Genomic DNA, 288358 nt, shown 5'->3' with positions numbered 1-288358 from the left:
AACTCCCTGCCTTTGAGATCACGCAGGCGTCTTCACAGTATTATTTCTGGTGCCTGCTAAAAGCATCCCTGTTTAGACAAGCCTACCAGATGCTTAGTAAGCTGAGGTGATTTTAAACTGTTTTAGTGTTGTAACTTTTGAATTATTTTTTAAAAACAATCAGTTGATGTATACATTATGTGAAATAAATGAATAAGCAAAGTTTGCAGTTCTCTGAATTTTCGCATTCCATTTCTCCAGACAAATAAATGTGTACAAAATTCATATACTGGGGTAAACTCCCAGTATGTTTCCAAGCACAATTCAGTGTTGGCGCTGACCTTTAAAGCCCTAAACAGCATCGGCCCAGTATACCTGAAGGAGCATCTCCATCCCCATCGTTCAGCCTGGACACTGAGGTCCAGCTCTGAGGGTCTTCTGGTGGTTCCCTCCCTGTGAGAAGTGAGGTTACAGGGAACCAGGCAGAGGGCCTTCTCAGTAGTGGTGCCTGCCCTGTGGAATGCCCTCCCATCAGATGTCAAAGTAATAAACAACTATCTGACTTTTAGAAGACATCTGAAGGCAGCCCTGTTTAGGGAAGTTTTTAATGTTTGATGTTTTATTCTGTTTTTAATATCCTGTTGGGAGCTGCCCAGAGTGGCTGGGGAAACCCAGCCAGATGGGCGGGGTATATTTTATTTTATTATTTCTTCTTCTTCTTCTTCTTCTTCTTCTTCTTCTTCTTCTTCTTCTTCTTCTTCTTCTTCTTCTTCAACTGTACATAAAAATGCATATATTTGTGAAAATAATGTCCATACCCCGTAATACAGAAGCTACAGCATACAGTCCGCAGTAGCTTACCAGACTTAGACTCTGAGATCCTCAGCTCACGTTGTAAAGTACCTGACTTCAGTGCCTTTCAAAAATGTATCCCCTTTGGGAATCAATAGAAAATTGCACTTCTCGAACCATTAGCTTTAAGGCATCATCATTAACTTCTGTTGGCTTCCTCTACAGTAAGTGCTTGGGGGGAGAAGGCCTTCAGCCTGACCTCAATAGATGATGCTTTGTTCTGCGTTCAGTTCTTTTCTCTCTCTCTGCCACCCTGCCCCATTTCTGTAATAGTTCTGTCCCACAATCCCATTCACTATTACATTAATGGCTGGCTCTTCGCTCCTGATAAAATGGAGCACTCTTAATTTAGTGCTGTGGGAGAACGCCGAGTTCGAGCTTGTAACTGCATCAGATTAAAATAATTTCTCTTATTCTCTGGAAAATTCTTGGGCAGAGGTTGTGCTGAAATAACTGAGATGCTTAAATTGCTTATGATTGGTTAGTATTGCGCAACCCCTGAAGTCTCAGACAAAAAGCTTCTAGCATGGGGAAAAGTATCGTGTAGCAAGTTATCCATTGACCTTTCTTTGAAGGACTGAGTCACTGCAGCACATTAATGAGAGAGTTGGGGCTTGGTTTCAATGATAAGAAAACAATTATGATTATTCAGAAGCAGCAGAACACTTTCCATTTTATTTTTTCAGAATGTGATGGCATGCTGTAGAGATGGATATTAATATTATAGGGTTGTCGAAGTATTGGAACTCATTCAGAGCTCCACAAACATGTGGAGGGATGGGGGAAATTTAATTCAGCAATCAAAGCCTGCTATTATTGTTATTATTATTATTTATTAAATTTAATAAATTTGCGGGATGCGGGTGGCGCTATGGGTTAAACCACAGAGCCTAGGGCTTGCTGATCAGAAGGTTGGCGGTTCGAATTCCCGCGATGGGGTGAGCTTCCGTTGCTTGGTCCTTGCTCCTGCCAACCTAGCAGTTCGAAAGCATGTCAAAGTGCAAGTAGATAAATAGGTACCGCTCTGGCAGGAAGGTAAATAGCATTTCTGTGTGCTGCTTTGGTTCGCCAGAAGCGGCTTAGTCATGCTGGCTCCCTTGGCCAATAAAGAGAGATGAGCGCCGCAACCCCAGAGTCGTCCGCGGCTGGACCTAATGGTCAGGGGTCCCTTTCCCTTTATTAAATTTGTTAATCTCTTTATCTTGCCCAAGGCTGTCCACAGCAACTTACAACCAACCAACCCCAAACCCCTCACATAGATACAATTAAAACCAAGTGGGAGAAACTACATTAAAAGCACCCCTCCCACTTCTAAAATGCCACAGGTGGTTAAAGGCCAAAGGCCTGGTTATAGAGGAAAGATTTTGCCTGGTGCCTAAAGATATATAATGATGGTGTCAGGCGATCCACCTTGGAGAGAGAATTCCACAAAGAGGGAGCCACCACAGAAAAGGCCTGTTCTCATGCTGCCACCCTGGTAGTAATATCATCATCAAACCTTTTATTGGCATCACATCCAAACATCCAAAACTAATCAATACAGAATTACCACTTCCCCAGTGGCACAAACATTTGCTAAAAGAAAGGAGGCAGAGCAGTCTATCGTCACACCTCTAGGTCTCCAGGGAGATCAGGCGTCTGCAGTGTATTTCGACGACAAAAAACCAAATAGAGATATTTAGCCACTAACTTGGTGAGCTCCTGATCATTCCCCAGTAATAGAAAATGTATGACCTCCAACTCTGGTTTCTATTTGGGGATGCAGAGTTGATCTAGAAATTGCTGACGGAAATCAGCATATAGTTTACAATTAAGAACCATATGTGTAAGGGTTTCCACCAGGTGGTCTTCACATGGGCAAGTTCTTTCTCCTTCCACCCTGCCTGAGAACCTTCCCCAAAGGAGGTTGGATGGATTTGAATTAAACCTGGCCAGTGAAAATTCCCTCCTTTCTTCAGGGTTAAGCAGAAATTCAAGGTAATTGTGGTTAGAACATGTTTTCTGTGCTGCTACTGTTAATTCCTGGCGTTCAATATCCCACAACCTAGTTTTTATTATAGCCATGGCAGATGGTAGGGACATTGATCGCAAAAGTTCCGCTGCACCTTCTTGTTAAACTATTGTAACCCTGGGGAAAGAAAGGGGTCTAACAAAACTTCACTGAGGAGAGGATCTTTATCTGATGTAAGGTAGATGTTTAACCAGCAGAGAAGAAATCTCGCCCAGGAGGCAGTCTCTGGTAGTAATATGCATTCCACCAGATTACCCTTTCCCAATCTGGTGTTCACATTCTCCAGCTTGCTTTCTTCATCCAAGGGAGAGTTCAGTTGGTAGAGCATGAGACTCAGGGTCAAGGGTTCAAGCCCTACGTTGGGGGGGGGAATCCTGCTTTGCAGGGGGTTGGACTGGACTCTACTTAGAATCTTCAGATTCTAAGATTTTACAATGTTTTTAACTTCAACCCTGACACAACTATGGCAGCTGGAGCAGTGGTGGGGGAAGGGGATGTGGGGGGGGGTGCGGTCCACCCCGGGTGTCATCACTGGGGGGGGGGGTGAGTGACAAAATGAGTTGTTGTTGTTGTTTTAAAAAAATTGGGCTCACGAAACTTTTTAGGAGTGATGTGGTGGCTTAGACGCCTGCAGGTTCTGCACTGCCTGGAACAGCAGTGTGGGAATTGTGTCTGCCTACTGCCTCTCCCTCAGCTGCCCTACAGCTGAGGAGGCGGCAGCGGAGAGGCTCCAAGCCTTGGAGAGGCTCGCCCCACCCCCATGGGTGGATCGCCCTGCCCCTGGCTGCAGGACACCTCCCTGCACCAGGCACCCAAGCGGCTAGCTACGCTGCTGAGCTGGAGCTGCTGAGAGTTGTGGAAGGCTGAAATAAACCCTGAAGTGTTTGCTGTGTTCCTTCCCTGCTTTCCCCTCCCTTTCTGTTGCTCACATGGTATTGTTTCCTGTTCCCCATAGGTTACCAAGATGCTGGCTGTGGTTGTAATCCTCTTTGCATTTTTGTGGATGCCCTACAGGACCCTGGTGGTTATCAACTCTTTCCTGTCTCGCCCTTTCCAAGAAAATTGGTTCCTGCTCTTCTGCAGGATCTGCATTTACCTAAACAGTGCTATCAACCCTGTGATTTACAACCTCATGTCCCAAAAATTCAGAGCAGCCTTCAAGAAACTCTGCAAATGCCAGCAGAAGCAGTCGGAGAAGCCCAACAACTACAGCGTGGCCCTAAACTACAGCGTCATCAAGGAGACAGACCATTTCCACACTGAGCTAGAAGACATCACCGTCACAGACGCTTATCTGTCATCCACCAAAGTGTCTTTCGATGATACCTGTGTGTCTTCTGAGGTAAAGAAGCACTTTGTTGTTGTTTAGTCGTTTAGTCATGTCCAACTCTTCGTGACCCCATGGACCAGAGCATGCCAGGCACTCCTGTCTTCCATTGAAACACTACAAAGCTTTAAATGTCCTTCATCTTAAGATCCATGAAAAAGGTGTGACTGCGGAAGGTTTTTTGACAGGGGTAGAATTGATGACTAGAAGCCAAAATTCAGGTCTTTAAAAAAGGGATGGGGATAGTTTGGCACTCCAGGTATTATTGGACTACATCTCCCATTACCCCTCATCCATTGTTTATGCTGGCAGGGTCCAAAGGGCATTGGAATCCAACAATAATTGCATGGCCATAGATTCCCCATCCTTGCTTAACCCAATACACATAGAATAATAGAATTGTAGAGTTGGAAGGGACCCTAGTCCAACCCCCTGCAATGCAGGAATATGCAGTTGTCCCATAAAGGGATGGAACCTGCAACCTTGGCATTATCAGCACCATGCTCTAGCCAACTGAGCTATCCAGGGGGCTGCTAACATCTTTAACAACATTTTGATCCACAGATCACCTTTGTAACTCACATTTCTTCATGATGGAGCTCAGAGCAGTTTTCTGTCCAGATGCTGGCTAGACTTTGTATCAACAAATTGGCTTTCAAAGGAAATTAGATAAAGCATGGAGAATAAAGCTATGGATGACTTGGTGGCTACCTGCCACCTTCAGAATCAGAGGCTACGGGTCTCTGGATACCATTCACTGGGGAATGGCAGAGAAGGATGTCACCCTCCAGTGCTGCTTGTTGGTGTTTCTTAGGCATTGGGTTGGGCATTGAAGGAAATTAGGGTGTTGGACTAGATAGGCCTTTGGCATGATTTGCTCTTACATTTAGTGACCTCAGGAAGTTGATAGGCGCAAATCAGAGACCACAGTCTGTGTCGACAAAGTGACTTCCGCTTGTGCAAAATGCTCTCTGGATCCCACTCATTGTTTATTATTTCACTGGAGCGTTTTGAAGTACAGTGGTACCTCGGGTTAAGTACTTAATTCGTTCCAGAGGTCCGTACTTAACCTGAAACTGTTCTTAACCTGAAGCACCACTTTAGCTAATGGGGCCTCCTGGCGCCACTGGAGCACAATTTCTGTTTTTATCCTGAAGCAAAGTTCTTAACCTGAAGCACTATTTCTGGGTTAGCGGAGTCTGTAACCTGAAGCGTATGTAACCTGAGGTACCACTGTAATGGTCTGTGTTAATCCACTCCAGAGCAATTACAAAAGCCTGGTTGTCAAGTGGCAACAGAAAGAGCTACTTCATGCATCAATTCAGCATTCCTGTGTATTTTATTCTCCTCCTTTTAAAAAAACAAACTGTGAAAGTTGGTCTGTCAAGAGGTAGGACACGATGGGTCGCATTTGCATGACTTGTTTCCCCTCCTTGCTGCACACACCTCTGACATTTCAGGTGACTCATTATTTCAATTTCTCCTTTCAGGTGCTGTGACGTTGGAGCCTGCATCTGCTCTGTCTCTCTTACTTTATTTGATCTTGCGGAGCCACCCAGTTCTGAACCAGTCTGGTTGTTTTCTAGTTATATTTGATGTGACCGAGCTTGATATGACAAATGCTGACCCTGTTCACACCACAGGGAAGCTGCTTCGTTTCATTAAACTATGCTTGCTATATGGAAACTAAGAGGCAAATGGCAGAAGTGTGTGCATTGTTACGCATTCCTTTCTAAACCATGTGCTATGAAGCGAAAGCTGCCCAACCAATTATCCAGGGCAGGACTCCCCAAACTTGCATCCTGACGTGTTTTTGGACTAGAACTCCCAGGTGCTGATAGTTGTTAGGATACCCCCATTCCCCTCCCAGAGATACAATACCAAAAATGGCATTTGTTCCTCTTCCTGATACAGCTGCCCCCCCCCCTCTATCCCCCACGATGGCTCACAAGGCACAGCAGTTTTCTGCCCCCCTTTCCCCACAGATGTGTTTCCTGCTGGTGGAAGGAAGCTGTGCATTATGGGTATGGAGCCAGCTCCACACAGGCTCCATATAGATAAGCCTACACATCAACACACTTGGGAGATAATATGGCTGTTCCTTCAGAGTAAGTAACTCAGGGCAAACAGCTCTACAGGAATGTGTTTGACAGAGAAGCAAACATTTACACTGTAGCAGTAAGCTTCTTTTCCAGGCTTAAAATGTACATAGCAGCAGTGCTCTCTTGGGTTTTAATATACCAGTCTGGCCGACCGCTACTGTTGCTTGCCTCATATGCAACTGTAGTTTAAAATGATTAAATTGTAATTACAGAGGGATCTTGAGAGCAAAGTGAGGGGAATAGTTTTTCATTCCATAGCAAATAGTAAAATTAAAATTTCTGAGCAATGTTATATTCAGCTGTACCCTGGATCTCAAACGCCTTGGCTCCTGAACAAACCGGCCCCCAAATGATCAAAACCCTGAAGTGAGTGTTCCGGTTTTTGAAATATTTTTGGAAGCTGAACATCCGACGGGGCTTCCGTGGCTTCCGATTGGCTGCAGGAACTTCCTGCAGCCAACCGGAAGCCGCACTTTAGTTTCTGAATGTTTTGGAAGTCGAACAGACTTCCAGAACTGATTCCGTTTGACTTCCAAGGTACAACTGTATATATATGTATGCTTCCTCTATGAAGAGGGTTAAAGGACCTGTTACTCTCTTAGCATTCTCACACTAACCCAATTCAAGAATTCGCTCTGTGAAATTCAGCTCCCATTCTTCTGGGGCCTCCTTGTCATCTTGGCATTCTGTTTCGTGATTCCCTTCTCCCGTAGCTTCTCTGCATATAGTCCCTTGTCCAAGTATTAGGATAGATCCACTCAACACTCCTTTCTCTTGGTCTTATTTCTGCAGCAGCCTAACTCCTCTCTTTCTTCCCTGCTGAACTATCTGACTCACCCACGATCATTGTCAGCATGCAGCCTACTCTGCCCCAGCCATGAGGGAGAATCATATCATTGGAAGTTGCACTGGAGGCCATCTAACACAAGAAAAGCCTGCCGGATTGGGCCAAGGGCTCTTCAGCATCCTGTTCTCACAGTGGCCAACTGGATGCCTGTGGGAAGCCCGGAAGCAGGACCTGAGTGCAACAGCACTGTGCCCTCATGTTGTTTCCAGCAATTGGCATTCAGAAACATACTGCTTCTCTACCATGGAGGCAGAACACATCCAAATATAGCCTTATCCTCTTTTAAAGCCATCCATGTTGGTGGCCACAATGACAGGAGGATGCTGAACTGAGTGGGCTATTGGTCTGATCCAGCAAGCTCTTAACATTCCATCATTCTGGTACCACAATTTTTCACTAGTTCAGACCATTGCTACATCTAGCTCAGTATTGTCCACACTGACTGACAGCTAGGGTTTCAGACATGGGTCTGTTCTAGTCCTATCTGGTGAAGCGAAGGATTGAACCTGGGCCCCTTTGCATGCAAAGCATGTTCTCTACCGCTGAGCTACAGTCTGACCCCTGTTTGGTCCCTGAAAAACAGGCCTTGTCTCTTTCCGCACCGCTCAACAGTATTTGTCACCATGGTCAGTCAACGTTTTGTGAATTATCCTTCACCTTCATAATTTTGGATATTTGTGAATATTCCATAGCATGCAGCTAGTTCACCAATGTTTTGTGGGAGGGTTTGCTGTGACAGCAGTTAGCCATTTTTAGCAGATGGATTTTGCCATAAAATTACAGGCAGAATCCCCTGCCCCCACAGTCTCATTCTCTCTTTGTCACATGCTCTTAAAAAAGATTGATAGTGGAGAAATTGAGAGAACGAGAATCAAAGAGTGAACCTGAATCAGAGACCAGTTTGCACAGCCTCAAAGTAGCATTATTCAGATTATTATTTTTAATATTATTACATTGTACTCCGGGCCCTTTGTGACATAGAATATAATTTGGGTTCCAGTGAAATAGACAATACTGAGACGAGAAAGGCAATTTTCCAACAAAAGGCTCCAAGATGTTTTTTTGGGCTGCGGGCCCTTGAGCAGCTTTTAAAATGAAAATTAAATGGCGGAAGCCACTCTTGACTCCCTCTCAGCTCAGCCAAAATTAGCTAGCTACAAGCACATTAGCGCAAATACTTATGTGCGCTGTTAACTGTGTGTGTTACGTCAAGAAATAATTGTGCGAAGTGGGACTCAAATGAGCCTGAGAGCAGAATGCCAACCCATTCTCAGTCAGCAAAAATCACTCATGTGAAATGTTCCAAAGAGAACTGACGATCCTAAATCTTTCTAAAGCAAATATGGGGAACTGGATCTGCAATCATCTACCCCACAGGTCACGGACCAAGTTTAACAGGGTCCACACACCTCACAATTGCTTATGATCCCCCTCCCATAGGTCTTTGCAGAGTGCTTTGCAAAGTGTTCCACAAGACCCGCTTGAGAAGGCAGCACTTTGAAAGGGGCTTCTCTTGAATGCCAAGTCTTGCTAAGCCTCTTTCAAAGTGGTATATAGCTCAGTGCTTCGCAAGGGGCCTTCAAGGTTCAACAAGCTCGCCATTTTGAGAACCTATGTCTGGAAACCAGGATATCTAAGTCGTTACATGCATACATCCATGTAGTGCATTGTTTTGAAAACTTGAATCATATTTTCTATGCGGTGACTTTGCCATATAAATATTACATGGTGAACATTTTTGTTTGAATGTGGCTTGCATATAAGTGGAAACAGAATTAATTAGGTATGCAAAACTGCAGACAACTTTGCATATGAAGCATTACCATAATATCATGATTTATCGCTAGGTGTGCAAAGCTCATTCCGAAGTACAGGAGAATATATTGCCCTTTCAATTTCCCCCCCAACCTGATGTGATTAAATATAACATGCATTTCAAATTCATGAATCTCATTTTCATAGTTCAAGCATTGTGAAAGTGTCTGTTGGAAAACATCTCTGAGCTTGAACTAAATATTTTTATTCTTGTGTTTCTGTTGCTGGAATTATGTGTTTTAGTGTGTACAGAATTTTGTAAGGTCTGAAGAAGTGCATTTTACTGCCCGCTTTTTATTTATAATATTGTATATTGTATTGTTTCTAGAAGGAATCATCTGCTCAATTACTGTTATGAGACCTAATTTTGAGGAAAGTATTTTTGAGTGGTGACTTTGTACTTACTGATCTAGACCAGGGTAGCCAACATAGTGACCACCAGATGTTGCTGGAATACAACTCCAATCATCTGTGACCATTGGCCATGCTGGCTGAGGCTGATGGGATATTGTAGTCCAACAGAATCCAGAGGGCACTTCCTTGGTTACCTCTGAGCTAGAGAGGATGAAATCAATTTAAGAAAGAACAGTATGGTGATACCTGTTGTCAGTATGCTCCGTAATGGGAGCTGCATGATGCCAATTTACCTTTCATGGCTCCATGAATACAAAAATTTAAATAAACTTTCTGATGTGGAAAACCACCCGGTGTTTCTCTGATCAGCGATATAAAAAAGACAGCCAAATTCTCGAACGATTCTGCTGATGGCTGGAGTACTTTATCACTGTCAATTAGGGATGTCAGAGAATTGCGACGGAGATGTAAATGGAATCGGAAATCATTGACGTTTGCTTATTCATCTCATGTCTCAAATGGAAATCAATCCAGTGAATATTATCTGCAAACTTTGATGCCCCCCCCCACCTATTTGCATTAAGTTTGCTTTGCCCTTAAATGAACGGCTTTTGCATTGGAATGAACATTGTGGAATAACGTAATAGCAAAGTAATCAATATCACAGATAATTATGAAAAACTCTGCCATAGTGGACAGCAAGATGAATATTGTAGGGTTTTTTTGTTGGAAGCCGAACTACGTTGGAACAGAAACAGCACTACATGAGACAAATGTGCACTGGAACAGGAATCAATGCTTCTTATTTCCATACTGTCAGTGATCTATAATTATATTGCCATTTAGCTTTTGGGATACTTGAGAAATGGGCATTCACAGTGCATTGCTAGGCATGTTGTATTCAGAAGGAAATCCCATTGATTTCAATAGTGCTTATATACAGGTAAAAAACTAAAAATATGTTTGGATTCCAGGAGAACAACCACTGCACAGGCCCCTACTGACTACATACCTACACTACACATAAAATTATCCTGTTCTCTGGGGAAGGAGGACCATTTTAATGTTAAGAATATTTTCTCCATTTCCGAACCCATTAATTGCTATTTTTCCCCAGATGGCAGTCACATACTGACAGAGAGAGATGCCGCAATTCAACATAGCCTGTCTGATGTGCTACACGATCCTATCACTGATAGTAAATATTCCTAGAGGGTGGGAGAGAAGCGAGAATTGGTTTCCAAATCAGTCACATGGGTAATTCTAGCCAATTAGGAAAGGATTATGTCATATTATATAGCCAAGCTAATAGGGTTACATGGTGATGGCACTCATAGCAAACATATCAATTAAGAGAGGGAGAGTTCCAGGATCAGTCTCACTGATAATTCTAGCCAGTTAGGAATCACATTATGAAAGGATGATGTCACACCGCAACATCTGACTTAGCCACATGAGGAAGTCATTCAAAGTCAACAAACAAATCGAAAGAAACTGCAAGAGTGCTCTTTCTGGATCATCCATATGGAATCATGTAGTGGAATGACAGCATAGCACTACACAATCAGTTTGATGTGCATGGTTACATCATAGATGGCAAAAGAAATGCAATGAGTGCAAGACAGCTAGAAAGGTGAATGTATGCGAACTGGTGAATTGTGAAAAATCATGGAAAGATAAATCGCTTTTCAACATTCTCCCAAAATGCAGCCAGTAGTTTCAGTTTAGTCCTAATGCATACCTGTACACATTATGAATACTTGCCACCACCCCTATAGATCTGTTAGCTGATCATTAACAGGATAGAAACTGACTGTTAATATGGAGGGGAAATTAAGGTGGAAGGACGGTAATGCAGTATCCTGCCTCTATTTGTCCATATCTCACACTGTTACTGCACATGGTGCATAGCACAGCTGGTTGGGTGAAGAAATGCAATCCTAAATTCCTTCAGTGCATCCTGAACAAGAAACAGGCTGTTCATCAACATTCTTGCTCTAGTGAGAAAACACACGCAGAATGTTCTTTGATGGATGCCAGGATTTTATTCTTTGTGACAAGAAGCTTTGTCATGGCCCTAATTAAGAAGCAATCAAATAAATCTCTCTCTATCTCTCTTTGCCACTTTAGCTCCAGAATGAAAATTGCGAGAACTGTGATGAGAACCAAGGCAAAGTTAGACAGCAGGGCCGAGGGCCAAATTTACCCAGCAGTGATCCCTGGTTGGCCCAGGAGGCCATTTCTCACAATCCAAATCCACCTGCCCCACACCTGATGTCATATTCGATGTCAAGTATGGGGCAGGTTCCAATGTGGCTATAAAGGAACAACCAGGAGCTTAAAACTGAGCTCCCAATTGCTGCAAAAGCAGGAAACAGTTTGCATTGAAACAGCTACTAAAATAGCAGTGGTCAGTGGTATAGCGTGGGTTGCCAGCGCCTGGGGCTACACAGAGGGGGGTGGGTGGAAGGGAAATGGATGGAGTATGCATGCACATTCAACTGCCTAATGGCGTCCACGTCACCCAGGAGATTGTGGCTGCAGAGATAAGAAAATAAGAGTCGTTCCGTTGTCTAGAGAGGTCACTTCCTGGTTTGCACGTAGAAGTTGTTTTCAATGGAGCCCAGTGACTGAAGTACACAGCTGGAGAGAGATAAAGATCTGCCCCACCCCAGGCTACAAAGTTTCTTCACTCGTGCAGTATGTCTCAGAGGGGCACGAGACAACATGTTCCAGCCCTTATTCACACAGTTCTTTAATGTTATCTTTCTGCACATACTTATATGAGTATATATGAAAATGAGCTGCCTTATAATGAGTCAGCCCATTGGCCCCTCTGCATCAGCATTATCAACACTGATAGGCAGTGGGTCTCCAAGGTTTCAGGCAGGAATCCTTCCCATCAGTCAGAGGCAGCGATGCTTCTGATTCAGTGGTGTAGCGTGGGGGGTGCAGGGGGGACCGACCGCACTGGGCACAACATCTGGGGTTAGGGCAAATCCATGGGTTAGGGGGCGCAAATCCACAGGTTAGGGGGCGCAAATCCATGGGTTAGGGGGCGCAAATTACTTGTCTTGCCCCGGGTGCTGACAACCCATGCTACGCCACTGTTCTGATTACCAGTTGCTGGAAACCAAAGGAGGGAAGAGTATTCCTGTGCCTGAATCCTGCTTGTAGGCTTCCCACAGACATCTGGTTGGCCACTGTGAGAACAGGATGCTGAACTCGATGGGCCACTGGCCTGATCCAGCTGCCTCTTCTTATGTTCTTATGCTCTTTGTAGAGTAGGCTGCCTTCCAGCTACACAAAAGTCAGAGATTTACACACAATCTTAGTGATGCACATTTTCCCTAGGCATCATCACAGCTGAAGAACATACTAGAGCCTGGTCAAAGCGCTACAGAGTGAGGGCCAATTACAGGGATAGCTTACAGAGAAGTCTGAGGTGGGGTAGGATGAAGCACATAGCTTGAAGAAGGTCTTGAGCAGGGGTCAGCAAACCTTTTCAGCAGGGGGCCAGTCCACTGTCCCTCAGACCTTGTGGTGGGCTAGACTATATTTTGAAAGGGGAAAAAAAGAATGAATTCCTATGCCCCACAAATAACCCAGAGATGCATTTTAAATAAAAAGACACATTCTATTCATGTAAAAACAGGCTGATTCCCGGACCATCCGTGAGCTGGATTTAGAAGGCAATTGGGCCGGATCCGGCCCCTGGGCCTTTGTTTGCCTACCCATGGTCTTGAGGGCTGGATAAAGAAGGCTGGGAGAGAAGGCCTGAGTTTCCCCACCCCTGGTCCACAGGCTTGGTATATTTTCCCCACATGGATGGATGCTTCCACACAAGCCTGATGGAACAGCTTAGGGAAATTCTGTGTGGAAACGTAAAAGAGGAATGAACATTATAAAGACATTAATCCTTACTGGGTTGCTGAGGAGACTGTGGAAGGGGAGGGGAATCATGATAATGTTTAGTTGTTAATACGTTTATGATCACCATTCTGCTCAGGAGTTCAAGGTGGTGTAGCATGGTTCTCCCCAACAAGTCTGTGAGGTAGGTTAGGCTAAGAGACAGTGACCGACTGGCCCAAAGTCTCCCAGTGAGTTTCATGACAGAGCGGGGATTTGAACCCTGGTTTCTCAGGTCCCAGGCCAGTACTTTAAGGACTGCACCACACTGGCTATATGAAGGCAAACTATCATCTTGCTGGTCACTTACTCCCCATGTGTTTGATAATAAAGACTCAGCCATGTTAAAAAAATAAATCATTTTTATTTGCAAACAGGTGGCATTGTCCAGAGATAATGATAAAGGCTGTGATATCTCAAAAGCATCGAGAGAAGATGCTTGATGAAGAATTTCTGTGTTTTGATGCTGCTGTTCAGCCGTCTTAGCCCAATAAAATGTTCCTTGTGAATTCTGTTCCTGTTTTTATTAGCAATTCTTCAAAACGCCAATGCCTCTCATACTCCAGTTTCTAAATTATGGTTCTAAATAATTATTCCAAATTATTAATGGGCCTCATGGGCACAGATGTTTTATAATAAACTTAACTGAAAGCTTTAGCCTTCAAGGGCACAAATTTGCATTAAAAACAATTAATTTTAATGTGAGAAGAATGTCCTATTTTCCTGTCAGCATGATCTGCTTTGAGGTGCTATTTGTTTCAAGCAAGAGTCTTTGGGAGTCATCCATCCCCCTGTTTTTAATGATCTTGGATTGTATTATGTGGGTAAAAGCAATGACTGATGCATGAGACATTTATATAATGGGTAAATTCCTGAATCAGTTAAATCCAGCATTTACTTGTATTAAAGCTACAACTGCACTATATATTGAAAGCAGTATAATACCACTTTAAACAGTCATGCTTATCCCCCCAAATCCTGGGTACTGTAGTTTGTGCTAAGAGCTGCCAGGGGGCCCATATTTTCCCTCACAGAGCTACAGTTCTCAGACAGGTTTAGCGATCAATCTCTTTCCCCAGAAAACTCTGGAATCTGTAGCTCTGTGAGGGAAATAAGGATCTCCTATCAACTAGTATACTAATAGTTTATGCTATCACAAACATGATGGCTAATAATAATAATAATTTATTTATACCCTGCCTATCTGGCTGGGCTTCCCCAGCCACTCTGGGCAGCTTCCAACAAAATATTAAAATACAGTAGTCCATCAAACATTAAAAGCTTCCCTAAACAGGGGCTGCCTTCAGATGTCTTCTAAAAGTCTGGTGGTTGTTGTTCTCTTTGACATCTGGTGGGAGGGTGTTCCACGGGGTGGGTGCCACTACCAAGAAGGCCCTCTGTAACTTGGTTCCCTGTAACTTGGCTTCTCACGGTGAGGGAACCACCAGAAGGCCCTCAGCGCTGGACCTCAGTGTCCGGGTAGAATGATGGGGGTGGAGACGCTCCTTCAGGTATGCTGGACCGAGGCCGTTTAGGGGTTTAAAAGTCAGCACCGACACTTTGAATTTTGCTCGTTGTTTAAAATATAGGCTGAGATGCTAATACAAACTTAGATACCAGAGTCTGCTACTGTCTTCACACAAATCACAGGATATGAAGAACCATTAATTCAACTTGGCAGCACTGGAATGTTTCTACAGGAGGCTAATATTGAATTTTAATTCGTACTTCAATCATTTTAAAATTGTAGAGCATTTTAAATCTTTGCCGTTTTCAGAACCAATTATTTTTGACTTAAAGGAGTGATAATGATAGCATCGCTTTCAAGAGAGGCCAGCTAATCATCTATCGTTCATTGACATATTTTGATGGGTATTACAGCTGGCCTGGAGGAATCTCTCACAGGAAAGGAGCAAGCATAGCAATATAATGAAACGAGGAAGCCTCCAAGTATAGCTCACCGGCTCTGCCTCACCCCATCCTTGAGTGTTTTGCCTGCCTTGAATGTGTTGTTGAACTCTAAATGCCTGTTGCTTGCCTAGATGCAGGATGGGACGTGGTATGTATGTATGAAGAGTCTGCTATCAGCTGAGAGACACTCTGGGTACTCTGGGGGTCCCAGTAAAGACAGTGACATGGGACAGTGCCAAGGGTCAGGTCAAGAAAACTACCATTATTTCACAGGCCTGATAGCAGGTTTAAGTTCATGCTTCTGAATCACACTGACGATCTTTTCGTAAAACGCCTGTTTCATATTTCCCCACTACATTTGCTTTATTTGAGTTTTGATTGCATTCCTGTGATAAATTTTTGCAGCGATGTAATAAGCTGGAATTGCAAATGATAAGTTGAGTTATCCATTCCTTTTGTCAGCTTGTCTTGGCTGAGCAATATATCCTGCCAGGAATTAGGTCAAGAAAAATGGTCAAAAGGCATGAAAAAACAAACTCGCTTATTTCCTGCAGATTATTGCAGAGCTGTGAACTTTATTGAGGTTCTGGGCGTGCCAGCTTACACATGAATGCAGGAGAGGTGCCCAAACCACACTAACTAATAACATTATTACCTTGTGGATGTACACAACCCCCAGATAAAAAAATGTGAGCTTATTAATATCCGCCTTGTGTTAAATGTATTTTCCTACACAGACATATACCTGCAGAAGATATCTGCAGAAACGCAACGGTAAGATGAAGAATGCATTGATAAATTGCTGAAAGGAGATGAAAGGTTTGGCTTATCAGTCTAATCATGAACCTGAATAATTGCACTTCTTTGGGGCAGAACAGAAAGTACTTAGCCTCCTGAGAAATCATTCCCAGTGTGTCAAAAATCTATTACTCTTTGTTTGAATAAGCAGTGCTGCTTGTCGGTTGTAATGAGAGGCAAGCAACTGTAAAGATTACCTTTACAAGCATTGATCTAAATGCCTAGAGAATAACTTCAACTACATGTGTATACACCTCTTCATTATTAGTATGCTAGCACATCATGAACTACCTTTTCCTTCACGCTGTTGCTGAAGGAGCATGCATAGGATTGCACTGTAAATTTCAGACACAATTATCTACAGAGAACATACCCTGCAAGAATTCTCTCATGAAAATAGGGGTGCTAATAATAATAATAATAATAATAATAATAATAATAATAATAATAATAATAAAATATATATCCTGCCCATCCAGCTGAATTGCCTCAGCCACTCTGGGCAGCTTCCAGCATATAAAAACATAACAAAACTTTAAACATTAAAACACTTCCCTATACAGGTGTCTTCTAAAGGTTGTATAGTTACTAATCTCCTTGGCTCAGGGGTCATATAACTCCATACCCTCCAACGTTTCTCTGGTGAAAATCGGTAATCTTTGTGTTCTTGTGTTTTTATGTTGTGAAGTGTCCTGAGATCCACAGATGGTGGTATATACATTTTGATGAAATAAATGTTTCCAGGCTTTACTTTTCTGCCTATTTTCTGGTTTTAAATCTCTGCTGTGGTTCTCTCACCAAAGAGCACTTGCCCCAAACTTGGATCTTGGCATCCAGGAAGCCTCCCTCACCCCACCCCTTTGCCACCATCAGGGTGGCCATGTGTCATGGATGCTTTAGTTGAGATTCCTACATTGCAGGGGGCAGACTAGATGGCACTCAAAATCCCTTCCAGCTCTACGATTCTGTGATTCTGTGAAATCCCATCCTCCACGCACAGAGCTATGCTTATGAATGGAGTTGGGAAACACCCTCAATTTGCAAGATACATGGTGTAGGCCCAATGTTGCCAGTTTGTTCCATGTCTTCATAGTTGTTCTATTGGTTGCATCATGCCTCTGAGTATCAGTTGCTGAGCAGAATTCTGTTGAACTCATGTCCAGCTTGTAGGCTCCCCAAAAGCATCTTGTCCCCAGACGTTTAACCGTCTATTGATCCCTGTGCCACCACGGTGCTCGCTTCCCCACTGCCACCAACCAGTTAAAAGGTAAAGGTAAAGGTACCCCTGCCCGTACGGGCCAGTCTTGACAGACTCTAGGGTTGTGCGCCCATCTCACTCTATAGGCTGGGGGCCAGCGCTGTCCGGAGACACTTCCGGGTCACGTGGCCAGCGTGACAAAGCTGCATCTGGCGAGCCAGCGCAGCACACGGAAACGCCGTTTACCTTCCCGCTAGTAAGCGGTCCCTATTTATCTACTTGCACCCGGGGGTGCTTTCAAACTGCTAGGTTGGCAGGCGCTGGGACTGAGCAACGGGAGCGCACTAGCACCAACCAGTTACTCTCTGGTAAAACGCTGAGTCCAGTCAGTTGTTAAAAGTGAACAAAAAAAAACAAGTTTATTTTACAAACATTAACAAGTTTATGGTTTCTCAGATAATACTCCTGTCAGTATCTTAACTTTTGTTTCTTTACCGGCCTATACCTTCCTAATACCTTCTGACTGATTATCTCAAGTGTTTGACTGACTCCTCTTAACAAATTCTCTCCCTCTCTCACACCAGACTAGCCCAACCCACAGACTTATGCTCTCTGTCTCTTCTAACTCCAGACTGTCTTCTCAACCATTCTAACTCCTCTTAACAAATTCTCTCTGTGCTTAAACCTTATACACAATTAACTCTGCCCCCTGGGTTCCCATTGGTTAGTCGTTTTACAATTAGTTAACCCTTTCCTTACGAACCCAGTATGATGTCACACACATAGGAGGGCAAACGCCACATTGACCTCTGTAACAACAGGATGTTGGACTAGGTGGTCCATTGACCTGATCCAGCAGGTTTGTCTTCTGTTCTTATCTCTTGGGATCTTTTATGCCTAGCTTTCCTGAATAATAATAATAATAATAATAATAAATTTTATTTATATCCCGCCCTCCCCAGCCAAAGCTGGGCTCAGGGCGGCTAACAACAATCAAAATAATCCGACATTCTAAAACATTCATTATAAAATTAATTAAATCAAATTAAAATCAAATTAATGGCAACCATCAAGCCAAATTCTGTGCAGATTGCCGATTGCCAGAGGAGGGGGTCAGGCTGCGCCCTGACCACTACAGTTGCAAGAAGGCTAATTGGGAAAGATCACATCTACCCTGGAAAAATATATCAGAGCATAAATTAAACCCAGCTTCTGCAGATGTTTTTTCAGGTGTCGCAGGAACCCCCCCAATCATTCAGTTGGTACAAACTTCACACACACACACACACACACACACACACACACACACTACATACGCTACGCTTCTGTTATAAATTCATAGAAAATCAACCATACATCGGATCTGCACTGTTCCACTTTTATTTTACTCCATGAAGGAAGGACTACAAAATGGGGAAAGTTTGATACAGGGCAGCGATAATCCATTGCGCATACAAGCACATACACAGGAGCCCTGCCCAGTTGCTATGCCAACCCTGATGGTCCTAGACAGAAGACCATCAAGATCACAAAGAACTTGCTTATGGGAGTGGATTCAGCACGACTGGAACAAAGGACAAGATCAGCTCTTCCCTCTGGGGACAGGAAACTGCAAGCTCTCCTTTGTCACCTGGAAAATACTCATGGGGAGGGGGAAAGGAGGAACCAGCCAGGTGACAGGACACTCAGGTTACCACCACAACTCCTCCCTCAACCCCTCCTTTTTGTGATGTAGTTGTGATGTAGTCTTAGGGGTGTAGTTTGGGGGGTTAGTAACTAATAAAAGTTGGGGGTCTTCTTTTGTTCGGGGCTTCCATTTTGCTTCATCTTGTTACGGGTGGGAGTCCTGTCGTGACAGTATTCAATAAAGGCCAAGCCTACAGGCTGCTGTTTTGCTCCAAGTTATCCTGGTTGGTGTCTTTGTTTTTGTCCAAGGGAGCCCTCAGATTTTTCCGTTAACACAGGGTTTTCAGGGAGAAAGTTCCAGGTTCAATGCCTGGCATTTCTTTCTTTCTTTCTTTTTCTTTTTTTTTTTTTTGCAAATTACATTTTTATTGATTTTCAGTACACATACATACATTCATAAATTACACATATATAGGTTACATTTTTAACTTAGGCTCTATCATGCCTCTGACTTCCCTCGATTTCTTTGGTAAGTATCAAATAAAGTTCTAATATCACGTAATCTATATATCTTATTATCAACTACATGCTGTAAGAGTTATTCCAACCCTACCAGTGTCTTCAAAGATTTAGAATTGTTTCTTATATACATCAAATATTTACTCCAATTTTCTTGAAACTTCTGCTCGTCCTGATCTCTTAATTTTCCTGATAGTCTGGCCAATTCTGCGTAGTCCATCATTTTAACCTGCCAGTCCATTATATTCGGTATTATGTCTGTTTTCCAATTCTGAGCTAACATATTTCTGGCTGCTGTCGTGGCATATAAAAAGAGGTTTTTATCTTTTTTTTCAATTTCCTTTCCAATCAATCCCAGTAGAAAAGCTTCAGGTCTTTTTGGGAAAGTATATTTAAATATTTTTTTAAGTTCGTTATAGATTAGTTCCCAAAAGCCCTTCACTTTACTACAGGTCCACCACATATGGTAGAGGTCACCCTCTACCTCTCCACACTTCCAACATTTCTTATTTTTTGTTCTATACATCCTTGCTAGCTTTACCGGCGTTAGATGCCATCTGTAGATCATTTCCCACAAATTCTCTTTTAAAGCAGTACAAGCCGTAAATTTCATGTTTAGTTCCAGGTTCAATGCCCGGCATTTCTAGGTAGGCTGAGAAAAGACTCCTCATCTGATATCATGAGGAGCCACTGCCAATCAGTGTAGAGAATACTGAGCTAAATAGACCAATGATCTGAAGCATGGGTAGGCAAACTAAGGCCCAGGGGCCGGATCCGGCCCAATCACCTTCTAAATCCGGCCCACCCACGGTCTGGGAACCAGCGTGTTTTTACATGAGTAGAATGTGTCCTTTTATTTAAAATGCATCTCTGGGTTATTTGTGGGGCATAGGAATTCATTCATATTTTTTTCCAAAATATAGTCCAGCCCCCCACAAGGTCTAAGAGACAGTGGACCAGCCCTCTGCTGAAAAAGTTTGCTGACCCTTGAGAAGGTTATTTGAAAGTTCAAATAAGGCAGGTTCTTATGTTCCTATGATCTGCTCCATGACTAGACAGGCCAAGAAGAATCATCCTAATATTTTAAAGGCAACAAATTGCCTTCGTTAAGTCAATGTCTACCAAAAGCCTGTGGTAGTGACATTCAAGTACTCAGGAAATGCAGAACATATTCCAGACAAATCTGACATCTTTCCATCTCAAAGAGATGCAGTTGCCTCCCAGCCGAGATCATTTTCAGGCTTATAACTTCTCAGCTGGCAGTCTGTTTCTGATGCTGGCAATAAATACAATTCTATCATATCATTAGATCTGGCTTAATGTGGCCAATATGATGCTGAAAGCAATGGATATAATGAAGATGAAAGCAAGGTCATTTAGTTACGCTGCATATTTTTAAAGGACAAAATAGGTCATCATTCATGCTGTGCTTTGCCTAAAGTGTCTTCAAATGAAGATCGAGAGACTGACAGCTAGTGTTGGAGGAAAAATCCACATGAGTTTATTGGTTGGCTCCTTGCTGCTCTGAAACTGTTAACAAGCTGTCATTCCTGAAAGTCAGTTGTCATCCATTATTTCCAGTTCAAAAGAACTTAAAAGTTTGAGGTTGTTCTCTGAAACGGCGGCTAAAGCTGATAACCTGTGGAAAGTGGATTTTTCATGGCAGGTTTCTGAAAAGGATTTAGGATCTGGGGCTATTTTAAATCAATGGTGGTTGTGTAGGACAGCCTGCCTCATTGCCAGAGTGCTGTCAGCAGCTCCTGGCTGGTTGCCCAGGAAAGTATAAAGACTCCTCTATGGGTGCCGCTAAGTGCCCTCTGTCTTTGAACTCTTTGCTCTCCTACTTTTACGGCTCGCCAGGTTCTAAGAGATGGTGGGTCTGGATTGCTTTCTAGTGACAACATGTAAGCCAGCTGCTGCTCCAGCTCTGTCTGCTCCTCCTCTCCCATTATTACCCAACTTTCCCCCTCATCTGCCTCTGAGCTGTGACCTCCCGCAAATCACTGTTGCAAATTTATAGTCTTCCCTTTCCTCTTCCCTGGAAGGGTCAGGATGGGGAGGCAGTCTCCAGCACTCCTCCTCCTCTGCCCAGCCCCTGACACTCATATAACTAAAGTGCTTAAGTCTAATTAATACATGAAGGGGTTAAGGCCATAGAGTAAGCTGCCCTGCCACACTTAGCTAGGTCACTCACCCTCACCTTGGAAGTAAGAAGTTAAGTTTATTGTTCCCTCAGTCTACCATGTGAACTTCAGTGTGTAAAGAGGTCTGAGCTGGTTGCTCCAAGCCTTTCTACAAAGCCATAATTGTGTCCCTATACAAATAATGTAGGAACTTTCACCACTTTGGAACTAACCCAAGTTTTGCTTCCCGGGTTTTCTGAATGCTGTATAGAAAAGCACATGATTCTGACCTTTGAAGAGTTTGTAAGTAATCCATTTTTAACCAAATGTGTGGTCTTTTTCTATGCTAAGGGAAGTTGGAAACTTTGGAAGGGACGTAGAAGGCCATATTTAAAGCTCTAATAACCTGTGCTTCCGCACTTTACTTTGTAGATTTTAAATCTTTGTTTGTCTTCTCTCACCAAAGAGTACTTGCCCCAGACCTGGATCTTGTCATCCAGGGAATTCTCCTCCTACATACCTAGTTTTCCTTTCCAACAGGCTGTTTGGGTACTTTTTTGGATGGAGGTATAAAATGTGGTTAAGGAACCCTCCAGACTTTTGAGAGGCAGGGGACTTCAGAGATAGAATAGAAAGGGTAAATCTGCTCTCATGATGTTGGCTGTGGCCCTCTGGATGCTTTGTTTCTAAAAGAAAAGCAGAGGGACCTTTCCCCTAATATAAAAATGTTTGGATTCCTTAAAACAATAGATCTTCAAGCCACAGCCTCATTCAAGCCACAGCCTTCAAGAAGCAGGGATTTCTCTGCGATGCAACAACTTCTGTGGAACTGTCATCCTTTAAAAGCCTACCAGGCAAGTTCTGAAGGAGACCTTAAAAGGCTTAGGATTTGTGGGTCCTATGTCGTGATCTAATCTGGGGTCCATATGTATTTTCTTTTGGTTTTTATTGTGAACCACTTCAGAGGCTATTTCTAGCGTGTGATAGAGAAGCTATTATTTATAAAGGGATAGAGAGATCAGTTATATGACAACTTACATCCATATTGTGATTTGATTGCTATTTTAAAACAAGTAACATAATTTGTAATACATAATTTCTAAACAGCTTAAAGGTCCTGGAGGGCTATGGGCGGGTTATAAATAAAGTGCACACACACATACACAACAACCATTGAAATTCATCGGTTTGTGACACTTTGTCCCTAGGAATAATTTGAGTAGTCCTGATATTGCATGGATGATGGTGTCTTTAACACTCAGCACACTGTACAAATAACGGCTTGGATAGTTAGTTTCTCCTAGTGTTTCTTTGCTTGTTTTTTTTAATATTGCTCCCTTTAGGGTTAGGTTTTATGATATGTTTGAAACCTGATCATTTTTTATATGCTGATGATGAGGCTGTGTTCTGTAAGCCATTCTGACTTGGTGGAGTATATACTTACAGTGGTGCCTCGCAAGACAAAATTAATTCGTTCCGCAAGTTTTGTCGTCTTGCGATTTTTTTCGTCTTGCGTCGGGAAAGCTTTGGAAAAGCTTCAAAAATCACCAAAGTCTTTAAAAATCTCAAAAAAGGCTACCACACCGCATTCTATGAGTTGCTCCTCGAAGTCAAGTCGCAACTGTATTAACGGTGTTAAGAAAAAGGAAACAAACTTGCAAGACGTTTCCGTCTTGCGAAGCAAGCCCATAGGGAAAATCGTCTTGCGAAGCAGCTCAAAAAACAAAAAACCCTTTCATCTAGCGAGTTTTTTGTCTTGCGAGGCATTCGTCTTGCGAGGTACCACTGTATATACTCCATTAATATACTTCTATTAAATACTTCTAACAATACTCCATTATATACTTCTATTAAAAAACCCAAAATGAATATAACATTTGGAAAAATAATTAAGACACTTAAAAGAGAACACCCCAACACACATCCATGCATCTTGACATCATCTCTGAAGATATTCTGCATATCTTTGCCTGGAGCACTGATTTCTAGCTCAAAATAAGTGCACAAAGCCTAATAAAAATGTTATTAGCTGCATCTATGGGAACTTGATGAGATCTTAGATAACAACAGCTCCAGGGTATGTGAATGGGGTCATTAATCCCAGCAGAAGATAACTCTAATGTCCACTGCTGATAAATTATATATCGGCATTGTTAGCTGTTCTGATCATTGTGTTGTGAAGGAGAGCTGAATTATATTATTAGAGAGGTTGTAGACACATGGACAACCACCACTCAAATCCTGCAAGGAACATCTCCCTGTGGAAATTGGTAAACATGCATGATGCCTTCACCACAAAGCAGATAGGTGGGATGATGGATCCTACTCTCTTCTCTCTTGTATATGATGTGTCTGCAATCTTTTATTTTCCCTGCTGGCTGGGATGCGGTTGGCACTGTGGTCTAAACCACTGAGCCTCTCGGGCTCACTGATCAGAAGGTCGGCAGTTCGAATCCACACGTTGAGATGAGCTCCTGTTGCTCTGTCCTGGCTTCTGCTAACCTAGCAGTTTGAAAGCACATCCGTACAAGTAGGTAAATGGATACCACTGTGGTGGGAATGTAAATGTGGTTTCCATGCACTCTGGTTTCCGTTACAGTGTTCCATTGTGCCAGAAGTGGTTTAGTCATGCTGGCCGCATGACCCGGAAAGTTATCTGTGGACAGACACCAGCTATCTTGGCCTGAAAGCGAGATGAGCGCCACAACCCCATAGTCGCCTTTGACTGGACTTAACCGTCCAGGGGTCCTTTACCTTTTACGTTACCTATTTTCCCTGCAATATCATCAAACTTCCTATTTTTGCTACATTCCCTTTTAGTAGTTCGGTCTCCGCTATATGCCCCAGACTGCATGTGAGCTCACTGTAGAGACAAGATCTGAATTACAGGCCTTCTGGTTCACCAATCAGGCTAATAGGCACTGTACAAAATAGCACCTTTTCCATACCTGCTAGTCATAGGAAGAACTGGAAGTGTTTTGCTAAGCATCATCATCTTCCCACTCCTGTGACCAATCCTTGCAACATGATTTCACCACATCCCATTACGTCAAATTTATTTTCACAACCCTATGGACTAGAAACCTATTTCAAAACAAACCAACCAGAGAGATCCTTGGGCTGTAATCCATGCATTCATGCTGATTTGCTTGCACAGAGTTTACACAGAGATTAGATTGTATCTGGTCTTTACTGAGCCTTCCTTCTGATTTGTTCCTGCATTCCAGGCTTCCTGTGCTCATCCTAGTTTGTATGCAAGGTGCTTATCCACCTTCCCATTCACCACTTGTTGATTCCACACTTTTCAACACATTTTCTCATCACTTTTCTAACCGCAAAAGGTCAGGTTACCCCCCCACTCCCTCTTTAAGTGGATTTGTTGTGCTAGGGTGTCAGAGCACTTTAATCCACTTTCCTGGTGGGTGAGTTTCAATCCCTCCCGCAAAATACCAACAAACTGGAGCCACCCTAATCCATATACGCCAACCACATTTGCTCTTTTTGAAAGTGAATTCATGTGCTTGAACACCTAGTTGGCATATCTAGAATCCAGGGCTGAGAGTATAGTGTGAATATTCATTTCAGCCAGTAGCTTTCGAAGTGGCAATGCTGAGAGACTGGCAGCCAAATCGTAACCTTCCGAAGCTTAAGTAACTAATATCGGCAAAACGCTTAAGCAACAAAAGATCTATAGGTGCATAAAGGCAGCCTTCCCATCTTGCCAGCTCAGCTGGCATGCAGGAGGGGCGGAAGAGCAAAGACATGCATTTAATTGATTTGTAAAAGATTGAGAATGCCACTGAGGTGCACTGAAGACTGTCTCTTTGGAAGAATGACTAAAGGGATTCAAAACCTAATTTTGATAACAAGGATGATAATAAGAAGAGAAAATGGTGCATGAATCATTCACTGTGCTAGTAGCTGGGGACTGTGAGAACCTAATCTATGACTCTCACCATCCTCATAATATATGTGCTGCAAATCTTGGTCTTGGAGATCGAGCAAAAGTCTTTGCTTGGCTAACCAAGGAGGACCGGTTTAAATGTTATGCAGGGGGAATTGTTGCAGGAATAAACAGCAGGGATGGATGCATCTCTCAATGAGCAGTCTGTAATCTTGATAATTTTAATGGTTTTGCTGTTGGGTTTTTTGTTTTGTTTTTGCATATCTATTGTAAGCTGCCCAGAGGACCTTTATGTTATGGCGTGGCACACAAACCCCATAAATAAATAAACTACAAGCAACTCCCCATTTGTGCAGGAACAGCATGCGCATGACCACTGACGCATGAGCTGTTTTTAGGGCAGGGGCAGAATGGGCTGGGCTTATGTGCATCCTGCTGACCTGTTTGGTGCCTCAGGATGCAACCCCTGTGTGAATGAGGAGTTGCCTGTGTAGGAAGCCTCTTGAGGATGGGAATAGTGACAACAGTGATGAAGGCAAATGCACATCTACCCCAATGACTTCTGAATGTCTCAAATTCTATTACTATTAACTTATCACATTTGTCAGTCACTTTATAACAGAGGAAAAGGCCCCAAGTGCTTTAGCAAGGTAAGCAACAACAAATGAAAGCAATTTAAGTCCAGTAAAATTCACAACGAGCAATACAAAATACATAGAATGCTCATTCAAGAGCATATGAATAAGGGCAAGTCCTACCCACCTAATCAAAAGATGAGCACCACCGTTTGTGTCATGAGTGCGCCATAATTCAGGGCTGAGGGAACTATGGCCCTCCAGGTGTTGTTGGACTACAACACCCATCAGCCCCAGCCAACATGACCAATAGTCAGGGATGGTGGGTCTTGTAGTTCAGCAGCATCGGAAGGCAACCGATTCATCATCCCTTTCCTAATATGTAGCTAGGATTGTTAATTTCGCTCAACAGCTGAACAAAATGGCATGTTTCATGCAACAGCAATGGATGCTCATCTTTTCCTCACCTTAGGAGAGCCACATCCCTGGACCAAACTGCCTACAAATTAAAAATTGTGTCCTCCTTACTTACAGGAAAAAAACCTGTATTTTTATTAAAACTGGAACTCTTCATGCCTCCATGGATGAGTAGTCAATGCGGAGGGGCCCTTAACGCTTCGGCAGCTAATCAATATGGCCAACGGTCTGATTGCTTGATGCTGAGCACGCTTTCATGTTGGGCATAATAATTAGAATTGAATCTGGGCTTTTTCTTTCTTTCTTTCTTTCCCATGAATCATGAGCTACTCGGGCCCTAATTTACAAAACATTTAAGCGCTAGAGAGGTTTAGAGGCTCTTGTCAAGGAAATAAGGATGCAAAACGAAAGAGCCCCAGAAGTACCAAAGCTTCGGAGAGAGGGGTGGAAGGAAATGTTTTGCTGACACTGAAGTTTAACCTTTTAAATTAATCAAAGTTGGAGAGAAGCGAGGGATGTCTCTTAAACGCTTGCTGTGTTCCACCGAGAGCCCATCTGCTTGAGCCAGGCAAGATTAAAAACAAATCCCGTAGATCAGCTGCACCTGCTTGTATTGTAATACATTGTGGAGTAACGGAAGGATTTGAGGGGGTTGACAAAAGCAGGTTGGATCATTAAATGCACACAAGGGGGCATTTCCCCCCTGCAGTGCACTTGTCAAGTATCAACTAATTGGCTCAATTAATTGGCCTCACATTGTTCGGATCTGATGGGCATTATCACCGTGTCGTAATAAAATCTTCAAAATGATTTCTCTCTGACAGCACCTGCCAAGTTCCATTCGCTGTCTCTCTGTACTTACAGTGTGTTTGTTTGTTTGTGGGTATGCATGCACACAGAGAGACATGCATACTTGTGAGTTGTTGCTGTGCTTGCCTGACAAGTGCAAAAGGCAACCACTGCTAAACAAACAAACAAACAAACAAACAAACAAACAAACAAACAAACACTAGAGCTGCTGGAATGCTGCAGAAGATGAAGATGGCAGCCGCACTGGAGTTAGCAGGCTTCACTTCTCAGTGGTTCTAGCTCTACCTGTCATTGGCTGTAGCTCCACCAACTGCAGACCTCCCTGCCTTCTGCACCACCAGTCCTAATGGGCAGCAGCCACCATTGGCTGGATTCAACACTCCCACAATTCCATCTGCTCTTTGAACGCCAGCAGCTGGTGTGATTTTAACGTTTCTTTCTTTCTTTCTTTCTTTCTTTCTTTCTTTCTTTCTTTCCTTTTGACATAGTAAATTGTGTGCTGTATTCATTCTGGTTAATTTATTTCTCTGTGTGTAGGGTTTTTTGTTTTTGTTTTTTAAAAAAATATGCCGTGTGCACTGAACATGTAGCAATGAAAGCCCCCTTCCCTTCCGCCTGGAGACTGTGGGCTGCCCAACTTATACAGCCACCCTAATCGCACTGTAGAGCTTTTCCTGGCAGTCTTATTTCAGATTGCAGATAAGCAAGGGACTGCATATTCACCTCCTTGCCCACAAAAATAAGCAGAGGAAAAAACAAAAGCAAATTAAAGGGAAAGGTTTGGCTTTGCCTTATCCCCGACATGTTAATTGTATCTCTGTGTGGAGCATGTGTATATTCATGCATTCAACAAATATAGAAGAAGAAGAGGAGTTTGGATTTGATATCCCACTTTATCACTACCTGAAGGAGTCTCAAAGCTGCTAACATTCTCCTTTCCCTTCCTCCCCCACAACAAACACTCTGTGAGGTGAGTGGGGCTGAGAGATTTCAGAGAAGGGTGACTAGCCCAAGGTCACCCAGCAGCTGCATGTGGAGAAGCGGAGACGCGAACCCGGTTCACCAGATTACGAGTCTACCACTCTTAACCACTACACCATACTGGCTCTCCAGTGTAGTCCACCCACCTACAGGGGAGAGCTGTAGCTCAGTGGTAGAGCATCTGCTTTGCATGCAGAAGGGCGCAGGTTCAATCCCCAGCATCACCAGGTATGAAACCCTGGACAGCCACTGCCGGCCAGTGTAGACAATACTGAGCTAGGTGGACCAATGATCTGAATCAGTCTGAGGCAGCTTCCTGTGTTCTTAAGCAAAAAATTAAGTGTCTTGGGGGAAAAAACAACACCTCAATGAAGCAGAATATGCACAGAGATTTATTTATTTTTTAAATACTGATTTTATTCTCTGCTTTATCATGTTCTATTTTTATTGCTAAAGCACCTAGAGGACTCGGTCACTAGATGACATATAAATACTGTTAGCAAGTAAGATATATTGCGTGTCAAGGTCCCCAAGCCACCCCTCAAAATAACATAATTCACAAATCACACATAATTTTTGTTTAAGGTTTTTGGCATAATTTTGGTCACAACTTTATTAAAATACATAATCTATGTGTAGTTGCTTAGGCATTGGTTATGACTATCTGTCCCCCCACCTGGGACAGAACTGACTTTCCGAACTCCCTCGGAAGCCAGTGAAGGGAAAACAATATTGGGGATCAGTTGAGCTGAGTGACAGTCCCTCACCGCTCACCCAACCTGCTCCCCAAGGCTTGCCTGCCCTGGTCCCATTTCAGGGATTGGACAAAATCGTGGCAAGCCCCAGGATTCCCTTCCACACCACCATTGGATGGGCAGGCCCAGCCTATCCTTACCCCTCCTCCACCAATTTTTATAACCAATGCCTAACCGCAACCTTACAAGTTGTGACGAATTGCTAAGCAGTAGGCAAAAAACAAATGGCACCAGCCAATCAGCCAAATGGACAAAATTCCTACTAGGCCCTTGCGCCAACGGCAGACGACCCCATGACAGGCAAAGCAAGGTCAACCAGAACTCAGGGCAGGCGGGCGGGTGATCCGATGCACTCAGCGAAAGAGAAAGCAAAAGCTGAGTGCCCCAATATTTAAAGCCTATGGTCCCACCCCCCGAATTGCAACATGCAATTTGCCCCATCAACCCGGCCATCCAATCGTTGCCCCAGGCCATCACAATTTTTACCTGCCTGGCACCTGAGGGTTGGCCTGGCAGACCCCACCGCAACAGGTGGTCTCATTTCAGGGAGAACACGCTTTGGAATAAATGTCTATCTCCTATCTATCAATGCATTCAGTTTCCAGTCACTCAATGGGTTGCTTTCTTTAAAAAGAAAGGAAAAAAGGAGGCTGTAATCAAATGCTGCCTTTCGCTCCTTTTAGGTGGGCAGGAGCTGGAACCGAGCAACGGGAGCTCACCCCTTCGCAGGGATTCGAACCGCCGACCTTCTGATCGGCAAGCCCTAGGCTCTGTGGTTTAGACCACAGAGCCACCCACTAGATTTAAAATCTATCTATTCCCTGACCTGCCCCCAGAATACTGTGGGGGGTGGAATATGCCAGACAGCATACAAATTTTCTGTCCCACTGAGACCAATGAGAGCAAAAAGCTTCCGAAAGAAAAGCTTGCGGAAATATAAAAAGTCAAGAGAGAGAGAAAAAAGAACCATGAATCACACCTTCCATTCTACTAAGCTGAGCCCAGGAGGGTTTTGGATTTAGGGTTTTCTCTGCCTTCACTTCTCCCTCCCGCCATCTTTTTGGATTGTCCTCTTAGAACAGAACCATTAGTAAGAATGTCTAGTGATTGCCAAAAGCAACAAGGAAAACAAAGCAATCATCCCCAAGGTTCAGAATTGCTAGATTATATTAGCAGCAATGAACAATATGGACTGCACAGATAAATTTTACACACCCTTTTAAGTTTGTTTCCTTTGAAAGGAGCACCTGAAATCAATGAAACTGTTCAAATTGATTATGAGGTGCTGTGACATCATCATTTGCCCTATATGATCCCTGATTTGCAAGGAACGTGCCGCGAATAAGTAAACATGCATAGGATGGAAGAGAAAGCAGAAATTAATTTAGTAAACAAGTCTTCTTGGATGGTACAATATATATTATCCAGATAAGTACATATTTTTTCTTGTTTCTGTATATGATGTCGAATAGTCAATAATACAGTGTGAGGAAAATACGCAGGGAAAAATCAATCTAGGCCCGAGGTCATAGACAATATTGAAAAGCAGTGCTGTGTCAAATCTCTGTGAAGTTCAGATATTTTGCAAAGTTCAATTTCTGACACTAAAGTTGCCGGAAGAGGGTATGGGTTGAAAGATGGGTGCAGAAAAATTATTCCACACTCACGAACATTTTTGTACTTGGTTGTGGTAACTGTTTCCCCAACCTACTGCTGCTTCAGAGCCATGTTTTAGTACTTAAAATTGAATTTCAACTGTGTGATCCTAGCCAGTCAGTCTTTTCCATCTTCTTCCCTCTGCCTTCCCTTCTCAACCCCTTCTTCTAATTTTTATTTTTATTTTCTTCTTCCTTTACTCTTGGCTTTGATTAAATATGTCTAATCTTCTTCATGGTATTATGAACTGACATGCTTCTTCTTTTTTCCTTTTACCTTTACTGTTCGTGTTTGTTACTTGCATTGTTACAAAAATTAGAAAAGAAACTCCAGCAAACAATGCATTCAAAAAGTCTGCAAAAATAAAACATGCCTTCTTCCTTTGTTTTAGGGTTGCCATATTTCAATAAGTAAAAACCAGGACATCCCAAAAGTTGTTGAGCTTTTTCTTACAAAAACTCCCAAACCCCATGATTTTTCAATTGACTTGCCTGAGATCCATTTCCGCCTTTGAAATCCCTGTAATGTCCAGGAAAATCCAGACATGTGGCAGCCCTACTTGTTTTGACACAGAACTAATGAAAAGGTCTGTAAAACCTAGTTTTTCATCATCTAGAAGCAGATGCTCCACAGAGACAGAAGTAACTACTTGACACACTTTTGTGATGTCTGATTTTCCTTTTGTTAAAAATAAAGAGTGTTACTGCTGCCTTGGAGACATGGAAACAATTGATTTGTTTATTGTGTTTTGGGCCACAAGAGCCCTGCAAGTTAGTTGCTTAGTCCTATTCAGAAATGTAGTGAGTGACAGAAGCCTTTGATTCAGAGATGCTAAGATTTTGCTTTTCTTCCAAAACGTTAAAGAACCCAGCATTGTTACCTTGATAAAGGATGGAGGTAGATTGAAGAAAGATTGACTGTGGATCAGTGAAGAAGTAGGTTGAGTAAATGAAGGCTCTGAATAAAAGAGTCTCAGGTTTAGACATCTGGGAGAATACAGTCGTACCCTGGATCCCGAACGCCTTGTGAGTCGAACGTTTTGACTCCCAAATGCCGTAAACGCGGAAGTGAGTGTTCTGGTTTACGAACGTTCTTTGGAATCTGAACGTCCAACGTGGCTTCTGTAGCTTCCACGACTTCCGCTTGAGTGCAGGTAGCTCCTGCAGCCAATTGGAAGCTGCGCCTTGGTTGTCGAATGTTTTCGGAAGTCGAATGAACTTCCAGAATGGATTCCATTTGACAACCAAAGTACGACTGTACAAACAGCATGGAAGGTAGCAGAATTGGAAGAAGAAGAAGAAGAAGAAGAAGAAGAAGAAGAAGAAGAAGAAGAAGAAGAAGAAGAAGAAGAAGAAGATCACTAGAATTGAGAGGTGACTCCACTATAGAAAGAAACTATTAGGACTGACTTGAACGTCACACAGATCTAAGATGTGCACTCAAAACAGCAATGTGTGAATGAGAAAACACACATTTGGAACACCTACCCAGAGATTGGACCTGGTGTCACTAGAATTGAGAGGTGACTCCACTATAGAAAGAAACTATTAGGACTGACTTGAACGTCACACAGATCTAAGATGTGCACTCAAAACAGCAATGTGTGAATGAGAAAACACACATTTGGAACACCTACCCAGAGATTGGACCTGGTGTTGTCAGCTCTTTCTCATGTGCACATTCATTAACTAACTAAGATTTGTTTGCAAGCAATAATGGCAATGTCCCTTGAAACACAGAAATGGAATGTGCATAGCCTCAGAAGCTGGCATAAAGCACACCTGTGTAAATTAAGCCGGGGTAAAGTTACACCAGATCCAAACCCTGTTCAATGGGGTGGGGTGGGGGTGCTGCTCTGCCAGAGCCTGACAGAGGGAAAACAGAGGGGAGGAGTTGGTGAGGACAGACAAAGCTATAATTTATGGACTGCTTCAAAGGAGTTTCAGAAGCAAGAAGCAAAAGGACCCTCTCTTGGGCTCAAGGGAGAGAAACACATTGTATTGGACTTGCTGTGCATAAATAATACTGCTTTTAATAGTTGCCACCCTGCAAGTAATGTGTCATCTTCAAAGTCTTGTAAGTGGAGTTTACTTCATCACTTTGAGGGTGAAACCACTGTATCCCTCTGCATGACTCAACTCAGAAAAATAGCTAACAGGACCCAACCTAAATCCCCTGTCTCTGGTCTGGCCCATGTCATGCCCCATTTTGGAGCATGTACAGTGGCCTTAATTCAGTCAGCTTCAGCTCAGCTGGCAGAACAAGGATGGCCAAGTCACACTAGTAAATCTTTGGCTGAGCCAGGGTTGGTGGCTAAACACTGACTGAGCCTTGCTGTGCCTGCAATCAGCCAGGTGAGCCAGAGATCCACTGCATCCTAAACAGCTCATCCCTCTGGGTCTTCACATAGGATTGTCCACTCAAGCTGTAGCAAAAACGCAGCCTGCAGTTTCATAGACCTATTCTCCGGTGACCGTGTTTTTGGCAAACAGCTCTGTGAGCAGGAGAAATTCTGAAAAATTGCCCAGTGTACTTTCATGCTTGACCGTGGTAACAAAAGCTGTAAGAATCGCGGTGGGGGGTGGGGGGTGAGAGGAGGTGTGATTTCAAGCAGCCAAAGGCTTCAGATTTAATAACTTGGCTGCTCAGGGAGAGGAAAGAGTTCTTTACGTTTCTCCTGTTTGCAAAGCTTCAGGATGAAGAAGGAGATTGTGTAAGTAAGCTGACCCCTCTGTGCAATGGGGAAGGATCTGAAAACTTGTATAAATCCTTTACTTTGACCAAAGACTGACTGCAAGCGCAACCTAACTAAATCTTATGCATACATATAATTCCAAAACAGAATTTGCTTTATGGGAGAGCCAGAGCTCCGAAATCTGGAGACCCATCACTAATCAAGCATAATTGAAAAAGGTTTAATATGACCTCAGGGCTAGCAGACACACTATTTGGCAGAAGCATTGGTTCCAGCATGCTCGGCAATGGGGATGCAGTTTCTGAACCAAAAACAAGCACAGTCTGGATCTGGACCATGGCTCGGGGCAGGGAAAGTTCTCCCTTTCCCTCTGTGCCATGTTCTTGCTTGGAGTTTGCCTCTCCCATAAAGCTGCTATTTGCTCCTGTACATAGAGCCTGCCTGTAAGGAGCAGGTGTAGAGAGAGTCCTCTTCGTGATAGTCCCCTGTCTGTGGAATGCCCTCCTCATATAGCAGAAGTGGGTCACCTGTGGCCCTCCAGATGTTGTTGGACGACAGCTGTCCACTATCCCTGATCTTTTCTCCTGGTGCTGATGGGACTTAGAGCTTGCCAACATCTGGAGGGATGTAGATTCCCCCCAGCAAGTGATTAATTTTTTTCTGGAGGTACTCAAGAGTACAGAGTACTGGCACCTTTTTTCTAGAAGAAAAGCACTGGCACTCACTGTAACAACTTCATGGTGAATACCAACACCTTTTTTTCTAGGCACAAGTGGTTAGCGTTGGACTAGCAGCTGGGAGATTGGATTTCAAATCCCCACTCAGCCACAAAGCTCACTGAGTGGCCTTGGGCCAGTCACTGCCACACAGCCTAATCATCACACAAAGTTGTTGTGGGAATTAAACAAGGAGGAGGAGAACCATGTAGCCCACCACAAGCTCCTGGGAAGAAAAGGTAGTATATAAGGTAGCAAAGAATAAAGAAGAAGAAGAAGAAGAAGAAGAAGAAGAAGAAGAAGAAGAAGAAGAAGAAGAAGTAAGCAAGCAAGCAAGCAAGCAAACAAACAAACAAACAAACAAATAAATAAATAAATAAATGTAATAAGTGTAAGCCAGCAATTTCTTCTCCCTGTTTCCTTTTTTAGGAAATTACATAACTATTCCATGCAGAACAAAGGCCACATTTCTGTGTCAGCGAGACAAATTTATCTGGGCGAGACAAATTGGTGCAATGCTCACTCTTGTCAGCAAGAGTGATTTCACCTGGTGAATTCCCTCTACAAGAGCTTTGTAGAATCAATATTCTGAAGCTTCCTTGTATGTCGACTGCATGAATGTAGTTGACTATGTTGGAGTCAAACCGCCTCAGTCCAGGCCTCTGAACCGGAAGGCAGAGTTGGATTCACAGATCATTCCCTTAGGGTTGCTTTTCATTGGAAACAATTCAGCCTTTCAAAGGAGTTACAAGGGGAGGCAACTGGAGGGACAGCGGTGAAGTTTTAGCAGCAAAGATAACCAGCTCACTCCTATTCAGACATGGCAGCATCTAATATCTTTCATTAGGAAGAGGAATGGGGGTATTGACACAAGCTGTGATCTTGTCAGTTTTCAGGCTAGGTTAGCTTGAGCCAATGATCGTGGGAGAGATCACTAGGAAAATAATGGTCTGGAGATGCCTTATGCCAAGTAAAATTTTTTGCTACATATTCTTCTAATGAAAGCTTAGCTAATTGGTCAATTGATTCAGACTTCTTAGGAGCTGATACATATGCTCCCAGACAATCTCAGCTTCCTCCATATAATGAAACCTCCACAATGCATAATAACAATTTTGGTCTACTAGAGACTGAAACTCTCTCACTGTGGGAACTTCTACACAACCAATGTCTCTTAACAAAACAAATAGCAGAATCTTTACCAGAAGGGACACATTGGAAAAGGAATTTTCCAGTTTGAATGCCATAATTGGTACACTGGTTGGGTTAGTGGAGAGAGGAATTCTGACTGTAGCCTTGCAGATGGGACCTCCAAGCAAAGAATTTGAAGTTGGTGATGGTTTGGAGGTACATCAAGATGATGATAGGTCTGAGCTCGCTAAGTCCCTATCAGATTCAGTAGCTAAACAATTAAATGGCATCTATCAAGACTGGGACTTGAACTCAGAGATCTGTTTTTACACCAATATGAATGCTCAGGAGATGGACTTGTAGAAGTCATTTCCATTTGTGACCTAACTCCTTCAGATCCAAGAATGAGAGAGAGGAAAGAGTGAACTGTTTTATTTGTGATAAAAAGGTAAGCCCAATATCCTCTCAGCTACATTACACATTAAAAAAAATAAATGTTCCTGTTGAAGTTGAATAATTCTGCTTGCACAAATTCTTCCCAGCACTAGTCTAATGTAGGGGTCACCAGTGAGGGGCCTGTGAAGGCCTTTATTGGCACCTCCAGGTGGGGGAGGGGGCTATGCTTGGGTTTCTCTTCTTCTCTTAAAATGTAAGTCTCTAACCCCCCAGAAAGAAAGCTATGAAGCAAAAAGTGTGCAGATACGCCTCTAAACAATTTCTGTGAAATGAGCCAGACTGGCTTCTCCCGCCTGTGAAAGTGAAGTCAAGACTGTGATTGATAAATGAATTGTCTGGACACCAGGCAATAGTATTCCATGGGGTCCTAAATGGCTGTTATTTTCCCTGTCCCCTTTTTCTGGTGCTTGTAATCTCTGTAGTTTGCCCACTGGCACGACCCCCCACCCCGGTCTAATGTGTTTTTTATTTTATTTTAAAGGATATCAAACTATTGGCAAAACGACTTCCCATTTAAAATCCACATGATTGTGTGGACGCTTGCCTCATACTCTGTACTATTCTAACATTCTGTTCATGCACAATTGCCCTATCTGATTCGCTGTGTCTAGAATGCAGTTTTGTGCCCTGTATCAAAAAAAACCTGGTTACACTTCACGGCAGCTTCTATCAGCTCTACAGCTGTTCACGTAGCAGATAAACAGATGTACCTTTTGCTCAGCACATCAAATGGCATCAGGATTGTCAATAAGCAGCCAAGTGAGACTTGCCCGTGCAGGGAAAAGGCAGTAGGAGAAGTGAACTGCATACTGAGAGGGTGCATAATAGTTAGCACAGCTTTTAAAACAGGAATGAAAAAGGCAATCGGGGGTTGGGGAGAGGTTTTCTTAATTCATTGTTACAGGTGACTAAATGTTGACACTAGATAAAAAACATTCTTGTTTAGTTAAGTCTACCAAGGTGCTTAAGGGACGCGGGTGTCGCTGTAGGTTAAACCACAGAGCCTAGGACTTGCTGATCGGAAGGTCGGCAGTTCGAATCCCCGCGAGGGGGTGAGCTCCCGTTGCTCGGTCCCTGCTCCTGCCAACCTAGCAGTTCAAAAGCACGTCAAAGTGCAAGTAGATAAATAGGTACCGCTCCAGCGGGAAGGTAAACGGCGTTTCCGTGCGCTGTTCTGGTTCGCCAGAAGCGGCTTAGTCATGCTGGTCACATGACCCCGAAGCTGTACGCCGGCTCCCTCGGCCAATAAAGCGAGATGAGCACCGCAACTCCAGAGTCAGTCACGACTGGACCTAATGATCAAGGGTCCCTTTACCTTTACCTTTACCCAGGTGCTTAGAAAGTGAAGATAATTTTTATCTGTTTTAGTATTTTAACTTTTGTGTGTTTTAAAGTAGGGATGTAATTTTTTCCTGATTTTATTGTCGTATATTTTTGTAAAACACTTGGAGTTGTTGTTTTTTTTACAACCAAGTGGTATATAAATTTTATGAAATTAAAATGTTGATTCTGTATTTAAATCATGTCAGTGATTTGGACTCTGCAGAAAGTTAAGGGATACAGTTCACACATACATAATTCAATATTCAATGGATATATTGACATGCTTTGGAAAACAGCTGCTTCTCTGGAAGCCCAAGCCCCAAAATACGAACAGTTCATAACATAAACTGACTTCTTGCATGAGTAGAGATGGAAAGGAAGCAATGGCAAAGAGGGTGAAGACTTCCATAGGATTTGAGTTGCACCTTGATCCAACTTTCCTTTTGACAAAGCAAAGAGAGTAGATAGAAAGGGGCAGGGAGGAAAAGGCTGTAGCTGGTTAATGAATTGAACTGGAGCCTTCCTAAGTCCCACTGAGACCATTGGTATTGCAGAGCATGCCTGAAAGCTCTCTTCCTTGCTGCTGAAAACAGCAGACACTGGGGTTTTCAGCACCTTGGAGAGAGGCTGGATGCTGTAAGCATCTGGAAAGCACATTCTGGTACAGTATGCAGCCACTGATTGAAATTTCATTTGGAGCATTAGGCAGCCTATTAGTTTTCTTCCTCTTCCATAAACATTACATGAGTAAGTAGGTCGGAGAACAAACTGACAGGTCTTAACTTTGCAGCTGTGTTGAAAGCGTAAAGGGCTGGGCTCACAGAATAGAATTATCAATTAAATGTGGATATTGCATTAACAAAGGGCACCTAAAAGTATTGCATTAAAAACCCCAGTTCCTTTTCCCTTTTCTCCCAATGCATATGTAAACTGCATGTGTCCTTGATGGATCTGTTCTGCAACCCCAAATATCCACCACCATTGTCAAATTTGGCTCCTGATTCCTTTCCTTGCTGCCTGTGTCCACTGCATTAGCTAGCCTATCACCCCTGGCCAAAATTAGGCTGCCCTTTTTCTGCCCCTTGTCCTGTATCTGGCCCTCTGATAGCATCTTCTAACTGGCAACTGCACTCAGAGGCCTGAACATAGAGTGTGCCTAGTACAGCATGTAACTGAATCTCCTATAACTTATATCTAAATATTTTCCTGGTGGAGCAACCTGTCTAAAGTCACCAGCAGAGACCAAAATGTTGTGGTAATCAAAAATGGTGCATTTTCAAATAGAAATAGAATAGAGGGTGAGAATGAATGTGTGCTAATTATATATCCTTTGGATTTTGTTGGAGGTTTAATGGCCAATTTCTGTTGTTCTTAACATTTCCCTAAAGAAGAGCATAGTCTGAAAAGTGCACATTGGCTTTTGAAACAACAGCACAAATTTAGCAAGTTGTTTTCCTACACCTGCAGTTCCCCTCTTTCTTCGTTTTTCATGCTTTGCTGTGCCTCTCTTTCCCCCATTCATACCAAGAATGGCAATTGCTGCTGTCACTGAGAGGCCAGCCAAAATCACCCAAGAGTTTGTGTGTTGCCTAGGCTTCCATCAACACAGAGATTGTTCATTCACACTTACTGATAAATACAGGGAAGCCTGGGTCTTAATGGGTGGCAAGTAGAGAGCTTTCAGATAGCCTGTCCAACCAGCAGCTAATGTTACTTCTTTGAGAGACCATTAACTAGAGCAGCTGGTTGTCCTTTCAGTTCATTTCTGATAGCAAAGATAATGCCATAGCAAGTGTGATGCTCATTTGAGCTTTTCAGTCAGAAAATGCTCAGCAATATGGTTGGAACTGATGCTGCAATCTTGGCTACAGCATGGTGCACATTTCATGTGGAGTCTAGATATTAATGCTCCTCTCATCCTAACCCTTCTCCAGCTTCTGCTTTGTGCTACATAATAGCCTCTCTCTCTCTCTCTCTCTCTCTCTCTCTCTCTCTCTCTCTCTGTGTGTGTGTGTGTGTGTGTGTCACGGGCTGGACTGAGGAGTAATGGTGTGGGCTGCCCCCCTCCTCCTGAACCTTCCTGAGAAGAAGAGGACAGTATAGATTTAGAACAGTGATTTGCAGAAGGGCATAGTTCAGAGGCTGCAGAGGGGGAAAGCTGGGAAATATTGGGAGAGGAACAGCAGAAAGAAGAAACACCAGGGGAGAGACAGCTGACAGACTCAGTGTCTTTGGAAAGCATTCCTGACCGCCCCGCCCGCCCCGGCTCTCAGGACCAGATGAGCATTAAGAGTAGGAGAACAGAAAGTTCAGAGGCAGAAAGCTCAGATCAGCTGTGCAGGGATGACATAGAATAGGAGAGACAGATACTGAATACTGGATAAATTAATTGGTAAGAACTCTTTTTGTTTTTCTGCTTCTTTGCTGCCACCGGTGGAGGGATCGAATTCCCTGAAGCCTGACAGTGCTCTTGCAACTGACAGAATGGGAAAACAGTGCCACAGTAGTTCATACATGTGCTTTATTTGTGAAATTTTAATGATAGTCCTGAGCTATGCCAAGATACTACAGATATATGTGTGTGGAAATGTGTCTTTCTCTGTGTGTGTTTTAATGATAGTCCTGAGCTATGCCAAGATACTACAGATATATGTGTGTGGAAATGTGTCTAAAAATAGATATATATAAACACACACAGAGAAAGACACATTTCCACACACACACACGTTCGGCAAATTGGCTCCAGCCACGTGGTTTTCACCATCCTCATAGCAATTGTCACAACTTGAGTAGTTTAGGCATTGGCTAGACGTAGTCTTGGACAGAGGGGAGGTTGTAGCCTGTCGGCCCATCCGGAAAATGGGGTAGCCTATTAAAGGGATCCAGGGGAGATGATTCTGTCTGGATGCCCAGGTACAATCCAGAGGAGGAGCTACTCTTTGATGTTCATCAAGAATTCCCTCTCTTCCGATTGACCCCAAATAAAGTACTTCCAGCAGGCAGACTGGAGGGAGTGTCTCAAACCAATGCCTATGCCAAACCTCTTACATATGTAGTCAATAAAGTTGTGGCCTGATTTGACCCAAAATACAACTTGTCATGTCTCATTATTTAAAGTTAAGATGGTCCATTGGGTGGGAGGATGCCTGGGCACACAACTCTTCATACTGCAAAAATGTAGCTTTGCTGGTTAAGGATTCCATATGTATGTATGTGACAGTACACACACACACACACAGAGAGAGAGAGAGAGAGAGAGAGAGAGAGAGAGAGAGAGAGAGAGAGAACCTTCTGTTAAGGGCTACTACTATTTCCTCTGCTGACTGCTCTTTGCAGAATAAAATACCCTTTTAACTTTTGATTATGAAGTTTTCTCTAGCCTCTAGCCTCTAGCCTGTACTGTGTTTGCTTTGAGAAAATGAAGCATCTAGAATTCTCCTCATGATTTAGGCAGGATATAAAGAAAAGCAAAAATAAAAAAATAAATAAAATGGACCCTATTGAGCTGGAAGAAAGCAACACGTTCGCCTGGGCTCCCTCATTCTTACCCACTCAGTTTGAAAGTGATGCAGTCAAAGAGCTAAAACCCCAATATATGAATAAATAAAGCACAAAGCATCAAGGGGATCGGTTTTCACAAAACACACTGCTGTTAATAAATAGAAATTTAATTCATTGGAGAAGGGAGAGATTGTAGAGAATGGTTATTGCCAAAAGGGAAAGAAGGGATTATCAAAATACAGAAATAAGCTACGGCAGGGGCCTCATGTCCAACGCAATGTGGACCCTTTTGAATGTCTGCCTTCAGAGTTCCCCTCAGGCTTACAGCTGGGAGTTTCTCTCTTTGGTTTCTGCGCTGGACAACAAATGTGGCTTTTCTTTTATGCTGTCCCATCTTGCCCCAACAGGTAGCCTGAGGCAAAAGACCACGAGAGCAACTTATGACTAACATATTCCAACCATCTCCACTCTTCAGTAGCATGTGCTCCACTCACCGTCCTCCTTTCACTGGTAGGGACCTCATGGTTTTCTTGCTTCCAAGACAAACGTACACTTGCTAGCTTTAATTCATTGTCTTGCTACGGACATTTCTCAAAAGTCCTGCAACTAGTTACACTTTATTTTATATTTCACTATCTGGGTTTGCAAGCTCAACTTAACACAGAGAAAACAGAATAATCCGGTAAATTAACACAACATGAATTAAAATAGTGCACATCAGTTACCAGAAGAGAGCATGCCATTGCATGAAATGGAGAGAAATTCCTGTTAACAAGAACAACAACAACAAGAACAACAACAACAATTTATTATTTATACCCCGCCCATCTGGCTGAGTTTCCCCAGCCACTCTGGGCGGCTCCCAATCAAGTGTTAAAAACAATACAGCATTAAATATTAAAAACTTCCCTAAATAGGGCTGCCTTCAGATGTCTTTAACTTTAAGATCATTTATGTCCAGGCAATTAATCCTTACAAAAGAAGCTCTGGGAGCTTGGTGGTACAGATTGAGTGGATGAGACCAAAAGTGGGCCCAAAGGTCAAGAAGGTGGTTTCTGGATGTGCTGAAGTGAGGGGCAGGTGGGGCTTGTCAATCTGGGAAGGTAGCTCATCTAGGAGAAGGAAGACTCTGATTCTAAACCTCCACTGCATTGTGAGATATCTTCGGGAGAAGAAAAGGCGAAGGAGTAAACCCTGCACAAATCCAGAGTGTAGTCCCTAAAACGGTTGGAAGGCATCTTGTATGCTTATTTCCAGCAACTCCTGCAGTCAAGCTGGTGCTCTGCTTTCCACTGGGCCACATTGAGGCCAAGAGAGGGGTCTTGTCATCTGGGCAGCCCAGGACCTCCCTATATACTGTCAGGTTTGCACTTTGGTGCTGCTAATCCAGTGGTTTGACTTCACCCTTGGAGGAGTACTCCATTTTCTCTTGAGACAGATGGATGCCAATAATATATATTGTTTTAATTCTATTGGCTTTTTTAAAAATATTGCTTTTAGATGTACTTATTTTTAATTTTAAGTCACCTTGAGTCCCTATCAGGGGAAAAGGCAAGGTATATATAAAATGATGATGATGATGATAATGATATATTTAATAATAATAATAATAATAATAATAATACAATGGTACCTCGGGTTAAGTACTTAATTCGTTCTGGAGGTCCGCACTTAACCTGAAACTGTTCTTAACCTGAAGCACCACTTTAGCTAATGGGGCCTCCTGCTGCAGCCGTGCCGCCAGAGCACGATTTCTGTTCTCATCCTGAAGCAAAGTTCTTAACCTAAAGCACCATTTCTGGATTAGCTGAGTCTGTAACCTGAAGCGTATGTAACCTGAAGCGTATGTAACCCAAGGTACCACTGTAATTTATTTATACCCCACCCATCTGGCTGGGTTTCCCCAGCCACTCTGGGTGGCTTCAAACTGAATATTAAAAACAATACAGCATCAAACATTAAAAACATCTCTAAACAGGGCAGCCTTCAGTTGTCTTTTAAAAGTAAAATAGTTGCTTATTACCTAGACATCTCCTAGGAGGGCGTTCCACAGGGCAGGCACCACTACTGAGAAGGCCCTCTGCTTGGTTCCCTGTAACCTCACTTTTCGCAGTGAGGGAACCGCCAGAAGGCCCTTGGTACTAGATCTCAGTGTCCGGGCTGAACAATGGGGGTGAAGATGCTCCTTCAGGTATATAGGACCGAGGCCATTTAGGGGTTTAAAAGTCAGCACCAACACTTTGAATTGTGCTCGGAAATGTACTGAGAGCCAATGAAGATCTTTCAGGACCGATGTTATATGGTCTCGGCTGCTGCTCCCAGTTACCAGTCTAGCTGCCGCATTCTGGATTAATTGCAGTTTCCGAGTCAGCTTCAAAGGTAGCCCCATGTAGAGCGCATTGCAGTAGTCCAAGCGGGAGATAACTAGAGCATGCACCACTCTGGCGAGACAGTCTGCAGGCAGGTAGGGTCTCAATCTGCATACCAGATGGAGCTGGTAAACAGCTGCCCTGGACACAGAATTAACCTGTGCCTCCATGGACAGCTGTGAGTCCAAAATGACTCCCAGGTTGCGCACTCCTGGTCCTTCAGGGGCACAGTTACCCTATTCAGGATCAGGGAGTCCTGATCCTGATAATATATTTATAACAAGGAGAAACAGAGTTGCATCCCCCCTGTTCTGCTCTTAATACAGATCACCAGTCTGGGCAACAAAGGCAGGCAGGTCCAGTCCCCAAACCCAGATTGAAAAGACTTAGATAATTTATATCCTCCAGGACTTCCTGCAATTTGTATCAACCAAGAAAAGCCTCATGACAAATTCAGAAGCTGAAAAACACTTCTTGAGGCATGTCACATCTACACAAACCGCAACCCCCCCCCCCCGAAATCAGTACAAGCCTCACCCCCATCCCAAACCATGGAAACACATAAGAAGGGGAAGTCTGAAGAAAAGAAAACCAGTGGAATGGACTTTCAAGCTTGTAATGTTAGAAGTAAAATCAAAGCTTTTCTTCATACAGCTGTACCTTGGTTTTCGAACATAATGCATTCCGGATGTCCGTTCGACTTCCGAAATGTTCGGAAACCAAGCAGCGGCTTCTGATTGGCTGCAGGAGCATTCTACAGCCAATCGGAAGCCACAGAAGCCATGCCAGACGTTTGGCTTTCGAGGCAAAGTTCGCAAACTGGAACACCTACTTCCGGGTTTGCGATGTTCGCGTTCCAAGTTGTTCATGAACTAAGCTGTTCGAAAACCAAGGTACAACTGTACTCTTAAAATATATGCAACAATTTCTCAACATCAGTTATGAATTAATGATTTTTTTTAAAAAAACCAGATTAGGACTCCTAGAGCAAATCTTTTTATTTCAGCTAGTTTCAAATTCCTACTATTGCTATTTATCTTCCAGTGACAACCCTTACATTGACAGTATGATCCTCACTATGCCTACTCAAAAATAAGTCCTATTGAATCCACCAGGAGCTTACTCCCAGGTAAATGGAGTTAGAACTCTTTACAAAATGTAGCAGAACTCTTTACAAATCAGAGGCGCTGAGATTCCTGCAGCCTTTGCTGTTACAAAAACCTCTTTTAAAACTAGTCCATTATACATCCGAATGTATTGTGCCTTGTTGCAAAATCTTTACCCGGCAATTTCTGGTCATTGTTTGTTTGTATTCTATTGGGAGACTATAAAGAGAGCCAGAGCTGGATGCTGCTATTTCACAACAATGTGCTTTGCAGTCACTCATCCTCAATCAACTTGTCTTAGCATTAAACAAGAGTGACACCATAATGGAGATTAATGCCAGTCTAGCCTCTGCCAATGCGAACTTCATTTCCAGGCTCAGCAGTACATAACGCAGCACACCTGCTCTTAATATTAAACACTGGAAGGCAGAGTCCCTTGGGGGCACAACAGGATTGTTGCAACGCATAATCTCAGGGGTGCTGCCCAGAACAGGGAGATAAATGTAATAAATAAATATCCAGGATCAGAGTTTTGATCTGGGCTTGATCTATGGCTCATCTGGGGCTGTTGAGTTTAGAAAAGAGGTGAGGTGGGGCATGGATGTTGGAAGGTGCATAAAATTTTGCATAAGGTGAAGAACGTAAGGTTTTTGACCCCTTCTAATAATGCAAGACGGGACGCGGGTGGCGCTGTGGGTTAAACCACAGAGCCTAGGACTTGCTGATCGGAAGGTCGGTGGTTCGAATCCCCGCGACGGGGTGAGCTCCTGTTGCTCGGTCTCTGCTCCTGCCAACCTAGCAGTTCGAAAGCATGTCAAAGTGCAAGTAGATAAATAGGTACCGGGAAGGTAAACGGTGTGTTTCCATGCGCTGCTCTGGTTTGCCAGAAGCAGCTTAGTCATGCTGGCCACATGACCCGGAAGCTGTACGCCGGCTCCCTCGGCCAATAAAGTGAGATGAGCGCCGCAACCCCAGAGTCGTCCGCGACTGGACTTAATGGTCAGGAATCCCTTTACCTTTAATAATGCAAGAACCTCAGGGCTGTCCAATGAAGCTGAATGCTGGAAGGTTCAGGACAGGGAAAATGGAAGTGCTGCGAGGAGTTGTGATGGTCACCAGTTCAGATGACATTAAAAGGGGATTAGACTCATGGTGGAGACAGCTGTCAATGGCTGCAAGCCACAGTGGCTACCATATACTCCTTCCAAGATCAGAGGCAGCAGGTCTTTGAACAGCAGTTATAGTGGAACACAGAAAGTTGGCTTATACCAAGTCAGAACATGGCCTCATCTAGCTCAGCATTTCTCCAGGGTTTCAGACAGGGAAATTTTCAGTCCTTCCTGGACATGCCAAGGGTTGAACCTGGGTCCTTCTGTATGCTACAACAGCCATGGGAGAGAATTGTGCTTGATGATGATGATTCCCACGTGACTGGGTTGCCCAAGCCACTCTAGGTGGCTCCCAACAAAATACTGAAAACACAATAAAACATCAACCATTAAAAACTTCCCTGAACAGGGCTGCCTTCGAATGTCTTCTAAACGTCAAATAGTTGTTTATCTGTTTGATATCTGGTGGGAGGGTGTTCCACAGGGCGGGTGCCACTACCCAAAAGGCCCCCTGCCTTGTTCTCTGTAGCTTCACATCTCGCAGTGAGGGAACTGCCAGAAGAGCCTCGGAGCTGAACCTCATTGTCCGAGTTGGACAAAGGAGGTGGAGACACTCCTTCAGGGACAAGGCCATTGAATTGTGCTTGGAATTTGACTGGGAGCCAGTGTAGATCCTTTAGGACCAGTGCTATATGGTCCCGGTGGACTTCCTGCATGGGGGCTTCCTGCAGGCCTATAGTTGACCACTGTGGGAAACAGGAAGCTGGTTTAGAAATGTACCTGTATTCTACCTCTGCTGTTCTCTTAACAACCATCCACATGCCTTGCCCAGACTGTTTTCATGGAGAAATATACAGTATATGGAGAACTGGCCTCTGTGCCAATGGGGAAGAGTTCCTGGTGGGTCACGTTTTCCCCCTCGATGTTCTCAGTGAACCAGAGGCATTATTAAAATATTCCGTCCTGGAGAACTGTATTGTCATCCTGCATTGTCATCTTGCTAAATAAGCAGTGCAGGCCGGTCCCTTAGGGCAAAATGGGGCAGTGCCTGTCCTTGTCTCTGGTTCCACTTATTCTGGGTCTCCATGCCTTCTGCTCTAGCGATCCCCAATGGGCACCAGCTGCCACCACCAACGAGAAGACAGCCTTTACCACAAATCAGTCTGAGTGGTTATCTGTGTGGGCTCTGCTCTCTCAGAAGAAAACCTGCCTGCCAAAATGATTATTAGTTCTCTGTAGCCTGTGGAGATTGTACAAGACAGGTGTTCATACCTGTAGGCTTACAATCTAAATTAAACATTTATTAAAAGGGGGAATTAAGTAAGATGACTTAATGGGGAAACTTGATTACTTCATTCCTAATTATCCCCAGTAACAATTGCTGCATCTTCTAGCCAGCAGCAGCTAAGACAATTCCCTCCCTCCTTTCTTTGTAAACTATGTTCTCTGTTGCCTTTTGCCAACAGGAGCCTTGCAGAATGGCAGGGACTTAATAATTTGTGAATTACACAGATATTTTGCCTAGAGTGAATCTTATTTTCTAATAGTCAAAGGCCGTGGTGTCTGTGCTATTCCCTACTCCTCACAGTTCCTTATGGCTCATTCCAATACAGCTCATTCCAGGCCACTGCTTCTGTCTGTGATTTGTTTTGTTTTATTTTTTTAAAAATAGGGGTTTATTAGACACCCACCCACTATTAGAATATAGGCTGCCAGAAGTGCAATGACTGTCTGAAACAAGACTGATAAAAGCAAGGAGAATGAAAAATTTGCAGGCACATATTCCTTTACTGCAGAGATGGGGAACCTGTTATTATACTCTGATATTATTGCATTCAAAGTCCCATCAGCCCCAGCTAGCATGACCAACAGTCAGGGTTGATGGGAGCTGTAGTCCAGGCTCACAGATTCCCCATTCCTGCTGTATTATTAAGCCTAGATTGCTTATTGGAATCTAGTTGTGTACAGGAAGAAAGGGGGGTTAGCCAAAATGGCTGATCTTCTGAGTCCCACTATCCATTCATTTAATGTGCTGCAGGGAAAAAAAGAAATGCAGACTCTGAGATCGTGTAGCGTAGCATTTGGTTTTCGAGCAGGAAGTCTGTGTCTTGCCATCAGCAAAGTTAAATGAGCAGACTTTGAAAAAAACCCAGTGTGACACCTTTCACAATGAATAATAGCCCAGCCAACTTCAGGGTAAAAATTCTGTAGAAAACAAACAGGGAGGGTGTCTTGGTGGACAGTTCATAAATATTGAGCTGAGTCCAGCTATGGCCAGAATGCATATAAATGCTGCAATGGAAATAGCTTTTGACAATATTCCTAGCCCCTGTCCCCAAACCGTGACTTCCTGAAAGTGTTACAAAACATAACTCCAGAAGTCACCAGCATGCATGATTCCATGGGGATTCCATTTAGTATATTTATTTGAAAGTTTTCCCTCCCTAAAGAAAGAGTCGTGCACATAGCAATCAATAAAAACAAGCCGTTCCTTCCCCACAGCATTACAATCTAAGGGTGGCATCCAGCAAAGGAAGGCTATGAGTAGACTTCCTTGACCATGGTTTTCTGTGGATCTGTGGGTATGGTTACCATCCAAAAATAACACAATAGGGAACAATGAAGAAGAGAAGAAGAGTTTGGATTTGATATCCCACTTTATCACTACCCTAAGGAGTCTCAAAGCGGCTAACAATCTCCTTTCCCTTCCTCCCCTACAACAAACACTCTGTGAGGTGAGTGAGGCTGAGAAATTTCAGAGAAGTGTGACTAGCCCAAGGTCGCCCAGCAGCTGCATGTGGAGGAGTGGAGATGCGAACCCAGTTCACCAGATTACAAGTCTACTGCTCTTAACCACTACACCACACTGGCAAACTCAAGACACCAATTCTTAATACTCTCTTTCTCTCAAATCACTCCTCAATTGGATGACACACTTTTGCTCCCCCAATTAACCATGAACCATCACTGCGTGAGGAGAATTCAATGGTGCACCAAGATGATTGTTCTCTGCCAGCGCGATCCTTTCTGCCTGCCTGGCGGAACAATCTCCCCTCCTCTCTGGTGATGTTTTGGGGGTTCTCCTAACCCTCCAGATCTTGTGCCCATGAGGACTGGTAGGGTAGACGGTAAGGAGACCAACAGTAGAAGGCAGGCAAGTGAAGGTTGGCTGGGGGCAGATTGAGGTTGCTGGGACAGTGCTTCACTCATCCTAATGGATCAGCCTTCACTGACGGGAGCTGTATGGGATCTGGAGGGTCACAGGTGCCCAACCCATGCTGTAGCATGTTTCTTGCCAGATGCTATTTCCAGAAAAACTTTACCAAGAGATGTCTCTTGAACTTTCCCAATAACTTTCAGAAACTCTCTTTGGCAGGAAGAAGTTACGGCTTGAATGGATATTCATTCAATGCATCGTAGCTAACCAAATTTCAGTGGCAGGAAATGGATTGCATTTTTCCATCTCTGTACAAAGCAGCTGCTGCTGCTGCTGTAAATTATTTCCTTGTAAATTAAAATGTCCTACGCGTTTTGAGCTATTGCGCCTAGTCTGTGGCAGACTCTGGAAAGGAAGTTTTAATGACATCAACAATTCATACGGCTCTGCCGTAATACAATTTATTTGAAGTTTTAAAAAAGAACAAACACAGTACTTCACAAAGTTAAAATAGTTGGCACTGGGGATATGGAAGTTTGATATGTCCATATTAACCTCAGATGCCCCCGTCACACTCAATGCTGAAATTGACAAATGGAGTATGTGCCATACGAAGTCCCCCTAAATTCCTGGAGGTGTCCAGCTAGCCAAAATGCCTCTGGAGAGAAATGTGGGTCGTTCTGGGTTGTGAGGTTTTGTAAATCAGGCACAATCCATTTAAACAAAACTGTAGATGTTGTGCTACCCATACTAAGCTGGTCCCAGTCACCAGCCTAACCAAACCTGCTCCTTGAACTAAGTTGCTATGGTTTTTTCTTTCTTTCTTTTTAAAAATGGCACCCTTTCCTTCTTCTGATGCTGCCTTGTTGCCTTTTCTGTTATGGCTTCCGATGCACGCAGAAAACAAGTTTGCCGCATACCTGCATCTGATCCGTAGAGCTATTCTCCTTACCATTTGACAGGACAACGTGGATATAGAAGTCTGATTTCCATGAGGTTGCTTCTCACAGTGGTGATGTTCACAAATCACGCTAAACCAGAAAGACACCACTGCCAATCTTGGATTTGTATGCTTCCCATCTTCGTCCATTTCCTCCCACGTGGCTGGGAGCAGACGTTTGGAAGCTTTCGCTTTTGGCTAGCAGTGGTTGGTCATGTTGCTTGGAGCAACAAACCTTGGTCGGTATTGGTTAGTTTGTTATTATGTCGTGTATTTTTGTGTTTTTATGCTGTAAACTGCCCTGTGATCTTCAAATGAAGGGCAGCACAAAAATTAATTAATTAATTATTATTATTATTAAGAATCTAAACCCAAGGATAGGCCTTTTAATCCCAAAATTGCATTATAGCACATGTAACACACTCAGATTGAAGACTTTGCTCCATCCTGCTTTAGGAGTCAATTAATGGATAATACCGTATTTAGGATGCAAAAATTTTTACATGGCAGGCTAAGCACTGGCTGCGCCCAACAGTCAAAAATAACTTGCCAAAGTCAATTATTTTACCCATTGCTATCATCAAATGATAAGCTATGCCCTGCTGCTATGGAGGGATCTGTTTAAATTAGACCCACAATAATTTCTGTGCCCCTTAACAGTGGGAACAGAAGTGGCTCATTCCATTTCTTCCCTCCTGCTGTGGAACACAGTGTATGAAATGGGAGATCCAACCGTATTTGGAATTAGGATACTTCTCTATCTCTTCTTGACACTACGAGATGTTGAGATCAATCTTTGTATGCTTGGGTCAAACGAGATTTAGATGTGCGTTGCAAAACTATGATTCATCGTAAGTGCTAGTCTGTTTCCAAAAAGTGTACAGAAGTATCATTAAGAGGGAAATAAAACTTTTTTATGGTTAGATTTGCTCTGTTGGTAACCTTTGGAAGTTAAGCTACATTTTCCATGCTTGCCTTTTTTTGTCTGCTATAATGAAGACTATGTGAAAAAATGAGTAGGGAGCTATTTGTTTTTCTTTCTCTGCCACAAGAGACAGAGAAAACGAGCTTCCCACAACTCTTAGCTTCATAAATGCTGACATGAATCTTAATGTTTTAGTATTTAACTTTTCGTTTGTTTTAAAGTATTGCATATTCTTCCTGATCTTATTGTTTTAACTTTTTGTAAACAGCTTTGAGAGTGGGCAGGTGTTTTTTTAACCATCAAATGATAAATTTTATGAAGTATATAAATAAATGTGCTGTTGTGTGCAGGAGAGGAATTATTATATGACTAATGAATTGTTATAAAGGAGCTTTTTCTCCAACAGTAAAATTTAGCTTCGCAGCAGGGCTGGCTGATGAAAGGAAAAATAGGTGAGTGCATCTTGCTTGCATCATGTCCACAAACTGGTTTAATTTTTCAAAGATCTCACCCGCGTCATGATCATACTAAAGTGGATTTTCTGTGTGCCTTTGAACAGTTGCAGAGCAGCTACCTTCCTGTTTCTGCAACAGTGCTGAACCTCCTCTTCTCATAAGAGGCTTACCTATGGCATTGTTTAGATTCATTATCTCTTACCTTCAGACAGTAATAGCAGCTGTAGAACTGAGTGCACTCAAACCCCTAGTTATTCTCCCTCAAATCAGAGCTCCTACCTTAACATCGGGGGAAGGAAGACAAGAACATCAGTATTATTTATGTATTTATTTATTTGCTTGCTCTTTAAAAACCCACTTTATTTCTAAAAAGGTTGAAGATTTTCATCTGGAACCCAAACACAATCAAAGTTTACACATAATGAGAAGTTTCAGAGTCAATTAAAAAAAAATAGCAGAGGAAAGTAAGATGTTCGTGCTCACTATCGTTTATCTGATGAGCCAATGCAAAGTGCTAAGCATGGAGACATTTATAGAGATGAAAAAGCAAACGAAACAAAAATGAAAACAAATAACCCCGCCTTTTTAACTAAGGCTGCAAATTACATTTTAATTATTTTGGTAGATTTCCACACACATATATATGGAGTGATTTGACTTAGCATGCCAGATAAGACATTGCTGTAATAAAAAAAAAAATGAAGAAAAATGAACAACCAGCTATTATTAAAAAAGATGTGACTGGAAACTATTTGGAAAAGCAGCAAATTAACCATTTCATGGAAGCACCTGCTGGAAAGAGAAAAACAAACAAATTCCTTGCACTTTCTTAACAGAACTGCAACCTTGCACAAATAATGAACTGTTTATTAAAAAATAAAGCCGAAAACTTCTCTCTATTAAATACAAGGCAAATGCGAAGATACATTTTGGTCATGGTGCGATAAATGTTGCTTTTGAACTTACAGCATACCTCTGTATTTTCCTAATAATTTTTTTATGCAGTCACTATGTGAGCCAATTTTGAATGCAACGATAACGCGATACGTTTGGTCATTAGTTCTCAGTGTTCACTTTTATGATGAAGAGCACTTTCGTCGTCAGAACGAACAATCTCTCGTTTGTTGCCTGGAACCCCAAAACGGGGTCATGGGTTTCAAGAGTCGCTACCAACTGCTTTGCAACTTGCCCCACTTGTCTTCCTTCCTTCCTGTTGTAGAGAACAGTAGACAGAGGAGTCGGTTGCCGATAGATGAAGACGCGTCGCAGGCACTCGCAAAGGGCAGAATAGGAGTGATTTGGGGCACAGGCCATAAACTTCTTGTCTTGTTTTGATGCTTGCACATAACCTGAAGCACACACAGACAATAAAAAAAGAAGATAGGGCTACAGTGGTACCTCGGGTTACATACACTTCAGGTTACATACGCTTCAGGTTACAGACTCCGCTAACCCAGAAATAGTACCTCGGGTTAAGAACTTTGCTTCAGGATGAGAACAGAAATCGTGCAGCGGCAGCAGGAGGCCCCATTAGCTAAAGTGGTGCTTCAGGTTAAGAATGGACCATCGGAACGAATTAAGTACTTAACCCGAGGTACCACTGTATTTAGATATGCTACATCCTCTCTCAAATAGAGGTCTGCACCATTTTTAAAGAGACAACCACTGAGTTTTCTTTTCTTTTAAAGAAAGAAGATGCAAAAATAGATATTGGCAAGTATTTCGTTTGGATGAAAGCTTAGCAAACATCTTCTATGCCCAGTATCCTCAGGGATAGACTACTGCATTGCCCTCCATTTGGGTGTGGCTCCTTTAAACTGTTCAGAATTGCAGCTGGGGCCAATGTGTTTTCCTGATATGGGAGGACTGACTCCCATCATCCCTGACCATTGGGTATGTCAGTTAGGGTTGATGGGAGCTTGTGCTGCTGCTGCTGTTGACATCCGTCTGCCTTGAGAGACAATGGAGTGTGTGAGACAGGCCTGGACTTGTTTGGGGAGCACCCAACCTCTATACTAAACGCCACAGCTGAAACTTTCAAAACGAAGGGTGGAATTCAGTCTTGCTCCATTACAAAAGCTCTGTCTGCATAAATGTTTTAGCTTGCCAGATGGAACTACACCCCCCCCCCTTCTTCCCATGCGCTGATCTGAGGGTTCTTTTGACCCTGCCTCAGCCAATCTGGGGGGCAATGGGGGGATGAGAATATGCCTGAGCAAGGGACTCCTAAGTTAAATCGCTCCCACAGACTGTGGTATAACACAGCACATTGCTGTTCAACGCAAAGCAAACAAATCCCAAAGTTATAGCGAACCTCTTTTGGAACAGAAGGAGCACTTTTAAATACAGTCAGTCATATGTGTAGAAATGGGAAATATACAGTGGTACCTCAGGTTACAGACGCTTCAGGTTACATACGCTTCAGGTTACAGACTCCACTAACCCAGAAATAGTACCTTGGGTTAAGAATTTTGCTTCAGGATGAAAACAGAAATCGTGCTCTGGCGGCGCGGCAGCAGCAGGAGGCTCCATTAGCTAAAGTGGTGCTTCAGGTTAAGAATGGACCTCCAGAACGAATTAAGTACTTAACCCGAGGTACCACTGTACTGGCCTCTGAAAAATTCAGTATATGAAGTGGCCCAAGATGTGGAAATTCACCACAAAGTGTTATTCATTAAAAATTATGGGATGAATAAAGCAAAAATGCTTTAGAATTCCCTGTTATTTTCCACAATGAAGATTAAAAACATTGGACTGCCAGCTAAAAAACCCAAAACCTTAAAGTGTTGTTGTATTTTTTACATCAACACAATCCTGAATTGAAATCTTCCAAAGGGTATAAGATGGGCAATACTACAGCACTCCTTCTGCCAGTAGTGTGCTCAGTGAAATCCACTCAAGTCAGTGAATGCCTGGAAATTTTTTTATGGATTTCCCCCCACTCTGGAGAAATTAACTTGGAATTGATCCTCAGATTTGATCTGGGAGTTGTCTCGAACTAAGTTCTCCTGAGAGCAGGCCCACAGAAATTAATGGCCATGACTAACTTAAACCCATTGGGTCTACCTACAACTTAACTGCACACAACCCTGAAATATGTTTTTTATCTGTGGACATAGATTCTATTTATGTTCTCCAGATGGCACTGTAGAACCCTTCATCCATAAAACTAATTTCTATTTAATTCTGAAGAAACTTGGCTTGCTGATGAGATAGTAATTAAGATTTTAGAGATCTCCATTCTCAATTAGTTGGCTATGATGAGGAGGCAGTAATTAAGATTATACTGATTTTTCCCCCATTGTCAGTTGGTTGCTTATTCCCTTTTAAGTCATTACGGAAGTCAGCTTAGCGTTTAGCTACTTTCCAAGATGCAGCGATTTATCAACCGAGTTTTGAAAGACAGAGAGCTCTGTTATGGATGAGATCAGAGATACTGCACGGAAGTGTTGGAAGAGTTATGGACCACAGCTTTATAAGGAAGAGAAAGGCTATTTCAAAAAGCCTTCCTCCCATACCTAAGGCATTGAAGGTTGAAATGTGCTCCCATTTGTCCGGCTGATCTGGGCGTGGCTGCCAGAGAAGAGCATCGACATCATGGCGTAAGCAGAAGCATGGCATTTCCTTGGGATCCACCACTGTTGAGAAGAGGTACTGGTTGCTTCCAAGATTCACCTGCAGAAAAAAAAAGGGGGGGATCCTTTTAGTACAAATGTAAAGCTTATCTGCTTGATTATATGTAGCATTAGCAGCTTCACAGCAGTTGGGGAGGGGGCAGAAAGAAAATAGGTAGAGCAGGTATCCATGCACTGTGGAGGACCAGCATAGCTAGAGTCAGTTTCGGTTCCCCCCTTGCCCTGACATAGATATGAAAGGTGGTTTACTTACACCAAGGAATGTTTTAGTGTAACATTAGAGCCATTCAAAACCGCTTCCTTGTGGTTCAAAGATTACCCTAAATTCTATTCCTAACAGCCAGGGGGGCATGTTGGCTTAGAAGCTGGGACATCGAAGTTCAGATCTCCACTCAGCCATGAAACTTGCTGGTTGACTATGAGCTAATGGCTATTTCACAGTACTGTATCATCAGTACCTCCCTGTGTCATCATGAGGTCAAAATGCATGCTACCTTGGACTCTTAGTAAAGGGACCCCTGACCATTAGGTCCAGTCGTGACCGACTCTGGGGTTGCGGCGCTCATCTCGCTTTATTGGCCGAGGGAGCCGGCGTACAGCTTTCAGGTCATGTGGCCAGCATGACTAAACCACTTCTGGAGAACCAGAGCAGCGCACGGAATCACAGTTTACCTTCCTGCCAGAGCGGTACCTATTTATCTACTTGCACTTTCGAACTGTTAGGTACGATAAATAGGCAACAAATAGACCATACAGCACAGTTGAATACATTTATTATTTTAGTCTGAATGTAATCTTTACTTTTTAAATTTGTTCAGATTCTGAAGTTTCAGACAGGACTGAACCCATTTAAACTATGAAATTACTGGGCACGTTCAGGACGGGGAAGTAAAACAAGTATCAATATAGAACTTAAGGCTATTGCTAGACATTACTGTTTAAGTATCTAAGCAATGACTTTCACCTCTCTGTTTCCTGTTTCTCTCCCCTAATGGTAATATTTATGTAGTGTTTGTTATTCAACAATAAAAATAAGAAACAGAAATTCAAAACTTCCTTTAGAAAGACTACCAGCGACATCTACTTTTCTCAAAACCCACTGGTGAATTGCCAGGGCTTGCTATATACATTGAACAGCAGCTACAATTATAACGTTAAACGAAACCACCAACCCACAAGTGCCACGTCTTCCAAAGGAGGATGTGGGGGAAGAAATGGCTGCTTTCTCACAAGTAGTCCAACCAGCAACCTGTCAGGATGGGCAGCAGCTAAGCAAGGGGGGGGGGGTGATGGCTTATAAGTCTCAGAAGGAGCCAGGGAGGAAGAGAGAAGCCAGAGGAAGGCAAAGGCTACCTCTGGAAGGAGGACGTTGCAATGGGTGCCGGGAGTTAGGAGGGCTTATTTATTCCCCCATAACAAGCAGGTTTCTCTGATCTGCCAAGAGAAGACAGCCTGTGCCTAAAAGCAGCAAGGACGGCTATCTAGGTCTCTGAGTGGTCTGGGACCATGACAGCTCCATTTTGTAAAGATAATGTTTAAGCCAATTTAAGCACCTACTTCTCAGGCGTCTAATGGCATGAAAACAAACCGCTTTGCTTTGCACGCTGAGAAGGATCGAAGCAGATCCGTTAGATGCAAAGGCTACATCGCCAGAAGCTGTTTTTTCAGAAAAAGAACAATCTGGCTGTTTCAGCCAAGACGGCAACTTGTAACCAAAGGCAGGGCTAGCCGACATCTGAAGTCCAGAGAACTGGGGGCTTAAGCACCCGTCTGCTCTTGGGCTAGTTTGTTAAATTCAGTATCTACTTCAGGGTTGTTGTTTTCCCCTTTTTAAATATTTTCTTAGTTTAAGAACAGAGGAAGCTGTCTTAGACCATGTCAGATCCAGCTTAGTAATGTATGCACTGACTGGCAGCAGCATTCTGTGGTTTCATGCAGAAATCTTTCTGCACACACGGCAGTATCTCTGCCACGCGACTATGACCCATCTGTTTTCTCCTCTAAAGCAGGCTCTCTGGATGTTATTTGTTGCAAAGAGGCAAAACTGTGAGGCCACCGATATTGGGACTTGCCCGTTTTACACGTTTACATTTGTATTCCCAATCTCAGCACCACCAGTCGCTGGATGACACACACACACACACACACCCGGTGCTGCGGATGAACAGCAGAAAGTGAGAAAGGTAACGTTTTCAGAGAAATGATTTTCTAGGTCAGTATTTCTACTATGATTCTGAGAGTCCCATTGACTATACATCATGCACTGTCTGCAGTAATAATGTTGCTGGCAGATTCTAATATCATATGCTGACTCCCTTGAATAAATAATGCCTGAATCCACTTTACTTCTAATCCAACTCCACGTTAGGAACACCAGAATGGAAGGCCATAGAGAAACATAAGCTTCTCCATGGACTAATTCAAAACAGATTACTGTTATTAATATTATTAATATTATTTCCCTCTCCCCCCACCCTTTTCTCCTTCTACCCAGTATCTTTGAATGTACACCCTCCCCATACAAGTTAAGATCAAGAAGATGTCTCTCTTACTGGGATTCACATGGTTCATTATAGTTCCTAATGAAATAAGGCAAACCTAATGAATACAGTGGTACCTCGGGTTAAGTACTTAATTCGTCCCGGAGGTCCGTACTTAACCTGAAACTGTTCTTAACCTGAAGCACCACTTTAGCTAATGGGGCCTCCTGCTGCCGCCGCGCCGCCAGAGCACGATTTCTGTTCTCATCCTGAAGCAAAGTTCTTAATCTGAAACACTATTTCTGGGTTAGCGGAGTCTGTAACCTGAAGCGTATGTAACCTGAAGTGTATGTAACCCGAGGTACCACTGTATATTACTTTAGTAGTAGCAATAATAAGAATAATAATAATTTATTTATACCCTGCCCATCTGGCTGGGTTTTCCAGCTACTCTGGGCAGCTTCCAAAAAAAATTAAAATACAATAGTCCGTCAAACATTAAAACATTTGAAAACTTTGGCAGGATTGAAGTAAATCTTATGTCATGTTGTAATATCTAATCAAAGAAACTGTGAACTATAGAATAGAATAGGAAAACTGATGGAAGGGAAGGACGGAAGTCAACAGCTCTACGGAGCATGAAGTAGGATATATGTAATAAGATTTGATGTTTTACTGGTGTTGGTGGGTGATCTTAAATCTCAATAAAAATTATTTATATACAAACATTAAAAGCTTCCCTAAACAAGGCTGCTTTCAGGTGTCTTCTAAAAGTCTGGTAGTTGTTGTTCTCTTTGACATCTGGTGGGAGGGCGTTCCACAGGGCGGATGCCACTACCGAGAAGGCCCTCTGCCTGGTTCCCTGTAACTTGGCTTCCCTGATTCTATTGTGCCTGATTCTATTGTGCGTGCGTGGGAACCTTAAGCTACCCAACTGGACCCCATATGAAGGGGTGATGAAGTGCCATCCAGAGAGGTGGTTGGCTAAAACAGTGTTTCCCAACCACTGTTCCGCGGCACACTAGTGTGCCGCGAGATGTTGCCTGGTGTGCCGCGGGAAAAATTAAAAAATTGAAAGATTTTTTTTTTAAAAAAGTCAAATTTTCGATTGGGGCGCCGTCACTAGATGACCCCTGGGGTTCCCTCCCTCCCTCCCGCTCTGCGCCTCCCTCCTCCTCCTCCTCCGGGGAGGCCCTTCCTGGCTCTCGGCCAAGGCTTGGCGGCTGCCACTCACTCACTCGCTCGCCCACCCGTCCCTCCATCCCTGCACCCGGCCTCTCCCCCTCCGTCCCCGGCGCGGGGGCTGCCGGGATCCGTAGTCCCCCTCTCCCTTGGGCTCTGCGCCCGCGCGGGGTGCGCGAACTACGTTTCCCAGCGTGGCCTGGCGGGCCGGGCGTTTTGTTTGAAGCGCTCTTCTCCCAGCCATGGAATGAGCGCGGCGGCGGCCGGGCGGGCAGGGGCTCTTCCGCGCAGACCCCGCGCAGCCTGCCTGCGCCCCCCGGAGATCGGGCGGCAGGATGGAGCCCGGGGATCCCCGCGGAGGTGGAGCGGCGGAGGCGGAGGCTGCCCCCCAGGTAGGGCTGCGTCGGGGGTTTTTTATTTTTGCAATGCTGCATCCGCGCCGGAGGGGACGCATCGGACCGCGGGGAGACCCCTTGGCGGGCGTGCAAGGCAATGCATGTGTGCAGGCGTTGCATGGAGTGCAGTGCAGTGCAATGGCAACGCGGCGCCCTGCATGCATGCATGCAACTTCCACCGGCGCTCCGGACTTGGCAGGTGAGGGGGGTCCCCAGTGGGCGGCAGAGAGAGCCGGGAGGGCGAAGGGGAGCCGGGGGGAGCAGCGCTGCTCCCCGAGCCGAGCCCGGGGGGAAACTTCGGCGTCGTTGCGCCGGGTGTTGGAAGCGGAGGCTGGCGGGGGCCCCTCACCTGGTCGCCTCTCATATATTTCGTGCATTGCATTCATCGCCCGCTTTCTCCTCCAAGGAGCTCCCGGGGGCGCGCGTGGTTCTCCCCGTGTTATCCTCGCAACAACAGCCCTGCGAGGTGGGTCAGGCGAGTGGCCCAAGGGAGCACCCAGGGATTGTCCTGGCCAGGTGGGGTGATTTGAACCCTGCTCTCTGCCTGGTCTTCGTCCTCATTTAGCCCCCACATGTGCATGACTGTGCATGACTGAGGTTTTCCCCCCTCGTCTTGGCTATGGTGTGAGTCTGTGCTGTTAATTAATGGGGTTCTGCCTTCGGAGAAGATGAGCCAGCCCTCAAGGAGGTGATTATGTAATTTGCTAGCAATTCATGTCCCTCCCGGCGTGACGCTGCGCGCTGACGTCACGGGGCTGTAATGGTGGTGTGCCTCGAGATTTTTTTCATGAAACAAGTGTGCCTTTGCCCAAAAAAGTTTGGGAAACACTGGGCTAAAACATGCTACTTACTGATAAACATTAAATTAACCCAGTATAGATGGGAGGCGGGACACAAAGATGCTTCTCTGCTAGACAGCCTTCAGGATTGACATGTTTCTTGTGCATGCATTCAATTTGTTTTGAGATTTGTTTCCTACCATATGGTTCCTCTGAACCTTCTGGGAACCTCACAAGAAAAAAAAAAAGAAAAAGCCCAACACAGTATCTAAAGAGAGATGAAAAGCCCCTGATCAGAAAAGCATAAAAGAGCATACTAGCAGCACATGACAGAGCCTCCAAAATCAATTCCACTTACTCTCCCCGGCACCTACTGGAACAGAAAGCTTTTTGCTACTTAAAGATAAAACCAGAGGCAACCTGCCAAGCTTCTTTTGAGAAAATTCCATAATGAGGCTGCCTCATGCACCTACCCACTCACCCTGGTGCTCACAAGAGGGGTTAGAGATCAGCTAGCTTTCTTGGGCAGCTGCAGGTTGGTCCCAAGGATTATTCTTTGTCATTTAAAATGGACACTGGGAGGGTCTGGGCATGCACAAGTTAAAGCCAACTGCATGCGGTGAAGAAGTCTGAGTGAACAGCTATTTGTGCAAAGGCTTCTTCCTGCAAAGCAGTCTACATGGATGTCCAAGTCAGGACCAGAAACACGGTGCTACTCCTGGTAACAGTGTGATGCCCCCTTCACACAACTCACACCCTGCAGTATGAGTTTTAGGCTTAAGGAGTAACAAGAGAGGAAACTGCACAAGATTAGCAATATTTTCTTACTGGTGGATAGCTTGTTTCTAAAATGGAAGAACTTTTGTCAGGACTTAGGCAACCATAGAATCTTGCAGCTGTTGACTTCTGAGATCTTGACATTTGGAGGGGTAATCTACAATGAAATACAGTGGTACCTCGGTTTATGAACTTAATCCGTTCCAGAAGTCCATTCTTAAACCGAGGCACGCTTTCCCTAATGAGGCCTCCCATCACCGGTGCCCTTCCACCATTTGGCTTCCGTTCGTAAACTGAGGTAAAGTTCGCTAACTGGAACACTACTTCCAGTTTTGTGGAGTTCATGTACCAAATAGTTTGTAAACAGGGCTGTTCTTAAACTGAGGTACCACTGTACCTACATTGGCTCCCAGTCCATTTCCAAGCACAATTCAAAGTGTTGGTGCTGACCTTTAAAGCCCTAAATGGCCTCGGTCCAGTATACTTGAAGGAGCGTCTCCACTCCCACCATTCAGCCCAGACACTGAGGTCCAGCGCCGAGGGTCTTCTGGCGGTTCCCTTGCTGCGAGAAGCAAAGTTACAGGGAACCAGGCAGAGGGCCTTCTGGGTGGTGAGGTCCACCCTGTGGAACATCCTCCTATCATGTCAAGGAAATAAACAACGATCTGAATTTTCAAAGACATTTGAAGGCAGCCCTGTTTAGGGAAGTGTTTAATGTTTGATGTTTTATAGCTTTAGTAGTAGTAGTAGTAGTAGTAGTAGTAGTAGTAGTATTCTGGGAGCCGCCCAGAGTGGCTGAGGAAACCCAACCAGATGGGTGGGGTATAAATAAATTATTATTATTATTACAATGACTCTGAAATTTGTTCTGCACTGTAAGCGAATAACTGTGACCCTCCAGGTGTTGGTGGATTACAAGACATACTATTCTTGACCACCTCTCCTCACCTTATCGTGCAACAGATTGAAAGCCAGGTTCTTCTCCACAACCATGACTGCCCAAGCAATTTCTGCACAAGTAACAGCACCATACAACTGAGCCTAGTCAAAGACTGCCTTGGTTCATGTGTTCAATGTACATTATGGATGTAGGAACTTGGACCCAGATGGGCAAGAGATCGCAGAATATTGTGGAGCGGGGAGAGAATCTGCATCAAGGGATGGTAGAAAAAGAGATCCCTCTCCCTCATCAACAGACAGGAGAGAAGAGTTGCTTGCTTTGAAATGTATCAGCCAAAAATTAGCTAAAGGCACCTAGTTACCCAGTAATTTTAAAATACAGAAAAGCCCTGCAAGGCAGAAAGGACAAGCTTACTGATATTCTAAACTAGTCTGCAAAAAAATAATTACAGTTTCCAAGATGGCAATTATTTTTGAGGCACAAAAAGAAAATAGAAGCAGTCGATACCAACCCATTGATTACTAGGAAAAGCAGAAAAGAACATAAAGAGACACTAATGACAGCTATTTCCCTTCATCTCTGACAAAAGAGATGTATCGGTTGTGGATATTTTTTTGGCCAGACAAGATGAATTCACATTACAGTAGTCCTGTGCCTCAAAAAAGCACTGGTTACATTACCTTGCATGCAAAGGTACACACCCAAACAAGATAATGCTATTTAGCATGTTGATTAGATTCAGCCACGCCTATATTCTAGAGGCAAAAATAATGTGCACCTCTGTTTTTATATAGAAAGAATACATTTAATTGTTAATTAACATCAATAGTAGCTGACAACAGCTAACTGAACTTTTCTGTCTGTGCAGGAACCCTGCACCAGGAATCCATGTCTGAATCACATTAGAAGTTTCCAAATTCACTGATGCTCTCGAGAGCAGTCAATTTCAAAGTAAAATGCAGACTGCTTTGAGCAGCGGCTGCCTCTGTGCAACAACTATGCATAATGCCCGACATTCAGGGCTGTTCTTGGATTCAAGCAGCATTCAAAGCATGGGCAGCTAATGCAGACGATCCGAGCTTGGATAAGCCTTGGGGTGGCAAATCTTCATGCAGCACGTCTATCTGCTAAAGTTGACTATTTGTAATGCCGTTTCCAAACGTCAACTTTTATCGGGCAGAATGAGCTGCGTAGACACCTAGAAAAATTGAGGCAAGGGGCGACTGCGATGAAGAGCTGGGGCCCGTAACAAGACCTGGCTGCCGATGCTTAAAATGGAAAAACAAAACAAAAACACACAAGTGAGGCGGGAAGAAGGTACAGAGGAACTTTGAAACGAAGCCCACCAAGATAAGCTGCATTGTCAAGCTTCTGGCAGTTTGTGATTGATGAGCTATCAGCTGCTTGGTTTGGCTTCTCAGGTGCTTGAGAATGCCCTTGGTTTTGCAGGCCCAGGCAGACAGCAGACACAGGGTGTCTAATTGACCCTTTCCAGGGCTTCCATAGATGACTGGCAAGTTGCAAGATGTGAAAGCTTATTTTAAAGCAATGCTCTAGAGCAGGGGTGGTCAACTCCCAAGAGACTGCGATCTACTCGCAGAGTTGAAAACTAGCAGTGATCTATCCCCTTTTTGGGGGTTCAGGTCAAAGTTGCTGAGTTTTTTTTTAGGAAGGAGGAAGGCCCATTTTGGGGTTGGGTCAAAGTTGTTGAGTTTTTTTAGGGAGGAGGTAAAATGTTGAGGGTTTTTTAGGGGAGCCACAATTGTTCAGCTTCTTTGGGGGGAGCCAATGATCTACCGCAGACGTTGAGTGATCTACCGGTAGATCACGATCTACCTGTTGGACATGCCTGCTCTAGAGGGAGGCAAAAGGAGCTGAGCGGCACCTGATCTCAGACAACCAATCTCTATGGGGATGCTGTTCCAAATACTATATACGCCCTCCAAGTGGCAAATGGACACACAGAAACAAAAGCAAATGAAATTGAAAGGGGGAAAAAACACCACCCCAATCACAGAAGTAAGAAAAAGTAAAAGAACCTTTTGTGGGCTTGAGCTTTGGGGGTGGGGTGGGGAACGACAACGACGACACAAAAACAAACAAGGGCTAGAAAAATTCAAGCACACTTCTAGCCACTTTTGGCCACAATGACTACAAAAAGAAGCAGCATGATTAAGCAGAGCATTACTTCCAGTTGCTAGATGATACAGGCAAACAGGAAGTTATATTCATTGTATGTTGCTCATCAGTGTCTGGATGGCCAACAGAGTGCTGGATTAAATAATCTCTGGTCTGATCTAGCAAGACAAACATTGTGCTTATTTCTCACATGCATTTATCATCCCATACCAGAAAGATGTTTAAGTTCTGCCATGTCTTTGGGTGGAAGATAGATCAGCTTGAAGAATGCAAATTATTCAGGCTAACACTGTAGTGCATGCTTTTTTATTTCTAGGGATTATTTCTGGAAGAAAAATGTGCATTTCGAAACCATACCAGACCCTGCTTAGCTTTGCAAATGTGTTAGCAGTTTTCTAGTTTTGTTCCTACTCTCCCCACAGCAAATGGCATAATTACATACCAGTGTCTTGCCCATCTAGTTTCAGAAGTAACCAACTGTATGCATCCTACTCGAAAGAAGCAAATGTGACAAACAGGCATTAAGTACAAAACCATTTGCGTTGAACTGTCTTCCTTAGTTGCCAACTGGTAATTATTTGATACAACTGCATAAAGGGGAGTTTGCCTTTCTCATGAACATGTATTCACTGCTTGTTATCTATGCTAGCACTCTTCTTTTGCTGTCACAGTTAAGTGATTTCTACAAGTTTTTTTGTTTTTTAAATAATGAATGGCAGCAACCTTTTGGCTTAGATGCAAACAAGATGAGCTGTTATCTTCACACGCAACAATTTAATAAAGGAGGAGAGAAAGTGCACTGAAAAAATAAAAAATAGAAGAACGATATTACAATGGACTATTATACAAAGAACTGTGAACATCAAATCTACTTTATTTATCAAATCTATTTTATTTAGAAAACTTTGAACCTAATAGTGCATGAAAGACTGATTAATTTCCTGAAAGCAGTACATCTCTAGAGTACTGGGGTGTAAAGGTGCACTACTTGTCCTGGACAAAAGGAGTCAAGAAAGAGAGCAGCTAAAGTGAATGAAAGACAGATAACTTGACTGGTTGAGCTCATATCTTGAGACTGGCAGTAAGCAGATAAATAATACTAATAAAGGGAAGATGCATGGCTCCATTGGCCAAGGCATAAAGTAGCAAATCCCAGAAAAGTAACAGCCCATAAAAATAAAGAATTGCTTTACTAGCTCTGAGAATTTTCAATCTTGGAGGAAGCAGTGGGGGGCATATGCCATATCCTGGCATGATGTAGGAGATAGTAAGTTTGTCAATGAGATCAAAAATATGACTTTGTCTCTCCTTAAGTTAGTGTTTGAAGTGATAACAGAAGAACTGATCCATGATATATACATTTTTTTTAAAAAAAACAGATTTGTATATCTAGCATCTGGAAATGGGATCTCGTCATCGGCGACTTCAAATGCTAAATCACTGCTAAAACTCGAAGATCAGCTAATAGCCATTCTGAATGCTTCCTACAAAGACTTGATGCAAAAGCTGTTTTAAGAAGTCCAGTGTGGAAACCTGTGCCATAAATTCAACCAATGAAATAAACATAAAGGGTTGGATGGAAGGTTAAGCTGATTCCCCTGTCTTCCTTCTCCATTAGGCTGCCCCAAATGCTCCACCAAATCAGGGGACCCTGCTGAATGGGGCAGCCTATAGTGAAAAGGGACAGATAAAACAGGTTGTGCCAGCCCCCAATTCTACAGCTGCTTTGACTTCTTCTATATATTTTTCACCCTGCTCACCCACCCAAGTCTCAGTAATTTAGACCAGATCAGCCTCCTCGTCCACAATCAGGATCATGGATGAGGGAGATCTTATTCAGAGCTGAGCTGACATTCAACAGCAGCAGGCCCCACAGCTGGCTGATAGGACAACCACAATTCCCCCAGATGGTGGGGTTGGCACATGGCACAGCCATTAAGTGCCTGTGCCATATGCCCTTTACCTGGTCTTCCATACCTGCCCCTACCCCAGGCTTCCTCAACCTCAGCCCTCCAGATGTTTTGAGACTACGGTTTCCAGCATCCCTGACCACTGGCCCTGCTAGCTAGGGATCATGGGAGTTGTAGGCCAAAAACATCTGGAGGGTGGAGATCGAGGAAGCCTGGCCTACCCTAAACCACTGCAAATGACCCCCCTGCTCTCTCCAGCTCCTGCCCTCCCAGGCACATCTCCCCTCCAATCATCACCATCATCATCATCATCATCATCATCGTCATCATCATCATCACACATGCATCCATTATAAAGTTAATTGTAGCAGAGAAGCTGCCAGATGCATCAATACGACTTGTGCAGCAGTCAAGCTAGGAATAAGCTTTTTCGCCCTTCTCTCCCCTTTGCAGAGGGATGAAAGGCTTGGCCTCTCTCTCTCTCTCTCTCTCTCTCTCTCTCTCTCTCTCTCTCTCCTCTCTGTCTCTCCCATTCACCTCCCTGCCACAAACAGCACCAACCACTTTCAGGCCCCCATAAACCTACACGGAATGTGCAGTATATAAACTATGCAAATAAATAAATCTTCAGAATGGTAAGTTTTTCAAATCTTGTACACAGAAATAAAGAAAACTTACCAATATGCTTTACAAGGGAACAAAACATAGCAGCTAAGAGAGGACAATGCCACAAGCGCTTTTTAGTACTGCTTACACAAATTGCATGTACATTATGTTATTCTACAACACGTTATTCTACGTGTTGCGCCTGTTCAGAGATAGTCTTTCCTGATGAGTGGAGTCCAGCCCTGGCAGGTTGGTGGTGGAGGACTAATAATATCAGACCACAATGCAATCCAGTTCTCTGCTGGTAGGCAAGTAATTAAGAAATGCTTATTATCAAGATTATTATCTTATGCTTACCACATGGGTGACATTGAAGGTGTTACCATCAAATCTGCACAGACTGGTGCTGTCTTCGAGGAAAATGTCGCATTCTTCCAGCTCCTGGGCATTGCATGGAGGGTTCTCTTTGTTAGGGTCTGGATTCTAAATGAAAAATTAATATTATTTAGATTTTTAGGCATTCCAATGGCACATAAAGGTTACACTACTGAAAAATGGGTGAGTGGGAAAAATAGCCACACAGTAAAACTAATACGATAAATAGCCACTAATGCAATACAATATGTACTGTATCAAATATTTCAAAGGTAGTTCAGACAAGGTCTTCTTGAACTTTTGGAATAGGAGTGATTTCAAGGAACAAATGCAACATGGCAATCCTCCTTGGGCTGTACCATTTCATACCGTGGCTGAGACAGCAATTAATTCTTCACCAGTGTGAGCCAGTGTGGTGTAGTGGTTAAGAGCAGTAGTCTCGTAATCTGGGGAACCGGGTTCGTGTCTCCGCTCCTCCACATGCAGCTGCTGGGTGACCTTGGGCCAGTCACACTTCTCTGAAGTCTCTCAGCCCCACTCACCTCACAGAGTGTTTGTTGTGGGGGAGGAAGGGGGAGGAGAATGTTAGCCGCTTTGAGACTCCTGAAGGGGAGTGAAAGGCGGGATATCAAATCCAAACTCTTCTTCTTCTTCTTCAATCCCCATAAGGGACAGCTGCATATTCCTACATTACAGGAGGTTGGACTAGATCAGTGTTTCCCAACCTTGGGCCTCCAGCTGTTTTTGAACTACAATTCCCATCATCCCTGACCACTGGTCTTGCTAGCTAGGGATGATGGGAGTTGTAGTCCAAAAACAGCTGGAGGCCCAAGGTTGGGAAACACTGCACTAGATGATCCTCATGGTCCCTTCGAACTCTACAATTCTATGATTCTATCACAAGTTTCAAGGACACTGTTTTCACTATGGAGGCACTGAACACAAATGACCCAGTGCTCCCAGTGAATCTTTGAAATCACAACTGCTCAGAGTGGGAGGCTTCTACGACTTCTAGGGCTGACCATCTGTACAACGGAAAAACCACACGCACAGGCCCGACGCAAGGACAAGTAAGACGATAAAGCAAATTGCGTACAGGCAATTATTTACACTGCATTGTGTAAATAAGCAATACTGCCACAGGCAGAGGTCAAATCAACTGTAAAATGAATGAGGAATATAACAAATCGGCTTGAGAATTTTAAGTTGGGTTGGCATTTATATGCTCCAGCAATGCATTCACTTTGGAAGCTGACAAAAATGGGTAACAAGAAAAGCCAACATTTTAGTTTGTTCATGAACAGGCAAGATGAATAAAAATTAGTTCCCTGGAGTTGTTTGCAATTTGCCAGTTGCCATGCTACCCTTGACTGAATATTCAAGGGTCATGTAAACAAGCCAGGAATCTTCATTTTTAAGCACAGGAATGCCAGAAGGAAAACTATCCAGGTTTCATATGGACACCATATATTCTTTGTTCCTGCACTCAATTTGAGTGCCATTTTGATTTATTTATTTTTTTGGTAAATAGCATTGGAGAGCTTCTTGGGCCTATAAAGCAGAATGTAAGTATTATAAAGAAATACAAGTGATAAAAGAGGATATTGACTTACTGGGAAACTTGCATTTACTGGAAGAGGGCTTGCTGTGCCACTCTCAATTACTCCCAAGTGAAAACTGATTTCTCTGAAAGGGGATAAACACTTGACTGAGACTAGAAAGAGCAAATCAAAAGCTGAGAGCAGAATTTACTTTTATCCATATATGAATATTTTATATATATATCATTTAAAAATATGAAAGCGATTTAGTGTGTGTGTGTGTGTGTGTGTATAAAATCAGAGTTCATCAACTATCATGGAAAGATGTATTTTTAATTGCAGGCATAAGCCTGGTGGAATAGAATTTTTTTCAGGATGTGTTTGACAGTTTAAACAGAATTTGGAAGTTGTGCTTAGGAAAAGCAACACTATACCGTTTTCCTTATTATTTTAATACACTAGACTAGTTACTGGGATGCAGGGCCTCTGCTGAGAAATAATGCTCAGCAGCGCAGAAACCATTTGCCCTAGATTCATTGCTTTTAATTTACAAGACCAAACATTTTCCATGTCTAAATTTTTATGGTTCACAGAAGTGAAACCTTGGTCAAAGGTATTATGAATCCAACATTAGGTTTTTCTCTCCCCCCCCCCCCCCGAGTGAAACAATGTGAAAGATATGTAACAGATTTCAACTACAGTTTCCTAGATACAGTGGTACCTTGGGTTAAGTACTTAATTCGTTCCGGAGGTCCGTTGTTAACCTGAAACTGTTCTTAACCTGAAGCACCACTTTAGCTAATGGGGCCTCCTGCTGCTGCCGCACCGCCGGAGCACGATTTCTGTTCTCATCCTGAAGCAAAGTTCTTAACCTGAAGCACTATTTCTGGGTTAGCGGAGTCTGTAACCTGAAGCGTATGTAACCTGAAGCATATGTAACCCGAGGTACCACTGTAGTTATAAAGGCAAAAAAATATGAATCTGAGGTTCTTACATTGAAACTTCTGAAATGTTTTTAATATTAAAATCTTTGAAATTTAAATGACTCATTTGTTAAGGAAAACGCTCTTTAAAAAAAGAAGAAAAAGAAACCAGAATAGGAAAGCAGCAGATTTCATTGTCAATAAAGCAGCACGACTAGATTAAAGGTCAAATTCCAACAGACGTAGCTTGACAACCTAATCAGCTTTTACCAATCTATTGCTATCCAGATATTTTGGAGGACAACTCCTATCAACCCTAGCAGGCATGACTCTGTCATCTCAAACATCTGAAGGGCACCAGGTTGGCAAAGGCTGAGCTAAACTTTATCTTCACAGTATGCTTGGGATCTTAAATAGGCTTGGTAAGGTAAAGGTAAAGGGACCCCTGACCATTAGGTCCAGTCATGACTGACTCTGGGGTTGCGGTGCTCATCTTGCTTTATTGGCCGAGGGAGCCGGCGTACAGCTTCCGGGTCATGTGGCCAGCATGACTAAGCCACTTCTGGCGAACCAGAGCAGTGCATGGAAACACCGTTTACCTTCCCGCCGGAGCAGCCAGAGCAGCGCACGGAAACATCGTTTACCTTCCCGCCTATTTATCTAATTGCACTTTGACGTGCTTTCAAACTGCTAGATTGGTAGGAGCTGGGACAGAGCAACAGGAGCTCATCCCATCACGGGGATTCGAACTGCCGACCTTCTGATCGGCAAGTCCTAGGCTCTGTGGTTTAACCCACAGTGCCACCTGCGTCCCTATAATAGGGTTGGTAAACAAGGTTAAAAACTAACCAAGGCTTGTTAAGTATTATGCCTGCACCATGTCTGAATAATTACTCTGAAAGGTGCATTTGTTTTTCCACCGGGCTAATCAATCTATTTAAAGATTCTTGCTTTCAAGGATTATCACCATAGTGGATGTCAATCATCACAGGCTTCTTCAGAGCTAGGATGAGGGATTCTTTCATAACCAAGATATGAAACAGAATTTTATCGTAGTTCCACCACTGTGCTGAAACCTGAGATAACGCACCACGATGCATGGAACCTTGAGAGGATGCTGCCTCCGGCCGTAACCAAAGTACACACTCAAAACCTGGGATCAGAAAAGTTCACTCTGTAAAGTCCAGAGCAAGGTGGGGTGTTTAGGAAATTATTATGAAGGTTAGGACTGAAAATGAAGGGGATTTGAGTGACTTGAGCACAGGGAGCAGCATTTAATCCTATTGATTATAAGACTTCAGGAGCAGCTGACGCAATGAGGCAATGACACCTTCTCAACAGCGGCATCGCAGCATCATATTCTCTGCATTTTCTCTTGGTAACTTTTAAATGATTCTTCAGGTGCAGAGAGTCCTGCAATCCAAGTCAAAGCATGCTTGGTCCTAAGTAGGTCATACAAAGTTATTGGGACTTCCTAAAACACAAACGGGACGTGGGTGGCGCTGTGGGTTAAAGCCTCAGCGCCTAGGACTTGCTGATCGAAAGGTTGGCGGTTCGAATCCCCGCGGCGGGGTGTGCTCCCGTTGCTCGGTCCCAGCGCCTGCCAACCTAGCAGTTCGAAAGCACCCCCGGGTGCAAGTAGATAAATAGGGACCGCTTACTAGCGGGAAGGTAAACGGCGTTCCGTGTACTGCGCTGGCTCGCCAGATGCAGCTTGTCACGCTGGCCACGTGACCCGGAAATGTCTCCGGACAGCGCTGGCCCCCGGCCTCTTAAGTGAGATGGGCGCACAACCCTAGAGTCTGTCAAGACTGGTCCGTATGGGCAGGGGTACCTTTACCTTTTTAAAACACAAACAGATCTTGAACAGAATTGCAGCAATTGCATATATAGACTTGGGGTTTGGGAGTGGGTTTTTTTGGGTGGAGGGATACTGAAACAAATGCATATTATAAGTTAAGAGAGTGAACAAAAGCATAGATCTGACATTTCACATTTTAGCTGTTTAATGGTCTTATTATTGTGAACTTTTTAATTGTTCTCCAGGTACAGTAAGTGCAGCACAAAATGAAATAAATGGTGCACCGCATTTAAAAATATGATTCACTATTAATTTGTTTCTAAGTGAAAAAGTTAACACATATTTAATTGATGGCAGTTCTGTACCATTCTCACAAACAAAACAATTTTAATTATAGTGGTAGCTTGGGTTACAGACGCCTCAGGTTACAGACTCCGCTAACCCAGAAATAGTACCTCAGGTTAAGAACTTTGTTCAGGATGAGAACAGAAACCGCGTGGCGGCAGCGGGAGGCCCCATTAGCTAAAGTGGTACCTCAGGTTAAGAACAGTTTCAGGTTAAGAATGGATCTCCAGAACGAATTAAGTTCTGAACCCAAGGTACCACTGTACAGTATGCTTTTTGTTCTGAAAACACGCACACACACACTAATTCCTGCAGTGTTTACTGCTACTAACATTGTATTCCAGCAGGCAATATGCAGAAATATTTCTAGGATTTAAAGTTTTAAAATTTCCTTGTAAGCTATTTAAACAGTAACAGTCCAAAGAATTTTTTCGGGTACAAATCATCCTCAAGAGGACATTTCCCCATACCATTTATTGTTTCATCTGGCTTCATTTCATTTTTCTTTTGGTGGGGCTGCGATTTCAAAGCCCAAAAACAACCGTGTGAAGTTCTCCTTCCCACCCCTATCTTCTTGGTAGGTAGTTAGTATGTGTGGGGGTGGCATTGGTGATGGAGACAATAATGGCTGGCTAATTTCAGCTGACTGGGCCCAGTTTTAAACACATAATTCTTAATCAGTCTATTTGTTACAAAATCAAGGCCTGTACAGATTCCTCCAGTATGATAATGCCTGCCACTAATGTGATACAATTATGCGAAAGAGTATTTTAAGAAAAAAGTGGCTTGTCTAATTATTCCCTTGCTGACGGGTATGAAAAGTTGCTTTGTGCAACCTAATGAGGTACGTTTCTTGCCATGCATTTGATTTGTGAATGAACTAGGCAAATTTTCCACTCTTTAAAATATAATAAAGGTAATATATCTTCTTTACCAAGAATTTTTTTGCAGGTACAACAGTTTGCTTTTTTTAGATTATTATTAAAAATATCTGTAGATAGCCTAACATCCAAAAAACCTTGAAGCGGTGTACAAAAGGATCATATATATATACAATGACAACAGCCAAAATAAAAACTGCTGCTGGAGGCATTGTAATGGTATCAGCTCCATGATCTGCCCAGAAGGAGAACTGGGAGGATCAGAAGTGTTAGGGCACTGTGGCGGTGAAGGAAGAAACATTCAACCAGCCAGAGGCCCAAAGGGCAGCTAGTGGAGCATCAATAGCAGGTCCCAAGAAGGGAAATTTTGGAGAACAGGTTAAGTGGAGCAGCCCAGTGAACAGAACCAAGCAGGTGAGGGAGATTGGATACAGAGGGAAAGTGAAGGCAGCAGAGAGAAACAGACAGAGAAGGAAAAGGCAGCACAGAAGGGGAAGGCAGGCAAGTGTTGCCTCAAAAGCAGGCATAAGCAAACTGGGCCCTCCAGTTGTTTTGAGACTAGAATTCCCATCATCCCTGACAACTGGTCCTGTTAGCTAGGGATGATGGGAGTTGTAGTCCCAAAACATCTGGAGGGCCAAGTTTGCCTATGCCTGCTCAAATGTGTTGCCTCAGTATATGTGAAGGAGCGTCTCCACTCTCATCATTCAGACCAGACACCGAGGTCCGGCACTGAGTGTTGGTGTAAAGCAGAGTTCAGTGCCCAGCGGAAGGATGAGGAGTACGTACTACATACTCTATATTGCTTTATTTACAGTTCAAAGCTGGTATATTACAGAAAGACATCTTGCCTCTGCCGGAGCAGAAAATGCATCCTCTCTCCTCGACAGCTCGGAGAGAATCACACAGTGAAAAACAGGAAACCAGTGTACGTCACATCCAGTCTCCCTTTCCCGTGAGAAACTCCAACAGTACAGACTGTGGAATGTAAACACCTGTCTCGTGACAAGCCCTTTCGCTGCACAGTGAAGGAAAGCAGAAACCAACATCCTCCCCCTTTCTGTGAACATCACTGGGCAGCGTGTTCGTACAATATCAGTACAAACCCAACTTCTGCACATAGGTACAGTGTTGATCCCTTGATACAACCTTGGACAATACATCAGCAGGAATTTCATTACCTGGCATATAGGACACCGTTACGAGTCCCTTCTGAATACATTCCCTAGCATGCTGCAACTTTAATTGCAAGTGCTTCGTGCTTTGCTTACAACCTTCAGACTTCAGCAAAGCCAAACATGCTTTGTTGTCCTGGTAAACCTGGATTGGACATTTGACAGGAATTTTCATATCTTTGCACAATTGTATCAACCATTCACAATCCTTAAGTGAATAAGACAGTGCATTCAGTTCAGCTTCACAAGTACTTAAGCTAACTGTTGTTTGCTTCTTGCATGACCAATCAAACAGACCCTGATTGTACATGTAGCAAACTCCAGACGTACTTTTCCTGTCTGCAGTGTCACTTCCAAAACTTGCATCTGCAAATATCTCAAGACCACCAGACTTCTGATTGTTAAATCTCAGTCTGTAATGCATAGTGCCTTTCAAATACCGCGCTATGCGTTTCAGAGCTTTCCAATCCTTGACACTAGGATTGTTGACTTGTCTGCTTAGCAAATTACAGCTAACAGCAATGTCTGGTCTTGAACATCTGGCAATGAAGTTTAGCTTGCCTAGCACACTTCTGTACAGTGTAGTGTCAGAAAATGCTTCTTCAGTGTCATCTACCTGATAACCTGTTGTCATCGGTGTGTCTACAGGGTTAGCATCCATCAGGTTTAGTTTGCCTAACACATCAGCAATTTTCCGTGACTGGTGTACTAGAATGTTACCATCTTGATTTCTCTCTATTTCCAGAGATAGGTAGTTGTTTACCTCACCAAGATCTTTCATGTCAAAGTGCTCTTTCAGTTGAGCTAGGGCGTTATTGTACATTGCGACATCTTTCCAAAAGAATAATAAATCATCAACATAAAACAAACAGTACAGTTTCTTTTGCCCCTCCTCTTTGACAAATACACATGGATCAGCTTTCCCTTGCTTAAAACCTAGAGAAAACAATACTTCAGTGAGTTTTGTGTGCCAACACCGTGCACTTTGTTTGAGACCATAAAGGGATTTCTTCAGAGCACAAACAAATCCCTGTTTTACCTGTACGCCATCAGGTGGAAGCATATAAAGTGATTCATCTAGAGATCCGTACAGAAAAGCTGTATTAATATCATGGTGACTAATGTGTAGATTTTGCTCTGCAGCTAGCTTAAGCATAAGCCTAATGCTTTCATACCTCACTGTGGGTGAGTAGGTCTCGTGATAGTCTTCACCTGGTACCTGTGCAAAACCTCTGGCTACCAATCTGGCTTTGTGTCTGACTATCTTGCCATTTTGATCTGTCTTCGCTTTGAAGACCCATTTGCTTCCAAGCAGTTTCATTCCTGGAACTACTGGAACTAGCTCCCATGTTTTGTTCCTTTCCAAGGAATCAAGCTCAGCCTTCATGGCATTTAACCATGGCTCAGCTTCCTTTGAATCCAAACCCTGGATTTCTTGGAAACTTGAAGGTTCAAATACCTTCTTGGAGCTTTTAACGGCTGTTACTGCTATCGTAGCAAACTCATCAGCAAATCTCTTTGGAGGTTTGCCTTTTGTGGCTCTCTGTGACCTACGAATTAGCCTTAAGTCTTCAACACTCTCCTCTTCCTTCTTAGGAGAAAAACGTCCTATTGTGAACAATGGTTCCTCCAATTCTTGATCAGAGCTTTCAGAGGGTCGCATAGAGGCTTTCGCACTCTTGAAATCCTCTGAATCACCTGATTCAGTTTCAGATTCAGACTCAGAACCTTCATCAGTGGGTGTGGGTTGTTGTGGTTGCTTTTGACTATCCTCAGTCTCATCACCGTCATCAGGATAACATTGGAAAATTCCCACATTCTCCCCCCACTTTGCATTGTACTCAACACTTCTCGTGAGCTTAATTGTCTTAGAGTCAGTCATCATTATTCTGTAAGACCCTTTCTGATAACCTAGAAAGATACCATGCAAACCACGCTTGTCTAACTTGGAGTTTTGTGGTGAATGAACCCACATGTCAGAACCAAATATTTTCATGTGTTTGATGTAAGGCTTCTTGCCAAACATCTTCTCATAGGGGGTACAACCAATCGCTGAAGATAACCTGCGATTGTAACTGTAAACAAAACACGAGAGAGATTCGGCCCAATAACTCTCTGGAAGATTGGCATCATGCAGCAAGGTTTTTAACCCTTGAAGCAATGTCTGATTTGCCCGTTCCGCAAGTCCATTCTGCCATGGCGAGCGAGGACTAGACAAATCGTGTTGAATTCCTTTCTCAGTCAGAAAAGCTTCAAACTGCTGAGAAGTGAATTCTCCCCCGCGATCACTGAAAAGAGTCTTTATCTTCTTACCATGCACAGTTTCCAACCAAGCACAGAATTCCTTGAACCTAGGAAAAGCCTCTGATTTCTGCTTGAGATTGTACACAAAAATATATCTCGAAAATGCGTCAATGAGAACCATGAAGTACCTATTTCCACCCAAAGAGGGCGATAGTGGTCCAACCAAATCAGCATGAACAATTTGGTATGGTTCCGTAGCTTGCCTACTAGATACCTTACCTTTCGCAGCCATTTTCACCTTGTTTGCTGCGCATGCTTTGCACTTCATGTGGTACCTGCAGGGTTTAATAGTCATACCTTCAACCAAGGCAGGCATTTTAGATACTGCCTCAAAATGCAAATGTCCAAATTTTCGATGAAAATCATGAATACATCCTGCATGCAAACTTTTGTTAGAACCTGCAATGCAACAAGTGTCATCCTGCACAACATCATCATAATACAAAACAAACAAACGATCAACATATTCAGCATGCAATACATAGTCATTTTTCTTTGTGATGATGCACTTCTTGTTCTTGAAGGACACGTCAATGTTCCGCTCAATTAGCTGTCCAACGCTGAGCAAGTTATGTTTGGAATCTGGCACGTAAAGGACATTCTGTATCGATAAGTCCAAACTTTGAAGAACAACAGTTCCGTAGCCTTTACTGGGAATAGTGTGGTCATCCGCCTGGTGAATCGCACCTTCCTGCGGTGTAAAAGACACAAACAGTCTTTTATCGTTGCACATGTGGTGGGTCGCCGCCGAATCAACAACGAAGAAAGATCTAGACTTCTTCTGGACCTCTGCAACCTTTGGAGTGAAGCGTGAAACCATAGCCTTGTGCTGCGTTGTCCTAGACACCGGACCTTTGCCTTTGCCTCGGCCTTTTCCACGCGATGAGCTTTCGCTGCGCTGCTCTGTCTTGGCCCTGGGATATCTGCATTCCCTCTTCATATGGCCTAGACGTCCACACGAGTAGCATTTCACTGCCTTCAAAGCTTTGGCGCCATCTGGTGGTTCCACTGCACTATGGGATGACGTCTGTGAAGACTCCCCCTTGCCCATGCAGCTAGCACCCCGGCGATCTGCTTCATTCTGAATCACGGCAGTAACAAAGTCCACTGTCAGCTGAGCTGTTGGCTGCACAGCAATCTGGGTTGCAACAGACTCCCAACCTGAACCCAAAGATTGTAGTATCATGAAAGAATACACAGCCTCTGGAAAGTTGAGTCCTCTCTGTTGCAGCTCATGTCTCAGATTTTGCATCTCCATCAGATGTAAACGCACATCTCCACCTTCTGCAAGAGCCATATTATGCAGCTTGTTGAAGTAAAACATAGTAGATCCAGCTTCTGTCCTTAAGTGAGCCTCTCTCAAAGAATCCCAAATTTCTCTGGCTGAGGTCTTATCACGCAATAGACAGAGCTCTTCTGGGGATACTATCAATGTAAGTGTTCCCCGTGCTTTGGAATCCTTAGCTTTCCATGCATCTGTAACTGGAGCTGGGGGGGTTTCTGTAATCACCTCAAACAAACCCTCTTTCCGCAGAACTGCCTCTGCATACAAAACCCAGTCCGCATAATTTTTCTTGTTGAGCTTAGGAATCCCACAAGCATCCTGAAGGGCCATCATGACTCTGGCATTAGCCTTCAGCGTCATATATGCTGCTTTAAATCTTGCTGCGTCACTGCTGCAGCTGCCTTATTCCAAAGGCGCTTTTAAAAGTTACTTTCGATTTCCCCAGCATAGTAACTTGTGCCTGGGAGCCTTTTGCCTGTTCCCGGCAAAACGGCTTTAAAAGTTCAAAGTCCAGCCATAAAGCCATTAACTAGAAGCTGGCAGGCTGCCCGGAGCAGTAGTACATACCTCATCAATCACTTTTACGCGCAGAGCAGATTCCAATCCGATCTGTCCCTCTGCATTCCGATCCTTTGCCGGCACTCCGATTCGACTTCTGGAGCCCATAACCACGTGTTGGTGTAAAGCAGAGTTCAGTGCCCAGCGGAAGGATGAGGAGTACGTACTACATACTCTATATTGCTTTATTTACAGTTCAAAGCTGGTATATTACAGAAAGACATCTTGCCTCTGCCGGAGCAGAAAATGCATCCTCTCTCCTCGACAGCTTGGAGAGAAACACACAGTGAAAAACAGGAAACCAGTGTACGTCACATCCAGTCTCCCTTTCCCGTGAGAAACTCCAACAGTACAGACTGTGGAATGTAAACACCTGTCTCGTGACAAGCCCTTTCGCTGCACAGTGAAGGAAAGCAGAAACCAACACTGAGGGCCTTCTGGCAGTTCCCTCACTGCAAGATGTGAGGTTACAGGGAACCAGGCAGAAGGCCTTCTCAAGTAGTGGCGCCCGTCCTGTGGAACACCCTTCCATCTGATGTCAAGGAAATAAACAACTACCTGACTTTTAGAAGAAATCTGAAGGCAGCTCCCATAATCCCTGACCACTTGTCCTGTTAGCTAGGGATAATGGGAGTTGTAGTCCCAAAACATTTGGAGGGTCAAGTTTGCCTATGCCTGCTTTTAGAAGACATCTGAAGGCAGCCCTGTATCAGGAACTTTTTAATGTCTGATGTTTTACAATTTACACTACAAGAGCCATAAGCATTATTTGCCAATTAGGTTACTGTGGCATAACCATACAGAGGGAATCATGTGATAACAGGAGCCCCAAACTCAGCATGAGTACAGTGGTCTCTGGAGACAAAAGACATCTTGGCATACTAAAGAACTCCAAGGCCTGTAGGCCTTGGGGTTGGGGCAAAAGATCCCACAATTATTTGAATCTTCCAGTGACTCGTAAGATAGAATAAAGTGCATGACCAACAGCTACTCTAGAAAGGTTTGGCTGAAAAGTCTTTAGCATGCAGCAAAAACGTAAGTGTGCCCACTGCAGGTGCTTCCACATAAAAGCTCATTCATGAAACACTGGCTATTATCAAGAAGAATCAAGTCTAGCTCAAAAGTTTGCACATTATTGTAGCACAAATAACGCACTACAGCATCTCAGTTGTTTCCAAGAATATTTTGAATCCTAGAAGATTAAGTTGAAACATTATAACAAATATGAAGATACATCTCAGACAAAAAGCATATTAAATAACAATTCCTATGAATTTGTAGCACATTATCAAACTTTCAGTCAAAATAAATAAAGATTTTTTTTAAAAAAACTACCCTTTATATGCATGCCTGTGGGTGAAGAGGGAATAGATTTGAAAACATGGGTGTTGGCTTTTCTTGTTCAAGTAACACCATGTACAGATTTCTGTTCCTGATGTACTTCCTAGACTCAGTTTCATAGATAAGCTATGTGTACCTGACCTCCTCCTGTGCCTCCCTGGATGAGGGAGAGACAGAGGAAGCACAATTAGTGCATGGAAATAAGGATCTTGGACAAAAAATGCCCCTATTATCAGCTGTGAAATATCGGAAGGCAGGCTATCTCAGTATCTTCTGAAGCTGTTGAAAAGAGCTTCAGCCCACAAAAGCTTAGCGTCACAAGGCATTTGTTAGCCTTTGAAAGGTGCCCTGGGACGCTACTCTAATCGCTGTGATAGCAGAGCCTAGAGCCTTGGAAATGGATGCTTTAAATTACTGTTGTCATCTCTCTCTCTTTTGAGGAAGTAAATAAACTACTGAAGAAAGTACCACCATCAAGGTAACAACTGAGCCATAATATGGTCAGCCACCACACAGCTCAACCACCTGCCTATACACAAGTCTTTCAACAGGGAAATCAGTGCAGGGTTCTCAGAGTTAAATACGTCTTAGAATCCATTGCTGTACTATACCACACTATCACCAATTCAGACATAGGCAGACGTGAGCCTTTACCAAGCGTTTACGGGTTGAACTAGATGCGGTAAGAAATGTGTTGGTGCTGCTGAAAACTGAAAGCTTCCCCAGCTTTGGCCATAACATATAATTAAGCAAATGGGTGCTGTCAAGTGTTCCCACCAGAACTCCACATTGTTGATCTGCCACTGGAGATTGGGGTAGGAAGCACAAAAATGACACCCACCCAAGGAGTGGGAACTCCATGTGGCATTGGAGTTTTTAGCAGTTTAACTGTTCATCATAACAACCTTGTCCTGGTTGCTCCAAGCATCAAGGTCAACAGTAGATGGGTGTTCAAGGGCCACATCCCGTGAACGTATACACATGCATACAAACACTCTCTCTCTCTCTCTTACACACACACACACACACACACACACACAATCTCTCCCCACTGGACTGAAGGACAGACCCAGGAGAGACAGCAGCACTCCTCCCAACCCACCAAACAGTTGTTCAGAGCTTTCAGGACGAAATCAGACAACTGCTAAACAAACCACCCACCATGAGTGTCAGCCAGTGTTGAATGTCTAGGGCAACCAGGGGCAGAGATTCCAGCTAGGAAGGGGCCCTGTCCCAGATTAGGAAATACACCAAGCCAAACCTCCCACAGGACCCCCACTTTACAGTAGAGAGAGGCAGAAAGGGGTGACTCTTCCTGTGTGCCTCCCCCCTGCTCCCCGTTGCAGCTGCAGTCCTCTCAGCCTTCAGCTAGTGAAATTTAGCAGCGGTCAGGGGCACTAGCAGAGGGCTGCAGGTTGTCCATCCACATGTGTGCTAGGTAGTAAGTTACATTGGCTTACGGGACTTGCTTCAGTGAGATTGACTTAAAGATTCTGCTGCAATTTGATAAGACTGATTTCCCTCTTAGAATCAAAAGAGTTCTCTTTGATCAGCACTTTACCATTTCATCAGAGGTTAGATGCATCAGACGCTCAGCTATTGTGGCACTCTTGGCTGGATCCATGACATATTCCCCCCGAGAGTCACCAACAATCAGTTCTGGCCACGAAGGTCCCACTTCCTTCTTAATCAGGGAAATCTCCAAGCTGCAAAGAGATGAAGAGATGAATATTGGTAAATTTGATGCGTGGGACAAAATTATCAGTATCAGGTAGTATCCAGCACTGAAGGAGTGGAAAGGCAGCTCATACTATATTTCCCTGTCCCTCCCCACCTACACACATGTACTTCCCCCACCTATGCCCCCAAAATCTTCATCAAAATCTAGATAGGGAACTTTGTGGGCTGCAGTGAAAGGGAGATTCACCTGAAATAAAACAGAGCAACATTGCACCACTTGCACAAGGTTCCTGATTTACATGGGAGAATTTGGAATTTATGCACAATGGTTTTGTTACTTCCATAGTAAAATGATTTTTGTCCCCAAGATGCCAAAGCAGTTTGACTTTAACGGGAAACCTGCAAGAGGCTCATGTACTAGCTAGCTAGAAAATTGTAGGAAAGCTTTTAAACTGACACTTGGAACCACGCATAATGAGTTAAAGGCAGTTCTCTCCATTCTATTCTGACCTCCTACTTCCAGCAATACTTGTAGATCTGTTTCCAAATTGTACATATAAGTTAGCTTGATATTATACCCTCCTCTGTCAGAATGTCATATGGCTGCCCCTTGGACCTTGCCAAAGTTGCTGAAATCCAGGGCTCAATGCAGCAAGCGGCCTTTTAATTTATAAAAATGGGGGAGGAGATATTCTCTAGATTGCATTCAGCAAAGAAGAGGAGTCATATAAACATAACAAATCTCCCATTTAGAGAGTTTGCCTCTCTAAATGTACTCTTACATGATAAATTCGTATTGTGGAACTCACAGGGAAGTAACTTGTTTAGTGCTGAAGAATTAATACTTCACTTTGGCACTTAATCACAAGCTAATAATTACTAAGCCACTCTGGCTTTATAAATTCATAATTTAGATTAGCCACTCATTCCTCCCTTCCCCATTATTAAAAGGTCGCTCCTCTTCTAAATATTTCATTAACTATCCAGTGAAAGCTGCACTGAAGGGGGGGGGGGAATTCAAATGGGTAAGACACAGATGTGGCAAGACTGGTGCTATTACTGAGATATTCCGGAGCAATTCCAAACCAGTTATGAAAACAAGATGAAAACAGATAATCAAATTGACCTCTCTCAGCCGGAGTTAGCTGCCCAAATGCCCCCAAGTTGAATTCCTTACACCTTCAGATCCTCCCCACTAAAAACCCTTTCCAGTCCCTTATTGCTTGTATCTGCATTCTAGACGAATTACTAAATATGAGAAATGAAGACAAGCTATCAAATCAGGCGCCTTGTTTCCATTAGTGGCCACCCTGATGATTCTAGCAGGCCCCAAAGCAATAGACTTCCTTTGCTGTTTGCCTCCATTAACTGGTATTCAGAGACGATGTCTCTGAACAAGGTATCCTAACGAGTTAGTGTCACTAAACTATTTCTTCTCCTTGGCTTATAACTGAAAGCTTTTCTTGTATAGGCTGCTGTTGCTGGGTTACTGGTTTTTTGGTTGGTGTCTTAATTTTATTGCATCAGACATATATCAACAGGTTCTTGTATTATGATTTCAATTGTATGCATGTTTCTAAACATATATTGGTTATTAACATAAAGCAACGCATATTTGCTACCAATGGAAGCCATATTCGGAAGGCTATTAGTTTTGAAGGGCAGTGTAACGTCTGTTACTTAAGCATGCAGTTGTACATACCACCAGACATCCAAGCCTTCCATAAGCGCTAACATTAATAAAGATTAATCAAGACACAGAAAAGTGAAGTGTACGCTCCTTGGAAAACCACCAGGCATACGCAACTGGGCTAGTTCAACAGTTTAAAATACAGTGGTACCTTGGGTTAAGAACTTAATTTGTTCTGGATGTCTGTTCTTAACCTGAAACTGTTCTTAACCTGAGGTACCACTTTAGCTAATGGGGCCTCCTGCTGCTGCGCCGCCACGCAATTTCTGTTCTCATCCTGAGGTAAAGTTATTAACCCGAGGTACTATTTCTGGCTTAGTGGAGTCTATAACCTGAAGCAACTGTAACCTGAAGCGTCTGTAACCCGAGGTACCACTGTATATATGAAATATCAAAATGATAAATACACACAATCTATTACAAAAACACCCTGATCAATTAACATAGTGGGGCCAGAGGTCACTAGTATTTGGCCTACCACTAGGGTGCTCTTCATCAATATCCTCCCTCAAACAACATACTCCCTTAACTGAACTGGCAAAGTAATGGGTTTGCCTCCAGATGCCACACAGATGGACGGCTGTGTGTCAGGAGGCAAAATGTGCCGGCTTACAATCTGAACCTGGAAGGTCAATTTTTTAAATTGAGTTTTTAATTACATCCACTTAAGTACATCCACTTTCGCTGTATCTCATTGTATGTGTATATTCTGACAAGTTATAATCTATCCAGTGACCATGTGGTGAAGGGCGGTACACAGATTCTTAAATTAGTAGATATATAATGTAGAAGGTAATTTGTGCTGCAAACATTGTGTGTACAAATGAATGAACCCAGCTTCATTCTCTTTTCTTTTTTTAAAGGGAAGATGATGCAAATGAAGTTTACACTCATACATATGCATGGCCCAACTTGCTTTGTTTGCATGATTTTGATGCAGAAGCACTTTCAAACACGTGGTCTCCACATGCACAGCTGAAGTGGTATCATTTCATTGCAACATTTTATGAGTTCTCTGTCTTAAGATGTATGACTATAAGTGCTGTTAGTATTTCTCATTTTCCTGATTTGTAGCTTAGCAGGTGCTAAGACAGGCACAGGCAAACTTGACCCTTCAGATGTTTTGGGACTACAACTCCCATCATTCCTAGCTAACAGGACCAGTGGTCAGGGATGATGGGAATTGTAGTCTCAAAAACATCTGGAGGGCCGAGTTTGCCTATGCCTGTGTGCTAAGATGATCTGCAAATCTGAGTGCTAAGATCTATTACAGGTTCAAGTGTCAAACCCACCTTGATGGAAACCATCTTCCATGTGGAACAGCAGGGAAGCCACTGCTATAGTATCCAGAAGTTCATAACTCCTGTCCTCTCAATCTTTACCATGAGAGTGTACTGTCTAAAGGTAACATTTACGTAGTATGCATCTTCTATTTTTAAAAGAAGGCACTGTCAAACTGGGGACAATGAAGATTTGAGTACGGTGTGTTACCTGCTCTAGGAGGCTGTTGGAAAATGGAGAATGCTACTAATTAGCATGCCTACTGTGTCATAGTATATTCCACACTATAATTATATATATTTTTAATAACCACGTCAAAAAGTTGTTTCAGTGCTAAGGTGCTGTTGTGCAAGTAGGAGGCAAATCTGTGCACAGAAGTGTCTGGTTTTTGCTGGGACCATCACTCCTGCTCCTCTGCCAGGTTATGTGTGCAGCAAGAAGAGTGTTGCGCCACATCCCATGCAGTTCCCCAGTCTTCAGGGATTAATTCTTGGGGGGCAACAGAGGCTACAGAGGGAGAGCTCTGTTCTGTGTGCAGAACAGATGCTAGCATCCAGGCCAGAACTCCTAACTACTGCAATATGAGTAATGATAAGTATCATGTTTATCCTTCCAATACTTCCCAGTTCTAAACGGAGTGTGCATCCTGGTCACAACCATGCTTATTTGGGAAACAGCCAGTGCTTTCTTCCTAGGAAAAGAGGTGCAGGAACTCCAACCTATTTTGGATGGACAACCAAAGCTGTTGTCTTCACCCAAAAACACAGGTTTTCTCAGGAGAGCAGTGTTCTGGCTGCAAAAGAAGCTCTGGAAAGAGCCATTGATTTTAAATGAGACTTCCCAAAGTGCATGCAAAAGATTATGTCACTGAGCATGGTCTGAAGCAGATATGTTTCAAATATGTTTTGATCTCTAGTTCAACCAAGGCCACCTGGCTAAGTGCGCTGTTCTCAAAGCTATGATGGGCTTGAATCTGGGACCTGCGCCATACAACACATGTGCTCTACAGAATCAAGCTACGGCCCTTCCAGTTCCCCTTCTCCTATACAGAAATATCTGTTAAACTTTTTTTGCCTATTAGAAGGTAGGAGTAGAAAAACAAAGGGGGATAAGCAAAAGCAGTATTTTAAAAAGCTTTTAAAGAAAAGGAATCTGGAAGATTGGATCAGCATGCACTTATCTCCATTTCTAAATATAGAGTGCCAAACGTAGCCCATACCACGCCTTTGTTTTCAAACACTTAAGTCAGAGGAAAAACTTGAAACACATTTGTTGTCAAAAATGATCCTTGCAAATGTCTTAATTAGCTTTGCGGAAAGAAAAGCCAGCCAAATCGACCCGAAACACTGACAGCTGGAGGAAAGGGGATAATGGGGATAGGAGAAGCATTGAAATAATCCCATTGTTTTCAACAAGTTAATTTAGATGGAAAGAGCTTTCGCTTTCATGATCAACATGTGATATGATTAGAAAAGGCTTTTTTCAATCCCAAAACGACCAAGAGAAAGCACCACTCACTTCACATGCGGTTACAAAATGTATGACTAGAGGGCTATATGCATTTGTATTGAACAGAATTCCTAACCTTCTCTGCAAATAGCTAATCAGAATGTTTAACATGTATCTTTATTTTGGATCTTACGATCTATGTGGAAATTGTTCAATTTGGTTTTGAACTTTCTGATGTTTTGTTTATGCCTACTTTTGTTATGTTTGAAGTTACGGAATTATTTATATGTCGTAAGTGGCCTTGAGCACAGTTTTAACTTTGGCGTACAAATAAAATGATTAAGGCTGTTTAAACAACAACAAAAATCTCTTGGAAAACCGGATCGATTTTCAAAACTTTAATCTGAAGCAACAGTAGACATCTCTAAGTTATCCATGCCGAGATGAGCTAAAGCATTTTAATTTTCAGTCTATAGTTCTCCTCACTGGAATGAAAATAGTGTTGCTTTCATTAAAATAAATTAACCCCCCTCAGAGAAATCCAATACTGAAACCGGCCTAATGAAAGACATTTGTTTAATGATTGTTCCCATTAAATGGACTGAACAAGTTACATTAGCGTCCAGTGCTGAGTTACTCTCTTCCTTTATTTAAGACTACACACTGGATTTATATAGATCTCTAGATAAATAAATCTATATAGATCTTGCTATAATGGTGAATACATACATGCTGAACTCTAAAGAGTCATAATTAATAATAATATTCTGCGGTGGCTCCCCATTTGTGGAATGCTCTCCCCAGGGACATTCACCTGGTTCCTTCATTATACACCTTTAGGCACCAGGCAAAAACGTTCCTCTTTAACCAGGCCTTTGGCTGATTGACATCCAATGCACTTTTAAAATGTGTTAGGGAGGGGGGGTATTATTGGGTTGCTTTTGTTTTTATGATATATTTTGTGTTTTTATATTACGACTTTATTTTGTGAACCGCCTTGGGACCTGCGGGTAGAGGGCGGTATACAAATTTAATTAACAACAACAACTGCATATAACCCACTAACTTTGCTGTTGCAGCAGCCTGCTTAGAGGCACAAAAGGTAATAGTATTAAATCACAAGCATTCATTAAAGAGAAGACAGGATTTATCAGCAATTCCTATCGAGCAACAAATGTACTGGAAATAGTGGAAGGCCCTTCCTCCTTGTTCAAATTCTCTTCAAATTCCATTGTCTCTCTTTATAAAATGTCTACGTACGACTAACTGTGACCAGTTTCTGTTTCCGTGAAGAAAAGGAAGCAGCCTGCAAGGAAAGGAAGCACACCTAATAAGACAGCTCAGGTTCACAGTATTACACACTTTAGTGCCCAGGGCTATTGAGCTACTTAGGCATTCAGCTATACAGAGACCAGACTACTCAGTACTGCAAGAAATACCTATTATTTTCTTTAATTATCCACGTGGAGCTTTCGTGATCAATCGATGAAAAAAGCGTTCCTTCTAATACTGGGCTGAGGGGATCTTTCAGTGCGACACTGAGATGGCCTGGAGAAAAACGGACTTGAATGTCCTCTTTGGCAAAGTCTTCTGGTAGCTGAAAAGTAACCGTCAAATCATCTTCAGTCTCTTGCCAGTAGTAGAGAGGTTCTACAAACCAAGAACACAAAAAGGAATGGATCACTGATGGTGAACTGCAACACTAAGCACACCTGTAGGACAGGCAGGGTGGTGTAGTGGTTGGAATGTTGGACTACGACCTGGTAGAGATGTGAAGGCCTGGGAGAAAAAACCTGGAAATTTTCAGAAAAAGATGTTTCTCTCTCCCATTCCCTGTTTTTTTCCTGAAGTTTTTTGAGCAAACCTTTCTAACTTAACATGGAAAACCTGTGCCAGAACAAAACAGAAGTTAAGAGGAGACCCCTTGCATAAAACAGAAACATCACACTAAGATTACCCTCTGTAATCTATCCAACATACCAAGCCCTCCCTGTTGTTTCAACGCAGCATCATATAATCAATTAAGTGAAATGCTGAGCATGTGGAGAGGGGAAGCAATAATTTTCCTAATCTCTGCAGGTGATCAGCTTTTGTCTTGAGGCATGTACTTGTTAAGTCTGCTGAATCCTCAGGTAATGGCCATCAAGCTATTCACCCTTCCAAATAAACAAGCTGCATCTTGCTCATTTGGAGAACTGACAGGTTGGTTTCTCCACAGAAAACTTTAAAACCATACTACTAACACTTAGGGACGCGGGTGGCGCTGTGGGTTAAACCACAGAGCCTAGGACTTGCCGATCAGAAGGCTGGCGGTTCGAATCCCCGTGGCGGGGTGAGCTCCCGTTGCTCGGTCCCTGCTCCTGCCAACCTAGCAGTTTGAAAGCACCTCAAAGTGCAAGTAGATAAATAGGTACCGCTCCGGCGGGAAGGTAAACGGCGTTTCCGTGTGCTGCTCTGGTTGGCCAGAAGCAGCTTACTCATGCTGGCCACATGACCTGGAAGCTGTACGCCGGCTCCCTCGGCCAATAAAGCGAGATGAGCGCCGCAACCCCAGAGTCGGTCACGACTGGACCTAATGGTCAGGGGTCCCTTTACTAACATTTAAACCTTTACTAACATTTAAAGCTGTGCTGAATGTACGGTGCACTGAATTTCTAATACAAATATAAGCTACAAGACCATGCTTTGTTCCCTAGTGTGCCCTGAAAGGTGAGATAGAAATTTATAAAGCAATAATAAATAAAGAGCTAGTTGTCTAACCTATTGTCAGGAATGCAAGGTTACCAACATTTAAACCTTTACTAACATTTAAAACTGTGCTGAATGTACGGTGCACTGAATTTCTAATACAAATATAAGCTACAAGACCATGCTTTGTTCCCTGGTGTGCCCTGAAAGGTGAGATAGAAATTTATAAAGCAATAATAATGAGCTAGTTGTCTAACCTATTGTCAGGAATGCAAGGTTACCTTTTTTGTTTTCCTCTGCTTTCTCCTTTTCACTTTTTTCATGCTTATCCTCACCATTCTGTGTGAGAGCATAGGGCTTGTACGAAATAACCATCAGGCCATCGCCACTTGGCTCTATAGCTGCATAATGCGGAACTGACTTTCCTTGAAGAACTCGACGCTTGGAGATTTCATACCCATGATCACCTGATCAAAAGAGAAACAATTCCTTTGAATGTGCTGACACCGCCCAACCCTGCTCGTCCCAGTTTGTAAAGGACAAAAATCCAACCCGCTGGCTGGTTGACTTTAACAGAAATCAACGCGTTCCTCGGTTGGGAAGATCTTGAACATACATAAAGTCAATGCAGAAACGCTGAGACAGGTGTCTGCAGGCTTTTCAATCTAGCAGGCTTTCAATATTCCTGGCATGACAGACTGCAAGGTAACCCCCAAAGCACTACTTGAAAAAAGTCAATTCTATCTGATTGCAGCGTCATGGGGTAACAGTGCGAGAAAGAAGTCAAACAAACACAAACATCTCAAAGGTTTATGCTCTTCGACAAGTCTTCTAGCATAGTACAGTGGTAAGTAAAGGTAAAGGTAAAGGTACCCCTGCCCGTACGGGCCAGTCTTGACAGACTCTGGGGTTGTGCGCCCATCTCACTTAAGAGGCCAGGGGCCAGCGCTGTCCGGAGACACTTCCGGGTCACGTGGCCAGCGTGACAAAGCTGCATCTGGCGAGCCAGAGCCACACACGGAAACGCCGTTTACCTTCCCGCCAGTAAGCGGTCCCTATTTATCTACTTGCACCTGGGGGTGCTTTCGAACTGCTAGGTTGGCAGGCGCTGGGACCAAGCAACGGGAGCGCACCCCGCCGCAGGGATTCGAACCGCCGATCGGATTGGCAAGCCCTAGGTGCTGAGGCTTTTACCCACAGCGCCACCCGCGTCCGCACCCTGGGTTAAGTACTTAATTCGTTCCGGAGGTCCATTCTTAACCTGAAACTGTTCTTAACCTGAAGCACCACTTTAGCTAATGGGGCCTCCTGCTGCTGCCATGCCCCTGCCACGCAATTTCTGTTCTCATCCTGAAGCAAAGTTCTTAACCCGAGGTACTATTTCTGGGTTAGTGAAGTCTGTAACCTAAAGCGTATGTAACCTGAAGCATATTTAACCCGAGGTACTACTGTACTGTTGACTCTCACCTACGGGACCGTAATGAAGACTATTTCTAGGCAAATAGTCTCCAGAAACCATTTCTGACCCCATTCCTAGAGGATTCATGCTGCTTTTAAGGTTACTGGGTACACTTGGCTCTGCTCTCATTACCTCCCTCTCTCCAAAGACAATTAAATCTGTAGCCAATTTGGAGAGTTTGATGAGACCATTTCTTTGTTTCCATATGCCGAGCTTCCTCCTGTCATATTCAGACTAAAACCTATATGGAAGTATGTCCTAAGCCTCTTCTACCCACTTCCCACATCCTCTGAGGCATCCTTGCTAATATTTTTTGTTATTGCAAATAGAGAGCTTAGCTAGTTGTTAAGGATTTGCCCCTCTGTATAGCCTTACAGAAGAATAGGTCCCTAGAATGAGCCCGTTTCCGCTTTGTCTTAACTAATTTAGTAGCCTGTTTTGTTCATAAGATGTCCCCTCTAATAACTAGCATCTCACTCCTCTGTTGTTGCACAAAAATGCCAGCATGCACTGGGCTTTCCTTGGATTCTGGCTGCAGGTATGCAAACCCAGCCCACCCATCTAGGTGTTTCCATTTATGCCAGACATAGCTTGCAAAACTGGGTAGCCCCACACAGAGGCTTACCTGAAAAATAAGCATATTTCAGAAAACAGTGAAAACCCCGATACAGTATTATTCTAAGAATTGTTTTCTCCTTAAATACATACACTTAAATAAATACAGCACTTTTCAGCAACCTGAAGCAGCTACATAATAAATATCCAGGCTGATAACAATACAAATTCATTTTGCTGCTCTAAAAGAGGCAATTCTCTATTGGTCTTCTAGCTATTTCATTAGCCTTTTCTTTCCTAAATTTGCTCTTTTGTGGTTTGTAATTAAAACCCAGCCCCCCTTTTAAAAGTAACCACCAGTAATGTGTTGGAAAGACCTCAGGAAATGCATAAAATTAGATACCAATAACTGCTACAAGAAGGCAGCAGGATTTGTTGAACACAGGAATACAAATAAAGGCCATATTAATATTTACCGCAAGGTTCTTTGCACCAGCAGGTAAGCTATTCTAAAAGATGGCTCCGAGGAAACATGGAGTTTCTGTTCCAGCCAGCCATGACTGGTGCCTGAGGGCACTGAGTATTTCTGTACTGATCGGCTGGGGAGGGGAAAGAGAACTTAATACTGGCTTGATCTTCTTACTGCTTAGCCTTCGTGTGGGATGCACAGGAGCCGTTTGTCTATATGAAAGAGTGGCGCTGCAGTGAAAAATACTTTTGAAGGAAGAGTGGTACCAGCAGGAAAGAGCAGTATCACAATGGTTTTACAGTGGTACCTCGCAAGACGAATGCCTCGCAATACAAAAAACTTGCTAGACGAAAGGGTTTTTTGTTTTTTGAGCTGCTTCGCAAGACGATTTTCCCTATGGGCTTGCTTCGCAAGACGGAAACGTCTTGCAAGTTTGTTTCCTTTTTCTTATCACCGTTAATACAGTTGCGACTTGACTTCGAGGAGCAACTCATAGAACGCGGTGTGGTAGCCTTTTTTGAGGTTTTTAAAGACTTTGGTGATTTTTGAAGCTTTTCCAAAACTTTCCCGACACCGTGCGTCGCAAGACGAAAAAAACCGCAAGACGACAAAACTCGCGGAACGAATTAATTTCGTCTTGCGAGGCACCACTGTACTGTGGGCATTGGATTTTTTTTGTAACGTATGTTTTTAGCCACCTCCAGAATACTTAACAGAGAGGCAGGGTACACAGTATTTTGGTGGTGGGAACAATAGTATTGGTAAAACATCATCATGCTGCAACTATCCCAAGCCCTGCAAGAGACAGCCAACTAAGTGAAAAGGCAAATATTGTCCTGTGACGATATCAAATCACAGATCTGGTATTGCAAAATGCCATGCGGAGTTCTCCTCTTCAGGATGCTCCATGCCATTCCTTCTCCTTCCATAACCCCTCTATTCCATTAACTTTTGCTCCAGTAAACTTGCATTCAATGCCTGCTAAGAAGGCTCAGTCCTCACTGGGCTGTTTTGGGGGTCCCCTCCCAGTGCATCTTAGAAGCTGAGTGTTTGGGCCTAAAAGGTGGGCTGAAAATACCTTTAAAATATTTGAAAGTGCTTTCCCTTGTAAAGACTTGTTTGTCTTCTGTGCAAAATGTGGGTTCCCCCTCTGCAGCCTGCTGATACCAGCTCTTGTGCACAGAAGCTGCTGTCTGGACTACAGAAGGATCAGTGCTCTGACAACTGAGTCGCAATTAGCATCTCATAATGATTTCAGGGGAGAAAGGAGAAGTTGCAAATGTGCTGCTTGCATCTGCCCTTAATGTCTGGTTCCAGTTCCATGTGTACACACACTGGTTGAAAGCTTGGGTTTTCATTATGGGAAATACTAACAAGGGGCACACAGCAGCCACATTTCCAAGACACCCATTGACTTAGAAGTCAGCCCCATTGATTTAAATTTGATTTACAACATGCTTGTTGCCTTGCTCTGTGACTATTTTATTCTCAGGGATCCAACAGTCCCCCAGATGACTTCAGATTCAGATCCTTCACACAACTATCAAAAAGATGACAAAATTATTTCCAGCTACCTGAGCCACTGGAATAGCAACTTCCTAAACATATAAGGAGTAAGAGTCTCTTTTTCAGACACAAGGAAAGCAACAGCAAGTAAAATACTTACTCTCCTTGGTTGTTTTTGTAATTGTGACCCATTCCAAGGAAACATGGAAGCCACTGCCTTGTACATCCAATTCATCTTTTTCTACGCGAAGGAGCAGTACGCCCACTGAATGAGCATCAGATTGCAAAAAGGAGATGCTGTGGACTATAACAAAGGGACTCCCGAATTCTTCATTGAATAGTATCTGAGAAGAGACGGACTTTGTGAATGCTACTGTGTCATGCCTTCTGAATGCACAATGCATGTTTCAGATCAAACAGATAACTCAAGGATGAGACAAGAATACAGTGCAGAGTGAGGTGGAGGAGAAGTTGACACAGGAATGTTGGGTTTTGGTAGCATCTCTGCTCTAGTACCTGGTTCCTTTTGGAAAATGCTGATGAGGTACACACAACACTGATTTTTCCAAGACATCCATCCAGCTTTATTGGCACTGTGAGTGTTATTACTTGAGAGGTTTAAAAACTGGCTGAAAGCATAGCGTCATTTTCATTTCAAGCACAGATTTTTCTTCCCATTTTTACTTGTTTCATGCATATAAATAATTTGATTCTGGTGCCTACGAATCTGACATTCCCACCACCCCTGGAAACTAGATCATTTCCACTATCTAATAAATGTGTGGGCAATGTACAGTCTGAAAAAACAGACTTGACAATGACTCTGCATTTTAAGCCCCGTAATTAGAAGGAAATGGGTTTTGAATAAGGGTTATGAGTTGTCATCAACTTTAGTCAAAAGTATTTTTAAAAATGGGTAGAATAATTGGCTGCAATCATGCTCTGTTACCAGTAAGCACCAGTGTATTCACTGAGCAGTTTTTGAGCATCAGGGAGCAAGCAGAGGGAAGAAGGAAGCTGCTGACTTCTCATATAAATGTTTTAATCAATAAATAAGCATTTGCAACCATTGTTACCTAGGTTTCAGTATCTGTATTTTCCTACTCTAGATTTTGCATTAACCCCAAAGTTTTATTGTATGCCCTTTATTGTAAAGTGACACGGAAATAAAATTCAAGTTGTACTAATGCTTGAAAATTTGGATATGCACTTGCTTAGGACAACTTTGCTTTTTTACACAACTGTTCACAGGAAACAGATTATTACTCTTTCATCTGGAAAATCAGCATGAGCTTGGTTTGCAAACTAGCAAGCTTTTCCCCACAGTATAAAGTACATCTAGATAAGTAAGGCCTTACAGTGAAAATATATGCCATTAAGTTGAAAAAGCATTACAAGCAAGTCTCCTTCCACCAGCTTTCTCTTTAAACAGTCCCCAATGATAAGCAGCATTAATAACTTAGATATCCTGTGCACTGAAAGAGATTTCAGACCGTGGAAAGTCTGAATATAAGCTTTTGTGTAACATACTTTTTATACGATGTATAGATATTGTCAGGGAACTGCCATCGGAGGAACCGGTGGTGAAAGGGATCACGCAGGCTGGGAGAGACTCAGCAGCTGAAGCAGGAACCAGCAGAGGGAGAGGTGGGTCTCTGGTGGAAGGGCTCACGCAGGCTGGGAGAGACTCAGCAGCTGAAGCAGGAACTAGCAAGGGGAGAGGTGGATCTCCGAGGGAAAGCGAGCAGGGGGGAGGGCTCAGGGACTCTTCCAGCGAGAGCAGTGGGGGGGGTATCTGAAGCTCCCATAGGGAGACCCACTCCTCGCCGGAAACTGTCACGCCGTGAGTCCAGAAGACGTGTTTCCGTTAAGGAGCTTTTATGCTGGAAACGATTCCGAAAGCAACCACTGTCGGAATCTGCAAGTGATTAGAGCAGCCATGTCTGAGGGGCTCTGTCACAGACAGAAGTTTGTGGGCTTGAACAAACTCTGAGGGACTGCGAATTTACGCACAAGCAGCTCATTATCCCATCACAGATATCATACCCTAGCTGTGCTATTATCTTAGAACCAGGAATTGTTTTTAAATGAACAAGGCAAAAGTCATACAATCCCTGCCTACATGATTCTGAAATTAATTTGCATAACATTTTATTATTGGTAACCAGCTGCTGTCAGAGTTGGGTAAAGTGAAGGGAAATGGGGATGGATTATCTGAAAGATGCTCAGTTCATGTCTGAAATACCGATTGCCCAGACGGAGAAGCCAGTTGGAAGTTGCTGCTTTTTATGACCCGGTGGGTCACTATTGGCTCTTTGTGTTATCAGACTACTGATGACTGAGTAGCTTTAGTGCTGGGTATTCTTTTGAAGCATTTCACCTGCTCAGTAAGATACGTTTCCAATACGTATGTGTAAGTAGGTGAGTTTATGTACATCACCATTTAATTTACATTTCAACCCCTCCATTTTCAAAACAGGTACAATAATGACTTGACTACAGTAGTGCTGTTGTTCATGAACCAACATACGCAAAGTGCTTTGAACCCAAAAGCAGGACACAGATGACATGTTCTGCTGCTACTGGGTCTTTTGCCAGGAAGCAAGGGGGAGAAACAATCTCTATGCTGCATTATTCTCTCTCAAAAACAGTTCAGATAGTCAATTTAGGATGCTGGGAAATAAAGCAAGCAAAGTGGATTCTTCAATGCTCAATGAAACCACTTATGGTATAAAGATAGGATTAGTGCCCATCTAAACACTATTAATGTTAATATGGAATCCACAAATTTCTCCCACTGTTTATATTAATACTTAACTCTCCTGATGAATTATGGTTGCAGATCTATGACTTGCAAACAAAATCAAATTTCACATTTCAAGTATCAACAAAATCACAGAGCGACTATGAAAGGCACACTTTGAAGAAATCAACGTCCCCATGAGACACTTTAGAAAGATGCATACTTCTCATACGCCTTTTCACTTAATGTGCTTATATTTGCTTGACTTCACTTCAAATGTACTTTTACTATAATTACCTTGACTTGGCAACACTGAATGTAGTGGGAGAAGCCATAGAGTACAACACAGAACTAGTGTGTCATAGGCAGCGCCTAGCCGAGTCCCCATAAGCTCAGGCTGCAGGGCGCAGAAAGGCCTTAAACAGGTAATCACAGTAAACAAATGACTTGGAATGAAGCAGCTTCAGACATTAAGAAGACCATAGCTTCAGCACTTGGCACTTCTACATCTGTTTTCAAATTCACTTAAGAAATATCAGCAGGAGAGATTCATCTGAGTAACTTTGATTGCTTTCTTGATGTGCTATCCAGATGTGAAGTTAGACCCCAGGCTACACATACAGCATGGCAACAAAATACAAGGGTACAGAAAAGTAGACAGAAAAGGGAAAAAAAGAAAAGACAAGACTGACTTTGGTAGCCAATCAAAAGGTGTGCTGGCCATCTATCCTACGGGGTCCTGATTATAACATGACACCTCCGACTAGAGGTATACGAAGTGCTTACAAAGTCCAGCAAGACTGTATAGGTGAGCCCCACCCTCCCGTGCTTCCAAGCTTGGGACATGCTGAGAGAAAAGGTTTTGTCCCTGCTTGCCTACATCTCACTGCTTTCTGAACTTCAGTGAGGCTCAGTACAAGATCAAGGGGATCACTTTTCTCTGAGGCTTAGAATAAAACTTCTTTTTTTTTTTGGAAAAAATGTACTTGCCATTAGATGCCTGTCCAAACGACACCACCACATTTGGAGGCAGTATACCCAAGTAGCAGAAACTAGGAAGGCACCACAATGGGTACATGCTGCCTTCATGCCTGTTTGTAAGCTTCACAGAGATCTCTGGGTGGCAACTATTTAAAACCACATACTGAACTTATCAACTAATCCTGAAAGATGTTTCTCACTCTCTCATACAGTGGTACCTCTGGTTATGAACTGAATCCGTTCCCGAGGTCCGTTCGTAACTGGAAACTGCTTGTAATATGAGGCGCTATTAGCGAAAGTGTGTCTCTCATTGCATGCATGCCTCTGACATTTCCGCTCACATCCCGGGGCAAAGTTCACAACCGGGAGTGGCTACTTCTAGGTTATCGGAGCTCGCTCGTAACCCGCAGCGTGCGCAACCGGAGGTACCACTGTACTTTCTCAGTGTCTCTTGCGCCATTCCTTGTTCTACAGTCAAAATTCACCTTCTCTGCCATACATTCTCCTCTCCAGCTGACAGGGTTTCCTAGACTGCTCTTGTACATATTAAGTAAGGTAGCATGGCTTGGACACCATATAACCCTAATTGGAAAGTGGATGACCCAAGTTAAGGTTCTGGAGATCAGAAGACCTTCAAGATGCAATAAGAGGGGAAAGAGCTGGTTTACACAAGAAGAGCAGGAGGCAGTAACTTCTAGCTTTGCTTAAGCACATTCAACCATCTGGAAATAGAAAAGCTAGGCTTTACAATACTTACTTCCCACTTTTCACATGAGCCATCACCACGTTTTCCTGTTCGAATAAGATACAGCCTTCCTGTTCCATCTGAAAGTGTAACCCAGGTGGAAGATGTGAAGTGTACAGATGCACAAAGGCGATTATCACAAGCTATCAAGTCTGCAGGAAGCCTGAATACTTCTCTGGGCTTTTTTAAGGCAGTGTCCTGTAAGTAGGAAACAAGAACAGATTTGAAATTAGACGAACGACAATCACACCTTGATGAACAAATGTTGCTGGCAAATGTTTGCAAGTTCACATATTTTATCAGCAAATAGTTTGGAATATAAGAAGAGACACCTCATCCTTATCTCAGGATAACAAACTGCCACCATCCCCTAGAGAAATTCATACCAGGAGAGCGAATATTAAGAAAAACCTACAGCTGGTACATGACAATAATAATTTTGAAGATCCAGTTAATCCCATAAAAAAAAGTTTCAGTGTTATTTGACTCTGTGTAGGTTTAAAGAGATGGATATATCCAAATACGAAAGACAAATATTGGAAAGGTGAAACAAGGCATATTTCATGCATATTTTCTCGTGGCACACACATGTATGACCTTTCTGGAAGGGGGTGTTAAATGATACTCAAATATGTTCGGGTATAATATTCTTCTGGTCCCAAAGAAGATTTTGTTGGATTACATAAAGGTTATGATAGAAGCAACAGTTCCAGAGATAAGTAACTTACATGCAACTGCATGCATTAGTATTGCCATGTAATACTAATTTCACAATTTCCAACAATTTTGCAATGGCTGGAAAAAAATATATGGGATATAGCTTGGTTGGTACAATTGCCTTTTTATTCTAATAAGATACATCCATCATATATATATATCTTTGCTCTGGAAATTGAGAGTTGCTTACTAATTGCCATTACACAGAATTTTATTAATTTACTAGTGTTATTAAATCATCCCTGCTATTATGAATCACTGTTTTTATGACTTAACAACTTACATAAATTATACACTTAATAAAAACATGAAGAGAAGAATGTAAAAGATCCAGACTGCAGTTATCTGATAAATCGTGAAAAGGCTTCAGCTTCCCTAGATTAGAAGCAGGCTGGCAACTGGCAGCCCATGGAACAAAGCCAGCTTGCAAATTACTGACTATGGGGCAATTCCTTTGGGAACAAAGGCAGTTGCTTAGTTTATACCATGTTATACCACTACTCCATCTCGCTCAGGATTGGCTGCACTGATTGGCAGCAGTTCTCCGGGGTTTCAGGCAGGGATCTGTCCCAACCCTAAATAGAGATGCTGTGGATTGAATTTGCATGCACTCTTACCACTGAACCACATTCTGAATGCAACCGCTTGTCCTTTGCACAATATATTATCTTTTGGCAGAGGGAAGAGGTCATGCCAGCTTGAAAGCTACAAATACGTTGAGTAACATGCAGCACGTATCTATTCAGTTTAGGGAGTGAGTTATGGAAGAGTTTGGTATTGTCTTCTACTTTTTCTTTTTGCAAGCCTTGTAAGCAAAACCTGGTATGCTTTTACTGTTAAAATGAGAGTCAGCTTACAAATATCTTAAAACAAGATGAATCTGAAGATGGTATGCTTAGAGAAAACATTTTCACTGGAAGAAGGTTGACTATTTTGTTAGTTAGCAACACTACTTATCTTTGAATGCAGTGTGGGTTAGCACAGTGTGGGTGTGGCAATACTTGTGTGGCTTCCCAGTGCAAAGGACACTGCTGCCAGTAACCAAGAGGGAGAGGCAAAGCGGTGAGGATGCAGTGCGTTGCGGGTGCAGTGGCAGAATCAATCCAATGTGGTGCCACTGCACCTTCCAACCTGCCTGCTGCTTTGCCCATCTTGGTTACCAGAAGCATCTGCAATGTGTGGAAGCCAGGAAAGCAAGGCTACTCATCTCTTAACTGCTACTGTTTGAATACATCTCTTTTTCCTTAGTCATTTTAAAAAAATGTATATGTATATAAAGGTAAAGGGACCCCTGACCATTAAGTCCAGTCGTGACCGACTCTGGGGTTGCGGCGCTCATCTCGCTCTATAGGCCGAGGGAGCCGACGTTTGTCCGCAGACAGCTTCCGGGTCATGTGGCCAGCATGACTAAGCCGCTTCTGGCTAACCAGAGCAGCGCATGGAAACACCGTTTACCTTCCCGCTGGAGCGGTACCTATTTATCTACTTGCACTTTGATGTGCTTTTGAACTGCTAGGTTGGCAGGAGCAGGGACCGAGCAACGGGAGCTCACCCCGTTGCGGGGATTCGAACAGCCGACCTTCTGATCAGCAAGTCCTAGGCTCTGTGGTTTAACCCACAGCGCCACCCGCGTCCCATACGTACATAGTAAAAGATTATATTGTGTTTGCACTAAGGCAACATTTAAATAGTATACAAAAAAAGTCAAAACAATTCTAGCATACTCTTCAGATACATGGTTTAGACTAAGATTTAAACGGGTGTTTTTATGCAGTTTTGAGCAAACAGGCTTTGCTAAAAACTGAGTGTTAAAAATTGTTATCTCAACATGGTAAAAATATCAATATATGCATTTTCAGTTCTGTTTTAGCCATCGAGAGGAAAAGGGATGTTACCTTCATGCTCTGCTTCCCAAAAGTATTTGGCTGACCACAGCAAGAAATTGGATGCTAGACTGGCTGGATCTTGGTTCAATCCAGTAGGGCTCTTAGGTTCTTACCAAAGCAAAATGCAGTGTGTGTGTATTCAGTTTTGTGAGTTATTATTATTTAAAAAATACATACCCTGCTTTCTCATACACAAAGGGATTGCTCAAAGTGGCTCAGAACAGTAATGCAAGCATGGATCAAATCAAACAAAAAACTGAAGCAACCCCAGGAATATACAGAACAGCACTCAAGACTCAACACATTGTAAGCACAACGGAATCGAAAGCTTGCATTCAAAAAGGAGTGTTTTGAATTGCCAGCGCAACACAAAATGATGGGTAAACTAATGCAACCCTGTGAGGCAGGGATTTCCACATATTGGAGCAACCAGCGAAAGCTTTCTTGCATGCTACCACTTGCCTTAGGAGGAAATGTCACACACGAGAGAAGCACAACTGCTGATCTTAAAGGATAGGCAGATGCACCTAAGAGAGACCAGCTGTTCAAGTACTTTGGTCCCAAGCCATTTAAGTAATAACTAGCACCTTGTATTGCACATGGAAATGGACTGGAAGAATAGGCTGCATAGGCTTCGCTCCTAATGTTCTTGGACATGAATGATGAAACTAGATGCTTCAGATGCCCTCTCCATTACAGATGGGACTAAGATGATTTGTTCCCAGACAACCTACACTCTCACCTAAATATCAAGTTCCCTCTTGAAGTCAGCCTCCATTTTTCAGGGACCAAAAAAGTCTTTCAACATCACGGTCTCCAAGGTAACAGCTCTTCAATAGTTAGCATTTAGTATGAGCACAGTGTTTCTGGCACATACCCACACAGAATGACACCATGACCTGCTTGCTGGAAACAGTTTGCAGATAACTCTGGGGCAGCACCTCACCCAGAGCTGCAATTTCTAAGGATATGGCAGAAATGAGGAAGGGAAAGCTCATCCCATCACGACCGGCATAATTATTTGGAAGAGAAGGAAAGGAAATAACTTTGCTTTCAGAGCGAAGAAAGATTTGTGTGTGTGTGAAAACTGTTTTTACGGCAATCATTTTTTTATTAAAAAAACAATACTTCCAAAAGGTTCAGAGAAACATGGTGTTTTATACTTCTCTGTACATTTCTATAACAAATTCTGAGTAAGAATTGTGACATGTTTGTTTCCTCAATTATTTATTGAGGCAGGAGCACATTTCTCAGCAAACAAGTCAGAGAAGCACATTATCCATCTCTCACAATCCTTAAGGGTGGGAACAATTATTTCCATCTTTGTCTTACTTCTTAACCACACTATTTTGAAAGTTATACAGTACTACAGTGGTACTTTGGGTTACATACGCTTCAGGTTACAGACCCGCTAACCCAGAAATATTACCTTGGGTTAAGAACTTTGCTTCAGGATGAGAACAGAAATCGTGCAGCAGCGGTGCAGTGGCAGCAGGAGGCCCCATTAGCTAAAGCGGAGCTTCAGGTTAAGAACAGTTTCAAGTTAAAAATGGACCTCCGGAACAAATAAGGACCTCCGGAACAAACAATACAGTGGTACCCAAGGTACCACTGTATTGCAATATTATTCAACAGACTGTAGTCAAATATTCTGCTGTGCTGACTGGTTCACTCAAGCAGGAAGTTCACCAACCTTCACTCCACTGCCTTTAACCTTCCTTCCCCATTGTCCTACAGAATACCTTTGTTGCCCATTTTCTGTCAAATGCATTACCCCAAACCCGTTGCTTGAGTTTCCTTGCTGCTCCGCACCGCTTTCCACTAACCTCTGCCTCCCCCATCCATCCTTCCTGCTCATATCAGCCTACTACGTATTCTGTTTTTGGCCATGTCTCCTTCGTTTCTCAGTTCCCAACCACCATGTCTGCTCAGCAATCCTGCCTCTTTCCTAATAGTACGTTGTCCTCATATCTTTATAAACAACAGCAGCACTTTCTGCAAAGGTGTTCTGCGTTCCAGACAACTGCCTTCCAAGCCTGGCAAGGGATAGCTACAGAGGCCTGTCTTTCTTTGTAAAACCCAAAGCATTCTCTATCTGAATCACTGCCTTTGAGAAGAATCGGGATATTTCACAAATAAGTGTGTGTGCCAGCTCTGGAAGGGATCACAAATAAAGCTTCTGGAAGCAAAATCATTTGAGTATGCAGAAACCTAAGCACAGAGTGATGATTAGATGGAAGCACATGTCGTACATCTGCCTTCCGGGACTGTTTGAACAGACATTAGAGATGGCAAGATTGTCACACGACCCCATCTAAGCAATTAGTAAGCCTGCAGCTTCAGTTCTAACTTCAAATTTGAAAAAAGAAATGTGTAAAGTATTGCTCTGTGCAACTAACTGAATAGACATAATTAAACTGTGCATAACCCTGTGAGTGCAATTCTTGACTACCTAAGGTGAAATACAGTGCAGTTAATATCGTGCAAATGTGTTGGGTAGCTTAATTAATAGCAATGAATAGTGGAATAGCAGTATTATTGGAGAATGTGTAATCTTTATTGGATCACACAATTAATGGAATTGAGAAATGCCCATATTTAAAGTCAATAGTGCATTTAAAAAATAATAATAATCAATTCTATAGTATCTGATCTCTTTTAATTACAAATCATAAACACAAAGATGTTTAATAATATTCAAGCATCATAAGTTACTGAAAAAAATATGTTAAAAAGTATGTTCAAATTATGAATACTACTACAGTGGTACCTCGGGTTACATTCACTTCAGGTTACATATGCTTCAGGTTAGACTCCGCTAACCCAGAAATAGTACTTCGGGTTAAGAACTTTGCTTCAGGATGAGAACAGAAATCGTGCTCCGGCGGAGCGGCAGCAGCAGGAGGTCCCATTAGCTGAAGTTGTGCTTCAGGTTAAGAAAAGATTCAGGTTAAGAACGGACCTCCGGAACGAATTAAGCACTTAACCTGAGGTACCACTGTATTTACTTGGTGGCATCTGACTAAGTCGAATCCCCGCGGCGGGGTGCGCTCCCGCTGCTCGGTCCCAGCGCCTGCCAACCTACCAGTTCGAAAGCACCCCCGGGTGCAAGTAGATAAATAGGGACCGCTTTCTAGCGGGAAGGTAAACGGCGTTTCCGTGTGCGGCTCTGGCTCGCCAGAGCAGCGATGTCACGCTGGCCACGTGACCCGGAAGTGTCTCCGGACAGCGCTGGCCCCCGGCCTCTTGAGTGAGATGGGCGCACAACCCTAGAGTCTGTCAAGACTGGCCCGTACGGGCAGGGGTACCTTTACCTTACCTTATCTGACTAAGTCATACTCAAAGAAAAACCAGTGAAATCAATGGACTTCAGTTTGAGGCGACTGACTCAAGTTTTTATTTCTTTTTTCATGGCATCCTTACCAGAGTAATGCTTAAATTCATGACTCTTCCAAGTTGATCAACATAATAAACATTATCTTGGTACCAGGGATCCAGGTGTAGATAATTGTACATGCCAAAGGCACGCATGTGATCCAGGGTATACTGATCATCCCGAAGTTTGACTTCTGCTACAGCTGAAAAACAAAACACAAACACAGAAAATGTAGGATCCTGCATCCATTTAAAACAAAAATCTCAAGTTCCATTTAATAGATAATAATTCTTTGGGACCTATAATTCAAAATGGTAACTTCATTGAAAAATAGAATTGTCCTTTAAGTCTCTGACTTACTGAATTTAGATATTTTATTCAAACTATTATATTATCATTATCATTATTATTAACAAATACGGTGAAGCAGATCTGATAAAACAGCAACAACCCCAGAATGCCACCTGCTGCCTCTAGCTTAAGTTGTACATATGGAAGAGACAACTTTGTAAAACGGTTTAGGTTCTTTTCCCTATTGTCATCAAAGCTTCCCATTTGTTTGGTGTCCCAAAAACAGAGAGAGAAAGTGGCAACAAAGCCATAATCGAGCCTAGCAGACCTTCAAAGCGCTATGACCATGTCATTTCACATAATATTTTCATGAGGTTTGCAATCATTATGGACAAACACACAGACACAAACAGGAACAGTGAAGCTTCCACTGCTAATGTTCTAGGCTGTCAGGTCCTGTTTCCCAATACCCAATTTATATATAACTTTTGGTGAACTGCTAGCTGAAATACAAGAAAATTGTATACAGTATTGTGTGATCATCACCATCAGGCAGTAACTGAATGGCCATCTTTTCAGGAATGCTAAATCATGGCTTTGTGTTACATTCACAAGCCAAAGGGCTCATGTCCTTCAGTATGGCCACAAGGAGATGGGAAGCCTTTGTTTCAGCTTCCAACTAACCACAGGTTGTTGCCAATACTAGGCAGGAGTGCTCTGATGCTGTTTCCTGCTTGGCAGGGGGTTGGACTCGATGGCCCTTGTGGTCTATTCCAACTCTATGATTCTATGATTCTATGACAAAGTGTGGTTATTGTAACCTATGATTTTTGAAACTAGCCAACTTAAATTTTGGTTAATGCTTCTGACTTCTTTTAATAAACTACAGTTTACTAAATGCAGATCCTAGACCGCACAAAACAAACCATGAGTTGAAAAAAGAAGCAGATGCTTCCAACATCTTCCTGGAAGCTGCATGTGGGAACGCACACAAATCCAAGGTTCATACACTTAACACTAAAGAAGAAAGAAAGTTAGAGAGAGAAGATACTATGTTTAAAAAAGTAATTCTACACCACTCATACACACAGCTCTGTTGGAGCATATTTCCTCTACCCAAGTATAGTAGACTCAGTTATTCTGGTTACCCCAAGCTTCCTCTTCAAGTCAGATTCAACAATGAGCCCATAAAGGTCACTAGGTTTATGGGACTAGGGCAGTGACTGCTCTACTTCATATTCTCACCTGCCATTGAGTCACTGCCCAGGCCCTGGTGTATAAATAGTTTCATACCATTCTCTGTCTCCTGAACAGGGCTAGCTTTGGGCTGCATCTACAATCTATAAACTGCCACAACTCCTCTCCTTAGAAAGTACAGTGGTACCTCGCAAGACGAATGCCTCGCAAGACAAAAAACTCGCTAGACGAAAGGTTTTTCCGTTTTCGATTTGCCTCGCAAGACGAATTTCCCCTATGGGCTTGCTTCGCAAGACGAAAACGTCTCGCGACTTTGTTTTCTTTGTCTAAAAACAAAGACATGTTTTGTTTATAAAGTTAATTTATTTTCCCTTCAATTTTTGAACTGCTCTTTACAGTATGTGCGACTTTAAAGAGCAGTTAATAAACTGTTGTTGTACCAAATTTGGCTTTGTTTGGACTTTTTTTGACCATAGGAATGCATTAATTGATTTTCAATGCATTCCTATGGGATTTCGTGCTTCGCAAGACGAAAAATTCGCTAGACAACAAAAATTGCGGAACGAATTAATTTCGTCTTGCGGGGCACCACTGTATCAATCAGGTGACCTGCCAGTAACAGGTGTAAGCACCTGGGTGGTCTTCTATAGCCTCTGGGCTATCATTGTGCACCAAGATACCAAGATATAAACATTCTCTCTCAATATATAAATCTTCTCTCACCACCATCTTTAAGCAGAAAGCTTTAGAAATGATAGCCAAGGCAACTCTCTGCATTGTACTGCCATCCTGTGGATCAAACCTGCCACAGCTTACAAACACATTTTAAACCAGTGGTTCCCAACCTTCACTCTTCTCCCCACAACCACTTGAAAATTAGGTACTTGATAGACCAATTAAAATGATTTTTCTTTTTGTTGTTTAGCAATCATAATGTGCTGAGCCAGATGCAAAATATGTATTGACTCTCCACTCCTTTCAAGTGGCTCGTCAGACTCTTTTCCATACTGGAGACCTTCCATCATCTTGCTGCCAGCTGTGGGTTTATTCTTTGGAAAAAGGCAGATCCTCCTCTCCCCATGACTTCAAGCCCATCTTGCTCACCTTCTGGGTAGACTGCTGTGTTCTAAGAAGGATGGAGCAGCCTCTGCACCCACTGTTCTTCACACACACATAGCTATGCTGCTCTGCAGAGTTGCTACCATGGACCATCTGATGAAACTCATGGACCACTGATGATCTATGAACTACTTTAGGAACCCCTGCTTTAAAGCACAGTTAAAGCTAACTGTGCTTTAAAGATGAGCATTCACTGTGTGCTGGTGCATAGGAAGCAAATTGTGGCCACTTAACTCTTAGTATCAGAGGAGCAGCAAAGTCATTATTTTCCATGTGTTACGTCCCCAACTCAGACTCATGGTTTGTGTCTTGCCAAACAAACCATGAGCTGTAATGGAAGTCCTGTCCTTGACTTAGCACTTAATGCCCATGATTTCCTTTGGAGAGAGAAATCATGAACCCAGGTCCAGACATAAGCCAAACTATGGCATAGCTCCTGGTAGCATAGCAGCAGCAAAAGCTGGGGAGAAGTGGCTGCGAAAGCTGGGTCGGAAACTCTTGTCCAGGACTCCCTGACATCTGAACCCAAGTATGTGGTGACCAGAGAAAGGGTGTTCTCCAAGGGAAGCTTGTCAGCACCAAGCAAAAAATAAAATAAAAATGCCCAGGTATTTAAGAATGAGACAAGGACTCAATGGCAGAGTGCATGCTTTGCATTCACAAGATCCTGGGTTCAACCCCAGCATTTCCAGGTAGAACTGGGAAAGACTCCTGCCTAAAACTCTGAAGGGATACTACCAGTCTGTGCAGTAGACAATGCAATGTTCAGTCTTAGGCAGCAGCCTATGCTCCTAATGCCTTCAAGCCAATTTTAACATTACATATTGTTATGAAGGTTGCGATCTCTGCTGAGCAGTAGCAAAATTCTGGGGGATCCAGGCGCTTACCCATGTTTCTGTTGGGAGTCAAGACGCAGCAGAGACCATTGCGTCTTTAAAAAATATGGTTTATTTTACACAGATTTATACCTGGGTGTAGCTGGAGGGAACACAGAGTTTACAGCATTTGCATCTCAAGAGGGGCTTGTTCCCCACAACCATGCAGCATGAGATTCCAATACATATCCATTCCTCTGTTCCAGCCTGCCCTCAGCCAGCCCGCCAATATGGTTCTGCCCCTCAAGGCCTCTGCCTCTAGTCCTACTAACTTCATTTCCTGTTCCCAGGAATCACATGGTCCAAGCAACACCTCTACATCCATCCACTTGCCCCCTATTCCAAGCCTAGTTTTAAAAGGTGACAATTTTCCTGTAACCTAAATAATTGTAACTTTGGCAACCAGAGTCAAGGATTTCTCTGTGATAGGCCATCAACACCTTTTGTCCTGTTAACGGCCTCTATCCCAGGTGAGGCCCTGGCCTGGAAAGGAAGGTTGGCCTGTGTTTTTCTACTGGCTTGGAATCTTCCCTTTAACACTCCAACTATTTTCTAAATGCAATCATTTTACTAACTTCTAACATTCACTAACTCTAGATTTGTAACCATATATATATATTCAATGCTGTTTGTTTACAATTGCATGACATGTTCTTATAATTTTCTTGCTGTTTTAATCATTTGTATTCCAACTACTGTTTTTATTATAAGTTTGCCCACTTGAGAGCTTTTCAACTTTAAAAAATTGCTTATATTTTTAATAACTTACAGTGCAATCCTAAACATGTTTTCTCAGAAGCACTGAGCTCAATCAGATTTACTCTCATATAAGTCAGCAAACAAACTGCAGCCTAAGGATGCAAATAGTAAGCAGGCCTAGTAGGAAATAAGGCCAACTAAGCACAGTGATCATGGCCACTGGTCCCATCACCTCCTGGCAAATAGAAGGGGAAGAAATGGAGGCAGTGAGAGATTTTACTTTCTTGGACTCCATGATCACTGCAGATGGTGACAGCAGTCACAAAATTAAAAGACACCTGCTTCTTGGGAGAAAAGCAATGACAAACCTAGACAGCATTCTAAAAAGCACAGACATCACCTTGCCAACAAATGCCCGTATAGTTAAAGCTATGGTTTTCCCAGTAGTGATGTATGGAAGTGAGAGCTGGACCATAAAGAAGGCTGATAGTCGAAGAATTGACGCTTTTGAATTATGGTGCTGGAGGAGACTCTTAAGAGTCCCATGGACTGCAAGAAGATCAAACGTATCCATTCTGAAGGAAATCAGCCCTGAGTGCTCACTGGAAGGACAGATCCTGAAGCTGAGGCTTAAATACTTCATCCACCTCATGAGAAGAGAAGACTCCCTGGAAAAGATCCTGATGTTGGGAAAGATTGAGGGCACAAGGAGAAGGTAACGACAGAGGACGAGATGTTTGGACAGTGTTCTTGAAGCTACCAGCATGAGTTTGACCAAACTGCGGGAGGCAGTGGAAGACAGGCGTGCCTGGCATGCTCTGGGTCATGGGGTCACGAAGAGTCGGACACGACTAAACGACTAAACAACAACAACTAGCACAGTGCGACTAGCTTCTGAGTAATCATGTGCAGGGTCGCTCTATTTTTTTAAAAAAGTGTTGCATGGTGAGGTTAAAAGCAAGGCTTTATATCAAAAATTTGAAGACATTTGATCTACAGACACCAACGCCAACTCTCATTAATCTTAAAGTCCCTTTCTGGCCCTATAATCAAGATCCTCCTATCCCTTGAGCCTCTTAGAAGTATGAATGGAAGTCTTTCTAGCAGCGATCGCCCTGTAAAATCCAGTGAGAAATGTCAGGCATGCCCCGTCACCATTGTCCCAAATGGATGGCAAAAATGTGCCTTGTTAAAAGATCTTCAAAAACACCCCTTTATCATCCACCAAACCCCACCCCACCAGTTTATTTCTGATGCTGCTTTAGTTTAGATGGCTGTTTTGGAATTATTAAAGGTTTCAGTTTTCTACATCAATATTCTGATATAAAGATGAGCGCTAGAAACAGAAATTGCAGTATTTCAATATTGTGGCCTTTGGCTAATTGAACAAACTATGACCTTTAAACTGTGGTGGGGGGGCAAGTATTGTTTTGTTTGCTTTTATGTTATGCATGTTTGCATTTTTATTCTGTAAAATTCCCTGTGACCTTCAGAAGAAGGGTGGTATACAAATTCAATAAATAAATATTTGGATTTGCCAGTCACTTAACAGTTTTTAACTTCATCCCCATGGGCACAGTCGGCCAGTCTCCTGAGACAGATGAATGCCAACATAACCGATATACATATGGATTTGCCAGCCACTTTCAGCTTCTTCTGCAAGCAAGGAGAGACTAATAATAATAATGATAATAAATTTGGATTTGCCAGCCGCCTTCAGCTTCATTTGAAACTAGAGGGGTTATTATTATCCCTATTAAACTACAGTGATAATTATAATAATGAATCCCCACAAACCCCACTCACATGCAAGACGTTTTAGGCTCCAGGCCTGGCAGAGGAAGGGTTTGTAACATGAACTCTTAATTGTCAAGAGCTTACCGTATTTTTCGCTCTATAACACGCACCAGACCATAACACGCACGTAGTTTTTAGAGGAGGAAAACAAGAAAAAAATATTCTAAATGAAACAGTGGATGTATGATTTTTGTGGTTCATGCTGTGGCCACAGACATGTGATCTGACGGTGAGTTTGGGGTAGCCCAATGCAAAAATCCTGAGGATCCATGTGGATCCATGCTAAGGTCACCCTAAAGTCGCAGGGGCACTGGGGGAGTGAACGGGAAGCAAGAGAAGGAGAACAATGCCTCTCTCTCTCTCACACACACACAGAGAGAGAAAGAGAGAGAGTATCAATCCTAAAGTTGCAGGGGCGCTGGAAGTCGCAGGGGCGCTGGGGGAGTGAACGGGAAGCAAGAGAAAGTGAACAATCCCTCTCACACACACAGACACACAGAATATCAATCCTAAAGTCACAGGGGTGCTGGAAGTCGCAGGGGCGCTGGGGGAGTGAACGGGAAGCAAGAGAAAGTGAACAATCCCTCTCACACACACAGACACACAGAATATCAATCCTAAAGTTGCAGGGGTGCTGGAAGTCGCAGGGGCGCTGGGGGAGTGAACGGGAAGCAAGAGAAAGTGAACAATCCCTCTCACACACACAGACACACAGAATATCAATCCTAAAGTCACAGGGGTGCTGGAAGTCGCAGGGGCGCTGGGGGAGTGAACAGGAAGCAAGAGAAGGAGAACAATGCCACACACACACACACACACACACACAGAGAGAGAGAGAGAGAGAGAGAGAGAGAATCAATCCTAAAGTCGCAGGAGAGCGCAGGGGCGCTGGGAGTGGGAAGCAAGAGAAGGAGAAGGATGACACACACACACACACACACACACACACACAGTATCAATCCTAAAGTCGCAGGAGAGCGCTGGGAGAAGCTGGGAGAAGCAGGAGGAGGAGGAGGATAGCTCAAGCACACACACACACAGCCCCTACAGTGGCTAATCCAAAATCGGACAGCAAAAAACTGCAGGCAGGGATAGAGAGCAAACCCCGCTCTGCTTCTCTCCCTCCTCCCTGGCTCAGCTGGCTGAAAAGCTTTGCTGCTACTTAGCAGCTCAGTGGGTAGGAGAGAGGGACATAGAACACGGGGTTGTTTTAAAGCAGCCAACCAGACAGGAGCCGCTTACACTCGTGTAAGCGGCTCCTCTCCTCTCCCGCTCTGCTTCTCTCCCTCCTCCCCTGCTCGGCTCGCTGACAGGAGCCGCTTACACCCGCTTTGCTGTTTCAAAGCGAACCACGGACTGCTCACAACTGCAGCAGATTCCCCTGCCATCCGTAGGCATTCGCTCCATAACACGCACAGACATTTCCCCTTACTTTCTAGGAGGAAAAAACTGCGTGTTATGGAGCGAAAATTACGGTATATCACATACCCTCCAACATTTCTCCGATGGAAAATAGGGGCATTCCATTCCATAATGATAATTTTACTTTTTACACTCCACACATCTGACTGGGTTGGCTCAGCCACTCTGGCAGCTTCCAACATATAAAAAAACACATAATCAAACATTAAACATTTTTTTAAATAAAAAAACTTCCCTATACAGGATTGCCTTAAGGCAGCTCAGGAGTCAGATAACTCCATACCCTCCAACATTTCTTCGATGAAAATAAGGAAACCTTAAGGAAAAGTGGAACATTCTGGGATCAAATCAGAAACCGAATGGTTTCTCTAAATCAGGGGCATCCCTGGAAAATAGGGGCACTTGAAAGGTCTAAGGTAAATATTTAACAGAATTGCAAACAGTAGCTCACTACCTCCACAGAATGTCATGCTGTTTGCAGGGGCACAGAATAAAAATGTAGTACCATCAAAAAAATATGCTTCCAACATATAATTTTAAAAATATATATATTTTAAAACTTCCCTATACAGGATTGCCTTCAGATGGCTCGGGGGTTGGATAACTCCATACCCTCCAACATTTCACCAATGAAAATAGGGATATCTTAAGGAAAAGTGGGACATTCTGGGATCAAATCAGGAACCGGGATGGCTTCTCTAAATCAGGGACACTTGGAGGATCTGATTTCACAGTATGTAGAGAAGGGGCCATGAGTTTCATCTAGCCCACCCTACTGCAATGCAGGAACCCCCATACCTTTTTTAAAAAGAGAAAACTTCCAGTACTTCTTACCCCGCCTGTCTTAAAGGCATAGTAAAGATAATAAAAAGTAACAAATCATCCCCAATAAACACCGCTATAGTTTCGAAAGGGGGTTCATTTTCCTTCCCCGCCCCCCCCCCCGGGTGGTGACAGGGAGCACTGAGGCGTCCAGGCCCCTCACGGCTTTCTCCCCCAAGGCACTCACGCGAGTCCAGGCCCACTTGGTAACAGGCCAGCGGCTCCAGCGACAACTTGTATCCCTCAAACTTGGGGTCCAAGAGCAGCCGCTTGACGCGAAGGGAGCAATTCGCCGCCGCCTCCATGCCGCCCGGGAACCAATAAAGTTATTGTTGAAACGGCGAGGCGTCGCGATCGGCCGACGAAGGGCCTCTTGCGGCCGCAAAGGATCCTGGGTATTGAGGCACGCCGGGAGATGTAGTTCAGGGGGCCCTCTAGGCTCCAGGCTGGACTGGATGACCCTCGGGTACCCAACTCTATGATTGCCGGGGGAAAGCACGTCTTGCAATCAAATCCTGTCGACCTTGCTCAGAAGTAAACTGCACTTTCAAAGGGTTTTTGGTGTGTTGTTTCTTTTTGCTTCCTAGTGACAAGAGTTGATGAGGAGCCCATTAAGTTTGCTAAATACACTTGCGTGCTTTCCTTACGTATTAATTAAACCTGTTTAGCTTTCGCTAGGCATATTTACCTGGGAATGAAATCAGCAGATTTAAGAGTTAGAAATCAGGAAGACCGATACTTTAACAAGGAATGGGGAAAATTTATAACTTACCTTAAAGACCATTGTAAACAGTTAAAATCGTTAGTAGGATCGGAATTATCACGTGTAGTTGAAGGCTGAATTCTGGACATAATGGAAAAGAGGTAAAGGTTTTGGATTATCATAAAAGATGCGGGAGGAAAGGATTAATAATAGGACCCACAAAGGGGAGGATGGAAGTTCAGGAGATTCCTTGGAATCGCGTTTTTTATTATTTATGTGTGATATATCTCTGTAAAAAATTAATTTGAAAAACCAAATAAATAATGTTCTTTCTAAAAAAGGAAGAAATCAGCAAAGATTTGCATCTAAGGAAAGCTGCACACTGGATGGGAGCAAATCCATTAACTGCTACTGAACTGAGTGACACCTAAACTCCCGGGTGAAGTTTCGCAACCTGGACCCCCGCGAAAACCAGCTTTCCTCCTCCGCCTTCTTTCTATGCCTGCACCATTCTGAATTGAACCCGCGCAAATCTGCGTGGAAAAAACACCCTCCTACGGGTTGCAGGAGTCGAAGCTGCCGAAAGGGATTGTGGGAGACATAGTTTCTTCTCGAGACGGGGGGGTGGGGGCTCTAGCAAAGCGGGCGAGCGGCTGGAGGGCCTTCTGGGAGTTGTAGTTCTTTTGCCATAACCGGGGCTCGAATAGTCCGCAATCTAGGACTACATTTCCCATGCATCCCTGCGGCGGGGAAGATTAGGCAGGGCGTTGAGATTTCTGTTAAGTCTTGGTCTCGGGAGCCGGACGGGAAGGGATCGGGTCTCCTCCGGGGCAGGTAATCCGACTTGTCGGCGGCAGGGGTGTGGGGGGTGATAGCGGAGGAGGCGGCGTCTTGGTCGCCTAGACTGAAGAATGGCTCCCTTTCCTCTCCCTCCTTCTCCCTTTTCCCGATCTCCCCACTTGGAACTGGCTACTCTCTTTCTCTCTCTCCTCCTCCCCATTTCCAGATACGGGGAAGGCTCTTTCTTCCAGATCCAAGTTCCCCAGTGTGAAATCGGGGTGGCTGTAAATTCGCCTGACTCCAGTAGGTCGCATCTGCGTGTTTTGGAAATCTGGTGGCCAGGCAACTAAAAACGTGCACGCATTTAAAATGGGATGGTGATTCAGGGTGCGTTCTCACGTTAAACGTGACTGTGGCGTGTGCACGCCGGAGTTTCCCTCACTCTGAGAACACATAACGCCTGAATGGTACACCAGTGTACTGTATGCGCTTCTGGTTTTGCTGCCAATTGATCAGCCTGGTTTTCAGTATGATTTATTGGCAGCAGTTGTACAAGGCTTCAAATAGGGATCTTTCTGATCCTCAGTGGTGCAGGGTGGGTTTGTCTTCCAAGTGCTTTGTTTTCTTATGATAACTCAGTCAATGGATCTTTAGTAATGGACATAGGAGACCAACCTTTATCCTAAGTTTGTTGGCACACAGATGCAGATGGCCTGGGGAAATAAAAGCTTATTGTGTCCAAATCCCAGGGGGTGGGAAGTAAGAGGAGGTTTAAGGATTTATTTCCTTCTCCCAAAGCCTAGTGCAAAGTTATGACTAGATGATTTCTTCCTTTGCCTGATTTCTTCTACGTGTGATATCAGGGTGGGTGGTGTAGCATCCTTAAAGCAGCCAAGTGCAATTCAAGGGCCCGTTGCTGCTTCCAGCTTCTGATTTCTGCTTTCTACTTTGTGCTGAGCTCTATCCATATGCCTTCCTATGTTCTCTGCAAATGCAGAAAGACTGGGGTGGAGAGACATCATTGGTGACCACAAATAGTGACCATCAATTGCATTAAAATCATTACTATTTTGAACAGGTATAGGCAAACTCGGCCCTCCAGATGTTTTGGGACTACAATTCCCATCATCCCTGACCACTGGTCCTGCTAGCTAGGGATGATGGGAGTTGTAGTCCCAAAACATCTGGAGGGTCGAGTTTGCCTATGCCTGGTTTTGAAGGACAAATGCTTTGTTCTTGTTTTTTCCTTTTTAATTTGCTTCATTATTTCTGATCAGTTTTAAAACTATCAATTGTATCTTCCTTGCAGAGGGAGCTCTGAAATCCGTGGTGATTGAAATCCGTTTGGGAACAGCATAGTGTGTGTTCCTTTCTTAAAACGTAAGTTTCTCATCATGCCTCTAGACCAAAATTTTCAAATGTGCACTTTTTGGCTCCTGTCTTTTACTTTCCCCCTCACAATTTACATTTACTTTTATATACCCCTTTGTGTATGAAGTGAAGGGTCATAGCTCATAGATGGTGCTTTTGCTTATATGTAGAATGTCCCAGGTTAAGTTCCCAGCATCTCAGGGCAGGGCTGGGAAAGATCCCTAAGTAAAAAACTGGAGGACCACTAACAGTCAGTGTAGACCATGAAGCAAGGGTCCAATGGAGCACAGGCAGTAGCCTGCATGAGGGGAGGAGCATCTCTTTATCTAACTTGAGATGCACCATTCCTACATCAAGACAACGAGAGACTTTCTTCAATCGACACTTTCAGCCCAGTGCTGGTGCATCTGATATCTGCTTGCCCAAAGCTGCAGATCAATCAAAACATGTGGGGTATCCATTATTGGGACTCTAAAATGATTTTTTTAAATTAGGAACAAATATTGGTGGGCAGGGAGAGAGATTTAGATCGATGTTGGAGGTGGGAGTCTTAGCCCTTTCCCTTTTACAGTATTTCCTGAATTTAAATTGCCCCCAGCTGTTAGTGGTCTCAAAGAAGAAACAAGATTGGTTCCTGTAATGTACCTTCCTCTTTGGGGCTAATGGTTGCTTTAGGGTTGATTTTAAATGAGTGGGGGGATGGCACAGACAGGAAGATACACCAGCCTGCCAAAAGCCCACACACGTTTTCCCTGCCCCTAGTTGTTCCTAACTGAAGGGGGGCGGGAATCCATGTTTAGTTTTGCCAGAAAAAAATTGACTATCATAGTAAATAAAACAATGAGCTCATTTTCACAATATGGTAAGCCAAACTATGACTTACGGAGCCCACAAAAATTTATGTGGTCCCAGAGAGGAGCTTTAAGGTGTTTTGCTCCTCCCTGTTCCTTTTTAATGCTGCAGTGCACTGAACTAAGTTGTTTTGGACTACATCTCCCATTAGTGCTGGCCAAGGATGAAAGGAGTTGTATTCCAGAACATTTGGAGGGCGCAGGCTGGGAATGGCGGCTGTATACACTTCCTTGGGATTAATTGCATTGAATTGAATAGGATTTAGTTCCAGTATATGTGCCTAAGATTGGCACCTGGTCAAAATGTTGGGAACAAAGAGCCACATTTATTGGGAGTGGTTTGGAATTCGTAAAATCTATTAATAAAACATTGTAATTGCATATGACCTCACTGTTCTGGTCTAAGAAAATCATTGTGCTTGGCTCTTGAATCAACAACGGAAGTTGTTGTCTTGCCACTGAGGTCCTTGTGTCAGATGGAAAGAATAGATTTATTTAGTATCCGACTATAAAAACAGAACCAACTAACAAAACATTGGAAAATCTCAGAACAGGTCTGTGTACTTTGCGATTCCCCCCTGATCAAACCCTGCCCATCCAACTATGCATTGTCACCTTCTGAGACTTGACAGCTTTCCTGTTATCAAGTCTCTGGCAAGCAACCACATGTAACTCATGGACTATATTCACTTTTCTTTGTGTACACCCAATTTAGATGGATGGTGGATGTTGTGTCTCAGTAAGGTTCATCTCTGCATTTTTTATTTTTTTTTAGTAGATCGGTTGTTCACATATAGACTCCCCAAAAAATGAATAAAGATGCCCAAATGAGAGCAAGCATAAACCAAAAGCTAATCGAAACAGGAGAACGAGAACGGTAGGTGGGCTTTGTTTCCTGTTCCACATGTAGAAATATATTGCATCTCTATGGCTGCAGTCGTAACCCCACATGGTTAGGATTGGAGACTTGTGTGTTCATTACTAGGGAAAAAAGGTGTGTTAATATACGAAAAGTCCTGCTGGATCAGGCCAGTGGCCCATCTAGTCCAGCATCCTGTTCTCACAGTGGCCAGCCAGACGCCTATGGGAAATTTACAAGCAGGACCCAAGCACAAGAGCACTCTCCCTTTCTGTGATTTCTAGCAGCTGGCATTCAGTAGCATTACTGCCTCCAATCATAGAGGCAGAACATAGCCATCATGGGTTGGAGCAACCTATTGCCTTATCCTCCATGAATTTGTCTAAAGTTATTTTAAAGCCGTTCCCTGCAGCCCTTGTAAATCTGGTTCTGGGGGGTCCTGGGACTGTTGGGAGGGGTACAAAGGGGGAACTGCAGATGGAGAGGAGAACCTGTAGCCAGTTGGTATCACTGAGCCTAACTAAGTACAATTGTAGAGACAATAAAATTGGTGGGTGGTTGGGACCATGCATGCTGCCCTTAATCACTTGGAGTAAAAAAAACTACAAATAGAGCTGGTTTGGGATTTTGCTTATTGGGTCCATGTTAGCTTTCTAATTCAGGTTGTTGGACCCCTCTGCCCCAGCTAGTATGGCTGCAATCCAACAACATCTGGAGGGCTACAGATGTGTCACCCTTGGATTAGGTTTGGCCAGTGCAGCTTCCACATTCCAAGCATTTGTTTGTGCTAATCTCTCTTATGTGTGGTAGTTTATATTTGGGGCTCGATAATGCGGTTTACTTTACTGTCCTCTAATGACATGTTGTTTTACAGCCTTAAAGAGTTACTGAGAGCCAAATTAATCGAATGTGGCTGGAAGGACCAGCTGAAGGCACACTGCAAAGGTAATTGTCGGTTGATCTCAGTAATTGTGAATGTATTGACAGAGCTAAGCCATAAGTACAAAGCATATGGAAGTGAGTGCCTATATATCTGCATTTTAAATACTGATAGATTTTTTTTATAAAAAAAACACACCTGTCTGTTTCTTTCCACCTCCATTCTAGCAGTTTTAAGCACTGCATTTTAGACCCAGTTCCTTCTAGAACCAAAATGTCCATTTCCCAGAAGATTTATTCCACCTTCTGGCACATAATAATCAGCTGCTTAAAATTTCTATTTAAAAAAAAGTTTATTTTTCTCTCTCTTTATTATATTTATACCCAGGCTATACTTCTAACAAGCTAAATCTGATGATGATTTCAGAATTAGGTTGACTGAGGTTCCTACTGTTATATGGTCACTAGTTCAAGTATATTTTTCCTTCCTATAGGTCCAATGCAGACATGACACATCTGATCACTTAAAGTTAAATGTGTAAATGCACTTTGGAATGAACCGCAATGAGTTTTTTCATACAGGCTAGGCCTATCATTTTCTAATTTGAAGTATTGTGTGTAACCTTGCTTAGATGTCATCAAAGACAAAGGCCTAGAGCATGTCACGGTTGACGATTTGGTGGCAGAAATTACTCCCAAAGGCAGAGGTAAGAGAAGTAACATTGCTTTGACACCTACGCAAAGAACAGTGATGTGTATCTGGCTGAGATTTATGTACTGCTGCATCTAGGAAAGTGAATCTGTGGTTGTGCAGTCATTCCTGGACTGCAGCCTCCCATCATTCCTAATCATCGGCCATATTGGCTGGTGCTGATGGGAGTCGGAGTGCAACAACACCTGGAGAGATTCAGGTTCTTCATCCTTGAGCTAGCATAATGCCGCAATTGGTTTACTATAAACAAGATTCTCTGTCATCTTGAGGCATGTACCTAATTGTGCTCATTTACTTAATTGCGAAGAGATGAATTGAATGTGTTTAATGTGATCAGCCATAGGCAATTAGGAAAGGAAGAAAGAAAGAACTGAGTAAAACACTGGTACCAGCACAGCTCTAGCTACAGGCAACTAGTCTCATGTAACAACTGGACATGTACCCTCAATATTATCGGAAAATGCATCCAGCTAGTTCAGTATTTCCTGATGCGTATTAATGGCTTGGATCCTAATTAGTTCTCAGTGATTGGAAGGGCCTCTTCTGTTTTGTCCAAGCAGAGTTCAAGGTGGATCACAGCAAATTAAACCACTGGCAGTAATTAAAGGACATAGAGTTATAACCCAAAAACAGCTACAATAATTTCAGGAAACATCAAAGTTGAATTCAGCCTAGCCTGACTGCCTGGCATTTTTTTTACAAACCCATAAAGACTAAGGCTGGGAGATTTCTCTTGGAAGAGAATGACACAAACGTGCCACTGTGCAAAAGTTCATATGATCCATCCATCCAAAGACAGCCCATGGGCTATTGATTGGGACCTGCCAGATGATCAACAACTCAGACAAACCCAGAGATACTAACTTCCCAGTAGACCGGAACTATACATGGCTGTTGGGCTTTGTAGAGCCAAAGTTCTGATCTCATGGGGTTTGTTATTAACCTGGACTAAACAGGATGAACATCGAGGGATATAAAATTGGGCTCTTCACTTGGTATGTATTCTATAAAAATGGTGTTTGCACTGCAGCACTTGTAAGCTCCTGTTGTCACATGTAATGTGGCTACAGCTTGATTTCTCACATCTTTTCCCCACTCTCATCTCTTGCTATTTATTCTTACTTTTCAGCCTTGGTACCCGACAGTGTAAAGAAAGAGCTTCTACAAAGAATAAGAACATTCCTCGCTCAACACGCCAGCCTTTGATTTCTTCCATTGAGTCTTACCATGTTGTATTACGTGAATCTTGCCAGAAACTGGAAGACGTTTTTCCATGCTTTAGGGTTGAAAGTTCACTTTTTTTTAATGTTTAGTTACTGGAAGTGTACTTTGCTACATTGACTTCTTAATTCTTGCTATTTTAATAAAAAATAAAATGAACTGCTTGTGGGTGTATGTTGGAAAGAGATGCCATTTCTTGCCATTAAAAGGTTATTGTGTCGCTTAACATGATTGACATCTTTTTCATCACTATTAACTATTCCAAATGTCTCTTAAATTGCAGTAGCAGAAATGATAACAGTAGAACACACACTAGATAAAGTATTTGGTTAACAGCAGAGAAAAAGAAGGATGCCCATATGATACAGGGTGGGGCAGAGCAGTGATAGGTAGGATTTTGGGTAGATGGGTATTCTCTTAGCCTACCCTTTCCCAACCTGGGAGCATCAATATCTTTTGGTACCCTAGCCTATAGCTATATCATAGCTAAACACTGTCTATAGCACTTAATTGTGATGCTGAGTTGAAAGAGATGCTGTTTTTAAAAGAAGCAATTAAGATTTGGGGGAGATGAGGTTATGGCAATGGAAGCTAGATTTTTAAGGCAATTTTGACAACAAAATAAGGTAGTATGCCTGCCTGTAAGACCGTGAGCTTTGAAAGTGATCTCAGAAATCAAATCTTCCTCTGATGTTCATATTTTAAGGTCCTGATGGCACAGGCTAAGGAGAAAAAGTCTAGACGCTAGATGTGCATCTTGCCCCCACCCCATCTCATCGAGAACCTTGAAATCCTAATCCATTTTACCCAATGGCATTTTTTAATTGCAATCTTATGTTATCTAGAAACTCCTATTTAATTCAGTGGAATTAATGCTGAGCAAATATGCTTTAGGTTGGTATGTAACATTGCAGACTAGGGGATGTATCCAACTAAGCTTTACCCATTAAAATCAATGGCTCTAAATCGTGTTCATTAATCTCAGTAGGTTTACTCTGAGGATTAGTATTGGATACAGCCTTATTACACAAGAGGAAGGGGATTGGACTAGAGGATCATTGTAGTCCCTTCCAATTCTATGATGTATTTCCTAGCAGGAGCGGCCGAAATTATTTTTCTATACATGGAATTCAAACAGCACCAGTAGTTAAGAACAGAATGGGCCATTTGCAACAGCAGTGGCAGGTACCCACATGACTTGGGGCAACATTTAAGTGACTTGTAACTTCTTACTTCTTTATTATTATTATTATTATTATTATTATTATTATTAGTTATTTAAGTTTGTGTACAGCCCATCACAGAGCGGTTTGCAACATAAAAATATAAAAAGAGAACACAGAATACATCATAAAAGAATAATGTGCCACGTCCCAAGCGGATGCCTATGTGTATATAAGTAATAATCTGTGTCAGTTTTAAAGCCATCCGATTCCCCCCCCCCCAATGTTTTTAAATTTCTGAAGTGAATTACAAATAAAATGTTAATACTGCATTTTTCTGTCAGCCTGACAGTTAATTTTCTTCCGGCTATGCATGCCAGTCATTTTAAAGCCCCGCCCATCTCTCCCCCCCTCCCCCCGCGCGCCTTCCTCAGGCCAAAGTGCGAGGTGACGCCTCGGAAGGCGGCGACAAGCACACAGAGGCGCTTGCGCAAAACGCCTTTTCCGCTTCCTGTCTTCTTCCTCGCTATTCTGCGCCTGGTTGGCCGAGAGCGGCGGGGCGCGGCCGGAAGAGGCGGGTCGGAGCTCGCGAGCGGGTCTCCCAGGTGACAGCGAGGCCGGGCTGGCGGCAACGGCCTATGAGGGAAGCAAGCGATGGCAGCAGCGGCGGCGGCAGCAGCAGCAGCGGCGGCAACGGCCACGTCTGAGCGGGAGGCCGCGTCCGCCCTTGAATGAAGGGAGTCCGCGGTCGCCGAGGGAAGCGGCTCCCCCTCGGCTCGCGCCGCCGCCGTCGTGTCGCCTCTTCTCCCGCTTGGCGCTGGACAAGGTGAGCGGGCGCCGGGGAGGCGCTGCCCGCCCTGGAGCCGCCTCGTCCCGGGGGCTGAGCTGGGCAGCTGCTTCCCCGGCTCGGAGAGGAAGCAGGCGGGCCCCGTCCCTCCCTCGGCCCGCCTGCGAGCCCTGATGGGGCGGCCTCTGGTTGGCCAGCCGCGGTTCTCCCCCCGCTTCCCAGTGGCGGCTCTTCCGCCGGAGCGAGGAGTTCCAACTTGCCAGACACCCGCTTCCCCTCTGCCGAGCTCAGCTAACCGGGGAAGCCCCAAAAGGTGTTCTTTCCCCCTTCCCACCTTGTAAAGTAAGAGTCGCAGCCTTGTTGTGGAAAGCCAGCGGGAGGTGTTCTGCGGCACCCCTTTTGCAAAAAAAAAGGAGTTTTATTCGGGCATGTGCTTTTTGTTTTATGAGGGGGAGAGAGAGGAGGAGGAGAATCTTTATTTGCATCAGCCACTAGCCATAGCAATAAAATAAAATGTACTGAAGACAGAGGTAGAAACTTAGCTATAGAAAATGCATTTTGGGGGTTTACATCAATAATCAAATAATAGATCTTATTCTAACTGCCCCCACTAAAAACCTTGCAGTTTTTCTGTCCCCTGATCATCTCGATGTGCTAAAAGGAAGGACACAGTAGCAGTGACTGAGTGATCCGGCATGGACAATAATAAAGGGGTAAAAACCTTGGTCCTCAAATCTTTATAAAGAGTGCAAGCCAGAAGCACATGAGTAACTGATGCAATACTGCTATCTCCACATGGTCATAACTGTTTTTCCGGTGGAATTTTTTGAAATCAACCCTCAAATCCAGCCGAAGGCAGTATCTTGCGAAAGTGAATCCGCGCCTGTATTTTGGAATTGTTAAATTTTGCAGACAGGGTGCCAAAGTGTCAAGATGACTAGGTGGAAAATAATCATAGCATGGACAAAATGTCCTTATTGTGGCCAAATTATTCTCTCACTCGATATCATATAGGCGCTGTCTAATTAAATTATTTGCTTTTCTGAAGCCCAGTATTAGTAACTGTTGTGGTGATAAACCAGAAAAGTAAAGCTTTTGGTTGACAATTTTAGTCCAAGCACTCTCATGACAATTTTGCGATGTTGAGGGTAGTAGGCCAGTGGGGTTTAAATTTAGGCAAAGCCATGCAGGAATCGCAGCTGAAGAATCCCTGACACATGTCCATCCAACCTCCGGTTAAAAGCCTCTTGAGAGATAGTCCAGGTAAACAGGCACACACACACATTCAATATGTTAGTTCTTGAGGTCAGTGGGGAAATGAAACTGGAAGGAATACAGGCAGGGATAATGGCAGTAAAGTGTAAACGTGTGGAAAACACGGTTGCAGTAATCTAGCGGTGTTTATGGTAAACATCCTGGCACCGGTTAGTTACTGTAATTAGCATCTGTAGTTGACTCAAAGGCCATAACCTCGTTTCGAAGCTCAATTGATAAGCTTGGTTTTCCTTTTGTGGGAATGAGTTGAGTAAAAGGTGGAAGCTGCTCTAAACTAGGTACTATAAATACTAGTCATAGTTGTACAGTGGTACCTTAGGTTACAGATTCTTCAGGTTACAGACTCCGTTAACCCAGAAATAGTACCTTGGGTTAAGAACTTTGCTTCAGGATGAGAACAGAAATCACATGGCGGCGCGGAGCAGCAGCGGGAGGCCCCATTAGTTAAAGTGGTACCTCAGGTTAAGAACAGTTTCGGGTTAAGAACAGACATCCAGAACAAATTAAGTTCTTAACCTGAGGTACCACTGTAGTTCTTTATAAAACAGTGCTTCCCACTTGGAACCAAAGCCCACCTTTTAAAAAAGTTTGGGGTGCCCTCTGACATGTGCAGCTAAATCAAACTTCAAGTATTAGGGGACGTACATCACTAGATAAAAGTTATAGTTCCTCTTGTTCTTTTGAACTTTTACTGTGCCTACCTACATGCATCACTTGTGAGATTGCCTTTTTCTTCAAAGAAATACTGAACTTACTTCTGGTATCACAAATTATGAGAACTATATCTATAGATAGGGAGAAATGACCTTGATCATGTGAGATGCAAAGAAAAGCTCCTTGGCTGTATTTAATGCAAGTTATGCTGGATGAGACTTCAGACAAGTCCAGCATGCTTCAGCTGGTCAAGGAAGGGGTCACTCACTGTAAACTGTTGTATTGACCTAGTATTTGAGGAGAAAAACTCCATGTTCAATTGTCCAGGTGTCTTTACTGCATACCTATTCCCCTAGATTTGATTCATAATAGCGCCTCAAGCTGTATAGTTTATTATTCTATTCTAAATAAGTTTGAGTTATGAGATTGACTCGTTAAGTCATGGGCATGTCACATTGGCAGTTAAAATTTTAGGATAAGCATTACAGTTACTTTGTTGTAAGTCTTAACTCTTTGTTTCTAGAAATATTTGCAACCCAAACATGTGCATGTTTACTGGGAAGCAAGTCCCAGTGAGCTCAATGGAATTTGATGTTGGTTGGAAGGGAAACTGGCTATTACTCATGAGTCTTGGTTATTGTGGCTACCAGATTTTTTGTTTTAAATACAGGGTCATATATTTTAGATTCCATTTAAATTGGAACAACTTGAACGTTACACCGTTGACATTTAAAAGGCAAAGCTTCTACTTTATGCATTTGACTCACTCTGGTTGTGACATATTAGGAATGCTGGACATTAGTGGGAGTTGCTGTTTGAGGAATAGCCATTTTTTGAGCAGTATGAGTTGACATTTGTGACAATTTGTTTTTTTGCACCCATGAAAATCCACAAGAGACGTTCATATGCTTAGCATACGTTATAGTATGTAGTCATGATTACTACTTGTATTGAAAGAAATTAAGGGTTTGCTATATTCAATCTATATATTTTGTCACTTTGAAAAAGCAAAACACCTTTTGGCTCCTAGATGAATTTCCAAGCTACCTGGAAGAGTGGCTAATTGGGATAATACAGTTGTCCACATACAGCACCCCACAGTCAATTTCGACTGGACTTAACCATCCAGGGGTCCTTTATCTTTACTCCCTTATGAGAATGAGGGGTTATGAACCATATTTTCTCTTAATTGACAAGGGCTGTCCCTTGCTCTGAACAAATTAAGTACTATAGTGCTAAAGAAGAATTCCTGTACCTGTATAGCTAAATGGGGTAAACCAGATAACAAGGACAGGCAGAAAGTAGGGGCAATGCCTATAATTTGCGGGTCTCCTATCTTTTTACTGGGACAAAGGCATAACTTGCAAACCTCTTATCATATTCTTCCTTTATTTACCTTTGCTCTAAATGAAAAAGCTCCAACCATTGCATCCTTCACTTGTTAGAGGAGTAGCTTTAGGCCCCTGCTAATTTTGGTTGTCTTTCTCTGCACTTTTTCCACCACAGCAAGGCGCAGAGACTGGAACTGTGCACAGTATTCCATATGAAGTTTGATCATAGATTTGTATAAGGCCATTATAGTATTGGTCTTTTTATTTTAATACTTTTCCTCTTCATCTCCAGCATGGATTTTGCCATTTTCATAATGCAGGATTGATGTTTGCATTGAGCTATTCAACATGACTTAAAGATTGCTTGCCTGAGTAGTAGCCACTAGATCAGGCCCCGTCATTGTATATATGAAACTAGGATTTTCTTCCCCAGTGTGCATCACTTCCTGCTTAACTAAACACCATTTTCTCTTTTAGTACCCATTCAACTCTTTATTTGGAACTCTTTATTATCCCTTTTCATTTAATCATCTCATTTAATTTGGTGTCATCAACAAACGTGGCCACCATATAGTCTAGCTCTCTAAACAACCTACAACAGACAATGTTAAAGAGGTTGTATTGGATTACCCATGGCTTCTGAGATGACAAAGGGAAGTCCAAAAGGATGGCAAACACTATAGGCCAAAAGACCAGTTTTAACTGAAGGGAGAAAAGTGAGTAGGCTGGAGAGAATTCACTAACTGTGTGTTGCTTTGGCAACCAAGATGAACTTTTCTTGCGTACCTGAGGTATGACTTGTGAGGGCTTGTGCAGAGAGTTATGGGCCATTTACACTTCAGAACAATCCAGGAAAGTAATAATAATAATAATAATAATAATAATAATAATAATAATAATAATAATAATAATATTTTTTAATTTATACCCCGCCCTCCCCAGCCAAGGCTGGGCTCAGGGCGGCTAAGTAGACTAAGAACGTAGAAGAAGAAGAAGATGAAGAAATGAGACTGGTGGACATAAAATCATAGTATTGTAAGCTGGAACACTCAACTTACAATTCAACCCCCTGCAATGCAGGAGTCCTGCCCACAGCCGTATCTGGGTGAGCTCAAACCATTAACCTTCTGGGTAGCAGCCAGATCTTCTCTTGGGAGCTACGATTCAATGACAGGGGCTCACTGAATCTGAGATAAGGTACATGGTAGGACAACCTCCTTGCAGTGGAGAGTCTTTAAGTTGTGGAAGAAGGTAGGAGGACATTTTCAGAGACAGATACTGTATTTTCAGCCCTTTTTTACATACTCTGAGAAATGCTAGCTCCAGAACTTAAGTTAGTGCTAGTACTTACTAGTTCATTGCAGTGTACATTGGTTGGTGGGTAAAGGGGAGGAGCATCATGAATGTCTGATTGTTCTAAATTTATGTTCTTATTTTATAATGCCACTCTTATCTGGTTGCTGTAACTGGTTGGAGCTGTTGGTTGAGAGAGATTATTTTCATGGCATTTAACAGTTGCATGCTTGTTAACTCTGCAGAATGCATTTGAATCCTTGTGATTTTCAGGGTATTGCTTCAACATCTGTTACTAATAGATACTGAATTTATCCCTGAGAAAATACAGATCACCTAACTTACCACTTCTGTTTCCATCCTCTTAGGTGTATGTGAACCCTTTGCTTATTGAGGTAACTGTGTTACTATAGGGTTATATCCCCCCACCTCGGTTCCGAGTTGGTGTCAAATTGGGAAGGAGTGTGAAGATCAACTTTTTTTCTTTCTCAGGGAGAACCCCTCCATCTTGGCCTGCAAACCTAGGCATGCTTAGTTGAAGTAAATATAATAATACAAGCATACTTAGTTGAAGTGAATGAAATAATGTTTTTGACATTGATTGGTTTCTGTTCATTTTATACATTAACTCCAGTCCAGGAGAACCTAGATCTTCGAATCTACAGATATCTTTTTGGAGGGGTTCTTTGTCCTGATACACCTGATATGTGCATAGTCAGCTTCTTTGTACATTTTTCTTACTGACCTTTATAAAGCCTTGCACAGTTGAGTTACAACTATTTAACGTGTGTGAATTCAGCTTTATGCACTTGGCTGAAAAAGAGGGTGGACCATCCAAGGGGAAGAAATGTTGGCAATCTCACAGTACACTTATATATTTTGAAATGTCTTCAGAAACTTTGTTGCTGTGCCATTGCCAGAAGTTTCCACGGGTAGATAAGCTTGGTGGATGAAGTTAGAGTTGCATGTGTAACCCCTTCTTCTCTCCACTGTGCTTACCTTACTCTTGCCACTGGAGCATCAGTTGCTGCTGAGCATTAAGAGCCCCTCCCCCCTTTTTTTGAATGATGAAGCACCTTTCCCTCCTAAATGAAGGGCAAGGCAGTAACAGGACAGGACTGCCCACCTGCCACTATTGCCTTCCATCATGTTATTTACTCTTCTGTTCTTCTTGCCATTTACAGTACACTTATGATATATTATGGGATATGAGGATATGCTTCAACCTCATGCTGTCTTAATAAAGTTATTTGTGGTCATAAAATGCAATTCCTATATACAGTTTGTAAGAATAAAAAATCATAGGCGTTATGGCATACAGACATAGATAACAAAATTCAAAATATGCTTTAAAGCTCCTGGGAGGACTGTACAGTAGTTTCTGTATAATAGAATAGATTTTGAGTTGTAGGACTCTCAATTATTTCACAAGATTGCACTGTTGAAGCTGAAATGGTGATAGTTATTGTCTGAGAATTATTTTTCTCTGTCTGAAAGAATTCCTTGATGGTTATTCCCAGGTGAATATGTACAGGATTGCAGGCTTAGTGTTGCATATCATGAGAAAATGTAGGGTTAACTGACTTCATGGTGGAAGTAACACTGACTGTTCTGAACTGTAATAAACTCTTGATGAGTGCCAGAATGGTAAGCGTTATGGGCTGTATGTTTACAGAGTGGGAGTACAGGAAAAAGTTCATGTTTGTATTTTCCAGTTTAAGTCTGTCTGTGAATGAGACATAAAAATATCAAAAATACTATTCATTGCATTAATGAAATCAAGTGAAAAACAGAGTGTGTGATTGACTTTTCATTAATTAGTATACACTTCTTTTAAAAATGTCAGATTAGCTTACTGTGAAGCCCTGTTGAAGTGCAGTGGAAGCTCACTTGAATAAATAGTCACTCATTTGATAAACTATGGCAAGTAAGAATTGCTTCCATGCAAGGAATATTTGGTTGAGGCAGAGAGGTGGTTCTTTTGTTCACTTCAGGCTGTTAATGTGTCAGAAGTTATTAACATAGGTTTGCATGGGGAGGCAGGCTAGTAATTTTTTGTGACTTTAAAAATTAATAGTAAGTTGAATGCCCTGATGCTGCAGTTACTGAAAACCATTTGTGGAACTTGATAAAGAAGAGAACCACACACTTGAATTACTGTTTTTCCATTTTTATTTGGACTATTTAAGTGTCTGATTCCAAATTATCTTTGTGGGGCTTAGGGAGTGAAGTGCAAAGGCAGTTTAGAGAACCCACCTCTCCCCTAGACCTGATAAATTCAAGAGGCTGCTTATAGTTTGGCTTCTTAATATCTGCTTTCCTTGGTAAAAAAGCAAGACTTGATGGTGGTCTGAAAAAAATACGTAAACTCATGAATTCAGTGAGCATAAACATAGAAGGGTTGGCTAGGCCTAGTTTGGATGTTACAGCCAAAGAGTGGTTTAGCAAATGGGAATGTGCTGGCTTTGTTCCTGCATCCATAAGGTACTAAAAAGTTGTGTAATACATGTCAGCATAATTGTATTAATTCTTTTGCAGGTGAAGACTTTCACCATGGCCATTACACAGTTCCGTCTTTTTAAAATTTGTACATGCCTGGCAGCAGTACTGTCTTTTTTTAAGCGCTTAATATGCAGGTAAATAGCTTCTCTTGCATGTGATTTTGGTTTAATTGTAAGGTTTTTCCCCCCTCTTCATTTGTGAAGAACTTTGTTTTCTTATTTAATTTCAGGCTGTGTAAAGCTCTACCTTAATTTGCATGGTTACACGTTTAAATGAGTTGTACCGAAAAGAGTTGTTATATATATATATATATATATATATATATATATATATATGCAGGTTTTGGTGTCCTCGGGTGTCTTCCCGTGTAAAAGTTGGGGTGTCTAGGCGACGTTTCGACGAGGTCTCACTCGTCATCTTCAGGCTGGTGCTTTCGGCTTCTTGTTACTGGAACAGAGCAGGATCTCAGTGTTTGAGTTCCTATAAATACTGTTGAGGAGGTGTGGCCTCTAATGTTCTTGGGCAGAGAGGAAGTTCCCAGGCTAGTGTGCCTTTTCTTCTTTTGTTTCTTAATTACTTGAGGGATATCTTGAGTAATTAAGAAACAAAAGAAGAAAAGGCACACTAGCCTGGGAACTTCCTCTCTGCCCAAGAACATTAGAGGCCACACCTCCTCAACAGTATTTATAGGAACTCAAACACTGAGATCCTGCTCTGTTCCAGTAACAAGAAGCCGAAAGCACCAGCCTGAAGATGACGAGTGAGACCTCGTCGAAACGTCGCCTAGACACCCCAACTTTTACACGGGAAGACACCCGAGGACACCAAAACCTGCATTCCTGTACCCGTGAAAATCTACGAAAGCAAATATATATATATATATATATATATATATATAATTTTATTCCTTATTTGCACTTCTAAGAAATAGCCATGACAGTTGTTTTAAAGAACCTGCTTTCACCTCTTCTTTTTCATGTCATCTATATAACTTTTTCTGAAACTTCTGGAGTACCTGGAAATGTTGAACAATCTTTATTCTGGTTTGAAATGACACTTTTAGCAACATAGAAGCTAACAATGTAAACATTTCTTTGGAAAAAAGGAAATGCTATGCTGCAAAAGCAACAGAGACTGCTGGGACACCTTAAGCCACATATTGTGGCATTAGTGTTTGTGGGCCAGAATCCACACCTTTGATTGCATGATGAGGTCATTTTAATTAGCTGACATATCTGCATTACTGCCCTGGGCTCCTTTGGAGGAATTAATTAAATAGATAAAATCCTGAGTACAGAGAGAAGGGTAAAACGTCTTCCATTCTTTGTTAGGGACAAAGTCAAGCAGTTCCAGGGAGCAGTAGGTGTCACAATACTTTTCAGGAGTGGGTTTTACCAGAGCTAACTAGATCTTGTATTCCTGTGATTGGGTTTTCTGTCCTCAATATTTGTTTGTTTGTTATCTGCATACTCAATATTTTTCCTCTTGATGAATAAGCATAGCTAGATAATACTGTAAATAAACATCGAATAGAAACAATTTCAGAAAGTTTGTGCAGCAGTAATTACACTGGTCTAAGGTGCCAATAAAGTGAGATGAACGCCGCAACCCCAGAGTCGGCCACGACTGGACCTAATGGTCAGGGGTCCCTTTACCTTTTTAAGGTGCCAATGAATCTATTACCCAACCACCACCCCCGGCCAAAAAAACCCAACCATGGACAAATTAATGCATGCAGTTAGTATCATAGAATCATATCATTGGAAGGGATCATAAGGATCATCTAGTCCAACTTTCTGGAATTCAGGAATCTTTCGCCCAAAGTGGGGTTTGAACCCATGGTGCTACCGACTGAGCTATACTACTTTTTTTAAAAAAATGTAGAAGTATGCTTGTTGCTTCTGTAGTTTTCATTCAGTAGTGGTTCTATGAACTTTAATTTGGTTCAAGATTGAACCTTGAAAATATTAACACTTTACTTAAAAATGAGAAAACAAAAGTCCAGTCCATGTGAAGATTTTGGTAGTTACAGCATAGTTCCCATTCCTGGGAAGCCTCCCTTATTATTCTCTCTGGCTTTATACTCACTCACCACCACCACCACCCCAATATAAATAGTGAGACGCATGCATACAATAAATAACGTTAAACACTGTTCCATCCATTTGGGCTGCATAATTCAAGAAATTTAGCAAGACTTTATCGAACTAAAGACTCAAAGCTGTGTCTTCCAGGCACAGTTCTCTCTTCAAAGTTCTTTACACACTTCAGTGCCTGTGTTTTGGTACAGAGAAACTATTCAGGCTACTGCTTCAGTTAATGTCCCAACACAAGGATTTTAATGGCCAGATTCCACAGGAGGAGGAGCAATCAGAAAAGGAAGTGACCTCTTCTTTTTATATATTGTAAAGCAGGGGGAGCTAATAAGATGCTCTCCTAATGGTATGGACACTAACTCCATCAGCCCCAGCCAGCATGTGCAATGGTTGTAGTCGAAGAGAATTGTAGTCCATACTATCTAGATGTCATCACACTGTGTATGTGTTCCCTTCCAAATCACAGATGTGCAAGCAGGAGTCTGTACCTTGGTAAGAAGTAGTCAGGTATGTTGATTCTTATGAAGGAAATCACTTGCATCAGCTGATAGACATCTACAGTAACTAGGATAGTAGTGGGAGGTTTAAATTAAGATAAAGATATAGACCAGCACTTCTTCAAAAGCAGATATTAATCTTTGCTTGTTCACACAAAAATTACTAACCTTTTCAATCCACTGCATTTTCACTTAGCTACGTTCAATCATTTTCTTTAACATATTTAGCCTTACTAATAGCTTTTAGTGTTCGTGTTTTCAGAACTAAGAAGATCCTTGCCTTTCTTTTTCAGGACTGGAAGAGGGCGAAAACTTAGTGGAGATCAAATAACTTTACCAACTACTGTGGATTACTCGTTGGTTCCAAAGCAGGTAATACCTTTTAATGTCAGTGATTGAACAATAGTAATTCCAAGTGGCTCAGTCAAATATAGATTGTTTTTTATGAGTGTCAAGCTGCAAATAGAAAGCTGAAGTCTCACTGTTTTCACCTTTAGTCAGAAGTAGAAGACTGGACTTCGTGGGATGAAGATGCACCTACAAGTGTGAAGATTGAAGGTGGCAATGGCGATGTGGCCAATCAGCAAAATGGTTTGGAAGAAATGGAGCCTGACTATTTTAAGGACATGACGCCAACAATAAGGAAAACACAGAAAGTAGGTTTCAAGCACGCGTGACACCAAACATTATGTAACATCTTATAAAGCAGTCCTTATTAGTATTTGGTGCAGAGGAAATTTCGTTGTGCGAATCAGCTGGTCTGGGGCATTTTAGTATTGTAATGCAACAACATGGTTGTATGTGGCAGAGGGATAACATGCAAAATTAAAGGTGTTACTCCATCTTGATCTCTTAACTGGCTAGTCCGGGTTGCTACAAGTACAGCAGCATGGATAGTTACATTATTGCTGCTTGTATCAAATTTTGGAGACTTCAGAGGAAGCTTACTCCTTTCTGTAGCTTAGAACTTCATTTGTAATCAGGTGACTGGCTTGTATGTTTACTGGCGACAGTATGATACCAAGGGAGTTGGTGCAATTAAGCTTTCCAGAGCAGCGTTGACTCGATTCAGAAGTGTACAAACCTTCATAAGCTTTGGTTTTGTCCCTTTTCTCCTCCTTGGAATGCACAAAGAGGAAATCATAAGCACCTTTTCTGTTTTTAAACAGGCCATGGGGCTCTGTTTTTGTCCAAACATGGGAAACACCAGTTTGTTTAACTCTGGTTAGTGGAAACACACTGAAATCTGAGACCATGGTTTAATCCTGGCTAAATTCTCGCTGACTAGTGCTTAAGTAAACCAGCGTTACCAAAGTTTGGACATAATGGGAAACCATATTTTAAAATTGAATAATAATAATAATAATAATAATAATAATAATAATAATAATAATAATAAATTTTATTTATATCCCGCCCTCCCCAGCCGAAGCTGGGCTCAGGGTGGCTAACAACAATCAAAATAATCCAACATTCTAAAAACATTCATTATAAAATTAATTAAAATCAAATTGATGGCAACCATTAAGCAAAATTCTGTGCAGATTGCCAGAGGAGGGGGTCAGGCTGCGCCCTGACCAAAGGCCTGGTGGAACAGCTCTGTCTTGCAGGCCCTGCGGAAAGATGTCAGGTCCCGCAGGGCCCTAGTCTCTTGTGACAGAGCGTTCCACCAGATTGGAGCCGCGGCTGAGAAAGCCCTGGCTCTAGTTGAGGCCAGCCTAACATCTCTGTGGCCTGGGGTCTTCAGGATGTTCTTATTTGCAGACCGTAAATTTCTCTGTGGGACATACCAGGAGAGGCAGTCCCGTAGGTACAAGGGTCCTAGGCCGTATAGGGCTTTAAAGGTTAAAACCAGCACCTTAAACCTGATCCTGTACTCCACCGGGAGCCAGTGCAGCTGGTATAGTACCAGATGAATATGATCTTACAGTGAAGACCCCATAAGGGGTCTCGCCGCGGCATTCTGCACCCGCTGGAGTTTCTGGGTCAGTCTCAAGGGCAGCCCCACGTAGAGCGAGTTACAATAATCCAGTCTGGAGGTGACTGTCGCGTGGATCACAGTGGCTAGGTCAGGGCGAGAGAGATAAGGAGCCAATTCCTTAGCTTGGCGGAGATTCAGATGCTTCTGATCATTTGGCTGCAAGAGGTTGGGTGGGAGAGTGAGCAGCATAAGTCTAAAGGTCATGCAGAGTGGTTCATTGTTTGGGAAGTATGGGAATGCCCGTGTGTGCGAGTTTCCTTCCAATTCACAGATGTGCGGGTGTGAGTCTGTACCTTATTGTCAAGTAGTCAGATATCTTATTGTCATGAGGCATGATTCATTGTGGCCACAGTAGGTTAATGATCTGAAAATCTTGCAATTCATTCTCTTAATAATGGAGGTATTTATGATATGTTTCCTCTTTCCTCTCCAATGTTATATTGCAGATTATTGTTAAAAAACGTGAACCCTTAAGTTTTGGGAACCAGGATGTCAGTGCAGGATTTTCTAGTAGATTATTAGCAGCTACACAAGACACTCCTTTTATTCATCAGTCTGTAAGTATCTTCTCTGTACTGATCACTTTCTGTATTTAGATAATGTTTTCTCTCAGAAGACTGTGTAACTATTTTTGCTTTTTCAGAGGCAGGTTGTATTGTTGGAATGTCTCTTAAGGGTACTTTCCAATGCCAAATTTCCAAAGGCAGCATTTCGTTTTAAAGAGTGTATCTTGAAACTTGTTGATTATATCACTCCTACCTCCCATAATACAAAAGACCTGCTAAATTGCAAAATAAAAATGGTTGAACTGCCAAAGCCTCACCCTTCCAAGCACTGACCAGCTATTTTGGTGGCTTGTTGTAGAGTAGCTTCAGACCTGGCTCACTACACTTTCTTTCCTGCTTATTATTCTCCATGGCACTGGGTATAATTATGTTTGCCCAGCTGCAGTATTGGTTGATCCAGTCTGCTCCCCCAGCTTTCAAATTGTAGGATTGATTCAATTCATTCACCTCCCCCTTAACCCCTATTACAGGGGTGTCCAAACTTTTTTCAAAGATGGCCAGATTTGATGAAGTGAACATGCATGAGGGCCAACCAAAGGGCCAACCAAAGGTGTTGAACCTTTTTTTAGGATTGAAGTTGTTGAGCTTTCTATTGGATTTTACCCCAGAAAATAAATTGCCACAGGGGCCGGATTAAACTGACCGGTGGGCGCTGGATTAGGCCCCTGAAACGGACTTTGGACATGCCTGCCCTATTACATGCAACAAGTATTTCTGTTAAAATTTATAACTAAGCCAGTGCATCCATTTGTTCTCTCTATCGATAAATGTGGTGATTTTCCACTACCCCCAATGAAAAGGATGCAATGCATTAGACAATTGCCCATAAAAGGAAGTGGTTGTCAGTCTCCCAAGCCTGCCAAAAGGCTCCCATGGGTGTCAAGGGGACTCTGCTGAATAGGGTGTGTTGTGCTCAGCGGGGGAGCTGAGGGTGAAAGGGGGACTCTGGAAAATCAGGTGGAAACACCTTCTCTGAAGACTTCCTGCAGTTCTCCCTTTCCCCCTTTTCCCCCTCTTCTGCAGCCCACCCCATTCAGCAGGGTGCCCCTAATCCTTGGAAGATGCTGAGGGAGGAGGAGCAAAAAAACTCACCTTGTGCTAGCCCCCTTTCTTGGGAACATTTCTGGATCCAATCCTATGTATCATGCCTTTTGTTGACATAAATTTAGGATTTCATGTATGTAAAAACTAGGACGTGACAGAGACATCTGTGATAGTTTGCTTTGTCTGCTAGTAAAAACTTCAGGAGTTTTAGACAGATGTTCCCAAAGGGAATGTTACAATCTAGTATGGCAGGAATATGGAAGAGTGATGTATGCACAGTTAAGGAATTAATAATGTCTTAGCCAGCACTAGAAAGTAGAAAATGCTTCTGTGTTTTTGGAAGTTCATTCAACATGTGGCTGTCTTCATTAAGTACTGTGAAGAGAGTGGTAGAGTTGCTGTTGCCTAACTAGGATTCCATTCGTATAAATAGGATGACACACCCCTAATGTGGAATAATAGTTTTCTGAGATTTAGCAAGTTGAGTCTCTCTCTGTAGATGTGTGTTGAATTCTTGTCCTTTTCCAGCCAGAACTGGGAGACTTGGAGACATGGCAGGAAAACAGAAATGCTTGGGAAGAAGAAGAAGATGCCTCCTGGCAAGCAGAAGAGGTTCTTAGGTAAATTTGCACAATCTTATAATTAGCTGTACTGCAAAAATTTGCTGTTAACTAGCAGGCATTGATTCAGGGAGCATGCACTTTTAATCGTGTTTGCATGTAACACTGAGCTATAGTTCATTGTTATATGAATGAACCCTTCAGCTTGTATGCTCCTCCCCAACCCCTTTTCCTTTTCTGATACAGTCATGAGCTATTGAAAGCTATTGGGTTGTTTTCGCTGGCACAGTGAACTTCAGTGCATGCAACAATTGCGTCAGTGGACTGATTAGCACAGAACACTGGATGCAACCCGTTGCTTGTTTTTGAACAGAAGCATGTTCAAGCGGGTGTTTCATTACACATGAATCCTGAACTGTAGTTTTATTTTAATTGTGGCATAGAAACCAACAAGCTTCATAAACCAGGGTTTGAAATTGGCTTGTGGCGAGTAGAAAATGAAAGCAGCTCACCAGAGGGAGTGGGGAGTGTGCAAGTTTAAGGTCACCTAAGCTTTTCACTGTACTGAGCACAGCATTCATATAAGAGAATTAAAAAATGCAGTGGTACCTTGAGTTACAAACACCTCAGGTTACAAACTCTGCTAACCTGGAAAAGTTGCCTCAAGTTGAGAACTTTGCCCGAGGATGAGAACGGAAATCGTGTGCCATCGGCGCAGCGGCAGCAAGAGGCCTCATTAGTGAAAGCATGCCTCTACTTAAGAACAATTCAGGTTAAGAACGAACCTCCGGAACGAATTGTGCGTAACTAGAGGTACCACTGTAAACAGAAACCCCAAGTATAAAGAGGCAATACAATTACTGTGAAGATTCATAACAGTAAAATCATTGCAATTTGAAAAGCCCCAACACTTTTGTGAATTTAATATTGGAATGCTGTTCCCAGTGCTGCTCACTTGTCACATATCCAGAGCTTTAGGCACCAGGCCAACAATTTTCTATTCACCCAGGCATTTGATTGCTTCTGTTAAAGGCTGTTTTCTGCTCTTAATTTGAACATTTGATTGTTTGGTTCTATTTTCTTCTGCAATCCGCTTTTGCAGATTTGGCTTAAAATCAGGATAAAAATTATGGACCATTTCCAGTGCTTCAGGTCTGCTGGCATGATGGACTTTCATGCATACAGCGGAGTTTCCTCTTCTCTCCGCCCACCCCCCCATCCCCAGATGTTTGAGGGCCCTTCTAGAGCAGATTTTGCAGTGTGCACAGGGAGGAGGAGAAGTCTCATTACACCAGTGGAAATATATTGAATGCAGACCCTTTTATTTGCTTACTTACTTTTAAAAAATACTATTTATCAATACAAAGTGGAGAAAAGCCCATATTCAGGGTCCAACTCAGCTAAGAGTTTATGAATGGCAGCTTCTCCATACCTTCCTATTGTGTACTTAGTCAGCACAAGAACCCAAATAGCGTGGTTTGAAGGCACAAGAAGCTGTGCCTGGATTGGAGCCACATGTACACCATCTTTCATGATGGAAGAAAGGCGGGATCTGCAGTGTTTGCTAAGGATTCCACTTCATCTAAGTTGCTGATAAAAAATGTTGAAGCGTACTGGACAGAATGCTACAACGCTTCATTCAAAGTCCCATTCTGATTGGTAGAAAAGCATTGATGAGTTCTGTTTAAGTATAGTTGTAAAGATGAGCAGGAAAGGTTGTTGTTATAATATACAGTCGTACCTTGGTTCTCAAGCAGAATCTGTTCTGGAAGTCTGTTCAACTTCCAGAAACATTCAGAAACCAAGGCATGGCTTCCGATTGGCTGCAGGAGCTTCCTGTACTCAATCAAAAGGCGTCAGACATTTGGCTTCCAAAAAGTTCACAAAACACTTCCGGGTTTGTGGTGTTCAAGAGCCAAAACGTTCGAGTCACAAGGCGTTCGAGAACCAAGGTACGACCCTATACGTATGAGATCTTGGCAAAAAATAGTTTAAATTGTTGGAAATACTGAATCCTTAAAATAATACCTTCCCTAGCCACCAGAGGGCTCAGTATACATCCAAGCCTCTCCCATTCTTGGTTAAAGAACAATCATCATTCCTTATATTTCGCTTTCTTGAGGATTAGTGTTAAGGCCATGGATGGTTTCCCATGCCTTAGTCAAAACACATGGTCTGAAATCTTACCCAAACTGCCATGAGAAGGGGCGAATTTTACATGAAACAATGCTCACATCTGTTTTACCAAGCTTATGTTGGTTAACATGTTCCGCTGCTTAGCTCTAAATTGTATTGGAAAGTAGCTTATATTCCATGGGTAGGCCGCTATTGGTCCCATCTCAGGCAGCCATTAATTCTGTGTCACTGTATTTGTGCACCTTCTGTATACGGAAAGTATTTGCATCCATTAGAGGGAAAGTCATTTCCATCTTTTGCATCCATTGATGCAATTCTATTTTTTGTCAAATTGCAGGCAGCAGAAAATAGCAGAAAGGGAAAAAAGGGCAGCTGAGCAACAAAGGAAGAAAATGGAGAAAGAAGCACAGCGGTTAATGAAGAAAGAACAAAATAAAATTGGTGTGAAGCTGTCCTAACAACATTTGCCTTGGTCTCACGGAGCCAGCAGTGGGGAGAGAATTCAGCTTCCATCATTTTGTATTGATCTCAGTATTTTTAGAACTCCGCCTCACTACTTATTTTAAAGCCATCTTGGAAGAAACGGTTGGTTCTTCCATAAAGCAACTGGACAGTTCAAACAACGACAGCATCATCCCATTTAATCCCATCAAGGTGGGACAGTGTTTCCTGCAGAAGCCCTATCCCCGTGCACTCCCACTGCGAGAAGAGCTGCTACTTCATAAACTCTTCAAATGCCTGTTTTGAAGCTAAAGGGAAAAGGGTGTAAATAATTGAATGATGGCAATCTATTGTCTATTATGCTTATTACGAGAAAGGTGTGTAATTAAATAATTTTAAAGAATATGTTGCTTCACTGCTTGTTTTCACAAAACCCTGCCTTTACTGCAGTACTAAGTGCCTCATTATAAATTTTAGGGAAGCCAGTTAAGCTGACGGTGTCATACATAGAAGGATAATTTGCTTAAGGCCAGCCATGACTTCAGGCAAAAAAGAAGATGTTGCTATTATCTTGCTTTGTTCGATGTGCCTGTGATGATGTTTGCTTTCTTGCATCTTTAAACTCCCAAGACAAAAGCCCTACTGGAAGGTTAAGCTGAGATAGCAACTTCTACTTCCCAAACATAGGCAACAGGTGTCTGCCTGCTTTCATGAAAAATTCCAGAACTGCTTGGGTGGTGATCTAGGCATTGCTTATGCAGATTAAAATATCAGTGGCTGCTTCTGAACTTTGAAATCCAAGTTTTAAGGGCACAAAACTCCTTTGATATGCTGAAGTCTCAGGGGCGAGGCAATTGTGTAAGTCCCGGCAGCCAGATGGGCTTTCCCTCCACCTACAAAGCTGGACTGTACTCCAATGCATGCGATCAGGTTTCTTCCAGCCTAAGTGCAAAGAAGCCTTTCCTTTCCTGGTAATGAAGGGTCATTGCATCTATGCCAAACATCCAAAACTTTGAAGAGTGTGTCACATGGAAATATTGAGTTGTCAGATCAACTTGAAGCTGGCCTCACTAAGGAAAAAATGGGCAGTTGATTGCACAGGAATGAATTGCTCTAGTATGGATTGCTTAATTTAGCATGCTGAGCCAATCCTTGGGCTGTTTGTCAAAGCTGAAGGCAGCTGGAAAAACTTATATGGACTCCTGTTTTCCCAGGTTGCTTGCTTAGGAACTCATCATTCCATGTTTAACTTGCCACTTCTGAAATAGGGGCATTGGTGCTTGTGCTGAGGGCCAGCCTACATTTTACCTTTGTTGTGTAGATAAACGGAGGTAAGATTCCTATGTTAGATTTTAATGTGTATCACTGGCCCTATTTTTCAGGTTGGCTGCCATATCAAACGTTTTGGAGTGTATAAGCAGGGATGTGGGTGGCGCTGTGGCCTAAACCACTGAGCCTCTTGGGCTTGCTGATCAGAAGGTTGGTGGTTCGAATCTGCATGACGGGGTGAGCTTCCGTTGCTCTGTCCCAGCTTCTGCCAATCTAGCAGTTTGAAAGCATACCAGTGAAAGTAGATAAATAGGTACCGCTGCAGTGGGAAGGTAAATAGCATTTCCATGCGCTCTGGCTTCTATCACGGTATTCCGTTGTGCCAGAAGCAGTTTAGTCATGCTGGCCACATGACCCGGAAAGCTGTCTATGGACAAACGCCAGCTCACTCAGCCTGAAAGCGAGATGAGTGCCACACCCCATAGTCGCCTTTGACTGGGCTTAACCATCCAGTGGTCTTTTCCCTTTCCCTTTCCCAGCAGGATGGTCACCCATTACAGGAAATATGTAAGCATTTGTCAGTAATTAATGGGATTTAGTAGCAATTAATTTTACTTGGATCACAGCAATTTTTTGAAAGAATCCTTTTTTCATTTCTATTACAGCAACACCTAAAAATATGCCTTTAATCAGTCTATCCTCCAGTTAATTTGCCCTCAGATTTAAATTGGTTCCCAAATCTTTAGTTCTCTACCAACTAAATAGGTTAAATCTTACAGTCCCAATACATAATTTCCCCAAAAGAGTGAATTGATTTCAGTTGTAAATAGTCTATAGACTAGGGTCCCTGAATAATATCTTGGCCAATATAATGATTATTGTTTTTTGTTGTCCTGGTGGTTATATTACTTGGGTAATTAAACTCTGGGTTTTGTACATGAAGGATGTGTATGAATATTTGCTGAATATAAAATAATCAAAACCAGTGGAATTTGTTTCTTATGTGCTTTAAGGGAATGTTGTTTGGCTACACTCTCTACTTGACCCACTCAGTCTCTTAGAAAAGAAAAAATGAAGTTTTACAAAAAGTGGCTTTTGTGGGAAGATGTGGAGAGGCAGACGTTGTCCTTTAATACGAAAGTACATCTTCAATGCATTGGTCTGAACAAGATATTTATTCCTTTTCACAGTCCCACCTAGTTAGTCATACATATTATTGTTTTACTGTGGGGTGAGGTTTTCTTTTGGCTTTGTGAATTGTCCAGAAACTTCCTCTTATGAGGACAGCTATGTAAAGTAAATGAATTCAGCAGTGTGACTAGAATCCCACAAACCTGCTCTCTCTGCCGCAGTCATTGTAAGCAGAACTGGGCAAGGAATTTCCCCTGTGGTTTTAGCAGGATTTTATTAGGCTAGCCAGAACCAGGGTGGTGGTTACAGGGCAAGGATGGGGAAATGAGCAGACAGCAACTTAAGAATGCGAAGTGGTCCTTATGCTCACTGATTACCTTTCCCTGAACCCCAGATGCCGTTTGCTCCAGTAGGACTCATTTTCAGTATCCTGAGTCTTAACTAAGGGCAGTGTATGACACCAGGAGGAAAGTTCAATTCAGTGCATACGTGTATTTACCCTTCGTGCGAAAAGTCATCCTATATTTCCCACTTCATATACATGTTTAAAACAAACCGGTTTCCTGCCCTTAACTCAGCTGCAAAACTCCTTGCATCTCTCTAGACAACTCACAAGCTTCCCAGACCTAATTTACCTGAAGGTGGTAAAGACGAGGGCGGGTGCTGAATGCAATAAGTGGTAATGAACAAGGTCTTTCTCTTCTTTGGTCACGATAGGAACCGTAACTGCACCTGTACAGTGGTACCTCTGGTTACGTACTTAATTCGTTCCGGAGGTCCGTTCTTAACCTGAAACTGTTCTTAACCTGAAGCACCACTTTAGCTAATGGGGTCTCCTGTTGCTGATGCGCTGCCGGAGCACGATTTCTGTTCTCATCCTGAAGCAAGGTTCTTAACCCGAGGTACTATTTCTGGGTTAGCGGAGTCTGTAACCTGAAGCGTATGTAACCCGAGGTACCACTGCATGCTGCTTTGCTTCAAGATGAACAAAAGCAATAACATAGGCAAGTGCCTAAACTATGGCTGTGGAGTCTGTGGACCTCCAGATGTTGGGTGTCACCTGCTTTCCCTGACCACTGACCAGATGTGAGGGATCTGTCCCTCCAGATGTTGCTGAACTATAAATCTCACCATCCCTGGATCCTTTAGATTGGAATAGCTAATGGCCAATTTCAAATACCCCCTTTTGAGAGAAGGATTGTGGTCAGGCAGCTGCAGGCAATCTTGGAGGACACCCCAAGGATTATTTAGATCCATCCCAATCTGGGTCTAGTCCTGGCCATGGAGCTAATTTGCCCTTGGTTGCCTTGATGGAGAGCAGGATAGGGGGAGTGTGACTGGCTCCTGCTTATTGATCTTGATCATTTGACACCACTGGCAGGGAACTGGAACTGGGGGGTACTGTATTATTACATTGATTCCAATCCTACCTTCAGGACCAAGTCGGACAGTAGCATTGGTAGAGTGCCTTTTGGCCCCCTGACCGCTATGTTATGGGGTGCTGCAGGGGACTATCTTATCTCCAGCACTATTTCATATCTACATGAAGCTGTTCAGAGCGGTCATTAGGCATTTCAGAGCAAGGTGCTGATCACACTCAATTCTATTTCTCCATAATATCTGAATCGGAAGAGGCCGTGTTTAGGAGGTTACTATTAATATTTAAAGCCCTTAACAACTTGGGATAAGTTTACCTACAATACCTTACCCAATGTGTGCCCACTTGACTGCTTCAACCAGCCGAACTGAGACTACTACAGGTGCCATGTAATGCCCGTTTTGCATTTGTAAGAACCTGATTGTTTAGTGTTGCATCCTGACTATTGAGATCACCGCTCTTTCCAGCACCTGCTAAAAACCAACTTCTTTAGACAAGCCTACCCAGATGCTTAGGAAGTTGAGGTAATTTTAATCTGTTTTAGTATTTTTACTTTTGTATGTTTTAAAGTACAGTTGTACATTTTTCTTGGTTTTCTTGTTTTATCCTCTTGAGCCCCCCCCCCCCCGCATTCAAGTGGTGTATAAATTTCATGACACAAACCAACAGTGGGAGGGCCTAAGGTTACCATATCTTCCATTGAGCATGACAGCCGGTGCTGCTGGGAATTGTAGTCCAAGCACATCTTGTGGCCCTCAGCCCCTGGCTACACATTGTGTAATCCCTACTTGTTTTCTAACTGAGGCGAGCACCCAGATCTCTTGCAGTCATCCATGCCCAGCTAAATCAAAGACACCAGTTCAGTTTCAACATGCTTTACTTATAGCTTGTAATTATAAAGCATTCTTCTTCTTTTTCCTTAAAAGATTATTTAACAAGAAAAAAAATAAGTTAGTACACATACATTTAAAATATTCCTTCATACACTTGTGTGACAACAGTACGTTCCGAGTAAGACTTCATTTAAGACTTTGAACAGACTTCATAAAATATATTCACAATCATATTTATAAACGTGGTTAATAACAAGATTCAAGACTCCCCACCCACCTACCCATCTGCAATAACATTTCCCCCTCTCTTTTTAATTTTTGGTTTACGGTCCCCTTGTACACAGGATCAGTGGAATGCAGGGGGCGATTACATAATTAAAGCACCACGAAGAAGCACAGACAGACAATACATGCGAGGCTTATGTAAGCTGCCTTTGTAAGAGTGTACTTTCCCCTCCCATCTGAAAACAATTTGGTATCACAATCCACACATCCGACGACAGAACGAGAAGTGCTTAGCATGCTTCTTTTAAAAAATTAAGATGCACTTGCGTTTACATTTAGCGGCAGAAAATCTCTGTGCCACCTCCTTCTTCTTCTTCAGTTTCAAACAATGAACATGTTCTGAACTAAATATAGTGCAAATCAAACATTTAGGAGCAGGACGGACAGAACCCAACATTATATTCACGCAACCAGAACCACACCCACCAGAACTCAGCCTCTTGGCACAACTGTACAGGAGAATTCCCTCTAGGGTCGGACGCTGACGGGTACGTGGCGGAGAGAATTCAAGGCAACCAAGCAGCATCCTCGAAGCAATGCTCCGAAATTGTAGACAGGGTTAGTCCCTCCTCGCTGGGTACTGAACATCCACATTACCGTTGGCAGGATGGGAGCGGCTACAGCCAAAGCATCGACAAAGAAGCTGCTGCTCCAGTATCTTTTCACAACGCTCCTCTCGGACAACTTCGTGACATTCCCAAAGCCTTCAGCGTGACAGTCTGTGAAGTCCAGTTCCTTCATGACTCTGTTTTCGTAATACCTAGAATCCACAGCATCGTGTGTCAACTCCAGCGGGGATAAAAGGATAGCGGAATTCGGATCGCATGGAGTCAAGTCCACGAGCAAGTCTGTGATGCTTTCGAGACCAGATCCGTCGGATTCTTTCGAAGCTGAAGAAGGGCTGATGGGGCGTCCCTCGTGCGCCTTGAATATGTTCTGAATCAGCTGCTCCATGCTTGAGCTGTACAGCAACACATCAGCCTGAACTGCCTGCTCCATCGCCAAACTATGGCTGTGGCTGTCATCTTCTTCTTTGGCGTTTGTGAGGTTTTTAACGAGATCCAAATGGTTTAAGGGGGAAGGTGTAAAGAGTTCGAGTGTGGCGTCCATCGCTGTCTCTTCAAATACATCGTTCCCATTGGCCACGTCGTCACTAAGCAATACGCCGCTATCTGCCATATCCTCCACAGAGTGGTCTTCCATGAGCATGCTGTCTGCCATTTTGGAGTAGGCCGCACTCGGAGTCAAAGACTTATCAGGTGACCCACACACATAATCTAGGCTGCGATCCTCGTGACAAGAGCCGTTCTGTGCCATTTCCATGCTCTGGAGCAAGGTCTCCAGCTTCTTGTTCTGGATGTTGATGTCCACAAAATACTTCTGAATCCCTTTGTCTTTCTCAGCCAAGCTGTTCTTCATGGTTTCAATAACCTGCTTGAGTTGTTTGATCTCCTTCCTTGCTTCCTTCAAGGCAAGCTGGGCTTCCACCCGATGACACTCTTCTTCAATCCAGTCTTCCCTCATGCGGGCAAGTTGAGATTTGAGTTCCTTGATTTCTGTTTCTCTGAATGGAGGGCAAAACAAAACAAGGCATCATTTCCTGAGGCGGGAGAACCTGCCCTTTTGAGGTTACCAAGCTAGGAGGGAAAAGATATGGTGAACAAGATGCATGAAGGAAGGTAGAGTTTTTCTGCTTGAATCAGACATGGTCAGCTCATAGACATGGTTAACTCCTCTGGATACTCTTGGACTACAAGTCCCATCATCTCTGACAACTATGTTACCTACTCCTGTGGTAGAGTAAAGAGATACCCATATATCAAGAAATTGGCTTTTATAACAATAAAACTATTATATAAACCAGGGGTCAGCAAATCTTTTCAGCAGGCGGCCGGACCACTGTCCCTTAGACCTTGTGGGGGGCCAGACTATATTCTGAAGGGGAAAAAATGAACAAATTCCTATGCCCCCACAAATAACCCAGAGATGCATTTTAAATGAAAGAATACATTCTACTCATGTAAAAACACACACGTCTGCGGGCTGGATTTAGAAGACGATTGGGCCGGATCTGGCCCCTGGGCCTTAGTTTGCCTACCCATGATATAACTGTTTCTTGGGCCATTGATTGTCCTCATGTTTAAGCAAGAACGTTATGGATGAAACCCAATGTGGTGTGAATGAAAGTCCCCTTCAATTCCAACCCCCCGCAATCTCCTGCCCCCTTCTTTCAAATCAGTTCTGGAGGGTTTCTCCAAGTCTCTGGGGCAGATTGGAGGGGGTAAAATCCATCTTGCATCAGCCCCCAGCCAGCATGGCCAATGATCCAGGAAGATGGGAGCAATGGAAGGCCATCCATGCCAATGTGATGGACTCCTCGTTGTCAGGAATAATAAGAGTTGTAGTCCAACAGTATTTGCAGGGAACCACGTTGGATACCCCATCACTAAAGCTGCTTAATGTACATGTTAAGCGAGCTTGACTGGGAAGGGAATCTGAAATCAGGGTGCCATCACTGAAAAGGCCCTATTAGTAGAAACTCTTACCTTTCTTGCAGTCTGCTCTCAGATTCCTTCAGTTTTGTTTTCAGGTGCCTCACTGTAACCTCCTTTTGCTGCAGAGGGGTCAGATACTGCTCTGGGCTAGGTGGTTTGATGCCGTGGTTCTCTCCACAAGAGGTGTATCTTGCCGGCCGCCTACAACAGAAAAATGTTGTTGTGCCTGCAAATTTTATGTTTACATTCTGCTTAAGGCAAGAACTGGTGATTTAGGTCACAATTCTATACAGACTTACCTGGGAGTAAGTTGCACTGAAATCGTTGTTCCCTTTTTGAAGCTGATGATGGATGTATTTTAAAATCTTTTTTTTCATAATGTGGTATGGCTCCTCTATTGTATTTTTGTGATTGCAAGTTGTTTTAAACTGCTTTTAAATTTGTGTTTTAATATTCAACCCACCCTGGGACCTTACGGTGAAGGGAGGTTATAATAAACAACAACAAACTTAATACTGATGATAATGATGATGTCACTATTTATTGGTGTGGTCAAGTTGTTTTTTAAAGGTTGCTTATGTCTGATGTTGGCCACCTTGGGCTTATTGAGGAAAGGTGGAATATAAAAGTATAAACTAACTCATAATAAACAGTGCTACATCATGACATGTGGGAGACTACTCTTGGAAGCGCCAGTTGGTGCAAATTGCTGAGGCTAAACTGTTGATGGGGACAGATGCCATCAACAAATATTTCAGCTACTTAAAGCTTCCCATGTGTTACTGGGCCAGGTTTAAGGTTCTGAAAATTCAAGGTTAATCCCAATGTTCAGGGATGATGGGGACTGCAGTTCAACACCTATAGGGCAACATCCACGATCTGGGTGCCATCACCAAAAAGGCCCTCCTACCTAAAAGGCCCTAGTAAGGCCTCTGTACTGGATCCCAAACCAAATTTGGATGATCCTGGTTAACCTGGGATTCGGGTGCATAGGACTGAGGCGGCCCCAGATCTACTTGGAACAGATCAAGTCCATCAGAAGGATTCAGGGCTCTCAAAGCAAGGGACAGTGTGGCAGTGAGAAGAGAGGGGAGATTGAGACATGCAGGCAGTCTGCATCTACCTCCCTGCCTCGGATCATATATTTCATCAGGATATAAATCCCCAGGATTAAGCATATGGACCGGGGCGGGGGGAGAAAAGGGAACCCACATTTCCTCCCCCTCTGCCTGACTGCATGTTTAACTAGGGTTTAAAACTCCACTTAAACATATGGCTAGGAGGGTGGGGAAGAAGGAAAGGCACATGTGTTAAATGATAGTAATTGAGTCAACCACCAGTCTGACACTGGAGGCAGACTGTTGACAGAATGCACCTTTTTCTGGCTGCCTGTATTGCAGGCAGACATTGTCTCACCCACCATTCCAGTAAGTAAACGACAAAGCAACAAAAACTGCCTACAAATGATTTCAGAAATATCAGGAAGGATCCACAACTGTGATGCTGTCAGAGAAGGTCTTGGAACGCTTTTGGGGGTGAGAACCTGTTGGCATGCATGTGCTAATTAGTTTTCAGCACCTTCTAGAGATGTAGTTAATTCTGCTAAGTGTTTTCCAATAAAGTGGGCTGCTTTTCTGCATTTTCCCTGGAGCATCTTCCAGCAGGCTCCCTACATCGCTGCCTGCAACTTGCGGTGCCCAGACTGACTCCCCACCTGTAATGTAACCTGTGGTGTAGTGAAGCAGGGACAGGCCAGGACAAAGCACCACCAGCACTTATTTCATAGGTCAGCTGGGGGGGGGGGCGGAGAGAAGGAAAGGCACATGTGTTAAGTGATAGTAATTGATATTTGCCAGTGTTAAATGATAGCAATTGCTATTTGCCAGTCCTCTGCATGCCAGACAAATAGGCTTTTCTCAGAGAGAAACCTGCCCATCACGCTAAGCATGCATAGCCGAGCGCTGCTTTTATTTTGAAAAACTCTCAAGTCCCTTTATTATCACCAGATATAAAGAGCAAGCTTCTGACTCTCCCCCAGAACTCTTCATCAGACTGGATGTTCAGCAAAGCCAAGAGCAGTGGATGAGGGAAAATGACTTCGTATTGAAGCCATAACGTCTGCATTGGTCAATACTTTATTTTTGTTGCCAGGTCTCAGAAGGAGTGGCTCTGGGGGCATAGCTCTGGGGGTTGTCAGGAAGAATGCCTGCACTTTAGAATTCACCACCACACCATTGCAACGTGGAAACCGTAGTACAGTCTTCTGGTTGCTCACTGTCGTGAAAGAAGGAGTGTAAACATTTGCACGCTTGGTGAGCAGCACATGCGCTGCCAGGTGAGCAAATGATGCCTTTTGTTTTAATCCAGAAGGACCTTGGGAGTTTGATTGGCCAATGGCACAAGGAGAACTGTAACCATGGCTGCGACCCTCACATTAGGTACACAGGAGCTGCCATATGCTTGGTTAGACCATTGGTCCATCCAGCTCATACTCTTCTAGTCTCCCTATTTTCCATGCGCAGTTTCAGAACTGCGAAAGCCATCCTGGCTTCTGCTTTGATCCCAGAATGTCTCTATTCCCCTCACCAGTGTGCTCAGGGAGGAGGATGAGCTGGTGCTTGTCTTGAGTGACAGGCTGCGAGGGAGCATCCTGTTGCCTTTCCACGGCCACCACTGCTGGCCTCCTCCCTTGGGCAGCTCGTAGCAGCTGCTGGGGGGCAGGCAGAGAGCAGGGCTACCCTGGGCAGGAAGAAAGGGTGAGTGCAAGGAGTCTCGACCCTTTTAATTAAAAAATGATTTATGTGTCCACATTGAATCTTGCCTGTTTCTAAAATCTAAAGGTAAAGGGAGCCCTGACCATTAGGTCCAGTCGTGGCCGACTCTGGGGTTGCGGCGCTCATCTCGCTTTATTGGCTGAGGGAGCTCATGTGGCCAGCATGACTAAGCTGCTTCTGGTGAACCAGAGCAGCGCACGGAAATGCCGTTTACCTTCCCGCAGGAGCAGTACCTATTTATCTACTTGCACTTTGATGTGTTTCCGAACTTCTAGGTTGGCAGGAGCAGGGACTGAGCAACGGGAGCTCACCCCGTCGTGGGGATTTGAACTGCTGACCTTCTGATCGGCAAGTCCTAGGCTCTGTGGTTTAACCCACACCGCCACCCGCGTCCCTTCTAAAATCTAAAATCTACCAAGGAATAAAACAAAATTGGGATGAAGAAGTTTTTCAGGACAGTGGAGGGTGTGTGTGCGCTGTGTGCCATTGGTAGTGGAAATGCTCTGCAGGGGACCAAAAATAGGAGATCGAGGAGGTTCAGTGGTGGGGGAGTAAGAAATGACTGGCAGAAGCTCTTCAGGCAGGGCACATTCCAGGCCCTTCCTGAGCTGCCAGGGATCAAAGATGAGACCTAGTGCATGCAAAACAGGCATTCCACCACTGAGCTATGCCCTTCCTGGACATCGTATTTCCTGGAGCAGACTTAAGTACTCTAGACGGAGCAGATAGCAAGCGACACCCATTTGCCTCTAGTAAAGACATCAAGGGAAGAAGTGGCCACACAAAGGTCAGGAGGGTCACACATCAAAGGACACCACACGATGCGACAACACCAGAGGCTCTTTTTGCAGCAGCTGCAGGTCAAGGCAATGGCAAGCAGGGTTAAATTCTATACTATCCCGCAACAGGGTTGTATAGAAGAAACGTTATTGCAGACTGTTGAGTTAGCAAGGAAGACGAAGCCTTTTGCTAAGCTTCTTCCCTCGGAGGGAAATTAATTGGTTTGGCGGGTGCGCTGATGGTGTCGTCACTGCCACCACACCTGTTCAAATGCCTAAAGGATGTCACTGAAATGCCTAGAGAATTTACGAGCCTGATGTACCATGTAACGAAGAAAATCTTCAGTTACAATTGGAGATTCTGATGACAGCTGAGAACGGACAGGGGGCTTAGGTGATTGGCGGGGCAGAGAGAGGAAAAAGCTGCGAGAAGCTCACTTGCCTCAAAATGGGGCTGTTATCACTTCCCTTGTATGAGCCTGAATTGCTGCTGCTGGCCGAAGAAGCCTCATAATTCGGGTGGGTGCTAATGGGACTCAACTGATTTTTGCACAGCATTGACAGGAAGTCCTTTTCACGGGACGTGGTAGGAGGGCTAGATCCAGACTTGTAGGACACAGCTCCGTTATTCCGTCCGTGGGGACCCCGGCTGAAGTAGACAGCAGAAACAATGTGTTATAGGGCACGAGGGAAATATACATCAGAGTTACAATCAGTCAGTTGTATTAATCTGTTTAAAAGTCTCTTGGTTGGTGGAAAAAGGTATCCCAAATTAATTGGGCAGGGCATCCATTTTTTAAATGTTGCTTTTAAAAAAATTAAATAAAAATACAGTGGTACCTCAGGTTACATATGCTTCAGGTTACAGACTCCGCTAATCCAGAAATAGTGCTTCAGGTTAAGAACTTTGCTTCAGGATGAGAACAGAAATCGGGCTCCGGCAGCGCGGCAGCAGCAGGAGGCCCCATTAGCTAAAGTGGTGCTTTAGGGTAAGAACAGTTTCAGGTTAAGTACGGACCTCCGGAACGAATTAAGTACTTAACCTGAGGTACCACTGTAATTAAAATTGCATGTACAGTGGTACCTCGGGTTAAGAACTGAATTCGTTCTGGAGTTCTGTTCTTAACCTGAAACTGTTCTTAACCTGAGGTACTACTTAACTAACGGGGCCTCTTGCTGCTACCGCACGGTTTCTGTTCTCATCCTGAAGCAAAGTTCTTAACCCGAGGTAATATTTCTGGGTTAGCGGAGTCTGTAACCTGAAGCGTCTGTAACCCAAGGTACCACTGTATTTGTCACCACTTTCAAAGAGGTATCCTTCCACTCTACATAAGAGGGAAAGTTCATTCAAAGGCAGTGATTGCTGGGGCACACGAGCATCTTCCAAAACAGAGGTGGGGAACCTTTATGGCTCCAGATGTTGTAGAACTCAAGCTCCCAATACCCCTGACTATTGGCCATGCTGGTTGGTGATTATGAGAGTCCAACAACATCTGAAGCGTCCAACCTAACAGCAATGACTAGAATGTTCCTTTCTTCACAGCTATTGTTTTATCCATTTGCAAACCTATGCAGATTTAATTACCTGATTGACTGGCTAAACCTCACGCAATGAATCAGCTTCAGATTTCATTAATTGGGTGGTAGCTCTGATATGTAAAAAGGTAAAGGTAAAGGTACCCCTGCCCGTACGGGCCAGTCTTGCCAGACTCTAGGGTTGTGCACCCATCTCACTCAAGAGGCTGGGGGCCAGCGCTGTCCGGAGACACTTCCGGGTCACGTGGCCAGCATGACATCGCTGCTCTGGCGAGCCAGCACAGCACACGGAAACGCCGTTTACCTTCCCGCTTGTAAGCGGTCCCTATTTATCTACTTGCACCCGGGGGTGCTTTCGAACTGCTAGGTTGGCAGGCGCTGGGACTGAACGACGGGAGCGCACCCCGCCGCAGGGATTCGAACCGCCGACCTTTCGATCGGCAAGTCCTAGGCGCTGAGGCTTTTGCCCACAGCGCCACCTGCGTCCCTGAGAGCTCTGATATGTATTATATACTAATAGTGCACATTTACTAAAAATAGACATATGCACATGCACGCTCTCCCAATTCTATGATGCAATAGCCACTGGAGATGTGATAACAGCTGCATTTATGTCAAACCATAATTACAACTGCAATCCCATGCACACCTACCTTGGAGTAAGCTCCACTGAACCCCACTGGGCTTACTTCTGAGTAGACATATATAGGATGGCACAGTGAATTTCAGGCAAAGGGCTCATTATGATAGATTCAGTCAATCTGAATTTAACACCTCTGATTAAAGCAGCCTTTAGCTGCCTCTTAACTAGTTTGTTCAGTCCTATAAAGACCTGGAGTTTCTATAGTCATCACCAGGAAACTCAGGAGACAAGTTCAATAAATCTACTGCTGGAAAAATAAAAGCATTATTACTGTCCATGGAAGTAATTCAAAGGCTAAAGAAAGAGAAAATAGATTTCTTAGATATATTTGACTTTACTTTTCATCTGCAGGCTTTTACCATGATGTTGTAAAATTGCTACTGCCCCAAACCTATTTACCCTGTTCAGATGTTTATCTTTCTATACACATCATCCTAATTTAAATGCTTTTTAAAACAACAACTTTTCTATCTACACATTGTAAATATTGCAAAATGAAGCTGGAAAATAAGAGGGCATAGCATCTGAAAACCTCACTTTCTAGGAGAACATACTGTAAAAGCCATGTTTGTTGTTTTACTTTCTAAGAACTTTTCACTCCTTTTTAATTATTATTTAAGAGAGCTAGCCAAATTCAAAGGATCTTCACCACTGCATCTGCTGACATGGGATCTACCCAATGTGTGTGTGGGGGGGAGGAGGGAATACAAATTACCGTAGGTTAATAGTATAAATGGAAATTAGCAGCACGGGAAGTCTCTAAAGCAGGCTCTGTCAAACCTGTTGTTCACCTCCTACTGGACGTAAAACAAACAAACAACCCCAAAACCGTTTCTTTTAAAAAGATCAAAGACGGCAACAGCTGAGAGCAAAAGGGGGGAAAGACAGAGGAAGCGCAGGAGATACACCGCAAATCACGAGGCAGAAAGCTCTGAATTTAGAAAGCGTTTGAACTGGTTTTCCTTCTCTCTTTGCACGGAACACTTTATACAGACCAGATGGTGGAATGAGTTGTGCTGCAGCAAGGCAAAATCCCAAGGTTGTGGTTGGGTTAGCTCCACTCTGATTTGCCTATGTGGACACAATGGAAAGCTGTCGTGGAAGCTAGACAGCTGTACTGGACTGATACGCTGAGCAAATCTCTCACAACTGCACCTTGCCCTTGCACAGGAACCAAAACCAAATAGTATATATATATTTTTAAAGACTCTAAAAATGTGGCAAGTGGAGGAAAACAGTAAAAGAGGAAGAAGAAAAAACCTGTTTGCATTTTGCACACATGGCGCAGCAGAGATATTTTTGGCAAGCATAATTTGCCTTGTTGGCTCAAAGGATGTATTTGAAAAGGATATTTTATGGAGCTTGAGCGAGGGGATTTTAAGGCTTGCCTCTGTGGTTTCCCCCTCTTCACTTCCTTGCTCAAATAACTTTTTTTTCCTTTTTCTTTTTTAAAATATCATTATAAATAGCTTTAACTCAAATATCCTAGGGTGCAATTCTTTTAGGAGAAACTGTATGAAGGTGACCAAGTTACTTGTGCGACTGAAGTTAATCCAGTTCCCAGTTCCAGCAAATTTGTTTCATTATGGTATCAAGCTTCTTTCAGTGGAGAATTTTGTTAGAAGGAGGGGAAAGTGGATTTTATTTTATTTTATTGTCTAAAAGAGGGGCATTTTCCAGGTATTAAGCTTTGCCAGTTTATGGCATTTTTATCCTGCTTCTCCTCTGAAGAGTTCAGGGTAATGTTCTTCTTTGCAAAATGTCCCCCACAAGCTGTCTCCCTCACACACAGTTCCAGGTATATTTAAATTATGGAGCTAGAAACCTGCAGGAGGAAGGAGGAGAGCAGGGGTTGATTATGAGTGGGGTAAATGGCCAGTGGAAAAAGGATGGAGCATTTGCCAACCAACACTCAAAATCACAGCTTCACAAAGTTGCTTTTCAAGTTAAAAAATAAACCCTCAGCGAGCCTCAAGGGAGTTCAGAAACTTTCACTTTGATTTTAAATTAATTGCAGCTTGCAGCAGCATCCAAACTCTGGCACATGAATAATCCTAACTATAGTTAGTGGAAATGAGCCAACTTCAGACCATAGTCTATGAAGTCCACTTGTTTCAACTAACCATAGTTAAGATGAACCACAGTCCAGGTGGATCTTAGGTAAGTCAATCAAAAAATTGAGGGGGGTTTTGGGATTTTTGTAAAAAAAAAATGCTCAATGACTTTCGGGGTGTCCTGGTTTTTACTTTTTGAAATATGGCAACCCTAGAAATGTGGAAGCCCAAGACTTGCTGGGGCTTGTTTTCATAGCTGTAAGCAAGGATAGCAGCTTGTATGTTTTGAGCATATGTTCGTTGCATTGCCAGGGCAGAGCAAATTGTTCTCAGGAGCTCCTGTGATTAACCAGGAGAATGTTCTGTAATGAACTAGAAAAAGTCATATTCTGCACAGCTTCGCCATAGTGGGGGTATATATAAAAAACACACCATACGTACATGCTTTTAAGAAAGAGTTGGTTGCTAGTAAGGTTGGGTGATCAGCATCTTAAAAAGCAGAGACATCACCTTGCCAACAAAGGTCCGTATAGTTAAAGCCATGGTTTTCCCAGTAGTGATGTATGGAAGTGTGAGCTGGACCATAAAGAAGGCTGATCACTGAAGAATTGATGCTTTTGAATTATGGTGCTGGAGGAGACTCTTGAGAGTCCCATGGACTGCAAGAAGATCAGACCTCTCCATTCTGAAGGAAATCAGCCCTGAGTGCTCACTGGAAGGACAGATCGTGAAGCTGAGGCTCCAATACTTTGGCCACCTCATGAGAAGAGAAGACTCCCTGGAAAAGACCCTGATGTTGGGAAAGATGGAGGGCACAAGGAGAAGGGGACGACAGAGGACGAGATGGTTGGACGGTGTTCTCGAAGCTACAAACATGAGTTGGGCCAAACTGCGGGAGGCAGTGGTAGACAGGCGTGCCTGGTGTGCTCTGGTCCATGGGGTCACGAAGAGTCGGACACGACTAAATGACTAAACAACAAAGGTTGGGCGATGTATTGATATATTGTCCAAGACCGGTTGGAAGTTCATATAATATCAGTTTCATAGTTTTTGACCTGGCAATATATTGCGAATCATGATGTGTGTTAGGGCTGGGTGATATATCATCCAAAATCAGTTTCAAGTCCATATCATGATATTGGTTTCATCATTTTTGACTTGGCAATATATTGTGAATGTGCTATGCAAAAATCACAATGTGGGGAAAACTCTGCAGCCAGCCAATGCCTCTACAGTACTCCATCCTTATTTCAGACATTGTAATATATCAGTATATTGCAATGTTTAGCTGGTGATATATCACAAAGTTGAAATCAGATATTGCCCAACCCTACTTACTAGATCATGATCTCACAATACACACATGGAGAGTGCGCACTGCAGAATGTAGTAAATTGCCCTAAGTGAAGTCTGCCATAAAGCAGTACTGCTGCAAAAGAAGCTGCAGTGCCCATCCACTCTGTTGCTACTGCTTTTCCAAATCTTGTATCTTCTCGTTTAAGTATGAACTCCCTCCTCCAATGCCTCTGTATCCCTAGGACCTTACTTCTTCTTTCTCCTAGTCCTCCTCTAGCCCTTTCCGGATGGCCTGACCCTCTGACTCTGCCAGAGTTGCTTCTCCCTGCTCTGTGACACAAGGCAAGTTCAGCCAATCATCAGAGGCTCCCGTAGCCTTTAGTATGCAACAACAGAGGTATTACACCAGTGTCACAACCTTTCAACCGTCTGCAAAGCCCATGCTGCACTGGCAAAACATTACTGCCAAAAATGTGTGCTGAGCAGAGAGGACGAAGGTTAATTGCTTTGACAGGGTACAGTTAAGGGACTATACGTCCAGCTGCTTCCCTGGTTTTGAATCCTAATTGTGTGTTTTTTATCTGCTTTGCTGGCTTGCAAAATGGAATGTGTTGAACACTGAGGAACAGCCTCTTTTGTGGCATACTTAAAACATTTAGATCAGGTATGGGGAACTTGGAATCCTCTAGCTCCCATCATTCCCGACCAGTGGCCCATTCTGGCTGAAGCTCGTAACTCTAGAGTTAAAGTTCCACAACATCTAGATAGTTGCCTGTCCCTCATGTAGAGATTTGCCTGGCTGCCTCCTTAGAAGCAGCCAGGCAGACAGAAGCAGAAAACAATTCTATCCAACCAAATATAATGCTAAGTTCCACTGCTGTTTTTAAATGACTTCTGTTGTTGTTGTTGTTTAGTCGTTTAGTCATGTCCGACTCTTCGTGACCCCATGGACCAGAGCACGCAAGGCACTTCTGTCTTCCACTGCCTCCCGCAGTTTGATCAAACTCATGCTGGTAGCTTCAAGAACACCATCCAACCATCTCGTCCTCTGCCGTCCCCTTCTCCTTGTGCCCTCCATCTTTCCCAACATCAGGGTCTTTTCCAGGGAGTCTTCTCTTCTCATGAGGTGGCCAAAGTATTGGAGCCTCAGTTTCACGATCTGTCCTTCCAGTGAGCACTCAGGGCTGATTTCCTTAAGAATGGATGCGTTTGATCTTCTTGCAGTCCACGGGACTCTCAATAATCTCCTCCAGCTCCATAATTCAAAAGCATCAATTCTTCAGTGATCAGCCTTCTTTATGGTCCAGCTCTCACTTCCATACATCACTACTGGGAAAACCATGGCTTTTACTATACGGACCTTTGTTGGCAAGGTGATGTCTTTGCTTTTTAAGATGTTGTCTAGGTTTGCCATCACCTTTCTCCCAAGGAGCAGGCGTCTTTTAATTTCGTCTTTTAATTTTTAAATGACTTCTGCCTTTTATGATTTGCCATTAAATTTAGAGGTATCTTCTCTCCTCATCCATGTCCTTTAGCTAGTTCTCTGCTGCTGAGCAACATTCAACAGGTGTTGATCCCCCACATTTTATGATCGATGTAAACAGATTTTATCTTGTTTGTAGCCTTGTTGTGCAGTGCTTAGACATGATGGTATTAAGCCAGGCATGTCCAAAGTCCATTTTGAGGGCCTAATCCAGCCCCTGTGGCAGTCTGTCTCGTGGGGTAAAAGCCTAAAAAAAGCTCAACAACTTCAACTTTGGTCGGCCCTCACACATGTTTATTCCATCAAATTTGGCCCTCTTTGAAAAAAGTTTGGGCACCCCTGGAAGCAATATCTCTGCATTAGATATCAGCCCTCACCTAGATGTCAGATTCTGGTTTGTACCACAAAACACATCTGCAAACACATGAGGACACAGAAATGAATTGAGGGAGGGCTCCTGGTTAACCTCCACCTCCAACTTCTATCCTCCACACCCAAACCAAAACAAGCCGATCTTCAACAGAAGCTACATTCACAGGCTGGGAGTTGGGCAAAGATGCTGTTGCGTACTTGCGAGAAAAGGATGACCTCTTGCTTCCAGCAGCAGACATGTGGACTTCAGGAGCTGAGATGCTGCCTGTACTGCTTGAGGAGCTAAAATCAGCTTCACTTCCTGGAAAAGGAAAGGGAAGAGTAAATGTCTGATGGAAACCGTAGCTCAAGGATTGATGTGGTGAATCACTGCCATCCTTCCTTGCCTCTCCCACTGGAATTTGGAAACCAAGCCTGCACTTTTGCAAAATGTTAAGGGTGGATCAGTTTCAGCTTCTTCACATTTCCTCAAAACTGACGAGCCAAGAAAAAGGATGCAAACGTTATTTTGGAATTTTTTTAAAAGCTTGGCTTTTACAATATAGACGTTTTGAAACAGCCGAGATCTACTTTTCCACCAGGTCTACAATAAGTATAGGCTGACTCTAGCATTCATTTCCTTTATTATTTGAAGTATACCACTTCTCCAAAAAAAAAGTCCACAGTGGTTTACAAATACAAGTTTAAAACACATAAGACCAATAAGAAACAAAAGTACACAAGAAGAAATATCAAAATTCATCTTCCAAGGCAGGATAAGGGCCTTTTACCATCTGAGGCCTGCACACCAACTAGGTAAAAGGTAAAGGTACCCCTGCCCGTACGGGCCAGTCTTGACAGACTCTGGGGTTATGCGCTCATCTCACTCTAGAGGCCGGGAGCCAGCGCTGTCCGCAGACACTTCCGGGTCACGTGGCCAGCGTGACAAGCTGCATCTGGCGAGCCAGAGCCGCACACGGAAACGCCGTTTACCTTCCCGCTAGTAAGCGGTCCCTATTTATCTACTTGCACCCGGGAGTGCTTTCGAACTGCTAGGTTGGCAGGCGCTGGGACCGAACAACGGGAGCGCACCCTGCCGCGGGGATTCGAACCGCGACCTTTCGATCGGCAAGCCCTAGGCGCTGAGGCTTTTACCCACAGCGCCACCCGCGTCCCACACACCAACTAGAGCTTTGGTAAACCTTGTTGTTAGATTACTGAAGTGCAATGTACATGGGGGCTGCCTCTGAAGACTGTTCAGAAACTCTGACTAGCTCAAAATACAGCTGCATATTTTTGGGCAGGACCACTTGGTGGAACACCTCTCACCGGTTCTACACCATCTTCCCTGGTTACTGGCCCATGTATTTCTTTCTTTCTTTGAGCCATTTATTGAACCAAAAATCAAAAGCGGGAAGAAACATTTTTTTAAAAAATATACAATTAACATAGCTCAGTTGGTGGGGTATGAGACTCTTAATCTCAGGGTCGTGGGTCTGATCCTCACGTTGGGCAAAAAGATTCCTGCATTGCAGGGGGTTGGACTAGATGACTCTCGTGGGCCCTTCCAACTGCATGATTCTAAGAAGGAATAAGATGCTGAATATGTTCCAAGGTGTGAAGTAATTTGTTGGGGCAGATTCCATTCCTTTCGGCAGGAACAGCACTAACCAACTGTCTTGCTGGATCAGTTTCAGAAAACACCTGAGACATGCTGCTAGAGGGCTTGTTATCTGCAAATGCCATAGCTGCAATCCAGTTCAGAGTTATTTTCGCATGGAGAGCAATCCTATGGCCCTGGGGTCACAGGAACACTGGGAACACTGCCACTGCTATAAAACAGAGATGGGGAGCCTCCGGCCTGCATTTCAGGATAGAGAGGGATCTGTCAGAGTGAAGAAACTAGTCTACTGTATGAAAGGTAGAGTCGTTGCCCAAACCACATTTGTCTCTGGCCCCACCCACCACCATTATCTGGCCCCAGGAAGTGAACATGGCCCTCACTCTCAAAAGGGTTCCCGTCCCTGTGGCAAGAAGGTTTGCAACCAGCGCCTCAACACTGGTAAGGGCAAAGGGGAAATGTTCTGAGGGCATGCCAAGAGAAGCTGTGGGTCTGCAGTATCCCAAGCCCTTCTCTTCCCCCAGCCCCCAACACATAAACACTGGAAAGTAATGAAGGCCAGCCCTGGAGTCTGTGAGGTTTAATTCCCTCCCATTGGAATGAATAAGGGGGAAACTGTTTAAAAGAAACAAACACCCAGAAGGATATATAAAAAGGGGGTCAATCTGCCTTTTAGCTCTTCCTCCTCCTCTCACTTCTGGATTGCCCTGTCCTATATGATTGCTGAGAAGTAAGAAAGTCCCACAGTGTTCCCATTTTCATGCCACCGCACATGGGATCTGCATACCCTCCAACATGTTGCAGAGAAAAATCGGGGTGTGCGTCTTTCGGGGCTGTGCTCTTGTGGAAGCCAGGTGACTTGCGCAAGAGAATGGCCCTCCCAAACAGGCATCTTTGGAGGATGTGCTCTTGTGGGAGCTGAAACAGGACATCCTGTTGTGATGCAGTCACAAGCCGGAATACTTCTGTAATTCCAGGATGTCCCACTCAAAGCGGGACAGTTGAGGGGTATGGGTTTTGAGCTTTAAATCTCACTTACTTTGGTAGGGTTTTAAACATGTATAAAGATGTACTTCAGGGATGGGGAACCTGTTGCCCTCTAGATATTGTTGAGATGACAAACACCTTCATCTCTGGCTGTAGGCCATTTTGGCTGGGAGATAGAGTCTGAAAACATCTAGAGGAACACAGGGTCCTCCATTTCTGATGTACCTGATAGAAGAAGTAGTTCTAGTCCCCCTCAATTCTCCATCTTTAGACATATTATGACATTTTAAATATGGACTAGGTGTCTTCTACAACAATGTGTGTGGGAGGGGGATGTATTGTGGGGCCAAAAGGAGGAGAGTTCAGCAAAGGAGATGAGAGAAAAAATGGAAGTAATCAAACGAGCTGTAAAACCATGCTCCGGGTCAACCTTTTCCACCTACTAAAATAAACAGCAGATTGTGTGGAGTGCTTATGGCACCGGTTACATATTTTTGTTGGCTCAATGTCATCACAGCTAAGCGAAGGGGAAAGAGGAAGTTGCTGTACTTCCAAACAGTATTGCTGTCCCAGGGACTGCGTCACATTCATGTCTAATTCCAAAGAACTGCAACAGAGCTTGGACGGCAGGCAAATCTCCCTGCTAGGGATACACACTATGAAAAGAGGCTCTTGCATGAAATCACAAATTGTCACTCTGTTGAAATTGAGCATGTCTCTTCTATGGACCACAACTGGAGGTGGTGTGTGCTACCTTCAACTTTGTTGCGCGACGGCCTCTCATGCCAGTTTCAAGTAGGCAGCTGCTGCAAGCATATAAGGACATTTTAACAATAACAGATGTACTTAGGAGCTCTTCCAAGCCATTTCAAGCCAAGTACTTTTGTAGCTGGGCTGTATGCCGACAAGTTAATAAATAATCTGGTCCCATTTTTTTCTTTTTCTTTTTAAAGAGCTGAGCACTTGGAACTAGGAATGAGTGAATCTGTCAGGTTTGGTTTAATCTCGGTTCCATACACCCCCCCACCTTAAATTCAGTGCATTTCCACATCAGTTTGTGATATATCTTGTCCTCTCTAAAAGAGGGCACGTGTTGTGGTGAGACCTGGAGACGGACCTCCTGATTGTGGGTGGGTCTATTGGATAGCCACAACACCCGATTGGTAGGCCCCTCGTTGCTGGGTTTAATCTGGCCAATGGGGTGCAGTCTAAACGGATCGAGCGACCTATATAAAACCATGCACATGTCCCAGAGCTTCCTCTTTCGGCTCATGCATCGGAACACCTGCCCACCTCTTCCTAATTTTAGGGCATTTTACAATTGACCTTGCTGTGCCGTTGTGTGTCATCTGTCGTTGGGACAGGGGCACGGCAGGAATTTTCCCCACTTGGCTGCTTGGCTGTAGCCATTTGGGTTTCGCCTGCTGCGTAGCAATTTGTCACAACTTGTAAGGTTGTGGATAGGCACTGGTTCATGTAATAGGGATGGGAGAACGGTCTCGCCATCCCTATGTGAAGGGTATTCTGTTAAAGGAATCCAGGGACTCAACTTGGTTTGGTCAACCCCCGTAAGGGGGTTGTGCCCGTGCCTGAGTCCAGGGGAGCATCTGGGGAGTGAACAGAGTCTGTTCCCAGGCTTTTCACCTGCCTCAGGTGTTCACCCTTAGCTGACCTGGGTCAGCGCTACCTGCAAGGGTGTAGGGAGCTAGTCGAACCAGAGCCTATGCAACCACTCACTTTTCTGTAATCAATAAAGTTGTGGCCTAAATTCTGCCAAAAACCAAAACTAAAATTTGAGTCAAATGTGTCTTTATTTAGGGGGGAGGTCTCTGGGTCTGAACACACAAATATTTTTAAAGTCCTCATTCATCAGCGTTTCACTGCTAATTGCTCCTAATAAACACTTTTTTTTGCAAAGCAATTTACATACATGTATGTATGCATGTATGCTACTGAATGCAGCTGAACAGAGTGAAGTAGTGTCTGGGATTGCAGGTGGTTGAAGACCTTTGACTATTTCTGTAGCAGAGACCCTGTCTCTAGCCTGCAAGAGGCATCAAACCAAGGGGAGCTTTTTAGCCACTGTGTGCTCCAGAGAGAAGTACAGTATTTAGAAGCACTGGAAGCACTGGGTGCTTCTGTTTCAATTTAAGTCACTTCGAAAGAAGATATCAGAGCACTCCAAATCATTGCCCATGTGCAGGCACAGAAAATAGTAGATCTAGCTGAAAGGCATGGAGAAACTGTTGCAAGGCAATCCGAGTTATTATTATTATGGTATAATGGTATCATTAGGTTGCAAGATCTTAGAAGGGGTGTAGCTGAGAGGGGACATGGCTATGGCTACCATGAATTGATCCTGAATTTGCCACTACATCCCTGATCTCCTCTCTATTGGTATTCCACCATCTCTCTCTGCTTAGTTCTACCCTAATTCCCATTCTCTGCTCATTTTATATTGTCTCAAAGACAGAACACAGAAAATGGTGTTTATATATATGGTGGCAAACCCAATTCGCCCACTCACAAAAGGCAACTTTCAGCTTCAACATCTCTAGACTCATCATTTCACAGTATTTTAATATTCACCAGTGTCTCCTTCAACACGAAATGGAAGATATCCGAAACAGTGTCTATCTCATTGCTTACATTTCAGGGGGTGTATTTACTTAAGCTTTCAGAAAAAGGTGAAAGTATATCACTGTACAAAAAAACAAGAGCACATTTTGCAGAGAGATGTGTGTATTTTATGCCTTCTGTGGAATATAGTTTCGTGCAGGCGTATCCATGGAGACAGATCCTTTAATAACTCCTCAAGTTAGCAGGTCAAGTAAGCAAAGCTATCCAGCTCCATGGCAACAGACTTGAGACGAACGGGGAGCCTATCAGCAAATGAGCAGCATCTCCTTCTCTCGGGGGAATCTGCACAGCACATTATCGCGATGCGCAGGCTGGCTTACCAAAAGGGGCACTACCCATTTCAAGAAGGTGCAAAGGAAAACAAAGGACTGAACAGGAAGCCATTGCCTTAAGGTTCACGGCGTGTAAGGACCCAGACAATGCTGTTTGTTAGGAGCAACTGGTGGTAGACGCAGCATCATTCTGCAAAATACAGTAACTGGGAAGAGGCAAACTGATGTTAGAAAACGCATATAGCTCTGAATATCTGTCCATCTCATCTTAAGAGTCCTTCTTCACTTGGGGGTTGTTCTGTTGCCTTTAGGGCCAATGTCATTCCATCTAGCAAGACATATCCCTCAGGGTGGCCACTTACGTATCAGCAGTTAAAAAAGCAAGGGAAGTAAAAGGGGACAGAAATTTGCATGCAATTTGACATGCTAATTTATATCTACGTAGGTACACAGGGCGCTGCCTTATATTGAGTCTGACCTTTGCTCTATCCAGATCAGTATCTCCCAGGATGTCAGACAGGGTTTTCTCCCAGTCCTACTTGGGGATGCTAGGGATTGAGTCTGGGGCATTATTAATGCAAAGCTATGGCCCAAGCCCAGAAAGATGCAGCTGTATGGTCTATAGATGCAACTCTAGGAATTGTGCCTACGGTATAAGGGATTTTATCAAGAATGGATTGTATTTGGTTTGAGCAATAGTCTGGAGGCAAAATTAAAGGGAATCAGACCTTGAAGTACAGCACGTAGGAAGCTACACGAAATTTATAATTGGCTACGTAATTGATTTGTATTTGAATTGTTATTGCCATTTGGTATTAATATAATATGGCACATATTGGATTTTTGTAATTGAAAATTAATAAAAATTATATAACAGAAAAAAATAGAAACCATGAATGTAATTTAAATAGAAATGCAATTCATCTCTCCATTGGGGGAAAGACTGAAGGCAGATGGGCGATATGCCTGCTCAGTGTGCTGTCAAGGTGCTTAGCATTGATAGGCACATTCTTCTGGTTCTGCATCAGAGGTGGACCAGATAACTCTTCAGGCAGAGGACAGTCCTCTGTAAATTAGGCCACAAGGCCACCCTAGTACCAATGCTGTCAAGTATTGCCACATGTGTATATCCGGAGCCCAACTTCTGTTGGGGAAAGAGAAGACAAGCTGTGAAGCATCACACTAGCATCCTGGAGGCAACAGCCAAAAGGCAGAACTGAAAAAAGTGGTGTTCTTGAATTGAAACAAGGAGTGTTCACATTTCACCTTGAATGTGTGGACAATCTTGTGCACCTTTGTAGACAAACCATCGAGCGGTTCACTTGTACAGCTATTCACATTTAAAGTTCCGCCAATGTATAGTCTGCATACCTCTGTACACAACAGTTGAGCTGTATAAATAAATAAACAAGTGTATACTGTTTTACAGAAGCATTTGTACATATGAAGAGATACCTTGTCCCTGTGTTCAGTGTCGTGTATGAACAAATAGAACTGGACTTGTGGGATGAAATTAAGTGAGCCAGAGCAAATGACAGCAAACAACAAGACACACATAGATATACAGTGGTGCCTCGCAAGACGAAAAGAATCCGTTCCGCGAGTCTCTTCGTCTTGCAGTTTTTTCGTCTTGCGAAGCAAGCCCATTAGTGGCTTAGCGGATTAGCGCTATTAGTGGCTTAGCGGGCTTAGCAGATCAACAGATAAGCGGCTTAGCGGCTTAGCGGATCAGCTGATAAGCGGCTTAGCGATCAGCTGATAAGCAGCTTAGCGGATCAGCTGTTAAACGGCTTAGCGGATCAGCTGTTAAGCGGCTTAGCGGATCAGTTGATAAGTGGCTTAGCGATCAGCTGTTAAGCGGCTTAGCGGCTTAGCGGATCAGCTGATAAGCGGCTTAGCGGCTTGGGGAAAAGGGGGGGGGAACCCTGCAGGAACTCGCAAGACATTTTCATCTTGCGAAGCAAGCCCATAGGAAATTCGTTTTGCGAAGCACCTCCAAAACGGAAAACCCTTTCATCTAGCGGGTTTTCCGTCTTGCGAGGCATTCGTCTTGCGGGGCACCACTGTAAATGTGCCTTCTCCCAAATTTTCCTTCTGCAGAAGAGCAAAGACAGTTGCTATAAAATAAGTGGCAACAGAAGTAACTGGCAAGATCATCAACCCCCTTTTCCATGGAAATGAAAGCAGGGTCAACATTTTTTTCTGCTCAAGAACAAATGAAGTGGAAAACACACACACACACACACACACACACACACACACACACACACCCTCTCAAAAAAGCACAATTTTCTCAGTATCAGTGGTGAAACAGCATAACCCTATCTTCAAAATCTAATCTCCAGTAAGAATGGACTAAGCAGCATTTTCACTTTGACAATAGGTCAATGCATAACTGTTATCCCAAAAGCCACTCAACCATGCCCATGACAAAGGCACTATTCAACTTAGCACATTCTGTATCTGCGTCCGAACAGCAAACACATTATTCCCCCCAATTTGCTGATCTTTGCAGCAAAGTGAGAACAAAGAGCAGCGATCCAAGCAAAACATTACAAATGTCATTTTTACAAAACACTTTGCCAAGCATGTTTTCCTCCAAGAACAGAATATGAAACTTTTGGATGAATGTGAAGTATCATGCCTTGCGTGACTTCCTACAGATCACAAGCTCTTCCTGCAAAGTCATGTCCGTGTCTCTTAAACAGGAAAGCATTAAATGCCAATCAGTGTCCTTTAAAGTGATTGGTCAACTTTCTCATAATCTTTTCATTCTGTTTGGAGAGGCCCGCGGAGCTGCAGTACCAAACCATGTCTCAAAACACACACATCAAAGTCCAAATCCTAATAAATTAGATGTGGGGAACCTTTGGCCCTCCAGATATTGCTGAACTGCAACTCCCATCATCCCAAGCCATTAGCCACGTTTCCTGGGGCTGATGGGAGTTGTAGTTCAGCAACACCTAGAGTTTCCCCAAAGAGGGAGAAGGCTGTGATGCAATGCAATGCAACTGAGCTGAATGGGACTAATTTCCCTGCAGACAGGGATAGCATTGTGCTGTAAATCTCAAGTAATTCTAGCTTAATCACACATTGGTTGACTTTGCGCTGAATAGTGTGAAACCAAGAAGAAAAGCCATTAAACATAGGACCCAGGCATTTGGTGTAGTGTTAAGTCAGGGTCCCATCAGTGCCAGGGGTGGAGGAAGGGGGGTGCGGTGGGGGCGGCTTGCCCTGGGTGTCTCCACTGAGGGAGGTGACAAAATGCCGGGTGGCACTCACCACAGGGCCTGCAGCACGCCCGAACCATGTGTCTCTCCCAGGAGTGATGTGGTGGCTTGGGTGCGCTGCCCCAAATGGTCTGCCCGCCGCCTCCTCCTCAGCTGTAGGGTGGCTGAGGGGGAGGAGGCAGGCAGACTCCTCCAAGGCCCCACAGAGCATCCTGCCCCAGCTTGCTCCGCCCCGGTGGGCGGCTGGCCCCGCCCCTGGGCACAGGTTACAAGTACTTGATTGGCTTGCTCCACCGCTGATCAGTGCAAGGACATTTCAGAGCAGATTTGAGGAGGGACAGGCAGGCAGAGGAAAAGGGGAGAAAGCCTTGCGCACAGGATAGCTGCCAGCTCTCATATGGACCTACCTGCCTGACAAAAGCGTTGTCTGAACTATAGCAAGCTGAAGACATGGAAGAAGCCTTATTTACAGCAGCAGCAAAGCTGCTTATTTCCCTCACTAAGGGACTTTCCTTTTCACTGGAGGAGGCAGGGGGTGCGGTAGGTGCGGTCCGCCCTGGGTGTCATCCCTGGGGGGGGGGTGACATCACCGCCCCACCCCCGGGACACTAGCTCCGCCTATGTTCCTTTTAGAACGCAGGCAAAGACCTCCTTTCTCTGGAAGTCTTCATTTTTTGAAGTGCATCTGGAACCACTTCATATTTTTGCTTCTGCTAGTTAGTATTTATAGGTTGCCATTTTTTAAAAATTCAAAACCCCCTGAGTTTTAGCATTATGTTTGCTTTTGCATCATTGTTAGCATGTGTTTTGTTAGCTGCTTGGGATGCTTTTAGCTGAGCAGCAGCTTAATTTTTTTAAAATAAAAGGGGGGGGGACGACAATTTCTACGAGAAGCATTCTTGACGCTTAAAAGGGTGCTTGCTTTGCTACTGCCCTGACTTTATTCATCACAGGTGGTTTACAGCCACACAATATAGCGAAGAAATGTCTGGCATCCAGACTTAGGAGCGGTTCCAGGAGGATTCCCAGCCCCCACCCCAGTTCAGAAACGTGGAACTTACTGTACATGATACAGCCAAACTGGGACACATGCACAATAACACATTTCTGTCTATCTCCCCTGCACTTGCAGAAAGTTAACTCAAAAATAGAACAGTATGCACCCATGAATAATTCCTAGAGTGAGAGACTGGGAGATGGAAGAAAAGATCACAGGTGAGACCTGGAAGGCTTTGTTATTTTCTGTGGGAGCCAGGATTAAGCCTTGGATAGAGAGAAAATTCGGTATATTTCTGCACTTTGGGATAGGGGGTATTTCAGATACCCTGCAGCTGATTTTCTCGCAGCTAATTTTTTATGCCTTTGCTGTTATGGGAATCTGCCTTTTATTAGAATCTGCATTCTGTTACGTATTTCTGACTATAATTGACTGCTTCAGTTTTTATATTATATAGATATTATGTTACATTTTGACACTTGTGTTCGGTGTCATAAACTGCCCTGTGGTCTTATGACAAAGGGCGGTATATAAATTTAAACAATCGTAATGAGAACAGTGATAATAACGGGCTGAAGCTGTCTTTTTTCATTAAGTTTTCTACTGAGATTAGTGATCTTAGCTGAAACAAGGTCGGCCAAAGCCCAACCAACACCACAATACAAAATTTGGAAGAGATCCAAGGCAATTAACTAATAGACAGATGAGAAAAACCAAACAATGTGACCATTTGTCAGCTAGTATCATACATTTCAAAGCAGAAAGAAAAGATCTTTTCATCCTAGCAGCAAAACACCCCCGAATGATGAGACAATGACAATAAAATGACAAAAAAAACCCCAGGCAGTTCCTAGAAGGCTTCAAATGAACTTTGTATATCAATCAAAGTGTTCAAAGGCTTCCTGATCTTCTAACTACTGCACCAGGCCCCATAGGATGACACTGTCACCTTTTTGTTCATCTGTAATTTTCTGTTTGTTTTTTAAAAACAACACTTCGTAGTATTTTGCATCATTGCATCTAAACAATTGCAAAGATCTAGCAATCCACATAGCTATGTAAATGTAGGCAAAGTATCTGATTTACAAGCAGTGGGTATCGCACGCAATTTTAGAGACATTCTGACCATCACCTGCTATGAGACAAAGCAAAAGTGCCACTGACAAATCCAGAGACTCAAAAGTGATCTTACCTGGCTTTATGAAGCTTGTCTTTGTTTCCTTCTTATATCGAGCCGGCTGTTGAGTTCCATCCCCCATTGTTCCCGAATTAAATTTCTTCCTTGTGTAGTCTCCTCCATCATTGCCTGTACAAAAACCAACTGGACTGTTTCCAGCATCAGGAGGAGTCTTAACTGGAGAGACGGACTGGCTGCTGGGGCAACCTGTGTCATCTGCAAACAGGAGAGCAAAAGCGAAAAATAAAACCAAAATGTGCCACGGGAGAGATCTTTCGTCCGACTGAAAACAGATGATGGAGAACTGTTCTCTTTTAATTATTATTACTACCTGTTAAGTATATCGCACAGCCAATGAAGCATGTGTGTAAATCCTCCAATAGCTAGATAGAGAAGACATTTGCTTTCTGTGGGGGAAATTCTGTGCCTGTATTGAAAAACATGGAGGGGGCACAGTTTCGGGACAGCAGCTGGTTCCTTGGACGTCTAAGGACCGTGAAAGAAAAAAGCCACCATGAATTCCTTAACCTGCTGCTTCCTGGTGATGTCAAAGGAGACCTGCTGAACTGTGGATTGATATATAGCTTTTATTTACAACAAGAGCGATATCTGGTTCAGGGACACAAAAAAACCTCTGCTTTGTAACAGGGGAGGGAATAAGAAGAGAGTGAAAAAGGAGAATTGTCATTGAATAGGCTAGGGAGCATGGGACGCGGGTGGCGCTGTGGGTAAAAGCCTCAGCGCCTAGGACTTGCCGATCGCATGGTCAGCGGTTCGAATCCCCATGGCGGGGTGCGCTCTCGTCCTTCGGTCCCAGCCCCTGCCAACCTAGCAGTTCGAAAGCACCCCCGGGTGCAAGTAGATAAATAGGGACCGCTTACCAGCAGGAAGGTAAACGGCGTTCCGTGTGCTGCACTGGCTCGCCAGATGCAGCTTGTCACGCTGGCCACGTGACCCGGAAGTGTCTGCGGACGGCGCCGGCTCCCGGCCTATAGAGTGAGATGAGCGCACAACCCTAGAGTCTGGCAAGACTGGCCCTTTACCTTTAGGCTAGGGAGCAAGCCTCCTTAATCTCCAAGAGAATATTATTAGGAGTGTAGATTTGGCTTCTGGGGGAGGGGACACACACCTCGTGACACATGCCCCTGTTCTCCTGCCCCCAATCATCATTCCTTTCAGTGGCAATGCCTCTGTAGCAATCCCTCACCCAGTGACAGGATTTTGGAAAGGGAAAGAATCTGTCTTGAGGGATGTGTCTGCGCCACGTGTCTGCACCTCACTCGTCCCCAGCCTGGAAGGGGAAAAGCGACAGCCTCTCAAATAAGCAGGTGACTGGGGGTGGGGCTGTCACTCCGAGGACAGCCCTCCCATTTGGCATACGAGGCAGCAGCCCCAAACAGCAGGTGCTGAGGGTGGGGCCCTCCATCATTCCCCATGTGATTCCTATTCTACCATTTCCGATTGCCATTTGAGAAGTAAGATTCAGTTGCCTGCCTGGTGGGATTCTGTAAGCGGAAAGGAAGTGTCTATGTGGTGCTATCTTATCCTTTTCCTCGGGCATCAAACTGACTTGGTCTAGCCTCCAAGCAGCTTGCTACTCTCAGCTCCTGGGGAGATTCCAGGTCCAGTATACCTGAAGGAGCATCTCCACCCCCATCGTTCTACCCAGATACTGAGGTCCAGCGCCGAGAGCCTTCTGGTGGTTCCCTCTCTGCGAGAAGCCAGGTTACAGGGAACTAGGCAGAGGGCCTTCTCAGTAGTGGCACCCGCCCTGTGGAACGCCCTCCCATCAGATGTCAAAGAGATAAACCACTACCTAGCATTTAGAAGACATCTGAAGGCAGCCCTGTTTAGGGAAGCTTTTAATGTTTAATAGACTATTGTATTTTAATATTCTGTTGGAAGCCGCCCAGAGTGGCTGGAGAAACGCAGCCAGATGGGCGTTGTCAGGGCCGCCTCAGGTCCCAGCTCACAAGAGACCAACACCAAGTCCACTTTATTTACAAAAGTCTTTATTGAAGTACATTGTTTGCTCCACAGCCGAGGCGCGCAGCCCCACGTCTGTTACGCTTAGACCGCTGAAGTCCCCTCTGAATCAGTCCCGCCTCCACACCAGTTTAAGAGGCTTCTGCTGGTCCACCTCTTCCTGTCCTTCCTTTTCTGCAGGGTCTTTCTGCCCCCCTGGGTTCCTTCCCTCCTGCTTTCCCCTGACGCTGAGTCCCCAGACGCCTGCTCCCCCCTCCTCCGTGCTTTGGGACCAGGCTCCTCCTCCGGGCTCTCCGCATTTCCGCGCGCCTCCACATTTGAACTTGGCGCGCGTTCGCTACCTCTGACCTTCCTCTTGACAGCTACACTACTCTCTGTACTACTCTCCGCCCCTTCCGGCAGGACGTCTTGCCCCGATCTCCTTCCCCTCTCTGCTTCCTGCTCTGCTTCGTCTGTCACACTGGGAACTCCACCCTCTTCACTCCGTTCCGGCGGGGAAGCCGGCCCCGATCTCCCACTCCCACTCGGGATTTCCCTGCTGCTCCCCTGCTCCTGACGAGTCCCCCCTGTGGCTCCCCTTGGCCTGACCAGGGGCGCCCCCTTTTGGGAATCCTCCGATTCACTTGAAAGACTCATGGAAACCCTCAAGTCATTGTCATCCTCCTCCTCCTCGTTCCGGGATTCTTCCCCCTCGCTCTCAGTCTCCTCCCTCATCTGTGCCTCTCTCCCTGAACCCCTGACAGGCGTGGTATAAATAATAAATTTCTTCTTCTTCTTCTTCTTCTTCTTCTTCTTCTTCTTCTTCTTCTTCTTCTTCCTCCTCTTCTTCTTCCTCTTCTTCTTCCTCCTCCTCTTCCTCTTCCTCTTCTCTGACAGCATCAGAGCAGCATGCGCACCTCTCAGTTTCCACCTGTTTATTGTGGGGATGGTGCAAAGAGCTTTTCTGCTCATCCCTGATACCTTTCTGCTGCACCACCTCCAGTTAGGCACCCTGGATCCCCAAATCTGGATATGATGTTGTTGTCGGCATCCGTATCTCTCAAGAGGCAATGGAGTGTGCCTCTGGGGTAAAGTCAAATTGCTGTGTGAGCAGAACCTAAGTGGCCTCCCTTGGGTTGCAAGCCTGGGCAGTGTGTATGGAGGTCCAGGGCTTCCCAGATGACAAGACAAGTCTTGCTCTTGTTGACGTGGTCCAAAGGAAAGCAGAGCAATATGTTTGGCACCAGCTTGGTTGCAAGAGTTACCAGAAGGAGGTCACTTCCGAATATAGGGAATGATTCCTCTAATGCATCATTCATATTCTCCCATTCATATTTTCCAATCAAGCCAGTATTTCTCTCTGCCTAGAAAAGCTGATGATGGCACAAGGCAACTGGTACAATTTGAGAAAACAGTGACTGGGGAAGGAGACATCTCCAAAGGGTAAGAATCAGCAATATAGAAATTGCTATTGGAGAATGAATTCGGGTGGAGTTCTGATCTTAATGGGACATGGGAGAGAGAATTTGGTTTACAAACTGAAGGCGGCTAGAAGACTAGAATCAGATCTGGTCAATGCCTCCATTTAAATTGATATCATCCCACAATTGTTCACAAGGAATATCGAACACCACAGATATGTTCCTTTATTAATACAGGGTCCTCCCAGTTCTGTTAAAGGGATTGTTGTGCAATACCTACATTCTGAGCCTCCGGGGCCGGATAAGACAGCCCTGGAGGGCCAGGTTTGGCCTGGTGCCTGAGGTTCCCCACCTCTGGCCTAAGGGGCAAGTTTCTACTATGGTCCATCTTCATCCAATTATTTTAAAAGGCGAGTCGTTCCCAGAAGTAGTTTGGGAAAATGCCAAAAAGAGTGGAATGCACATCGATTTCTCTATGTCTCCAAAACACTAGCCAGGTTTTGTTTTGCTTTGTTTTTAAAGCACAAGCTTCCCTGGTGTGCAACCAAGTTTAGGAAACCTGCGAAGTTTGGAAATGGCTTAGAAGAGCTGTAAGCTAGATGCGTTTGCTGACAGCCTGGTCAAAGTAAACAGAGCAGGTGTTGGCAACAAGCTGCTGCGTTACAGGGAATCATATTTCATTAGCAAAAGGGAAAGCCTTCAAGACCTACAGCACAGTTTTCCAGGTTTCTTTTTCATAGGAGGGACTGGGATTCTTTGTTCCAGTGGGGAGGGTAGAAGACCTTCGAAAGAGAATTTGCAGGAGTCAATGCAGACTATGTTCATATTCAGTCTAGAAGTGCTTCCTGACAATCTGGTCAGAGCACTGAACGCTCGCCAATTTCATATCCCTCTGTTTCAAGGAACATCTTTAAAGCACGATTATATAAAGCATGTGCAAAGTATCTTCTGTCACCATGAATCATAGAACTGTACATTTGGGAGGGACCCTGAGGGTCAACTAGTCCAACCCCATGCAATGCAGGAATCAAGTGCCACCTGCCCTAATAATAATACTTCATATTGCTCATTGAGAGTTTCAGTAGTACCTTGTTGCAATCCTTATTGTTTGGATAATACTACTAATACTAATACTAATTCATGATACTTCATAATACAGTGGTACCTCAGGTTACATACGCTTCAGGTTACATACGCTTCAGGTTACAGACGCTTCAGGTTACACACTCTGCTAACCCAGAAATAGTACCTCGGGTTAAGAACTTTGCTTCAGGATGAGAACAGAAATCGGGCTCCGGCAGTGCGGCGGCAGCAGGAGGCCCCATTAGCTAAAGTGGTGCTTCAGGTTAAGAACAGTTTCAGGTTAAGTTCGGACCTCCAGAACGAATTAAGTACTTAACCCGAGGTACCACTGTACTTCATCATGAATAATAAAAAATAAAACTTCATATAACACATTTAGGACTCAGCTACATTAGTCAAAAAACAGTGCTTTGAATGCATTATAAACATGCAACACCAGATGGCACTGGAGAGCAAAGGAAAACCTCTGAGATTTTACATAGCGGTTTTCTTTGGTTATAATGATTTAATTTCTGACCTATTTTTAGTGTGTGTGTGTCCCCCCCCCCCCCCGGGTAGATCTACACTTAGCCTATTCAGAGTTTCAACAGTACCGTGTTGCAATCCTTATTGTCCCCATACTGCAGATGAGAATGTTGTACTTGACTGCTACTTATGTATCACATCCCACAGGGGATACATTCTCCCAAACTTAAATCACTGCATAGTTTATAGTCAGAAATATGCAGTGTAGAATTCACAAGGGGATAGCCAAGGGATGGTTTTCCCATATGTACTGGGAATGCCCAGAGGTAAAGGAATTCTGGAATAAAACCCTAAAAGTTATTAATTTATTAGTGAAGCTTTCAACAGACTTTGATTTCATGACTATGGGTATACTTGGAAACACGGCTATAGAGAAAGGTGACCAGCTTAACTTCAAAGCTATGATTTTAGCAGGAAAGGCAACAATAGCTTAAGGTTGCAAAGATAGAGAAAAATGGACAGTAGAGGCATGGAATTTGTTTGAATTTATTCAGTCGGCCATTGTTACAGTCATGTCACAGGAAACAATGTGGAAGGTCAAGTCCACCACAATAAGGAACAAATGGAACCCCTATCTTCAATGGATAGAAACTACTGGAACAAAATACATTTGGTCGCTGAGGCTAATTGTTTGAACCCTTCCAATAGATATGGGGGGGGGGGGGAGAAAAAAATTGTATGGGAAATTTAAAAATTGGAAGAAGATAATATAATGTATGTAAAAATCCTGAACTCAAAAAATTTTTTTTTTTTTTAAAAAGGAATTCACAAGGGGATTCAATTCTACAACATTATAATGTCTACATACGTTTCACAAAGCTTCCCAACTCCCTTGGGAAGCTGCCAGGGCTTCCAAGCCCTGCTAGGGCATACTACTGATATCTTCACTGTGTCCCTTTCTAATTCGTCCCCCCCAGCTTAGACACCAAGCAGGACCATGGGTCTAAGCTGCCATTTTAATTTTCTACAAAGCCTTCAACATAGCAGCAGCCCAGGGCATTCTGGGAAATTCAAACTGGTGGGCTGCATTGACCCATCACTGCTTGGATCAGTGCAGTCTGCTGCTACCTCCTCCTACTGGCTGGTAAACTCACCATGTTCTACCAACAGAGAAGGGGGAAACTGCGGCATTTTCTCCTGCGCCCTCTCAAACATGGCTCCAGCCCTGGAAGCTACATTCAGCCTCACAACTCCTCCATTTTAACTGAAATTGCTTAAGCTCTCCAGCTTTCACAGACATCAGGCTGCTTATCATGGGAACAAACTGAACTTGGCACAGACAACAATTCCTCCTCTTGGCTCCTATCAACATTAATGACCTTTAGACATACCAATAACTAAGCCAGGCTTTTGAATTCAGCTGCAGACAATGAAAGGATTTGTTGCATGCAATCCTCTTTCCTATGACCCTTCTGTTATTTCTAAATAAACGATATACCTAATGTACCCCCCCTCCCCACAAAGCAGCCACATGGAAAATATAAGGTACATCTGGACAGTTGCAGGACCCAGCTCATTCTGCCAGAGACATTTCCACCTCCCCACCCCCCAGCAATGCATATAAATGTATCAGATGTACATTTGAACTCAAGATCTTTTGCAGGATCAAAATTTTCGCTGTCACCCAAAATAGCAGCAGTGCACTGCCCATCCCAAGAGGCAAAGTCATTCCTTGATGTAGGACACAGATTACATCCCTGCATATATAAATCAGCCTTCTTCAACCTGGGCCCCTCCAGACCTTTTATGACTACATTTCCCATAACCTCTGACCGTGGACCATGCATTTTCTCTGCCTTCCTCCATTGCCTTGTCACAAATCATCCCGCTGCCGGATCAATCACAAGAAGGGCAGTGGGCTGACCTCTGGAGTATCTTGAAGACCTCATGCATCTCCACACTGCCAACTTAGCAAATCTGCTCAAGGTCCAGCAATTTGACAAGATTCCTTACAGGGTGGGGAGAGACCGCTTTCTTTTAAAAAATAAAATATATCAGAGCAACACATCTACAGACACTTCCATAGCAGCATAAGAAGAATTTACCAGTTTGTGAAGGCACAGCCAGAGTCCTGACTGGAACGGAGAGGAAATTTCCATGCCGTCCATTCGTAACCGGAGATAACATTTCCCCGAGGCTATGACTATTGTTGCGCAGAAGAAATTAAGAGGAAAAGGGAAGGATGGGACTTGGTGGTACCATCAAACCACGAGTTGGTTAGCACCAGCTCTTACTCCTCTGTTCACTTGGACATAGCATTTTTTGTTATTAAAAAAAGAAAGAAAGGAAGAAGCAAGGTTCATTCTGTCAGCTTTCTGCTTTCATGACTTGGCAAGTCTTAATCTTGGATGGCACAAAATGTTTGCCCCGCCTTTTTTCAGAAGGCCGTCTGTTACAAACAGTTTCTAACAGACGTCAGCTATAACTTGGCTGACAACTCAGGCAGGATGTTAATCCCTTCGCAGAACAAGCACATAAAAAATAAGTAAATCCTCAATTGCCTGGGAATTAAGAGCAGGCCCCATTCTTCCCCAAACCACCAAAAATGATGCTTACAGATGACAGTATGTTGAGTTGACAATGAAGATGGCCCAAATGGAACTCCAAAAGCAAGTTTCAAGGCTTACACGCTGATTACGGATTTGAAAGGGACAGCTGCACATTCCTGATTTGCAGAGATTGCAGGATCTAGATGATCCTCAGTGGTCCCTTACAACTCTATGATTCTATGATTAGGTGACAATGCATATAAAATATATAGAGTAGGTAAAAATCATACCAAAATGCTGATGACTTTCCATAAGAATTTATTAATTAAAAAAAAAAAATCACAAACTCTTGTGACGAACGGAACTTAAGACTGAAAAAAAAAAAAAGAGAAACGGACATTTGCCCATATGGGCAGTGTCAGGGTCCTGGAAACTGCTCATGGATGCCAGCCCTCAAACTATGTTATAAGAATGCATGGTATAACAATAAGTAGTGAATTGAAATGAGAAAGTGCATTCATCACTAAACTAGGTAAAGGTAAAGGTACCCCTGCCCGTACGGGCCAGTCTTGCCAGACTCTAGGGTTGTGCGCTCATCTCACTCTATAGGCCGGGAGCCAGCGCTGTCCGGAGACACTTCCGGGTCACGTGGCCAGCGTGACGAAGCTGCTCTGGCGAGCCAGCGCAGCACACGGAACGCCGTTTACCTTCCCGCTAGTAAGCGGTCCCTATTTATCTACTTGCACCCGAGAGTGCTTTCGAACTGCTAGGTTGGCAGGCGCTGGGACCGAACGACGGGAGCGCACCCCGCTGCGGGGATTCGAACCGCCGACCATGCGATCGGCCAGTCCTAGGCGCTGAGGCTTTTACCCACAGCGCCACCCACGTCCCTAAACTAGACTGTCATTTTAATGGCGGGGAACCGAGACAGAAAGTAACCTACTCAAGGCTCCTGCTCCTGGTAGTTAAACTCTCTTAACATATACGAAGCTTCAATCTGATCCAAACCTAGCATCCCAATCCAGATCTGGATCTGCTTGCAATGCACAGACCATGTGCATGTATAGAGCTAGTGCCACACAGTGCCAGAGGATGACTGATCAGATTCCAATCCCCATAAACTTCATTGCATGACCTTCAGCCAGCTCCTATCATTCAGCCTAATCTATCTCATGAGAGTGCTGGGAGGATAAATTCGAGGAAGAAGCTGCATTGAGTTCATTGGAGGAAAAGGTGGAGTAAATATGCAATCAAGAGTTACCTGAAGCAGTGTGGCGAGGGGGGCGAGAGCCTGAGAGTCTGTTCAGCAGCCTCAGCTTTTTTTAGCTAGAGTCAGTCAGGTCTCCACCCTCCCAGGCCAGATGGGAAAAGGTTTGCAAGGCAGGGAGCAGGTCTTCCAGGACTTACAGCCAAGATATACCAAACATTGACTTTCAAAAGGGAGCTGAACTTGCTGGACTGCAGGCCCCCTTCCAGCTCTATAATGCTATGATAATGTGATCATGGAAGAAAATGGAATATGCACAAGAGAATGAAGACTAAGGGCTCAGCTAGACTGGTAAAGAAAAAGTGATTTTTGTGTGTTGTATATGCGATATAACATTGTGTCACCAGACGGCGATGTGGAGTCCTGTTTTTCCTGTTTAAATTTACAACGCTACAGAAACACCTCTTTGATGTGTTTAGATCCAGCCTAAGTTCCGTCACTGGTTGTATGTGCAAGCAAGCACATGAAACCGCTTCCGACAAACTGAAACTGACATTACACCAGTGCAATTTTCAGGGCTTTCCCCGAAGAATCCTGGGAACTGTCTGGTGAAGGCACTAACATGCCCTCCAGCATTTCTCTGATGAAAATAGGGACCTCTTATTCAATGACGATGACAACAACAATGCCTTTATACCCCCTCCCACCTGACTGGTTGCCTCAGTCACTCTGGGTGGCTTCCAACATGATGTATAATCACTTATCTGCTTGGCTCAGGGGGTTGAATATCTCCATATCCTCCAACATTTTCCCAATGAAAATAGGGACGTCCTAAGGAAAAGTGAGACATTCTGGGATCAAATCAGAAACCAGGACTGTCCCTGGAAAATAGGGACACTTGGAAGGTCTGCACTAAGAATGAGCTCTTTACAGATCCCTAGTCTCCCTACCCTAGAATTCATGGTACCCTAGAAAGAGAAAAGAAAATACTGGCAGCATTAAGATAAATTAAACAGTGTAAATAAGTTTTGATGGATGCAATAATGGAATACTGAATGGTGTAGTCAGTGCTCCCCCCCCCCTGAAAATGTTTAGGGGTACTCTCATTTTCCTACACATATTGAAATACTGCCCCCTCAATGAGGCCAAACAAAATGTTTAGGGGTATGCATACCCCTGCGTCCCCCCAGGAAAAAAGCACTGGGAATAGTATTTGTAAAATATGCAGGGATTTATGACATGTAAAATGAACCATGGAAAGAGAAGAAGGGAAGCCACTGATATCATAAGGATGTAAAATGTGTATTTTAAATCATAAAGCAGAAAATTTAATAAAAATTATATACAGAAAAAAGAAAGAGAAAATAAATATTAAGCCAGTTTTAAGTTTGTAATGAAGGCCCTTAAGAGCTAACTTGCAACGAATGTATTGTGCGCTTTTGTTTTCTAACATTGACGAGCTTTGCAACCATCCATCAGTGTCAAAGGATGCTTTCAAAACCTTTAAAAGAAATTGTAAAGTGTAACTTTGCACCGAGTCCTATGTGCAGATGCATTGAAAAAGAAATGAACTAAAGTGGGGAAGGATGAGGCATACTTTGCCAGGTGCTCCTCTTTTCCAGCTCACTCTGCTGACTGATGTACAAAGCAGGTGAAGACAGAAGCGAAAGTCATCGGGCGTGACTTCTCAAGCAGGTGCACCGAGCACTGAGATGAGGGAAACTGCTTTGTAGAAGGGCTCTTGCAAGACTATATCAGTTTTCCAGGAGTTGCCAGGCAAGATAATTCCATATTAATTCATGTGCAGTCTGACTCTAGGCATATGCACGCTCTGAAACAAACCTTGCTGAGTTCAACAAGGCTCACTCTTGAGCAAAAGTATACAAGAATTGCAGCCTAACGGTGGGATCCTATGCACATCTGCAGAAACACAAGCCCCACTAAGTTCAATGGACCTTATTCCGAAGGTTAAATGTTTAGTTGGGGTTGGTGGTTGTTTTAATTTGGGTATAACTGTAAACTGTTTATTATTGCCATTATAGTGGTACCTTGGTTCTCGAACTTCATCTGTTCTGGGAGTCCATTCGACTCCCGAAACGGTTTGAAAACCAAGGCATGGCTTCCGATTGGCTGCAGGAGCTTCCTGCACTCAACCGGAAGCTGAGGAAGCAGCGTTGGACGTTCAGCTTCTGAAAAACGTTTGCAAACCAGAACATTCACTTCTAGATTTGTGGCGTTCGGGAGCCAATTTGTTCAGGAGCCAAGCCATTCGAGTACCAAGGTACCATTGTATTGTTATTGTTGTTATTGGTTTCTATTGATTTATTGGTTTGTTTGTTGCTCATATAGGATATTTTGTTTTTTAATGTTTGATGCTTTGTTGTGTTTTTATATATGTTGTAAGCCACCCAGAGTGGCTGGGGAAACCCAGCAAGATGCGTGGGATATAAATTAAAATAGTAGTAGTAGTAGTAGTAGTAGTAGTAAGTGGATACATCAGAGGTGGGGGATCTTTTGAGCCAGAGGGCCATATTCTGTTCTCAACAGCCACCCAGGGGCCACTTGCCAGTGGTGTGCAGGACAAGATGAAGCAATTAATGTGAATATCTCCTCTTCCCTTGAATTGTTCTGATGTCCCCTGCTTGCTTGCTTGCTTGCTTGCTTGCTTGCTTGCTTGGATGGAAGAGATTTTCCTGGAATATAGGCTACTATATGAAGATAAGTGCCATACTGGATACTGTGGGATGTAATCTACTGGGAGCAGTCAAGTTCAACATTCCTTGTAATGCTAGAGAAGACATGTGAGGGAGTGTTTGGTCCAGCCAGTCGAAACTTCCTGTTCCTCCTGGCTGGAACATCCTTCCTTTTGCATGTGACAGAAGGTGGGCGTGACCTAACCTGTCCAGGTAACAAAAGGACGAGTCACAAAGCACCTCTCTCTCTCTTTTCCATATTCCTTTCATTGTGTGAAGTGCTGGACTGCTAGCTTGCAGTCACTGGGATTATTCCCCCATATGGGGTAGATCCACATGTACATATTTGTAACTTTAAGCCTTAAGCCCAGCTTCAGGGATCACACTGTGCTCTGCCTGATTGTGAGTAAACTTTCTTTTTCTTACTTATGAATAAGACTGTGGTGTCCTTATTCTTTTAGGAGGGATTCAAGGGAATTTACCAGGAACGTACAATTCAATCTGAGACAGATTGAATTGTATAATATAGTCAGAGGCTCACACGAGCCTGCAACCAGCTATCTGCTGTGCTGTGTAAAGGGGAATGCACTCTGCCAAGTAAAGAAACTTGCTAACGCAAGTTAGGAAGGATATTAGTAAAGAATATATCCTCACCTGCCTCCCTGAATATTCCCACAGATACTCTACCAACCTTTTGCCCCTTGCACTTCCAATCACTGACGTGTGCTAGATAATGTAGTGCTTGGTGTGAAAAAGATGTCCCGTTTGCTGTGAGTGCCACACATGTCTTACTACCTTGCAGGCAGATCTCCAAAGCCTACATTCTCCAGAAGGGATGCGGGTGGCGCTGTGGGTTAAACCACAGAGCCGAGGACTTGCCAATCAGAAGATCAGCAGTTCAAATCCCCGCGACGGGGTGAGCTCCCATTGCTCGGTCCCTGTTCCTGCCAACCTAGCAGTTCGAAAGCACACCAAAGTGCAAGTAGATAAATAGGTACCACTCCGGCGGGAAGGTAAATGGTGTTTCTGTGCGCTGCTCTGGTTTGCCAGAAGTGGCTTAGTCATGCTGGCCACATGACCCGGAAGTTGTACGCCGGCTCCCTTGGCCAATAAAGCAAGATGAGCGCCGCAACCCCAGAGTCGGTCACGACTGGACATAATGGTCAGGGGTCCCTTTACTTTATGTTTTCCAGAGTGCTCAGGAGACACTCTTTTGGGTTGCCTTTCTCTGGGACACCCAGACCATGAATGGGCCATTCAGAGCTAAATAGCTGACACTGCTTTGTGGACATCCCCTTTTCCAGGTGGACAAGGTAAATGCAGCACTCAGTAGAGAACCGATCCCAAGCAGCCCCTACTATGCAACTTACAAGGATAACAGACCTGATGTGGTGAAATACTCGGCAGCTGATGAGGCAGGCGTTGCTGCTGGGAGAATGTTTTTCTCTCTGCTTGACATATGAACCCTGCAGCTGAAATCCAAACCGGAGGGGGAAGGCCGGAGGGTGCCTGTTTCAATGTCAGATGACAGACAGCACGCACGCCAAAGCATTTGTTTCATTTTATCGAAGCCTAGCATCCAGCTGGAAGTTTTATAACGAGCTCCACACGCAATTGGCTGGAACAAATGTGCTTTTTGAAAGCTGGCTCCCCCCCCCCCCCACTGATCAATAATTTCATAGAAGAAATAATGGGGGGCAGCCGATGTTAGCCGCGTTCAGAGTAGACCCACTGAAATGAACAGACCTGTCTAATGCCAATGGATTACTCTGAGTAGAACATAGTTGGATACAGCCCAACACCTTCCTGCGACTTTTGCAGCCCCACTGAGTTCAACAGGCCATACCCTCTCTCTCTTAAAAAATGTGTAAAAATGCAGATGCAGAAATCTTATTCTCATTTTATCAGCAAGGATGCCACTTACAAATGAATTAATCCAGAGTAGCCTCATTTCAAAATGTTTGCAGGATGTTTATGCAGCATGCATAAATCCTATTCCACAGAGAATCCTATGCATCCTTATTCTTATTATACGTAGCGTTATGGGGAAATAAGTCTGAGTGAGTCCAAGGGGGCATAGGCTCTAATAATAACAATAACAGTTTATTTATTGCTGCCCATATGACTGGGTTGCCCCAACCACTCTGGGCGGCTTCCAACAAATTATAAAACCATAGTAAGACATCAAACATTTAAAACTATACAGTCATACCTCGTGTTGCATTTGCTTCATGATACATTTTTTCAGGTTGCGTCCTGCGGTGACCCAGAAGTACCGGGTTTTGCCACTCGCGCATGTGCAGACGTGCAAAATGACATCACGCGCATGTGCAGACGTGGCGAATCACGACCCGCGCATGCGCATACGCAGGTTGCGTTCTGCTCATGTTGAGAATGGGACTCCAGAACGGATCCCATTCACAACCAGAGGTACCACTGTATAGGGCTGCCTTCAGATGTCTTCTAAAAATCAGATAGTTGTTTATCTGTTTGACATCTGGTGGGAGGGCATTCCACAGGGCGAGTGCAACTACCCTCTGCCTGGTTCCCTGTAACCTCTCTTCTCACAATGAGGGAACCACCAGAAGACCCTCGGAGCTGGACTTCAGTGTCTGGGCTGATGTTCCTTCAGCTACACAGCACCAAGGCCATTTAGGGCTTTTAAGGTCAACACCAACACTTTGAATTGTGCTTGGAAACGTACTGGGAGCCCATGTAGATCCTTTAGGACTGGTGTTACATGGCCCCAGCGTCTGCTCCCAGACACCAGTCTGGCAGGCACATTCTGGGTTAGTTGTAGTTTCCCAGTCACTTTCAAGGGTAGCTCCACGGAGAGCACATTGCAGTAGTCCAAGTGAGTTTCCCCACTCTGTACCACAGTGTGTAAAAAAGTGCACATAAGACAATTTCACATATGATGTACACATTTCGAGCTGCATAGAGCTACGTTATCATCATTTGGGGTCGTTTATATGTCTTGGCCCATATAGCTCAATATTGTCTACATCAGTGGTTCTCAAACTTCCTTCCTCTGGGCAACCCTTTCACAATAAAAATTTGCTCGTGCCAGACTGATTTTTAATTGATAAGAAATACATGAGGCAGGGAGACAACAAGCAGTGCTTGATTTATAACACAGAAGACAACTACTTTATAATATGATCATGGGTCATGGTGGCTTCATTATGTACCTTTAGGTGCCAGGCAAAAACATTCCTCTTTAACCAGGCCTTTGGTTGCCCTTTTAAGGTGTGGGGTTTTTGGGGGGTGGGGGTGTTCTTCAGTTGTTTCTGTTTTTATTTTGATTATGTGTTCTGTGTTTTAATATTGTAAATTTACCCTGTGAAACGCCCTGAGACCTGCGGGTATAGGACAGTATATAAATAATTATTATTATTATTATTATTATTATTATGAACAATGCAGCTACATAAGAACACAAATCATTCCTAAAATATAATTATAAACAATCCTCTTACATACTTACCTCAAGCAGTGCTTTTTTCCTGGGGGGACACAAGGGGACGCATACCCCTAAACGTTTTGTGAATCTTTGTACTTTTGTCCATTTACTGTATTTATTTTTTCCTGATTTGAACTATAAAATTGTGATTTTCTTAAGACAAAATGAGAGTACCCCTAAACAATTTTTAAGGGGGGGAAAAAGCACGGACCTTAAATATGTATACAAACTCAGTGAGAGGTGTGAACTTGCTTTTGCTGGGTAATCTCATTTATATTAGGCCTAATTTGAGACAAACAAACTCTCATCTCCACATCAACACAAAGAATCTTTGCTCTTGCTCTCATTTTCAAAAGATATCTATCCATATTCTGCAAAATAATAACAACAACAACAACAACAACCATAGTACACTGAAATGTTTAAATGCTTCTTTGATGTTCCTTGAATCTTCCTGCCACACTTGCCATTCTCTCCTGCCACACCCTTTGAGAAGCTCTAGTCTACATTGGCTGGCAGCCACCCTGCAAGGCTTCAAACTGGGGACATTCCCAGTACAGTGGGTGCTCGGGTTGCAAACGTGATCCGTGCGGGAAGCATGTTCGCAACCCGCAGCATTTGCAACCCTCAGTGCCTTGTCTGCGCAAATGTGGGTCATGATTCGGCACTTCTGCGCATGCGCAAAGTGTGATTTAGTGTTTCTGCACATGCGCGAGCACTGAAACCCAGAGGTAATCTGTTCCAGTACTTCCAGGTTCAGTGCGGTATGCAACCTAAAAATGTGCAACCTGAAGTGTCTGTAATCCACGGTATGACTGTACTGGGGGTCCCCAGATCTGCTGTACATTGAACCTGGGATGTTCTGAACCCAAATTAGATGTTTTGCCACTGAGAGCCAGTGTGGTGTAGTGGTTAGGAGCAGTAGACTCGTAATCTGGGGAACCGGGTTCACGTCTCCGCTCCTCCACATGCAGCTGCTGGGTGACCTTGGGCCAGTCACACTTCTTTGAAGTCTCTCAGCCCCACTCACCTCACAGAGTGTTTGTTGTGGGGGAGGAAGGGAAAGGAGAATGTTAGTCGCTTTGAGACTCCTTTGGGTAGTGATAAAGTGGGATATCAAATCCAAACTCTTCTTCATCTCCTTACTATATCTAGCCTGCCTGCTAGCCAGTCAAGGAGTTAGGGGAAGAGCAGAGCAGCACAGCAGAGACCCAAAAGGTACCAACTAAATGAGCAGAGCAGTCATAAGAAGGGAGAAGAGCAGGACAACCACAGCCCTATGCCCATTTTCACTTGTCCACCACAACCAGCCAGCAATTGTCTGCTATCATACTCCTTTTTTCAATGGGAGTACGCTGGGGAAGCACTTAAAGCAAAAGAGATGGGTACAGCAGGGAGGGTGGCTGTAACTTCTCCACACATGTGGTTATACTTTATGAGTCAGCAAGTCTTTTCTTTAAGCAGCCCTGCCAATCCAGCTCTCCTCCTGCCCAATTGTGAAAAGCTTAGCAGGGCTGCTTTTGGCACCAATTATGACTGGAGTCCCGGCTCTGCGACTGCCGTGCACTGTCATTCGGGGCTTATTTAACAGCCGCTCCCTCTCCTCTGAAAGACAGAGCTGGAGGCCTGCTTAGAATCCTTGTCACCCTCTTTGAACTATAAGTCCTACCAGGGGAAGCTGTGAAAGTAGTGGTAGGCAAAAATAAGTACTTCCTCCACACAGAATGAAGTTGAACTACGGAATTCACTCCACAGAGAGGCAACGATGGCCACTGAATGGGATAGCTGTGAAAGTGGATTGAACAAATTCATGGAGGACAAGGCTATCAGTGGTTAGCAGCCATGATCTAGCACACGGTTAGATGTAAGGTAAAGGTAAAGGGACCCCTGACCATTAGGTCCAGTCGTGGCTGACTCTGGGGTTACGGCGCTCATCTCGCTTTATTGGCCAAGGGAGCTGGCATACAGGTTCCGGGTCATGTGGCCAGCATGACTAAGCTGCTTCTGGCAAACCAGAGCAGCGCACGGAAACACCATTTACCTTCTCGCCGGAGTGGTACCTTTTTATCTACTTGCACTTTGACGTGCTTTTGAACTGCTAGGTTGGCAGGAGCAGGGACCGAGCACCGGGAGCTCACCCCATTGCGTAGTTTCGAACCGCTGACCTTCTGATTGGCAAGTCCTCAGCTCTGTGGTTTAACCCACAGTGCCACCCACATCCCTCTCTGTTAGAGGTAGTAGGACTCTAAATAACCAGTTGCTAGGAATCACAAATGGGAACAGTGATGTTGCATGCAGGTTTGACTTGAGTTCTTAGAAAGCCAATGTACATTATTAGCAATGTAGATATTCCCCTATAACTAAGAAATCCCTTGTGCCTCCTTGTACACTCTCCCTTTGAACAATCGTTCCAAATTGTTTTTGGACTTGAATCACTAAGCCACTGTGTGGTTATAGGAAAATTCTCACTAGTCAAATTAGTATCAATATCTGCAAGGGATGGAGGTGGGGCAAGCCTGTATTTTCATTTGCACGCTGTAATTTCCAGACTCAACATTGCTTATATGGGACCAGGTGCAGCAAACATTTGGCCCCTCCAGATGTTGCTGAACTGCAACTCCCGTCAGCTCCAGCAAGCAAACATGGCCTATGGCCAGGGATGATGGAAGTTGTAGTTCAGCAGCATCTAGAAAGCCAAAAGTTCCATACACCTGTATTAGATGGTCATTATTTGATTACTGACCCACACATGTGACACAGTGAATCGGTGGGAGGTTGGGTGTCACATAGAATCATAGAGTTGGAATAGACCACAAGGGCCATCAAGTCCAACCCCCTGCCAAGCAGGAAACACCATCAGAGCACTCCTGACATATGGTTGTCAAGCCTCTGCTTAAAGACCTCCAAAGAAGGAGACTCCACCACACTCCTTGGCAGCAAATTCCACTGTCCAACAGCTCTTACTGTCAGGAAGTTCTTCCTAATGTTTAGGTGGAATCTTCTTTCTTGTAGTTTGGATCCATTGCTCCGTATCCGCTTCTCTAGAGCAGCAGAAAACAACCTTTCTCCCTCCTCTATATGACATCCTTTTATATATTTGAACATGGCTATCATATCACCTCTTAACCTCCTCTTCTCCAGGCTAAACATGCCCAGCTCCCTTAGCCGTTCCTCATAAGGAATCGTTTCCAGGCCTTTGACCATTTTGGTTGCCCTCCTCTGGACACGTTCCAGTTTGTCAGTGTCCTTCTTGAACTGTGGTGCCCAGAACTGGACACAGTACTCCAGTTGAGGTCTGACCAGAGCAGAATACAGTGGCACTATTACTTCCCTTGATCTAGATGCTATACTCCTATTGATGCAGCCCAGAATTGCATTGGCTTTTTTAGCTGCCGCATCACACTGTTGGCTCATGTCAAGTTTGTGGTCAACCAAGACTCCTAGATCCTTTTCACATGTACTGCTCTCAAGCCATGTGTCACGAATCAGTGTTGTTGCATGACATCTGCTGGGTCACTTATAATTGAGACAGGGATTAGAAACACCTTTGGATATAAGCTCTCTTTAGAAACCATCTTTTGAAACTGTAAATCGGTACTCTCCTGAACCAATTACCCCTCTCGTTTTACATGCAAACTTAAATTCGCAGGTCTAAGCTGCTCCTGGGTGAACCTCACCCTTCAAGATTCTCCAAGTGTGTAAACCTCAGCTCTGTTTAAAATGGGCATGCCAATTTTTTTTTTCCACGCAGCGTTCAAGATAAACACTTACTAATCCAAACAGAAACATCTGATTTCAGTCAGCGGCACATGCTTCATGTGCTCCGAGCTGAGTTTCATTGACAGTGACTTTATTTCTCTCTAAAGCTCCACTGTACGGAGCCAGGCAATTGGCAATGTGGAAAAATACAGCAATATATATTTGGTGCCTCTTGGGATACATTTCTGACAGAGTAACTGGAGAAGGGCTGCAGCCTAGTGAAATAGCATCTGCTTTGCATACAAAAGATCCCAAGTCCAACTCAAGGCACCTCCAGGCAGGGCTGGGAGGGAACTTTGCCTAAAATCCTAAAGAGAGCTGCTGTCATTCAGTGTAGACAATGTTGATATAGCTGGACCTGGCTTCCCAGGCTCCCATTATGCAGCAAACTGATTAATTTTCAACAGGTTTCAGTTGGTGTATTTGCTACCACTGACCCCGTTAGGGAAGTTAATTCTATTTTCTTGGGTAGAGAGGAAAAGCAATTGGGCTAAAATGCATGGGGAATCTATAGCCCTCCAGTTGTTGTTGGACTACAGTTCTCATGATCCCTGACCATTGACCATGATGGCAGTGGCTGATAGGAGTGGAGGCCCAACCCCCTCCCCTAATAGTAATAATGTTATTTGTATCCCGTCCATCTGACTGGGTTGTCCCAGCCACTCTGAGTGGCTTCCAACAAATATAAAAGCATAATAAAGCATCAAACATTAAAAACATCCCTATGTAGCACTGCCTTCAGATGTCCTCTAAAGATTGTACAGTTACTTGATAGGACGTTCCCTTGAACATGCAATTATAATGTGTCTATTACTTTCATTTTCCCATATTCTCTCCCAAATAGCCAGAGGCCTGGCATGATGGGACTTGCAGTTCAACAATATCTGGAGAACATAAGAAGAACCTAATGGATCACACCAGTGGCTCATCTAATCTAGCATCCTGCTGCCACAGTGGCCACCCAGATGCCAATGGGAAACACTCAAGCAAGACTGGAGCAAAAGGGCACTCTGCCCTCCTGTGGTTTTCAGAAACTGGTATCACTGCCACCAACTGTCAAGGCAGAACATAGTCACCATGGCTATCATGCCTACTAGGTTGATAAATAGCAACACCCTAGAGGTCCTGGGCCCTAAGGAAGTTAGATTAGCCTCAACCAGAGCCAGGGCCTTTTCAACACTGGCTCTGGCCTGGTGGAACGCTCTGTCTCATGAGACCAGGGCCCTGCAGGATCTGATTTCTTTCCGCAGGGCCTGTAAGACAGAGTTGTTCCACCTGGCCTTTGGCTTGGAATCAACTTGATCCCCTCCCCCTCTTTCCTTTTTCCTTTCTCCTTCTGTGATGGAACTCCTATTTGGGGACTTCCCTGGCTTTTTTCTGGCCCACGTAGGACCAGTCTGGATAGTTGGCCTTGGTGAAGATTTGACATTTTCATCCCCAAAAAGTTTTTGATTTGAGTTTCTATTGAAATGAGGCTGCATTTAATGTTGTATTTTAATCTTGTTTTTAAGTTGTATCTTAATCAGTTGTTTTATATCTGGTGTTAGCCACCCTGAGCCCAGTCTTGGCTGGGAAGGGCGGGGTATAAATAAAATTTATTATTATTATTATTACTAGTTCCCTATCTCTGGACTATAATGTCAGCATTGCCACAGACACACTGTTTCTTCTAGTACCTGAGCAGAAACTGTTGCTGCTGATGGTCCTTGCAGACCCTCCAGAAGAGCTGAGGGGGTGGAATTCTCTGCTTTCCTCCTCCGAGAAGGGCGACTCGGACGCCGGGGACACTTTCTGGTGGCGGAGCTGCTGTTGGGGGAGATGAGGCCGGAGGACCAGGCGAGGAATTCGGCTGCGGCAGATCTCCTTGTCCTGCATTTTGTGCTCCTTCCAATGACAGAGACAACGGGCACATCAGTCCATGCGTATTTCCCAGCCCTTGCCCCACCCAAAGGTCTGGCTCAATGTATGGAGTCAGCAGATCAGCTAACACCCCTGGATAGCTCAGTTGGCTAGAGCATGGGGCTGATAACGCCCAGGTTGCAGGTTCGATCCCCATACAGGACAGCTGCTTATTCCTGCATTGCAGGTGGTTGGACTTCAATGATCCTTGGGGTCCCTTCCAAATGGGTATGATCCCCACCAAAAACTGCTTCTGCTCAGGTGGAGCTGCCCATGGACAGCATTCCAGTTGGCCACAGTGAGCCACACGGAAGGGCCATCTCAATGGTACAAGAGCTGCTGGATGAGGGCAATGGCCTATCTTGTTTAGCATCCTGTTCTCATTGTGGACAAGCAGATGTCTGTAGGAAACCCCCAGCAAGAAACCCAAGCACAAGATTACTCTCCCATCCTGTGGTTTTCAGAAACGGGTATTCAGAAGCATGGCTGGCCTTCAACTGTGGAGGCAAAACATAGTCATCATGGCTAGTAGCTAAAATCCTGGACCTAAAATCCTGGACTCAGTACAAAGCCAGATGGATTTCCTTGATGTAGACTGAAACTACACTGATGATGGTACCTCGGGTTACGTACTTAATTCGTTCCGGGGGTCCGTTCTTAACCTGAAACTGTTCTTAACCTGAAGCACCGCTTTAGCTAATGGGGCATCCTGCTTCTGCCGTGCCACTGGAGCATGATTTCTGTTCTCATCCTGAAGCAAAGTTCTTAGCCCGAGGTACAATTTCTGGGTTAGGGGAATCTGTAACCTGAAGCATATGTAACCCGAGGTACCACTGTACTAAGGTTCTGTGCACCATAAATGCCAAGCACATTACCTCCCTCGTCCCGCCAAGAATCCTGGCAGCTGTAGTTTGTTAAGGGTGCTGGGAATTGTAGCTCTGTGCAGGTTAGACGATGTGCTTTAAATGTATGCACACAGCCTAACTGTGGTTCTGCCCATGCGGAAGCGATTTGCAGCGGCGGTTATGCCACTGCTGAACTGAGCAGAGCTAAAAGCGAGGCAAGAATGTGGGAAATGTCACATGCAGACATTGATGTGGCAGGCATCTTTGCAAGCATATGTATTCGTCACATGGTCTACTTGCTAGGAAGATGCGATTTGCTGCTGCTGAGGCAACTCCGTCATAATGTGCAAAATGGCTCGCAGGGCTTTTCCAGCAATCTGTAAACGCTGGAGTTTTGCTCTTGTGCAACAGTCCAACATATCGCCATAAAAAGCCCCCTCTTGTATCCACACCTGGCAGATGGGGGTTAGCCTTGTTCGATCAATATGTGCATGTGAGTATCCACACAGAAGTGCACTCCCTTGCCGGAGAGGTAGAAAAAAAGCAGAAGTCAACAGCTAAAAGCGAAAGGTTTGCCAGACGGGAGATGCACAGATCCTATGCAAAGACTACCGAGTACCAGCACTGCAATTACTGTGCTAAAATTGGATCAGCTGGAAAAGCACTGAAAGGCAATTATCGCAGCCGTTTGCAGCATCCTTGCCACCTGTATCGGCAGGGCTACAGCCCCCAAGAGGTTCCGGCAAATGCAAAGGGGGTGGGGGAAGGAATGCCCAAAGAAAATGGGGGTTCTGGTCAGTCTTCCCAGCTTTGGGGTGACGTAATTGTGAGCTAGGTCTCTCCCTGCTCTGCCCCCCCCAACCTCCACTCCAGAGAAAAATCTGCGGCAGGGGCACAGCAGCAGTGATGATGTCAGACTCCATCAGAGATGGACTCGAGGGACACTCTTCTGGGTGATGCTGTTGCAAGGAAGGTGGGGAGGGCGAGAGACACCCTTCATCTCCCCTTTGCTTGGGGATCCCCCACTTATGAATTTCCTTCACCCCATCCCTTGCCTTTGCCCCACACATCCCCATCCACCCTATTCGACTTCACTTCCTCAAATAAACACACACACCCTGAATCCCACAAATTTTGCCTTAATGATGTCAGACTCCATCAGGGGCGGACTCAGCAGCGTTTGCTCTTTTAGCGTCTGTTGCTGGGCATTTTAGAGATGAGGAGGGGAGGGGAAAGTGAAAATATCCATCATCCCACTTTTCCCGCTGGTGTATCCTAGTCTTAAACACCGCTCTTGCCTTAGCCAAAGCTTGAACCCCGGTGCCAGCACATACAGCCCCCCCGCATTCACTCGCACACATTATGGCAAGTATTCACACGTACACGCGACACACCGAACGCGTGTCTTTGGGGCTGCACGTGCACGGACTTGCACTCACAAACGCACATCCTGATTTCCTCATCTTCCTCGCCAGCCCCACCGGTGAGCCCTCTTACCTCACCTGGCGGCTCTCCCCGAGGTGTCCCATCCCGCCCCGTCCCACCTGCGAGCCCCTCCGCCGTGCGCTCACCTTGCTGCTTTCCCGGAGGGGTCCCATCCCGCCTGGACCCGGCGACGCAGCTGCGGTGGGAGGTGGCGCGGGGCACAGAGCTGCTGGCCAGGGGAGGAGGCAGAGGCGAGGCGCCGTCAATGCCGCAGCAGCCTCCTCGCTCGCTCGCCCTCCTGCCTGCCTGCCGCTGCCTCGCTCGCTCCCTTGCTAGCGCGCAGCTCCAGCCCTGCCCAGCCCGAGCGCTGCCTCGCCCCGCCCTGACACGTGGAGCCGCCGTTGCCGCCGGCTGCTTCTGCCTGCTCCGCTTGGCTGCCTGGCGCTGCTGCAGCCGTGGACGCCTCCTGGCAGAGGGCAGAAGCGCCGCGGGGAGGGAACCGAGGGGCGCTTCGGTTTGCTTTGGGGGGGGGGGGAGCCTCTTGCGCCCACTTCTTTCTCTGAGCAGCGCGCGGTGTCGTCTTAGAATCATAGAACTGTAGAGTTGGAAGGGACCCCCCAGGGTCATCTTCTAGTCCACCCCAATTGCAAGAATCTCAACTAAAACATCCATGACGGATGGCCCGTCCAACCTCCAAGGAAGGAAGTCTTTCGTCTTGGAGCGAAGCGGAGATCGCAGGTGTTTGAGAAATCAGCTGAGAACAAGCAGTACTGTCAACACACGCCTGTAACTACCGTACTTTATTTTATTTTTTAATGGAAGAAGTACATGGAGTTTGCCAACCCAGTCGCCTCCATTTCTAAAGGATTGAAGTCTGCCATCTTTCAAACAAATACAGTGGCACCTCGAGTTGAGAACTTAATTCGTTCTGGAGGTCCCTTCTTAACCTGAAACTGTTCTTAACCTTTAGCTAATGGAGCCTCCTGCCGCCGCCCCCGCAGGATTTCTGTTCTCATTCTGAAGCAAAGTTCTTAACCTGAGGTACTATTTCTGGGCTAGCGGAGTCTGAAATGTGAAGCATCTGTAACCGGAGGTACCACTGTAGTTGCATCATACATTTTGATGGTGGATTTGATGCCCTTCACTATGGTAATTTGCAGGAACGTGACACACAATTTTTATTTGTTTGTATTTATTTATTGCATTTCTATCCCACCTTTTGCCTCTCCAAGGAGCTTGAGGAGCTTCCTCGTTTAACCCCCGCAACAACCCTGTGAGGTAGGCTGGGCTGAGAGGGTAGGGACTAGCCCAAGGTCACCCAGTGAGCTTCATGGCTTAGTGGGGATTTGACCCTTGGTCTCTGCCAGGTCTTTGTCCATGGAGTTTTCTTGGCAGGGATACTAGAGTGGCTTGCTGGTTCCTGCTCCAGCTGGATCAAACCTATCCATTCTTAAGGAAATCAGCCCTGAGTGCTCACTGGAAGGACAGATCCCGAAGCTGAGACTCCAATACTTTGGCCACCTCATGAGAAGAGAAGACTCCCTGGAAAAGACCCTGATGTTGGGAAAGATGAAGGGCACAAGGAGAAGGGGACAACAGAAGATGAGATGGTTGGACAGTGTTCTCAAAGCTACCAGCATGAGTTTGACCAAACTGCGGGAGGCAGTGGAAGACAGGAGTGCCTGGTGTGCTCTGGTCCATGGGGTCACGAAGAGTCAGACACGAGTAAACGACTAAACAACAACAACAACTCTGCCAGGTCCTAGTCCAGCTCTCTAACCACTACACAATATAGATAGCACGGGGGCTGGGCTGGCCACCTTTGGTGCCCCCTCAATGCCAATTATACCACCACCCCCAGCAGTCCTGCTGCGGCCACCACCAGCTTTCATTCTTAGGACCACAGGAAGCTGCCTTACACATGGAATGCGACAGGCAGGGGACACTCCCAGTCTTACCTGACGATGCTGGAGGGGATTGAACCTGGGCAATTACACATGCAAAGAGATGCTCTGTCCCTGAGCTGCAGCCTTCCCCATTCCCAAGAGGGTGGAGCAGCTGGCAGCCTCCTTGAAAAGCGGTTCAGCACTCTTTTACTTTGCAGGGTTGCCCAGAAAGAGCAGCAGCAACAACCCTGTAAGAGATAGGGAGCTGAGCAGCTACTGTGCTCCCTAAGACTTTTTGCTGGACAGCTTCCTTACTATCTAGAGAAGGATGGACAGAGAAGCAGATGGGGATCAGCTGCTGGGCTCTGGGTGATTTGCAGTGGTTCAGCAAGGATTTCCAACCCCCAATTAACCACAGCAGCAGCAACAACAACAACATGGCCCTAAATTACGTAGCTGAAATGAACAATGTTTGCAGTCTTCAGGAAAGGATTTGTGTGTGTGCAATCTCCATTCTGTTTTGGTACTTGGAAAAAAACAGATTCCCTGACCTCGTGTAATTCTTTTCTCTGGTTGCTTTTCTTCTCAGATTGCTGATCAGCTACTGTAAACTTTGTGTGGCATCCTTCCTGACATGCTGGTTTTTCCGTTCTCTTTTTGGAGGTTTGCATACTCTAAGCATAAGGGGCCTAATTAAGAGGGTCTTGATCCAAAAGTGGATCATGCAGTTTTGAGGATTCTTGACAAGGTCTTTTAACCAGAGGAATCCTACAAAGTGCCTGAAGCATTTTTGTAATGAATATGGCTCTTTTTAAAATTAAAAAACACACAAATAAACTGAAGCCCTTTCAGAACTTCGTAGTTTTTTCTAGCTATTTTGTAACTCATGACATAACATGGTAACAAAAGCAATTATTAAAAGTTGATCATTCCAAACTCTCTCTCTCTCTCTCTCTCTCTCTCTCTGTCTATATATATATATATATATATATGTGTGTGTGTGTGTGTGTGTGTGTGTGTGTGTGTGTGTGTGTGTGTATTGCTTGGCTCTGGCTGGTAGATCTCAGGGTTCTAGTTCAAAACCACAAGAACAATAGACCCTGCAAGCCTGAAGCCTGCCACTCGCTCCTAACAAAGAGTACTTACTTATTGGTCTGCTGGATAGCTCCTTGGGCTTCCTGGGTAAGGTGAAATTTTGAGCCATGTGGCAGGGGTGGGAGAAATGGAACAGCTCCTATCAGCCTTTCAATCCAGCAGGAAACCATGTAGAAGTGCAGATCATGTGAACTGGGACAGGACATATTCTGAAGAGGTGAGCTGTGTGAGTAAAGGCTCCACCAAGATGTGCAATTCCACATAATCCCTGCAAGTAGCTCTGCTCACTCCTGCAGGTGGGCATTTGGGTAGCATTGCACATCTGAACAGGGGCACTGATGTACTATGCTAAATTGTGACTTCTGAATTGTGCCAAATAATTGTAATTGGCTGCTGCAGAATCCCAGACCGCTGTAAGCTTAACATTCAATGCAAACTATTTCTTTCTTCTTATTTTTTTAAAAAACATTTTATTAAACAATTTCAACAAAACAAATTATCCATCCAAGTAAACAGTTGCATCATTTTCTTCCACTTTTTATCCCCCTACTCCCCATCCCTCCCTCTCCCTCTCTCCCGAGACTTCCCTCAGCTCCCTTCTCTGATTTGTTTGCACTTGTTATTCTCTGCATGTTAAAAATTATACATATAATTACCTTTGTTGTTGTTTAGTCATTTAGTCATGCCCAACTCTTCATGACCCCATGGACCAGAGCACGCCAGGCACTCCTGTCTTCATCATTACCTTATCTGTCATATATTCTATTCATAAATTTGTGGATGTTTATTCAAATAATGCAAACTATTTCTGTTTATATAAATTTAATCTTACAAGGAAACCTGACCGGCAGATATATTTCCAGACCACTGTCTCTTGAAAAACTGCCAGCTTTAAAGCAAACTAGATGGTGATGAAAAGTAGTGATCTGCAAATATTAGCTTTTAAAGAAACAAGTGTTTGCTGATCCAGATAATGATAAACTCTCTCCAGTTGGATTTGCCCCTTCATGGATCACTGCCTTGCCATGGCGAAGGGGCTTGAATAGCTCAGAGAAGCTATGAGCTATGCTGTGCAGGGCCACCCAAGATGGACAGGTCATAGTGGAGAGTTTTGACCAACGTGATCCACCTGGAGCAGGAACCGGAACGAGATTCCAGTATCCCTGCCAAGAAAACTCCATGGACAAAGACAAACAAGGAGAAGGGGACAACAGAGGACGAGATGGTTGGATAGTGTTCTCGAAGCTATGAGTTTGACCAAACTGCGGGAGGCAGTGGAAGACAGGAGTGCCTGGTGTGCTCTGGTCCATGGGGTCACAAAGAGTCAGACATGACTAAATGACTAAACAACAACAACAAAGTTGGATTTGGCCAGAAGTCTGGTAAGAACATTACAAGAGCTCTGATGAATCAGACCAAAGACCCATTGAGTCCAGTACCCTGTTCTTTGCCAAGCAAAGTTCGTGGGAAGTCCACTTGAGAGCAGCAGCACTCTTCCTAATCGTGATTCTCAGCACGCGGGATTCTGAAAGTTGAGGCAAAAACTTAAGATGGTTAGAAGAGCTTGTTGGATCAAGACAATTGCCCATCTAGTCTTGCATCTTCTTCTCACAGTGGCCAGCCAGATGCTTATGGCAAGCTAGCAAGCAGCACCTGAGTACAACAGCACCTCTTCCCTGACTGCAACTGGCATTCAAAGGCACTCTGTCTCCAATAGTGGAGGTAGAACATAGATAGCCATTGTGGCTAGCAGCCACCGATAGCATAATCCTTCATGCAATCCCTTTTATTCCACAATGGCAGACATGGGATCCAGTGCTCACAAGCACAAGCTAGGTATTGGATTTCAGGTGTTTGTTGGCTAACAGAGAAGCGGGACTAGTACTCTTTGTTCACTGTCGTTTCAGGTGTGTGCTATGTAAACAAGTTAAACCTGTTTTATTTCGGTTTTTAAAGTCCTTAATCTTAACATTGTTAGAGGAGTTTGGAAAAAGAGCACATTAAATATCAAGAGTATTTCTTCTTCTTCTTCTTCTTCTTCTTCTTCTTCTTCTTCTTCTTCTTCTTCGGGGATCACTCGTAGCTGAGTAAGATTGCCTTCCGTAAACACGGTTTTAACAGTGAGTTCGTAAGTGACTGTGGAGGCCAATTCTGGATCCACACATCCTTCCACAGTGGAGGCATAGGTTTCTGGGCGGGATTGAGGGTTTGCCAAGTGTGCCTCCCTCTTAGCATGTTTCTCCCTTTCATCCTGAGTTCAAGCATCTTCAAAGCCCATGACATCTTTGGTAAAGCCTGTTCTCCAATTGGAGCGCTCACAGGCCAGTGTTTCCCAATTGTCGGTGTTTATACTACATTTTTAAAAGATTTGTCTTGAGAGAGTCTTTGGTTGACCACCAGCATTACGCTTTCCATTTTCAAGTTCAGAGTAGAGTAGTTGCTTTGGAAGACGATAATCAGGCATCCTCACAACATGACCAGTCCAACGAAGTTGATGTTGAAGAATCATTGCTTCAGCACTGGTGATCTTTGCTTCAAGAGTATTACTGACTACAAGAGACAACTCATCTTGAACAGCATGGAATTATATTACACGTTGACTCCTTATACCAGGGTTGGGGAGCCTGTGGCCCTCCTTATGATGCTGGGCAATCTGACGAAGTTGGAGCCCAACAATATCAAATAAATAAATAATAGAATAAATAATGCATATCTGGTCATGCTCAAGTTATTACATACCCAGATGTGCGTATTTGCCTATATACACATGCATGCATGCATGCACACAAAACTTCAGCTAAAAGTTGAGGGGCATTATATGGAGAGCCATGTATTTGGATAGGGCAGAGGTAGCTAGGGGTTCCCCTACTTTGGGAAGCCTGATTCAGCCTCCCAAGTGATTTTTCCCGAACTCCACTGATTTTGGCAGCAGTCATGATAAAAATAAAAATAAAACACTAATGTGGACATAGTGCTAATGTGGAATGAGTGGAGCCAGTGCTCTGCTGGGAATGCATATTGCTCCTGCTCAGGTAATGAGATCTAGCGTTTAATGCGTGAAGAGGGAGAGACAACCCACCTTAGCTGATCTACATGAACCTGCTGAGGACACAAGGTTGTATGCTTGTGTGTGCACATGAGAGAGAGAGAGAGAGAGAGAGAGAGAGAGAGAGAGAGAGAGAGAGTTGGCCACATCTTCTGCTGGCATGCAATGTGGATTTACACCTACAGTTTGGCATAAACATCAGGTGTTGGAGAACAATTTACAAATAACCAATGACAAAGGAGGTTTTCATTTTTTCAAAATCCATATAAAGTAACACTAGCCAGTTCCTTCCTGACTCATGATTTTGGGTCATGCATTATTGTCATTGTTTATTTCTAAATTGCTTGCCAATATCTGATATTTTATACTAAAGCCAATATCTCTCCAGCCTCAGATAACCAACATGCTTAACTCTAATTACCGCACGAACGAGTTACAACTATAGATTAAGCTGTTCCGTCACCCTCCCTCATATTGAGTTCCCAAACTCTTTGTTTTCTCTCTTCCACCATGTGAACCTTACCAGTAAGGAGGTCCAAGCTGGATGCTCCAAACTTAGACCATGTGGCTTAAGCAAGCCATCTTTGGGTTTCTATACAAATAATTTTAAAACATTTTACCATTTTGTAACCTAAGTTATACTGCCAGTCTTTTCTTGCTGCTTTATGGAAAAGCACATGAAACCGACTTTGGAAGAGTTTGTAAGTAACTCATTTTTAACTTACTTGTCTCTTTCTATGCTAAGGGAAGTGGGGAACTTTGGAAGCAACTATGAAGGGTGTCTTTTAAAAGTCTAACCACCTATATTTCCATGCTTTTCTTTGCTGCATATTTTGTGACTTTAAATCTCTGCTGTGGCTTGCTCACCAAAGAGTACTTGCCCCAAACCTGGATCTAGGCATCCAGGAAATTTTCCTTTTATTATACCTTACTAGCTGCATGTTATTCTTTAACCAAATACCTCAACTGTATCTACATTTGCAAACAGGTCTTTCTAACTGAGTCCAAAGATTCTTTATGGAACATTTCCATTGTGATAAATATGTGAATTTGGTGATTATACCTGGCTTGATCTCTATAAGTGGAAGATGGGCAGACAATACAGACACAGTTGTTTATCTCTTCTCCAGGGATGGCTTGTTCTCTGATACCCTCTTCTGGCTATCCAGAAATGTGGCGTTGCTGCCTGCAAGGAGAATGTTGTCTCTTTTGGCAATTGGGTTGGACAGAAGGCTTGCACCACAATACATGTGTCATCTCTAAGACTGTCTGCACATTACCATTTACTTTGGCTCCTATGCACTCCCGCTACTGGTGTTTGAAGCTGTGTACACATTAGCCGCAGTCCTGTAGTTTCTTGAGAGAAACTGCTGTTAGATAGGCTTTCCATCAAACTAGCTTCCATCCAATTTGAAATGGTAAGCTACATTTAATTCTCAGTTAAGCTGAGGTGTGTACATTTGGGATAGCCACTGTGCATGCACAAATGACAGCTTCATGTATAAGCATATCAGGATCGTTGTGTTGCAGACACAGGAACACCTAAGAGGTACATGCATTGCATGAACACATCCCCGCCCCTCTCTACTGTGTACAGCAAGACACAAATGTGACTTGAAATGCAACAGGGGTTGGGAATGACCTTGCTGTGTTTTAAGACAGTAATGTGTAGATGGCCTGAGACGCCACCAGACTCTCTTTCTAGAAGATCGGTCACAAAAGTTGCATTGTGTGTATATTATGTACGGTCCCCGAAGAGAAGAAAGCCAGAAATTGAAAGAGACGATTTCACCAGGCAGGAAAAGCAATTCTGTGGGCCCTTCTCTGTCTTGGAACCATCAGACAATGGGAAAACTATGCAGCACATGAGCAAATCCTGCTCCTTGACGTGAATAATTTAGGCTTGCACAGGAAGGAAAGAAATGTTTAGGCCCTTGCAATGTAGGTCAAAGCTGACACAAGTAGACTGCCGACTTCAGAAAGGATGTCAATTTGCAATTTTGCAGTGCAATGTGTCCGTTATTATTATTATTATACTTAGGAGACTTTTATCCCTCTCTCCTCCTCCTTTGTCTTCTTCTTCCCAAAGAGGTTCTCAAGGCAGGTGAAAACAGATTTGCACAATCAAAATCACACTCACGTCTAGTCACAGGAACATGATATCGACATGTTGCCTGGATTAACCAGGAAGGATTTATTGCCCTCAATCTAGGATGCCCTTTGTGTCCTTCTCCTGCTAGGCAGCAATCCCGCTGAGGACCTCTGAGGACACAGTGGGACTGAGCATCCAGAAATTGCTCAGCCCCATGATGTCAGCCCCCCCCCCTTGCTGTCAACTGCCAGTTTGGGTGAATGATGTAATAACAACAGTAAAGTTGTTATCTAGCTCTTTTCAGCCACTGCCTCCTCATGGAGAGCAGGGCCACACCTCACCAAGCTTCTGCCAGACCTGTCCCCCCCCCCAACCCTTACACACTGGAGGTGGAGGTCTGAAGAGGCAGCTGGTCTTCAGGATTTGAAATCATGCGTTTAGATCCCCAATTGTACTCTACTTGGGTATAGTAGGCTCATCTCTGTAGACCTTTTCTCCAGAGCATCATTAGTGGGGGGCATTTCGCCTGGAAATGCAGTGGAGCTGAAGGCCAAGCAAGCCTTTTCTCACCTGCTACAGATGGCTGTCACTGCCTAAGGGAATGCCTGCAAATAACATCTACCTGTCTATGGATGAACCAAAGCTGCACATAGTTAGCACACCGAGCCACCATTCCAGCCTGACCAAAAAAGAGCGCCCAGGGCATGGCTCAATCCAGATAGGAGCGGACTTGATTGATTTGTTGATTGAATCCTCGAATTATGGAGTTGGAGTCATCTAGTCCAACCAGTGGCGAAGCAAGCTGAGCGGGCACCTGGGGCGTGCCCTGTGCCCAGGGGCCGGGCTAGCCACCAGCGAGGGCAGGGCCAGCTGCCTGTGGGGTCAGGCGAGCTGGGGCAGGATGCTCTGTGGGGCCTCTGAGGAGTCTGCCTGCCTCCTCCCCCTCAGCCGCCCTACAGCTGAGGGGGAGGTGGTGGGTGGACGATTTGGGGCAGCGTGTAATCTGCAGGTGCCCAAGCCACTGCGTCACTCCCAGGAGAGACGCATGGATCAGGCACGCTGCAGGTCCCGCAGTGAGTGCCACCCAACATTTTCTCACCCCCCACAGTGGTGACACCTGGGGCGGTCAGCCCCCACCACACACCCCTTCCTCCACCCCTGAATTCAATCTCCTGTAATGCAGGAATCACGGCGAAATTATTCCTGACAGATGACCACCCAGCCTCTGCTTAACAACTCGAATGATCAGGCCCAAAGAGAAAAATTAATCCCTGATCCCATCCCTTAATGTTCTCCTATAAAATGGACCAGGGCCAATCCGAGACATTTTGGCAACTGAGGCTAACAGCAAAATGGCATCCCTCACAAGGGAAGGAGGAGGGTGTGAAGCACTGCATTGGGCAGGAATAAATATCTACACACAATGTGTTCCTTGGAGGCTAGATCCTGCTGCCTAAGACAGTCGCCTCATCTTGCCTCATAGGGCAGGTGGCCTTGGAACAGAAAGCTATCACTTATTGCTGGGTTGGGAAGTGGAATTACACACGGACTGTGCGAGTGATGTTGGAAGTCAAGATCAAAACCTGCCCTTTGACTTGAAATCAAGAGTTCCTTCACAGAGATTCCTTGGGGTAGGACTACAGACCTCAGTGTTCTCTGTACATACCCTGTCTGTACAAAACAGTGGGCCACACAGCTATAAATAGTTGCATCCAAAGAAGATGCCCCATTAGCACAAGGATTTCTACCTGCACAGCAGACTTTATTCTCCCTTTCCTCTCCCCACATGGCCCACAAATCTTCTCCGGAGGGTTGGGGTACTCCCAAACATTTTTTGGGTGGGGGTGGGGGTGGGGGTAGGGGTGGGGAAAACTGGGCCTGCACAGTGAGAGGAGAGAGCGAGCAAGTCATGTTGTGTAGGTAGAATGCCTTGCAGCTAGACTGGTGACTAGGAGCGGCTGTCAAGACCATATAACACCGGTCTTGAAAGGCCTACACTGGCTCCCAGTACGTTTCCGAGCACAATTCAAAGTGTTGGTGCTGACCTTTAAAGCCCTAAACGGCCTTGGTCCTGTATACCTGAAGGAGCGTCTCCACCCCCATCGTTCTGCCCAGACACTGAGGTTCAGTGCCGAGGGCCTTCTGGCGGTTCCCTCACTGCGAGAAGCCAAGTTACAGGGAACCAGGCAGAGGGCCTTCTTGGTAGTGGCACCCGCCCTGTGGAACGCCCTCCCACCAGAAGTCAAAGAGAAAAATAACTAGCAAACTTTTAGAAGACATCTGAAGGCAGCCCTGTTTAGGGAAGCTTTTAATGTTTAATAGGTTATTGTATTTTAGTTTTTTGTTGGAAGCCGCCCAGAGTGGCTGTGGAAACCCAGCCAGATGGGCGGCGTATAAATAATAAATTATTATTATTATTATTATTGCACTAATGGGATGACTTTGTCAGATACAATCTATGCTTTTCATTTTTCATGCAAGATGATCATCCCTTGCTCTCTGTCTCTCCAAACATATCACTAAGTATTCTGCTTGAGGACAGGATAACAGAGAACCTGCTGTGAACATCAGCACCTTCCAGAGCCATGTTTCAGAAGGTAGTGCATATTGCAATGACACCAGTCAAAACCAGAAGCCTTATCATTGTGAAAGTCTCAACCCTGCAAGCAAAGAACCCACATTTCCAGGGAGTCTCTACTTTCACTAAGCAGAGATACAGGCTTTTATTTTGCTCATTAGGGAATGCTAAATATTCTGAAAAAGCAAAATCATAATTATGATCATTTAATGCTAAATTAAATGGGAAGCAAGCATTTAAAATTACACCCAATGTCCTGCCAGGCAGCATTCTCATGCAGGTTTCTAGGATTTAAATGGTGTGGATGTGACCACAGAGTTTGGCTTCTAATCATCTTCTTATGCCCAGCTTGCACATAACATAAAACCACTGTTTACAACAAACTATGGTTTAATATGCAAGAGTACCTTGAATCTCTGCTGCTCTTGTCTGTGCCATGTGAGGGAGGAAACAAGCTTGTTGATATATATATATATATATATGCAGGTTTTGGTGTCCTCGGGTATCTTCCCGTGTAAAAGTTGGGGTGTCTAGGCGACGTTTCGACGTTTCGACGAGGTCTCACTCGTCATCTTCAGGCTGGTGCTTTCGGCTTCTTGTTACTGGAACAGAGCAGGATCTCAGTGTTTGAGGACACCGAGGACACCAAAACCTGCATTCCTGTACCCGTGAAAATCTACGAAAGCATATATATATATATATATATATATATATATATGTAAACCTAAGTGTCTGGTTTGTTTCCTTCCAAATCACAAGCAGAATCCAGGGTGTGTTCTTGGTTTAACGCTCATAGATTGCTTGGAAGAAGGAAGCCACAAGTTTGGGTTCGGTCATCATAACAAACCAGACTCTGGCTTGATTCCTCCCCTACGGTCAGAAATGGTCGAGGAGCAAAGTGGCTGTGCAGGCTAAACCATAGTTCATTTTAAACTAGGATGGGAACCTGTGGCCCTCCAGATGTCACCGGACTACAACTCCCATCATCCTTGGCAACTGACCATGCTGGCTGGGGGTTGGATGGGAGTTGGAGTCCAACAACATCTGGAGGTTAGCCACTCCTGTTTGAAACCATAGTTTAGTGCTGCATGCAAACCAGGCCTTAGGGTGCTGGCTGTCTCGCTAGAGATCTGTCGTGGGGGCAAGTAGGCTTTCTCTGTGTTTTAAATTGTGCCTCCAACTATGTTCAACCTGTGTGTTTGTGAATAAATGCAAATATGATAGGACCCCAATAAGCTTTTTAGTGACCTTCCAAGGAGAACCAAATACAGGGTAAGTGCTGCATCCCTGAAGCTTCTCATTGCTCAGAGAAGCGGGGTGACCATAACACACACATACACAATACACCATCTTTAAAAAAGGAAAACAGCATGTGTTGGGGCCAGTGTCGGATTTACATATAAGCTAAACAAGCTATAGCTTAGGGCCCCACTCTCTTGGGGCCCCCAAAAAATTTTTAAAGGAAAAAAACCTGGATGTACATTTCCAAAATATAAGATAAAAAAACAAATAAAACCTACATACAGCAACAGTGTTTTGTGTTGTGTAGGCTCTTACGGAGTAAGTAATGCTAGCCTGCTCCCTAAAATATCACTGGTTTGCTCATTTCTATATATAGGGTACCTACATTCTGCATGGACTGGTTGCATGGCAACATGTGCAAATGGCTTTAGATAATACCTATTAGGTCCATAAATTATCATATAGCATATATTCAACACAAAAAAGAGCCACAATTTGTTGTTGACAAAGGACAGCAGGACATATAAAGGGCCTTGTTACTTTCAGTAGCTTCTTGGGACTTGCAGTACTATGTTCCTCCCCCATCACCTCCATTTGATGTGCAGGATCCTGTCATTGTGATGGCCTTCTGGAAAGCACGTAAACACACTGTGGAAGGAAATCCACCCCATCTTTGGCTCATGAACTGTTCTTTCCTCCTAGGCAGCATGCTGTATGTTAGCACTCCAGTCTTCTCCTTACTGCTGCTGCTTCAGTGACCAGTGATTTGAACTGACAAATGGTTTGAAGCCAAATGCTGAGATGGAAATAAAATAAAGGTTGCCCTCTCTTTCTTCTCTAGATTGTGCAATGACTTGCTAAAGGCCGCATAAGTACAAATCAAAAATGTGTAAGTCTGTTGTCAAGCTAGAAGCCAACACTTACCATTTCTCTTTAATGAGCTACTGTACGTGGGTACTGCAACAAAACGTTGTGACGTAGAGCATAGCTGTTCAGGATGCCAGTCATTCCATTCCATTCAATTGCAGCCTGTTTTCTGGTTTTGCCTATCTCTCCCCCCCCCAAAAAAAATAATCCATTTGCTGGCACAAATATACAAAATATTACACAAATAGAAAAAACCCCCAGCTTTTGCATGCAATAAATGTACTGTCTAAAATTTGCTCCCCCATATTCTATGATTTAAATATCTTAGATAGCAGAGCCAATTATGTCACTAAATTAATAATCCCAGCCCAACGTAGGGCTTTTATGCTGGCCCGTTTGAATGTTTTTCCCTCAGCATTTGTCAGGGGAAGATATCAAAACATTCCCAGAAACGAGAGATTCTGCAGATGTTCTATGAATGTCCCGGACACTGTAGAGCATATTCTCTTTCATTGCCCATTGTACAGTACGCTCCGTCAACGCGTGCTGTCCCCTCTTTTGGGTGGTCTGGAACCCCAGCAAGGTGAATGTGTGGGATTCTGCCTATCCGACGTTGACCAAAGGGTAACGGCGGGGGTAGCCGAGTTTTTGGTAGCAGTCCTCCAAGGAGCAGGTTAACAAGGAAAACCACTGATTTTATATGTATATATATAAATATGTATGTAGCCAACTGCTGCCTTTCTATATATATTTCAAGGCTTTTATATGCTATTTTCTCTTTTATGGTTTTATTTGCATAATGCCTAATAAAGGTTTGATAAGTAAATAAGTAAGTATAAATGTACTGCAGTCCTTCATCTGCTCAAACTCACCTATTCATATTTCAGTACCAAGGACAGAGCAGAAAGTTTATCATACAGCATAATTCACTCATGGTGTCATGAATAATAACTCTAAGTCCCTTGTTGAATTGAAACTCTCTGTCTCTCTCTCTCTGTTTGACAACTCGTACTACTTCAAGGAAAAGTTTAACTTCATGAATTGTATTCATTCATACATCTATATCTATATCCATTCAAACTAGGATAGCTCAGTCGGTAGAGCATGATTTCAGGGCTGTGGGTTCAAGCCCCACATTGGGCAAAAGATTCCTCCATTGCAGGGGTTTGGACTAGATGACCCTCAAGGTATCTTCAAATACTACAGTTATTTGATTCTATTTAGCTGTTGATCATATATATATATATATATATATATATATATATATATATATATATATAATTTCATTAAAAGAAAATCAACACACACCTACAGACAATAATCCTACATAAAAATTACCAGAGTCACAAAACTCTGGCTAACTGTGGGAAAGTGGGTGTTTTTGAACTGTCTGCAAAAGCCGGGCAGCACAGAGAATTATCCCGCAAGTGTCTAAAAGGGATCAGGCCAAAGCCCTCCCTAGTTCATAAATCTCTTTTTTTTTTAAAAAAAAAGATTTTTATTCAAGGTTTTTAAACATACAATAAACAGACAAAAGAAAAAGAAAAACAAAGAAAAACATACAGAAAAGAAAACAGATAAGATATAACATCGAGATCAAATTCTTACTTTCCTCGCCTTTGGACTTCCTCACATCTTTCGCTCCTGCTTTCCAATTTTTTAAAGTTCTAAACAGCAAATTATTACCTTGTTTCAATACCTTAAATATATACTTCCAATATTATGTCTCTAAACTTAGATTTATATCCCAAAAACTTGAATATTTAATTAAATCATAATATTAACATAGAAAACAGGTTCATTTTTTCCTCAAACTCCATCTATTCTCAAATTCTTATCAACCAATTTACTGGTGCCACATTTTTTTTTACTCTTGCACCTTCTTAAGATTCAAACAGTTTACAATGTTTTTGTAAATAGTCCTTAAATTTCTTCCAGTCCTCTTCCACTGCTTCTTCTCCCAGGTCCCGGATTCTGCCAGTCATTTCAGCTAGTTCCATGTAATCTATCAGTTGCATCTGCCATTCTTCCAGCGTGGGCAAATCTTGGGTTTTCCAGTATTTAGCTATAAGTATCCTTGCTGCTGTTGTTGCATACATAAAGAATGTATAATCCTTCTTTAACACCCTTTGGCCGACAATGCCCAAAAGCAAGGCCTCTGGTTTCTTAGGAAAGGTATGCTTAAATACCTTTTTCAGTTCGTTATATATCATTTCCCAGAAGGCCTTAACCCTAGGGCAGGTCCACCAAAGGTGAAAGAACGTTCCTTCAGTTTCTTTACATTTCCAACATTTGTTATCAGGCAAATGGTATATTTTTGCAAGCTTGACTGGGGTCATGTACCACCTGTATATCATTTTCATAATATTTTCTTTTAAGGCATTACATGCCATAAACTTCACACAGCAGATAGACAGATGCCATTTATCCTTTTGTTTTCTGATTGCATTCATACACTGACCTTCTGCCAAGGCACTCCAGGCAGTTTATAATTTTAAATTACCCAGACAAACAAATGACATAAAATAAAAAAGTTGTCCTGAGGGGGAAGGGGACTGGATCAGGCCTTCATGTGGGCTTTGCCTCTCTCCCGCATCCAACTCTCTGTTCCATTCCCACAGGGCAGATGATGTCCACCATCCATGATGAATCCTATAGGAATCCTACAGGCAGAGCATGAGAGCAATGACAATTGCTAAGGCAGCAAAGTGGAAGTATGAAATGAACAAAAAAACGAGAAGGACCCAGATTCCGTACTAAATCATCCTTTTCCTTCCCTGTGTTTCCATGGTGATAAGCGTTGCTGCTTCTGCTTCTGCACTTCCCGGAGAAGCTGCTTCTGATCATATGCACATCTGGTAGCTGTCACACATTTTTAAAAGGAAGCACACCCCCCCCAATGTAATATGCTGTCCAAGACACTGAGCTGTGCATTAGGACAACTCTGGCTCAGTCATAACTCCGTGGTGGTAGACGGAGAAGGAGATCTGGAGGATCACAACATCTGGAGGACACCACATCTGGAAGACACCACGTTGGCTACCTGATAATGCATGTTATCAGGCTAGTCACAACGACCCACCATACCTGGGGCGAAATGCCATATCATTCTAGCCATGTGTCTTAATGTCAACCATAGAGTAAATAGGAAAGTTATTTTCTGTGACAGGCAATGGAAGGCAATACTGGATTCTCTGTGTCTAGTTATTCTTCCAACAGAAAAACAGAATAAATAATTCATTCCAAGAGGGGAGTTGGAACATGACGAGCAGAAACAAAAAATAATGACTTCAAAAGATGGAAAGAAAGGAAAGTATCTATTTCCCATACATTTTTCATTCATCTTGTTGCTGCTGAGCTCATAGGCATGTTCAACTAGTATTCAGAGATGCATTTGGCCTCTGATCCTGGAACAGCAGTAGGTATCATGATGCTTTGCAGAGACAACTTGAGTGTTTGGCATTATCTTCCTCCAGGTTAGCCTGCTTGGTCAGGGGTTACTGACCTCAAATCATAAAATTGCAGAGTTGGAAGGGATGCTGAGGACCATCTAGTCAAATCAATTGGAATGCAGAAATCTCATAACAGGTGGCCACCCAATCTCTGCTTAAAAACCTCCAAGGAAGGAAAATCCACAACCTCCCATGGGAGTCCATTCCACTGTCTAACAGTTCTTACAGCCAGAAAGTTCTTCTTGATGATTAGTTGGAATCTCCTTTCTTGTAACTTGAAGCAGGAGAAAACAAGCCTGTTCCATCTTCCATGTAACAGCCCTTTAGATATTTGGAGATGGCTATCACATCTCCTCTCAGTCTCCTCTTATCCAGGCTAAACATACCCAACTCCCTCACCTGTGTCTTATAAAGCTTGGCTTCCAGGCCCTTGATCATCTTGGTTGCTACCTCTCCTTGCTTGGGCCATCATATCTTCATGGAGGTGGCCATCCCAATGGATCACAACAAGATGAAGGCGTGTGTGAAAAACCTCTGGCTTTTGTGTGGCTAGAATGCAGATAGGAGTGATATCTATTGATCCACCTGCTGTTGCCTTGGCTTTGCATGTGCTCTACCCCCATGAACTTTATACACCAGAGATGCAGTTGAAAAAGGTTCCCCTATGCTATCCTAGTCCAGCTTTCTGCACTGCAATGGATCACAGTGTAGTGTTATCTTTGGGGTGAAAGGGCAGGAGACCAGTGGCATTCCACCACTGCACAAAGCCCATTTTCATTCAAGATATGAATGAATGGGGCCCTAGCAGTGGTAGTTTTAGGAGAGCATGGCCAGTTTGGGGTGCTATAACAATGCTGTAGAATGCGGTGTGAGAGGCTGGTGTGTGCGCATGCCAAATTGTAGCATCACCCAAAGTCCACCACTAGGCCCTAGAACCAACCTGCTCATTCATTAAAAAACAAGCAAGCTGCTATGTTAAGCAACAAATGTAGATATCTTCCTGCCATCCACCTTCTGTGTCAGCTTGCAACCCATCTCAGCTGGATCCAGGTTGCTGCATGGGGGAGTCTCTGGGATGAATGACATCAGGTTCCATGCAACATTGCTTTTGTGGCTTCTGGCAGATCTCCATGTGACACCGAACGGCAGGCTCTGAGCAGAAGCAGACAATGCTCAAGAAGCAGCTTCAGCAGTGAAGGTTTGTTGGGAAATTTGTTGCACTTCAAGGCAGCAGCACACTGACCCCATTATGCCAGTCTCATCTTCAAGCACATTTGTTACAGCAGAGTGCAGCTTATTTATATATAAATATAGAGAGGGAGGGAAATGTAAACTCCACATACTGCATTATGGAAGGCAACGCTCAGGGATGCAAACTGAGTAGCCTTATTGAAGCTGAGTTTGAAGAAATGGTCAAGGATGATGTAGAAAACTGATCAATAGTTTTCATTAAATGGCTTTGCAACATGTTCTCTCTCCCGCCCCGCCGCCCCAGTCATGTGGGCTCTCTGATTGGCTGGTACACTCAGGAACAATGCCAATGGTAAAGTGTGCATCTCCCAAAGCCATCATTATCCCACAAGAGATGCTGAGGCAATTTGCCAGAGCAGAGCGAGATACCTGCAGAGCACCCTGATTTATTTGGCTACAGTTCAGGGTTATGGGCATTTGAATTAAGGAGGCTGAAGTGTGCTGGACTACAGCCAGTTGCTTGAATGGAAGAATTCTTTTGATCCAGCAAAGGATGAGAAAGTGCCAAAGGGGCAGAAGACACTGTAAAAACGACAATAAATGAAGATCATGCGCCCCCACCTCCACCAATGGGAGAGTCCCATTTGTGGAGTTTGATTCATGGGATCCCAGAATCCAAGCCACAGTTACTATCAATGTTTTTGTTAGCGGAATGGTTCTCATGCTGCATTCCTGTGCAAATTGGTTCACTCTTAGGTGTATCAGATGTATCACTCTTAGGTGTATTTCTCAGCGTGAAGATCCATGATCATCAACGTTTTCCTAAGACACATTTTTCTCTCCTGCACATAAGAGCATTGCAAGGGTTGTCAGTGATTTAAGTCAGTGTTTGATATCTGTAGTTCCTTCCACCCCTTTCCAAGTCTTGGTATTGATAATTATGATGTGAAATATGTCCATTAATTCTCCCATCAGGAAAATAGATACTGTCTAATGACCAAGTTAGGAACTCTGCAGCTATACAAGGGAACAGGAAGGAAATAATTAAAGAGGTAGAAGCTTTTTAAAAAAAGAAGATGCAAGAAGGAAGCTACTAATTAAAAGGACAGTGTTAGAAGGTTTTTGCTGAACAGGAGATACTTCTAACTAAACATGTACAGTGGTACCTCGGGATGCGAACGGGATCCGTTCCAGAGCCCCGTTTGCATCCTGAATGGAACGTAAGATGTGTGCGTGTGCATGGGTTGCGTTCTGTCGTTTCCGCGCGTGCGCGTGATGTCATTTTGAGCGTCTGCGCATGCACAAGTGGCAAAACCCAGAATTAATGCGCTCTGTTACTTCTGAAAAAAGCGCTCAACCTGAAGCACATTCAGCCCGAGGTATGACTGTAGTAGAATCTAACAAACGGTAATACCAGTTTTTCACAAGGAATATACAGTAGCACTACATGAAATACTTCTAGCTGATGGTGGAAAACTTGTGCCTCAGCAGTACTAAACAGCCCTAAGATTGGAAGCAATACAGGATTCAAAGAACTGTTACATTTGTTCTTTATGTATTCTTGAAAATCTCTGGTAAAACAGCAGTCCTCCATGCTACATGGCAAAGGGTTTTTGAAACTAAAGGGACTTTCAGAGGCAGCTTATGATATGACATGATGGAGTTTGCTGTTCCAAGCACAACCAAAAGGAATCTTGCCGGGTATTTTGAAACGTTTGGGCAGCCTAAGGTCCTTATTTGAATCCTGGCCAAAATCTTCAATATAAATCCAGTGATTCATACAACCTTAAATACCATCTTTCTGCTTCTCTAAAACCTCCCATTTGTGAGGCAGGAGGGAGTGTTGAATGAATGCTAAATAGAATGAATGAATGAATGCTAAATAGACATTTCAGAGTTGCTTGATTCATCTGAAATGCATTAGGGATTTTATAGATGTGAAAAAAATGTAAAAAAAGCACACAATCAACTGTGTGTTGATTGATAAAACTGACTATTAGATTTTGACATTTCCCCTCTGCTGTTTTTCTAAACACACCATCCATTGCCTCAAAAGTGTTGCGCATTTGAACTGCACCTATATAGAGTAGCTGGATCTTTTGAGCTCAAAGTGCAGAGGGAATGTTGTGTTTAGTACCAGCAACCCACTTCCCTTTTGTGCTGACATTTCGCTATATCAGAAGACGAGGTTGACGTTTAGAGGGCTGGGTGGTATTTATTTTATGCTAAATGCCAAGACTTCCATTTTAGATAGCCAAAAGCTAAGCCTGCCATTTTAGGAGATGCCTATTCCCCTCACAGAGTTACATTTCCCAGCGTTCCCTGGGAAGAGGGATGGATTGTTAAACCACTCTGGGAATTGTAGCTCTGAGAGGGGAATAAAGGTCTACCAATGACTATCGGCATCCCTAACAAACTGCAGTTCCCAGGACTCTCTGGGGATAACCGTGGCTATTTAAAGTGGTATGTTGGTGCAGCAATAAAACTGCTGGCACATTTGTGAAGCTAAGCAGGACCTGGTATGATTTCAAATTGGATGGGAGACCACATGTTGAGATTCCTGCATTGCAGGGGGTTGGACTAGATGACCCTCAGGATCCCTTCCAACTCTACAGTTCTATGATACTGATATAAATATAAGTGTCAGGTGGGACCTAGATGTCTTACAAGGTCCCTTCCAAATTTTATGGGTGGGATTCACCTGACCAGTCCCATTAGTGGGCGTCCTGTGAAAGGACTTGTGCTTGGACAATGGTGCTCCCCCTCTCTTCCCCCTGCCCCACAAATTGGCTCGGGGGGGGGGGGTGTTGGGAGAAGCCCACAGAACAGCCACACATGGCAGGAAAGGGGAATGGTTCCATCTGGCAAACTGAAATATGTTTGTGGCAGCGCTACATTTAATTCTGTGCCACAACTGCCAAGCTGCATACCTTAAGCGAGGGGTGCCCAAACTTTTTTCAAAGAGGGCCAGATTTGATGAGGACCAAAGTTGAGCTTTTTTAAGGATTGAAGTTGCTGAACAACATATACAGTGGTACCTCAGGTTACAGACGCTTCAGGTTACAGACTCTGCTAACCCAGAAACAGTACCTCGGGTTAAGAACTTTGCTTCAGGATGAGAACAGAAATTGTGCTCCGGCAGTGGGAGGCCCCATTAGCTGAAGTGGTGCTTCAGGTTAAGAACAGTTTCAGGTTAAGAACGGACCTCCAGAATGAATTAAGTTCTTAACCTGAGGTACCACTGTACTGCCATGGGGCTGGATTAAATCGACTGGCGGGCCGGATTAGGCCCCCGAAATGGACTTTGGACATGCCTGCCATAAGCCAACACACCTGGAGACATGGATAGTACTATGCTCTGAGCAGTGAAAGAGAATGTATGAAACTGCTGTGTTTCAAACAAAGGAAAGAGAGTAAATGCTGACACCTAGAGGTCAGATAATGGGCTTTGTTTTGCAGAAGGCCATTTATAGAACTGTATACAAAATGAATGTAGCTGTTTACAGATGTGTCTGCACTCAGCTTCCTGCTCAGTTTACCTGTGCACATATATTGCTTCTGTCTCTTGACACTAGATTGTACCTCTCAATATATGTGTCAAGTTTAAAAGTGCAAGCCATCTCTACACACATTCAGCTCTTTTGTTTTATAATATTTTATTGTGGTGTAGCTGCTTACTATATTTTTATATCCCTCTTGGCTTAAACAAGGCACATAGCATAGCATAAATTACGACAACAAGTGTGGTCTGCCATAAAACATTGCAATGTCAAGGACTCTGGTCTAGGATGCGAGTCTATTCCATTTCCCCTTCACATTATCCACTTTTGTCCTCTTAACTCTTAATCAGCATTCCGTGGTCACTGAGCATGCTCATTCCACAATGGGCTTTTTACTCTGGGCCCCTCCCCCCTTTCCATCAGTTTCGTTTGTACTTCTGCAAAGGGGTTTTCCTGTTCAGAGGTGGTGCTACATACACAACAGCACTCACTTCCAAACATTGGAAATGGAACAAATGGGACCTGAAACAAAATACAGTGGTACCTTGGGTTACGTACGCTTCAGGTTACAAACTCCGCTAACCCAGAAATATTACCTTAGGTTAAGAAGTTGTGCAGCGGCGGCGCGGCAGCAGCAGCAGGCCCCATTAGCTATAATAATAATAATAATAATAATAATAATAATAATAATAATAATAATAAATTATTATTTATACCCCACCCATCTGGCTGAGTTTCCCCAGCCACTCTGGGTGACTCCCAATCAAATGTTAAAAAGTGGTGCTTCAGGTTAAGAACAGTTTCAGGTTAAGAAAGAATTAAGTTCTTAACCCGAGAAATTCCAGAAAGAATTAAGTTCTTAACCCGAGGTACCACTGTATGGCATTGTAGAGTGCTCTTCTTCCTGGCTGGCTGGAACCATAGGTGCCAATGCCCTGGGGGCCTGGGGGCCTGAGCACCCACAAAATTCTCCATGAAGGGACTGGGGACCCACACATTTTGGTGCCAGGGCCATGCACACTGCATGGCACCCATGATATCGGACACCAGCAGTCGCAGGGCCAAGCTGGCATCCCATACCTTTTCCAGGATACTCCATTACATTCCTCCTCCCCTGTGCTTTCCACCCCTCCCTCTAACAGTCTTCAGCATTCCATTGCCACTGGGCATGTTCTGGCCTTGCTGGGCTTTTCCTGTGTACAAATAAACCCTGCAAAATACAAATATCATTGCCAACAACAAACACATCCGAATTAATGTCAGCATCCGAAAAATGCCCTCTGAAATTATCTTCATCGATCTTTGAAAAGCACCATGGGCGGGTCTCAAAATTGCCACTCTGTTTGTGAAGAGGTACGGTTGGCTCCAGGAGTCCACATAGGAAAACTGGAGAAAAGTAGCTTCTCATGAGAACATAAGAAAAGCCTGCTGGATCAAGCCATTGGTCCACCTGGTGTAGCATCCTCTTCTCACAGTGGCCAATCAGATGTCTGGAGGAGACCCACCAACAAGACCTGAGCAACCCACCACCCAATTGTTTCTAGAAACTGGTACTTATAAACACACTGCCTCCAACTGGCATAGTCATAATGGTTACCAGCCATTGAAAGGGTTGTCCTCCTTGAATTTGTCTAAACCTTTAAAAAAGCTATTCCAGTTGGTGGCCATCACTGCCTCCCGTGCGAGCAAATTCTTGCACGAAATACTTTATTTTATGTGTTCTGACTCTTTCAACATTGAGCTTCACTGCAAGTCCATGAGTTCCGGTGCTATGAGACAGACAGAAATAATTCTTTCTCCTCTTTCTCCTTGCTACACACAATTCTCTTCAGGCTACAGATATCTGACATAGATATGAGTGGGCAGATAGTGAACACAACTTTTTTTTGATGGTCATAACTTTTGTGGAATGTTACTTGCAAGATGGCACAAAGGGGAGAATAATGTCATCTTCACTTTTATGGATGTAGTAAGGTTGGTTATGCATATTTACCCCAAAGTAAGTCCCAGAGTACAATCAGATTGCAAACGTAGATTGCCACCTGAATTGTGCTGTCTAAATTTGGTACTAATATAGCATTAAATATAGTACCAAAATGTATTGGAGGTGGAAACTAGACAGGAAATGCTCTAGAGCAGGTCAGACAAAATTAAGTTATTTATTCAGTGACGGCCCTGATATGCAAGATTTTGGAACTTTCGGTGGGGAAATCTCCAAACTGGCCACCAGATGGCATGTGAATAATATCAAGAGAGGGAACTGGATAAATCCCCTAAAAAGAAATGTTATGATGAAGGAGACTGCTTACTTAACGCCTGCTGAATAAAAACGGTTCAGTACAGTACAGACAAAAGTACAGACAAAACTTAAATTGCACTGAAATCAGTGGGACTTAGGAGTGTTTGGGCTAGGTCTCAACATATATATTGAGAAGGGATTCATCCACATATCCTGTTTGCTTGTTGTAGTGCAGGTGGCTGCTGTAACTAGGTGGACCTTTGACCTGATCCAACAGAACCAGTGGTGTTCCTAGGAGTTGATGAGGTTGGCACCCGCCAGGGGTGGGAATGCAAAAATTGCGCCACTCCACTCTGGTCTGCCTTGGTGTGGCTAGAAGACTGCCTGGGCACTCTGCAAGCAACTTGTCCACTGCTCTGTGTGGCTGGGCAAGACACACCAGCTCCTCTGGGCACCCGGGTGGAGGAATCCAGTGTCTGGCACAGGCCTTCAAAGCAGCCCTGTGGGGATCCCTCCCCAGTTGGCCAGCAGTGTCCAGTTGGGCTCAGAGAGTAGAAGGATGGAGAGAGTGGAGTTGCAGAAGAAGCAAAAAGGAAGGGAGGAAGGATGCAGAAAGGAAAGCAGAGAGCAGAGGGAGGTAGAAAGGCAAGAAGGCAGGTAGACCAATGGACCGATGGAGGGGAGGTGGATCACAGCAGACCCAATATAGATGGCCCAGAGAAAGTCTGTGAAAGGCAACGAAAAGCAAACTCTTTTGGTCCATGTTTTCTCTCAGCTTGACTCTTTGTCAAGGGTGCAAAGGACAGGTGGGCACCACTACATCTCCTTGGCAAGAGTGCAAGAGAGCCTAGGTATGTCTCTGAGCAGGACTGTTCCTTTGTGACAACACTGAGGAGGCTGTGGCCAGAGTCCTTTGACTCTTGAGGATGATGGCAGCATGACTTCCTTAAGCCTGGGAGGTGGTAGCCAAATGGGCCCACCATTGAAGGTTGCCCGGGGTTGCTGTTGGGGAGAATTCTGCCCTTTTGCTCAGAATCCATGGCACCGTTCCCTGAATGGGAGGAGGTTGACCAAGGGATCATGAGGACTCCCATGCAGCCTTACATTAATTTTTTTTAAAAGATATTTATTAAAGTTTTCAAAATGTTACAAAAAGAAAAAAGAAAAAGAGAAAATACAAAGTAAAAACAGTTAAAAACAATTCAATCTTTCCGTATCTTATCTTTCATTTGCTTGTTCCCCAGACCTCCTCACACTCCCTTTTTTGTATTCCAGTTCAATTAGTTGGTCCAGCAGATCCTTTCCCTCTTTGTTTTTATCCTAATCTTTAATCTTAATATATTATAACTTTAGATTATCACCTGTTAACAATCCATTTTTACACATTCCTTTATGACATTACTGCTAAAAACCACTTAACTTCAATCCAACATCATTCTAACATTCATTAATTTTGCAGTATTTCTGTAGATAGTCTTTAAATTTCTTCCAATCTTCTACCGACTCTTCTCCCTGGTCTCGGATTCTGCCGGTCATTTCTGCCAGTTCCATATAGTCCATCATCCCATGCAGCCTTACATGACTTGGGAACAAACATGGGGAACAAAGGAAGCTGCATTATATCTCTTTCAGACCAATGGTCCATCTGGCTCAGTAGTGTCTACTCTGGCTTTGGTAGACCAGTGGTAGACCACTGTCAATTTGAAACAGTGTAGAAATAAATAATGAATCATTGGTTGGCAGTTCAAGTGTATTTGTGACTATTTTGTTGTTCAGCTGTTGCTGGGATCCTTTGGGAAAAGGAATCAATGATTGATCAGCAGCAGTACTTATGGAGAACGGGGTTGTGAATTGGGTGGTCTTAATGTTCTTGCTGAGATTCCCAAGAGATCACTTCTCACTCTCAAGCAGCAGCATCTGCAGTCAACACTCCACAAGCCTCTGAACTCCTCTCTCATCTCTCTCTCTTCTCTTCCTGCCCCTGGGAAGTGACAGAAGGGGAGGCTAATGCTGTGCTTAGAGGAGCATGCACGGAAAAAGAAATCCGCAGAGTGATTTCTAAGCCAATTTCTCATGCACCGGGGCCAGCTGTGTGACTCAGAAATGGTTCTCTTAATTGCATAGCTGACACCAGGGCACATCGTGGCCTTCACACCAGCATGCAACAGGGGTGTGAGATATATAATCTATCAAGAGCAGAAATTAAAGAAAACATAGCATTGGCTGTTGTTTGCCGCTGTGCCATTTGCAAACCCTGTTTCGTTTACCAGTGAGATTAGTCCGAATTAAAATCCCCCCTGCCTTAATATTGCTCCAGGGCATGTAGGGTTGGGTTGTAGAACTTGTTTTCAGCACTCAGCTCTGGAACCTGGGAAATTTAAAAAAGATCACCTCTAGGCATGTGCAAAGTGTATTTTATTCACCACTGAATAATGACAACCTGTCTCCATTACGTCTCGGGGTAGGGTTTGGCTTTTCAGTGTGTATGTTTTAAGAAAATAGGAACCAAGGGAAACCATTGTTTAATAGTTGAGGGATGACTCAGGACTGCGAAGAACCAGGATCAAATCCTGTCTCAGCCAAGAAACCCACTGGGTGATCTTGGACTAGTAACCTACCTAACCTACCTCACAGAATGTTGTAAGGTCAAATTGGGAGCAATGAGAACCAATGAGTTCCTTGGATGAAAGTTGGGACATAACTAAATAACTCAGTCCAACAAATTCTCCTGCCTAACCTGCCTGTTGTTCTCCTCATCTTTCTCCAACATGCATCGCCAAAGGAGCTTTCAAAGGGTGCTCTGGCAGGCAGAGCCAATCCAGTGTTCAGGCTGACACACCAACATGGCCTCAACCTCACCATCACCTGGACCCATCTCCATCCAGGTAAGCGACAGAAGTGGCACTGGTGTTGGGAGGGTTGTTCTACCCTACCGCATGGGCTGCTACTGCATAAGGAGTTGCATAAACAGGGTGCCACCATGAAGCTGGCCCCGTCTTATGTCGCTCCCTTACGTTCTCACTACTTTGCCAGAGACAATATGCCTCTGAATTCTATTGCTGGGAATTCTAAGTATGAAGAGAGCACTGTTTCACCCAAATCCTGCTGGTGGGTGTTCCACAGGCATCTTGCATGGCAAGGCCTCCCTTGCTGATGAAAGAACTTCTTGTAAAGGTTAAGACATTTCCTTCCAATTTCTTAAATGTTGTTTGCCGCTAAATTCGTAACATGGCACCATCTAGGGAAATGCATAAATACTCTAGACTTTCTGACATATATACCATGAGTAATGGTGACATTTCGTAACAATGCTATCGCACGAGGAGCACAAATAGTTTCTGTGCTTCACTTTGTGTCTTTGTTGAAAGCTGTAGGACTGGATCATGTCGCCTAAGATTTTCTGTGCATGGTTGTCAGCCTTGCGAAGGATGTCATTTGCATGTTGAAGTGATACATCTGCTACCTGCACGAATTTGGGATATTCCCCAATGTTTGAGATGCGCCTAATTGGATTATGTTGCTGAAGGCCGGAATCAACAACATCACACGGCAAGAATTCCAAATTGGTGACAGACAAGCAAAGTGTCCCCCAGGGCTGATCTGCTACAGGTGCCTGCCGAGTCAAAAATAGATGGGACTCATTTTAATTGGGAAAGACACATGTACATTCATTCCACTTGCCCCCTTTACTTGGCAGAAGGCACAGAAGCAATGCATGGGGGGAAAGACCAGATCCTTGATTTCTTGTACTAAGAAAGAAAAACTTGAAGCGGGTTGCCACTGCCTTTCTCTGGAGGATTCCACCCACCTACCAGATTGGTAAGTCAGTAGTCTGAGGGAGGAACTGTCCAAATGCTGCTTTTCCAAGTGCTGTTTAGACTCCAACTCCCATCAGCCCCAGCCACCATGGCCAATGGTTCAGCGTGATGAGAATCCAACAATGTCCAGAGGGTGATAGGTCCCCCATTCATGTGTCAGGGACTGGCACAATCCTGACATGTGTTCATCAGGGGAAGGGGGGGGGGGAGTTGGAGTCTGACGGCAGAGTATTGGTCTGTAAGGACCTGTACCAGCCAGGAGGCAAAAATCAGAGCTGGAAGAAGAGGAGGAAGAGGCAGAAGAGGCAGGACAGGCAAGTGAAGGGTCGGGTGCTTCTCCACCTTCCCCTGCACCACTGTCTCCCTGAACCAGTAGAGAACTGAAGTGGGAAGAGCAGGAGCAGCTTCCACACAGGCATAGTCTCTGGCTACATGTGATCAGCCTAGCAGGGGAAGGTATATAAATTGGGGGAGGGGGAGTGGTCCCCAGTTGTTGCAAGTGCTTCATTGATTGCACACCTGGAAAGAGTAGGTGCTAGATTGGTTTGTGTGGGTATACAGAGCTGTGGAAGCGACTGGCACTGCCTTGCGCCACCCTGCTCTGCCCCTGCTCTGTTCAGAGATGGCGTTGGGAGAGCAGCTCCACAACTCTGCCCCAGCACACTGTCTGCTATTGTATCTGTGTGTGAACCTGTCAGGATGCTGTCAGCAACTCCCGGCTGGTTGCGCAGGAAAGTATAAAGACAAGGAGAAGTTTCTTACTGTCCTTTTCTTTATTTTAACCTTTACAGAGAGAGGCTATAGAACCCATCCTCTTGGATAATGGTGTTGCCCCGAGTGAATCTCTACCCACCCCTTCTCTCCCACTTCCTCATTCGCCGTCATCTTCACCTCCTCTATGGGTGCGGCTAAATGCCCTCTGTCTTTGAACTCTTTGCTCTACTTTTAAGGCTTCCCAGGTTCTGGGAGATGGTGGGTCTCGAATGCTTTCTTATGATGTGTCAGCCAGATGTTGCTCTGGCTCTCCCATTATTTCCAACTTTCCCCCTCATCTGCCTCTGAGCTGTGACCTCCTTCAACCTCCTGTTGTAAATCTATACTGTTTTCTTCCTCCTCCTCCCTGGAAGGGTGTCATGGTCCGGTTTACGGGTGGTCAAAATCCTGGCTGGGGACGTCGGGACTGGGGGCAAGATGGTGGGGTGGGAGCAGGAACGGGAGTCCAGAAGCCAGGAGTCAGGAAGCCAAGAGTCCAAGGGTCAGAGAACCGGGAGCCAAGAAGCCAAGGGTCCGAGGGTCAGGAAGCAAGGAGTCAAGGAGCCAAATGCAGCAAGGCAGGAAACGTGTTGCTGTGGCGAAGAGGCAAAGGGAAATGCTGACCTTATATCCCTTCCCAGCTCTTGCCACCAGGTGCTGTGAATTACCAATCAGCCTTACCTGTGTGGCCGCGCCTTGCCTCTCCAGAACAAACTTAGGAAGGCCCCAGTCCTGCAAAGTCCTACTGGTCACAGGGCCCTGCTCCTGCACACACTCCTGACAAAGGGTTAGGATGGGGAGGCGGTCTCCACCATTCCTCCCCCTCTACCCAGTTCCTGACAGAACCAGGGTTAAGTGAACCTTGGTGGTTATGCTCTGTTTCCTTTTTTTAAAAAAAGATATTTATTAAGATTTTCAACTATAACACATTTTAAAAAATCAAAAAAGAAAAAGAAAGAAAAAACCAAAAAAGTTTTTAAAAAACCACATAAAGTTCACAATCCTTATTTTCTATAACATATTTCCCTGACTTCCCCACACCTCCCCCTCATGTATTCCAGTTCAAATTGTTGGTTCAACAAGTTCTTATCCCTAATTTTAAAACTTTTTATATTTAGTTCATTTTGAAAGAAAAAGTCCAATTTTGCCTTATAAACATCAATATTTATACATCATTGCTTATTCTTAAAACCTTTTTCTAAAGTCGGCCTAAATTCCCTTCCACGATTTCCCCAATTTCATAAAAATAGCAAAAACAAAATAATAACAAAACAGATTATAATTGTACACCCTTTGGATTCCCAAACTCCACCCCCCCCCCTTTTCCCGGTTTCAATCCCCAACAAACGTCCATCATTCAAACTACTATCAGCCTGGAGATCTCACGTCCAAGGCTCTCAATTCTCTCTCAGTTCCTCTCTGCTGGTTTTTTTTTGGTAATCCTTGGTATTAAACACCAAATCTCGGAGAAGCTCTAACCCAATAAGGTCCATTTTTCTTCCAGCCAGACCTCCATACTTAGAAGTGGAGCCTGAATCTTGTTTTTTACTCCTTTCAAGTCCAAATGTCCCCAAAGCTCCAACTTCCGCCTTAATCAGATTTGTAATCCTTGGGTCTTCAGATCTCCACATAAGGAGATCTCTCCACCCTTCAAACTCCAATTCAGACCACATTTTCACCATCACATTCTTATTTCCTTTGTAGCCATCATGTCAGGCCTCTGGCTCTCCTTTGTCTTCTGCAGCATTACAGCTCCCCCTTCCTTTTCCTCAGGAACAACAAATATCTCTTTCTCCACACTCTCAAAGCTCTCAAGTTTCTCTTCTTGTCCAGCTGCATGAACTTCCTAAGTCAAGTCCTTATCAAATTCAATGAATTTGTTTACTGTTAAGTCCAGAGTTGCAACATTTGTAGTCAAAACATCAATTTGGCCTTGTAACTTTCCCAAGAGAGCAAAAACTCTGTCCAGCTTAGCATGAATTTTCCCTCCTTCAGCCATTCTTGTAATGTCCCAAAACCCCCTCTAGAGGGATTTTGGTTACTTAGTATTCCTTCCAGTTCAAATCCAAAAATCCAGTTAGTTTATATCAGTTCTTCCTTATTTTCAACAAAGTATAATCAAATTGTAACAGATATAGCCAGCAGAAGCAGCAGAAACAAAGTCTCTTTTTCCGTCTTGACAGCTAATTTGACAGCTGTCAAACTCAATACCTTTTCAACAGGCTCTCTCGCGGATCACTCCCGGATCCGGGGGGTGGTGGTGGTGGCACTTCAGCTCCCAAAATTAGCTCTTATCCTCCAGTAAAGATTTCTTGTAGTGCCAAATCATGAAATTAATGTCTTTTGCCCAATAAAAGAAGAAAAGATTCTCTCGACTTTAGTTAGCAGGTCCTTGCTTTAGGTTGTTTACAGGACGGGGAGACGGACTTCCTTTTTGCGCCTTCCCCGATCATGCCTAATTCAGAAAAGATTTTCTTTACAAATCCAATTTCCGTACTACTCACGGGTTGTTATTTTAGAGTCCAATTCACAGGAAGAAGTCAGCGCTCTCTGGCCATGGCATGTTGCTTCACTTCGCAGGAGGAGCAGTCGACTCTCAGCACTGCGCCACTCACCCCGTCCCCTGTTCCGTAGCCTTTAAAAAGGCTCCTTCGCAGGTTGGGGGGCGCAAATGGTGCCCGCCGAGTCACCAGGTTCACAGGCTTCAGCGCCTGTGATTTCTGAGGGTCCCCGCGTCGCTGCGGCGGTAAGACCCTGGTCCTGCGAAGCCGATTCCCTCCGGAGCTCGGAGGGAATCCACCATTTGCCGATGGCGCTAACCCGGAAGTCCGGTTATGCTCTGTTTCCACAGCTGGAGGCAGTACTGTTTCTGAATACTGGAAATTACAAGAGGAGTGTGTGTGCTCTTATGCTTGGGTCCTGCTTATGGGACTCCCACACGCATCTGGTTGGCCACCGTGAGAAAAGGATGCTGGACTACATAGGCCATTGGCCTGATCCAGCAGGCTCTGCTTATGTTCCTATGAATGGCTTTGGCTTCTGCATTGCCCTCCACTCAGCTCTTTGAAGTGACTTTTTCTCTTTATTCTCCAGTTTGAATTTTCCTCCAATTAAAGCGTACTGCCTCATTATCGTGACTGTCTTTATTCATTACCATCCCAAAGTAGCTATAATTATCTCTGGGTCTGTGTGTGTGTGTGTGTGTGTGTGTGTGTGTGTGTGTTTTCGCTCTTCCCTGGACCACAACATTACATCAGCCTCTCTCACTAATCTCTGGCTATAGTTCTAACCATTTGGAAAGTTGGCTTAGCGGAACGGCCTACAGTCTCTTTCCTCCATCGAGAAATCATGCTATAAAAATACTTTTTCCATTCCTTTCAGGTTTTATTACTAACGGACTCTGGAAAAACTCATGCCCAGGCTGAATATTTATGTATGGATACATATGCCATTGTGTTGTGTTAGAATATAATAAGGGGAAGCTAGGAAACTTACACAGTGGTTAGATTACTTTTGGTCTCTAGTGAGCACTTCAAGGAGATTCTGTGACAATAAGCATTCCTATTCATCCTGGTTTGCTTGTGTGGTCTTTATACACATTCCCATTAATCATTCCTCTACCCCACTCTAATCAGTTCATTTCCTCATCACTTTCCTAACTGCAGAAAGGTTGTTGTTGTTATTGTTGTTGTTGTTGTTGTTGTTGTTGTTGTTGTTATTATTATTATTATTATTATTATTATTATTATTATTATTATTATTATTATAAAAAAGTAGTTTTTCTTGTATTAGAGTAACTGATTGCTTCATAATCATAATCATAATTTATTATTTATACCCTGCCCATTTGGCTGGGCTTCCCCAGCCACTCTGGGCGGCTTCTAACAAAATATTAAAATATAGTAATGCATCAAACATTAAAAACTTCCCTAAACAGGGCTGTCTTCAGATGTCTTCTAAAAGTCTGGTAGTTGTTGTTCTCTTTAACATCTGGTTGGAGGGCGTTCCACAGGGAGGGCGCCACTACTGAGAAGGCCCTCTACCCGGTTCCCTGTAACTTGGCTTCTCACAGTGAGGGAACCGCCAGAAGGCCCTCGGTGCTGGACCTCAGTGTCCGGGCTGAACAATGGGGGTGGAGATGCTCCTTCAGATATACTGGACCGACTTTAACATAAAGAAATGTTCTACGACAACACAGTGATCTTCTTGGAGACCTTTTTCTGAGTGAACAGTTTCCTCTACTTCATCAGTGGAAACTGATTGTGCTGTAGGGCTGATGCCTCTTTACTGCCTTCCTCAGTCATAGGTAAGGATGACAATGTGGTTTAAGAATTTTTAAGCGTCTTTAAGAGTTCAAATCCCCACTCAGACATGAAGCTCACTGGGAGGCCTTGGGCCAGTCACAGTCTCTCAGCCTTACCCACCTCACAGAGGTATCATGATAATGAAATGGGGTGGAAGAGAACCATGTATGCCACCTTGAGCTCCTTGGAGGAAATGTGGGCTACAAATGTAAGAAATGAATGAATTAAATGACCGTGCAAACCTAAAATTACAGTGCGTTGATTAAACTCTCCTGCAAAAGACTGGCAGTCTGGAGGTGACCTTAGAGGCGCATCGGAGAAACAGTGGAAATCTGCAAAAAGAACATGCCACAGATTCTACTGTTGCAGAACTCTCGATGCTTAGAATTCCAGCACTGAAAGTCAGTTTCCTGTGTATTTTTCTGCTGTTGTAAACTTGGTAATAAACAATTGAAATGCTCAACTGGAGCTCCATAATGTTTATCTGGTGCTCTGTACCAGGGGTGCCAACTTGCCCTCAGGATTGTGGGTGCCTGCTGCCGCCACACAGATGTGTGATGTCCCATGCACACACCTGACGCACACTATGTGCAGGCGTGTGCATGGGACATCGCACATCCACGTTGTGACGGCTGGCGGCAGCAGCTCCTCTTCCTCCTCTTCGCAGCCAGTGAGGCACCCTTTTCTGCAGGGAGAGGCACAGACTTGGAGGCAAAGAGACCCTGCCTCAGCTTCCAAGTCCCCAACCTCTAGAAAAAGGTGCCTTGCTGGTTGGCTGTGGAGGGTGGAGCTGAACTGCTTGTCTCTCAGAAGCAGCACCACTGCCAACTGTTGGCTTTTCTCATTGACTTTGTGGGTGCCTGGGCCCCACAATTATATTATTGTGGGTGCCCAAGCACCCATGCCCCCCTAGAGCTGGCTTCTGTGCTCTGTACCCTCTCTACTCCAGAGGCAGAATGGTCATCCTTGTCACATCATGCTTATTAGCTATCTGGGGTACCTGTGCAGCTATTGCTGAAAAAGAATATTGAATAAGATGAACCTTTGATTTGATGCAGAAGGCAATTCAGAAGGTCCTGGGTTTGCTTTCACCAGTGCATAGCTCACAGAAAAGTGTGGCTCTAACACACACACACACACATACACACACAAGAGAAATATTAGAAAGCATCAGAAACATAATGGCAAACAGGTTTCTTTCTTGCATGTTTTGAAAGTAGTAAGCTATTTCAATAGGCAAAGATCAACTTAATTAAGTAGACCATAGAAGGGAAAGTAGAAATGGGAATGCCTTTTGATTAAAAACATAAACACTGTAGACAATGCTGTTTCCATCTATAGACAGGCTGAGCAAATATAAAATGGGTTTCTTTGTTGCAGCTGTTGATGGCATTTGCATCTTATGCAAACTTCATCTTGCTGGCTTGATACTGAATGCATCACATGAAACTTGTATTGTTTAATGTGTTCTATTGAACTGTTAGCTCATCAGTATCTAGACATTCAATTGGAGAAGTTAACAAAGACCCTGTTTTGTTTTTTAAGAGAGAGAACAAGGCAGAAAAGAAATGGGAATTAGTTAAAGACCTACATAACCCTTGATAATTAGTCTTGCAAAATAGGGAGTGCACTTCCCGCATGATTAAGCAAAGCATATCCCAACTGCATTTGGATGACATTGCTAAATGTAACCTTTAAACTGAAATAGGATTGTAACTTATATCTGATCCATATGAGATGAAAAAAATAATCTAATTCTGAGGGCATAATGGTTCAGTTACTTGCCCGTAAACATTTCTTTTTAAAGTCCGGCTACATCAGATGTACACAACTTGTGACCCACCAAACTAATCACAGTTCACTGTCCATGTATGACAGCTCACTCAAGATGCTATAAATGTCCTGCTACTGAAACAACTGGGAGGGGTGTTGTGCTGCATCTCTGCATCCATCAATCGGCTTTCATCAATCATTACAATGAAGTGCTTTCAGAATTCATTGAAAAATGGAAGAAATAGACACCTTATGGTTGCTTGTGCTGGAGTTCAGGGTGGAAACATTCTGGCCCTCTAGATGTTCCTGGACTCCAGTTCCCATGAGCCCCAGCCAGTGTGGCCAACAGCCAGGGATGATGGGACTTGTAGTTCAACAATATCTGGAGGGCCAGTCCTGTTGTAGTTTAACAGCACAGCCTTCTTACTTTTTGCCATCCTGAAGAAAATACTATGAGTGACAGCAGCATAGAATGCTCTGAATACTGTGCACAGCATTTTCATCATCCCAAGAGATGTTCCATTCATTCCCCTCTTTGTGACTAGCATTATTAAGGATAAGACGATGGGGATTTGATGCATTTATGTTTGGCTCAAGGAGAGCACAATCCATTTACGGGAGAAGTGGCTTTCTGCTCAGGAAGGATTACTCCTCAAGGGAGCACTGCCCCCCAGTTGAGAACAACTCAAATGCACCTTGTTTTCAGAGTGTGCTTTCATGAAAGCGAGACCTTTGTATCAACAAGCATCACCAGTCTGGGTAAGTGTGGTGTCTTCAAGGAACATAGGGGTAATAACAGTTTGAACTAATGGAAACATGCACAACTTGTGTCCCGTGAAACCTGTCATAAAGCACCAGCCATGGACGATGGCCAACTAGAGGCTCATTTACCATGCTTCTGCTCTCTGCAGAAGACATTGGGGCTCACAGTCTGTGGGTCAGGCCACAACATATGGCAAGTGGGATGTGTTGGTTCAGGTTCCACCAAGTTGGTAGTAATGGCCATCAACCTGGCTGACTTTAAAAGAAGCTTAGAAAAATTCATGGGGAATAAGGCAGATGGTGGCTACTGACTCCTATGGTTATGTTCTCCCTCCACTGCTGATATGACAAGTGGGAAGAGCAGTGTTATATGGAGGTCTTGCAAAAACACCTTGGCAGGGCTGGTCAGAGGGATGGGGGAATGAGATGTGACTCTGGAAACCAGTCATGAGGAGCAGTCCAATGGCTTGGGAGCTGCTGATCTGGACACTGGGGAGGGGCTGAGCAGGTAGTCAGGAGAAAGCTCCACTGCAGGAATAGCAAATATCCCAAGCACAGTGGGAGAGGTGTCTGAATCAGTCACTGTCTCACCTCTTACTGGTGAAGCAGTCATCCCTCTGAGGAGGTATCTGAGTCTAGGCCAGACAAGGAGCCATCACCATCAAGGACGCAACACCAGTTGCAGTGGCATGAGCAGACCCAGCCTACTTGCAGGAGGGGCCATCTGTTTACCCAGTTCTGTGGCTCAGATGGGACTTGCACAAATGATTGTGTCTACCCCACTCTTCAAAAGGGGAGTTCCAGGGTGTGTATCAAGTGTTGGAGAGACATCTTGGCTTATGTCTAGCCATGTACCCTAGAGCTCTGTATTAGTTTGTTAAGTGTTGTCATGGTCCGGTCTATGGGCGATCGGAGACCTGACTGAGGACATTGGGACCAGGAGCAAGGTGGCAGGGTGGGAGCAGGAATGAGAGTCAGAAGTCAGAGGGTCAGGAAGCAAGGAGTCACAAAGTCAAGGGTCTGAGGATCAAGAAGCAGGGAGTCACGAAGCCGAGGTCCAAGGATTAGGAAGCAAGAAGCCCAAGGCAGGAAGTGTGTTGCTGTGGCAAAGAGCTGAAGGGAAATGCTGACCTTATATCCTTTCCTGGCTCTGGCCACCAGTGAGTTACTAAGCGGCCCCACCTGTGCAGCCGCGCCTTGCCTCTTCAGAACAAACTGAGGAAGGCCCCAGTCCTGCAAAGCCCTACTGGTCACAGGGCCTGGCTCCTGCACACACTCCTGACAAGTATGAACCTTGTAAACTGATTTATGTTTAGGCTGCATAGTGAATTTTGGAATAAAACCTTTGGTATTAGCCGAGCTGAGAGTCCATGTACTGCATGCACAAGTGGGAACCAGGGTACTGTTCTGGCTCTTTTGCTTATAAACAATACAGGGTTATGACAAATGTACTTTGTACGTTTGGCATGGAGTGGGGAATAAATGCAGTACTGAAAATATAACTATGGTTAAGGTCACAAAACACTACTAGTAATGCTGTTGGACATCCCATCAAATAACTAACACAGAAATACAGAACAAGCCAAATGGATTTCCCCTTGATGTGGTACTACTGAATCACACAGCTCCAAGGCATGTTAACAGCAATAATGGAAGTGGGTTTAAAAGGGGACTTGACAAGTTCATGGGGGATAATAATGGATTCATTTGTGTAGATAAATATTCAACTATTACAAAAACACCGCAAGTCTCCAGTACCCATTCCAGACAATGAAAATGACTTTATTAAAGGCTGTCCCATAAGATTTCCACTACTCAGACAAGTTGTAATCATGAAATAGAATGTGTTTATTTATTTAACAAAAGTTGTATACTGCATGATTGAAAAGTGACATGGTAGAAGTTTATAAAATTATACATGCTGTCAGGGCCAGCCCAATACATTTTGGCATCTGTGGCAAACCACAAAATGGCACCCTCTCCCTGCTAGGGAAGAAGGGTTACATGAAGATCTATATCGGGAACAAAGGATGAGTAAATATTTACATGGCAATCTGCTGCCCCTGTGAGGGACGCGGGTGGCGCTGTGGGTAAAAGCCTCAGCGCCTAGGGCTTGCTGATCAAAAGGTCGGCGGTTCGAATCCCCGCGGCGGGGTGTGCTCCCGTTGTTCGGTCCCAGCGCCTGCCAACCTAGCAGTTCGAAAGCACCCCCGGGTGCAAGTAGATAAATAGGGACCGCTTACTGGCGGGAAGGTAAACGGCGTTTCCGTGTGCTGCGCTGGCTCGCCGGATGCAGCTTTGTCACGCTGGCCACGTGACCTGGAAAGTGTCTCCGGACAGCGCTGGCCCCCGGCTTCTTGAGTGAGATGGGCGCACAACCCTAGAGTCTGTCAAGACTGGCCCGTACGGGCAGGGGTACCTTTACCTTTTACTGCTGCCCCTGTGGATTCTGCCGCCTGAGGGGGTCACCACACTTTGTCTCATGACATGAAGAAAGTGGATAGAGAAAAGTTTGTGTCTGTCTCTCCTAACACCAGAACTTGTGGACATCCAATGTTGAAAGATTTGGAAAAGATAAAAGAAAGCACTTCTTCATTCAGGAACTTGTTCCCACACAGAGGCAGTGATGAGCACAGACCTGGATGGTTTTAAAAGAGAATTAAAGAAATCCATGCAGAATAAGGCTACCATTGGCCACTAGCTAGGATGACTATGCTTTGGCTCCATGGTTGGAAGCTGTATCCTTCTGAATACCAGCTGCTGGAAGCTGCAAGAGGGGAGAGTGCTCTTGTGGGAATTAGATGGAGTTTTGGCTTGTTCCAGCATGAACCAGTTTTACAGACCAAGCTGGTGAATTGCATGAGAATCACCTGTCTAGTAAATGAACCATACTGAAAATTCAGGGTATAAGCTATAGCAAAAGCAGGTCTCTATGGCAACCATCTTTTTGGTATTTTGCCATTGGCCTGTTGCCGTCTCCCCCCCCCCCCCCCGCTGATCAAATAATGTACAAAATGTTGATCAGAGGCTTTGATCTCCTATCTCATATACAGCAGAACTTGCACAGCTTCACATTCTTGCTACACTCCCACTAACGGTGCAAGAAAGTTTAATTATCATCCTTGCACTTCCCCACTTTAGTTGATGACAATAATTTATCAGTCGTTGCCGAGTTTGATGCTCTGGCAGCTCAGCCAAATCAGAGGGTACTGTAAGAACCACGATAAGTATCACTGCCAAGCAAAGAGACGAACTCATATGGATTCTGCCATCTGTGATAAATAGATACATGCTAGAGAATATGGTGTGTGTGTGTGGGGGGGGGAGACACATCTCTCTGTGGGGGATATGTTAAATTTTCAGGTTTACTACCCCTAATACTTTAGAGTAAAATGGAAGAGCTGGTGAAGGTGGTGGTGGAAGAGAAATGGTGAAGCACAGGATTCCATAATATGTCAGATAACGTGGGAATTGGAATGAGAAGTTTGAACAAGATAAAAGGAAATACTAAACAGAAGGGGAAACAGTGTTACAGAAGCAGAGAGAGAGAGAGACAGGAGCCAATTCCAAGGACATCCTTTATATAGACTCCCACTCTTAAATCTGTTGCATTCCACCAGTATGCCGGGTTTCATTCTGCTATCCATAGTTAACAGGGAATCCTGTCATTCTAGATGGATGCGATGGTTATGATAGCGAAGCGACTGGCAGGGACTAGTGGGGGAAGGGACAAGGCATGCAAAATGGCTGCTACTCGAGGGAGTGGGAGAGGAATAGAGGTCTAGAAAAGGAGTAATAAAGATAAATGTAGAGTCTGCTTGGATCAGGCCAAATGCATTTCTAGTCCAGTATGCTAACAATGGCTAACCTGATGCCTATAGAAAGATCACAAGCGGGATACGAGAGCCTTTCTCACTGTTGTGCAACAGGCATTCATAAGCATGGAAGTAGTCTGTGACCAGTAGCCTTTAATTTGCCTTATTGTCTATGGATTTGCCCTGTCCACTTTTAAATCTATCCAAGATGGTGGCCACCAGTAGATTTTGTGGTAGCAAATTCCATAAGGTAAAGGTAAAGGTACCCCTGCCCGTACGGGCCAGTCTTGACAGACTCTAGGGTTGTGCGCCCATCTCACTCAAGAGGCCGGGGGCCAGCGCTGTCCGGAGACACTTCCGGGTCACGTGGCCAGCATGACATCGCTGCTCTGGCGAGCCAGAGCCGCACACGGAAACGCCGTTTACCTTCCCGCTAGTAAGCGGTCCCTATTTATCTACTTGCACTTTGACATGCTTTCGAACTGCTAGGTTGGCAGGCGCTGGAACCGAACAACAGGAGCGCACCCCGCCGCGGGGATTCGAAATGCCGACCTTTTGATCGGCAAGCCCTAGGCGCTGAGGCTTTTACCCACAGCGCCACCCGCGTCCCATAGCAAATTCCATAAGTTCGTAGAATTCCAAATATTGCCTTTGGTCCAACTTGAATTCACCGTTCAGCTTTGCTGATCTAGTATTAGATTCAGGTAGGTAGCCGTGTTGGTCTGATGCAGTTGAAATACAGTAGTACCTCGGGTTAAGTACTTAATTCGTTCCGGAGGTCTGTTCTTAACCGGAAACTGTTAGTAACCTGAAGCACCACTTTAGCTAATGGGACCTCCTGCTGCTGCCGCGCCACCACTGCACGATTTCTGCTCTCATCCTGAAGCAAAGTTCTTCACCCGAGGTACTATTTCTGGGTTAGCAGAGTCTGTAACCTGAAACGTATGTATCCTGAAGCGCATGTAACCCGAAGTACCACTGTATATATATAAAAAATGTCCCGTAGCAGCTTAGAGACCAACTAAGTTTGTTTGTGGTATAAGCTTTTGTTTGCATGCACACTTCTTCAGATACTAGTATTGTGATCTAGTATCGTGAGAGCTGGAGAAAACTCTGTATCCACCTGCTTTACACCATGCATAATTTTATGGTCCGTTTCTTCCCTCTTACTCTTTATTATAATATTTTCATTTGGGTCTATTAGATTTAAGAGTTTATATGCAGGCACAAACACACATACACACACAGAGAGAGAAACAACTGGGTCTGGCTCAAGACATTTTGCACACACAGAAACTTCAGCACTGGTGAGCGGACAGCAACCTTCATTATACCTAATGCAGTAGGCTAGCTATGTGCGTCACAACTGTGTGTTGTCCTCCAGCATTTTGCCACTACACTGTGCCCATTGGCAACCACTGCCTGAGGCAGCTGGCTCATTTTGCCTTACGATAGGGCTGGAAAACTGGTCTGGTGGGAGATCAAAAGAGTCATAAGAACTGTACAGTTTGCAAGTCCACAGTGAAGATAGCTTGTAGAAAAATAATATCAAGGAGTTCCCAGAATGACATAGGAGTTTCAGGAACTCTGGATTAAGCCAAGTAAACCCATTATTTAAAGAGGAGCCTAGCTAATGCTTCATATCCCAGATCAAAATGTAGAGACATCTCAGTAGAAGAGTTAGGAAGCCATATTTCTCTTTCCCAAGGCAACCCTGTCCACCTCTGTGATCCCAGTGTTCCTGCCACATGGCACAAAACGACAAACGTTGTGGACAGAAGGAGGAAAATAGGAACAGATGCTCTCACTTCTCTTCCAGCTTCAGAGAAAAAACAAGATTCAATCTCCCTCTACCATTTTTATAACTGAAGGGTATTTCACTGCAGATAATCAGCACTTATGCTGACATTTGGCAAAAAGATGCTTCCAGAAGTATTATTTTTCTACTTGTAAGATTGAAATGAAACAAAAATAAAACTGGTGGTGCAGAGTTTGAATCCACAGACACCCAGTTGGAGATGAGAAGAAGGGGTAATGTATGCAAACTCCTCCTTATGTTACCGCAGCATGTGAGCAGCATCCGTAAGCACGGTGTGTAGTCTGCCACATTTCACAAACAAAACAGGGACACATTTGTAAAGGTCGTATATTATATCAGGGATCACTCCCTAGGGATGAACAAATCTGTCAACTTAAATTTCTCATTTCTCCCATCACCCATCAGCATTTTAGTGCAAATTTCTCCCAATAAGTAAGCATGCATAGAAAAGCTCCAGGTAACCATTCAATGCAGTGCTTTATTGAGTCCCAGAGCTGACTGTACTGCAAACTAATTGGCCATTTCACTCAGAAATTAGGACACAATCCCAATGGGCCGAGGTTCAGCTTTCCATAATATTTGCTTCCTAGGTATTTATCTTGTTAAGCAAACCTCAGATAATTTAAGAATCAAAGCACAGGATAACGAGTTTCACTTTCTCCTACTGAAGTTTTGACAGTTACTATCAACCAAACTAGCTACATTAATTAATTAAAATGAGACAGCTGTCACTGTCCTGTCAAAGAAACCACCAGTGCTTTGGGTTTATGTTGCAAATGGAGTGTTCAGATTCATTTCTTCCTGTATGCAAAACTGGCACACAACCAACTCACACTGTTTTTTAGTCCTAGGTTTTTCAAAGTATTATGCTGTTTCCTGTCCTCACCAGTGAAAAAATCCTTGAGAGAATGTTTCCATACTGTGTTGAGGCTTTGGCCTTCATTGTCCACTCCCCTGGCTCTCCGCTACTTTATTCTGTTCTAGACATGGGTGCAGGTATTTCTGGACCTCTGCCTTTCAAGAAAATTGGCCTACCAGAAGCATGCAATGTTTCACAATGGGCAAAATGAAGGCTTGTGCTTTCGTGGGTTGAGGAGAGGGCAGCATCTATTCCTATCTGGTTTCACCCCCTTTAACAATGGATATAGAGGTCTTGTGAAAAACTGAGATCCTATTATTATTATTATTATTATTATTATTATTATTATCCAGTATATTGTATGATCCAGCCCTGTTTAGGGAATGTTTTAATGTCTGATATTTTATTGTGTTCTGAATATTCTATTAGGAGCCATCCAGAGTGGCTGGGGAAACCCAGAGAGATGGGCAGGGTATAAATTAATTATTATTATTATTATTATTAGTAGTAGTAGTAGTAGTAAGATCTTGAAGAAACTGGGTCCTCTAAACTGGGTGTTAAAATTTGGATGTACAGTACTGACAGCATGTAGTACTATTGGTGGCAATAGACACACTGATATTGTTTGGGCTGTTAGGGGAAATTGACTAAGCTATGCTCACTTGAAGAGCAAATGGAAGCAGGGATGTGCTGACAGGGACTCCTAGCCCAAACATCAGCATGCATGTGAAGTCCACAAAGTGCTAATGAGCTTTCATACCAGAGGTGACTGTGGTTTAGCATGGATGTGGAATGGTAAGGAGACCACTCTGGTAATTCTCTCTTATATCATATTGCTTTCTTATGCCAATTAGAGCAGATAGCAAGTCCAATTTGGCCCACCATGCCATTTTCTGCAAACCATGTCCACCCACCAGCTGATGTCATTGGTGATGTCAGCTGTTGGTTGAGAGGACACGGTTTAATCTTCCATTGATTGGGCTGTCCTGTTCCAGCAGGGAACAAAATTGCACAGCCAAGGCAGCAGGTTTTGACCTCTGCCCGTCAGCTAATGAGCAAAGAGTGAGATTTGGGACTTAAAAGGGAAGGGAGGTAGACTTATAAAGGTTTTTGCAAGCTTTCTCCCACTGCCATTTTAAGTTCTTGATTTCAGGGAACCATCCTACATACTATCTTTGCTGATCTCTCCATTGCCATAATAATAATAATAATAATAATAATAATAATAATAATAATAATAATAATAATAGTTATTATTATTAAAACTGAAATCTGCCACCTGAGGTGGCTGCTGTACATCCCTCCCTCATGATAAGGTTAGCAATCTCTGGTTCTTTTGTCAGGAAGTCCACGGTGAGCCAAAGCCATTTTGCTGCTTGAGGCAAAGAACAAGATGGTGCCCTACTCTGTTTCATGTATAGGAGCTGATTTTACTAAGACTTGAATCTGACTTCAGTGCTGGTGACAGGATATGTTCTCCACAGCAGCTGAGCTTAGGGGGTTGGTGGTGCGGCACACACAGCTCTGTCTCTAGCAATTTGTCATTGCAACCAGCATCCCCTGCCTTACTCTGCCTAATGGTAGGCCTTTGTAAAACATGCCCTTCTTTTGCTTCCTGTTATTACCTCTTTCCCCTCCCTCTCCAACAATTAATATTTGCAGCCTTCATACGGGATAAATATAACAGGCCTAAAAATAAAGAAGAACTAAGTAAGGTATCAGTTACCTGTTTTCACTGAAGAGCAGACAGAATAATTTGGGGCCACGTTGTGTAAACCTCTTTGAGAGCAGGCTGAGAAATAAATGCAGGCATGAGTTACATCAGTGTCAAATTGGTTCTAAGCTAGACAGTTAGAGACAGAACCTTGGCACCAACAATTTGGATAATGGATCACGTAAGGGGAGACATCAAACTTTAAAGCAGTGTGCTGTTCAGCTAGTAATTGATTTCTGATTGCATTTGCACTCAGTTGCTTGCTTTGGGACAGAAGTTGGCATCACAGTCAAGCCACTCAAAAAGTACTAATAATTGCCATTAGAACATTACAGTAGATAGAAATCTTACAGCCTCTCATAAATTATGTGCAATTCCATCCCATTCATGTGGTTTTTTTTTCTTTTAAAAGAAAAAGAGAGACATCCTAATATCTAATAAAATCCAAGAAAAATTGCCACCTTTAAAGATTTTCTTAAAAGCATACTGCTTTAATATTTCTAGTATTGATTATTTAAATCATTTATAGGCTGTCTTTAAGAATAAAAAAGCCCTCTCTCAAGAAGGCTTCCACGACAAAAATAAAAAATACATTGGGATTAAACCAAAGCTAGCTAGTTAGCAGCTTCTGCATGTTGGAGCAGATAGCTTATTAGCTGGTGTGTCCGGTTGCTGACATGAAACACAATTGTTTCAAGGCATTGCCTTTGCTGCTGATATGCTATTGAAAGAAACAGTGGAAGAAATTCAAGTATAGACACATATATAGCCTAGGACAGTGGTTGAAGATCAGCATTCCCATCTTTATTGCAAGCTTTCATCCATACCATATGATGCCAATGGACCTCTTACAAGCAACGAATAAACACCGAAAGGCCTCACATCCAAAGTCGCTTTGCCATGTATTTGAGTATGCATCAGCATTCATTCTGCTCAACTGCTTCAGAAATATCCAGTTCTCTTTTCTAGTCTGGGAGAGCTTAATTGCTGTGTTTGTCAATACAAAATAATAATAAAAATATCCAGCAACCAAATCCATTTTTATCATGCCTGTTCACTGGCTCATGAAAAAGCTTGTCTGCCAGATCATCAGAATTCAACAGCCACCTCTGCAAGGGTTGACTGAAATTAATTCAAAATTCAGAACAATTTCCTCCGCAGTGCATGCTGCAATTAACCATATCCACATTTTTTTTAAAAAAATATTTAAATTAAATTAAAATGCAAACTCTGTTACAAATGAAAAGCGTATTTGGGATACCAATCATGAAAGCACCTTGTTGCTTTCAGTGAATCTAAGTTTTTGAAATGTTGTTAGCTGGGGATAAATAAATAAAAAACACCTGACATAAAATTAATCTCCATTATTCTTTTCCCTTGACATGTAGTCAGATTTGAATCTGAAAATTCAGGAAGGGTGTCAAGCTTAAGATTGACTGAGCGTGTCTGTTTCTACTCCTTTGCAAAAGTGCAAGAGAGAACAGTGTCTGGAAGTATGCATGTGTGAAACTGGAACATCAGTATTTGAGTCAACAAACTTCAAATCGTTTTAGGGCTGAGGCTGTCATCTCACTGTAGGAGTTAAAGCTAAGGCTGAACTGCATTTTGGTGCAATATTCATTGACATGAAGAAATTTGCATTTTTGAGAGGAGCAAACTTTTGTCAGATAGTGATGCAAATGACATAAATATTGAATATGTTTGGCCATTTTTCATCCAAGTCCTGGATGGAAAGTCCTGCTTACACAGACCAGTGAAGCATTATAGGGTAGGCCATGTGTTTTGCATGAAGGCTCAATCCCTAGCATAGCCTTTGTAAGGCTTGCAGGGACTCTTGTCTGAAATTCAGGAGAGTTGCTGCCATTTAGTGTAGTGAGCTAGATGCGCCAATGGTCTGACTCAGTATAAGGCAGATTTCCTGCATTCCTTCCTAGGGATGGTAAGCAGTAGGTAGGTCATCTACTAGTAGCTCTCCGAGGCATTAGCAGTAGATTATCAAGAGTTTTTCTTGCCTCCAAATACTTTAACAAAAGCAACAACAGAGTGGTCCCAGTCCATATTGAGACTCCACATCTATTATATCCATTAGGTTGAAAATTCCCATGAGTTCCAGTGGAAGCTTTCCCCAATACAAATAGGTATAAGACCCCTGGTGTGGATCAAGACCTCTGCTTTGTTTCAACAAAAGTAGGTGCTGGAACTCACCATAAGAGCCAGTGTGGTGTAGTGGTTAAGAGCGGTAGACTCTGGTGAACCGGGTTCGTGTCTCCGCTCCTCCACATGCAGCTACTGGGTGACCTTGGGCCAGTCACACTTCTCTGAAGTCTCTCAGCCCCACTCGCCTCACAGAGTGTTTGTTGTGGGGGAGGAAGGGAAAGGAGAATGTTAGCAGCTTTGAGACTCCTTAGGGTAGAGATAAAGCGGGATATCAAATCCAAACTCCTCCTCCTCCTCCTCCATAAAGTTATTAGAGTAAGTCGCAGAGCAACTTGGAGCAGCCCTGAACAGAGGCTGGTTTGACAACAACTGCATTCGCTGCTCCTAGAGATACTAAAAACTATGGCAAGCTAGCTGGTTTGGGGTTCGCTCCTGGTTCTGGTGCAGGTGAAATAAATGCACCCCATCTCTCTCATTCTCTTTGATTCAGGTGGGTGGCTAGGGCATCTCAGGAGGGCCCTTGTGCGAATGCATGTGTGTGCAAGAGTAGATGACTGGCTGAAAAGCTTAAAGCCCACCATTGCTATATGGGAGATGGACTGGAGAAAAGGAAATATGAATTGGCCACACCCCATAGCTTGACCAATCATTGCTAGGAATGTTTCCATTGACCATAAAAATATCAAAAGTTAATTTTCCCGGAGAGCTACTTTTCCAACTTCACATTTTACATTGTCAGCCCAGTTCTAAACACATTACTTGGAAGCCCAATTGAATTCTCTGCGATTCACTTCCACATAACGCATTTAGAATCAGACAGCCTATTCATTTGTGGGAAAGCAGTGAAGACAAGCAGGGACAATAATCTCAGAGCCTCTGTCTATAATCTTTGAGAATTCTTGGAGAACAAATGAGGTCCCTGCAACCTGGAGGTGGGCAAATGTTGTCCTCCTCTTCAAAAAGGGGCGGGGCAGAGAGAAGACCCAGATAATTACTGCCTGGTCATCTTGACATCGATACCAGGAAAGGTCCTAGAACAGATAATTAAACAGTCTGTCTATGTGCACTCAGAAAAGGATGGTCTGATTACTGAGACCAAGCATGGGTTTCTTAAAAACAAGTCATGTCAGACAAATCTCATTTCCATTTTTGATAGAGTTACAAGCTTGGTGGATCAGGGGAATGCTGGGGACATAGTGTATCTTGATTTCAATGAGGCTTTTGACAAAGTCCCCCATGAAACTTTAGCAAGGAACCAGCAACCAGGTAGCGCTGACCCAGGGTTCCAGCATAGATCAGCCAAGGATGAACACCTGGATAAGCAAAAAGCTGGGAACAGGCTATCTCCGCCACCCAAATGTCCCCCTGGACTCAGGCACGGGCACAACCTCCTCTCAGGGGTTGACCAAACCATCAAGTCCCTGGATTCCTTTAACGGAATACCCTTCACATATGGATGGCGAGAGCGTTCTCCCATCCCTATCACCTGAACCAGAGCCTATCCGCAACCTTACAAGTTGTGACGATTTGCTACATGACAGGCGAAACCCAAATGGCAACAGCCAATCAGCCAAATGGGGAAAATTCCTGCTGTGCCCCTGTCCCAACGACAGATGACACGCAATGGCATAGCAAGGTCAAGTGCAAAGCCCTAAAAGTAGGGAAAGTGGGCGGGTGTTCCGAATGCACACAGCGAAAGAGGAAGCTCTAGGTCATGTGCATGGCCATAAATAGGTCCCTTGAACCATTTGGACTGCATCCCATTGGCTAGATTGTATCCAGCTTCAAGGGACCTACCAACTGGGTGTTGTGGTGAATCAATAGCACCTACCCACAACATAGGGTGTCAGTTGTCCGGGTCTCACCACAATACATGCCCTCTTTAAGGGAGGACCTGATGTGGAAGGACTTTGGCTCAACTGCCTGAGCTCTGGCTTAGCCCTGGCTGAGTTGACAAGAGCAATTTATTCCTGTATATTGTCGGCTGGGGACTAAATGCTGACTGAGCCCAGCTGAACTGGGAACCAGCCAGCTGAGCTAGAGATTTGTTGCATGCTAATCTGCTCACCTCAGTGGCCATGGGATTTCCCCCTGAATTGTCAAATGGGTCTAAACAGCAGAAGGTTGCCGGGACCCATGTAGTTCAGAGCTTTATATAGCAGATCTTGAAGATAGTACAGGAGCTGATAGTCAGTCAGTGAAGATGTAGAAATAGAAAATAGAAATACTTTATTGTATTATATTGACAATACTTTATTGTCACTGAACCATTGTCTCTGTTCTAGCACCCCAGCTGTGGAAATGGAGTGGGGCTTACCAGCATGTGGGAACAAGTATTTTGGATATATAATAATAGTTGTGACTAAAAAAAAATCTATTATGTTGGGGTGCAGCTGAAAATCTGGATACTGTACAGAATTGTCATATATAGCTAATGTCAATAATTAGATTGCCCTCTGCAAGAGAGAGAGCAGGAAATGAGCTGAAATTCTGTCAGAAGAATGCTGTGCAGACTCAACGTCTGAGCATTACACAAATTTACAAGTAATGGCATATTAAGTTGCCTAAAGCTCTTAATGCAGTGGACTTTGTAGAAAAAAAGAGGAAGAATTACAGGAACTCTGTAACTTCCTGCAGTTTTGTGTCCCTATTAATAATCTGGGGAGACAAATTAAACAATTACATTTGCTTCTCGTGCTCTTGGTAAGGTAGAGATTTGAAAATTAATGCAATAGGGATGAGAGTGAAATTTGGTTTGGTTCACAGTTTAATGAACCTTCCTTATTTGCTTCAGTATGTGAACCAAAACATAGCTATCCATTGAAACTCTCTGAATTTTACCATCCTGTTCTTCAGCTCCTGGGCTGGTGCAGCAAGGGGGACAGCATTGTGTCTGTTGTCATACCATAATGGTGACAGTAGCGTGGGAGATTGCAGTCAAAGACAACTAGCAAGCATAGGACTAATTGATGCATGCATGAATTAAGACAATAGAACTGTGTTCCTAGACTCAGTTAGGTCATGCCCCTTCTTCTTTGATGAAGGAGGAAGTGAATCCTTCTCTTCCTGTTCTCTCTCTTCGCACCAGGTAACCAATGAAGGATGATATGCATATGCTTGCTCCCAAGCTTAGACCATGTGTTTGGAAATACCTTCTGTATTTTCTGCCCAAGAGTATTTTGCCTGTGTTCTCCTTGCAGCTTCATGGAACAACACAAGCACATCAAGTCTTTGAATATGTAAGTAAATGATTTTAAATTTACTTAGCATTGTGTTGTCTGTTTCTTGCAAAAGGGGTAGAAAGAGGGGAGGGTTGTAAAGGGGACAGAAAATACTCACAACTTATATTCCTAACACTATTCTGCTACTTGAAGGGACATGGGTGATGCTGTGGTCTAAACCACTGAGCCTCTTGGGCTTGCCAATTAGAAGGTTGGCAGTTTGAATCCCTGCAATGGGGTTAGCTCCCGTTGTTCTGTCCCAGCTTCTGCCAACCTAGCAGTTCGAAAGCACACCAGTGCAAGTAGATAAATAGTTACTGGTCTGGCAGGAAGGTAAAAGGCGTTTCCATGTGCTCTGGTTTCTGTCACAGTGTCCCATCACACCAGAAACAGTTTAGTCCTGCTGGCCACATGACCAGGAAAACTGTCTGTGGACAAACACTGGCGCCCTCAGCCTGAAAAGCGAGATGAGCACCACACCCCATAGTCACCTTTGACTGGACTTAGCCATTCAGGGGCCCTTTACCTTTACTTTTTTACTGTTGCTTGACTTGACTTTTAATAGAGCTCCATTTGGGTTGGTGCATTGGGGTACATTTCAATGGCATGGCTTTCCCACTGATGAGAGAGCTCCCCTTGTCCCAGGCTAATGCAAAAAAGGTTGGGTTGCTCTGCCAATTGGGTAGAGACCTACCCAAACATAGCAGACTACCCACTGCAAAGTTTCTCTCTGGGTGCAGACCCAGCTAGCATATCTCCACTGCCTGAACCTTTGAATGCCTGCATAGAGCTTCTGCCAACTAATAGTTCTCTTCCATTCTAGGGGCAAATGTTAAGGTAAGTCTCTGTGAGACACTGCTGGTTTTAATCTTTGCACAAAAAGAAATAAACATACGAAATCTCGAAGAAGCACCCTGCCTTTCTTTGACAGAAGGGCTTTCAAAACCCATTTCAAATTTTGCAAGGACTCCTATTCATTTTCTTTGTGTGTTTACATGACTGATCCTTATCTGTCACTTGTTTATTGAGAGATGCTCATCCTGACTTGACATCTATTATAAACACATATCATCGTGATTGCACAGATAATGCCAGTTAAAGAAAAGTGTGACACAAGATTAGTCTTGAAAATTCCCCATGGACTGTAAATGGCTGCTGGAACCCCCCCCCCCATATATATATAGAGGGGGGGGGCTGTCTCTCTGAGCACTGAAATGGAAAAAAAAGTGCTGCCAATTAGTTAGCTTAATAGGAGCTGTTTAAGACATGCCACTGTGATAAGAAAATCAGGTTAATCACATTTAAAAACAACCTTTTCAAAAAACTATTACAGTTTGCAATTGATGTGATTGGGATGTTTTCCTGCAGATTATTTCCATCAAGCATATTGCCTTGTCAGGAGAATCACAAACTAAAAAAAGAAGAATTAGTGCAAAACTAGGGAAAAGGAAGAAATTTGAATCAGTTCATATTTAAAGGCAAACTTTCTGAAACAACATGTAAATAGAAACAATGTTCTTTCAAAAAATTGCACTTCCCTGAATTTTACTCGGCTGGTGATCTGCCTTGCAATGTGTACAGAAATGCACATATTAAAGTATTTGGGAAAGGTTTTTAATATGGCAGAGTCACTGATTGCGAAATGCAGTTCCCAAATCCCAAAGGACTTTTTTATTTATTTTTGCAACAGCTGCAATTCCCAAATTGTCTTCAGGAGTGCCTCACACGCAGCACATCACAGTTGTGGGGCTGGCATTATAGGTTGGCATTGTTGGGCAACTATTGAAGCCCACCCTGCAGTAAGGGGTCACCTGCCATTTCCTGGATGCCTCTGACTTCCTCTTCCCCCTCCTTGCTTTTGGTGCTTCCTCACTTGTACTCTTTGAGTGAGAAGCCATTTCCAAAGCAAGTAGTGATGATGGGTTGGTGCATTCAAATTAAGAACCACCTGCACTCCTGTGACCTGTTCTAGATGTGAGGAGGGACAAAAACAGGGAAGTGTTTTGATTCTGGACCACTGAGATATTAATCAGCCAAGACATTAAACATATTCTGTCAAGGGCGCTTCCCAGCCGAAGGAATGCACAGGGAAGATTATTAACTTTGTGCTGTCAAAGATAACATTTACAGTCGCTTCTAGAGTTCTGCATACCTCTGCATACCCCTTTAGCATCTAGGCAGCTATTCTCAGGTTCACCTCTAAGCAGCAGTTGTAGCAACAGGGGACCACTCCTTCTCCCTCAGTTTATGTACAGTATCTTCCCCTGATGGGCCATGCACATGCAGCTGGAGACTGTGTTTGTGTGGAAACTTTCTCTGCTCATTGTTTTTTCAATCCCCTCCTGGTTCTGGGAGACAGTGGTGCAGGAGAGACCCACCCGTGCTCCAGCCTCCAGCTCTCAAGCTTCCCCAGCCTCCATCTCTTGCCTCCTGGCCAGTGCAGTTCCCCACAAATCGCTGACCTGCCTCTCCCGAGTCAGAATGCAGCCTCTCTCCCCCCAGTGCACACTCATCAGCATCCTGCCGGCCCCTGACATATTCATGCCAGCTCAACTGCTTGAATCAACCATTTCTAGTCCCACTAGATGCAGGTGGCGCTGTGGTTTAAACCACTGAGCCTCTTGGGCTTGCCAGTCAAAAGTTCAGCAGTTCAAATCCACACAACGGGGTGAGCTCCTGTTGCTCTGTCCCAGTTCCTGCCAACCTAGCAGTTTGAAAGGACACCAGTGCAAGTAGATAAATAGGTACCACTGTGGCGGGAAGGTAAACGGATTTTCCGAGCGCTCTGGTTTCTGTCACGGTGTTCTGTTGCACCAGAAGTGGTTTAGTCATGCTGGCCACATGACCTGGAAAGCTGTTTGTGGACAAACGCCGGCTCCCTTGGCCTGAAAGTGAGATGAGCGCCGCAACGCCATAGTCGGCTTTGATTGGACTTAACCGTCCAGGGGTCCTTTAACTTACCTTTTTTAGTCTCACTAACACAGAGAACAGAACAAGTGGAAATCTAGCAATACCAACCAACCAGCTAGGTAGACATTGGAGAGTCAGTACTGTTGTGTTGAAAAGGTGTAAGAAGTTGAGTTACTTGTTTTTTTTAAAAAAATAATTTTTATTAGTTTTCCAAACATGTAATAAAAACAAACAGTAAAACAAAACAAGTTGAGTTATTTGTGTGCCGTTTATCATAGTTTGCTCTAGAAATTCCCTAAGCATTGCCCTGGAAGCATACTGCAGTCAGGTGGTGGTGACCCTTGGATCATATTTCCCCCACAAATAGCTTCACATGTGCATTTATCTCACAGTTGAGTGAATGTGCAAAGGAGGATTGATTGACATTTGATAAAACCATTTGATATTTCATTCTGCACCATTTGTGTGGGCATAGGATCCTGTTTTAGCCGCAATGGGGGCAAACCGCTGATTTGTGCTAAAAGCTGCTAATGAAGCTAATTTTGTAAAAGAGCCAAGGTGTGTCAGACATGAATGTAGAGCAATCTCACACTGACAGAAGTAATCACATCAGATGTTTGAACAAGCATGTCAAATGATATAAAGTCAAGTGAAGTATAATAGCTTCGGTTGCAAGAATTGCAGCAATTAACATGTTGATCCAGCATACATTGACTAATGCTATTATAACGCCTACAAAGTTGTAAATGTAGCTGATATAAAACTAGTGAACATCTTGTAACCCCTTGAAAGTAGTTAATAAGTAGAAAGAAAGATGGAAGGGTGCATGTTCTGTGACCTCAGTTTAAGAATAAAGTTAATCCTATCATGTGTAAATCTTACATGTGGGTACATAGCACAGTGGTTGAAAAGATCAAAGAAGTTGAATGAAAGTGTGTTCAGAAAACAAAATCAACGAGCTCCCCTTTTCTGATAGGATTGAATTATAAAGGTGTGTAAAATGCTCACCTCCCCAATCTTAAATTTATTTGGAAAATCAGACATATATGAGAGAAAATGTCAATAGAGTTTCCCATATTGCAGTGTGGTGATAAAGTTGAGTTCCGGAACTGAACAGATTAAATGCTACCAATTTAACCTATAAAAGATCTCAAATCTTCCCATATAAGCAAAGCCTTAGTTATGATTACACATCTGGATTACTGCAATGTAAAGCAACAAGACTGAAAATGACATCAACAGATTGAAAAGAAAAAAGGAATATTGTTTATCAAAACATCAAAATTATTTATGCTAAAATCTGCCTATAATAATATTTTGAGTGCAGCCGTGTTGGCAAAAGCTCATCTTGTTCTGGATAAGGTCATATTTTTTGTTCCTTTTATTGAAGTACATAGAGGACACAAGTTTAATGTTTACAAAAACAAGAAGCTGCTTTAATCGCTGCAGACTTTTCACTTCAACAAAATAAGCCACAAGACCCAAAGTTGGAAGCTTCTAATCCCTTACATGGAAATAGTCAACTGCTGCTATTTATCAGTATCCTAATGGCCCATTTTGGTAATCAGGGAATTTAAAACACTCTGTCTCCCTGTTCCGGGACTTGCTTGCAGCTGTGTGGGCTCTGTTGGACATATAAATATCCCCAACCTGTAAGAGCTGCTCTCTTTATTGGTGTGAGAAGACTAGAGGTCAATATGCATAGATGGATAGTGGTCCTTCCACTAAAATTCTGATAAAAGGATAAGATAAATTTATAGATAGGGGACTATAAATGTGCTACCATCAGCAATACCAAAGGGGAGATTCCAGAAAATGCCACTCGCAGAGAGACTATGCCTCTGTGGAGAGAATCATATAGAATCAGTCGTGCATGTTCTTTTGCACTGCCCCTTGTGTCAGATAATTTGACCTAAGCTCATTAATCAGCTGGTTGTTTGCAGGGAGCGGCAGTCAGATAAGGTAGCCTTTCTAATGTTTAACCAGGATGGGGACAAGATGGAGATAGTAGCCAGGTTTCTGCAACATGCAGTGAAGATCCATGAATGTTATACAACAGTATTTTAATTGTTAGATGCCGATTTTGCTGAGTGATTTTTATTATACGGAAGCTTTCAGAATTTTGTCTATATGCCAATCAAGGTTTGGCAGCCTTAAACCACCTTTGGGGGGGGGGGATCCCAGGAGGTGCCTAAAATTTTATCCACTTTGGCCAAAAGGGGATAAAACTTACAACTGTTTTTAGATTCCCCATTATAGTGACTAGGGCAGGGGTCAGCAAACTTTTTCAGCAGGGGGCCGGTCCACTGTCCCTCAGACCTTGTGGGGGGCCAGACTATATATTTTTGGGAAAATAATGAATTCCTATGCCCCACAAATAACTCAGAGATGCATTTTAAATAAAAGCACACATTCTACTCATGTAAAAACACCCTGATTCCTGGACTGTCCGCAGGCCGGATTTAGACGGCAATTGGGCTGGATTAGTTTGCCTACCCATGGACTAGGGGAACCAAGAGCTTCACTTTATACAGAGTAGCTCGGAATCCAGAATCCAGATCAAAGTAGAAAGGGCCCAGAGTTACTCTGAAACAGATTAAAAGGTTGGATTGGGGAAATGAACAGATTCAGGTCCAAGGCAAATCTTACACCTTTGGTATGTATTCTGAAGGGGTTCTTTCTTTCTTTGTTGTAGCTGTACATTTTGTAATGCTTTTGTAATCATATTGTTCCATTTATGATGCTGTATGGCTGTGGGTAAAAGCCTCAGCGCCTAGGACTTGCCGATCGCAAGGTCGGCGGTTCGAATCCCCGCGGCGGGGTGCGCTCCCGTTGCTCGGTCCCAGCGCCTGCCAACCTAGCAGTTCGAAAGCACCCCCGGGTGCAAGTAGATAAATAGGGACCGCTTACTAGCGGGAAGGTAAACGGCGTTTCCGTGTGTGGCTCTGGCTCGCCAGAGCAGCGATGTCACGCTGGCCACGTGACCCGGAAGTGTCTCTGGACAGCGCTGGCCCCCGGCCTCTTGAGTGAGATGGGCGCACAACCCCAGAGTCTGGCAAGACTGGCCCGTACGGGCAGGGGTACCTTTACCTTTACCTTTTTATGGCTGTCCTGGGCTCCTTTGGGAGCAAATGTGTGATAAAAATGGAAAATAATTGTACTTATAATAATAAGTGCCATCAATGTGACTTGTGCATCATGTGACAACATTGGACCTATCAGGACCTTCTTGTTGAGGAGTTGTGCAGCCTTCCCCAATGCAGCTGGAGACAGCACCAGAACCAGACAATGTGGGGTCCTGTAAGTGTATATGACAACTTTATATCTGAATTTACTGTAAATCTACTGGTATTTTTAAAAAGCAACCACCAAACAGCAGCGTCACCACCTGGTCAGATGAGCCGCCTACCAATACCTGAACTGAACTGGAGAAAAACCTTGCCAGAACATAGGTCAAAATCCATGCATATCATTGAATTACTTCTTCTCTTTTTATAGAAGCAATTGAAATGCATATGAAGGCTTGTTTTTATGGAACAGCTTAAAAAATATATCTGACTCCATCGTTGCATCTACCTTAGGGATTTTTTTGTTTTTTTGTTAAATGATTTCATTTGCAATTTCTGTTATGGTACCATACCATTCCCATCTGGCAGGTTTTATATAATGTTTTCGCTTTGCTTTGGAGCGCTCTTACTATGACAATTATATTCCAAAGTAATTGGAAACCATTTTAGAAACTATGCTTCCTTTTAACTACTTTTATGAAGGCTTGCTTAGAGGCAGTTTCCATTAATTGCATTAAAGGTTGTGGGTGGATTCAAAATTCCCCATGTTTCCTGTTTAGTGGGTTTTTCTTTTTCTTTTTAAATGACCTAGATATTAATTATTTGTTGCTTAGTTGCCAGGGAATGGAAAATGAAATATCTTTCTTAAGCAAATTAATTGTGGCCTTTTGCTATATCCATTAAAGGAAGCTGTAGAGATCTGGGCACTTAAATCCTGGTATTGACACTCATAAGATCATAGCAAGTGCCCTATTCTCCATGAATTTGTTGAATTCTCTTTTAAAGTTGTTGGTCAATGCTTGCATCCTGAACTGTCCATGTCATTATTCTACAATTGCACACCCTGTAATTTTACTACATGCCATATACCCTCCAAAAAGATCAAATTTCTTCCCTAAAAAGCTCAACAACTTTGACCTGAACCCCCCCAAAAAGGTCAACAACTTCGACTTTCCTCCCCCCCAAAAAAGGATAGATCACTGCCAGTTTTTATTCTGTGAGTAGATTGCAGTCTCTTGGAAGCTGGATGTCCCTGCCATATACAGACACTTATTTCTCAGTGTCCCTACAGCAGTATTAGATGAAGTTCAGACAGCGTTTTAGTTTGACAAGCACTGTTTTTGGAGGGGGCAAGGGAACGGCAACAGGGCTTAGCGATTGCTACTAATGACCTACATAATTCACTCATCTGGCCAATGCTTTTTGAAGTACTTAAAAAAAAAAAAGCTGTAGCATTTTCCTTTAAGAATAAAATGTGAATTTATTCAAAAGCATGGCTGTTTTGAAACTCACCTTCAAGAAACTTGCCTTCTTTATGGATGGATGGAGCAAACATAGAATGTAAATGCTTTTTCGTTTTCATGGTATGAACACCAACATTATGGTAGACAGGAAACTGTCTTACACCAGGTTAGACTATTTATCCATCTAGTTCAGGGGTGGATAGCCTTAGAACTGGGAGACAAATGTGGCCTCAGGTCTCTCTATCTGAATCTTTATCTTTGGAGCTTTCCTCAAACCACAGCCAATGAATCTGATTGGCCACTATGAGAACAGGTCTTATTTTTATTTTTTTAAGCAGCAAATAAATATATTCCACCATGGTTTTAATTCTAGTTGCTAGAGAAAGATTCACATACAGTACTCATGTGTTTCTCATGAATAACACTATGGTTAACAAGTTGAGGTTGCTGTGGCAACAATATTGCCACAGCTTTGGGCAACAACTTTAAGACAATATAATGAGATTCCAGGCAGCTTTTTAAATGGCTTGCTCACAAAATTGCATTTGGTGACGTCATTTTCTCTGCTCTTATTTGGCTGTAGAAATAGTTGATGAATGCAATATGGAGGGGTCTCTGTTGATAGTTTACCTGTTTTCCTTCTATATTTTCACAAAGTTTGCACACCCTCCAACATTTCTCCAATGAAAATAGGGATGTCCCATTCCACAATGATAATTTTACTATTTGTACCCCTCACCTCTTACTGGGTTGCCCCAGCCACTCTGGGCAGCTTCCAACATACATGAAAACATTAAAAAGCTTCCCTATACAGGATTGCCTTCAGACAGCTTGGGGATTGGATAACCCCATACCCTCCAACATTTCTTCAATGAAAATAGGAACATCCGAAGGACAAGTGGGATATTCCAGGATCAAATCAGAAACTGGGACAGCTTGTCTAAATCAGGGATGTCCTTGGAAAATAGGGTCCCTTGGAGGGTCTGAGTTTGAGCAATAACAGCAGCCATTTTGTGTTATGCCAGGAGGTAGGATCAGAACCAGTGGGTTCAAATTACAAGAAATGAGATTCTGACTAAACACCAGGAAGAACTTTCTGGCTGTAAGAGCTGTTTGACAGTGGACTCTTCTTCATGGCAGGTTTTTAAACAGAGGTTGGTTGGCCATCCATCAGGGATTCCTTAGATGTGATTCCTGATCGGATGAGAGTCTGGGCATGAGAAATCTAGATCCTAATCCATTATCGGGCTTTATGCTACGTTGGCACACAATGTCACTCACCACCACAAAATCTGGAATATAACAGAAGATGCCAGGGCCAGAGTCAGGATTATGGGAATCTGCATAGTTCATCCCTCTCACCTGCAAGAGGTTGAGTGTGCAAGCTGTGAATTTGCCTACGCTGCTGCTGAACTAGATGCAAACGATGCAAACAAGCAACTTGATGGAACTTGCTTACTCCCCCCAGTGTATTCATTTTGCAAAATTTTACTTTCCTGCATGAGTTGAGTTAGATCAGTCTAGCTCAGCATTCCCTAACCTACCACCCTCCAGTTGCTTTGGATTAGAATTTATCTCAAACAAACATGGCCCATGGTCAGGGTTTATGGGAACTGTATCTTAAAGCATCTGGAGGGCATCAGGTAGTATAGATGCTGGCCTTTTCTTTGTGCACAGAATATAATACCCTATGCATATTTTTTTGAAGTATAACATATACCCTCTTCCCCAAGTTCCAGGATTGTAGGACCTATTTTATACCAGGTCAGAATATTTGTCCGTCTAGAACAGTATTGCTTGCTCCTACTGGTATCAGCTCTGCAGGGTTGGAGGTAGAGAACGGTCTTTCATATCACTTACTCCTGGTCCTTTTGACTGCAGGTTCTGGTGACCTTCTGCACATAAAGCAAGCGTTCTAGTGCTGTGTTAAAGAGCTGCCTTGCCAGATTTATTTCTCTTTGAATGAGAGCAGTGGAGACATATGACATATTGCAGCAATTGATTTGTTTACAGATAACAGGGCAGAGCGTAAGTGGAAGCAAAGAGTGCTCCTAAAAGGCAGCAAAGCATCAGAGAAAGAGCCCACACTCCAAAATGCTTCGGCTACAGCCAATTGATAGCGCTCTCTCTTTCTGGCTGGGTACACAGCATACATTTAAAGCACATTGATCTTCCCGAATCAAGGCTTACAGTATCCCAGAAGCAGAAATGGTAACTCTGGGACTGTCCCTGGAAAATAGGGACGCCTGGAGGGGCTGGTTGCTGCAGGTGTCACTTGTTTAACTTAAGCCACCTTCATAGATTTAAAGCATTTTAAACAGTTAATGGCTTTCCGAAAGAACCCTGCGAACTATTATTTGTTAAGGGTGGTGAGCGCTGTTAGGAAACCCCCATTCCTCTCAGACAGCTACAATTCCCAGAGTCCATGCAAAGAGGGATTGATTATCAATCCACTCTGGAACTGTGGCTCTGGGCATGGAATAGGGGATCTCATTAACAAAACTCTAGCTCCCAGAATTATTTAGGGGGAACTACAAGCGTTTAATGGGGACGCGGGTGGAGCTGTGGGTTAAACCACAGAGCCTAGGACTTGCCGATCAGAAGGTTGGCAGTTCGAATCCCCGCGATGGGGTGAGCTGCCCGTTGCTCGGTCCCTGCTCCTGCCAACCTAGCAGTTCGAAAGCACATCAAGTGCAAGTAGATAAATAGGTACCGTACCGGCAGGAAGGTAAACAGTGTTTCCATGTGCTGCTCTGGTTCGCCAGAAGCGGCTTAGGCATGCTGGCCACATGACCTGTACACCGGCTCCCTCGGCCAATAAAGCGAGATGAGCGCCACAACCCCAGAGTCAAACACGACTGGACCTAATGGTCAGGGGTCCCTTTACCTTTACCTTTACAAGTGTTTAAAGTGGAACAGTAGTTTCTTTCTTCCTTTCTTCCTTTCTTCCTTTCTTCCTTTCTTTCTTTCTTTAAAATCTTTATTGAAAATTCAAAAAGCACATAATTATATGTGCACTAAACATGGTGAGACATAAATAAAAGAGAAAAGAAGAAGAAGAGAAACAGGACCCGTGCAGAAGGGAAAATAAAGGGTGGAGGGGGAAAAACCAAAAACTGTATATTTTACAAAGTTGTTATTGTACTTCACCAGATTTTAACCTATTACACAATTTGTAATAATGGATTCCAAATATCATTGGATTTGTCCATGGCGAGTCTGCGTTTATATGCAAGTTGTGCGTATGTTGTGAGTTTGTATAAGTCTTCAATCCAATCGTAGAAGGGAGCCGCATTTTTATTTTTCCAATTCATCAGTATCAGTCTTTTTGCTATAGTAAGGGCAAGGAGAGTCCACTCATATTGTCCTTTTGTAAGGTTCCATGTGCTGGGTATATGAATCAAGAGGGTATTTTGCTCTGTAAATGTAAGGTTGTTCCGTACAGTTCTGTTAATAGTTTCAGTTACCTTCTGCCAAAAAGCTTTCAATATAGGACAATGAAAGGACATATGTTTTAGAGAAGCATTACCCCTGTTACATCTCCAATGGTTCGATACCTTAGATAGTTCTTAGATAGGTAGTTCTTTGTGAACGAGGCCGTATGGCTCAGGTCATCCTATTTGCCTGCAAATGCAAGCAAAGAGCAGTTGTTGTTTTTTCAGTGTCTTAGCACAGGTGTGTCACGAGATCCTATTTGCATCCTGGCAGTAAGGAGATCCAGAAGGCACAGTTAATTTATGGACTCAGTTGTGCTGACAACGTCCCTATGCACCGAGTGGAAACCAAGCAACAACACGCGCTGCCGCAGGCCTCGGAATGGAAATGCCAGCAGATGATACCATTGACAGTGTGCCAGTGGGCATCAACGTTAACATATAAATTGCTACTGTTTCTGAAAGCATTCATCAGCTGTCTGGCAGGGGACTTGATAAGAAGAGGGTCGATGACATGAGAGCCACAAAGAAAAAGAGGCACCCTCTTGTCACACTGATGTTAGAGAGTAACTCAGAGCTGGAAAGCAGCCCTGTATCAATTATTAAGGGCATATAGAGTTCGACATCAGTGCAAGCTAGCACAGGAAATACATCTATAGTCATATGCAAAACAGAAGCTCAGCTCTATTAAACCACAATGATCATTTCATAACCCTACCTGCTCTGAGGTCACATCTGTACCATACATTTAAAGCACATGACTCTCCTCCCGACACCCAAGAATCTTGGGAACTGTAGTTTAAGGGTGCTGGGAATTACCCCTCAGAAAGGCACAAACTGCAGTCCTCAGGGGACTTGGGGTAGGGAGCCACATGCTTTAAATGTATGGTGTGGATGTCTCCTACATCCCAATCTCCTACACCCCCATTTTGATTGTGTGATACTGCTAATGCCAAGGTTTCAGGTTCATTCCCTGTATGGGACCACTGCATATTCCTCCATTGCAGGGAGTTGGGCTCAGTGATCCTCAGGGTCTCTTCCAACTCTATGATTGTTTAAAGCTTCAATTCTATGCATACATCTTGTGAGTAAATGACAATGTGGAAGTTACTCCACAGTAGCTGTGCACAGGATTAGAATGTAAGTATTTGTGCGGGGTGCGGGAGCAGGGTTTCAGATATGCATTGTGAAAGTCACTATGGCGAATGTCAGAGCAAGAATGGGAGACCAGTATTCCTCTGGATGTTGCTGGAATATTTAACTTCCATCATCTCTGACTATTGGCCAAATTTAGAATTAGTTGTCTCTGCCTGTCGGAGGGATCCCTGCCTTTTGCCCACCAGTTCCCAGGCACTACATCTATAACATCTGGAGCGTCTCAGGTTCCTCACATCTGATTTAGGCTATAAGTATGACTTTCCTCAAAAGTGTAAATGAGATTGAGAGAAGCTGAGTCCCCCATCTCTGAGATGGACTAAATCATGTCTCAAATTGGCTACTGTGACACAACTGTAAAGGCTCCTCATCTCTTGCTATTTTTTTTTAAATAAAAAACTCTTTAAAATATAAAACAAAACAGTACAACAACTTTCATTTTGCTAACACTTTATTTTTTCATATTAAAGCAAGCATAAGAACTATTACCAAATAACCGAAACATTGTCTTATGTAGATGAATTTGCCATTTTATTCTAATGAATGGTCTAAATGGTAAGAGTCAGTATAACCTGAGTGTTTTTGCTTTTAATAAGCCTTTGGGTTAGGGTAATTGTTGTCATATGCTCAGAAACCTGGAAAGGGAAATTTAATAGGCGAGAACATGAAACAATTGTTAGCCTCGTATTCAACACAGCATTTATTATCAAGGCTGACGAAACATTAGACACACATTTTAAACAGTGTAGTGTTCTCTAGAAGTTGTTGGATCACAACTCCCATCAGTCGCAGCAAACATTGCCAATGGTAATAAAATGATGGGTGTTGTAGTCTAACAATATCTGGACCGTACGACATTGGCTACCCCTGCCTTACGCTGTTTTGTTTTTTAAAGAAATCAAAACCAAAACTCATCACCACCACTGCTCCTAGTGCTTGTTCTGTCCCGGCCTTTTAGCCTCAGCACATCCATGACACTTCGAGCATAGACGTCGCGCAAATTAACATTGACGGTGCAATCGCTGGACATGTTTTTTGTGAGCTTCTTTAAGGCTTCACGCTGCCGGAGAGCAGCTTCCTTAATCTTCAGCGTGAAGTAACAAGCAGAAAAGCGGTCATTGATGATGGCTATCGGCAAAGCCAGAACGAGAATTCCTGACAATATACACACGAATGCCACTATCTTGCCGATGGTTGTGTCCGGCCTAATGTCTCCGTAGCCAACTGTCGTCATGGATGTCGTAGCCCACCACCAAGCACAGGGCACACTTGTGAAGGTTGTGCCATGGACACCTTGCTCGACAAAGAACTCCACGGTGGAGAAGATGGAGATGCCAACAGAGAGGAAAAGCAGGAGCATGCCGACCTCTTCGTAGCACTGGGCAATGGTCATGCCAAGGGACCGCAAACCTGCAACACAATAGAGATTTCAGTTCAGGTCACAGCCTCCATCAGTGGTGACTGGTGCCCCCTTCTCAGGGGTTGGACTGAGGAGGAATGGTGGGGACGACCCCCCCTTCTCCTGAACCTTCTGAAGAACAGGACATTATGGATTTAGAACAGTGGTTTGCAGAAGGGCATAGTTCAGAGGCTGCAGAGGGAAGAAGCTAGGAAATTTTGGAAGAGGAACAGCAGGAAGGAGCAGCACCAGGGGAGATACCTCTGACAGACTCAGTGTCTTTGGAAAGCATTCCTGACCTCCCCTCTCCCAGGACCAGGCGTGCACTGAAGGTAGTAGAACAGAAAGCTCAGAGGCAGAAAGCTCACATTAGGTGTGACGTACATTAGAAGAGAGGGAGGGGGTGGGACTTTACTTGGAGCAATGGCATTATCCTAGTTAGAATGCATTCCTTCAGCTCTCTGTGCATAGTGAATAAATTACTTGGTAAGAAACATTTTTTGTTTATCTGCTTATTGGCTGCCACTGTGGGAAGGATAGGATCCCCTGAATCCTGACGCCACTGGGACTTGTAGGTTGGATGACTGGGATGCCAATGGTAGGTGGAACCAACATCAATGACAGCTGAGCCCCATAATTCTAGTTTTGCCCCCATTCTCCTCCCTGCTGCAAGGGCAATAGTAAGACAAGCTAAACAGGACGAGTAATGGAGTGGGATAGAGAGGCCTTGAGCAAAGCTGTGGTCATGTGAACTTCTGCCTTCTGAGCAGTACAGGTTGAACTAAAGCCCACTTGGACACTTCCCGCATCCAACTTGGCAGGGAGAACAGTCCCTGGTACAAATATTTCCCTAGGTTTGAGGTGGCTCAGAGGCCAAATGCAGCTCTCTAGGTCTTTCTATTGGGCCCTCAAAACTCTCCCTAGGGCCCAAGCCTCCTTTCCTGGCTAGACCCTCAGTGTCCCTGCTTTGCATGCTTTTCCGTGGCCTTGACTTCTGATCAAGCCGTTTGCTTGCCCCGATGGAGGATAGAGAGGTGTGCATGCAGAAACTAGCCTACTGTACAAAGGTAACATCTGCATTTATTTATCCACCCACTTTTGCCTCTGTTCCCACCCACCACTGGCATGTGGTCCTCGGGAGAGGATGTAGCCCTTGGGTTGAAAAAGTGCTCTCATCTCACCCAGTATTTATTAGGGGAGGAGGCCCAATATAGCAAAAGAGGAAGGAAAATGCTTTTGGAGAGGTTGGACATTGGGTCTGAATGAATGGAACACTTCTTCCAACAAAGTCAGCCCTGCTATTCTCCTTTAACGGTTAAAACCAAAACAAAACATATTTAGTATCCTTATGTAGCTGGGAATCAACCAGCACTCAGTAGAGTAGAACAATTTCTTCCCATGCCTTGGATGCAGTACTTCTGTGTAACCCATATTAGCATCTGCCCTTTTAAAGCAGCATCACGCTGTTGGCTCATATTTAGTTTGTTGACTCAGGATCCATCTGAGTTCTGCTGAAGTCCTTAAGTAAGTGATACTGCTTACCCAGCCATCTCTCCAAATTTTGTACTTGAGAATCATTTCCTGCATGCAAGAGCTGACATTCATCTGCTGTACCTCAATACTAAATGTAAATGAAATAATGAATTTTAGAGGTCGGTAACTGCCAACTGTATGAGCTCAGGACTATAGCTTTATTATCACCAGCCCTGGTTCCTGCTCCCCAAAAAACCCCTTTCATATCAACTAGCCTCACATCAAAACAAGATTCTGTTTGATTGAGGTACCCCACACAGCTGCAGTTTATGTACATGCATGTGTTAAAACAGCCTCAACCCTCATATTTTTAGGCTGAAGTCCTATACAGACATCTGGGAGTTAGTCTCATTGAACTTGATGGGGTTCCTTCCAAGCACAAACAGGCTTGCAATGCATAGCACCTAATTTATGTCTCTTGTGAATGCCATTTTAATAGCACATCTCAGTTGTTTAAAATAAAAATTGACTGTTTTCCATCTCAAGCCTTCTCCAAGTTTCTTCAGAGATGGAACAATTCAAGAGCTGGTGATCCATCAGTCTATGTATGGGAGATATGACATAAAAACAATATGCCGCAGTGTCAAGATGTGTCAAGTTAGCACTTTCTATAACTTATGCTAGTCTGGTGGAGTAGCAAGTATAACTTGCCTGCGGGAGTGGTATCATGTTCTAACACAATACATGGACTCTTTAACATCAGGATGCATTGTGGGTAGAAGTCCTCACCATAAGAGTTCATTGCCATTTTGCCCCGGCTTGGATACCAGCAAGTTTCTTCTGCCCTTACTCAATCTCCTTATTCCTCATTGTCTCTTTAAATAAATTCTCACCTCACCTCCTATGATGAGTAAAAATTGATCCCAAGGGACCAGCAACGAAAGAGGACTCTCTTATCTTTCATGGCACCCGTGACTAACATAGATCACATATGTTATATGGACATAAAAGTTCCTTTCCTCTCTCTTTCTTCCTGCAATATGTTACAAACTGGAATGATTCTGAAAATAAAAGAAATTACAGATGCTGCAAGGCCATTGCTTTGTTAACAGTTCAATGATGCTCAATTTATTTACTGAACCTATTGTTAGGAGGTCGTCTCCTGAAGCTGGCATCTTTTCTGAATTAGATACCCAGAGGTTGGCTGCAATGCTGGAAGTGTGAGAGAGAAATAAATATGTGTTTGAGTGTTTCAGTATCTTTAACAGTTTTACATTGTTTTCTGAGCCTCCTGGAACTTATGAAGCAGCTATATACATTCAGCAAATAAAACAGGTAAAGTAAGTGAAAGGTGAGAGGGTTTTTCAGAAGCCCAAATCAGATGAAAATGGGGGCACAGTTTGGGGGGGGGGTTGCCCTATCTTCTGCCATGTATATATTACAAAAGGAAGCCTTCAGTGCTCTGCCAACTAAAGGAAACCAATCTGGGATTTCTCTCCATTTGAGGAAGGGGGGAACATGTTACAACAACAGATTCATCAGAGGCAACATTTGAGCCCATCAGCTGCAAACACAGCCTTGCTGCTATGACTTTCCAATCTGATCTGTTCAAGAATAAAAGAAGCGAGTAGAGTATTATAAATTCAGAATAGCTGTGTTCATATAGGCAACCCCTTCTAGGCAAATGTTTGCAGATATGAATCCAGTTTTATTTTGAATAGTAATGCAATGCTGCTAGCAGGGCATCTATGACCCTTGCCAGTTTACTCACTGTTGACAATGAAATGGGCAGGCAACCAAATTAGCTTATATAGCACTAATGGGGGGGTGATGAAAAGGTTAGGAGAAGTGATTAGAGGGAGTTTCTAGCATGACGGTCCAATTAATCTGTGTTGGGGTAATATTATTTCTGGACTGTACCACTTCAGGATGCTAACATGATTGGATACTCTTCCACCCCCCCCCCCCAAACAAGTCAAATTCCCTGAACAGAGAAAACTAGATGCTGCAGCGAAGGTTTTAGGAAAGCCTTCTTCCTAACATGTTAGTTTTTCTGCATGTAGGGACTTTTCTTCTGTTGCTGTTGTATGAAGGAGAATTCAGTCATGTAATTCCTGCCACCCCCCTACAACTATTGGTGCAGTTCAGAAACAGGTTTGTTCCTTGTAAGAACTAGGCCTCAGACCAGGGGTGAGGAACCAGTTGCCCTTCAAATGTTGCTGGGTTACAACTCCCATCATCCCTGGCAGAGGCTGATGGGAGTCCATCAACAGCTAGAAGGGTCACAGGCTTCCCACCCTGGTAGCCTAAAAATCATTTGCCTATTCCGCTTCTCAGAACTGTAGGACCTCAGGGCTCAGTTTTCTAGAGGGAGATGTCATCCTGAGGTAAACTGGTCCCCTCTGCTTAATTCTCCCACAATTGTGGGATACAGAAAAGATTCAGTTTCCTGTGGAAAGTGTGGCTTTACTAAGAAGGCACTAGAGCAGGAGACTCTTAATCTGAGAGCTATGGATCAAGCCCCATGCTGGGTGAAAAATTCCTGCATTGCAGCGGGTTAGACTAGATGGTCCTCATGGTCTCTTCCAACTCTAATGATGGAAGGTCCTAGGAAGGGTACCACAGCTCCGTGGTAGAGCTTCTGTTTTGCATGCAAAAGATCCTTGGTCCAGTGCCCAGCATCTCTTGTCAGAAGGATCAAATGGCAGGAAAGACCTCTGCTTTTGATCCTGGAGAGGAACTGCTGGACAAAGTAGACTATACTGAGGAAGATCAGGAGATAGCATCACCTGGTTTAAGGCAGCTTTCAGACAAGGGACTACTGTGTCCATCAGATGACAGAGGAAGCACTGTTAAAATTAGGCATTGCGGTGACAGAGTAAGTCGATAAACTGAAAGGAATGGAATTATGAAATACCCTTTCTCTGGCCACATTCACACCATATATTTAAAGCACTATGATACTACCAGTGCTTTTCTCTCTCCCTGGGGGGCACTCAAGCGTATGCAGTACCGACACATTTCCCTCCCCCAAATGTTAAAAGTGTGGCACTTACTGTAACAACTTCATGGTGAGTACCAACACACACCCTACACAAACAAAAAGCATTGGATACCACTCGGAAACTACAGCTAATCCAGAATGCGGCAGCTAGACTGGTGACTGGGGGCGGCCGCCGAGACCACATAACACCGGTCTTGAAAGACCTACATTGGCTCCCAGTACGTTTCCGAGCACAATTCAAAGTGCTGGTGTTGACCTTCTGGCGATTCCCTCATTGCAAGAAGCAAAGCTACAGGGAACCAGGCAGAGGGCCTTTTCGGTAGTGGCGCCCGCCCTGTGGAACGCCCTCCCATCAGATGTCAAAACGATAAACAACTACCTGACATTCAGAAGACATCTTAAGGCAGCCCTGTTCAGGGAAGTTTTTAATGTATGATATTTTAGTGTTTTTTGGTTTCTATGGAAGCCGCCCAGAGTGGCTGGGGAAGCCCAGCCAGATGGGCGGGGTACAAATAAATTATTATTATTATTATTATTATTATTATTATTATTATTATTATTAACAGTTATGGCTTCCCCAAAGACTTCTGGGAGCTGTAATTTGTCAAGGGTGCTGAGAGTTGTTAGGAGACCCCTGTTCCCCCTTCCAGAGCTCCAAATTCCCAGAGTTCCCCATGAAGAGTGATGGACTGTTAAACCTATCTGGGATATGTACAGTCACCTGCTTGCCTTGGAAATGATGCTGAGGAAGGGTCTGTCTGGAGTTTGGTGGCTACAAAGTTTAGCTTGCAACATGGGACCAGTCTCCTGTTGTGGGCCTTTGCTCATTTGGAAGTCAGCTTCTCATCTGAGTTTCTTAAAATCACCCCCCCCCTTAGGTAGAACCACAAAATAATCAATTTCCCCAAGAGTTTCCTACACCATGTAGATTTACCTGTTGAATGCCGGCCCAACTTCAGCATGCGCAGACCCCTCAGCAGCCTTAACACCTGAACAATACGTCCCATGTTTTCCAGCTCATGGGAGCTGTGTCTGCCACGCAAGCTCTCCACTACCAGAGTGATGTAGAAGGGCAAAATGGCCAGCAGGTCTATGATGTTTGCTACATTCCGTATGAAGTAGAATTTCTTCTGTGCGCACAGGAAACGCAGGGCAAACTCTCCTGTGAACCAGGTGATACACACATACTCCAGGATGTCAAGGAGGTGTGGTGGCAGCCAGCTCAGTTCCACAGAGATGAGGGCCATGTTGGCAATAGAGATGATGACAAAGGCCATGGAGATGGTGCCAAAAGTCCTGGCAGCGACAGAAGACCCAGGTTTTTCCAATACCTCCCAAAGCTTCTGCCTGAATCTGGGGCAGATGCTCCCGGAGAAGTCCTCTTCCTCTTCCTGGGCATCGAGTGCTTCAGCTTCTTTCTTGATATCCAAGGCTTCGCTCAGTTCCTTCCTCCTGAAGTACCTGTGTACGGCAGCGAAGCACAAAATGTGACACTATAGTACATCTGAAATGAATGCAAACACATGTGGCAGCATGTGCACCACCACAACCAACTTCAATTACAAATGCAAAAAGACAGCGGCCACAAGCTTCAAGGTGTGCTCTTGTGAACCTCAGAGCTGTAAAGCCAGATGATCAACAAAAGGGACAAACCTAAAATGAACCTCAACTCCTCCGTGCTACACATCAAGTCTGCCTTAAAAACAGAGGTGGCTAACCAGTGGCCCTCCAGGTGTCTTGGACTACAGCTCCCATCAGCTCCAACCAGTATGGCTAATTGGCAGGGCTGATGGGAGTTGTAGCTCATCAACATCCAGAGAGTCACAAGCTAGCCGTCCCTGTTTTAGATCATACATTCATTTAATCCCAAGAGGAACCTGTTTCAAGGTTACACTAGCCAGCCTCAGCCCAGTATACCTAAATGAGTGTCTCCACCCCCATTGTTCAGCTCCGAGGGCCTTCTGATGGTTCCCTCATTGCAAGAAGTGAGGTTACAGGGAACCAGGCAGAGGGCCTTCTCAGTAGTGGCACCTGCCCTGTGGAACGCCCTCCCACCAGATGTCAAGGAAATAAACAACTATCTGACTTTTAGAAGACATCTGAAGACAGCCCTGGTCAGGGAAAATTTTAATGTTTGAAGTTTTATTCTGTTTAATATTCCATCGGGAGCACCCAGAGTGGCTGGGGAAACCCAGCCAGATGGGTGGGGTATAAATAATAAAGTATTACTACTATTATTGTTGTTGTTTAAATTGGTATAAAGGTAAAGGGACCCCTGACCATTAGGTCCAGTCGTGACCGACTCTGGGGTTGCGGCACCCATCTCACTTTATTGGCCGAGAGAGCCGGCGTACAGCTTCCGGGTCATGTGGCCAGCATGACTAAGATGCTTCTGGTGAACCAGAGCAGGGCACGGAAACACCGTTTACTTTCCTGCCGGAGCGGTACCTATTTATCTACTTGCACTTTGACGTGCTTTCGGACTGCTAGGTTGGCAGGAGCAGGGATACCCAGTGATTTTTTTCTAGAAAAAACAGTGTTGGAGTTGCCCCCCACCCCACTTGTCTGCTTTTCTCCCTCCCTCACCCTGCCACCCCCACCCCCTGTGAGCCCTTCTGCAATGGGCCCATCCACAACCCCAACTTCCACCCCCTTTCCAAGTACACAAAAAGGCACCGGGCAACTAAACTGGGTTACTTCAATACCAAACTCAACCACTGCCATAATTTTCTGTCCAGCTGCTGCCTTGCCTAGGTAGCAGGAATTCACATCAGTGGCACCCAGGCCACCACCTCATCTTAATTCCCTTCATCTGTGCTTACCTCACCTCTCCCCAACTGCAGAATTAATCTACAATGCCCTCCTGAAGCCTTCCCCAACCTTACTGGATTTGGGCCATTGGCCCCATCGATTACCCACCTGTCTCTGCAGCAAGAGTCAATGCTGAGTTCATCCAGCCCCCAATACTGGATCTCCTGCAGGAAGGAAAGTGCACAGAGCTGATCCATCACATGCAGCCGGCCCGTCTGGTAATAATTATGGATGTAACTAAATGCCTGAGAGCTCCGATCAAAGAAATATTCATTCTCCACCAAATTGGCATCATCGCAGAGATCCAGGAGGCTGGAGGCAACGTCCCGGGCAGCTGACACCACTACAGCCAGCTTGCCCAGGCGGGTGTCCGGGTAGCAGCACAGCTTTTTCTGGGACAGCACAAAGCGGGCCCCTCCAACATTGACTGTGATGCAGTCCAAGGACGGGGCCACCGGCCGCAACAAGGTTCCTGGCTCCTCCTCACTGCAGAAGACACTGGACTCCACAGATCCAAAGGACGTGCTCTCACCCAGCTCCTCTCCAGATGCTCCTGAAGAAAGGGACAGGCAGCAAGGAGGGGACTTCATTCTTCAGCTGCCAGAGGCAGCCTTCTCTCTCCTAGAGAAAATGACACATGCAAGTCAAAGAGCCCATGCTGGGGCAAAGCAACAGAACGAACAATTATGCATCGTTGTTTGCAGTTTCCTCAATTCCTCATGCAGCACTTTGTCTGCAAGATCTACAGTAGCTGCCAATCTGCTACTGGGTCAAGATTTTGGTGCTAACATACAAGGCCCTATGCAGCTCAGATGTAGCCTGCCTGAGAGATCACCTTACCCCCTCACATACCCACCAGATCACTGTGTTCTACAAAAGAGTACCTAATTTCCCAGTAACTCAGATCAGGGCCTTCTCTGTGTCTGCCCCTGTTTTGTGGAACTGCATCCTTGTTGAGATACAACAAACACCCACTATTTGTAGTTTCTGGAAACAGTGGAAGACATTTTTGTTTCAACAAGTCTTTCTGGCTGGATGTTGTGGTTTTTAAATTTCTCTCACCCTTTGATGCTTTTTTTAATTGGGTTGCATCCAGTGCTGCAACAGAAGAACCCATTCCTCTCTGCACAGTACAGATTTCAGGATCAGAAGAAATGAAGGGCTTTTTTTTTTTTTAAGGTGAGGGTGTGTGTGTTAGTGCTAGTCACTATGGTTGCAGAAATAAGTAAACGAAGTCTAGTAGGCTATCAAGTTGCTCAGGTTTGAAACTTCTATGTCCTTTCCTATAGTAAATAGAACCAACTGACCACTAACCATAAGGTTTGAGATCCAAATACAGTGGTACCTCGGGTTAAGTACTTAATTTGTTCCGGAGGTCCGTTCTTAACCTGAAACTGTTCTAAAACAGTTGAAGCACCACTTTAGCTAATGGGGCCTCCTGCTGCTGCTGCGCCGCCAGAGCACGATTTCTGTTCTTATCCTGAAGCAAAGTTCTTAACCTGAGGTACTATTTCTGGTTTAGCGGAGTCTGTAACCTGAAGCGTATGTAACCTGAAGCGTATGTAACCCGAGGTACCACTGTATTTGAAATATATCAATATTGTTCCGTCTTCATAATATAATCCCTCTGGGTATAGAATGTGGAGGGGTTTTTTTTTGCACCAGTTACAGGTTACTCAAAGTCGGTATGGAACCATAAGATACTAGATATGAAAGTAATTTTTTTTATGACTAAATGTCCAACACAGCAGGGCAGGTTTAAGCAGAGATGCAGTGACTGGCACAAAACCAGTTTCATGGGAGCTAAGTCCAGCACTCTTTCCACTACTAATAGCAGTGGCTGCCTATGAGCAACCAAGCCAGTTTTAAGGTTCTGCTACTTACATACAAAGTCCTAAATAAATCTGGACTAGGTTACCTGAAAAACCATCTTTCTCCCCACTGTAAGGGCACTACAATCAGTGAATGGAACCTGGTTAGATTTCTCACAGCCTGATGATTATTGGGCTTTTTCACTGGCAGCACCAGTGTTGGAGAATGCCCTCACTGCTGAAATACGAGAGGCTCCATCAATATTGGCATTCCGCCGGCCCCTGAAGACACACCTGTTTAAGTACGGAATCCCCTAAACTGAACTTCTAATTTTATTGTTTTAACTGTTTTACCAGTTGTGCTAGCTCCTATATTGTACATCCTAATTAAGGATGTTCTAAAATCCCAATGGAATTGTTACTGTGTATTTTAATTATGTAATGCTTCTATACTTGATTTTATAGTTGTCAACTACTTGGAAGCCTTTTGGGTGGATAAGCAGTATATAAACAAATAAAGCTCAGCGACTCCCATTGCCCATTCACCATATTAGCTGGGGCTGATGGGAGCTGGAGTTCTGCAACATTTGGAGGACCAGAGATTTCCCATTCTGGTCCTTCTACACTACCTGGTTCTCAGCTTGTACAGAATGCTAGAGCCTAGGAGAACAAGGTACCTTACCAGGTGGCTGCTTGCATAACAAAAAATGATGACTGTCCTTCCCGTTATTATTCTGAACCCAAAGCAACTTCTGGGAAATGCTTCACTAAAAGCACAAGTGCAGAGAAGTTGCATGCCATGACATTTAGGGATGACCACTCACGAGATCTCTTGAAACTGCTTAGCAATCCCTTGCAGTTAAAAAGAAGACAGCTCATTATCACTGGTTCTATTGGCCGGCAATCAAAACAATGGCTAATGTACACATTAGGTTTCCTCACTGGAATTTTGTTTAATATGAGGCAGTTTCCTTTTCAACATCTAGGCTGCAATCCTCTGCACACTTATCTAGGAATAAGCCCTATTAAACACAACAGGACTTGCTTCTTCCATGGATTTTTCAATTAACCTTGGCAAGGAACTGGCAAGGAGCAGGAGCTGCAATTTACATCCGTGGCACTTTAAAAATTAAAACAAATGCGCCAATTAGTCCTTCACATTCTCTACCCATTCTGTAGATTACACACTGTTCTCTCTTTTCTGAGTGTGTGTGTGTGTGGGGGGGGGGGGTGTTGGTTGGTATGTCCATCACTTAGTGCAACTTTAGATAGGTAAAGGTAAAGGTACCCCTGACCATTACGGTAGGTCCAGTCGCAGACGACTCTGGAGTTGCGGCACTCATCTTGCTCTATAGGCTGAGGGAGCCAGCGTTTGTCTGCAGACAGCTTCCAGGCCATGTGGCCAGCATGACTAAGCCGCTTCTTGCGAAACCAGAGCAGCGCACAGAAACGCCGTTTACCTTCCCGCTGGAGCGGTACCTATTTATCTACTTGCACTTGACGTGCTTTTGAACTGCTAGGTGGGCAGGAGCTGGGACCAAACAACGGGAACTCACCCCGTCGTGGGGATTAGAACCACCGACCTTCTGATCGGCAAGCCCAAAAGGCTCAGTGGTTTAGACCACAGCACCACCTGCGTCCCGTGCAATTTTAGATACTTCATGATTATTAGTACAACAATGAAAAACTACTTAATAATAAACTGCAGCATCAAATATTATGCAGCAGCAATAATAATAATTAGTGCAGCATTAAATAAATGTGGATTTACATGCTAATAAAATGTGCATTTTAATCAGCATATCCCTTCATCAGTTTATATCACCAGCCTACCAATTGTGTTTTGTTTCTCCAAGAATCTTAAAAATAAGCAACTGGCGAGAACACAGGAAGCTGTCTTACACTGAGTCTGACCTTTCGTCCATCTAGCTTAGCATTATCTATGCCAAGTAGCAGCAGCTCTCCAGGGTTTCAGGCAAGGGACACTTCGAACCCTATCTTGAGATGCCAGGGGTTGAATCTCGGAACTTTTGCATGCAAGGCAGATGCTTCACCAGTAAGCTAGAGCCCTTCCCCTACCTGTGCACAGAATACTAGAGTTTTAATAATAATAATAATAATAAATAATAATAATAATAATAATAATAATAATAATAATAATTACTATTATTATACACAGCTGTGAAGCAATTCACAATGTCTTAATTTAATTATCATTACATGCATTTACACCCCACCTTTCCTACAAGGAGTTCAAGGTGCTATACACAGATCACACTGCTTCCCCCATTTTATCCTTACAACAACAACCCTGTAAGGTAGGTTAGCCTGAGAGTGTGGGACTGGCATGAGGTCGGAGCATGGATCTCCTTAGTCCAAGTCCAGCACTCTGCCCAAACACCAGGTCAATAATCATCCACCAACACCCCTGTGATACCTCAGTCAGTAGAGCATGTGACTCTTAATCTCAGGGTTGTGGGTTTGAGCCCCACACTGGGCAAAATATTCCTGCACTAGTCGGCTTTGTGGTCCCTTCCAACTCTACAGTTCTGTGATTCAGCCCCACACTCCTCTGCAGGTTTACTTGGAAGCAAGTTCCACTGATTTTAGTAAGACTTACTCTTTCTTTGCAAGCACACACAAGATGTCAACACACCAAATGGCATTGGACCCATCATCTCGAAACCAAGTTTTAACGCTGAAAACCAGCAAATTATTATTTTTTAAACAAAAACCCAGAGTATGTAGGACGTTAAAGATAGATGAGCCTGCAATCCCATCCACACTAACCTGCAGGTAAGCCTCATTCAACACAATGACGCTTATTTCCGAGTAAGCATGCATAAGGTTGCTCCGTCGAAGACCCGGCCGGATCCCCGCGAAATAAACCCAAGAAGCGCGGCACACGGAAGCAACTCTGATGGATTGACAGGAGCTCACCTATTCCAGCCAGGCATCGCCTTCAAAGGTTCAAGAGCCACGCCCCCTTACCTGCCTCCACTCGTGCTGCTCCGGGCACATCGCAGGGCTACAGCTCTCCTCGCCTTCCCCGGCTGGCGCTCGCCTTTAAGGGCGGAAGGCTCGCCAGCTCCGCGCTTCTCTGCGCACAAGCGCGCTCTGCCGCCGGCGCCTGCAGCTCGCCAACTTCTGGGCAGCGCTTCTTGGTTAGGCGCGTGAGCAGGCGCACGAGCAAATCAGAGCGCAGCTCCGAGGCGACAGCAAGAGAAGGGTGGGGTTCGCCACCCGGGACATCTTTTAAAGACCCTGGAGCGGGAGCCACGTGCTTAGGAAGGGAAAGGGTCTCGCCAGAGCTGCGCCTTGCAGAAAAGTTTGTTCCCTGAGTACTCGGTAGTTTGGCAGCTCCTTCGCTTGCGTGCTGACTTGGATCCAGACTTGGTCATGCATGGAGCAGAGACTATTGCGTTTAGATCCCACATCTCTTCCAAGGAGGTGTACATGGTTCGTTTCCTCCCCATTTTGTCCTCACGACAAACCTTGTGCGCTGGGTTATGGTGAGAGACTGTGAACAGCCCAAGGTCACCCAGTGAGCTTGAAACCAATGGGAGCCGGGCTTCCTCGTGCACAGAGCTGGCACCAATGAAATCAAAGGGATCCAGACTTGGGTTGCTTTCAGACAACGTTTATTAGGTATTCACCCTGATTTGTTTGCACAAGGTTTGCTGGGAACTTGACTGTTTATTGAGCTTTTATTCTGATTGGGTTGGGAGATTATAGGATCTCACAGTTGCTGCCCTACAAACTGTTTTCATCACTTTCTCTATCACAAAAGTGTGTTGGTTTTTTTGGGGGGGGGGCAGGCGAGGGAGAGTGGGTTTGCGGTAAAATAGCACCAAATCCCACTTTAATCGTGCAACCTCAAATTGTTTATGGACAGTTGAAACCCACCTTCAAAGTAGTGGCAGTCTGAAAGTGTCCTTAGTCAAACTTGGTGCTGGCCCATTGAAATGATATTCTTACATCTCCAAATCCAACCCGAGGAGTCCAGTCGAACTTATCTTCCCAAGGAAGAATGCCCAGGATGACAGCCTTGCAGCTTATGAATGATGAATGTTTTCATGGAAGTGAATCTCGCCAAGTTCATTATGAACTTTATGATTGCGATCTGGCAGCAGTTAAAGCTTCCTGCTGTGCTAGTCTAATACCCAAGGATGACAGTCTCTGAGAAAGCAACCGTATGCACAAAAAACTGGTGTAAAGCAAACTGGTGTAAATTAATCTGGTGTAAAGTTACATCAGATCAAAATTCCATTCAGCAGTGGGGCTGCTGCTCTGCCTAAGACTGGCAGAGGGAAGGTAAGCAGTGGGTTGTCAGGTCACCTGTCTGTGCTGGAAGGGCATTGGATCCCATACCTGCCTTGCCCCTTTTTGGATTGGGCAGAGCCAGGGCTGGAGACTTAATTCCAGGGGAATCAGCTGACTGATCTGGAGCTCTGCTGCATCCTAAATTGCTCATCCGGGTAGATCTGCCATAGGATTGGCCCCTCAATTATTATAGCACAGAGAGAGAAAGTTCAACCCTACTTTAATAGACCTTTAATGTTCCTTTCCTCCTCTTGTTTCTTGCCCCTTTTTCTTGGCACTAGCACCCTAAAATGCAAAACACAAGAGAAATAGTATCTTGATTGTTTGCAAAGACTGCTTCTCATTTAAGACCAATAAACTATCATTAAACATGTGCTATTGCTTTTCAGAAGGACAACCCTGTGAGTCTGTTGCAGCAAAAACAACAGCAGCATTAAAAAAAGGTAACAAATAACATGGAGCTTTCATGGACTAGAGCAGTGGTTTTCATCCAGTGTGCTGTGGCACCCTGGGGTGCCTTGAATGATGCTCAGGGTGCCGTGGGCAACACTAGCCTCTGTCCTTCTTTCCTTCCCTCTCTCCTCTGATGCCCTCTCATGTCTCTGCCTCCCAAAGGCTTGCAAAGCTGTTTGTTGCAGCAGCCCTGGCTACAAGCTCTGCAGGTGAATGACTTATTTATTTGGTCCACGGGACTCTCTTTAAGCCACACCCCTTCCCAGCCACACAGCTCACCAGGCCTGCTTTGCACCCTGCTTGGGTACTTTGGCCTGACTGGAATGTCTTCCTGAACTCTGATAGTGTCTCTTTGATTGTCTGGATGGAAGACAGAGATGTATGTGTGTAGAAACAAGCCTATAGTTGTTGGCATCTGTCTGTCTATCTTAGGAGATAATGGAGTGTGCCTCTGAGGGTGCAGTCAAACCTCTGTGTTAGCAGAACTGGAGTGATCTCCCTGGAGCGCAAGCCCAGACAGTGTGCATGGAGGTCCTGGGCTGCCCAGAAGACAAGACCCTCCTCTCAGCCTTCCTGATGTGGTCCAATGAAAGCAGAGCAATGCATTTGGCACCAGCTTGGCTGCAGGAATTGCCAGAAAGAGATGTACAAGACACCTTCCAACTGTCTTAGGGACTCCACTCCAGATTTGTGTAGGGTTCACTCCTTAGCCTTTGGTTCTCCCAAAGATATTCCGCAAGGTAAAATTAACATTTTTCTTTCTTTCTCTGCCTGCTTTTGCCTCTGGCGGAAGAGGTTACTCAAAGGTTGTCTAGTAGGGAATGTGTCTCAGGCTGAAAAGGTTTCTCTTCTCCAGGACTAGTGGCAAAGTAGACTCAAACCATGCAGCTCTCTCTGGTGTGGTAATGACTAACAGACCTGTACACAGTGGTGGAGGAACCCTTTCCGGCAACCGGGGTGGCGCAACCTGTACAGACTGTGCATGTGCGGCAACCAAATAGGATGCCACACATGCACAGTTTGTACGGGCTGCCGCTTGAGCAGCATCCCATATGGATGCCCGTATGGACCGCACGCACCCTCAGCCGCTCTACAGCTGGGGGGAGGCAGGGGCCATCTTGTCACCCCTCCCAGAGTGGCACCTGGGGTGGACCGCCCCCTCTGCCACCCTTCCTCTGCCCCTGCCTGTACACCCTGTTTTTCTAAAGTTTTAAAATTCAGCAGCACTCATAACTGAGGCTGCAGTTATTTACGTACGTAGCCAGGAGTGAGTACCATTAAACTTGGCGGGGCTTACTTCTGAGATGACACGAGCAGGATTCATCTGGCGCAAATATGACAGAACAATTCAAATTTGGATAAACTGTCTTTGAAATTTATGCTTGGATGCAAATTTGAGCTAGGTCGCTTCGCTGGAAATTCTGTCCCCATTTCAGATCTGATCCCTGGTGTTCCCAGGGATCAGACGCGAGAAGGTGCTTCCCTTCCGATCTCTAGAGATAAAAAGAGCATCAGCTGCTACAATGCTTTACAACTCTCTAGGAGACCCAGAAACATCTGCTCTGCCTTTCTGATTATTCACAGAGGATATAAGCAGATGGTTCATTCATCCCCAAAGCAGAGGACTAAACAAATTCATACCTTAAGTCAGTCAGCAGGAAGCACCACTGACTGATCTTTTTTCAGATAGCTGGAGTTGTGCCTGTGGGATTTTTTTGGGGGGGTGGGTGGGTGGGATAGACTGTACGCCTGAGCCCCATCCTCATTCCTGGATCCAGCATGGATTCAATTCCTGGCTAGCTTCCTGGTGAGGTAATGGCCCAAGTATGGGTCATTAAGGTAACAAAGGAAGTGTCTCTGTGCCAGAAACCAAATGGGTTGGCCCCCCTCCCTCAGCTATCTGTTAGTTAGAAAAGCAAAAGCCAGAGTTGAGGTGTGTGAGCTAGAAGTTAGAAGCTACAGGCTGGGCAGCTGAGAGACAAAGCCATGCCTGTTTTTTTGGAGGGATCCAAGGCTGTGGCTATGGGAGAAGCAAGACCCTCTTGGGTTGTTGATGCTGTGAACCCCTCCACCGTAGGCTCATGTTGTATATATGTGTAAATAAACCATGTATCATAAAGCCATGGCAGTCTCCTGTCGCTCGTTCCAAGGAAATTGAACCCTGGGTGAGTGCCTGGAACCCCCGGAATCTCACACAGCTCAGAGATTGGGTGGTGCATAACAATAATTTAACCATTAAGAGTGCACATGTATACATGTCTACTCTGAACTATGTGGGATGTGACAGATAGATAGCAGTCAAGTACAACATGTTTGCTCCAGTCAGTAGAAAACTTCCTGTTTCCTCCTGAGCTGGGACAAATTTCCTCTGCATGTGACTAGAGGTGGGCGTGACCTTACCTGCCCAGGTACCAGAAGGGGCAAGGCAGGTGCCACCCTCTCTCTTTTCCATCTTGCTTTCAACGAATGAGCAGCAGTGACTGCCTGTCTGCAGTCACTGGGACTAACTCCCGTATGGGGTAGTTCCATGTGTATATACTTTGTAACCTAAGTCTCCCTTCAGGGATCCATCTGTGAACTGAATGTGTGAGTAAACTTCTTTTATAATACTTTACACAAGATTGTGTTGTGCCTATTCTTTTTAAGGGGGAGAAAAGGGGATTACCAGGAATCCTATACTGAGAAGCTTAATCAAGCTTGCAACAAGCTAACCGCTGTGTGTTTAAAAGGGGAATGCACTCTGTTAAGTAAAGGGACTTGCTAACGCAAGTTAGGAAGGATACTATTAAACAATATAGCCTCTCCTGCCTCCCTGAACATTCCCACAAACAAAACCCCATAGAGTTGAGTGGGACTTACTCTCCTCGGAAAGTGTGCATCGTGTGCATTGTCCAAAACAAAGTGGTTTTTTTTCCACAAGAAGGCCCCACCTGCAATTTACATTTAAAGCAATATAATAACACTTTTAAGAGTCACAGTTTCACCCAAAGAATCATAGAAACTGTAAGGCTTGTTAAGGATGCCGATTGTTAGGAGACTTCTAGCCTCTTTGCAGTGCTATACTTTCCAGTGTTTACTGAAAAGAATTTGTTGAGAATTGAATAATCGGTATTATGTGGCACCTGTAACACTGGCAGTTTTGTAGATTGAAGTGGTCCAGTGGGCATACTTGGGGCCAGGCAATCTCACGGCTAAACTGGTCCCAAATTATTAAGGGCTTTATATACTAATAGTGACACCTTGAACTTGGCCCAGTCACAAATCAGCAGCCCGTGCAAGTTCCCAAGAAAGGGTTTTTATGCTTCCAAGGCCTCACCTCTGCCAGCAGTCATGCTGCAGCATTCTGCACTAGCTGCAGCTTCTGGATCAAGCACGGTGGAAGAAGAGCAGGATCATGCCCAGTGACCACAGCCTCAGAATGATTGTTGGCCACACTCCAGTGCCATGCACCTCATGTAACTGAAAGCATGCTATGCAGATATTTTTGGGACCCATGCAGAAGTCCTTTGATTAAATCACCTTTCAATCAGCTGAAAGGCTCCTGTCCCTCTGTTTGCTTGCTTCCACTCTGTCTCTGTGACTTTGTTAAGATATTGTTCCATAGCCATTCATAAACGGAACCAAAGAAAAGTCCCGTCCATTTCCATACCTCACCACATTTTAATAAGTCACACCACCTTGTCAATTATTGACTGATGATGAACACATCCTTTGCTGCAATTGCAAAGGTCAATATCAATTTTACATGCATGACTTGAGAGTGACTAGGGCAAGGGAGTTTTACACAGAACAGTGGTTGCAGAACAGTTCACTTACAGTTCGGTTCTCCATTGTGATCTCGGCCATTTCTTCAGCATATGGTGTTGTATCCTACACACTTCAACATTTAATAGGGTGCTGAACTACGATGCACAACTTATATAGCCGACCCAGCACTTGGGTTTGTGAGGCATATGGCGAGTGCTCATGTTAATGCAAAAGTGAAGTGTAAAAATAGTACAATTAGCTAGATATTTCATATGGAAGTTGTATGCAGATGGAAGCCTGCAAATCATTAAGAGAGACACATCTTGGATGTCGCAAATAAGGCTCACTGATGACAACAAAGCAACTCATTAGTACATTTGCATAATTGCATTCTTTATGGTTAATTTGGGATACTCAAACATCTTCTCAGATAATCTTTGCTGTACTGGCAAACAGGCAGATTCCCATTACTGACATTGTGGATGGCACCTTTAAAAGTTAACCCAAACCTCTTAGTCAACTTGATACTCATGAACACCCGGGTTAAATGTGAGAAGTTCTTTCAGAATTCAGATTTGCATGGAATGCGGATGTCACCAACAAAGTGAGAAGTAAAAAGAGAAACGGTGATTTTTTAAAAAAAATATAATATTTATTGATTTCATTTTTAACACAATATTTCAACATACCAATAACAAAACAAATAAATTCTTTGCTCTGCTGAGCTCATGACTTCCCTCCATCCCTTCAACCGGTTTTTAATTTTCAAGTCTTTCTGTCGCACTTTATATCCTCCACTTCAGACCTTTATGTCTTTATAATCAACTCTGTCTCTATGGTCTAAAAAGTTTTAGAATTTACAATTTTGGGGGAAGGGTGAATTGAGGGAGCTGGGTATGTTTAGCCTGGAAAAGGGAAGCTTGAGAGGAGATGTGATAACTGTCTTCAAATATCTAAAAGGCTGTCACACAGAAAATGGAGCAAGGACCTCAGTCCCTGGGAGTTGTTGTTGTTGTTGTTTAGTTGTTTAGTCATGTCCGACTCTTCGTGACCCCATGGACCAGAGCATGCCAGGCACTCCTGTCTTCCACTGTCTCCCGAAGTTGGGTCAAACTCATGCTGGTAGCTTCGAGAACACTATCCAATCATCTCACCCTCTGTCGTCCCCTTCTCCTTGTGCCCTCAATCTTTCCCAACATCAGGGTCTTTTCCAGGGAGTCTTCTCTTCTCATGAGGTGGCCAAAGTAATGGAGCCTCAGCCTCACGATCTGTTCTTCCAGTGAGCACTCAGGGCTGATTTCCTTAAGAATGGAGAGGTTTGATCTTCTTGCAGTCCATGGGATTCTCAAGAGTCTCCTCCAACACCATAATTCAAAGCATCAATTCTTCAGTGATCAGCCTTCTTTATGGTGCAGCTCTCACTTCCATACATCACTACTGGGAAAACCATAGCTTTAACTATACAGACCTTTTTTGGCAAGGTGATGTCTCTGCTTTTTAAGATTCTGTCTAGGTTTGTCATTGCTTTTCTCCCAAGAAGCAGGCGTCTTTTAATTTCGTGGCTGCTGTCACCATCTGCAGTGATCATGGAACCCAAGAAAGTAAAATCTCTTACTGCCTCCATTTCTTCCCCTTCTATTTGCCAGGAGGTGATGGGCCCAGTGGCCATGATCTTGGGTTTTTTGATGTTGAGCTTCAGACCATATTTTGCATTCTCTTCTTTCACCCTCAATAAAAGGTTCTTTAATTCCTCCTCACTTTCTGCCATCAAGGTTGTGTCATCTGCATTTCTGAGGTTGTTGATATTTCTGTACTAAGAGACATAGTTACTTTTTTTTTTGCAGAGGGGGGAATCTTACATCCCTGGAGTCTTCTAGGCCACTTGTCTCAATGTTCCCCTTTCATTTAAATAACCCACTAAGTTTCTGGCCCTTTTACCTAAGGAAAGGTAGAGAGAAATGTGCAGTCTGAATACTACGCAACTGTTCATAAAGAAATAAATCTGTTTCTCCATTTCAGTTCCGGCCCAAGGATGCAAAAACAGTGGGATGACTGACGAGCACTTGGCAACACACACTTAATCTTTGTGTCTCTGTGCTCTCCATTTCCTTTGCTCTGTACTTTCTCTAAATGAGATTCTAATTACCTTTGGGGAAGAAGGTAAAGCCTATTGCTATGCTTTACTAGGGATTTTCCACATTCATTCATTCATTCATTCATTCATCCACCCATCCATCCATCCATTCATTCATGAAGTTATGCTACTATTGAATGATCCAATAAGGTGCATGGCCATCTGACTGATTCAAATGGGTCTCAATGATTTGTGTATTCCACTGCTGTAAGGGCAAAAAATAAATAAATTCAATAGCCTATGGAAAATATATTTAGAAAACCATATACAGTAATACCTCTGCGAACGCTCGCCCTGTCGACCATCCATTTCAGTGAACGTCCGTGGCAATCCCAGAAGTACTGGAATGGGATACTTCTGGGTTTGCTGCTCGTGCATGTGCAGAAGTGCTAAACTGCGCTTTGCACATGTGCAGAAGTACAAACCACTCCGCATGTGTGCACAGAGTGGCTCTTTGTCGAGCATCCCTTTCGTTGAGCATCTGGGGCTCCGGAACGGATCCCGGACTCAAAACAAGGTACCACTGTACAGTCGTACCTTGGTTCTTGAACAGAATGCGTTCCCGTTTGAAAACCAAGACACGGCTTCTGATTGGCTGCAGGAGCGTTCTGCAGCCAATCGGAAACCACGGAAGCCGATAAACTAACAGGAAGGATTCGAAACCGGCGAGACCAGAAATTCACGGAAGACTGGAGTAAATTTACGGAATATTTGAAAAGTATTTGTGAAGAATAGACAACGTTTGTAGGGTTGCAAGAAGTTTTGTGAGGAGTATTATTAGAAGTATTGTAAAAATGGACAAGGGGGAGGATGATTTGTTAAGAGATGTGAAGGCAATATAAAGTTAAGAAATGCATAAGAAGTGGTTAAAACGGTGGATCATCAGAGGTGCTGATGGAAGTCTAAAAAGATTGTATGTGATAAGTTTTGTGGTACATTTTATAATTAATATGTTAAAATCAATAAAAAATATATATAAAAAAAGGAAACCGTGGAAGCCATGCCGGATGTTCGGCTTCCGAAAATCATTCGAAAACCGGAACACTCACTTCCAGGTTTTGATCATTCAAGAGTTGATTTGTTCAGGAGCCAAGGCATTTGAGATCCAAGGTGCAACTGTATATTGAAAAGATATGGAAACTATTTATGCATTGGTTTCATTGTCCAGGAAGAAAATGTGCCAAACAGAAACCAAAAGTGGCAGTTCTGATGTAACACTGCCATCTGCTGTTACTTTCCCAAAATGCTTTCCTACTGTTTATTTAAAATGGTGCCGTTGTGCGCGAGACTCTGGATCATTTCACACACATCAGGCAGAGGTAAGCTTGGGCTTCTGAGTGGGAAGCGTGAATATTTTGTGGTTCTCATGATGACAATAATAAGAAGAATCTCGGAAGAGGCCTGCTGGACTTGGATCAAAGTTCCACCTAGCCTAAGGTAACCAGACGTCCCCGTTTCCTGGGGACAGTCCCCGGATTTACAAATCAGTCCCCATAGAAAATCCATTGAAGTTGAAAAGTGTCCCCAGAATCATTGAAAAAAATCTGATAACCTTAATCTAGCCTAGAATTCTGTTTTACTTCCCATCAGCCCCAGCTGGTGCTTAGGGATGATGGAAGTTGTAATCCTACAATATTTGGAGGAACATAGGTTCACCTGCCCCCCAAACACACACAAGCATTCACATAGCCTTTGAAGAAGACTAAGAGGTTGCACACTTCCATCAAACATGGACCATAGACCCAAGGCTTTTTTGTCCAACATTAATCCCGATCCAAGTTTCAAAGGATATTGTTATAGGATTTGGGAGTTGGCTTGGGTGAAATCTTTGGGCCCCCTCCTCTAAGCCTATGATTCTGCATTTGTAAAATGGGAGTCTGTAGTAGAAGGAACTGCTGAAATGGTCAGATCAATCTCTTTGTTAAGTTAATGGCCCTAGCTGAGCTTGTGAAGGAACCTTTATACATTTCTAAAGAGTTGGCCAAGAAACATGGTCATTGCTATGGAAACAACTTGCTAGGCCTCCACCTGCCTCACCTGGCTGGACATTACCTACATCGTCCTAGGAGTGGGTCAACAATAGAACAGGGGTTAATCTGGGAAATGGATGGAGTATGCATGCACATTCAACTGCCTAACAACATCTGCATCTCCCAGGAGATCGCAGCTGTAGAGATTAGAAAAGTCATTTTGTCGTCTAGAGAGGTCACTTCCAGGTTCGCATGGAGAAGCCATTTTCAATGGAGGCCAGTGATGGAAGCGTGCAGCTGTATTGACCAGGTGTTGAAATTTTGTGCCCCTAACAATTTTGCATCCGGGGCAACTGCCTTTGTGCGCCCCCCCCCCCCAGTATGCCACTACCTGCGCTCACCTACTGCAGTCCTCCACCCCATATTCCATACTGTTTGGGAGGGTTTCCCAACCTTATGGGTATGTGGCAGTCCTGTAGATTTGGGTGAGGGGGAAGAAGAGAACAGAAATGAGCAAAAATTAGGTACCCTGCCTAGTATGGGAAGGTTTACTTTAGCAGAGTTAAACAATCCCCTTTTATAAGTTAATGCAGTGATCAGCTTGTTGCTGACTCGTCTGAGTTCTTCTAATAAAGATGTCTTCCTGGTTAAAAATCCATTCTGTAGGAATGTTGCACTTGACGGCACTTTAACATCCCACACTTAGCTCATATGCATCATTATGAGCCCGGCCTTGGCTGGGGAGGGCGGAGTATAAATAAAAAATTAGAAGGAAACGGAACTAAACATGGCTAAAAAAGTGAAATACCTGGGGGTTAATTTGACTGGGAAAAATTTGAATTTGTTTAAAGATAACTATGAAAAATGTTGGTCTGAAATCAAAAAGGACTTAGAAATCTGGTCAAGACTGAAACTTTCCTTGTTGGGAAGAATTGCAGCAGTTAAGATGAATGTATTGCCAAGAATGCTGTTTCTGTTTCAGGCCCTGCAGATCGTGGACAGGGTGGAGTGTTTTGGAAAGTGGCAGAGGGACATTATGAAGTTTGTCTGGCAGGGCAAAAAGCCCCGAATAAAATTTAAAATATTAACAGATGCGAAGGAAAGAGGGGGATTTGCCCTGCCGGACTTAAGGTTGTACTATGAAGCTGCATCCCTCTGCTGGATGAAAGATTGGTTTTTGCTAGAAAACACTGATGTCCTAGATCTGGAAGGGTTTAACAATGCTTTTGGATGGCATGCATATCTGTGGTACGACAAGGTAAAGTCTCATAAGTTATTTAAAAACCATATTGTCAGGAAATCTTTGTTTACTGTCTGGATTAAATACAAGGACTTACTTGAAAACAAGACTCCGAGGTGGCTGTCACCAATGGAGGCTAAGGCCACAAAAATACTTAATATGGGGGGTGGCTGGGCAAAATACTGTGAAATAATAGAAAAAGTGGGGGACACTTGGAGGTTGCAGAGCTTTGAAAAATTGAAAGGAAAGGTGCGAGACTGGTTTCATTACGCCCAAATTTTAGAGATCTTTAAAAAGGACAAAAAAATTGGTTTCCAGGTGGAAAAATCAAAATTAGAGTCAGAACTACTTGAACCTAAGACGAAAGTGCTTTCAAGAATGTATAACTTGTTGCTTAAATGGAATACTCAAGATGAGACAGTTAAATCAGCCATGATAAAATGGGCACAAGATATTGGATACAACATTATGTTTGAAGACTGGGAAAGGTTATGGACCACCGGTATGAAATTTACGGCATGTAGTGCCTTAAAAGAAAACATTATGAAAATGATGTACAGGTGGTACATGACCCCAGTCAAACTGGCAAAGATATACCATTTGTCTGACAATAAATGTTGGAAATGTAAGGAGGCTGAAGGAACATTCTTTCACCTTTGGTGGACATGCCCGAGGGTGAAGGCTTTTTGGGAAATGATTTATAACGAGTTGAAAAAGGTATTTAAGTATACCTTTCATAAGAAACCAGAAGCCTTCCTTTTGGGCATTGTGGGCCAGAGAGTGCTAAAGAAAGATAGAACTTTCTTTTTATATGCAACTACAGCAGCAAGAATCCTTATAGCCAAATACTGGAAGGCACAGGAGTTACCCACACTGGAAGAGTGGCACACGCAACTGATGGATTACATGGAACTAGCTGAAATGACCGGCAGAATCCGAGACCTGGGAGAAGAGGCAGTGGAAGAGGACTGGAAAAAATTTAAGGACTATTTACAAAAACATTTTAAGTTATATGAATGTTGAGAATTTGCTAAGTCTTGAGAAAAACATGCTTCAGTATTGAAATTTGGAAATGATTGAAACTAAGTTACGACTGAGAAAAGCTTAACTTTTAGAGTAAATAATTAGAGGAAAATACAAAAACACATGAAACAAGGTTTTAATTTGCTGTTGATTTTTATTGTAAAGAATGCAGGGAGGGAGGATGTGGGGAAGTCCAGTTGATGTTGAAAAAAGATTTGAAAAAGTGTTCTGTTTCTTTACTTTGTAAAAAAAAAAAAAAAGCTTTTGTTGTGTTACTGACGATGTATTGATGTTGTATTCTGACCCTGGAAAACAAAGCAATAAAAAATACTTTAAAAAAAATTATTATTATTATTATTATTATTATTATTATTATTATTATTATTATACTTCAAAATAAATTTTGCATAAAGCAGATTAGTGAGCATTTCTTTCTAAGCCATCTTGAAATGGTAAGCTTTTACACAACCCTCCCACATTAATAAAATAACTATTATCACCTAACCTATCAAATATATATTTTAATGTGTTAGATGTGTCTGACTAAAGTGCGTACAATATTCAGTCAATTAACTATATTTGATTGACCAAATAGTTTTGTTGGAAATATTGTAAGATGGCACAGATGTTTGGTACAAATTTATTTCCCAATCCAGTTGGCATGTATTTAATTTTGCACACAGCTCCTACAGAGAGTTAAAATATGCTGTTACTGGAAAAGTATAATAGTCTTTCTACATGAATTTTACTTGCATTTTGTGAACCCAGCTGCTTTTTTCCTTTTGGTAAATAAATAAATAAACAAGCAAACGCAGCTATAATTAATGAGCAGTGGAATGTAATTACAGTAATCAGACTCACAAAATTTTTTCATGCTGCCACTAATTCTTACACACACACACACACACACACACACGCACACACACACACGCACACACACACACGGCTGGATTTAGGTTTGATGAGGCCCTAAGCTACTGAAGGTAATGGGGCCCTTTATACAGTAGTGCCCCGCAAGACGAATGCCTCGCAAGACAAAAAACTCGCTAGACGAAAGGTTTTTTCGTCCGCAATTTGCCTCGCAAGACGAATTCCCCTATGGGCTTGCTTCGCAAAACGAAAACGTCTCGCGACTTTGTTTCCTTTGTGTAAAAAGCGTTAAAACCAAGGGTGCTTAGCTTGAGCAGCTGCAGTTGCGACTTGACTTCGAGGAGCAACTGTTAGCACGTGGTTTGGTAGCCTTTTCTCAGACTTTGCTCACTTTTGAAGATTTTCCAAAACTTTTCCAGAACTTTTCCAGAACTTCTCTTTCATCCATTTGGTAAGTTAAACTTTTAAAACTTTTTTGGGGGGTTTTGGATTTTGGGTTGGGGTGTTTGGGATTCAAGGACTTGGTGTTGGGAAGGGGTTTGCGATAATCTGGGGGCTTGTGGGCCTTTTTTGGGAATTTTTATGATTTTCTGTGACCACTGGGCCAGGTTGTTGTTTTTTTAAAATTTTTCTGAGTTTGAATTTCTGAGTGCTGGCTGGCTAGGGGAACTGTTGGGGAGGTTTCTGCAGAAATCTGGGACCATGTGGGTTTTTTTTGGAATTTTTATGATTTTCTGTGACCACTAGGCATGGTTGTTTTTTTTCAAAAATTTTTCTTGGTTTGAATTTCTGAGTGCTGGCTGGCTGGGGGAACTGTTGGGGAGGTTTCTGCAGAAATCTGGGACCATGTGGGGTTTTTTTTGGAATTTTTATGATTTTCTGTGACCATTGGGCCAGGTTGTTTTTTTTTGAAATTTTTTCTGAGTTTGAATTTCTGAGTGCTGGCTGGCTAGGGGAACTGTTGGGGAGGTTTCTGCAGAAATCTGGGACCATGTGGGGTTTTTTGGGGAATTTTTATGATTTTCTGTGACCATTGGGCCAGGTTGCTTTTTTTTCAAATTTTTTTTCCTGAGTTTGAATTTCTGAGTGCTGGCTGGCTAGGGGAACTGTTGGGGAGGTTTCTGCAGAAATCTGGGACCATGTGGGTTTTTTTTGGAATTTTTATGATTTTCTGTGACCACTAGGCATGGTTGTTTTTTTTCAAATTTTTTTTTTCTGAGTTTGAATTTCTGAGTGCTGGCTGGCTAGGGGAACTGTTGGGGAGGTTTCTGCAGAAATCTGGGACCATGTGGGGTTTTTTGGGGAATTTTTATGATTTTCTGTGACCATTGGGCCAGGTTGTTTTTTTTTGAAATTTTTTCTGAGTTTGAATTTCTGAGTGCTGGCTGGCTGGGGGAACAGTTGGGGAGGTTTCTGCAGAAATCTGGGACCATGTGGGTTTTTTTTGGAATTTTTATGATTTTCTGTGACCATTGGGCCAGGTTGTTTTTTTTTTGAAAATTTTTCTGAGTTTGAATTTCTGAGTGCTGGCTGGCTAGGGGAAATGTTGGGGAGGTTTCTGCAGAAATCTGGGACCATGTGGGGTTTTTTGGGGAATTTTTATGATTTTCTGTGACCATTGGGCCAGGTTGTTTTTTTTTGAAAAATTTTTCTGAGTTTGAATTTCTGAGTGCTGGCCATGTTGTTATTTTTTGAATTTTTTTTTTTGTCTGGGTGGGGAAGCAGTTGGGGAGGGGTTTGCAGCAGTTGGGGAGGGGCTGGGGGAGCAGTTGGGGAGGGGTTTGCAATTTCTGTGTTGTGGGTGGGTTGGTGCGTGTCTGTGGGAGCAGTTGAGGTTTTTGAAGACATTGGTGATTTTTGAAGCTTTTCCTAAACTTATTTTGCAGCCATTTGAGGTTTCTGAGGACTTCGGTGGTTGATTGTTGAAGCTTTTCCAGAACTTCTCTTTCATCCATTTGGTAAGCTAAACTTTTAAAACTTTTTTGGGGGTTTTTGGATTTTGGATTTGGGGTTGGGGTGCTTGGGATTCAAGGCCTTGGTTCTGGGTTTTAATTTCTGTGTGCTTTTGTATTTTTTGGGTTTGAAGCACATCACTGATTTTTTTTTCTGTTTCTGAGTTTATGAAGGTAGGTGCTGTGCTGCCATGGGACCCAAGAAGACTGCTGCTGCGGTGGCCGGCGAGAGGAAGAAGGAGAAGGTGACGCTGGAAATGAAGAAGGAGATCATCTGGAAGCACGACGGCGGAATGCGTGTGACGGACATCGCCAGGGAGTACGGCAGGAACCCATCGACCATCGGGACCATCCTGAAGATGAGGGAGAAGATCCTGGCGAGTGATGCAGCCAAGGGAGTCACCAGGATCGTGAAGAACCGCCCAGCTGTCCTGGAGGAGGTCGAGAAGTTGCTGCTCATCTGGATAGAAGAGAAGCAGCGTGCAGGGGACACAGTGTCTGAGGCCGTCATTTGTGAGAAGGCCAAGGCCTTGCACGCTGACCTCATCCGGGAACAGCCAGGAACCTCAGCCGAGCCAGAAGTCTTCAAGGCTAGCAGAGGTTGGTTTGACCGGTTCAAGACAAGATCTGGCATCCACAGCGTGGTCAGGCATGGAGAGGCTGCCAGTTCTGATGCTCCTGCGGCTGAAGACTTTGCAGCGGAGTTCCTGGAGCTTGTGAAGACGGAGGGCTACGTTCCGCAGCAGGTCTTCAACTGCGACGAGACCGGGCTGTTTTGGAAGAGGATGCCCAAAAGGACTTTCATCACTCAGGAGGAGTCCAGGCTGCCTGGCCACAAGCCCATGAAGGACCGCCTGACCCTGCTCTTCTGTGCCAACGCAAGCGGCGACCTGAAGATCAAGCCCCTGCTGGTGTACCACTCGGAGAACCCACGGGCCTTCAAGAGACACAAGATCGACAAGGAGCGGCTGAGTGTCATGTGGCGATCCAACAGCAAGGCTTGGGTCACACGTGTGCTGTTTGTGGACTGGGTCAATCTTGCTTTTGGCCCTGCTGTCAAGCAGTACCTGCTGGACAACGACCTGCCGCTGAAGGCTTTGCTTCTGATGGACAATGCTCCTGCCCATCCTAAAGGCCTTGAGGTGGACTTGTTGGAGGAGTTCAGCTTCATCAACATCATGTTCCTGCCGCCTAACACCACGCCACTGCTCCAGCCGATGGATCAGCAGGTCATCGCCAATTTCAAAAAACTCTACACCAAGGAGCTTTTCAGGCGATGCTTCGAGGTGACTGACTGCACCACCATCACCCTGTGGGAATTCTGGAAGGACCACTTCGACATCGTCACCTGCTTGAAGATGGTCAACACGGCCTGGAAAGGGATCAGCCAGAGAAATTTGAATTGCGCTTGGCGCAGCCTGTGGCCGGACTGTGTGGCACCAAGTGACTCTGATGCACCAGAGTCAACAGTGGTGCAGGACATTGTTGCCTTGGGGAGGACCATGGGCCTGGAGGTCACGGAGGAGGACGTCTGCGAGCTGGTGGAGGGGCACGACGACGAGCTGACCACCGTGGAGCTGGTCAAACTGCAGGCAGAGCCTGCGCAGGAGCAGGCCTCACTGGAAGAGGAGGAAGCAACTGAGGAACGGCTGTCCTCCGAAAGACTGAGGGACATTTGCCAGAAGTGGAAGGAGGTGCAGACTTTTGCAGATCTACACCACCCTGAGAAGCACGTGGCACATGACGCTGGGAACTTTTATGATACGAGGGTCATGTCGTCTTTCAGGGAGCTGCTGAAAAGGCGGATAAAGCAGCAGACTATGGACAGGTTCTTGACCAAGAAGCAAAGAGTGGAAGAGGAGCCTTCTTCGAGTGGTCCCCCAGAGTCTTAGAAAATGTACTGTACACTTTGTTGATTTTTAAATGTTTTTCTGTCATGTTTATAAAGTTAATTTATTTTCCCTTCAATTTTTGAACTGCTCTTTACAGTATGTGTGACTTTAAAGAGCAGTTAATAAACTGTTGTTGTACCAAATTTGGCTTTGTTTGGACTTTTTTTGACCATAGGAACGCATTAATTGATTTTCAATGCATTCCTATGGGATTTTGTGCTTCGCAAGACGAAAAATTCGCTAGACGACAAAAATTGCGGAACGAATTAATTTCGTCTTGCGGGGCACCACTGTATGTCCTTTTTTTATAATCATATTTTATTAATTTTTCCATACAATCATACCACATTACAATTTCTGTTGAACTTTTCAATTTTTGACTTCCCTCGGCTTTTCTGCCAATCATTCGAATTTGGTTTCTTTAAATACACATTTCCAAATTTTGATATTGCCTTTATGCCTTCCCCCCTCTTATATTTTACTTTTTTACAATATTTCTTATTTTATCACAGAGCTTCTCTAAATGCCACTAACGTTATTTCATTATCACTTATACATTCCCAGTAGTCTGTTAATTTTCCCCGGTCCTCGATGAATTTTTGATCTCGTTGATATCTAATCTTCCCAGTCAGTTTATCAAGTTCTGCATAGTCCATCAGCTTCGTTCTCCATTCCTCCAACGTTGGTAATTGTTGTTGTTTCCATTTCTGAGCCAATATATGTTCAGCTGTCCTTTGTCAACAACAAATTGTTGTTTTTGTGTGTGTTGAATATATGCTATATGGTAATTTATGGACCTAATAGGTATCTAAAGGGGCCCCAACAGAGTGGGACCCTAAGCTATAGCTTGTTTAGCTTATATGTAAATCCGGCAGTGCACACACACACACAGAGAGAGAGAGAGAGAGAGAGAGAGAGAGAGAGAGTAATAAGTAGTCTATAAACCGTAGAGACAAGTAACAGAATTGTAGCCAACTGTAGCCTCACTGAAATTATTAAACTAAAGCTAGACATGGCTATGGGACTACTTTGAGTCAGAACTGGTTGCTGGTTCATTTCTGGGCCCAATTCAAGGGGCTTACGTTAGTGTTTAAAGGCCCTGATTGAGGGGAGGAGGGACAGGACTTTGAAGACTGCGAGGGCTTTGGCGGGACACCAGATCATTCTTCTACGAATAATTATAATTAATTGTTTGTTTGGGTGTGGAGGGGAGAATCTGGAGGCCTGCCAAGGCTTCCACAGGATGCTGGGTGACTCCCTGCCTGAAATCGAAAGTGGAATTTTACATCTGCAATCAGAAGAGTTGAGAACAAAGAGAGAGATCTCTCCAGAGTAACTTCGAGTCAACAAAGCTGAAAGGCACAAAGGGATCAGGAATAACCCACATGGACATAATGATATTAGATAAAGAATTAAAGAAACTAGTGATGGAAAGTAAAAACTCACACAAGAAGAAGAAAGGAGAACTTCACTTGCGAATTTACAAATTATTATATGCGTTATAATGCAAAATGAAGTTAGTTGTTGTAGCTGCGGTATAAGGGATTTTATCAAGAATGGATTGTATTTGGTTTGAGCAATAATCTGGAGGCAGAATTAAAGGGAATAAGACCCTGTACTACAGTACGTGGGAAGCCATACAAAATTTATAATTGACTTTGTAACTGATTTATATTTGAATTGGTATTGCTATTTGGTGTTACCATAATATGGCGCATATTGTATTTTTGTAATTGAAATTAATAAAAATTATTTAACAAGTAAAGACGTACAGAGATGGTGCCTGTCTAACGTCAGTAGACAGGGTATTCCAAGTGTATAGCATAATTGAAGCTAGTTTGCTTTACACTAGCTTCTTCTGCAAAATGGAAGGCTTAATTTTTACTTTATTCCAAGTAGCCCTTTGCTTCTTTAACTCTTTTTAAATGAGCTTCTAGTGAGAACTTTCATAACTTTTTTTAAAAAAAAATATTCCGCTGTAGATACAGAAATAAATTATTCAAATTGTAATTCTCCCCATGCACTTCAAATAGCTCACGACAAGGAAGGTTGTATTGTCCCTAACAATATGTCACCACTTTATTAACATCTTCGACTGAGCGCTGTTCTTCTCTTTAATTGCACAATAGGTCATCTGGTCCCATAAGGCCATATTCTGCTAGCTTTGTGTATGCTTCAAAATATCGTCGTGCTTTATAAGTGAAACTGAAATCCTCTCAAGAGCTCAGGCCATGGGCAGCACCAATTAGTGGGAATGTTTGAACATTTGACTGCTCAGCGGTACAAAATTCCACGGGGTATTAACTTGACTCAAAATAAAGCTTCAATCCAGACATCTTCCATGCTTGGGCTCTTCTCCACGCATACAATGAAAACATGGGCAATGTCAGTCTCTGCCCTGCCCTCTGTGCAGTGGTGGCGTTAGCTGCATGGGTGCCCAGAGCGGCAGCCATGCCATGCACCCGGGGTGGGAGTGGGGTGAGCTGCAGGGGGTGAGTGGGCGAGGCAATCCACTGCACACGGCAACAGCGGGGCGATCCGCTGTGTGTGGCTGGGCCACCCACTGCACGCAGTGGCAGCAGTGGCCCAAGCCGCCGCGCACGGGGTTGGCAGGGTGAGCCCCCCTGTGTGTGCCTTTTTGCCACCCCCCTCATGGATGACACCCAGGACGGCCCGCCCCCACTGCCCCCCTTCCTACGCCCCTGCTTCTGTGCACCAAAAAGTGCATTTGCAATGTGTATTTACCTCTACAAGTTTCATTCCGTGCCTAATAAGCATGGGACGCCTTTGCCCAGTGGTGCTGCAGCCCATAGATTGCAGCAAAATTCCATGAAGCCCTTGCAAAGGGGAGGGGAAGCCTATATAGTGGTACCTCGGGTTAAGAACTTAATTCGTTCTGGAGGTCTGTTCTTAACCTGAAACTGTTCTTAACCTGAGGTACCACTTTAGCTCATGGGGCCTCCCGCTGCTGCTGTGCCACCGTCACATGATTTCTGTTCTCATCCTGAAGCAAAGTTCTTAACCTGAAGCACTAATTCTGGGTTAGCGGAGTCTGTAACCTGAAGCGTCTGGAACCCAAGGTACCACTGGATAAACCTGCTTTCCCTGGAGCTCAGGGCCATGTTGCCTTGAGCGCTTCCCACATGCCCACCTTTGGGTTAGGAGCCTTCACTGAGCAATGTTGGGTTGCTGGCTGACAGAACCAGAAAGGAATTTTTTTCTTTCGACCTGATTGGTACATGGTTGGGTCCCCCCTCCCCTTTTCCCTCCGTGAAATTACTGCTTTCCTTTGTTAGATGGAAGAACGTTGTTTGTATGAGGGTGGAAATGGCGTTGGGCAGGATCAATATAGTTCCGGGGCCCCTTGAAAAGGGGCCTGGGGGAGGATTGACCATGGCACCCCCAAGCTCAGGTTGGGGTATCTGCCTGGTTGGAATCTGCACCCTGGTCCAGTGAGACCTTGTTTGCTTGGCTTACACCATGGTAAGGTTCAGCATTTACTGACTCCCATGCCATGCCATAGCCTGCCTGCTGTTGCGTGGCAAGTTCCCGCCTCCCCCCGGTGGAAATAAAGACACATGACACAAATATTTAGGTTAACGGGCAAAAAATGGCCACAACTTTATTGGTTACCGGAATGAGCGGTATTGGCTTAGGCATTGGTCCTAACCAACTATCCGGCTTCAGCCCGATTGCTTGAAGACCGGGAAGGGCTAACCACCAGTAGGGGGAGTCCTGCTGATGCACATCAACTAGGAACTCCCCCGGGGTCACTGCTCGGGGGCGTGCCTCAGGCCCTCACCTCCATAGGCTTCAGACGGGGCACGCCCCCCAGAATCCTTTACCAGACTACCCTTCGATATTCGGGGGAGGTGATGGCGCTTCCTCCCCACCTCATCTACATGACAATACCCCTACCAATACCTAACCGCCAATGCCGAGGAAGTTGTGACGATTTGCTACGAGGTAGGCGAAAAACCAAGTGGCTGGTGCCAATTTGCCAAGTGGAAAAAAATTCCTACCAGGCCCCTTAACGGCGACCAACCAAGGTCCATAGCAAGGTCAAAAGGAAAACCTAAAGGTTGGGAGGGTGGGAAACCTGATGAGCTGAGGCGGCAAAAGAGGGAGATCCCTGGCCGTGTCAGTGTGATATCGTGCAAGCCACGCGGGATGACGCGGCCAGGGATCCCCTCAATCGCGCGGGGGCTGAGAGGGCATGAAGCCCGCACCTCCACCTCCTCTCTAGTTCAGAAGTGGTTTTGTCAATAAATATTTGGCCTGATTTTATCCCATCACCATTGCACAGTCTGGATATTTTGCTGCTCTCATGGGGCACATAATGCGCTTGCCTGTTCAAGTGTATGCTTGTAGGTGATGCTCCACGCAGCTGAAAGCCCGTAAAAAGAAGGTTATCCTCGGGGGAATGTGGTCCTTGGGGTGAAAAATGTTCTCCAGGCCTAAAACTTTAGACCCTAATCCTTCCTTCTGAATTTACTAGTTTACTACCTGCAGGGAATTTTACACAATGAATAATGCAAACGCCACCTCTGCCATGGAGCTCACTGGAGACTTTCAGATTGCTACAGACTCTCAAGCCTAAACTACTCCTGCCTTTCCACGAATCTTTATGGAATCTTCATCTGATCTATAGGAAAAGGCTGTGAGCACTGCCATTTTAGTCCAGCACAACGCTTGAGCAGTTATACCTCACCATAGTCTGCCTATTAAAGTGTGAGCAAAGGACTGATGTATTCAGAGCTGCCTGTTACTCATTTCCTTTGAGTCATGCATCCAAGCTTAAATAACATATAGCAGCCATAAATACATTGTCTCTGCATGGAATCATCCTAGATTTGGCTGTTTATGGCCTTGTTTCGCTCTTCCGCTAATGCTTCTTTCCTTCTCAGCGTGAGTTCAGCTGGTAATAAGGAGATTCTAATTGAATTTGCGTGGTTTTATATATGTAATTAAATAACGCCAGGTTTCATATTCCATTCGTTGTCTCATTTACACGACTGGAGTTATTTCACTGCCTGGCCAATATTTTTCTTCTAATGGTAGAATCGTACAGGCAACATTTTCACAGGACTGCTAACTCGTGGAGAGTCGCAGCCCTTGAACATTCAACTGGAAAATAAGGGTAGAGGTTCAGACGGAGTGGGAGATCATCGCTTAGGGTAGGTCCTCATGTGGAAAAATCTTAAAACAGGGATTCTCAAACTCCGGGGAAGAAAACACCAAGAAGGCAGCTTATCCTTAGGCTGATGGAACATTCCTTCTTTCAGAAACACAGAGAGTCTGAATGGTTCCTGGCACAGACCTGCCTTGATCCACATTGGATTGGTAGGAATGAAGGCATCTCCTGTGCCCCAATCACCCCATCTTTCAGGGAATGGTCTGAACGGGAGGACTGGGAAGTGTATCCTCAGTCAGATCAGCTTCTCTCTGAAGAGGAGGAGGTAGAAGATTTGCCCCTCTTATCTCCAGCAGGAGGGAGAGACAAGGACACTGTACAGCTCCACCAGGAGTTGCCTAGTTATGAGATAGTGGAAGAAGAGGGGGAAGGGAGGGAACAGCCAGCAGAGACCTCCCCAGAGAGCCTGGGCGATCCCCCCTCCCCTCGGGCTTGTAGGTCACTCCATGTTAGAGAACAGAGAATGAAGAGGGGTGGGGCTTCCTGTACGCACCCAGGATGTTGCTGGGAATGGAAGAGGAAGGGCTCAGAGCAGCCAACCGCTCTCTTTGTGGAGGGTCATGGATTCGTGCTTTGCAACCAGGTGACTGAATAAAAGGACTATAAAATACAACTGCGTGTTGTTCTGGCCTGTGAAGTTACTGGGGAAGGAGAGGACTCTCCACTCCTGACACCATCCAGATTTGGAAAGTACAAGAAGAGTGGCTACTTAGTTCTCATACAGGGATGAGGAACCTTTTCCATCCTGAGGGCCACACTGCCTTGATAGTGCTTACGCTGCTCAGTCGTATTCTGCTGTTTGCCTGCTCATGGTAATCCTATACCCACTTGCTTTTGAGGAGACATGTATGGGATTGCACTGCTAGGGCTGTTGCTGACCAAGTTCTACTCAAAGTAGAACCACTGAAATGTAATGGAACCAAGGATGCCAAGTCCATTAATTTCAGGGGGGGAATTCTGAGAAAAACTAATGTTGGATACAGCCATTTGTCTTTGCAGTTCCAGATGTAGATCCTCTCTTCCGCAGCTTTGTCTCCAGGGTCCACAGTGAGTGACACTTGATTGTGTACTATGCAGTGAAACATCAAGCGACTTTTTTTGGGCATAGACTTCTCTGTATCTCTATGTCTTTACGATGCCACGGGGCATTTTCTGTTTATGTATTTGTGAGCACATGTGTATTAGGAGCTGGAAGACAAAAAGATCTTCACTAGAAGAGGAAGACGCAATGCTATTTTGGGATGAGGAATGACTTCTTCTCCCTGGGGTCATGTATAATGTATATATAGTAAGTTATCTGCAGTAATATCAATCAGCCCTCTGGGGGGCAGGGGCTAGTGTATCCTCATATTTATTCTGTAGCCTAATGAAGCACAAGCAAGAGCTTTTTTGTATTTCTGAATGTTAAATATCAAAACATGCCCTGGAAAGTTGAAAGTGCCATATATTTTTTCCTGGTGCTTCAGCTCCTTTGTGCCCCAAGAAGGCAGGAAGCTTGGACTCAGCTTTTTCAGTGCTTCCTTTGACCTTTGTTACATTTACCTCTTCTGCGAATCTCATTTTTTTCTTGCTCAGCAGAGAATGACAACAGGCTTCAAATATTCATGATCCCTCTTACACGATATGCAAGAATGTTTGAGGCCTGCTGACTGTCACTCGAAAGAGAAAAGATTCTTAGCGAGAGAAATGCTAGGATTCTTTTGTTTTCCCGGGGCAAAGAGGGTTGCCACTTATTCATCATTCTTGGAGGTGGTTTGCACTTTGGGGAGTTTTTTATTTCATTTTGGTAAAGTTTGTTCATACCGACTTCAGCAAATGCAAAAGTTCTGCGTCCCAACTTATTCCCCACTTTGTTCTGCTGCATTTGTAGGCTAGCCAATAGAGCAGGATGCATTACCACAGAGCTATGGTTCTTTCGAGAAGCGGGTGGCGCTGTGGGTAAAACCTCAGTGCCTAGGACTTGCTGATTGTAAGGTCGGCGGTTCAAATCCCCACGGTGGGGTGAGCTCCCGCCATTCGGTCCCAGCTCCTGCCCACCTAGCAGTTCGAAAGCACCCCTAAGTGCAAGTAGATAAATAGGGACCGCTTACCTAGCGGGAAGGTAAACGGCGTTTCCGTGTGCGGTGCTGGTGCTGGCTCGCCAGCTCAGCTTAGTCATGCTGGCCACGTGACCCGGCTCCTGGCCTCTAGAGCGAGATGAGCGCGCAACCCCAGAGTCGGTCACGACTGGCCCGTTCGGGCAGGGGTACTTTTACCTTTATGGTTCTTTCAGGTTTAGAAGCAAATTAAATCCTGGACATTTAGTCTACAAGGACTTCCATGACAGTTTACAAAGTTAAAACTATTAAAATAAGGTAAGATTATGTGAAGAGTAGGCCATGACAGTGGTCACAATAAGGCCTCATTTGACCATAGTTGAGCATTATGTCCGAATGAAGTTTCAGGCTTTGATATGGTAAATAGCTACTGTCCTTAATCTGCCCAATTAAATGATGGCAGCCCTGAAAGCAAAAGTTTCATCTATTTGCCATATTAGGCAAATAAAATTCTTATTATAAATAGTGATTACTCTGGACAATCAAGTTCTATAGAGAAAAGTCTTATTGCAGAGATGGAATCCAACAGGATGCAAACACCAGAAAATGTCAGAAGAAACACATGAATTTCCAAGATTCTGTGAGAATGTTGGGGTACATTTTAAGAATAAGAAACCATGCAAGAATTACAGGAAAAAGTCACAATGGGATGGGATTTTTCTATATTTAAAAACAACAACAACTCTTCCACAGGACACAAGTCAGTCAGGTGTAAGCACTTTGATTCCTTGAGTGTTTAACTCCAATGAAAATCTACGAGGCCAAAAAGCATGGCTGAATTATCCCTTCATTGTTTATATTCACCATAAGTATTAAAGAAAGAAGCTCCAAATTCTTCAAGGCATTTCATTCCAAGTTCAAGTAGTCTTAATATCAGTTGTGCGATTAAAATGCATATTTACCTATTACTGGCAGAAATGAGGAGCCATCTCTTCTTCTTTAAATAGTTTCTCTCTCTCTGTGAGGAAAATAACGGCAGCAATTGAAACAAATGAGACCATAAGCAGCCTTGCATCTGTGCTGTTATGATAATACAGCCCTTCAGAAATCCATAGCATAGCGACTCTCCTATCATTGTACAGCACCAATGAATTAAAATAATTGTTTTCTTCCACAGTGCTTCCCTCACATGCTTAAGCTTCTGAGAGCCATTTTAAACTTCAAAAGCCAAAACAGAGACACATTTAACTTTGTTTAAACAACAGCCTAAGTGCCGTGCAACGTAATTATATAAAGTTCAGTTTCCTGCAGAGATGATCCATGTTCCTCTCAAGAGTTGCTGGTAAAAACAAGAACAACAAAAATAACATCGCTACAAGGGGAAAGGATTTTTAGAGCCACAGGTGGGTAATTTTTAAAAATGACATAAGATCAGAGAGCTGTGGAGTTTCATATATTTGGTGTTTTGTGTCAGAAAGAGCCCAAGGACAGAATAATGTTGTCTTGTTTTGCTTTTTACAGATGCAGAAAAACTACAGGCAAGAGTGAATCAGTACAAAAACCTGGCTTCTGTTCCATACATACATAAGAACAAGAAGGCCTGTCTAATCCAGAATTCTGTTCTCGAGGCCAATCAGGCGCCCATGGGATGCCTGGGAGCAAAATATGAGCATAAGAGCACTTCTGCCCAGGCTCCCCAGCAACAGATTTACAGAGGCCTCGTGCATCTAATCATGGACACAGAATACAGGCATCATGCTGGCTAACCCCAATAGCTTCATCCTCCATGAACTTGTCTACAACTCTTTTGAAGCCACTCATCACAACATCTTTGGATAGAAAATGCCATAGTATAACCAAGAGAAGAATTGCCAGCAGAAGCAGCTCTATTAGCTTCCTAGCAGAAAGGTTGCAAGGCAGCTGGGAGGCTGGCACTCCTGCCAGTGTGTTTACCCCAGTATGGTTTATTGAGACCTTTCATATACAACGCAATAAACAAAACAAATGAATCTAAACCAAAACAGAAAAAGAAAGAGGAAGAAGACTGGAGAGTCCTCTCTCACAGGTAGATCTTAGCCCTTGCCTCACATAGAAAGAGATGGCTCCTCCCAGCTCTCACCTAGGAGCTTCCCAATTCTTCTCCCAGCCGCCCACCCTGGGAGATCTTCCCTTCCCAATCCCCTTTTCCTTCTGGCTGTGGTTTTTCATTCTAACTTAGGAGAAATTTACTTCCATTTCCTCTTCTTCCATTCTTTTTCCAACAGTGCTGCCAGAGATTTGGTGGTTTCCCCCTCAAAATTCACTTCAAATTATATGCAGAGTCCTTTCTCAACTCTGTCTCTGTCAGCTGAGGATATTTCTTTACCATTTGGCTGTTTCATTCTTCCAGGTACCTATGTGAAAGTCCTCTCCATTTCATCATCCACTGCATCCAACTCTACCATTCCACTCTCATGTCCTGGCAGTCCTCCATCTATATCATTTTCTAAGCATCATTTAGTCCATTTTGGTTTGCCACTTTATGCATCACAGCTTTGAATTCTTTCAATAGTTCATCCAGCAGTTGCTGCACAATGCCAACTGTCAGTGGGGTGTCCAACACTAATTTTTTGCCACACTGTTTTCGAACTCTTACAGTCTTTGCTGATCTAAAGCACATTCCTTGAATTCCTTTGTCACAGTGACATATTTGTGTAGTTTCACTTTGCCATCAGCACATTCACCAAGTAAGGCAGAGGATTATAAAAAAATATGACCCATCTGCCGGGAAGATAATACAGCATTTCCCTACCTGGCAAGCCATTTCTGATTAACAGTGGTGCAGCTATGTAGTTTTAGATCAGGGATGGGAATCTCAGGCTCAGCAGCTGAATGTTGTGCTCCAGGCTTTTCCTTTGGGCCTTTGGGATTATCCCCAAGCCACAGTCCTGATCCTCAAACCGTAGCCCTTGCCAGCCTCCTTGAGTGCTTTTGGCTAGCTGGAATGTGCCCTTGAGTGGTGCTAACACCCCTTGCCTGCTAGGATGAATGATGGAAAAAATGTGTGTGCATGTCAATGATTAGAATCACTGGCTTTTGTGTGGTCTACTATATGAAGCAAATGTCACTTCAGTTTTGCCTCTGACCTCACCAGTTACTGGCTTCCAAAAGGCTGCCCATGAAAGAATATGGTCAACAGTATGAAATATGTTACCTACCCCTGTTTTAGACCCTGAACTGAGTGGCTTCAGAGAGGGTTCTTTTATGCTTCCACCATCACTTTCTACTTATTCTTTCTGGACCCTCAATTTACCAATAACCCAATAGCCATGGGTTACAGGTGTGCTACAAAGCCAGTTATTATATTAAACAAAGATATCAATGGTATCTTCCCCACAAAAAAAGTTTTTGAAATGCACAAGCTTTTCAAGTTACTTTAATATGGTTCTGTAGCTTTTAATTAGACTACACTACAGCTTATATTGAACTAATAATGTTAAACTGTGACAATTGGGACTCAGCTATACAGCTGCAAATATAACATTTTAAGTGCATTACACAAATTTGAAACTAGATGGTGCTGGTGAGCTAATGGCAAATGTCATATATATTTCAAAACATTTTTTTAAAAAGCATTTTCACAGCGTTTTTTAAAATATGTGTAGATTCAGCCTTGGAAGGAAATAGACACTCAAGCCCTTTAAACCAGATTGCCTTTTTATTCTGTCCACTCTATTGAAGTCTCACCAACACTCGCTGCAAGGCTCTTCCACCAGTCTGGATGAACCCATTGATGTAAGTGTAGTTCCAATTTGCTGTGCTTCCCTGGGAGTCTTCTTCCAACAGTCACAAGAGACTGACACTCCATGCTGTTGTTGCTGCTCCCTCCCTCCCTTGGCCCTGCAGACAGCTTTTGTTAAAGTTATAAGTTTAATGAACAAAATATGTGTGTGTGTTTGAAGGTTTGTGTTTAAAATGCTGTATAGGAATGTTTA

At 43.9% G+C, this 288358-nt stretch overlaps 6 protein-coding genes across 16 annotated transcripts in view; 3 read left to right on the top strand and 3 right to left on the bottom strand.

The window, feature by feature from the left end:
- The window catches only part of TRHR (thyrotropin releasing hormone receptor), a 27532-nt gene extending 21445 nt beyond the window's left edge, over window positions 1-6087 (top strand). The window contains exons 3-4 of the mRNA XM_028736283.2: window positions 3798-4184; window positions 5660-6087. Coding sequence (XP_028592116.2) covers window positions 3798-4184; window positions 5660-5668 — 396 coding nt within the window. The 3' untranslated portion in view covers window positions 5669-6087. The remainder of the gene's footprint in view (window positions 1-3797; window positions 4185-5659) is intronic.
- Window positions 6088-50667: 44580 nt separating this feature from the next.
- NUDCD1 (NudC domain containing 1) lies at window positions 50668-110104 on the bottom strand. Of its 3 annotated transcripts, none has more exons than XM_028736277.2 (10): window positions 109905-110104; window positions 100958-101112; window positions 94944-95129; window positions 90623-90806; window positions 86755-86940; window positions 85225-85435; window positions 79247-79391; window positions 65514-65639; window positions 53871-54027; window positions 50668-51701 (listed from the first exon to the last, which is right to left on the bottom strand). In XM_028736277.2, the coding sequence occupies exons 2-10, from the start codon at window positions 101063-101065 to the stop codon at window positions 51409-51411; spliced, it is 1596 nt and encodes a 531-aa protein (XP_028592110.2). In that variant the 5' UTR covers window positions 101066-101112; window positions 109905-110104; the 3' UTR covers window positions 50668-51408. The 3 variants fall into 3 exon arrangements, with proteins under 3 accessions (XP_028592110.2, XP_028592108.2, XP_077788893.1); XM_028736275.2 differs by lacking the exon at window positions 109905-110104 and adding an exon at window positions 109320-109520; XM_077932767.1 differs by lacking the exon at window positions 109905-110104 and adding an exon at window positions 106642-106720.
- A 419-nt stretch (window positions 110105-110523) lies between these two features.
- On the top strand, window positions 110524-116734 carry ENY2 (ENY2 transcription and export complex 2 subunit). Its single transcript, XM_028736282.2, has 6 exons — window positions 110524-110669; window positions 111925-111995; window positions 113613-113714; window positions 114571-114641; window positions 115208-115282; window positions 116417-116734. Exons 3-6 carry the CDS (start codon window positions 113647-113649, stop codon window positions 116491-116493), a joined length of 291 nt encoding a protein of 96 aa, XP_028592115.1. The 5' UTR covers window positions 110524-110669; window positions 111925-111995; window positions 113613-113646; the 3' UTR covers window positions 116494-116734.
- Window positions 116735-118232: 1498 nt separating this feature from the next.
- On the top strand, window positions 118233-137088 carry EBAG9 (estrogen receptor binding site associated antigen 9). 5 transcript variants are annotated; one of them, XM_028736280.2, is made up of 7 exons: window positions 118242-118497; window positions 125550-125647; window positions 128400-128478; window positions 128604-128762; window positions 130534-130644; window positions 132226-132317; window positions 134731-137088. In XM_028736280.2, exons 2-7 carry the CDS (start codon window positions 125565-125567, stop codon window positions 134849-134851), a joined length of 645 nt encoding a protein of 214 aa, XP_028592113.1. In that variant the 5' UTR covers window positions 118242-118497; window positions 125550-125564; the 3' UTR covers window positions 134852-137088. The 5 variants fall into 5 exon arrangements, with proteins under 5 accessions (XP_077788892.1, XP_028592112.2, XP_028592113.1 ...); XM_077932765.1 differs by lacking the exon at window positions 118242-118497 and adding an exon at window positions 118616-118800; XM_028736281.2 differs by lacking the exon at window positions 118242-118497 and adding an exon at window positions 123414-123551.
- Window positions 137089-139471: 2383 nt separating this feature from the next.
- Window positions 139472-187191, bottom strand: SYBU (syntabulin). 4 transcript variants are annotated; one of them, XM_028736273.2, is made up of 7 exons: window positions 186986-187191; window positions 184347-184554; window positions 164081-164281; window positions 153361-153463; window positions 146221-146427; window positions 142277-142426; window positions 139472-141294 (listed from the first exon to the last, which is right to left on the bottom strand). In XM_028736273.2, exons 1-7 carry the CDS (start codon window positions 187010-187012, stop codon window positions 140199-140201), a joined length of 1992 nt encoding a protein of 663 aa, XP_028592106.2. In that variant the 5' UTR covers window positions 187013-187191; the 3' UTR covers window positions 139472-140198. The 4 variants fall into 4 exon arrangements, with proteins under 4 accessions (XP_028592106.2, XP_077788888.1, XP_077788889.1 ...); XM_077932762.1 differs by having other exon boundaries at window positions 146320-146427; XM_077932763.1 differs by lacking the exon at window positions 146221-146427.
- Window positions 187192-247535: 60344 nt separating this feature from the next.
- On the bottom strand, window positions 247536-260711 carry KCNV1 (potassium voltage-gated channel modifier subfamily V member 1). Of its 2 annotated transcripts, none has more exons than XM_028736270.2 (4): window positions 260491-260711; window positions 255848-256360; window positions 253863-254389; window positions 247536-248462 (listed from the first exon to the last, which is right to left on the bottom strand). In XM_028736270.2, exons 2-4 carry the CDS (start codon window positions 256327-256329, stop codon window positions 247951-247953), a joined length of 1521 nt encoding a protein of 506 aa, XP_028592103.2. In that variant the 5' UTR covers window positions 256330-256360; window positions 260491-260711; the 3' UTR covers window positions 247536-247950. The 2 variants fall into 2 exon arrangements, with proteins under 2 accessions (XP_028592103.2, XP_028592104.2); XM_028736271.2 differs by having other exon boundaries at window positions 260542-260711.
- Between the last annotated feature and the right edge of the window lie 27647 nt (window positions 260712-288358).

The sequence above is a fragment of the Podarcis muralis genome, chromosome 8 (assembly GCF_964188315.1).
Source record: "Podarcis muralis chromosome 8, rPodMur119.hap1.1, whole genome shotgun sequence".
Classification (NCBI taxonomy): Eukaryota; Metazoa; Chordata; class Lepidosauria; order Squamata; family Lacertidae; genus Podarcis; species Podarcis muralis.
The sequence above is the reverse complement of the archived record's forward strand: the minus strand, read 5'-3'. Positions and strand labels throughout refer to the sequence as shown.

Coding starts and splice junctions, on each gene's coding strand:
- EBAG9 (XM_028736279.2), top strand. CDS start 118,403: ATGAAGGGAGTCCGCGGTCGCCGAGGGAAGCGGCTCCCCCTCGGCTCG. Junction 118,498..128,399: donor CCCGCTTGGCGCTGGACAAG/GTGAGCGGGCGC, acceptor TTTCTTTTTCAG/GACTGGAAGAGGGCGAAAAC. Junction 128,763..130,533: donor CAATAAGGAAAACACAGAAA/GTAGGTTTCAAG, acceptor GTTATATTGCAG/ATTATTGTTAAAAAACGTGA.
- SYBU (XM_028736273.2), bottom strand. CDS start 187,012: ATGGGACCCCTCCGGGAAAGCAGCAAG. Junction 164,282..184,346: donor CAGCAACAGTTTCTGCTCAG/GTACTAGAAGAA, acceptor TCCTGTTTGCAG/ATGACACAGGTTGCCCCAGC. Junction 142,427..146,220: donor GATAACAGCCCCATTTTGAG/GCAAGTGAGCTT, acceptor TTTCTGTTGTAG/GCGGCCGGCAAGATACACCT.
- ENY2 (XM_028736282.2), top strand. CDS start 113,647: ATGAATAAAGATGCCCAAATGAGAGCAAGCATAAACCAAAAGCTAATC. Junction 113,715..114,570: donor GAAACAGGAGAACGAGAACG/GTAGGTGGGCTT, acceptor GTTGTTTTACAG/CCTTAAAGAGTTACTGAGAG. Junction 114,642..115,207: donor GCTGAAGGCACACTGCAAAG/GTAATTGTCGGT, acceptor AACCTTGCTTAG/ATGTCATCAAAGACAAAGGC.
- NUDCD1 (XM_028736275.2), bottom strand. CDS start 109,437: ATGGAGGCGGCGGCGAATTGCTCCCTTCGCGTCAAGCGGCTGCTCTTG. Junction 95,130..100,957: donor TGAATTTAAGCATTACTCTG/GTAAGGATGCCA, acceptor TCCTACTTACAG/GACACTGCCTTAAAAAAGCC. Junction 85,436..86,754: donor AGCAGAGGAAAACAAAAAAG/GTAACCTTGCAT, acceptor CTTGGTTTGTAG/AACCTCTCTACTACTGGCAA.
- KCNV1 (XM_028736270.2), bottom strand. CDS start 256,329: ATGAAGTCCCCTCCTTGCTGCCTGTCCCTTTCTTCAGGAGCATCTGGA. Junction 254,390..255,847: donor GACTCTTGCTGCAGAGACAG/GTGGGTAATCGA, acceptor TGCCGTACACAG/GTACTTCAGGAGGAAGGAAC. Junction 248,463..253,862: donor GTTGGGCCGGCATTCAACAG/GTAAATCTACAT, acceptor ATTGTGTTGCAG/GTTTGCGGTCCCTTGGCATG.